General features: G+C 36.9%; 4 protein-coding genes across 5 annotated transcripts; 3 read left to right on the top strand and 1 right to left on the bottom strand.

Moving 5' to 3' along the window:
* The first annotated feature begins 86,921 nt into the window (after positions 1 to 86,921).
* Positions 86,922 to 213,354, top strand: asic4 (acid sensing ion channel subunit family member 4). The gene is made up of 10 exons (XM_014471971.2): positions 86,922 to 87,696; positions 198,636 to 198,780; positions 200,563 to 200,690; positions 200,795 to 200,948; positions 205,937 to 205,990; positions 208,126 to 208,279; positions 210,450 to 210,541; positions 210,672 to 210,751; positions 211,745 to 211,855; positions 212,582 to 213,354. The coding sequence occupies exons 1-10, from the start codon at positions 87,121 to 87,123 to the stop codon at positions 212,765 to 212,767; spliced, it is 1,680 nt and encodes a 559-aa protein (XP_014327457.1). The 5' UTR covers positions 86,922 to 87,120; the 3' UTR covers positions 212,768 to 213,354.
* A 12,743-nt stretch (positions 213,355 to 226,097) lies between these two features.
* chpf (chondroitin polymerizing factor) lies at positions 226,098 to 237,553 on the bottom strand. Its single transcript, XM_005807672.2, has 4 exons — positions 237,028 to 237,553; positions 232,857 to 233,421; positions 230,105 to 230,287; positions 226,098 to 228,791 (listed from the first exon to the last, which is right to left on the bottom strand). The coding sequence occupies exons 1-4, from the start codon at positions 237,315 to 237,317 to the stop codon at positions 227,529 to 227,531; spliced, it is 2,301 nt and encodes a 766-aa protein (XP_005807729.1). The 5' UTR covers positions 237,318 to 237,553; the 3' UTR covers positions 226,098 to 227,528.
* Positions 237,554 to 242,564: 5,011 nt separating this feature from the next.
* On the top strand, positions 242,565 to 257,476 carry LOC102237551 (pyridoxal kinase). The gene is made up of 11 exons (XM_005807671.2): positions 242,565 to 242,807; positions 244,304 to 244,358; positions 247,927 to 248,031; positions 249,694 to 249,777; positions 249,868 to 249,902; positions 250,023 to 250,108; positions 250,193 to 250,238; positions 251,102 to 251,213; positions 253,674 to 253,810; positions 253,902 to 253,968; positions 256,409 to 257,476. Exons 1-11 carry the CDS (start codon positions 242,727 to 242,729, stop codon positions 256,543 to 256,545), a joined length of 945 nt encoding a protein of 314 aa, XP_005807728.1. The 5' UTR covers positions 242,565 to 242,726; the 3' UTR covers positions 256,546 to 257,476.
* A 3,832-nt stretch (positions 257,477 to 261,308) lies between these two features.
* agpat3 (1-acylglycerol-3-phosphate O-acyltransferase 3) lies at positions 261,309 to 287,295 on the top strand. 2 transcript variants are annotated; one of them, XM_005807670.2, is made up of 10 exons: positions 261,309 to 261,553; positions 273,849 to 273,906; positions 274,671 to 274,902; positions 278,199 to 278,368; positions 278,468 to 278,629; positions 280,528 to 280,681; positions 280,770 to 280,872; positions 282,788 to 282,863; positions 282,970 to 283,168; positions 283,279 to 287,295. In XM_005807670.2, the coding sequence occupies exons 3-10, from the start codon at positions 274,725 to 274,727 to the stop codon at positions 283,368 to 283,370; spliced, it is 1,134 nt and encodes a 377-aa protein (XP_005807727.1). In that variant the 5' UTR covers positions 261,309 to 261,553; positions 273,849 to 273,906; positions 274,671 to 274,724; the 3' UTR covers positions 283,371 to 287,295. The 2 variants fall into 2 exon arrangements, with proteins under 2 accessions (XP_005807727.1, XP_023192891.1); XM_023337123.1 differs by lacking the exon at positions 261,309 to 261,553 and adding an exon at positions 267,204 to 267,508.
* The last annotated feature ends 1,063 nt before the right edge of the window (positions 287,296 to 288,358 follow it).

Here is a 288,358-nt window from a genome sequence, read left to right as displayed (position 1 = left end):
GACAATAAGCTCCCAGACCTAGAGGACATCAGTAATTCAGATGCTTGAATATCCACAATTTTGTTTGCTCACTTTAACACAACTTAAATTGGTTAAAAAAAATTTTTTTATGATATTCTCAGAGTTATTTTAGCATCCTAACAATAAAAACTGCTCCAGGGGATCGCATTAAAATGTAAATTTCTTGACAGTATTTTTGACAGCCTTTTTCTTCTTTGTAATATCATGTAATAAAAACTTTGCTAGGGACATACCTTTTTATATTTATGTGTCAAACACTCACCAGCTAGGTCCACAAAGCAGGTAGGTTAAATCTTTTACTTTGTAAGTCACCAATTCGTCACGAAAACATTCTCCAGTGATTTTGGTTCATGTTGACATAATAGCGTCATGCAGTTGCAGCAGATTTGTTTGCTGCGTATAAATGTTTTATGTCTCCTGTTCCAGCACATCCCACAGGTGCTCTCAGACTCAGGCAATGGGAGTTCAGGGAACTTTTTGTCATGTTTAAGAAATATGTTAGTTGTGATTTGAGCTTTAACACATTAAATTACCAGGATGGAAGGGGTGAAGATGGGAAAACTCGGTTCTGAACATATAAACATGTTCAGGCTTCAACTTTTTGAATAATGCCAAATAATACCACCATCTTGTATAATTACACCAAATCAGCACCCTGAATCCTTCATATAAGGCTAAAAAGATCTACTCTTTAATGTTGCCTAACACTCTGAGTTTTCAGTTTAAAGTGAGACTCGTTGGAACAGGCAACTTTTTTCCAATCTGTCGTTCAATATAGGTGAGCCTGAGAATTGCAGTGACAATTTGCTGTTCTTATCTGACAGGAGTGTCACTTGTTGTGGTTGTTTTGCTTCTGTTGCTGTGAAAACCCTCAGATCTGGAGATGGGTTGTGCATTCAGAGACGGTTTTCAACGTTCCTTGTATTTAACCTTCTTTATCTTTGCCAGTCTCTGTAAACCTTAAAGATGTTTGTACACAAAAATCCCAGTACACCCACAGTTTCTGAAATACTCAAACAAATCGGGCTAGCACCAAAAATCACACTGCAAAAATAAAATCTTATCAAGTATTTTTAGTCTAGTTTCTAGTGCAAATATCTTAGTACACTTAAAATAAGACAAAACAAACTTACAAGTAACTTTTCAGACAGTTAGAGGCTTGTTTTAAGTCAATAATTCCTTAGTATTGATGTATTGATGACATAGTAGAAGTTCCACTGGCAGATTATTCCACTTATTAGAAAAATGCCTTATTATTTAAATAATCTGCCAGTGTAACTTATATATTATTCATTAATATTAGGAAATTATTTACTTAAAACAAGCTGAAAAGTTACTTGTAAGTTACTTTAGTCTTATGTTAAGAGTATTAAGATATTTGTGATAGGAACTAGACCAAAACTACTTACAGATGGCACATTCAAAGTCAATTAAATTCCTTTGCATTCCCAATTTGATGCTTGGTTTTGATTACAACAATTTATTTTCACATTGCCAAGATGCAGAAATGCATTAACAATTAAATATTTATTAAGAAATCACAAGAAATTGACTAGTTTCTCTTGAAAGGAGAATTTGATTAAAATCAATACTTTTACCTGGATACATGGAGGACATAGTAATGATAAATAAACTGTTCAGATTAAACTCTTTGATGGCAAGTAGTATCCTTGAATTTAGTTTTCACTCATGAAGTTTTGATAATTGCAGATAAGACACAGGTTTTGCTCTGTAATTCAGTAGGAGGAACATTAATTTACTACAAAATACAGCAGCTATGATTTGTTTCCCTTATCTGTATAGATGGCTGTCTACAATGTGTGCACTCTAACTGGCGCTGCTGCCGTCATTACTGCTGCTATGGAGACAGGAGGGCGGACACGGTCTCATCCAAATCCATCAGCAAGTCTGAGTTATTCAGCCCTGCCCTGCTCTGGACAGGCTCAAGCATGGAGTTCACACCAGTGGGAGGGGCACAGGAGGCTACTGAATCATTCCGCATCAAATGGCGGCTTTAGAAAATCAATGCTTCTCCAATTTTTTATTTATTTCTTCTTTTTTTTTTCTGTAGTCGAAGTTGCCAGGGGTTGAGGAGAGGAGGATGCTGAGGGAAGACGAAATAGCGTCTGGTTGTGAAAGGTGGATATCCTCTCCATGTTAATCAAGATGAAGGGGTCGGAGAGGCATTGATGGTGAGCAGGAGCCCATTACAGTCAGCCAAGGTTGCATTAGCCGGGAATAACATGTGGACACAGTATACGTGGGGATCACACTGAGCCACATGCTCCATAAAGCAAACCGAGGGCAGTCACAGTGGCATGAGTGGGGTCACGCTGAGCCATGTCTGATCTCTAACCCCGAATCCCACAGGGGAAACCAACAACGGCTGTTTCCAGGGCTTCAAACGCCGGCCTGTCCACATCCATTAATCAGATAAAGCTATAAAATGGAAGCATTTGATACTGAGAATTCACGTAGGTTTTCCATGTATACCTGAAAAGCTGAACACAGGAGGCACCAACTCAAACTCAGCCTGCTGTCCTGATCCGAGTTATGTTTTCAGTTACTAAGTTCATTTATGTAAGTCAAATCGGGGGAAAGCCTGCCCTCGTGTGTTCTTTTCTGGAATTGCAACTTAGCGAGCTTTTTTTATTTGAAACAAAACTTTATTGAACAGCAGTAGCAGTCAAGCTGACAACATGGCGTCAGCATCCACTTCGTGATGTCCGGTTGGAGTGAATTTCTGCCGACATCTTTCGTTTATGGTTTCCTTTCCGGTATGTACTGCGGGAGTAATTTTGTGGGATTGTTTCTGTGCTACATGTTGCGCAGTAATGTGATATTTGACTGTGCAATAAGTTTCTTTGAAATGCAAAGTAACCTCGATTTGTGAGGTTATCAAATATGGCGTCGGTAGTATGGATTTGTACATATCACCATCATAATTCAGTAATACTTTTTATTTTTGTTTTGTTCTTTCTGAACTGAACTGATGAGAGTTTTACATAGATGTAATAAGAAACAGGATATTTTCACAAATAATTCAACCTGGATTATTTGGCAAGTGAATTTTAACTCAGCTTTCCAAATAAATTGGTTAAAATTTGCTATAATGGTTCAACAAATGCAGTGATTACTTTTTCATGTTGTGCTGTGCTGGTTTTAAACGCTTTTTTAAATTTACCAAGTGACATAATTTAAAAAACTACAGTTTCATTTACTCATCATTAGCAGAAAACAAGAACTCTGTAAGAGAAGCATATATATTTTCACACAGTGTGAATACATTACAGAAAATCTGAAACCCATCTAAGTTAATCAGATTTTAGATAATTACAAGTAAAAGAACAACCTCGTCATGTTCAAAGTGTGGAAAAAATGAATCTATGATAGTGTAAAGACGTGAACAGAGTTTGTAAACGCGTCTCCATGGCCTTATCTTCTCTATACTGCGTGTATAGAACTTGAAAGGAGCTTGCTTTATTGGAAAGAAGAAACCATTACACATTTGTCAGCTGCCAAGGATGGAGGAGCCATGGGGAAATGTCAGGCACTTCCAAAACAACTGAAATGGATGAGTGCTTTAGATTTGTAATTGTATAGAATGGACTTTAGGTCTTGCTGCCTCCTGTGTCATAAGATCCAGAAGGGCTCCACCCATTAAAATAAATCCTTCACAAGTTTCCTTTGATTTGTTCTGAAAATAGGTTGATGTTTGGTGTTTTATTTGATCATATTAGGGGCAGAGGTGGACAGAGTACCCACAAATTGTACTCAAGTAAGAGTGGCACTACTTCAATATTCAATATAACTTTACTCAAGTAAAAGTAAAATGTAGCCAACCAAGGAATTACTCAAGTAAGAGTGAGTGATAAAATTATCAGTAATTTAATATTTAAAAATTACGTCATCAGATGGACCAAAATATAAAGTTAAGTGGAAATTTTGGTGTTTTAAGGACAAAAATGACAATAATTCATATTAGTAACAAAACATTACATCAGGCAAAGTAAACAAATTTTGAAATCAGTTTCTTTCAATGAAAAATTTATGAAACTTTAAAACTGCAGGTGTGTGTCTTTATTTGGTGAATGTTTGGTTAAAACATGTCTATTTTTCATTCAGTGGGCTGAGAATCCAGAAATTTTACTCAAATAAGAGTAGAAATACTTCGTAATAAAATTACTCAAGTAACAGTAAAAAGAACAGTGTAGTAAAAATACTCCTAAAAGTAAATTTTTTCAAAAAAGTTGCTTAGGTAAATGTGACTAGTTACTACCCCCTCTGATCAGAGGACATATCAATTGCCTTTTTTGTTTAGTTCGTAATGTCTTATTTTAGATATTATAAAACAAGTTCTGAAATATTCCAAATGTCACATTTTGAAACCAGAAACAATCAAAATCCCAAGTGTATTCACAATAAAAAATTACATTCAACTTTCATAAGCCTATTAAGTCTTCTATCTGCTGCTTTTGGACGTTGCAGTTTGCTTCTTTTTTCTCCTTTTGAGCGCACGGAGTTGGTTTTGTCATGCGTGGCCATTTTGTCCAAGTCGTTCCAAATGTATTTTCATCACTCTTTTATAGCTTTTGGCTTAATTTTTATGTTATTCTTTTATGCTCTTGCATATACTGTCAACTTTAGACATGAAAGTGAATATAACTATCCTCACACCTGAACGCACTTAAAAAGGAAAACTTATTTAAATTGTAATATGTTCTTTTTGTTGAAAGCATGATCATCTGGGAGTTCTGCCTCATGAGATCTTAAAAACAAAACTTAAAAAAAAATTTTATGTACCAATTTAGCTATCTGTTTTTGATTGTTTTGCACTTATTGTTGCTTATACATGTCTTGCACAAAGTGCAAAAGTTAGCATTTATATTAAAACTGTCTCCACTTTTATTGATCTGGCTCTTATTCTATGTTATTTTATAGTTTATATAACTTGTTTCTGTTTTTGACCTAAAATGAATCGTAACTTCATTCTACAGTGACACCGTGTTGAATGACAGAGATAATCTAAATCTGAAAAGTAACATTTATCTATTGGAACAAAACTTATATTGTCTTACAGATGCATTTATTAATTCCACTGTTAATAGCGGACATTTTCAGTACAGTGCAGATCCAGGTTGGTTTTCCAAAGCAGCGCCTCAGATAAATGATGCTCAACAACCTTTCCAACGTGATCTGCTCTCTCTGTCTTCTGTGTTATTAGTATCACTTCACTCACCTCGTCTGCCACAGCTCAGAAGTAGATTTATATCTTTGATTTGGTGTTCAGGCTCTATCGGGTGAGGGAAGGTGAAGACTACGGTCTTAGCAGTTGAGCCAGGAAGCAAGAAAGATAATGGACTGGAAATGGTTTCCTGCATCAGATCATGACTGATGGCACTGACTCTGAGGAGACAGGCCTGTATACAGCGACTGGTTTTTCTTTTTCTTTTAAGTTCTGAACTTACAGAAGTTGTACACTGACTTGTGAATTATCCTTGGAGTAATGTGTGTTATTGGAGTAAAGCTGTTTCAGAAAAAGTACTCATGAAATCCATCAATTCATTAAATTGATTGACAAACTTATTTTTAGTTAAATATGAAGAAATAACAAAGACAGAGATTGCAGAGATTCTGCAATTAACTGTATAATTTATGATGATGCAGGCTTTTGGGATTCAGTGCAAAAGATTAGAAACAATGCAAAAGAACAGCAATAACGTAAAAGTTGTACCTTATCACTGAAAAATACTGGAAGTTTAAGGAAATCACCATGAAGGTTGGAAGCCACTGTTGGATGCACAGGACCTTCAATTCCCTTCACAGGTTGCACTGCTTGAGAGACCACGAGGGAATTAGGCCTTCCTTGAAAAAATCTGTTGTCACTCAACCCTGTCTGACCCTGCATCTAAAAATAATCCCAGCCTGTAATACAAAAGCAGAGGTATCATGAACTAACTCAGCACAGAAGCTTCTAGTTTCCATTTAATGATTTGCACTTATTTTCTGTCATGAAAAACATGGAGAGTTATGAGATGGAAAAGAACGGAGTGCCGTGCGTCACCGTTATTAAAGCAACACCGTTTCTACTCTACATTTGAAAGTTATGAGTGGCACGTCCATTAAGCGGCGGACTGCTGTCCTTGTGGATAGCCTGAATAATTTACTAGCTAATATCAACTTCATATACTTACAGAACTGAACAGCTAAAGAGTATAATCTATCCAATAAATACTATAAAACTACTATTACATTGAGTGTGTATTTGTTTTATGCTTTACTACATGTCAGATTCAAAATAATAATTGTTATAAATAGCACTAAACATACATCTAGATTTTAGATGTATGTTTTTTATTTTTGTTTTGAAAGGAGAACAAAAGATTTTCACACAACTGTATTATTTAAATTAGAAACAGAGAAACTTTTAAAGTACGCAATTGTGCCAGGTGACAAAGAACACAAAAAGGATATGACAAAAATTTTATTTCCTGACCTACATGCAGAACATTTTGTGACAGAATTTAAAATCTTTCCCACTCTAATAAAAATGGTGGCAACAGGATGGTGATGCTGAATGCTTTTCTTCAACGGTGAATAGAGAAGCCTGTCAGAGTTTGTGGGAAGATGAATGGAGTGAAATTCAAGGGAAATTATGGAGGAAAGTCTGTTAGGCTGCAAAGAAGAGTTGATGGTTTCACCTTCCAGTAGGACAACAGCTATAAACATGCAGTCAGAGCCACAATCAAATAAAAATAACTCCAGAACCCTTACAGCAAAACAAAGATTGAACCATTTTTCTAAAAAGAATTGGCAAAAACTGAATTCTCAAAGCTAACAGAAACATACATACAAAACCAGCATCTGTAAGTGTAGCAAAATGTAAAGTAGAGGGCTGTGTACATATCATGCTGTTCAGTATTTGTTTTGGACCAAATTGCAAATACGAGGCAGGTAAATTAAAATAAAGAGTCTTTACTACAGATGTTATAAAGCTTTACAAAAAACAAGAAATAAAAGAAACTGTTGAAAAAAAAATTAGGAACAAAACAGGAGGTTTATAGGATCAGCTGAGAAGAGCATGGAGCAAATAACATAATATACCAGGAGGAAGGATCCAGAGCAGCAACTAGGCAGGTGATTAAATGATGTATTGCAGCTATGAGAAACAGAAATCTGAAGGCTGAGGGAAATGAATAATGAACAAAACAAATACACTTGGATGTAGGAAGACACAAAAACCAGGGAAGTGTGCAAACCAGAGACAAACAAACCAAACCTACAGGTACGAATCAATACGCTAAACAAAATGTGACATAAACTCAGCGAGAGAAACTACAGGAAAACAGGATGTAAAAAGAAAAAACCCTGGATCTCAAGGAAATGCTCATTTCAACATGAAGCAGGAACTTCTGAAGATGCTAAAGTCCACAGCACAAATCAGTTGGTAAAGCTCAATCTGTAGGAAACTGAGCGAAATACGGCATGCAATGCATGACAAAACTAAAAATCACACAAAATATTAAAAGTACTGTCATGATCCAGGTTTGTCGCTGGTCATTTTGGTAAATTTTCTCCTCTTTTGTTTTCTCTGTTAACCCTTATTGCTCCAGCTGTTTTCTGTTTCCTGTGTATATTTATGTTCACCTGTGCCTCCTCTGCCCTGTCGGATTCTCTGTTGTGTTCTGCACAGTCGTTTCTGCTGAGATCTCTCACACACTTTGTGCTGCTCTGGCTCTTTAAACATTAACGAGATACTTTGTTGAACTCACCGGGTCGTCAACCCTGGTCTTCCTCACCATTCCGTGTTTTCCTGACGAATACAAAAGGAAGATTTAAATGATTATGACAAATGGACAACAGTTTATATAACAATTTATAAAAATGTTTTGGAAAGCCTTTTTCCTTTTTAATAATCAAATCAAATTTTATTTGTAAAGCACATTTCAGCAGCAAGGCATTTCAAAGTGCTTTACATCATTACAAACACAGAAACACGATGCAACATAGAATCAATCATTAAGTCAAGTTCCATCAATAAATTTGTAATTGATTACATTTCAAATACAATCCTAAACAGGTGGGTTTTTAGTCGAGATTAAAAAGAAGTCAGTGTTTTACAGTTTTCTGGAAGTTTGTTCCAAATTTGTGGTGCATAGATCCTGAAAGCTGCTTCTCGTCGTTTGGTTCTGGTTCTGGGGATGCAGAGCAGAACCAGAACCGGAAGACCTGAGAGGTCTGGAAGGTTGATACAACAGCAGCAGATCTTTAATGTATTGTGGTGCTAAGCCGTTCAGTGATTTATAAACTAACAACAGTATTTTAAAGTCTATTCTTTGAGCTACAGGGAGCCAATGGAGGGACTTTAAAACTTGTGTTATGTGCTCTATCTTCCTGGTTTTAGTGAGAATGCGAGCAGCAGCATTCTGGATCAGCTGCAGCTGTTTGATTGATTTGTTGGATAGACCTGTGAAGACGCTGTTGCAATAATCAATACGACTGAAGATAAATGCATGGATGAGTTTCTCTAGATCTGGCTGAGATATTAGTCCTTTAATCCTGGATGGTTCACAGTCAGTCTTTGGAGTCAGATTTTACATCGTATCTCATGTCTCGATAACCTTTAGCTATGCTTAATTCTTACATAATGTCCAGTCAGTTATTTGCGTGCCACCAAATCACCTCTGACTCGTTGAGACAGGAACTCTGTGGAGTTTATCACCAAGGACTAGAAGCAGTTTCCTTAAATCCAGTGACTTACACACACCTTGATCCAACACAATGTAGCACATGACCTTACACCTTGTCATCAGTTCATGGTCGGTCTCTCTTCTGATGAGTGTCAAACTGCACAGCTACTCACCACTGCTGCTTCTAACAAGCTTCGCCATCCAAGCTTGGAAATTTGGAAATTTTTTTGCACATTTGCTTTATTAGAAGAAAGAAATCTTCTAATACAGCAAATACAGCAAGACAAGCTTGCTGTATTTTGTCAAATTTAATAAAAATAACTAAAAACGGATTTGGGTGCATTAAAGTCTGTTTGAGTAAATGTCGGTCACATTGTTTTTACCCAAATGGGGTAGGTTCTCTTAAAGTTGAACCATTTCTCTCTTCACAAACTTATTACCTCTCGTGTTTAAGAAATGCAAGACTAAAACCTGAAACAGTGTACTGAAACATAATTTGCCCTCAGTCTGATTGCTGCTGCTGAAGCCTTTCTAAGGACATAAGCTGGTCAGCAAAAAGATGATTATGCAGCTGGAGTTCTTTGAAATATTTCTACTGACAATTTATTTTTCTTCAAACTGGGTCACAAACAAAGTTGTATGGAGTGTTAAAAGTGACACAATTAAATACATAAATAGAGATGGACCAGGTTAACATATCCTACTGCTGCTAAAATAATATAACATATTAACTTTTACAATTTTAACAAAGTTACCACAATTATCCCCATCATATTATCATATTTTGTACTATTCTAACAAATCTTTTAAAACAAATATGTTTACTCGGTGGAAATATGTTCATGTGTACATATTTGATGTTTTAATTACTTAAACTTTAGATAAATCTAATGTCTATAAACTGAAGTTGTTTATACACAAGCTTGACCAACACGGCCGAATTTAATTTTGTTAAATATTGCTATTTAGATTATGATAAACTTCACCAGAAGCAGCACACAATGTTAAACCGGTTTAAAAAGCTGATTTTAACTGGTTACTTAGTCAGGTTATCTGATCTAGCAACCAGTCTGCAGTTTGCTGCTCAGAGTTTAACTGTATCTTTAAATAAGTTGAGTCGCGCTCCTTTAGTTTCCACAGCTGTTGGTGTTTTCATGACCAAACATATTTCAAAATATCTCTGTGTTACAAGCAAGGCATGCTTACAACAAAGTCATTTACCTGAAGTTCAAGTCAGTGGCAACAATTTGCATCTCATCAGAGATTAATCCTAGATATATTGTGATATCCCAGTCTAGTAGGTTACAAAACAACAACATGCTCACTCTGCTTTTTTGTACTCTAGCTGGTTCCTGCTTTGTTTTCCTTCTGAGCTGCGGGGCGGTAATTATGAGGACATGATCAGATCCACTCCAAAGTGTGACCTCTCTCACACTGACACATGTTTACATTGGCCAAATGTGAGAGAGCAAAGTGGGCCAGGAACCCGCCTGTCTCTTCTCGCCTTACAGCCTTATTTACAGTCATCTCCTGCAGCCCTGATTGATAGCAGCCATCTCATTAAGAGCACAGCAGTCCAAGGCCTTCGACCAATGTCCTGTAGACACATCCTCTCTCACCCAGACTGCTGTGGTGTGATTAGATGTCCCTCTGGAAAGCAACTGTACTAGAGAGGAAGAAAAACACAACCTACTACTTTGCTGCCTTGACGTTATTTCCAAAAGCATCCAGAGAAAATGTAAAGAGGGGAGTAGAGGAAAGGCAGAGAGGCTAGAAATAAGGTGTTGGTTCTGATGGGAGTGATTTATTAGTGTAGCAGGACACTTAATAATTACTTAACACACACACACATAGATCACCTTTACAGTATTTCTGTCAGGAGACGGCGAGAGAATGGAAATGATATGTGATTGATGCCAGGAAGCACAGGCACAGCCCAGGGGGAAAGCAGTGCAAGGTCTTACTTATAAAAACATCAATCAGGGAGCATGGTCTGTGAAACCGCGGGTTGTGAAACACCACCAGGTCCCCCACCCCCAGTCTCCACACTGAGGACCAGACTCAAAGAAAAGACGGGCTCTGTTGCTCACTTAATGATGACGACATGCAAGGCTGCAATTGAAGGAAACATCTCACTCCACTGTTTACCGTTGCTGAAAACGCTAAACTGGCCACATCACAGCGGCAATTATTATTTATGAACTTAATATAAATGCTGCGTGTGCAGAAGAGATTCCTGCATACATGCTGAATCTTAAATGTAGGATATGGAAGACAAGCTCTTGAGATTTTCCTAAAACACAAGATTACAGTAAATACAAATACAAGACTTAAACTTTGCCGTAAATCTAAAATTAAATCCATTTATTCTGTTTAAGCACACGTGCAAAACCTAACGCACAAGCGCGCCCGCATACAAACAGCTTTTGAGAGCCTCTCTGCAGAATCAAGCCAAGTCTGTAGCAACGCTAAGAGCTCTGATTCTGTCAACGTTTCCCGCGAGAAGAAATAAAAATCTTGCATTGCTGTGTAGAACTGGCTTTGCTTGTAAAGAAAGAGATTATGATTCTAAAGCGTATCTTTGGATTATGGGATTTTTTTTAGGTAAGCAGTGAGATTTGTTTTTTGGGGGGATTTTTTCAGTGTTTATTGGGAAAAGAAACAACCTTTTTTTAAAATTTGCTATGACTGTTTTGTGTAGCGAATATTTATGACTGCACTGCCAAATTCATGCAGTTTTGGCTAGGACTTTACACACACTCATCTTCCATAGCAGTGCCATTTTCATTTCAGACCTGCTTATTTTTATTTTCATTTTTTCTGGGGTGATAAACTCGTGTAATAAAATACACTCAAGGTCAACACCACAAAAGAAGCTTATTTCTAATCAGCTTTATTTGTTTCTGTGACGCATTTCCTGATTCTTTCATGGTAGAAAAACAGGTAAATCGTCTCTTTTTGCAATAAAACTTGTTAAATTAATTTGCTTCACTGTGAACAACAACAACAATGAACCTGACTGGCAATTTATAGTTTGGTTGAGCATTCGGTTGTTTTTCTTTTTCATTCTAATATTTTTATTTTGATCAGAGTTGGGTCAGATGATTGAAACTTTGAAGGTATCATTTTAATCAGTTCTATCTTCTGGAGAATTTGATGCAAGTTATTAAAATTGGTGGGTTTCCAGTATATATCTTGCAGGTTGATGTAAAGGCATTTTTTTAAAGTAAAATAAGTATTTATTTTAACTTGATAATACATAAATATGTGCTCTTTAACTAGGTGAGAGCAGCTTTTTCTTGCATATTGTGTTATAATTATTTGGTTTAAATTGCTGCATTAAGTTAAAACTCACAATTCAAGATTAATGAACTTAAAAGCACTGTTTAGACAACTTATCTCTTGTTAAATCAACTTCATGAACTTTAACCCTTTCATGCATAGTGGTCATTACAGTGGTCAGCTATCTAAAAGCCATTTTCTTTTGCTTCTTGTGGATTTTTATGTTATAAATGCACACAGACCACTGACGTGGACACTAATGCATCATAAACTACACTATCAACTACTGGCCATCAGCTGCAAATGCAAGAAATTATTTTTGTTAAATCCAATATGGCTGACACAAAAAAGCATGCCAACCAACCCGGTCCCTCCTTGTAGACGAGTCTTGCAAGAGTCCCTCCTGCAAGATATTGAACAATATCTGATATTGTGACATCAGATAACCCCTAAAGAACAAAACTACTGATGTATTTTTCAAATAACAACTTTGTATTTGGAGAAACTTACAATTGATCACATAAAAAAAAACTAATTAAAAAAAATTTGTACAAAGATTTTTTTCCTACCTTTTTTAAAGAACTTTTTTTTTTTAATTGGGGAAAAAATCCTGACACAAAGGATCATAATTCATGCATGAAGGGGTTAATTTATCAGGTAAAACCAAAATAATTTTCTTGTTGACTTAAATTGCATTTTAAAGGCAGCAGATGGACTTTCATTTTCGAATTAAGCCAGCTTCAGATGTTTTGCAGTGTAACATAATGAAAGCAGCAACCTTGCCAGAATAAGCTGATATACAGTTGATAGAGGGATAGATTATCTGTCCACAGTGAAAAAAACTCACATAAATTATTAGAATTTGATATTCCTGCTTATAATGACTGGATGTAAAAGTCTGATTATAACTCTATTTTTGTTTTTAAAAAAATTGGGTTTTGATGCAGAACTTTTTTCTCTCCAGATTTCGTGGTTTTTCTGTCACTAAGCATCGACAGTCGAGTTCACCACCCACTCAGTCACAGAGCCTTAGAGCCTCTAGGTTTAGAGTTTCTTTGTAGAATTATTTACAAGGCACTATTCTGCTCATTATTTTTACCTTCAGAAAGGTCATTTGTCAAGCCTCTTTTAATTGGGTTATTTTTTATGGGACAAGCACGGCCCTCTGGAGAGTATTTCATTTAAAATGTTGATAAGGTCCCAAATGTTCCTGTGTCTGGCTGCTATTACACCAGGGCAATGGTGAGTCTGGAAATATTAGAGCATAGAAATGAGCATTTTATGCTCTGACGCCTTAGAAATTGACATGTCTTTGGTGGGGAATGGTCTCAATGTATTGCCTGTTTCATTTTGAACATTTAATGATTGCATATGTGTCTATCTCTGGGGACATTTGTGTGTTTTGTTTTAATGGATTGTTTTTGTATTTCGTATTCTGATCATTTCATTGGAGACTTCCTTGAGCAAAATGTAAAAAGCACTTATGTTTTCTCCTGCCAACTATTTGCATTGCATTATAGTGCAGGTGCAGTGGCTGAGATCTGGAACCATACTAATGAATAAGCTTGTTTTAATTAACTTCAAGTTAAAATGGCGTGAAATTGAAAATGATTATTGCCAAAGTAAACATCCCTAATTAGGAAACGAGGAGTGTAAGTAAATTATTTGATAAGTATTGTTTATTTGGAGCTGTGCATCACCTGGTTTGGGTTAAGAGGTAATCTCTCCACACCACAAACCGAATACTTTGTGGCAGACAATTTCATTTAGTCTTAAGTGGAAGACATTAGTATTACTTTTACATTTAAAGTTTTGCTTAATGTGGTCTTGCTGCTGCTGCTGTGTTTCGTACAGAGAAGTGTCTTTAACCCATACTCGATGATCACGCGTGAATAAGTGAGCAGTGACACATTTAATCAATTTAAAACAGATAATTGATGGTTTTGATTTCTAAAGAACAAAAAAAACAGATTCTACCAGAATTTTTAGGGAAAACTGAGAATCATTTTTGTGGAAGAGTAAACATTTTCCAAGTCATAAACAGTTTTTTAAAGAATCTGTTACTTTGTATTTTTATGATGTGAAACACTTTGAAATGCCTTGTTGCTGAAAGCTAATTGAAAGTCCAGCACTTACTATACTATATGTTGCTGTTTTCATACTAAATTGAATGTGTCTAATCATTCGAACAACCTAACAAAATGCTCTCTTTTTATGTTTTCACAAATTGAGCAAGGTTTTTATGAATTTGCAACTGTTTTAAATGTCTATCCAGAGTAAAATCACTCTGGATTTTACTCTGGATAGACATTTCAGTCAGTGTTCTTTCACTGAAATAGATCCCAGTTGTTGTAATTTTGTTCCATTTAAATTGGAACAAAAAATGACAAGAGACCAAATTGTCTCAGTGTGCTTTGACTACAATTACATGTGGATAATCTAAATATCATCTAGTGACTTCTAGCAACTTAAGGACATTAAAAAATATGTTACTAAGAAGCCATTGATTTTTTTTGCAACTAGTGTGTTGAACATCAAAACAAGATGTATTTCTTTGTCAAGGCAACCGTGTCAACACAACACTGCAAAGCTGCTTCTTTTTGTTAAACCTCAGTTTGATTAGAAAGTTTTTGGTATTTTCATTTAATGTGAAAATACCTGTGATAACTGGCAAACTGTCCAGTGTGTCCTGATTATTGTCCAATGACCATTTGGCTTAAAGGATTCATTATCAGTCTGGATGCAAAGGGGGTGGGTCAGGTTAAAACCAGTTGGGATTTCTGGCCCATTGCAGCATCCATTACTCATTAAGAAAGAGGTTATTATTGATACATGTTTTTTTACAAGCCTTCAAAGTCTCTAAGAACACCTAAAAAAAATGTCTAAAATTATTTCTGGTTGCTTTACTAGAGGGATCAGACAAAACAACAGAGTTATGGTGGCAACAATGCACAAGTAATGACAATACTACTAATGTACGTATTTTTAAAAAAGATAAAAGCAGGTTTGAATTGTGTGGGACTTAGGTTGAAAATATGTTCCTGAAAAAATGTAGAATGTATAAAATAGATTCATTGTACACTGATCAGTCTCAAGAGTTTAAACGCGTTGATAATTAAAAAAAGTTTTATATGTATTTAAAATATGCTTATGTTTTTTCTTTTAATTTTGAGATGAGTGCAGCACAGCAGAAAAGACTTGAGTCATGTCAGGTAGTAACTTGCCACTGCATGATAAATGAGTCTGTCAGATTACAGACAATTTGATCATGTCTATTGACAAAGTTTAATATCGCTGATCGCATCATGATCAGTGATGCATGTACACCCATATGCTCACTCATTACAGACCAGACTGCCTGTCATTTTAGCCTCCTGCAATGATGTGACAGCCTGCAAAGCCAAAGGATTACTGGCTGGACTTCTTTTCATTTATGTGGACATTTCCACAAGAAATGTAGTTTTATAACTCTATGTATATCTATGCAATGACAACATCTGCATTTATCCTGAGGAAAAGTTAAATGTATTATGTTTAAACAGACATTTGTATCTTGTAACACGTCAACAACATGTATCCCAATAAAAACAAGCGTCTAAACACATTTTGCATAACTTCAGATTTTTTGAAGCCAAGTTCAACATGATAAAGTTAAACAGACTTTGAAGAATCACTGTAATGATATAAAAGCACAACACAGAAGACGTTGGAGCAAGAGGCAGGCTTTATTACCTATTAACTTAGACAGGAGTCAAGTCTGTCAAATTAAATAAAAAGAAAACTGTACATGAAAGCACATGTAGCCCATATTTAAGCTCTTATTTTGCTATTTGGTTGCAAATATGTTGCTAAAAATAACCACAAAACTCCTAAGTTGCAAAAATAAAAGAAACCAATGTATCAATGTCCAAATGGAAAATCAAAACATTATTCTGGATCTCTTCAGAGCAGTTTCTGATCTCATGTCACTTTGGCAACGTGGCCTATAAAGTTGCATAAAATCCTCCCTGGCTTTTCCCCAAACACTGAGCTGCTCTGTAATTAGTCATATCCTCACCTTGGACAGCTGCACCTCGGAATAACATCAATAAATCTAAGCTGACCACAGCTGTGAGCTTCGAGACATTATAAACTAAACTTATTTTAAACTGATTACCCTCGATGTAGGGTAGAGTTAAATTCAGCTCATCCACCTGTTGCTCCAGGCGGCGCTGCCTCGTTACACAGCAGGCTGCAGCTTCTCTCTGGCTCTGTGGGATGAACTGAGGATATTTAAAGAGGGAACCTAACATTCAGACAGCAACAGGAAGAGGCTCTGTCAGATCCACAGAATGCAGTTTAAACTGTGTTTACTTTTAGAAGAGTTTGAACCTGCCAGGTAAAATAATTCAGATGCAAGAAATGACTAGTCCAATCAGAACCGGACCAAGGCATATGCAAGCTAAGTGGCTGCTTACAATAATGCTAGTTTGGTTGTCTTGGGGGCCCCCACAACACACAAGGGGGCCTTGTGTGTTTGGTTGTCTAATGCTAGACAACCAAACTAGCATTATTGTTTTTTTAAATAACACTAATACAATCTTGCATTACATATGGAAAAATGATTTCTATATTACTTTTATATTTGGTACACAAATAATAGATTAAACTCAACTCTTCCTGTTGTTGGCTACTGCCTCTGTTGGGGAAATATAAGATATTAAACGTCTTAACTTGTGTACTATAAATTCAATGTTTTTCTGTTGATGTTACTTTCAAATAGTTACCAAATTTCAAAATCCAAATTATGATTTTTTTGTTTGCTTCTCCTGTAAGGTTAAAATTAACAGCCATAATAACACAGGCATGATGTGATGTAAGCTAGATACAAATGGTGCTAAAGATAGTCTGTATGTTACATACATAGCAGGAGAGTAGCTGAGGAATGATAAAGTGTTGATATGCTTAGGGCCCCAAAAAGGTTTGGGCCGGCCCTGAGTCTAATAGTTTACTGGTTTGATCAACCCCCATTACCAATGAGAAACTGGTTGAAGATTTAATGCTTTAAGTCATTTTTGTTTTTCTACTTGAATATTGCTGACCAGGCAGAATATTTTGTTTTGTTTTGGTGTTTTTACAGTAATATTTGGGACTATCATCAATTCTCGTGTTTTAAAGTGAAAGCTATGTATGCTAGCCAGGTAAAACCCAGAGCCTGTGAGGCTCAATCCAACAGACTACGGTAGTTCAAACTGAAGAGAAAGTTATTGCTGGCTCTGAGAGAAAAGTGTCAAAATAAATAGTGCACCAGTAACTGTGCCCCTGCTGATTACCTCCAATAATAGGCAGGTAGCCACAACCTGGTTTGACCTTTACACCCAGCAGAGGCATTGTGACGTTTGTACTGCCTTCTTAAGCATTACTGCAGATAATGTACAGCTTTGGTGTTATTCCTACGGCTTTGGCCCCTCTCAGCAAAATAATGGCTCCTGCCAAGAGGCAAAAGCTGGTTAAGGAAACGGTTTGGGGAGCTGAGTTTTAGCTGTCTACTTGGCCCCCAGACTTTCCAAATCTCATTCCAAGTGAGCATCTGTGGCATTTTCTGGACAAACAAGTCTCAGCAGTAGAGGGCCCACCTCACAACTTGATGCTTAAAGAGTCTTCTGCTAACATGTTGGTGCCAGATAAAATCCCACCCCATCTGGGGTGGAATAGCGTCTAGAAAGACCACAACTGGCAAGTAGCTATTCAATTCAAATCAAATGTATTTTATGATCCCAAAGGGAAATGAAGTGCTGTTGTAATTCATATAGTTAGGATAGAGCATCTTAACTATATTGATGGCTGTTGACAGGAAAGATCTCTTGTAGCAGTCTGTATTACAGCGAATCTGAAGAAGCCTCTGACTGAAGACACTGTTTTCCCAAGACAGTCTCATGAAGAGGATGGTCAGGATTGCCCATAATTTTGTTTTTTTTTAACTAACTTTCTCATGTTTTATCATATTGATGTGTAGAAAATATAAATCCTGGTTTTTAGACTAGAATAGAATATAGAGGAAATTGGTTACATCTTCAACAACATGTTAACCCTTCCAGACCGAACGGAGAGCCGGCGATCCAGTCACATTTGCAGTACCGTAATTCTGCCACACTTTGCGCTACCTGAAAAATTGCAACGGTTTGTGAAAGGGGAGACGTTGCACTTTCCAGCCAATATGGGGTTATTATGGTAATTTCACTCCCATCTCTTCAGGGAGTGAAATTAAGGGACACTCTTTTAATAGACGGTAAATTGCGAAAATAACTTGCTAGATATAGAAAGTTCTGTATAAATGGGCAAATATATTTACTCACAGGACACTTAAAGAAGTGCGTTCAATTAAGATAAGCAAAAATATCCAGGCGGAGATTTGAAATTTGCGCATGCGTACATTACATAGTTATCACACAGATCTGGCATTAGAAAAAAACCTTCTGGATATCCACCTCATAATTATTTGCTGGTTTTCTCTGGTTGACCTCACTTGTTTTTCAGGTGGGAATTAGGAGTTGGACTCATGTTAGAGCTGCATAAACCCCTGAATCTAATACAAATCTTAAACACTAATTTATATCCTTCTTATGGTCCTACTGACTTGTTTAGATGTATCTAGAATAAGTGATAAGTGTAATAATAAAAAGTAGTAAAATTATCCTTGTGTTTGTGTTGTGGATTAGCCTGAGGCCATTTGTTTCACCGATGCATTTCAATATGGCTGACCATTTGCTATTCTCTTTGCATAACCTTCCTGCTCTGCAGGTCATACCTGCTATTTAAGCCATAAAAATTATTTCCACATATAATGTAAGTTGTTGCAGATATGACGTGTACTTACATATGGGTGCAATTTCACTGTGTGTAATATTTTTTCAGTACTAAATATTTTATGGGTACGTTCTGTGAGCACAGAGGCCCAAAGCTCAGAGGGAGTGTGTTACACAGGACCCCAGTCAGCGCATTTGTGATCAGTTTTTGTCATTACACATGGAGCCAAATAATGAAAAATAATCTCTTATCCCATTTTCAGATGGTGAGTTTTCCAGAGTCTGAGGAGCTGAAGCCAGAAAGGCGAGTGAACTGCATGAAAAAATAAAATGGAGGAAAATCCTTCAAAGACTAGGTTTGCATTATGTCAATATGTTGCCTGGTTTTATAAAAAGTAAATTCTAAGACTTTGCTGCTTAAAATGGGGGGGGGGGGGGGAAGGGATATTTTCATTCACTTATTCATAAATTTAAATTAATGTGTTCTAACAACACATTAAAACTGCAGATTAGTATGGTTAAGTCAAAATCATAAAAGAAGACACAAACGAATGATGTAAATCTAAAGAAAACGTTTTAGTGTAATGCTTGTGGGTGTCCAGATACTGTAGAATCACAGTATTACTGTATTGTTTCTGTAGAATAATCCACAGAAACAATTGAGCTCTTTCTCATTGTCGAACATTTAATTTCCATCAGCTGTCACCGAACTCAGCTGTTCCCCAACGTTCACTAATTTCCCCCATCCGGGGAGCCTTTCAAAATAAAACATTTCCAAAACATTTTACATTTTCATAACTCCAATTTTCACTCTTACATTAGCATAATATGAGCAGGATCTGCTTTTAATTAGAAAACCAATTAAAATCAGACCCTAATACACCTGTCTAATACTTCAACATGCCGAGGAAAACTTGGTGATGAAAGGTGGAGATAAAGTTCAGCATAAGGACCAAGGTGTAGCAGATGTTTCTGTTAATTGAATCCTGATTACAATTAAGAATGTTGTATTTATCTACAGGAGTAATTTGCCGCTTAGCCACAAACTTCTTAGTAATCCTGCTAAGAAACTGTAATTTTGAAATTGGTTTATAGCAGTTCAAGAAAGAAGGATCTAGCTTAGTCTCTTTAGCATATTTAAAATAAACTGCATCACCGGAGATCAGTAAAACATTTATTACAGCATTTACCTTCAGAAAAAAATCTATCTCTTGTCTAATCTGTACTTCTCTTGTGTTTGTACTTCCCTTTCTGCTTTGTATGCACAACAAATAGCACATGTATGTTTTTTATTACAAATATTAGTTAGAAATTGCAGCTGTAAATATGTCAAACCAAATTTCAAAATAAAGTTCATAAAACTTGTTTATGATAACCAAAAAGAATGATAAATCATTTTATAGCAATTCCAAGGAAACTACTTTTTCTTCCCCAGCTTCCTCGTAAATTTGTTTTCTGTTGCTTTGATGTTGTCGGCAAAAACTGGATGCCTTTAGTTAGGAGCTTGTTGTTCTTTGCTCACATGCTGTACGGTTGTCATCAAATAACCACGTAATAATCCCTCTGTGCCAAGCAACACAGCAGTCACAGGCACAGCTGAGGAAACATGCCATTGGAAGCATCTCAAAGAAAAAATAAATACTGCTCTCACTGAATTTATGTTCGACACAGCTTAGAGACAGTCAGATTTTCTTAACAACTTGGAGTGAAGAAAAGTAATTTTAGGAGAAATATGGAGTAACAAAAATATATTTTCAGGTATCAATATGGATTTTATATTACTTAAGGGCAACAGAATTGCGCATGAAGAACCTGTCAACCCCTTAGCAAATTTTGTTCAGAAGACAGGAAAACAATATATAAACAATGTGGAAATGTGGTTGAAAACTAAAAGACAATTTCATGTTTATGTAAAGAAATATATTAATGTCTAAACGTGGTTGAAATGTTGTCACTGTAATTAATCAAGTGACAAACAAAACTCAATTTGTCCCCAAAAATTGTGGGCTGAAAAAAACCATTTAGCCCTTCCAGAATAAAACGTATCGGAGAGGACGCAGCCAAATATGCAGTACCGTAATTCTGCCACACGTTGCGCTATCTGAAAAATTCCAACGGTTTCTGAAAGGGGAGCCAATATCAGGTTATTACGGTAATTTCATGCCCCAGGGAATGAAATTAATCTCAGGGGCATTCTGTTAATAGACGGTAAATTGTGCAAACAACTTGCAAGATATTAAAAGTTCTGGTTGTTACGCATAAATGGGCAAATGTATTTACTCACTGGACATTTAAATAACTGCGTACAAATAAAATAAGCAAAAATATCCAGGCGGAGATTTGAAACTTAGGTATTTTAAAAAAGGCAATTGAAAAAAAAAAGGTCAAAAATGTTCATAGAATATTTCAGGTGTTAATTATTGATGAATAATATGGATTTATTGTATTCCAAGCCCTTGAGTTTGAAAGACATTTTCATTATTTATATATTTTTGCAAATTCAAAAGCTTGCCATATATTTATATGTAAGATGGTTGGCTGCAGCAAAAGTAACATTCATAACATGTGGCTGAGCCTCAAACTAAAAATCATCTCCTATAATATACAAGTCCCAAAAAAATCCACCAAAAGACTTTGACCTGTCAAGACATTGGCTTCAGAAAACCCCATATTTCTTACCCAAAATACATCAACTTCAATCACTGACCACTTGCTGCCTTATATATCCCACCTTTAGACAGCTGCCAACAAGAAGATGAAGTAATGTAGTTATTCAAGTCACCTGTCACGTTGAAGCAGATGGCCTACCTTTCAGCAGATGTCAAAACAGGGGAGCACATGCTGTAAGATCGACAGATAAAAATAAGATAAAATCATAGCTATAGGTAGATTTGCTGAAACCTATTATCATGGACCAATAATGACAAAAATGGAGGAAAATCTTAAGGTAGTGCTCATCTATTGAATGTTAAGTTCAGACTTTTTCATTCAATTTATTGTATTAGAAATGTTGAGAACAGAACGGCAAACGTCAAACCTCTCATTTGCAAGCTTTAAGAAGCTTTTGTTGGATTCCTGCAGTCTTTGTGAATGTCTTTATTGTACATAATGTATTCATCGTTATTTAAATGCTGATTTAACCCTAGCACTAATTATTATTAACCCTCTAAAACAGTTAGAGCCAAACTTTTAAGCAGATATTGTCATATATCAGGATTATGTCCTGTTTCAAAGTAAAGTGGAGAAAAGTGAAGTTGTTTTCCATTTTCTAAAAGACAGTAAATGTTCAGTTGTATTCATAACAGTTTCTGGATTCAATGATGTTTGCAAATAAAACAGAAGATTATTATTTAGTGACGCTGGAACCAGCTTCCCTCCCCCCTTTCATCCAACCGATTAGCAGGGTTCAATAACAGCTGCTGATTTGCTCTCATGGAAACACATACAGAAACTAATCAATTTTTGAGTAGACATGTGGCTCCAGTGTCTAAAATCAATAAGCAACCTGTATCACATCACTGATGCCCTGGTAGGAATGCCATTACTTTTCAATTTTGATTGCAAACACACATAGTCATTTAAAACCTATTTTATTGCGACTGCTGCTAATAAACAATCACAATTTCACTACGCAGTAGATCTTATGCTTCAGGAAACCAGGGCATTTATAGACAAAATATATCTGGCACTGCTAGAGTGGGGATATGGACACATGATTCAGCCTAATTTGTTTAACAGGGGAAATGTGCACATGGTTTTATATGTATAAAAGACAATGGAGACTGTTTTGTTTCTCGTGGTGAAACATTGTCACTCGTTTTCATTTTGGGCCATTTCAACATCATGAATGTCCTCAAAGGGCCAGCTGTGGCAGAATATGTTAATAAAACCCTTTAATAAACTGTTAAAATACCAATAAACAGCTGTTTCTGCATTCAATGACTATTTCTTAAAATAAAACATTAAACATCTTTTCACTGTGATATAACTTGGTACTATCCAAATAAAAAACAATTAAACACACTTTAAAAACGAATTATATTTAAATCCTGAATATTTTATTTATGTGCTCCTCAAAACATGAAGAATTACTGGGGGCCGAATTTGGCCCCTGGACCTTGAGTTTGACACATTTGCACTACACAATTGTCCTGCTGTAAATCCCAAGGAAGATTAAAAAACTGTAGCTCTGCAGTTTCCACATCATGTAGCTCTCCTTCTAAATTGGTGTTGAGTCTAAGAAATGTTACATTTACTCAGTTACATCTACTTGTTTAATTTTTGGGGGGGAAAAGGTACTTTTGGGACATTATCTACTTCATGCTACTGTTTGGTTTTACCTTAATTAAAATTGTTATGTCCAGACCTCTGTACCAAACAAACGACCGGTTTTTATCAGGCTTCCTCTTTGTGTTTTCACTGAAAACTCAAACTTAACCAATTATTAACTAGACCAAAGCAAGTGGAAGGGTGGAAGAACCACAATTTTTGTTTTCCATAATCATCCTGTGAACTACAAAAGAAAAAACTTTTTTTCCCCAAGCCAATCTCACAATCGTTTTCTGCTTCTGTCAGGATCAAAAGCTCTTGCAAGTCAATTTCTTTTGACTGGTCGGCTAAAACAAACATATAAAAACATCAGATTAAGACCTGCAGATAAACACTGTGATTATAAATTTGTTTGATGATAAAAATCAAACCCTGGATAATTATTGGAATTGTCTAAATATCTAATTTCAAAGACTCAAATCAGAACTGAGAAGGAAAAATAAAACCCACTGACTAGTTATGGCTTTTCTGGGTTATCTTTTACATTTGGAAGCTGTGATGAACTGCTCTTTCTCGCTCAGTACTCCACCGTCTCGCTGTCACTCAAATAAATTGCAGCAGAATTATCCATGATTGCATTTGAAATGCAAAACAAGGCAAGCTTTTTAAGGCAGGAGGGCTGTTGATTTGCCAGCATTTTACAAAGTAAAGCAAACTTCCCCACATAGGTCTTATTAGACATCTCTAAACGTACATATGTGTTACATCGACAGTGCTCAGCAGGAAGCTGCATCCTCTATCCGGATCCTCCTATCAGGATCAAGTATCAGTAATTTCATTAGTCTTTCCTCTGAATCACAACAGTTCCAGGGTTTTTGTTTGATGAATTACATGAGAGGGTTTTCATTTTTTTGTGTGTGCAGCCTGGTTAGGAATTAGGTTATTTGTCAGAAGCAGGCTACCTAAGATGTTTAGATGGTAGCAGAACAGCAGGTGATGCAGTTGACAATGGAAACAGTGTTGAATCAAGCAGAGAAGCAGCTGCCCTTCAGCAATTACAGTTATGAAGCCATAAATCAGAGAGTAATGGGAGCCAGAGAGGAGTGCTACCTCAAAGGAATTGTCTTCCCATTTATATTCAAAGTTTTTTTCATCTCTTTTTTTGAGAGGATTGAAAGAATTCCCCATACATGTGGATTTTCTTCACGCTGAACGTATGCATTCATCCAGCAACCTCTTAGATATGATAAATTACAGAATGTGACATTTCTCCAGAGTGGGATGTGTGAACTTTAAAGTTTGAATGAGCTCTTCTTTTAAATAAAAATACATACATTATTTAGTGTAGATGTGCCTTAGTAGCAATTAAAATACAATTAGACAAACTTGTGGTTTTTCCATCGAAACTAACAAGACAAAAACATAACAATCCAGTACAGAGATCGTTCACATCATACGGTGTGGGTTTATGCTAATCTTTTTTTGGGATTTCATGCATGTATTTCCACTGTGGGGTCCAGAACCAGACCATTTTGTTCTGTTTGCTCATGCTGACCGGGTCCTTCTCCTGCATGACTGTCACAACAAATCTTCCCGCTACGACAGCAGAGTCCAGACGTCCGCTGAAGCCTGTGAAATCTGATCGATAAAGCTATAATCTCAGATTGTTTAAAAGCCAACAACTGTCACTCTAAACGTGGTACAACTATGTAACTATACAGTGGACCTCTGGCTGTTGATACTGAAACAACTTTTGACCCATCTTTCTGTGGAATGTAACTCCAGAATATCTGTGGAAAATTTGTGCATACGTTATTTTTTTCATAGAGCATATCTAAGGTATTTAAAAAATGCAGCTTACGAAGAGAAAAGATAAGTTTGCTGCTACTTCAAACACTATTGGCTGGCATTTGAAAACAGCCAATCAAAGAGCAGCAATAATTGTCCAGTGATTGGCTGTAGCCCCAAGATCAGAAATCAAGAAGACTGTTGATCTTAGGCTCTGTGGTAATGCCAAGATGGTTTCTACTGGGCATAATGATGCATTTAAACGTTTACTTGGTGTGTGAATTGTTAAAATAGGTAGTTATAAGCATTTTTAGAGGCAATGTCAAGAGTTTTACAGATTTCAGTTATTCAGTTACATTGGGGGTCCTTTGTAATTGATTTCTAATGAACAGGTTGCTTCAGGCTCCTAAATAAAACCAAAACCAGTGATTTTATTTTTTAGAATAAGTAGAGTCAGTACCTGGGTTCAGTGGCTCCAGCAATTGTCGTGCTCTAAGGTGTTAGGCAGACTAGCTATCTACTAGGAAAACAACTAAATTTATTACTTTGATCACAAGTTTTAATGAAAAGCTCCCTCTGGTTGGCATCTCCTCAGTTTCTTACCACTACACTAATCTAAAACTTTTTGAACAACAAGGGTCTCCAAACATTTATTGCAGTCCAAGCCCTTCTTCGCGATAAGCACACTTGTTATGGCGACATGACAATAACTTTGTTCAGCCCCAGTGTGCGACCTAATTCACTCACCAATAACTTTCTGGATGCTGAGTGTATCAGTTTTTCCTAACAGAGACATTTTGTCAGAACTGAAACAACAAATAAAGTCTGTCTTTCATTAGGAACTTGACTGTAAAGGGTGAAAAGCAATTTAGTTGTCTGGAAATGTTATTAAAGATTAACACCATAATACAGTATACCTGCAAAACTGTTTGACAAACAATGCATATAACCGGTGCTGGTTTTGAAAAATTGGTAGAGGAATATCCAGTAATGTGAAGTGTGCCTATAAAATTTGATTGCATTAAAATATTACTCACTTCAACAAGAGTTAGTCATTGATTTTATAGTTTTTGCTACTCATGTCCTGTTTATACGCCGTTCAGACTGTGAATTAAGCGTGAGGAGTGTGTGCTCACACTCCCCGAGCTCCCAGACACAAAACTAGCTACAGAAGCTGTCTTAGGGGAGGCAGGAATAAACAAAGGTCAATCCTCTTAGACAGGCGTAGGAGAGCAGCTCTTCTGGGCCAAGCCTTCGATGCTTTTATTACCTGAAGGCAAATTCCTCCTTGTCTCACGATAAAGGCTGCTTGCTTAAACGCGGGCTGACACTTGCTCTCCTGGAGTGAAAGGAGATGTAGTTTGAAGGTTTTCATGGAATGGAGACGTGCATCTTACCTTTGTCCTGAGGTCAGCACCAATGTCTGCCGCACATTTTAATTAAAGATCATCTCTCACGTTAAAAGTAAATTTCTATTGTTTTATTCTTTTCAATTAAATGTGTGCTACTAATTGCATGTTATAGAAAGCTCAAATGTATCTATTACAGTAAAACATAAAAGCAATGAAGTGGTACTCCAACATTATACCAAATATTTCTAACTGATATAAAATACAACAGTGTTGTACAGTGATTATTATTTTTATTGATGAAAAGCTTTATTAAAAACTATTAAGAAGAAATTTACACCCCACCCATGAAAATGTAATTATTTTAAAAGTTTCTCCAAAACAGAACAAAAAGATTGTTTTTTTCAAACATCATACTTTGTTTTGGACACTTATAGGAACATCTTTAAAAATTGTTAAAAAAGAATCATAGGAAAGCTAAGTTTTTTTGTCACTAATTTTTAATTAAGAAATTCCTTTTTTTTTTTAATTCAAGCCTTTTTTTGCATGTAATTGTAATTTTTATAGCCTACAGATAATAAAAAACCCCAAATTATGTGTCTCCAAGAATTAGACTACTACCTTAGATCACTGAAAAAAAATATTTTAAATAGAAATATTCTTCTAAACAACAACAATCCTTTTATCTCAATACTTGTTTGGGGATCCTCTTTAATGCAGTGTGGCATGGAGGAAAACTACTATATTTTCAGCCTAATTACTTTGAACAGCTACACAAACCACTATTTTATGCAGTTATAAGCTTTACATTTTTATTCTCAGAGCCTGGAAAATCAAGTTAAAACTGAAGTCTTAATTTCAGATAACATAAGAACTTCAATAAAGATCTGGACTGTCAAAACATCACCCAAAAAGAAAAACTGCCTAGAGTCAAGAAGCATAATTGTTAGTCCACACAAAGAAGGAAAAGTACAAATTAATCAGTGTTTCCAAGTGTCACAAACTGGAGTAAAAAGTATCTTCAAAGAGTGCAACAAAGACAGCAAAACACAGCTCTGGAAAAACTTAAGAGACCACTTAAAATGATTCTCTGTTTTTACTCTTTATAGGTATATGTTTTAGTAAAATTAACATTGTTCTTTTATTCTATGAACTACTGACAACATTTCTCTGAAATTCCAGGCAAAAATTTTTTAAATTTATTTACAGAAAATGAGAAATGGTCAAAATAACAAAAAAGATGCAGTGCTTTCAGACCTCAAATAATGCAAAGAAAACAAGTTCATATTCATTTAGAAACAACAATACTAATGTTTTAACTCAGGAAGAGTTCAGAAGTCAATATTTGGTGGAATAACCAGGAGGTTTTCAATGAGGTTCAATGCAGTGGAGTCTTTATTTCTTCAGAGCTGTATTTGAAAACTACAACCATAAGTCATAATGTGCTATAGAAACTCTACAACCACAAATTACACCACTACTTTTGCTTATCTCTAATTTTGCAATGTCACATCTCCATTCATTCCAACATTGCTCTTTAAAACGTCATATGAAGAAACTGCAACAAGTTCCAACCAATAATTTTATTGATGGGAAAAATTGAAGGATAGATCTGTTAACTCTTTTTTTCCCTAATTTAATTCCAAATGAAACACTGAAGCTGTTTTTTTGGACTATCAAAGTTATCAAAATGCCCCTCTCACTCTGAGCTGGAGGATGCCAGGGGTAGGTCAAGGGCTCTGATTGTCAGTGTTTATTAATGGGCCCTGCAGAGGGTAGTGACAGCAGGGTGATCGCTGTGATGATGATGTCTTATTGCTTTCCATGAGCAGCTCTGGTACATCCATATTTATGATGCGCTGCCACCTTGAAGCCAGCTAGAAATATCTGTTTAACACCTGGGGCCGCTCCGATGCTTCCCACAGTACAGCAGTAATCCTGAACCTGTCGCACCCACCGGGGCCTTTTCTGACCTAAATCTAACAGAAAACAGAACAACTTCTCCCATCTGAGCGATTTACAGTTGCAGGGGGTCAAAATGTGACGGGTTGACACGTGTGGCGTGTGAACTAAGAGCTTAAACCTGCGCCATGATTAGCCTCACATCATACTTAAAACCTCCAGAGGAGCAGCGTCAGCACTCTGTTAATCAGATGGCTTTTTGACCACCAATTGAATTAATTTGAACTAATTTGTGCGACAGATTGATTTGCGACACTACACGTGTATGTATTAAATATTAACAGCTAACACTTCCCCAGGGACAGATGTGATTTTAAAAGGGCAACTTATGCACAGTCATTTAGTTGATTAATATGAGTCTTTCGTTTTGAGCATACAAATTTTTTTCTACTTACTTATTCATGTCCTCTGACGGAAACGCTCTCCTCTGTCATACACTTGTCTTGTTCTGTCACTAAGATGGAAAGCGAGAGGGTTATAATTTTCACGCCTTAAACCTTGACTCAGAAAAGTTTGCACACCCTTGTTAAAATCTCACATTTTTAATAAAAACATAAAGACCAAGACGATACATTTTACAACTTTTTGCACACCCCTGAAAAACAAACTTAAAATTAAAACAGCAAAACCTGGTTTGCTGTGTCAATACTAATAAGCTAATAATTTTTTCAGGGACATTTACATTTTTTGGTTGGAATCGATCTTCAGCTGACATCTTATCAATTCTTATCTATTGTATGATAAAGTTCTCTTGTCCACAGCCCTTCTCAGGTGACACAACACATTTTCTGTTAGATTTAATTGTAAACTCTGATCATTTTAAAACTTAAATTTAAGCTGGATCTATTTTGTTTGGTTGATTTGGGGATTTGTTTGGACTCACTCAGATGCTAAAAAAATAAAATAATTCTTCAACTTGATCTTTCCAGCTGACTAGCAGTGTATGGTTTCAGTCTCTTTGTCTAAACCACAAGCTATATAGGAAGAAAATACTGTACTTACCAAGACTACTGCTAAGATGTTGTGGTGAAACTTTTTGTAGGTGGAAAAAGTATTTTTTATCAACTTTCTTTTGTAAACTATGAGTGCAAAATTACCTATGCTGGTTCTGCAGAACAACATTCAAAAGTTTACATGATTCACTTCAAAAGTAAATATGCAAAGTAAAAATAAATAAATTAATCAGCTTTTCAGCTTTAATTAACATAGTCAGGAGACAATTTATTTGTCTCCTCTAAAACTCTAAAACTCTAAAACTCTAAAACATCAGGACTCTAACTCTAAAACATCAGGAAATGTTTCCTTTGTCAACATTAAAAATAAACACATAAAATTAAAGGTTGGATGTAACATTTAGTAAATAGTATTAAAATTAAGAAAAGTAGTTGGCAAGTTTGTGAAATTACTATAATACTAGTAACAGTGCTGTGTTATGACAAACAATTATTTATTAGCTTTGAATAGCAAAAATTCTACATTTAAGCCAAACTGCTAATATCATGCAATGGAGTAGGGGCAACAAACACATGTAAATATTTTTACACAGTAGTTGCATCCATGCTGCCTTTTGATTGAAAATAACAATCAATGTTCAGGCTGTCATTGTGCTTTTTGTGAGGCTTGAACAAATCTAAAGTCAAACTGCTTCGGCATCCGGCCTAAACTCAGGAGGTGTCTGAATGCCCACGAATCATTTCATTCCCTCGTTTTAAGATTGAGATTAGAGCTTTTGAATGAAATCGCCTTTGTCTTTCATACTTCTCATTTTGATCAAATAGAAAGTATCCAGTCTGCAAATAAATTGTGGGGTTTATCTTGTGCGTGGTATGTTGTGATTTGTGATGACAGGAGCTGAATATTACTCTGATACTGTATGGCATCGTAAATCCACCGCTTCATCTCTGCTCCTGCTGTCAGATGTACTCTAAAGTTGTATTTCAACCGTGTCCACTAAGCCCTGCGCTCTCTGAATAGAGAAATAATGAGTGCTGTCTAGAGACAATGTCACTGTTATTTTAGATCTCCTCAGTCCCTTTCTCCCTCTCTGTCTACGTCCATTTCCTTGGAGACTTCTTCTGCACCCTGTGTGTGTTTTTTTCCCCACATTTTCACTTCATGTGCATCTCTGTCCCCTCAGAGCTGATTCACACCACCCACTCTGAGTCGATTCGCTTGTCTCCCCTCCCCTTTTGTAAGCTGCGCTGTTAAGATGTTGTCACTTTTGAACATGTGCGAAATGTGCACAGGAATCTTGGAAGAGGGGTTGCTGTCGGTCCACGTGATAGTCCTTCAGAGGATAACGGGTGCTTAATAGAAAATCCAAAATCCACGCCTCAAAGACGGGATGCTTCACACCATCTGTTGCAGTGCTTTCTTTGCCACTGTCACAATATGCCTCATTACAAAATGATAATATAGATTATGCATCACCTTTCTCATGCAAAGAATGTGAATGGACTTCTCAGTTTTCAGAAAAACCAAGGATTAATGCTCCTACTAAGTGAGTGCATGTTCACTGACCTATTGGTAAAATATTCCCTTATGATTGTGATGTGAAGTGATGAAGCATAGCGGAGCTTAAATCGCTCACAGATGACAGGATCTGTTTTCTATATATAAAGCTGTTTTGTTGAAGTTCATAAGAAAAAAAACACTAAAGAAACAAGCCAGACTGATTGGAGATAAAGTTAGACAGGTTCAAAGTAGAGCTAGGCTATTAGACCATATCCCATGTTTTGACAAGCACTGTTCCATTGTTCCAGGACCATTGTCTGAAAATTTTACATATTCCAGTACACGGCCATTAATCTGAACTGACAGACTGAGTAAGGAGTTCATTATTTAGCAGCTAAGAGCCCCACGGTATCTCTGGAGGAGCTGCAGAAAAAGGAAGAAGTTGGTTTGGTGAGACGAGTCACATGAAATGCAAATTGTAACAGAAAATTAAAACTGCAATTTACCCTGAACACATCAATACTCAGCAGTGACATGGAAGCTGGTAAAAGTAGAGAAGACAGATGGGGATTAGTAGAAGTCAACTCTATTAACGGCTGTATACGGGCATGGCGTGACGTCTGACCTCGCCATGCCGCCACATGCGCACCCTCCATTGAAAGCTGTTTCTACTGGAGACCAACTTACACCAAAATGTCTTCCGTCACAGGGCATACTGTCATGTTGATTAGGTTACACGGGTCACGTGTGGACATTTTGAAGCAAAACATTACACTTTCTGTTCTCAGGGGGTATCACCATGTTGATTTCCCATCTTCTCCGACATCTTCTCCGACTAACGCTGTTTCCTGGGATGAGTTCTGATTTCTGAGGCGACTGGAGCAAAGCATAGGAAGAAACAATGCAGTTACAACAGGCCATTGAAGCGTTTTTGCTGCTTGAACCTGAATATACAGTCAAAACCTTTTTGAAAAAGATGTTTGTGGCCTCCAAAAATGATTTTGTCAGACACCTCTACACCTCTGATGCATTTTTACATCTAATCCCACTTGAAGATTGTGTCAAGACTTAACAAAAAATATTTTTACAGTGCTGTTCGTCCAATATGATTGAGCTTGAACTATTTAGCCGAAATGCTTTAGGTAAAAATTTGAACATCTTCTGCAAAGCTGGCAGAGCTGGCAAATTATCTTAAGGGATAGCTTTTTTTAAGTATATTCAGAAGCAGCTCATTTCAATAACAGCCCAGTCCTGTCTACCAGGACCAGGATAAAATAGCATGAAAGATATGCAGAGCTTTCTTTAATTACATGGAGCACACAATCTAATATGCAATGCTACTTTTTGAGAATCAGAAAATATGCAGTTTGCCTTAATATTAAAATTTATTGTGAGAATTTATATGTTGCTGTAGAAAAGTTAAACATTTCATCTGAGAACTTAAACCCTTAAGGCAACCTGTCAAACTCTGAAAACTTTGCATACTTTGAGGTTTTCACTAAGAGATATAATCTAAAATCTTTAAATAATCCCTCTGTGTCAGTAATTTTCTTTTACTTTTAAACTGCTTTACTTTTTGTGTCATGTCCATGGTGGATAAGGGCACCCAGCTGTTTTTGCCTTTCAAGCTCTGCACGTTTGCTTTGGTACTTAATATTTATGCACCAAGTGCTTCCAGTTACACGTTGCATAAATAAACACCAACATACATCAGAATTGCTTATAACATGTCTTCGTGTTTGCACCTAGCCTTTTTGTTCTTGAATGAAATCCAATCACATTAGCATGGACTGCAGCTGTAACTGCATCATAGCCTTTATTATTTCACTATATATTAAAACTCCATAGTTTTTCATATACTCTGTCCCCCAAACCCGTGACAGATAGCTTAAAAAGTGTCCTGAGTATTGTAAGAATTGAATGACTCGGTTTACTTGTTTGTCTTCATCTTCATTAACAAAATTTCCAGGACGAATTGTGAAACTGTAAATAAAAACATAAAAAATTAACCCATAATATTATACAATTATTTGCCTCACATGACTATTACCTAAATTACTTGTGGTTACGTAAAACTACAGCAATCATTTATAAAACTCACTCAAACTAAAATGAAGAAAAACAATATACATCAATACTGTGCCATTAGCATAAAAAAATAAAATGTTAATTTACAAACAAAGCTTCTCCATGTCCCAACACAGGCAGATACAAATGGATACTATCCAGCTTTTCCCTGCATGCTTCCAATAAACAAAATGGCGGACCTCCCTACCTGATTACAAAAAGCCGCTGCAGTTCCCAAACCAGCCACCATGAGTGCTGTAATGCATCTGCACAACAGCATACACAGTTTTAATATGCAAAACTCTAATAAAGGCTGGTCTTAGTGTTGAATATACCTTTTACACATGCCGTAAGATTAACTGTATTAAGCACCAAAAATAATCATTTTTCCTCAACAAAAGTTATTAAACATCTGTGAACAACTGTTTCTAGCTGTAGCCTGTGTGCAACTAAATAAAAAGGCAGTAGAAAATACAATTGAATTTATTAATATCACACCAAGAAGGTAGATAAAAATGTATTTTATATATCATAGGAAAGACTTAACATATTTAATGTTTACATTATTCTGAGAAACTGATTAATTACACACTGGAGACTAAATTATTAACAGACTGTCAAGTGAAATCATATCACTACAAGTTTCAATTCACATATTGTATTACTGAAATATGTGGTTTCAGCTCCAACTGTGTGTGCTTAAAACTGAGCATAACTGAAAACAATAAGATGCACATTTATTCAGTTTTTCCCAAATCCAGGGGAAAAGATTTGAGTTGAAAGCCTGAGTGGAAACATGCAGGCGGCGCCATCGAGGGAGGTGCCGATGTTTGCCATGCGGTGAACCACAGAATGTGGAAGCAAACACAGATGCCGGAAATTGTATCAGGCTTAGATGCCAGGCGGGGAATTTTTGATTCAAATGAGTGGACCAGTCATTTGACTTTGGCGTTTTCTCCCCCTTGTTGAAGCTGGGATGATGGGCTTACTCAAGCCTGTGGGAGCTGACCAGTGAAAACAGAGGCATGCTGCGTCTTATACAGCCAGCAGAAAGTTGTTTGGCAGTAAGAACGTTGAAAGATGGTCTGCAGGGACGGAATATGTGTTGGTATAAATTATTTGTTTACTATACATGCTATTTATGCTCATTTTGATTCTGACCTCTGAGCTAGCTTCTTATAAAATTTGTCAAATAATGACCCCTAATTGAACCAAAACCATGTCAAATAAGGATAATAGGTTGCTACAATTATTAAATACAGTCACATAACCAGATGTACTTACATCATAGAAAATTAGTTTATACAAAAATTGTTTCAAAACATCCTCAATGCAGATGCTAATTGATGCATTGATGGTGCAAAACAAACTCTGAAAGGCTGCTTCTTTTTTATACCTCAAACAACCAAGATTGTAAAGATAATAAAATTAGAATATTTTATTTTTATAATGGCAGAAAGTGACTATTATGACAGAAGGAAAACAAAAATCTAGATTTATTGCTATATTTAAAGGGTATTTAAACCCACTTGTCTGAATTCCTTCTAACTATTGTGAAATATTTGCCATTTTGGCAAAACTGTTGTGTTTTATCAAAATATTGTCCTGTGAGAAACTGTCAGAAAACCTACAGGAAGCTAGTTTCAGAGCCTGTATAAGCAAGAGATTGCATCTATTTCTAAAGGTGCAATTCTTTATTGTTATCAGATGAAGGACTGAACTAGTACACAGCTTCTGGTTTGAACTTAATGTAAGCAGGTATGCTGCCTTCCCAATGCCAGACTTTTCCTTTTATTTTAAAATAAGACGCTAGTTTTCTTTCTACATGTTCTATGTCTTTATACGTTAATACAAACCAAGATGTGTCTGTTTACAAGGCTATTTCAATGTGCTATTTATTGTTTATATTATGTTTACATGATTTAAAATGCTAAAAAGGCAACAAAAAAAGATACTGGAAAAGGTATGTTTTAGTAGTTGATGCTTTATCTAAAGCCCAAATGAAAATTTTATATTTTTTTGCCTTGCTAACCACTTCTTCAGAACAATCAACAGGGTTTGCCACCGATTTCTTGTATGAAAGTGACATTGAGTGATATCTTTCACCGGCACAAATATAGATAATTTAGTTCCTGCCTTATTTTGCTTGTTTTAGTGTAACCCAAGGCTATTTAGAATGGATCTATCCAGCTCCACTAACCTAATCTGCCATTTGTAGGCTGAATGAAAGGGTGGTGAGGAAAGACATTTTGCTTTGTGATTGGACAAAAAAAGAAACCTAGGAAACCACACAGCGTTAAGTGTTGTAAATTGGCTAAAATGAGTTTATCTGTAATTTGAGCTACGAGGTGGTTGAGGTAAACATGATCAATCAGCAACAGTGTCACAACTCAGTTTGGAAAGGTGGCCATTTTTTGCTCCCATTGCTGAGCGAGGAGTGTGTTTTGAGGTGGCTTTAAGTGGAATACACAAACTCCAGGAAGAAATTTAGAACATAATTAAGAGAAGCATTTCAAAGGCAGCCTCATAAATAATGCAAAATTCTTTGTTAAATGTCCCTGACAGGCAGTGCTGGCGCTGCAGAACGTGAAGCTCAAGAAAGGCTGAGCTGGTCTGTCTGGTCATCAGGTGCCTCCCTCGGAGCGCCATAAATTGACAGAAATGGGAGACAGCGCAGAACAGATGAGATGGATTAAATGAGTAACACTCCCTATTAATAACATTCTTAATGTGACGCCATGCGACTCCAAACTGGGACATGCTGTGAATGGCTAGTTCAACACAAATCATACCATGTACTGCCTGAAGGAAGTCTAAACTAATTTGTATTGCGCATACTGTTTGTAGTGCTCTTTACAACAAAACCAGACAAAGGCATGAAAATCTTCCATTCAAGCTCATCTTGGTCACTCAGCTCATCAAAATATTGCATTTTGGCAAAAATGAAACGTGTATCAAGCCATTTTTTGGTGACAAAAAATAAAGCACTTTTGCTAGGTAAGATGTAAAATGGTACAAAATAGACGGATAATCACCATCCTCTTTCAACAGAATCAACCAAAACAACCTCCAGACCAATAAGTTCAGCAAATAAACTCTTGGCTGCCTTTGCCGCTGCAGCCATTTCAGCTTAATCACAATAAATCTGTGACAACCTCTTTTGGACCACTCATCTCTCTAGACCAACCAAAACTACCAACCACTTATTTTCAAAACTGTGAAAAGAAGTGATTTTGGACTTTATTTATAATCCAGAATGTTTAAATAAGCAAAATAGTGTTTTTATTATTATTATGATTATTATTATTATCATCATTATCATTATTATTATCATCATCATCATTATCATTATTATTATTAAGTCCTTAAACCTGCCCTGCGACAGACTGGCAACCTGTCCAGGATGACCCCGCCGAAATGTTAGCTGGAGACCAGCAGCACCTCCCGACCCTTCTAAGGGACAACGGTGTTAGAAAATGGATGGATGGACGGACGGACGGACGGACGGACGGACGGACGGACGGACGGACGGACGGACGGACGGATGTCCTTAAACCACCTCAATGTAACTTCTCCCTTTATGTTGTGATGTTGACTATTCTAAAAATTTTTGCCAATGACTGAAATGTCTCTGCTGAATGTGGTGTTGAGTTTGTTTGAGTTTTTCTTAGCTGGAAGGCTGCACTTCGGGACACAGATATGTAATTTTTTCTTCAATTGGAACCTCATTTAAGTCCCTGTCACTTAAAGTTTGCTTGTTTGTTGTGTTAGAAGCAAATTTATGCACTTTTCAAAGGCCATTTTTAATAAACGTGCAACACTACATTATGATTTCATTTCTACCACTACCATGAAAAAGTTTCAGACTCAGGATTGGGGTTTTATCGTTGTTTTTTTTTTTTTTTTACATTAAGCCCTGTAGTGAATCCTGTCTTTACTTTTATTATTTTTCCTTCTATTTTCATTTTACAGATTCCTGGTTTTCTGTCACAAAGAAGATTTAAACCGTCCTTTCTTTGTTTTCTTTATAACACCAGTTAATTTTTTTTAACTAAACCCCACACTAAACCACTGATTGTCTGTCCTAAACAAACATCCTGATTGGCTGAGGCTTGATTGGCTGAATTGTAAAAACTACAGAGGAAGAATCGCATTAATTATTACTGATTAATCTGAACTTCCCTAATCAGGGGGACGTTTTTTGTTTTATTCTCAGATTATTTTAAAGATAAGGTTATTTGTAAATTTTATTTTTCTTTTGCATGACACACAGACATCTCAGATACAAGCAGTCCTTGAACTCGAGATGCCCAGCAGAAGTCAGAATCAACCAGAGTTTTTTTTCAGCCTTCCCAAGAGTTGGTTTAGCCCAGAGGTCTGTGACGGATGAGGGTGATGTCTCTGCCCCACATCTGCAGGACTTTGTCCTCTTTGATATTCCATTACTCCAGGGCTTGCATAAAGCACATTGAGAGAGGAGTCAAGGTCACTCCCACTCTGTCGCTGGGATCCCATGAATATTGTGATTAATCAGTCTTTTGCCTCAAATTTTTACTGAGATAATCAGAACACAGCTCACAGATTCAGGCCTGCTTTTCAAAAACTGTTTATGTTGCCCTCCTCATGAACCTCGTGTTTCTTTTCTGTGCAGACTTGCATAGAGCTTGCTAATAACACTTTGTATGCAAAGGCGAATATAAATTGCATCTTCAAACTTGAAATGTTTTTCCATTAACCTCACACTTCATCCAACCTCCTAATTGATTACAATTGTTTAACTCCTTTGTATAAATAATCGCATTTCTTCCACATAGATAAATCATCTTTTATATTTAATTTGGCCCCATCAGAATATTGTTTTAAAATATTATTTTGTTCTCTGAAAATCATTTATCTAATCTAAACTGTAGGTGTTTTTACGTTGGGAGATTTTATTTCTTTCCTTTTCTTTGGGTCGATTACACCTCCATCATAATGAAAGGCCCTGCCATATCACTGTGACCTCACAGATTTTTATAAAGATCATGAAACACCTGTGAAGATGGGAACATTGTGGCTCTAATTTGTGATACTGTGAAATGAAATGTCCGGCATCTGTTCATTCAATCAGCACCAATAATTAGTTTTAAATGAGCAAAATGTATTTAAAGTCACGGTTAAAAAGAAATCTGGGGGTATTTGAGTAAAATAAGTTCTCTTAGAAGGGTTGTATTATGTATTTTATAGGCACATTGTGCTAATTTATTGCACAATCACATATGCTGCATTCAGTTGTTATAAAAATAACTCAAAAGAAATTGGACTTTGCTATTTGAAATTGGTGTCTGTCCCTTTAAGAAACTACTGCTATTTCCAACACTTTTTCTTCTTCATGTCATCACACCAAAATTTCCACATTATGCCGTTGGACTGTGAAGAAGTTTGCATGATAAACTCAGCAGACTTGAACTCCCACCAGCTGCTTGCTAGTTGCTGCTGCCGCTAGTCTGATGGAGCCTATATATATATATATATATATATATATATATATATATATATATATATATATATATATATATATATATATATATATATATATATATATATATATATATATGACTCAATTCACTAAGTGAAGCACATTATATATATTAATTGCACACAGAGTGATGTTTTCAAGCCTAATAATTTTACAGTAGTCTAATAAAAAAGCATTTTAATGCAGAAATGTGAGGTTATAGTTTTATGCCTGCTTACATTATGTTACTTTAAAAGGTACTGTTAATTTGACAAAAAAAAGTCTAATTGGATAATTGCATATTAAAATTTTTTAGGGATTTTTTTCTCCCCTGATATTTTGGCTTACAGGTGGGTATCCTTTTCCACAACATGATGATGGGATTTATGGATGGAGCTAAATACAGGCTAATCCAACTGGAAAATCTGTTAGAGGCAGCAGAACAGTTGGGACTAGCGCAAAGATTCATTTTTCTATACGACTGCAATGCTACAATCTAAACAAGCATGCAAAAAGGCAAAGGACTCCATGTATATTTCTGTTAGAATGGTCCAGTCAAAGTCCAACACGAATTGAAATTCACATTCTCTTGCCTTTGAATCTTAATGGTTTTTAGTTAATCCAGTCATACTTCAAAAGACTTGCAGCTGTAAGGTGGTTCTATATTGTTACTGACACAGAGGGGACTGAAATGCACCCCACAGTCCTGATTTTACAAAACCATGTATCATTTCCTTTCTACTTTACAATTCCACTCTACTGTTGTGGGTCATTCACATAAAAATACCCTGGATAAAAATGACGTTTGTGGCTATAAAGTGTGAAAATGTGAAAAACCAGCAGTAACAATATTCCATACAAAGTGGTGGAGTCTTTCTAACAGTCACTGCAGTAGTTGTGGTTGACAGCAAGACACCTTTAGCTGCTTATTTACTGAGAAAAAGTCCCCTGGACAAAAATAAGGACCTGAAAACCTGAAAAAGTTGTTTTTGACAGAAGTTTTTGAGGTTGTTTGAAAACAGAAATGTTCAGGAAAATGAAAGGTTTTCATCCAGACTGGAGTAGATCCTCTAGATTTCCTCTTTCATTTGGAGAATTTGGGAAGTTTTTTCTGATATAGAGTTGGAGATAACTTTAGCATTTTCCCCACACAGAGTTTTTTTTTTTCAAATGTCTTTTTTTGCCTTTTCCTGTGGTATGAGAGGGGGAAAAAACACAAAACTAGTCTGAAAAAGAACCATCAGAAATGCTGACCTTTAATTAGAAAGCCTTTGCTGAGGGAGACCTTAGCTTCTACTGAAGTTGACATTTATAAATACCGAAAAGTCCCACCGAATTGCTTTTTATTGAAGTTCGAGAATAGTTGAGATACCATCAGTCCATTTGTCAAATACTGTAACCATTGGAGCCAAGTGTGAGCGGACAACAATGTGCAGCTGATTTAACTGACCACGTATGTAGAACACGGCCCTGTTAGCAGAGAGGCTATCATTCAACGTGGCGATGGAAAGTCGAGACGTTGCTCCAGCCTGCAACTGTATTTGTGTGTCTGGGACACAAAAATCAATAGAGCCGGTTTCACAGACTGTTTTACAGTCAGGGCGGCTCTCAGCCTAAATGTTTGTCTGTTTTATTCAATGACACAGCTCAGCAAACTATTACCCAAAGGGAGCTGTGAACAAACGGAAAACAAATAAACTGGCAACCCATCTCAGCTTTGTTTGCACTTAGAAATGAAAATTGTTGTAGTGGGGGAATTTTCTTTACACACGGTCAAGGGAAAATCTATCAAGGCTACGATCTGGACCATTATATTACAGCCTCGGAGGACATATTACCTCCAGGCCAGGTTGTTTTATTCTTGATCTACCTGTCCACCTATTGTCGCAGGGATTCAGAGTCATCTGTGGAGACACACGGCTTCCATTGCTGCTCCCCTGATGAAAGAGGATTTCACATCTGATATGTAGGAAAGGTTATCTGGATCACAGTCATGTTTCTGTACAACATGCGCTGGTGAACAACAAAAACACGACACGGTTTCTTTCCAAAACTCATTTCAGCTCTGCTTTTCATTAAGACCGATGCAAGCATACAGAAAAACTTTCCTTTCAGCGAATCTGGCATTATCCATTATGGCCTGAAATAAGAAATAAAACCTCAGGGTGATTTCAGGAAACCTTCAGGGTGTGCTTTTAGCTGTACTTATGTAGCGGGCACTGTACACAACAACAAAATTAAATAATTGGAAGCTTGCTCAAACTGTCAGATTACTGCCTTCCCTCCACAAAGTACCACCATAAATGTGTAGTAGTACTTTCACAGATGTATAATAGTTAGAGTGGAACTGGATAAATGTGAATTTAAATAGGATTATTTACCCCCCTCACCCCCCACCCCAAAAAGATCTAGTCTTATTTTTCCACTTACCCAGAATATTTTTGGAAATTATTCCCTGCAATTTTGAAGCATAAAGCATCGGCTTCCAACAGCAAGGCCCCATTTGACAATTCAGTGTTAAAAAGAAAGAGAAAGGAGAGAGTGGGGCCTGAGGCTGAGTAGAACAGACAAGCAACAGCTTCACATCACTCACCTGGATTCAAAAAGGACAGAAATAGCACTAAAAGCACCCACTCTCACTTTGTAACTGTTCTTTTGTTTCCCTGTCTCCTGCTCTGTGCTGCCATCACAGCAGCCCGAACTGCCTGCTTCTCATGTCCCCAGGGTCCATTTACCAGCACATTACAGCCAGCGGTCATTTGAGCCGGGACTTACACCACGTCTGGACAAGCAACTTTCTACAGTTCAATCGCTACATTGTTGTAATTTAAAAATTAGGGGTTTCTTGGTACAGTGCCAATTACGTTTCCTGGCACTCCTGGTAGAAAATAGTCATAAGATTGTTCTTATGACTGGAGCATAACCTACAATTTAAAATGTAGATTTTTTTTTCATTGTTGACATACTTTTCATAACTACACTTTGTAAAAATGTCTGTACTTACTCAAACGTAACATTTCCAAATATTGGAGCTCACAGAGTGAGAAATCTTTGATCATTCTTCTTTGCATAAACTCTCAGGTTCATTCTAAGTCCTTCTGTTCCCCAAAGGCTACAGGATTTAGTTCTAAGGAACGTCAGAAACATTAAGGTTCTATGTTTTATGTTTTGGGAACTATTTGTGTTTGTTTGGACTTAAGCTTTGGATCATTACCCTCTTGAAAGACCCACTGTTAAACCATTTTCAGTTTTCATCATGTTAAGATATTATAAAGTTTCGGTATACCTTAATATGTCAAATATCTTGAGAGAATTTGACAGCTTCAACTTTATACCTTCAACTACACACAACATAGTTTCCACAAAACATTCCCTAAAGTTTCTAATGTCGCTGGAGATCATGTTTGCCTTTATTCAACAACTGGGAGCAGAGCTCTTCACTGACTCTTAACTACAACAATGTTTTTCATTATAAATATTACTAAACAGGTTGTCCACTTTGTCATGAGCATGAGTCGCTTTTCCACATGTTGATCATCGGTTTCATGCCGAGGAGAACAGCTGCCAGAAAACAAACTTTGTTCAAATACCATCTAGCAAACTCACATACTTCTGTTTGTCATGGTTACACAGGCAGTGTGTTTGGTAAGTTTAATGCAAGACTCTTTAGAAACTTTCATGGCCATTATTATTTAAATTAAGACTAACATGAATTACAGAAACTGAATAAATCATATTTAATGCACATAATAAAAGAAGGACACTATATGTAGCATTTGGTTTACTTTGACTTGTAACTTTAGTGATTTTACACTTAGGTCACCTAATTAAAATGACTTCTTTCCATTAGTGGTGAAATTCATGGCAGTTATTAAAAACAATTTCCAAGCCAAACTTGGGGGCATTTAATTGTCTCAACATGCTGCAAAGCAGTTGTTTCAGGAAAAGAAATTAATTTATTATAAGAAATAAAGAATTATGGAAGAAGCACTGAATGAGCAAACACACAAATTTAAGATACAATTTAACACCTTTAGGAGTAAATGGTGACGTTTCCAGAGTGTATCCCTCCCCTGCATAGATAAACTTTTTAAGATCCCGCAGAGACCCTGGGCAGAAAAGATGTTTTTCAGGTATCACTCCCAAACAGCCGGTCGGCACGTAGATAGCATCTTAGTGACCCCAAGATGCCACACTTTGCTGCAGCGAGCTTTGGAGATTTTCTGCGTGCTCCTGATGCATGGTGACAGGATAAATACGAGTACTTGTCCAGCGTAGTGGCCAGTGGCTAAAAGAATGGCCCACTGTCAAATCTGTTCCCCAGAGAAACAAAATGTCATGGAGTGTCAATTAAAAGTTCTTTGAAAGTTCTAAAGAAAAAACGACGCAGAAACAGAGAAGGACAGAGAAAGAGATAGAATAACTGTCACAATGAAAATATGAAACATTTAGCGAGTTTTCTAAAATAACTAGTAAAAACTCAATGTTTCAATAAAAGCTGAATTAATTTTAAGTCTATTTTTAATTTTTCAACACTATAGGTGGGTGGGTTTAGGTTGCTCGGGATAAGCGTTTTACTTTTTGTTGTTTTCAGAGTACATTCATTTTAAAAAAGAGCCAGAAACAATGGTAACAAAGATTATATCTGAACAGGTGGAGCTAGATTATCTGGTTGATGCATGACTGGCATCATGATCTATGAGCATGGTGCCTCACAGCTGCTCTGGACTCAAACAATTGGATTTCATCACATACCTGGACAGAAAAACTTCACACTCTCCATTATAATAATTCATGTTCTCAGAGCTCAGATAAACAAAGCACTATCAGTCAATCAATCAATCAAATTTTATCTGTATAGCACGTTTCAGCAGCAAGGCATTTCAAAGTGCTTTACATCATATCAAACACAGAAACACAAAGCAACATAGAATCAACAATCAAAACACAACATTAAGTCAGGTTCCATCAATAAATTTGTAATTGATTACGCTTCAAATACAATCCTAAACAGGCGGGTTTTTAGTCAAGTTTGCAACCATAGAAGGTTTACCTGTTACACTCCTACTGTGTTATATGGAACAAAATACCTATTGCTATTTTTATTCCCACTCACGCTCACAATCACATGTTTAAAACGATGTAAACAGCATTTTAATGGACTTCTGGCACAAGGCTCCCTACACCTCTTTCACGAAATTTCGCTCAGGGACTCCGCCGTCCCTCACGGATTTTTGTGCAATTCTATGGTACCTGTTGGTGTCTAGAATTTACAGGGTTTGTGTTACGCGCAGTGACCCTCAGTCACTCGCCGTTTTTCTTCCGGCACCAGGCTCTGTACACCTCTTTCACGGAATTTCGCTCTGGGACTCCGTCGTCCCTCACAGATTTTTGTGCAATTTCAACATAGAATCAGCAATCAAACCATGACATTAAGTCAAGTTCCATCATTAAATTTGTAATTGATTACATTTCAAATACAATCCTAAACAGGTGGGTTTTTAGTCAAGATTTAAAGGAAGTCAGTGTTTCAGCTGTTTTACAGTTTTCTGGAAGTTTGTTCCAAATTTGTGGTGCATAGATGCTGAAAGCTGCTTCTCCTCGTTTGGTTCTGGTTCTGGGGATGCAGAGCAGACCAGAACCAGAAGACCTGAGGAGTCTGGAAGGTTGATACAACATACACTGATGCACTTTTGTTCTGACTGCATCTGAACAGTTAACCCTACAAAATCCTGAGGCAGGGTAAACTTATCTTAAAGGTTAGGGTAGGTCTATGGGTTGTACAAAATATGTTCATTACATTTTTTGCACAAAATCATTCTTATATAATAATATGTTACGCTGATCAGTTCTGCCTATTTTGAGCTCCTTTAATAATCCAAATAAGATGTTGCTGGCCCAACTCAATGTTTACACTCACATGTAAAAATGGCTGCAGAAATATTTGCAATTATACAACCGTACCTCTCTGAAAAGCAGAAGTGGAGCCTCCTGCACAATCAATAAGAATGCAGCAACCGGTCTCAGAACAATAAGTCAACAACCAAATTTTAGTTTTTTCCAGCAGCCATTATACAGTGCATGCAGCGGTAAAACCAGCTGACCAGACATGCTGGAGCTCCGCTTTGGTTGCTTGGTAACGGGGCTGGGCTTGACCAGGGTTACCAGGTAACGGTGTAGTGCCCTTGAAATGTGACTTTACAATTGTGAGGTTTTTGAAACGGCTCGTTTTCCAGACACCAAAAAACATTAACGTGTTGCCAAAAATTGCTGGGTGTTTTTTTTTTATTTTTTTTTTTTTTATTATTTTCATTTTTTACCTCAAGCATGATTGCCCTCACAAAGAACAAAAGAGTCAATATGCTACATTTACAGTAATGTAAAAGTATTTCAAAGGGGCCTTAAGCAGTTGTGATGACTATCTTTGGCGTCATTTGCCACCAGTTACTGATTTTTTAAAGTACATAAATCTGACAGTTCACCACACATTCCTCTTAAAATAGTTGTGTCAGTCTTCAGTGACCAGGCCTACTGTTTCAAGATACAGTTTGTATTTACATGTGATTCTGTCAAATCACCAGTCATCCATTGTCTGGACAAAGATCTTGAAAATCAGGCTTGGTTAGCTCATCCAATCAGCCTTGTGAAGTTTTTAGACACATCCAAACTAAATTTGGATCAAACTAGATTTCATATAACTGAAGATGAATCAGACTTGTGTTGAGATTAAATGAGTTTCATAAACTGTACTGATTTAAATCTAGACATAAACAAATACCTTTAAGTGGACAGATTTTCACTTTCAGCTGTATTTACATGATATTCAAATGAAAGGCAAACTTGTCTTTTTTCATTTCTTTTCAGCACAACTTTCCTTAGGGAGACAAATACATATGTGCAATGCAGCAACAACATGCAAGGAAAACATCCAAAAAGTGCAAGGACATAGAGAATGCAAGTTCCTCTCACCAGCAGCAGAATGTCACATACCATCTCAATCTGAAACACTGCCAGAACCTGTTACCAGAAGCAGTGAAGGCTGAAGACAGAACCAAGTCCAAAGTCATGTCAGACACCTCAAGCATTCAACAGAGGAAATGTCCTTCAGGCAAAGACTTTACAAGACTCTGTAACATTAGAGCTGGATTATTACTAAATTACAAACTGGGTAAGAATTTAACTTTTGTGGAACTGGTGAAAATGTGCAGCTCTGGAAAAAATGAAGAGCCCACTGTACTGAACCCCACTGAAAAAACCTCATGGTTATTTCCACCAAATACTGATTTTTTTGCTATAAAAGAGATCATCTTCTCATCACCCAAACAATTTAAGAAACAAGTTCACTGATGACCCATGAAAGTTATTGAGGTCATGCTGTTACTTTCAGTCAAGATTCTCTGTAACGAGATGCTATGTTATTAGGATTAGGGATTAGGATTCACATAGTATAAAATAAAAGTATAGAAATGTTTTTTTTATTTATGTAAACACGTCATAAAATCACCCTTTGCTGCATTAACAGCAGTAAACCTTTAGGGGAACGCCACTACCAGCTTTTCATCACTAAAGACTGAAAGTTTTCTCCATTCTTCATTGAAAACAGCTTAATCTCAGTTATATTAGAGGGAGATCAAATATTGCCACAGAATCTCAATTGAAAAGGCTTTAATATGAACAGGCTGTATCTCTCTGTATATGAAGCATTGTTGCCTCCGTTCCAGTTTCAGGCTATTTTTAATGTAACAGCCTTTCTTAATGCATTTAGCTCCATTTATCTTCCCAAGCTAGCTGGTTCTGACTATACCGCGCCATATTTTCTTTCTCCCCATGCAGTATTTTTTTATAGGTTTTAATATGGGTAGTCTGTAATTACAACAAAACAAAATGTGAAAGAGTCAAGAGGTGAGAATACTTTTGGAAAGTGCCGTGTTGATTCTTTTAGAAAAGAGATTACCTTTTCTAAAACTCCACCTAATCCAAAACAGTAAGGATTACTTAAAACTTTGCTTTAGTGTAAGAGCTGTAAAATGTTACATAGTTTATACTCTGGATTCTGGGTTAACTTAACCAGTGATCAAATATGCTGTACCATTGCTGACTGATATCATACGCTATTCACTCTGCGTTGCAAGAAATTTATACTAATTGGCCCTTATTGGGGGATTTTAGTCAAAGTAAATAAATCATATATATATTTGCGATTTAGTTCATACCATAGAGTTACAACTTCTAAAGTAAAAATAAGGATGAATAAAACGACCCCATCATTACATAAATTTCACGTTCCTTTCTGATGATTTGACTGTCATACTGCATGCTTTCTCATTAATCTGCCGAATGAAAAAAAAGAGAAAAATTATTGGCCTTTAACACATCTTCTTCATTCAGCTCCATGCCTTCATCTGCCGAGATGGTTTTTGTCAGGTAAGGACGATTATGAGCTGCTGGGAGCTTTACGTTCCACTGCTGTTGCAGCCAAGGCAATCACTTGTTGTGACAGGGGCAAGGAAGCTCCCTCTCCATGCAGGAGGCTGATTGATTGGGTAGTCAGGAAGTGGCTAATGTCCTTCACAACAGGCACCAAAGGACATGGTGCCCAGGATACTTTCACTTAGCCCCACAAACTTTACCTTTTTCTGGACTAATCCCCACCACTGACATCGAAGAACTTCAGCAGACATGTGAATTAAATTCTTTCTGTCAAGCAGGATGGATAGATGTACTTCACATTTATAAGACAGTCCCTCATTTTTTAAATACGTTTCTTTTTCATCCAAGACAGTATGGCCTTAAAAGTAACATTCTCAACAAATTCTTTATTTTAAAATCAATATCAATAATATTTTAATGGTTGTAGTTCCTAGAGTGCAAGTACCTCTTGAATTGTGAATAAAAAGAAAGATATTTTTTGTTTCAGTTGTTCAATTTAAATAGAGGAACTTGTTTAGATTCATAATGTAGTAAAAATATAAAATGTTGTTTTCTCAAAAAGCAGGAATAAAATAAAATACTCTAGACTCAACTTAGACTTGTGGCTTAAAGCGTTGAGACTTGACGTGGACTCCTGGCCTGAAACTCGAGTCTTAGTAAAAAATTTTATCTCAAGAAATAAATAGTGAAAGGTAGCTGGTCTGTGCGCTACAGCCTGAAGCTTCTCAGTATGTTTTACTTTGAAAGGATGTATTTGGATTCTCACTGTTTGAAACATGCTATTTTTCTATTATTTTCTATTTAATATAATTCAACAGTTAGAAAGAATTGGCAAACATTTTCTATGCAAATACAAACAAGTCACACAAGTATTTGAAATGTGTTATCTGTACAAAGCATGTTCCTTTTTAGATTTTGCTCTTTTAGTTAAAGATTTGCGCTTTTTCTTTTCAAACAGATACATTTCACTATTATCACTGAAGTGGACGTTGCTTTTATGTAGTAATTAGATTTCCTCACATCTTCTCATTATGTTCAGTCTAAATAATGTGCTGCACATCTTTCCGCATACTTTCAACATGCTTTCCGAGATCCACACAATTATGCTGTGTTCACATACCTCCCATATAAAAGGGGAGTACTGTTGTGTAATTTTGTGCATGGTAAAGGAGAGTGGACTGCTTTTGAGTAAGGAGCCTTTATTCCACTCAACACAGTGCATTAGTGGAGTCCAGGATGCATGAATGTGAATATGATCCTGTTAAGTTCTCTAAGGATGTGACCCACTTTGTCCCTCAACCTAAACCATTATTCTGTTTGGGTACTACATTCACTCTTGTGAGGTTGTGCTTCACAGCTAGTTTTGTGGTTGTGTATGCTAGCTCATTGAGTTAGAAGCTGCAATTGTGCTTACATAGAGTCACCAATTAGTCATTAGATGTTACCTGTGATAACAAGCGGTGGTTCGACTACAATTTTTCTATTTTTAATGCCAATATACAATACAGACCAAACGTTTGGACACACCTTTTAATTCAATGAGTTTCCTTTATTTTCATGACTATTGACATTGTAGATTCACACTGAAGGCATCAAAACTATGAATAACACATGTGGAAATATGCACTAAACAAAAAAAGTGTAAAACAACAGAAAATACCCCTTATATTCTAGTTTCTTCAAAGTAGCAACCTTTTGCTGTGATTACTGCTTTGCACACACTCTGCATTTTCTTGATGAGCTTCAAGAGGTCGTCACCTGAAATGGTTTTCACTTCATAGGTGTGCCCTGTCAGGTTAATAAGTGGGATTTCTTGCCTTATAAATAGTCATGAAAATAAAGAAAACCCATTGAATTAGAAGGTGTGTCCAAACTTTTGGTCTGTACTGTACATCATAAAGCATTGATGATGCTTTATGATCTATTGGATGGCTTTATGATCCATCCAATAGATGGATTGGGTACCAATCAAATACAAAAATGCTATTGGTAATAAACCTGTTCGTTCTTTGTTCGGATTGTGATGGTGTCCCACACTGCTCAGTCAATATAATCTCTGTTTTCCCAGCCAAAATGCATCAAAACAGACCCAGTTTCCACAGAACAGCGTTAACCTGGGGCTCCCTCTAGCGGTTAGCTAGGTTAAAAACGTGTCACAGAGTCACAGGGTTTGTGTGTTTGTGCTCAATATTTTCTTTGCTTTTTGATGTTTGTGAGGAAGTAGCAGCTTCTGTTAGGTTGAGCAAAGGATCACTACTGACTCGTCGGACGTGACGTCACTCTGACAATAATTCCGCCCGCTCTGCCACGACGGACGTCAAAACAACCAACCCGTTTAGTTGATTTCGCAGTAAAAATGGTCATGGGATGCTGCGCGGTCGTCTGCAGAAACAGACAAGGATAGAAACCAAACTTTTCATTTTATTTTATAACGTTTAACGGGGAAAGAGGCAGCGGTGACGGATAGCAGCCGTTAATCATAATGACTGGCAGCCCTCGGTGTTAACCGCGGATTTACAGCGAACACTTTTTACAAGGTAAGAAAATTAACGTTCATATACTTTATAGATAAGTATGATTAGAAAGATATCACATATTGCATTTCGGAGACCGTACGCGTCTATCAGTAACCATGGAAACAGTGTCCCACCGTCGTGTAGCCTAGCATGTACGGAAAAACCTGGTTAGCATCTCGTGTTTTATACGTTTTTAAGGCTGCTACTATTTAAGCGGAAACGCTGTTTATGACATAGTGACATAAATCATGTGGTGAATTCAGACAAAGTCGGTAATTTGTTTAACACGTCAGCAGGGAGGAGGTACGGGTCGGTTTCTAAGCTAGCTGTTTCCAACTTTTGTAAATATCGCCGTCTATGAGCCCCAACCAGGTGTGTTACGTTCAAAGACAAATTAGCTCGACGCTAACAAGTAGAAGCCACGATTAAACTGACAAAAACAATTTCAGTCGCTAAGTTCAAATATTCTCGATCCTCATTTCCGACGTCCATCATGGCGCTTCGAATAAGTGACGTAATTGCAAAGGATCAATATGGAAATTGTTTGCTGCAGTTGGCATGACGTTTTGGAATTGGTTTGCCAAGAACGATGTCTCTGTATGAGAAGCTGATAGTTTTACGTTGCCATTATGATTGATGGAAGAGATGGCTTGCACTTCCTCCTTCTTTTCTCCTTTTCAATTCATTTGGGATTTGTGGCTTCTGTTGTGGTATTATTTCAGCTCTTGTAATGTTAATCAGCAGTTCGCTGTTGTAAACCACCTTGTTGCTATTGTTATGCATCATAACAAATTAATAAAGTATTAAAAGATTTAACAAAAACTCATCCAGCTGCAAAGCATCCAAAACCACAGAGAGCAGTCGTCCAAAAAGTCCATTTTTCTGCCAAAAATGCAGGAATGAAAGTTTAAAAAGAGACAAAATCTGAATAAAAATAACACAGCTACTCTGTCTTACACCCTAAGTGGTGTAATTCCAGAAAAAAAACTCATACTTTTATAAGGTGTCCTAATTCTTCTCAAGTGACTTCATGGCAGAAATAGGTTACTAACTGCAGGAAACAATGAACAAATAGGCTTTTACTTAGTCAGCATAAAAACACCACTTAATGTACTTTTGTGTTGTTTTTTCACTCATTCATTGAAATGCTTTCTCAACATTGTGTCTCCAAGGATTTCACAGAGAAAAACTTTGGAGAGTCCTACAAATTTCCACAGCAATTCCCAAACTGTGGCTGATAGACACGCTAGAAAATCTGGTAGAACAGTAAATTGAAGCAAACACATAGGCCTTACCTTGGCGTAATCTATGTTTGCAATGTAAAACCTTATTTAGCTGGGACCCTTTTTCAATTTCAAGTTTTGTCATAAAGAATTGCATGTATATACCAAGAAAGTCATATTTCTGGGTTCTCAAACAATGCAAAATTTACAAGATCAAAGAAATGATGCATATATTTTTTTAAAGAAAGTATTGTCTTCATGTTTTCATATTATTTCTTAGATATTTTTCTTTTTGTTACGTATTCAGTCTGTGTATGCCATCAGTCACCTTGTGTCCTTTCGATGGAAGCTGGTAGTATAGTATGACCTCTCCCCTGGCCCAGTCTACACTTTCATTAATGATATATAGATATCCCCATGTTGTCTTTTTGTTCCGTTCATCCAGCTGTATATCACTCTGTACTTTGAAACAGCCTGTAGCTTAATAGTCATATACACAATGATAGACGCACTGAATGCCAAACTTACTCATACCTCTCAAACATTCTCACTTTGTTTCATTGCTACCACAAACTCCAACATATTTCATTTGTATTTTATGTGAAAGAAAGTTCTGAGTAATAGTGTAATGGAAGGGAAATGATATAAGGTTTTCAAAAGTATATAACCTTAAGTAATTCAGTACAATTTAATTCAAAAATACTTTGGTCATTTCAAAGGGAAATAAGTTGCTGGTGTAACTTACACTCACCAGTCACTTTATTAGGTACGCCTGTCCAACTGCTCATTAATGCAAATGTCGAATCATCCATTCACATGGCAGCAACTCAATGCATTTAGGCATGTAGACATGGCCAAGAGGATCTGCTGCAGTTAAAACCGAGCATCAGAATGGGGAAGAAAGGTGATTGAAGTGACTTTGAACTTGGTGCCAGACGGGCTTTTCTGAGTATTTCAGAAACTGCTGATCTACTGGGATTTTCACGCACAACCATCTCTAGGGTTTACAGAGAATGGTCCGAAAAAGAGAACATATCCAGTTAGCAGCAGTTCTGCAGGCCTTGTTGATGCCAGGGGTCAGAGGAGAATGGCCAGACTGGTTTGAGCTGATAGAACGGCAACAGTAACTCAAATAAACACTCGTTAGAAGCGAGGTATACAGAACAGGATCTCTGAACGCACAACACGTCGAACCTTGAAGCGGCTGGGTTACAGCAGCAGAAGACCACACTGGGTGCCGCTTCTGTCAGCTAAAAACAGGAAACCGAGGCTACAGTTCGCACAGCTCACCAAAATTGGACAATAGAAAATTGGAAAAACGTTGCCTGGTCTGAAGAGTCTCGATTTCTGCTGTGACATTTGCGTGGTTGGGTCAGAATTTGAAACATGAAAGCTTGGATCCATTCTGCCTTGCATCAATGGTTCGGGCTAGTGGTGGTGGTGCAATGTGGGGGGTATTTTCCTGGAACACTTTGGGCCCATTAGTACCAGTCGAGCATTGTGTCAACACCACAGCCTACCTGAGTATTGTTGCTGACCATGTCTATCCCTTTATGCCCACAGTGTACCCATCTTCAGATGGCTACTTCCAGCAGGATAATGCGCCATGTCATAAAGCGTAAATCATCTCAGACTGGTTTCTTGAACAATGAGTTCACTGAACTCGAATGGCCTCCACAGTCACCAGATCTCAATCCAGTAGAGCAGCTTTGTGATGTGATGGAACAGGACATTTGCATCATGGATGTGCAGCTGACGAATCTGCAGTAACTGTATGATGCTATCATATCAATGTGGACCAGACACTCTGAGGAATGTTTCCAGTATCTTGTTGAGTCTGTACCACAAAGGATTAAGGCAGTTCTGAAGGCAAAAGTGGGTCCAACCCTATACTAATAAAGTGGCTGGTGAGTGTAGTGCAGTTTTAAGGGGATGCAGCCAAGTTTGACTGATGGTGTATGTATACATACTAAAATAAATTAGCTGTTTTCTTTTCTCAAAAGTTTTTTTTATTCCTTGCCTTTTGGTAAAACTAGTTTGCATCATTTCTGAGACTCAGTTATCCGTCCTGACTGAGAATCCCCTGCCTAAGGGAGATCACCACACCATCACCAAAGTCAGCAACACTGACACCGCTGCAGACTGACACATCCTGTGATCTTACAGACACAGAGACATGACACTTTGATTGGACTTACTGCCTACCAGGAAGATCAGCTGATGCATATTTATAGGGCGCACTCTTTGTATCAGGGAGCAGAGTACAAGTTAAGAATATTTAAAGAGTTTTATCCAAGCTCTTCTGTACATGTTTCCACCATGTCAATATGCTCTGAAAAACTTTACAAAGTAATTATTGTGGCTGAAGTGGTAAAACTATAATGGTTTTAAGTGGAAATTGAAAGCAAATTTCTTGATGCCTTGTTACCTTGGAAACATAGATGCCAAGTAAGGAGTAAGAAAACTTTGGAAACTGCATCCGCTCTCTGAGGAGATAAAAAAAACAACAAAATGTAATTGGTTTTGAGATTCTACCATAAGTGACCAGAAAGCAGCTTTTGTAAACATCAGATGGAAACAGAAGTATTGAAAAAATGTTTTCCTAATCTGAACTCACCGGAAATAAGAAATGATTAAAACCACGTGCAGGAATATGCTGCCTTAGCCTGCGAAGGCTATTCGGATCAGGAGCTTAAGCGTGACACAATGTGCCTGTACAAAGGGTGGATCTGAAGTCTTGGGGATCTGCAGAGGGAAGCGCAGCCATAACAGAAATCCTCACTACAAAGAAAAGAGGTGAAAAGGCAGTTATTTAACCAGATGCCCCACTCAGCAGAGAGAGGATTAAAATGCACTACTGCTTATCTGGCATAAAGACTTGACTTTAAAACAGCAGGTTCCCTCAAAAACATGGTGTGAAGGTCAGCCTTTATGAGATGCCTTCTTTGTGCTAATGAGAATGCAAGAGGATTTTTATGTCACTCCTTTGTTCTTCTACCTACTTGAGGCTTCAATATAAAAAAGAGAGTTGCAGCGGCACAATTGACTCTTTGTTTTCAATCGTAGTGTGGAGTGAGTCTTGATTGCAAAGAAACTACTTTTAGAGCAGCTGTTTAATGTGAACGGTTGACTAGTACATCAGCTCTCTAACATTACTTCAGATGGCTAAGGATAAAAAAAAGAGGATCAATACTTGGTTTAGATTAAATTGTACCCAGAAAAACACATGTTGTCTGTTAACCTGATTGTAGGGGAGCTCAAGATAAATTTGCGATGAGAAATAGTGTTGGAATTGGGACCTCTTTATTATGGAAGAACTCATAATTCAGGCAAAATAAGGCATAAAGTAAAAGTAAAAAGTAAAGGCAGCTGTTTTGTCATTCTGTGTGTACAAAAGTGACCTGTAGCTACGTGATACCCTGATATTAGAGATACACTTGATGGAGACAAATAAAACACATTAGATAAAATATATTTTTTTTAAAAATTGATCAAGTCCTCCAGTAGCAGAGAAAACTGCTTGCTAATCACAAACCTACAGCCAACATGAAATCCTATCCTACAAGCAAAACCTGCTCCTCTCATATACTTCCCTGCTGCTTGTCACACTAAATTTAGCAAATTATTGTGAACAAGCTTGAAGCAAATGCAAATTGGAGTCTGTATGTATGTTCAGTTAATTCCTCAGAAGCAACGTTGTGTCGTCTGGCAGTTTAGTTTTCTCCAGAGAGTCTCAGATCAGCGCTAGGAGTCACACAAAAAGGATGATGCTACAGACAGTTAACCTGTTTGTTGCAGAAGTTTGAACTCTGAATGAGTCTCAGATGTCAGGAAGGAGGTTTTTGCAAATTAGTCACAACGAAACTGGATCTCTTAAGGATCTCGGAACACTTTTTTGTGTAGTAAAATTTATTAACATAGTCTGCATAGGAATTATTTGATTTAAAGTTTTCTGTCACTTTTATATGTAGCTACAGAAGAAGATTAGGGCCACAAAAAAAGAATTCTGACTTCTTTCTCAGAATTTTGAGATTAAAGTCAAAAATTTGAGGAAAAAAACAGAATTTTATGATTACCGTCAGAATTCTGAGATCAAAGTCAGAATTATTTTCCCTCAGAATTCTGAGGAAAAAGTCAAAATTCTGAGACAAAAGTCAGAATTTTAAGATTAAAGTCAGAATTCTGAGATAATTTTTTTTTTTTTTTTAAATTCAATGGCCCTAATCCTCTTCCATTGTAGCCTCTCAAGGAACATTGAATAAAAAAATGAACTTGCTTGTATGTATGAGATCTGGTGCGCACAAGAGGGATAATTTAAAATTTTTCCCTTCATCCTTTAGCTACAGTTTGCTGATAGAGTTTGAATTAGTGAATGCGAAAAGGACAAGAGCATCTTCGAAAGGAAGGAGATTGAAAACTGTCAAGCCTGCGAAAATGTTGTTGGTGTCAAAGGAAACAACACTATTACGGTGTAAAAACTGCAAAAATCTGGTTTTGTTTTCCCTAATATTTCAAAGTTGGTTTTACTTTCTCTTGTTCTTTTTTATATTCTGAGGTTGTTGTCCTGTTGGTTTTCTGCTCATGTGCCCTGCACCCTGTAAGCAATAGACACTGAATTAAGGGTTATTTTAAAGGTTTGCCCGCAGAGCAAATAAAACTTTTATTTGCTGTCAATATAGTTGAAAAGTTGAGAAACATAAAGACAACCTGAACAAAATGATCAAATTTCAAACAAACCACCAGAAAAAGTTGTAGAAATTTTCTTGATAAATTTCCTTTCAACTCTAAATAAATGTTGAATATACAGCCTTCATATTCAAACCTATACTTTTTAATGATTCTGATGACGCTGTTATAAGGAAATCTAGGATATCAACATTTATGTTCTGTTTGGTTCTCTATCTAGCTAAGTCCATAAAAATGACTTCTTGAACATGTAATAAAAATAAATGGAAAGGTTATAAGCACTAGACCCAACGCCTGCAATGGCCTAACAGCTTAGATGAAAATCAGTATGATCCTGGCAGCCTTTTGTTCAGACATAATGAAAGCCCTTGAGTATAATCACAGGCCTGTGCAGCATTTCTCAGAGGTACCCAAGTTAAGTGGAAATCCACATAATGGAGTTTTCTTTGTTAGTAAATAGCACAAGGTGGTTGCAAGAACTTTTCTCTGCACTTTTATCTTATTCTAAACTCTAATTTGTAAAATAAGGAGAGCGGGGAGCATTTAAGTTATCAAAAATAATTATGAAAAACTCGGGGATTAGGCTTTGTTGATTTTGACTTATGTTTTCAATTTGTTCAGACATTTTTTGTTATAGAGTTAGAAGAGTAAAACACACAAAAGCAATTTTATCTCTACCCTGCTGCTATATGTTGGAAATATTAATGTGTATTTCTACTCTCCATGAGATGAGAATAAAGTTGTTCAGATTTGCTGTGGTGGTCAGGTTAGGATGCAAGGTGATGTGTTTAGTAGCCTGTAGGTTTTTTCTCTGGAGGTCAGCAGGACAAGAAGTTGTTCCAGTCTTATTGTAAATCAATGCTTTGACCAGTGTCTGAGAAAAGTTATGTCCTGATCAGAGGAGTGTGTAGTCCTGCTTCCTAAAGAGGAAGAGCCCTGCTACATTATTTATTTCCAGAGTGACCTGCAGTCACATCAGCTGGCCTGTTTCCATCCTGAGTCATGACTCGGTTGTGTAAAGTGTCCATGAGGACGTGGACAGATTGCATCCATCTATTGCATTTTTTACAGATCAGTAAGCCAGTCTCTGATTGGCTTACCTAACCATTGTGTCAGGTTGTAGCGAAGAGAGAATTTTACAAATACTGTGAGCCGTTGAAGGGATTTTTTTCAGCTTTACATCATGTTATAATCCTATTCCTTCATCAAAATCAAAACTGGAGTGTTGCGTTGATTCTTTCGTGCATGTTTGAGAAGTCCTTTAATCTCCATGGCAACCACTCAGCTGTGCAAAACACCGGAGTGGACCTAGCTCCGCCTTCGAGTCTCAGCTCCACTTTCCAAGCTTCCGCCTCACAGAGCAGCTTTCCCCGCGACTCCTCTATTCAACTCCTTCAGACTAGCCAGTAACAATTAGCAAATTGTTACTGGCTATACACCGTTCGATACACCTTATCGAACGGTGTATATGCTAAGCTCATTATATGAGCTTGATGAAAATGTTATTAAAGTGCTACTAGAGGACCAATGTTGTGATGACTTCCTGAAGGCGGAGTTTCAGAAAGAACAGGAGTTTTTAAAGAGACAGAAAAACAATTTAATCTATGAAGTGACTTGATTGTGCTATAAAATGACACTATACAAGTGTAAAACATATAATAGTGCCCTTTAAATACAGATCTAACCTGGGAATCATTTGGGAAAGAGCTGGAAGAGTCACTATAGTGGGGAGGGATGGATGGGTTTCCCAGATGGACTCTTTAACCAGGAAAAAAGAAAAACTGATTTTCATGGTTTTGTACAAACATAAACATTAGGTTAAGTGTAGTAGGTTAATATCTGTTAAAAGTGTCTGGTGCCCATCCAAGCCTGGGAGGATGGCAGAAAACCCAGACAATTTGAGGCCACGACTGCAAGCAAAGGTTCATATAAGAAAATCAGGCCACAGCTACAACAAACATGGATCCTGTAATGTTGGAAAATGTGGAAAAAGTAAAGTTGTGCGAGTTCTTTCTGATCTTAGTGTAGCTTGTGGTTACCTGCACAGATCCATTATTATCCACAAATATAATAACCTCTAATGATTCAACATGTGGGAACGTATGACCTGCACAGGGCTTATTCCTGTGTAGGTTTTTCTTGTCAGTGTGACTTTATTTATTGTTAAAGTTGACTTGTAGACTTTTTCCACTTGATCCCTAAATGACTTAAATTCTTAATGTCAGTGTTTTTCTCTTTGGTTGGCTTTTACCCCCTGAGATTAAAAAGCCTCTGACATATTCAAAACCCCAGAACTCATTCCTTCTGCTGAATAGTTTCCTTCCCCTTTCAAGTCCTTGCCAAAGAAGGGGAGCTCATGCAGAAAGGATTTGCCCTATCCAAGCATTGTACCTGCTGTAAATGATAGATTTAGAAAGAAGCAGAGAAAAAAACTGCAAAGAAAAAATAGTAATCTCTTTGACGTAAGATATGACAAGTGAATAGACATAAAGGGAAAACCAAGCACACAGAAAATTGGATTTTCAAGACAGCCTTGTCTGGCAAAAAATGACCAGTCGGAGGGTGTTAGAGAGGCACACTGGCTTTCATTAGCCTGCTCATTTGGCATCGCTGAACCATAAAGATGGTTAAGTGATATTATGTTAACCTCCTGTTTTACATCTAGAGTTGAGATTAAATGTAATTAGGTGGCTTTTGTACTTCCCACACAGACTTGAGGGTAATTGATGAGTGGCGGCAGTCTTTTACCGGCTGGCTGTTCTATTGTTCTGATCGCAACGCAGCTGTCTGCCACTTTCACACACACTGACCGCGACCTTGGAGATTTGCCCGTTTCCACGGGCATCGGCCGTCCGTCAGCATGGACAAATCAAAAGAAAAATACTTTGCTCTGCTATTCATGGAAGCTGCGTTCTTACTTCGTAGCTCGGATGAGATGAACATTGAATTACTCATTGAAAAATCATCAAATCTGCACAGAGAGAAGTGGAGCCAAACATTCCAGCTTCCTGTCTGGCTATGTTTGACCTTTAAGCTATAATTGATGAATCTGATTCTGATTCTGGTGGCCTTTTTGCCAGATGCATTTACTGTGGCAGCGGAGAGCATTTTTACATTTTTATTATCCGCGTTCGCACAAATGCTTGCATTTGAACAAAACACATCAAGATATGTCTTAGTGGAATATTTAGTTAAAAACATACCACACTAACACTGTAGTAAATAAAAAAGATAAAACAGTAAAAAGAAATATCACATTGCAAATCCATATGAAATCATAATGCTATAAGCTTCTGTGCAACTGAGACTTTTTATGACATTCGCATAATATGACAATAGGTTTACCACCCCATTAAAACGGTGGATATTATACTGGGAGCATTTTGTCCTTCTACAGGTCGGTTAAATTAACCCTGAATTAAAGCATGCCCTGTTTAGCAGCAGACTTACAAAAAAAGGAAAACACATCTGTAATGTGACAGGAATCTATTCAAATTAATATTTTTGCAGTCCAACTCACTGCCCTCCTTCCAGACCAATATAGTCTTTCATGTTCAGCATATTGTTGGCTGAGATGAATTAATTACTGAGAGCATGTTTCAACAAGCTGTTAGGTGTATCATGTTTTATTCCGATCCCTTCCACAGACATCAGTAAATAAAATCCAAACACTAAGACATGCAGACTGCTTCTACTTACATTTCTGATAGAATGGGTTATTCTTAGGAGCGCAGTGAATTCCAGTACAGTACCATGAAAAGATTAATTCCTGTCATGAAATTGTCTCGCCACTAATGGAAGCAGATATGTAAAATTACAGAATGGGTTCAGCTTCTGTTGAATGTGTGTAGAGGTCATCATTGGCTTTGAGCCTCCAAATGTTAGATCTGCAGAAAATCAGTGCATACAGAGTGAATGGATTTCAATGGTTGAGCAGCTCAATTTAAGCTACAATGACGTATTAAATTAGAACAATTCTAGATAGGAAAATGGAGTAAATGTCTGCCAAAAAACTCAGAAATTTTGGGATTAATCTGTGAAATTTTCTGTAAAGAAATAGAAAATTGCTGAGCTTGAAAAGCCACAGATTTGCTAGAAAAAAACTCAGACATTTTCTAGAAAAAGAAAAGGAAATTTCTGAAGTTTATAAGTAAAAAAAAAAAAAAATCGACCTTTGAAACTGAGAAATTTTATGCTTTTTCTAGAAAATTTCTGAGATTATTATTATTTTTTCTTTGTATCTCCAATGGCTACCTTGAAATTGTTTCATTATTATTTTCCAAAATCTATTTAATTTTTTTCTCCAAATTTCTGCTTTTTCAATTTCCATTTTTGTGAATTCCATTAGTTCCCTTGTCATTTTCAATGTTTTGCTGTTACTTTAATGTTCCTGCAGAACACCCATTCCATTTTGTTTATTAAACTTCCTGATTCCCTCTATGTTTTACTATCTTTTAGGAGTTTACCAAAACCTCACTTCAACTCTTGAAACATTCCCTAAGCAGCTGATTGAAAATGACAGTATGGATGCACTTTTTGTGATAAATTTAAGGGGTTTTTTGCGCTAACATTGTCACACCTGATGCATCATTTTACTTGAACAAGAGATGTGTCAGGGTTATTTCAGTGAGTAAAACTCTGATGCAACCATAAATGCCGTAAAAACCGAAAGAGGCTTGTTGTCTCTATTTTTCTGCACCATCAGCTACACTGGATAGTTAATGACCTCCACATCAACGGCATCTGAATTCCCCAAAAAACGCTGTCAGACTTCAGAACTGCTGCAGGCGAAATATGAATCCGTCCAGCATCAGATGAGAAACCCAATAAATCTCACTGACACGCTGATTTTCTTTTCTTTTTTGTTTATTTTACTGTTTGCTTCCTTTTGACATACATGCGTATTATACCATGCTGCAGTTACACATGGGGATTATCTAGCCGTCTATTTTCTAGTACCAGCGTAATCCATGCAGGGTTGCAGCAGATGGTACCAATTTCCAGTGACATGGACATTGTTCTGCTGTAAATCTACTTTTTTATTTTGTTGTTTCTCCAGTATTCTTATTTTTGGAAAGGTATTTTTTGTGATAAAGAAGAATGGCAGCTAAAAAGTTGCTCTGACATTCAAGGCCTGTTATTTGAGAGAAAACTGTTATTCAATTTAATTCTGGTTATTAACTAATCTTGCTATCAGAATCGGCGAAGCTCATTTATGAAGAACAGGTTTTATCGAGATTTAAAGCCTGGTCTCCTGATTTTTATTGAAGCCAATGCAGAAACGTGACGTTAACATGATTTTTCTATTCCAAAACCAGTTTTTATTTATGCTTGGGGTTATGGAGGAGCAGTCAATGCTGTGTCTAGCTATTTGAGGTAAAGTTGAAAAAATTGGAGGTTATGTTTGTCTTTGAAGCTTACAACTGGAAGGAAAATAAGCCCTCTGCATGATGCTGCCACCACCATGCTTAGCAATTAGTGCAGTGCAACAGAGAAAAATGGCTTCAAATAAGTTTAAAAGTGACTGTTTTCAAGTTATTATGAAAGTTGTGAGACTTATTCATAAACTATTATCACTCAAAAAGAGTTTTTACATTATTAGCTCATTGGGAACCTGATCGTTCTTCTATGATCTTTTGCCAACTGTTTTATGCAGGAATATAATGAACATACTAGTTAGTTCTTTACTGATGATGAGATGTCCTGCAGTTATGAAGCAGTTCAGCTGCATTGCTCCCCCTACAGGTCAGCTGTAAAAATGAGCGATATGGTTAAAAATGGCACTGGATCTTTTTAATTCACCCTCTAATTAATAAAGTTACCACATTTTAACAGTGGTTGGAGATATCTTCTTCCCATTTTTATGAAGTTTTATCAGAGTCTCACTTAAAAAATCTGAAATATGCTTTTCAGATTCTTACAGCCACAGGGTTGTGTTTGCAGCATGCAAGCTAAAGATAAAGATGACTTTCATTGCTTGGCCGTGTTTCATATTTCAGCTTCATCCTGTGAACATTTGTTCTTCGTCCTTTTTTTGTTCTTCATCCTTATCATAGTCTATTTATAAGCTGGGTCATGCTCTTGAATGTAACCCCAAATACATTATTTTTGTAGGACAGTTTATCCACCATTTCAATTCCCCTCAGCGCTGCCTCTTTCCTCTTGTTTCTGCCCTGCTGGACAGTGATGATGATGATGATGATCGGCCTTCGGGCTGTAGAGGCAGATGGACCCTCAGCCTCCCGCCTGCCTGCTGCTGTTGTGACCTTTCTCCCCTGAAAGCATGATACCTGCACAGACCCTGATTATGTCCCAGCCGTGCTGCAGAGGCCCACAACCCCTCGCTGTGCTGGAGTGGTAGAGTGGACATGATTGGCTCTCACTGTAAACCCTGCTGGAGAGCCGCGTTCCAGTGGAGAAAGGCCGACAGATAAAGAGAACGGGAGATGAGAGGGAAAAGAGGGAACCTGCCCTGCATTCTCTGGCTAATTAAGTGTTATTATCCTGCACAACAGGAGGTACCTGAGAAATAATTGGCTACAGCGACAGCTAAATGTTCCAATCTGGAGGTGAAGCCAAAAGCCTTGCAAAAGGTCATGAGGCATTATTATGTAATGTTGTGATCTTATTAAAGCTGCAGATTGTCTCATCTTTGGTTCACTGGTTAAAATACTTTTTAGATTAAAAAAAAATATACCCGTTCCTTTGATTTAAAGTTTGCATTGTTCGGTGCAGGAAATGAGATTTTTTCTTCCATTGATTTTTAATCTGTTAGTCGGAGAGAAAGAGTCCCCTTCAGTTTTGGTGTCTCATGCCCACATACCTTGAAGGGGCTGTCTCTTTTGTAGTGCTAATGTAAAACTGAAAGACAAGAAAAGAATAAAGGCTCTGCAGCTTAGATCAAAAATATGTGAAAAGAAAATATTAAAAAGACCAATAACCTGAGTTGTAACGTTCTCCTTCAAAACATATTCGGGTTTTGGACAGAACTGAGGTAAAGAGTCTGAGCTCTGAACTTTATTAAAGGTCTTAAAGTGGCACCCATGATAATAATTGGCTCTCTTGGTAAAGTTGTTGTCAAAAGCCTTAAAATAAATGGTTGTTGGAGACTTGAACACAAGAAAAAGTCCTTTATGTTAGGATATGTTTACACCATAGCAGAAAAATGAAGTCCTGGACAATGAGATCAACTTTAAAATTCAGTAAAAATTTACGATTTAGCAGTAATGTTATGGACTCTGGTGCTTACCAAAGTTTAAACAAATACGATGAGATAAAAGTGAATGCTTTATGCTTAAATGATTGTCTATGTTTAAGATGTGTAATTTAAGGAAAACACAGTTACTATTTTGATCGTATTGTTTCTAAAAAAAAAAAAGAAATGCTTGGGGAATAATAACTGGTATATTTCGACTGAACAAGGTAAAATAAAATATACATATGCATCTTTCTTTACCTTTTTTTAGCTGAATTGTGTAGAGGAAATGTGTCCCCTCCACCTGAGAAGGCAAGAGAGCAATAACACCATGTCATTAAATGTGATGTCAGTGAGTCGAATGTCAGACGGCAGAGGAGAAAAAAACATTTCAGTTTCTTTCACTCAGCTGTTCTCAAACAGGTAGATGAAGAAAACTGACAGCCATACAGCATAAGCATCATCAGAAGTATTCAAATATTGACTGTATTACCTTCAGTACAGTAATACCCTGGAAATTTGAATACATTACCAGATGTATAGTGTTTGTAAGGTTTCAGATAGATTTCCTGGACGTGTAGGTGAGCCTAAATTTCTAAGCTTCGTAACAGAACATCTGGCTCAGCGTACAGGCCTGCAGCTGTTTATTTGAGGTGGTTTTACGCAAGAATGACTGCTCAAACTACAGCTGTTGGGTAAAAGTCCATGTTGGATAAATATCAATAAAGCAGAGCACATAATCTTCTTTCAACCAACCTAGTTTTTTACTTTATTTGCCACTAAGCATTCTGGGAAACGGTTCCCACTCCTGTCTTTTTCTTCTTTCAGTTTTTATAAGTACTAATCTAAAAACTACTTACTACAGTAGTAAGTCAGCACAACTTGCTACTATAAGCACGTTTAAGTTCAAATTCTAAAACTCGAAGATGGTAGATGCAACTAAATGTGGCTCAAATGTTTTACAGTTGGTGCGTTTAGCATTTACTAATAACGATACAAGAGGAGTCGAGAGGCTTCGATTCCAGTTGTTTGAGGTCCAGTGGGAAGTTTTCACTCTCACTGATAATCTTTGGAGTCAACATTTGCTGGTGTTGGGAATTTTTTCAGCTCCAACCTCAGCAGAGCCACATACCAGGTAATTTTAGAGCACTTCATGTTTCCCTTTGCTCATAAGCTTCATAGAGATGCAGGTTTTATTTTCCAGCAGGATGTGGCGACTGCCCACACTGCCAAAGCACCGGTAAATGCTTTAATGCCATGGTATTGTTCTGCAAACCACTGTGATCAGAACTACATAAAAAGAAAGTAAATACCTTAAAACTATGACTAATTTGGGTGAAATCCCAGAGTACCTGACCCCTGGTGTGTAGCAGTAGGAAACAAAGGACCAAAACAAGCATGGAAACCATTTCATTCATCCACATTCATTATTTTAATTAAAACCCAATAGAATAATGTCTATTTTTAGGTGTATGATTGACTCCAAAATGTCAAGTCACACAATAATGAGCCATGTCAAAAGTGCTGTGAAAGGCTCTTGTTATGAGGCGGATCAAGGTGGAATATTTCTGAAATCAGCTTTCATCCACGGCATCCAGCCAGGTCCTCTAATTAGGCCACTTTGCATCCACTTCAGAAACCATTTTCATAGGAAAATTTAATATGGAAAAAAATGCAGATATTGCCAAGTGTTAGACAAAAGTCTTTGATGCTCATACTTAACAATCGCTTGGTTAAGGTAAGCTTAAAAGCCACAGTTTCTTTATGTATTTAGCTAAAAAGGAATTTGCTGTTTGTATTTTTGTTTTTCTTGTCAAAACTCAAGTGAAGTTGTTTAGGTGTTTAGATGTTTGCAAACAAAACCTCCCCAAGCCAAAGTCCTTTTAAAATGTTATATTCTATCACTGCAAAAACACATAATCATACTTAGTGTTTTTGTTCTAGTTTCCTGTCCAAATATCTTAGTACACTTGAAGTAAGGCAAAGCTAACTTCTTTCAATTATAACAGAAATATGCCAGTATTAAAGTTTTTTTTTACTTAAAACAATCTCCTATATCTTGCTGAAAAATAACTTGTAAGTTTGTTTTTTCTTATTTAAAGTGTGCTAAGATAATGCGCTAAAACTAGACAAATACTTGGTAAAATGTTTCATTTTTGCAGTGTAGTTCCTATTCACACTAACACTCTGTTGCATATCTCCACAGACTATACTGTCTTCACCATTTGAGTCCACAACAATGAGAAGATGCACATTTAACAGGTACGCTAAACTAGGAGAATAAGTTCAGGCTGCCTGGAGCGCCACTGTACAGGAAAAACTTTAATTATTTCAGGTGATAAAAGCAGAATACAGCAGTTACTCATCAGGTAGAAAAATTAAACAGGAACAAAGAAATTCAGACCAATTAGAGACCAGAAGGTTGTCATCGTCCCTGGCTGCTTCATTTTGGGAGTCAGAGATGATTTTTAGTTGAAACCCATAGAGAAGCTAATTAACAGTTGATTGTCAAGTGGTTTCCTTATCAAACATGAAGAACTAACAACAAACTTAAACAGTACCATCTACTTCACAACCCAGAATAACTGGAACCAACATTTAGTTTTATAATCAAACATGGACAACCAACCAACATTTAACTTTATACCTTTTTAGGTATTGTATAAATTGTGGAGTACTAACATTTAGCTTTATACTTTTAATATCAGAGTAAGACCTAGAGAAACACCTGTTAGTTTACTTAGCGACCCAGAACAAGAATCAAACATGGAGAACCAACATTTAGCTTTATTCAAATCTAGAACTCAACTGGAACCAACATTAATTTTATATTTCTCTAAGCTTTTCTTTTCCTTCTTTTGGTTTTGTTGGTTTTCCTTCAAATTCATGTAAATGACTTTGAACTGATTCATTGCTGAAAATGTGCAAGATAAATAAAATTACCGTACCTTATGAGTCTTGTGATGTCATCAACCCAAACACACACTTAGAGCAAATTTTATTTTTAATTTTTTCATAACAGTGAATTTTAGAAATGTTAACATTTTGTGAAATTTTCCGCAGAAAATATATAATTCATCACTCAGCTGGTACAGTAAACCTATGATGTTTTAACAAAAGCTTAGTTTTTGTTGGAGATAAATATTTAGCCATATTTTCCATATAATATTCTAAGAGTTATAATGATCTGTAATGACAGTTTCTGTAAAATACAAAATTTCTCTAACAGAAAATGTTTGAATTTACAAATGAATATAAATTGTTGAGCTATAACTAACAAATATTAATAAAATTCTTGGTGATAGCTTGGATATGGACACACAAAGTCAAAAGGAAGCAGGGGAACAAGTCATGAAAACACACCGTGTCTGTGCACTGAAAGCAAAACGATAAAGCAGAGTTAAAATCTTCACTAATGATTAAAGAATAAAGAAATACCATTTTGGAGTGAGACTCTTTGTCCCTGCTGCGAGCATGTGTAATATGAATTAATCAGCAACTAGTCGCACAGTGAGCGTTATCTCACAGAGGGCCCCGATGAACTGGAGGAGCCATGGCAATACTTTTAATAAAAAGCATTATTGCTTTCTTTATCTTTGCGGCACAGAACAAAATAAGAATCGATGTGCATTCATAACCTGACTGAACAATGCTGCGCTGTTGTCAGATAGCTGAACATCACACTGAATAGCCAGATTCTGTTATTAACAACTGACCTAGAGCTGCATATTATTCAAAGAAATAATAACCAATGCCCATCCTTAGAATTGACACAGCAGATGGCTGATACACAGGCTCACAGAACAGTGTAAATTGAATTGTGTTTGCAGTAGAAAGAAATTCATTACTGCTTTGACTATTTTGCATTATTAATGCCTTTCACCCTTTGTTGCCCTTGATGTATTAAAACTCCTAACTGCAGCTTTTGTCAGCATATCACTCACTTGATGCTAATGACAAGGTGTAAGCTCAACTGTCCCTCTGATATTTTGCCTGAAGACTGATATATTGATCGTGTATGATTGATCAGGGCATGGATGATACAGCAGCATCACATGATTTATTCAGGTCCTAATATCATGCGTCAGAGCGGCTCTCTGGGAATTACTTGTCAAGGTCTGGCGTACTTTCATCTTCTGTCCAGGTATCAGGTCTGACTTACAGACCTTACAACATAGATGACGATTATTTTAAATAAATCCCACCATACGCAAGCACATATAGCTGTGACTTTAATGATGGTGATGCTGCTTTTTGCTTTCTCTCTCTCTTGTCTTTTGTTTCACTCATTAACATTCTGTGGATAGAAATAAAGCAAGCCAATAAGCAGATTTCCCTTTCTCCAAAACAAGCCTTAACCAAAACAAGACAATCCAGCCCATCTAAAGTAACACATTAGTATTCATCAGCTGGGAGAAGTAATTTGCGGTGCATTAGACATACTCACGACACATGTGCATGCTTTACTTATGCCATTTGTTCACAAAACCTCACAAAAAATTCAGAGCACACCAAATCCCAAACTGCCTCCGAGTGGCACACGGGGAATTTGTTGTGGATTTTAGCAGAGCAGCGGTGCAGACATTAAAAAGTTTTAGGCTTAAACTGGAAGGAAAGAAACAGTAAAACGCTGAATGTTATTTAATGAACGTTGACAAGAGAAATTAATCATTTAATTTTGACTAGCATTAAAACATAAACTTTACAGTAAGAGTATATAACACCATTATTACAACAAACAGTATTGATACTACGCATTTAATAGATGCTGAAATACAAACATGTATTTAATTGACTCACTTTTTAGGTCATTGACAAGGAAGGACAAGGACTCAAATATTACAGCGCTTTATCCCATTTCCTCATATAGCAAATACAGATGTTGGTGCAGTTTAGTTAGTTGTTATCTGAAGGAACAACATGTAGAAGTGCACAATCATTAAAACCATTTGTAAATAAATACCTGACTGAATAAAGAAATATCTGAATTATGAAGAGTTTTAAAGCAGGGTTAGATTAAATTATTGTACTCTAAGCTTTGAACATCTTAAAGAGAACATCTATGATGATGTTCATCTACGAACCCAACAACTGATCAATTAATCAAAGAGGTTTTGTTTCTCGATTTGCCACACACTATTTAAAGAACAAAACTAACTTGAGGACCAAGATGGACCAAATTTAATTAGAAAAACAACAAAACACTAAATAAGGAAGAAAGAAGTGGCACTTAACCCTGAAAGCAGTGGTTTTGTAGTGACAGCACCATGCTGGGGGGATGTCTCTCTGTCAGTAAAGACATGAACACTAGGCAACGCTGATGAACAGCTGCAAGCTGGAGGTTCAAGCCAACAACCCTTAACCTGTAGCTAGAGATAAAAAGTTTAGATCAAAGCACATGCATGACTTGAATTGTCCCAGTAAAAGTCTATTCTTAAACCCAGTTGCTGTTCAGAGGCTCACCATCTAATCTGACGCCACTCAACCTGAAAGCCTCTAGATGAGCAAAGCATGTGAAGATATACCTCAAAAGACTCTGAGTTGTAGCTGCAGCTTCAAACTAATGAGTCAGGTGTTAATTATAACACTTTCTAGACTTCTATTGTTATCCTCTGTCCCCCATTTCACTAATATGCACTACTTTCTGTTAGCCTGTCGCCTAAAATCTCAGTGAATACATTGAAGTTGGTAGTCAGTGGTCATTGGGTGCGTTATAGGAAGCGAAAATGTTCAGGTGGTGAATACTTTCTCCAAAAGAACATGAGCAAAATGTGCACAACCTGTTTCAAATCTCTTAATCCACACTGGCAGAGCCGGAGATGAGCAGTGTGAACATGTTCATAATGCTAATACAGGCGGACGCTGCAGAATTGGAGGGAGGGGGGAAGAGAGAGTTTGCACAGATGCATGACTAGAGATTATATTCGCCTGAATTACCACTTTCTCCATATGTTCCTTCCAGTGGGCAAACACCAGCGAGTCGTCTGTGTCATTCTTTCAAATAATGTAATCAGTTTATTCATTTCAGAAACTGATTCCAGAAAAGCCGGTGAGAAATTATCATTAGCATTCTTTGTATATGTTCTTTTCTTTCTTGATGAATAGCCGTGCTTATTTCTCCGCTTGCAACAATCCGAGCCCTCGTGAACAAGAAGTCCTCCAGTGGTGAATAAAGGATTTGTTCAGGCCTCAATGGGCCAGTGGCTCAAGCTGTTCAACATAGGCTGCTGTAAATCACGCTCTGTTAAGAAGCTGGAGGGTAGGTGAGCTTCTGTCAAAGTCGAGGATGAAGCAGAATCATGATATGTGTGGCATGTTGTTGCTGCAGCTGACGGGGCGGGGAAGGGGGTCATGGGTACCTCTTGGGCTACCCGTCTTCTCTCTCCAGCTCCCATCTGTCCTGCTCCGACTGCATGTGCAAAGAATAAAAACGCGGCATCTGGCCAGTCAAGAAGTTCCCAGCTCAGCTTTAAAATACCAGATGTTAGTGGTTGCTTTACTATAACAATGCACACTCAACAACGAAGTTACTATAATCACATGCAAAATGCTCTGAATGGGATTCCTTCTTTGGGCTTAAATGTGCTGCTTACCAACAGCGGTTGGTTTATGGAGGAGGCAAATCCATGGTCAACATGGTAGAGGAGCAGAATCTCAACATATAATAATGTGCTTTTATGATGTAAAACAAAACGCCAAAAGCATTTTATAAACCAGAGTTTCTCATAGAACAACAGAAGCAGGTTGAATTTAGGGTGTAAACAGAAAGATCTTACAATAAAGCGAGGGAAAACAAAAGGTGCGTTTACATCAGCTCTAGCTTTAATTGAATTTTAATTAACTGGAAACTGGTTCATTTGGGGAGGTGTGAATGGACAATCGATCTCTGATGCAGACCAAAAAACCCTAAAAGCCTAAATCTTGATTCAGTAGAAGTGAACTGTGAAAGATTTAATGCCAAATGGGCCGCAGATCGCTCCAAAATCAGGAAGCAGCGGAAGGCATTCTGATGCAACCAGTGATGGCATAGTTACTTTGAAAAAACAATTTTAATCGGATTACTGATTACTCATTGAAAAAGTAACTTAGATTATTGATTACTTGATTTGGAAAGTAACTAAGTTAGATTACAAGTTACTTTATTAGTTACTTTCAGTAGCTGCTGATAACAACCCTCCACCACCTGTAAAAATTACATTGAGCTTTGTCAATACTTACTTAATTGTAAGTTATTTTATAATGATAACATCTACAATGTGTCTCCACTTATAAGGTTGAATTGAAGGGGAGATTGTGCAATGGTTACAACAGTCCAAAGAAAAAGAAAAAAAAACTTTATTAATTTTTGCATGTTCCACTATTGCCTATAAAACTCTTAATAGGATTTTAGAGCCCCCTTTAATCCCCCTCTGTGTTACGGCCCTGCGATTACTGTCAGAGCGCAGCGCACAGCGCTCCTCCTGCGGCTCCACGACTCAGACTTGTGACACTTATCTTAATCATAGTGATTATAATGGGGTTTAGATTATAACGCGTTTACAAAGATGTTCATTTTTGTCTGTTTTCACGTTTATTGCACTTTTCATATTAGTCTCAATGTTTGCAGTTTTCTGGAGCGCAACGCAAAGCTCCACGTCATTCACAGCAAATATATTAATATGACAATAACAAAGACACAGCATCATCCGGGAAGCAACTTTGTACAAAACAAGCCCAAAGTCACTTATAATATTCGGACTTGGCGACAGAAACTCAAAGTAGTTCCTGTTTTTGCAGCAACAAAATGCGCATTTCTCTCCTCCTTCCATTGTTTATATGGAGGGACTGTCACATAGAAACTGCGGTCACTCCCCAAGACACAGAGGAAATAAATCACTGGAGAAAAGGACAAACAATAGTAACGTACGAACCAAGTCTACCAAACTATCATGTGTGAAAACACCCATAGAGTGTAAGTGCTCCAGTGTGTGATAACTGAGGACGGCTGCACTGGCTGGAGATGAGAGAGAGATGTGGAGAGCTAGAAGCTCAAAGACCGACGAAATGGACAGAAATCAGGAGAAATTAAAACAAAAAATCACTAAAAATACAAAATCTGAGCATTATCACATCACAGAACTAATCAAATACAGTTTAAATTAAATGCTGTTATAAATGGACAGACATACAGCTCTGGAAAAAATTAAGAGCCCACTGCATTGAACCCCATTGAAAACCTCTTGTCTATTCCACCAAATATTGATTTCTGAACTCTTCCTGAGTTAAAATATTAGTGTTATTGTTTCTAAATGAATATGAACTTGTTTTCTTTGCATTATTTGAGGTCTGAAAGCACTGCATGTTTTTCGTTATTTTGACCATTTCTCCTTTTCTGTAAATAAATTTAAAACATTTTTTGCTTGGACTTTCAGAGACATGTTGTCAGTAGTTCATAGAATAAAAGAACAATGTTCATTTTACTCAGACATATACCTATAAAAAGTAAAATCAGAGAAACTAATCATTTTAAGTGGTCTCCATTTTTTGAAAGTATTTTCCCCTTTCCTGATTTCCTTTTTAATTTTAATTTAAATATGTGGAAAAGTAAAGTGATTGTCCTCTGAACCTAAAAACTGTCTAGGCCACACTCCCAACATGAAAAGATACATTTAATGACAGAGTATTAGGACGGGTCCAGACAGTACAGAGACTGAAAGTGCTACAAAAAGCAGATGTGAGAAAGAGGCATCACATAACTCTTTTGCTTACTATCTGATGTGATAGCTGGCAGGAGCATCCTCCCAGAACAAGAGCGAAAGACCATCATGACAGCCATAATATATTTTGGCATGGTGCAGAGAGCTTCCCTGTGCAGTTAAAAGAAGAAGACAACTGGAGGGTAAAAGAAAAAGTGGAAGGCACTCCAAAAAGCTGCAGTGGATGGACAAAAGATCCTACAAAACCTAGAAGATCCTTCAGTTCACTTACAGTTCAGATTCAGCTAATCTTAGTGTTGCAAAACACTCAAGATGATTTGCTATTGCTGTGAATGGCTATTTTTAATTAGCTACTCCTCCTTTAATCTAAGACTCTGGAAAAACTTAAGAGACCACTGCAAAATGATCAGTTCTCCAATTTTAGTTTTTTATAGGTATATGTTTGAGTAAAATGAACATTGTTATTTTATTCTGTGAACTACTGACAACATGTCTGTGAAATGCCAAGCAAAGATTTAGTATTTATTTGCAGAAAAAGAGAAATGGTCAAAATAATGAAAAATATGTGGTGTTATTAGACCTCAAATAATGCAAAGAAAACAAGTTCATATTCATTTAGAAACAACAATACTAAGAGTTCAGAAATCAATATTTGGTGGAATAACCAGGAGGTTTTCAATGGGGTTCAATGCAGTGGGCTCTTAATTTTTTCCCACAGCTGTTTAATTATTTAAATAAATAAATAGTAAATTTATTTACAAAGTAAAAACAAAAAAAAGTAAAACAAATTATTATGCCCTATTGACAAAAGGGAGCAGGTAGAAGACACAAGCTGTTAATATGAAAATCCAATTTCTTAAAATTGTGTTTTTTTTCTTATAAATTATTTGTTAATGTCCTTTTTTCTGCCAGAACTTAACTCCACAAATATCTTACACTAAAAAACCAACCTCTTAAGTAGTCAAATATAATAACACCTTCGTTAGATCAACATTTAGCTTTTTTATATTGTTTATTTAAATATTGATGGTGTGTGTGTGTGTGTGTGGGTGTGTGTGTGTGGGTGTGCGTGTGTGTGTGTGTGTAAGTTGCTGTGCTTCACAGAACAACGTGCTGAGAGTGTCGTTGAAGAGGAGTGAGCCTGAGGGCTATAAAAGAAAAAAAAAATCACTGAACCCTGCTCTTTGCACTCATGTGCAAAGCATGGCAATTCCTCAGTCCACTGCACAGGCTTCCCATATTTCCTCATCCCTTCAGGCTGTGTGTTCTTACATACACAAAAAAAAAATGTCCGCATATGGTCTCTCAGAAGATAGCACAACCCTAATAATAAGAGCTCTCATTAGGCAGCGGAACCTCTGACTTTCATCTGCTATTATAACATGGTAGCAGAATTTGTGCTCACAGAGGCTGAACTAAGCCACTGAACCACACCATGTCCAATCTCAGCATTAATGCAAGCTGATATGTTACCTTGCAAGCCACACCACTTCATTTCAGCATTTTAATAAAGATGAAAGTCACATTATAACTTAAGCGTTCTGCATTTTCAACGAAGCAGCGACCGAACTGAAAGCCTTTTCATTTCCCAGCTGTGGAATAATATCAAAAGCCTGAAACTTAATCACAAAACGGACGTTGAGACAAACCGTGCAGGTTCATGAGAATCCATTTATGGTTTATGTGATGATTCTGTCTCTGCGTCTTGTGACTGCACTGCATCATTTCTCAATGAAACTGAGGCTTTGGATTAACTACATGTACCTGTTGAAATGTATGTGATGAGGAGGAATTATACGAAATTTAGAGAAGCAAAGAGATTCTGAGAATTTGTTAAAATAATTTCATAATTAGGATTTAGCTGATTTATTCTGTTAAAAGAAGTACAAATAAACACAATAACAATGCTAACTTATTCCAAACTAATACCACAATGTACAAAATCGAAAATAAGAATAAGATCTAAATAAGAAAATAAGTTTCAAATTAATATCCAACCTGAGTAACAAAAAAAACTAAATTAATTGTTTTGCTAATGTATTTTGACTCTTTCTCTACAGTTCCATCAGCCTAACCTTGATTTATGATATCTGGAGGTAATTTGAGGAAAATGTTTTGGTAAAGTATAAAGAAAGAAGAGGAATTTAGAGGGGGAACAACTTTTGGGTCTTTCAGCTTTTAAAACCAAAGCCGTAACAATAGAACCTGTCAGAAAGTGTCTACATTGATCGGGTGACTATTTATTGTCTTGATGCCAACTTGAGTTTCAGCTTTGACACAGTGGCAATTAATGCATGAATGGCAACTGATTTGTGATATAGTGCCAAATGTTACATTTACAAAAATGAAATGGGAAGAAATTTTAAGTGTTTTTGTAAATGTAAAAATCCTCCATTTTGGTGTTTCACCAAACAATGTTCTAACAAATCAAAGCTGTTTTAAAAAATAAATATCAAAATCAGTCAAAGTTTCACAACATTTTGTAATTTTGATGCTTGTCTAAATCTGTAGTTGTCTAAACTGGAAAAGGATTTCAGAAATTATTTCCTGTATTTTATAGAATCACAGTTCAGTGTTTAATCCATTTCAAGTTTGACCAATATGGGATTTTTACATCTTGAACAGCAAATGATCAAAGATTCCTGATTCCAGAAAAACAGGGAACCAAATATTTAGCTTTGCTGCAAACTTTAGCATCTTTATGTCCCATTCTTTCTTTCTTTCAAGTAAAACAAATTTCCTCGTGTTCAAATTTACCTGTAACAGAAGGGCGCCCTGGGCAAAGAGCCATATTGTCCATAACAAAAACCATCTCCGTTTTTACATTATTGCTCATGACAAAAGAAACAAAAAAATTAAAACCGTAACATATGTAGCGTACATCGTTTAGTTTCTATGACATTTATTCAAAAGCTTTCAGTTGTTTACAAAAGTTCTCCACCTCTTTGTAGCTACACAAGGTAGCTGGAATCACTTGCGGCTTACAGCATTTTACAGCTTTTTTTCTCAGTTTCTCAGCGTCAGTCTGTTTTGAAACAGGAAAACAAAGTTTACACTAAAAATAAAGCGAGGCACAGCCATCAGGTACATATTATGTGGATGTGGCACTACTGAGAAATAGTAATGAACTCTTCCCCCAGGAGTTCCTCCACCAAACAGGTGCAAAATCAAACACATCTGTTTCTGCAACAAGAACAAAAACCTTCTCTGCTTTTCAATTTCTAAATTCAAGATTAGCTTACAACAAATATGTTATAAATTACTGACATGGCAGCACCAAAATAAACATCTGCACTCGCACTTTATACACGACAGTGGCTGCAAACAGGTGAACAATTGTACAACCGTACATCTTTCACCCCGAGTCAAACCAAGAGGAAGAAGTGCAGCGGTTTCCAGACGATAAGTTCACAACAAAATATTTTTTTTTTCCATGATACAGTGCTTACAGCGATAACACCGGCTGACCAAACATGCTGGTCGATTGCTAGATGAGGGGCAGTGGCCACCGATTGTGACATTATAATTGAAAGGTTTTTGAAATGGCTCGTTTTCTAGACACCAAAAATATTACCGTAATTTTCAAACTATTCGCCGCTACTTTGATATGGGATAGAAACATTATTTTCATAAAGTGATGTTTAATTAAGGAATTTTCTGAATTAGAAATCAACAAACTTTGACGACTGGCACTTAATTGGTCATGTTTCTTAAGACATTATTGGTGCGTTCACACCAAACTTGTTACGCGCGTCAAAAAAACTCATCTGACTCTTCAAGTTTGACGCGTGTGCACTTTGAATGCAGACACTTGACATTTTGCATCACACGTGTTTCGCACGTCTGGTTTACATTTAAAATCTAAGTGGAGGCGCGTCAGACATGTCAGAATCGCTCTAGCCGTTGTTTTGCGCTGCTGGCCTATTTGTCCAATGCGTCCGTTCACACCATTAGTTAAACTTCTTCCTCCTTTTAATTGATATTGGGTTAGTGCAGTGCATTGTGGGATTCATAGTTTTTTTTAGCGGTAAAACCTGTATGTGCAGCTCAGTCCCAATAAAACCCATCTGAACTAGTCTTACTCTCTCCTAATCAGGTTATTGATGAATATTATTGACAATCTTCTCTTCAAAGTAGGAGTAGAAGTGGGATGCTTTTCACCCATTTCATAGTCACAGAATATTTTCGTGCAAAAAAAAATAATCTTTGGATTTCATTTTAGTCAATCCTCCAACAACTAGCAAAATGTTCATTTAATCATTTTCAGAGTAAGTAGACCTTATAGTTCAAGGAAATAGATTGCACAAGTAAATCCAAGTAAAAAAGTCAGTTGAGTTGAAGTGAAACAAGGTGTGTGTAATACAAAGCTTTTCTGAGATAAAAAGGTAATTCCAGGGAAAAGGGGGAAAAGCAACATATCAGATGAGAACAGAGGAAAAAAAGCACTTTAATAAGAAGCTATGCAAAACGATTTTAGTGACATAATCCACTGGAGTATCCTTCAGTACATTTCTTCATTAGATTGTAAAAGTTCAAGTGAAATTTTCCACTCAATAAGCAGAGATCTCTGCTGTTTGCGCAAGAAAGAAAGGACAAATATTAGCCTGCTGTCTGGGGACTTTACAATCCCACTCATTCAAATACAGAACATGTAAAAAATAAACAAAAACAACAACAACAAAAAAAAAACGCAATATTTTGCAGCCTTTATGCAAATTTGACATTTCCCCCGCTGGTTCCAGGAAGCCAGGTTTTCTGTTGACCACAGATACCTGCCTGTGTTAGTGCTGAGGTAGCAGCAGCCCCTGTTGCATTCAGGGTTCATTATTTGTTATCATTACATTAATACCAGTCAAATACAGAAATTACACTGATGCAAGTCTTAAAGCTGAGTTACATGTGCACCAAATCTGAGAATAAATGCATATCTTTTGGCTGCAGCTTGGGAAAGTAATTGTATTACTTGACTTGTATTTTCTTTCACAGGGTTATATTGGGGGAAAAAAGCATAACGATGCAGTCCTGACCTTTAATACAAAATACCAATTTCATCAGGTTGTAATTGGTTTTCTAAATAACACGTTTCCTCTAAAACATTGCTGCAATATTTGTAACAAAAACAATATATTGAATGATATTTGCAACATTTGACATAAATGGGAGCATGACCTGAACACAATTCATTTCTCATCTCTTCAGATATTTTTTTCCCCTAACTTTTATCATCACAGTGTAACGCATTCAGTAACTCCAGGCTTTCTTAATCAGCAGCACACATGTGAAACATAATTAAAGTCAGAATAGGGATATCTCTGTTGTGGAAATAGCTTTACCTAAACCTGAGTGCTATTTGTTGACCCGCATCCATGAAAACAGCCTCCAGCAAATCGTGTATTTCAAAAGATGATCAAAGGCAAGAAAACACAGCAAACCTTGTGAGCAAAAGGATGATGTTGATTAGTCTGACTCCAGGTTTTAAAGGTGCAAGTGTCTATTATTACTGCAGTGAAAATCTGTGGATATATCCTGATTTGATCTCTGTTTTTATCAACAACATGGGATGACAATGAAGAAGCAGCGAGAAGAATAATCAGAATTATTATTAAGAAAATAAAAATATTTCCACCTGGGATTTAATAGTGATTAATCAAAATCCAGCATGTTGCATGACTTCTGTTTGAGACGAGTGGAAATTATTTGCACAGCTCTAAGATCCAGTTTGTATTTTAGCTCAATAGTCTCTAAAAACTGTCTTTTTACTTATTTTATTTTAATCAAACAAGTTTAAAAGTCTGAAAATGGCATTGTGTCCTCTTAAAAAAACCAAATGGTCTTTCAACAACTTTAAAAAAAAAAAGCAAGTTGAGAAAATGTTTTACCACTTCAAACAAGCTAACATGAAGGTGTGAGTACTTTTAAAAATAAAAATCCAGATAGGAAAACCTCTAAGAGGAGAAAATATAGAGCTTTTAAGATTAAAAATTTATAATATTAATTTTTATAATAGCATGAACTTTGTTGCAGATCAAAACCAGATTTGTTTTACTTACATTAAATGAAAAAAACACTTATAGCCTAAATCCGATTCATTTTCCTCGACTCTTGGAATAACATTCACATTTCATACCAAAACGCGTTTATCACTGGGATACAGAACCATCGTCCTTTTGAATATTAGGACACTTTTACATTTTTATAGTGTTTATATTTGCACGTAAATGCTTAAAGAGACAAATATAGAGCAGGTTTAGTGGAGATCCTCAACTCATATCTTGGAAACACAAGATATAGAGTTAATACACACTTTTACTCAAAGTGTGTATTAACTGATTAGAAACGTACAAATCTATATCATCATAATCTGAACTTTCCCAAACTGCAGCGATGATGATCTTAGTGTATGTAAATTGTTGAATTTAAAGATGAATAAAACATTATCTTAAAACTACAATGTTTTAAGATAATGTTACTTAAAATCTCTACTTACTTAGAGATTTTAAGTAATGTTGGTGATCCTTACTGAATTACATGAAAAATAGTTTCATCTGATTTTAGGTGAGACTGTGAGGAAAAAAGGTTAAATGTGTTTTCACACAGCATATGTAAACATCTAGTTCTAAATGTCTGCGTTATTTTACAGGTCTGTGCTGAGGCAACACACTTATGAGACTTATTGAATCACAAGCTTTGCAAGAGATGTAGTATTCTGCACCCTATCAGGGAGCTGTGAATTTAATCTCCATGGTTCTGACCTGTTTGTCCAGGTCCAACCCCACGTTGAATTCAGAGATCAGGCCATCTAAAACCCACCCCTGTACTCTTGAACCATTTTAAAATATTTTGCAGTCAAAAATGGTGAATTGCTGGCCCATTTTACTGGGAAGCAACGGTAGAAATACAGTAATTTCACAATTAGTGGCACCAACACACATAGGACTTCCTCTTATGGAAAACCTGTTTATTGGCTTTTGAAAATTAACACCACTTTACAGGCAAACAAACCTTTTACAGAGAGCCTGTTTCAACTCTGCAGCAACTTCACTGTAAAACATCTGAAGTTGATTTAACTTGAAAATGAAAGTCCACCTTGAAAATCAATTCAAGTCAACAATAAAATTTTATTGGTCTATGTCAGAAATTAAAATTCATGAAGTTGATTTAACAGTAAGAGACAAGTTGTCTAAACATTGTTTTTAAGTTCACTATTGAATTGCGAGTTTTAACTTGGCCAAATAATTATTTCACAATATACAAGAAAATAAACTCCCCTCACCTAGTTAAAGAGCCACATTTCTCTATTCATTTACTCACAATATCAAGTTAAAACATTATTTTACTTTAGAGTAATTTAAATATTGCATGAACAAAATTTCTGATCTGATACTGAATTTTATTAAACATCACAATGAATTCTGTTCAGAAACATTTAGTGTGAACAGGACATTAAAATAAACATTTGCCTGAATAACACAAGAGGCAGATCAATGTAATGCACTTCCATATCAAGATACAAAAACATGCTGCTAAGCATTCTGGGAAATAGTTCCCACTCCTGTCTTTTTCTTCTCTCAGTATTTTTATATATTCGACTCTTGGAGGTTTGACAAAATTAATAAAAAGTTAACACAAACTCACACATTTAGGTTCAAAATCTAAAACTCACTAAATTTATTTTACTTAAAGAGTATGAGATGGTAGACGCAACTAAATGTGGCTCAAATGTTTTACAAGCAGAGAAAACTCTGCCATCTAATATTCTCTTGGTGTAGCATATCAATGCAACAGTATTGCATTGATATGTTTCATTCATGTTCATTGAATGAAACATATCAATGCAACAGTATTGCATTGATATGTTTCATTCATGTTCATTGAATGAAACGTCTCAACTTGTTCAAATATGAATTCAAATGTGTTTTGTTGACATAAACCAAATACCTCATATTTGATCTTTATCAAAATCATTAAGAACATTTTCCTCCACATTCTGTATTCTGATAGGAGTACACAATTATTTTAAATTACATCTGTTGCAATTCTGTCTCAAATAACTCCTGGATCCCTTTTAGTCCCTCTGAACACTTTCCAGTCTAATCTGACAAACACAGAGTTCAAATGGTTCTGATGCAATAAATAACATTTTAATGGTGACTAATAACAACTTTGCTTGCTTGTGAGCAATGACTGCACTTGTACAGCCACTGTTATGACAGCAGCACATCCACTGTCGTTGCTTGGTTAGACACTGCAGCTCTTTAGTTCTTAAAGATAGGCAACAAGATTCTATGAAACAGTGTCATTGTTTTTTAATTGTTTTTATTGTTTTATACTTGTGCATATGTATTAATTGTTTTTATCTTGTAACCAGGTTGCTATGTATTGCAATTTTTTGCTCAGGTCCCTCTTGAAAATGAGATCTAGATCTCAACGGGGTTTACCTGATTAAATAAAGGAATTTAGTTCCCCAATCACAGCTCATCTGGAAGAAACCAATCAGAAAGACAGCTGATTGGTAGAAAACAGGGCTTCACCGAAGAATACGTACTTTCTGCAACTTCCATGTTGCCTTTTACCTATTTAAAAATAAATATTCATAAAACCTTTTCATGTACAGCTCTGGAAAAAGTGAAGATTGATACTTCATTTGAGTAGAATCAATGAACCTCATTGGAAACCTCCTGGTTATTCCACTAAATATTGATTTCTGAACTCTTCCTGAGTTAAAACATCAGTGTTGTTGTTTCTAAATGAATATGAACGTGTCTTATTGCATTATTTGAGGTCTGAAAGCACCTCAGATATTTTGACCATTTCTCATTTTGTACAAATAAATATAAAATGTTTGCTTTGAATTTCAGAGACATGTCAGTAGTTTATAGAATAAAAGAACAATGTTCAAACATTTACCTATAAGGAGTAAAATCAGAGAAACTGATCGTTTAAAGTGGTCTTTTAATTTTTTCCAGATCTGTATTTGTTCTTTAAATATCATTCCTCCTTATAGATGTAAAATACATGTACTCTGGTACTCGATGTGTAAAAGCAGGAAAATCAAATTAGGACAAAGATTAACATAAAACATTAGGAAGCCCTCGGTCAGCAGATTGCAGAGTTTAACAGCAGCAAGTACTTGACATGAATCTTCATTGGGTTAAAACCTTTATTCATGCACTATTAATTGCTACAATTGGTAGCAGGGTACTCAGAAAACACTTTAATGTAAAAACATTATTTGCATACACACACACACAAGCTTGAAATCTGATAGCTTCAATTTTGCTGATAATGTTTGTGCTCCCAAGGAGATAAATACATTGGATTTTAAAGACCTCTTTATGGGTTTAATGAATGCTTCACCCTCCAGGGAAAGCTATAGAGACTTTATAGGTCTTGAAAAATTACAGTTTGTTTATTAGTGTGATCATTCAGTCGGCATAAAATATGCCTTTTTAACACTAGAAGAAAATTTTTCTATTTTTTTACACAAACACATGAAAAGGTTAGAAAATATCTCCACTTTTCTCTGTTGATTTTGTTACAGTTTAAACAGTGAGTGTCTTATTTATATATATATATATATATATATATATATATATATATATATATATATATCATCACGGCAAGTTACCCTTATTTCCCCTGACAGAATCAACAAATAGAATGAGGAAATTATTGTCGTTCTATCATTGTCTGTATGAAGACTTTAATATTGTGTTTTCCCCACAGCTTGCTGCCAACACAAGTCTATCAGCTCACCCAGGTGTGTGCTCCTCAGCTAATTAGTCCGCTCTTCTGGAAAATGTAGGCTTGCTCCATGCCAGGAGCTCGGCAGTTAGCGTCTTCTAGTTGTTAAAACCACAATTAAGCTGTAATTTATGTTGGCTGCCACTGATCACTTGACGGGTGCCTTTCACTGTGACTCAAACTTCATATTTATCATCCGTGGGATGTTTGCAGAAGACCAAGTAGCCTGAAGAAATATTTTGCTGCAAAAAGAAAAGATTGATACTTCATTTGAGTAGAATCAATTTCTCATCTTAGGTAAGTTATTAAAGGTTTCCGGTTTTCAAAATATCCAGTGGATCCAATTAAAACTTGTATCTTTGAACGTAGCGCTATGGAAAAGTATTTAGATTTTTTGTTTTTGCTTTTGTGTCACTCTTTCAGATCAGCAAACAAACTTTAAAGTCAGACAAAGATAGCCAGATTGAATACAGAAAGAAGTTCTCAAATTATTTTTCCAAAATAACCTATGCAAGCTATATAAACCTAATAACTCGATTGATTTATTTCAGATTTTTAAAAACAAGAAAACAAGCAATAAGCAGGTAGACAGAGAAAACTTACATTACCAAGAACAAATAAGGAGGAAGAAGTGAACACTTATTTAATCCCCTTATCTCAGTTTAATGAAATATATTACTTACCAACTCAATAATTATCAAAAATGTGTAATTAAAACTTCATGTTATAATTTTCATGTGTCTGTTCAATATGCTGTGCTAAAGAACCAACAAATAAATTGTTACATAGACAAAATGGTTACAAACTTTCTCATAACAAGACAAGAAAATCCACACAGATAATAATAAATTATTTATTTTGCTCTCTTCTATAAACATAGTTTTTTCTGTATCAATATATTTATTGAGAATGTACAACCAATTAAAATTTGCGTTTAGTGTACAATAAGCAAAGTTTTTATTCAACCACAGTTGAAGAGTTTTGATCACTAAATATCTGTTTAAAGTCATTGTTTTGTTTTTATAATAAGTTGATATATATTTTTTTATAAGTTGATAGATCGACTTCCTGGATTGAAACAATCAAATGTGACAAAAACTGCAAAAAATCCTTTATTTTTGCAGCTGTGTAGGTTTTCATGTCCGCCCTCATTTTTTTTTTTTTTTTTTTTTTTTTTTGTAACCCCTCCAGGGGGTCTTTTTGTGGGCTCTAGTGTCCCTTTTCATGAAGTAGGCTGACAGGAAAGGGGGAGGGAGAGGGGGGAAGACATGCGGTAAATGTCGCCGGGTCCGGGAGTCGAACCCGCGACAGCCGCGTCGAGGACTTGAGGCCTCCAAATGTGGGTCGCGCTGACCCCTACGCCACCACGGCACGCCCCATGTCCGCCCTCATTGGTTTGTTTGGATTCAGCCCCAACTCAAGCAGTGTGTGTGCCCCACTGTAACAAGCATGTTGTTAAACGGTTGACATGTTCTGGGAGGTCGCCGATGGTAACATGTGACAATGTTGCCTAGCAACAGGTGTGGCTTGAGCCAGAGTCATGAAACAGTGGTCCATTATATGAACAACTTACAACAATAAACCCACCAGTTAGAATTTAAATAACAATTAAACACTAGATGTTGGCAAAACATTTGAGCCACATTTAGTTGTGTCTACTGTCTTCTACTCTTTAAGTCAAATACATTTAGGGAGTTTTAGATTTTGTGAAAGATCAATTTATAGTCGTGAGTTGTGTTAAGGAACAGAGCGATGTCAGGTAGATCTAGCAGTTAGTTATTCATTCGTTGTGTTCTGCTTTGGTTTCTTCTGTTTTCTGGTTCAGAATTTTATTCCATAAAATTTCTTGATTTAATTTTCTTCATGGTTCCTCACTCAGACGTTCTCATTCCGGTAATTAGCCTCCCATCTGCCCCTCGGTCCACTAATCACCTCATCAGTTTACATTTCTCTCGTTTTTTCAGTTTGTTTTACTGTTGTTGTCTGTTCTTTGTGCCACAGTCCCAGTCTCTTATAATCGCTTTTTAATTTTTGCCACTTTTTATTTCGATTTACCTCATTTGGACATTTTTTCAGCTTTCAGTAACAACTTTTATGATGTTTTTTGCCTGTTGTACTCATTTTGACCCTTTTGTTTCAAATCCCGTTTGGGTTTGTACACCAACCAAACACTGACAGCTTCATAAATCTCAAATTGGGATTTAAAGGATCAGTGTTCAACAATAATCATTTAAGTCTAGAGATTTTTGAATGGTCAATCCCAGTCCAAATTCACTTAAAACACCTTGAAATAGTTTTTTAGGCTAGCATTAATGCTAATTTGCTGTTAGCCAATCATTGCACTCAGTCTTATTGTGTTTACAAACTGTATGTTGTCAGACATTTTCTTTCTTTTTCTACCAATTAGCAAAACTTTCCCACAAAGGTGATTCAGAAGTGGTGGAGGTTTTTTTGTAGCTGGATACCCAATCATGAGTCTAGATTGAAAGCCCAAAAATCTTTTTTATTTTTGGTTTTGGTCCATGGGAAACCCAAAATAATATATTTTATTTTTTGTGTTTATAACTCATAATCCACCCATTTCAGAGCAATGATGTCATAGTACCACCTTTAATGAAACATCAGTGCTTTGACTTCATGTGTACTTTTATTTGCTGTTGTGTGTCTGTGGCAGAATTAAAACACAACATACAAACTTTGTATAGTCACTGTAGTGCTTTGGGTCACTTTTAGTGTTTTCATGTGGATATTTCTAAAAATAGCACAGTGTCTGCAAGATAAATGAAAAACAAAAAGGTTGTTTTGACAGACTGTTGTCATATAACCATGGCTTACGTGTGTGTTGTTGGCCATATTTACTTTCTCCACAACAAGCTGTCTAAGTCTGGACTTCATGAGACGGGCGGCAAAACAATTGACATTTTCTTATCTGGAACTGAGTTTAAAACATATAAAACATTTTACAAAATAAGATTTCTTGATACATGGAGCCTGTTGGATAACTTTTAGTTAGTGCCTCAAACTGAAAAGCAGTTGATGAAAAGCAACCATTGGCTGCGGAGACATCCAACAGATGGAGCTCTTGTGTATTAAAACGATCTGCCTTTTCTCTGAGAGGACATAAATTGTCCAGTTTTACAAGCTTTTTCTGCATCACAATAACACATCTGAACAAATATTTCAAAAACTGTGTTGAATAAATCAAAGGCAGTCCTTCGCAAACATGAGGTCCTAAAGTACAAAGAGCTCCTGCTAATGTTTTTGTAAAAATGTGGCATTATTCATAATGTCAAAAATAACTTGAAGGTCAGTGGCATTTAATTGTGTTGTTTTGTTTTTAGGGCATCACACACAAAGCGAGCCGCCTGTTCGGAGTAAAATTGGCTCTGACAAACTAATACGATGCCATCTACTCCTTTAGTGGTTTTCATGCACCAGATGTGTCTGCATGCTTTTTATTCACATTTGGTATTTAGCCGTGGCGTGGACTGTGAGCTTTCATTCCCTCTGTGAGACTGAAAATAACCCCAGCATCCTCGGGGGATGACAACATAAAACAGTGCTGTTAGTGGACCGCAGTGTCTGCCAGAGGCTGAGCCCAAACAGGGGCGCTTCACTTCTGCAAAACTAAAACTAATATCCTGCATACCTGGTTCTCTCACACCGTAAAACACGAGCTTAACTGGAAACAAGCATACAAAGCAAGTAAAGGAGTGGGAGGTGCAGGAGCTTCGGGGAATTAATAAGAAATTAATTTCCAGAGATTCCTGCACCTTTTATTTTTCAGAACTTATATGGGTGTTTTCACATCTGATAGTCCTATAGACTCTGTTTGATTAAGAACCACAGCTGCAGCATTTGGTATAATTTTTGTCTGGTTTGTTTTGCTTTCACACCGAATTGTGTAAAACAAACCTTTTCCACTCCTTGCCTGTGGGGGCGCTGCACCAAGAACCACTGAAGGAAACGACATAAAAACTTCTGAAGAAGACATGAGCGCAACTTCCTTTGTCACAAAACGTAAACAAAAACGGATCAACTTTTAGTGGTTGTAGAATTTATCTTTTGTATTTAGTAAAAAAAAAACATAAACTTTTTGTCCCGCTAGCTTAGATTCTCGTGTTGTTTTAGGTGTTTTTAAGCAGAATGACCTGCGCTGTGGTTAGCTTCCTGCTTTCGGATCGGTCTGGATAAGGGAGAAATGGGAAGCAGAGAGCTGGGAAGGGTAAGAGGTGATCTCACCAGAGCAGAGCAATGAATGTAAATAAGTGTTAAAATGATGTGAAGTGAAGAGCTTACTGGTTGATGAGAGCTAAAACCCGCCGGGAGGAGTGGAATCCAGTTGGTTTGTGTGATGGTTAGAGATCCAAATGGACCCAAGAGGCTTGGAGCTGAAGACATTGAGGTGATACGGGAGACTTGAGCTGGAGGAACGATGAAAGCATTAGAGAGCAGACAGGTTGGCTTGTTAGAGGAAGGTGGTGAGGAAGAGGAGTCAGTCGTGGACATGATCCAGAACCGTCATCTTGAACCAGGAAGTCCAGGAAAAATGAGGAGAAGCAACTAAGAGACACAAGTTGCTATGAAAGTTAACTTTTATTCAACCAGTAGCTGCGTTTCCATTACAAATGTGTGCAAAACTTTGTTGATATTCTGTTAATGTTGATAAAACAAACTTCTGCAATTGCATGTGAATAAGTTTCTCCCAGACATTAGAAAAATCATTGTCCCGCCACTTCCTGTCGTCTTTATCATTTTATTCCACCAGTAGTAACATATGGTGAGAAAACAGTGTTTCCATTGTAGTTTTGGAAAATAAACTAATTTTGATACAACTGAAAAATCACCTTATCCCAAGTACAAAAACTTTTCATTCATGAATGAACGAAAAGTTTTTTTGTGAGGTTTTTTTTTTGTTTGTTTGGGGGGTTTTTTGGTGGTGGTGGTGGGGGGGTTCAAAATTGTCGCGTTTTCATTAAGCAAATTTTACTTTTATCATTTCAATTTGTGCAATTATATGGTCAATGGAGATGCAGTTACTGACTGGCGGCGATCTCATCTCCTTCACCCTCCAGTGGAGAACCCGCAGCTCTAAAACCAGTAGAAAAACTACAGCACAAACACAATGACCTGGAATCCTGACACAATACTTCAACCATATCCCCTCATTGTTTTCAAAATGCACAGGAAACTTCTGCTGTTTCACAATTTATCATTTTAGTTTAACAAATTCTTCCTTTAAAATATTATCAAATTGTCTGTTTCAGTAGAAAAGACTTGGAAAATGTAATAATTAGTAATTTCCTTTCATCCCGTTATGTGTTTTTGTACCTGCGATTGTTCCGGTTTCAACTAAAGTCACATTTCAGTCGCCCTCCCTGACTTGACTTGGCACGTGTGTTCGGAGCGGCTGAATTCACTTTTAAATATGCCTTTTCTCTGGAGGTCTCAGCCCCTTGTGATGTGACCCGCATGACTAATTCCTTTTAAAGGGGAATAACATGCATTAGGGCTCTCTCTTTTCTTCCTTCTATTTGCATAATTTTGTTTGGCAACTTGGCAAGGAGCCATTAACGGCACCGAGACACACACTGTAAAGGTTAGGGGCTGGATTCGGATCGATACTTTTATTTCAACATCTTCAGTTGCATCGGACTCCAAATCGGTGATGCATTCCTTGATTCAGATGTTTGAGATAAAGCAACATCTTTACACTGACTTAAAAAAAATCTCCTACACACATTTCACTCAATCAAAAGTCTTTTACTTTGTTTTTGTCTTGTGCTCAATCGCATTTGTGCTAATTATTGCTTCAATTAGACGTTCTCTTGAGGTGACGTTAAAACATGTGGTCCAGCTGTGTGGGAGAAAACCAGACTGCATTCGGGTCAAGAAGTGAAAGCTCGACCAAAACAAGTGGATTACGCAGCAGGGAGAGGTGGGGGGGACACAGGAGGATGACCAGGAGAAGTTGTGTCTAGCGCCAGTCAAGAGGAAATAATCACAATGTTACCTTCTCATGAAATATTAATCTCCCTCTTCCTATTTTAACCCGGCTTTAAAAATAAAAAGCTGTCTTTCCTCTTTACCTTTAAGACAGCATGCAAAGGTATTTTTGTTTCTATTACTTGTTTTTGGCAGCTGTATTACTGCTGATAAGTAGGGCTGTGTGAGCTGATCAAGTAGTGAGACAAGCATTCAGAGCAGCAGCAGCAGCAGCACAGCAGCAGCGCTGTAGTCACAAGGAGCCGTGGCAGCCGAAGCAGCAGCAGCAGCACTATCAGTCACAGCGCAGGCAGCAGCAGCGACAGCAGCAGCAACAAACTCTCTCCCGTCTTTCTCCCCCCCTCTTCTTTCTGGAGTTGTATCCCGCACCGAGGACAAACGCCGGGGAAGTAGGAGGGAAGTGATCCAGGGCTGAAAGCTGCCATCAAGAAGAAACAAAAACGCAGACCTGGCTGCCCACATGCCTATCGAATTTGTTTGCAAAATCAAATTTGCAGAGGAGGATGAGAAGCAGAAAAGCAGGCAAGATGGGGATAAGGAGAGCCTGATCGAGGAGAGCTGTACGCCGCCGGCCAAAGACTTGGCAGGGTTTGCTAACTCCTGCTCCCTCCATGGGATCAACCACATCTTCGTCTCTGGCCGCCTGGGGATCCGGCAGACTCTCTGGGCTCTTGCCTTCTTGACTTCTCTGGCGCTCTTTCTGTACCAAGCAGCCAAGTGTGCCATCTCCTACCTGGAGCACCCTCATGTGACGGCGCTGAACGAAGAGGCAACCCCGGAGATGGTCTTCCCTGCCGTGACCATCTGCAACATCAACCGGTTTCGCTTCTCAGCCCTCACCGACGCAGACATCTACCACCTGGCAAACTTGACGGGTCTGCCCCCCAAGAACAGGGATGGGCACAAACCCACTGATTTGATGTATCCTGCACCTGACATGCAGGACATCTTCAACAGGACGGGGCATCAGCTGGAGGAGATGCTGATGAGCTGCAATTTCAGTGGACAGAACTGCTCAGTTGAGGACTTCTCTGTGGTGAGTGCCAAACTTTTGGAAAGTTTTGCTGAATTAAATCTTTGCTTAAAACTTCTGCAGTTTTCTCAAGTGAGAAATAATAGGAAAGAAAAAAAACAGAGAGGGGGGGAAAAGTGAATTTCTTTTCCTTTATGTCCAAGCTTACAAAGATGGGAATGTGATTCCCATGATGTAGATCTGCATGCAGAATTCATTGCTTTTTTCTGGATCATTGAGCTGCGTCTCTCGCTAAGTTCCAAGAAGCAACAGTGTTTCCCGTCAGACCAGATCCTCTCATGTCAGAGAACGAAGTCTGCTTCCTACAACTGGAAAACACAGGGCTGTCACAGGCATTTGTGCACTTTTTTTATCTTCCTGCAAAGCAAACTGCACTTTAACACCACCGCTACGCCAGGCAGCTGAGAGCGCATGGCAACCAAATTGTTATCGAAATTAGCCGACTCTCTCTATCTCTCTTTTTCACACTGTCTCTCTCTCTCTGCCTGATATCGTAGAGTGAGAGCGGCTGCCTCTCTATCCCGCTCTCCCAGCTCTCGTACCTTTCATGAGGAGAAGGAGTAATGCTTCTTCAATGTTGTATTTCAATCCTGCTGCTGTTAGGATTAAATATTTAAAGACTGACATACATGATTTTTGCATTAGCTAGATTGACTAAAAGGAATGAAACAATTTCCATGAGAGGCAAAGTGTGTTTATATGCAAGTGTGTGTGTGAGGATGGAAGAGGGGAGATCAGGTGAAGGAAGGGCAGTTTGAGCCTGTTGTCTGTGGGATGTTTATTTAAGGCATTGTCCTTACATGAGATGGATTTCCCCTCCATCTTCCCTGCAGAAATATCCAATTGATTTAGAGATGATAAACTGCAGGTGTCACAGTTTAATAGGGCATGTTGAACACTGATGTGGTCACAAAGATTCAGTCTTATCCCTAAGATGATGCATAATAATGTGCTAGGTTGAACCACCCAAAAAATAAATCTCTGTTTCGGTTTTTATCCCTGCGACTCTGGGATATTTATGTCTTTGTTTTTGAAGCGGCCTCTCAGACTTGGATGCAGAATTACCTGTGACATTAAAATGGATGCCCCTTGAAGACATTTTCACAATTGCTCAATCAGGCAAAGGAAAATGTCAGCCTCCTCGGGGGAGCTGGAAAGTTTTTATCAAATTCTATCTGAAGTAAGAAAATACAGTAAAAGCGATATATATGTAACGCGCTTCCCCCCTCCTGGTGGATTCACCCATAAAAGACATCCAGTTATCCTCCGTTCCAAGTCAGCCTCCCTCGGACTTCATCACAGATTGCAAACCTGTAGAAAGTTTCCCGCCAGACAATGTTTTGTCTCCCGTCAGCTGTGTGATATGCATTTTTTGCCGTTGGCAGTTTGATCCTTTTCAGGCAGCTTCACAACTCGCTCTCTCTGCATCCTGGTGGGGACACACAACCTGTGGAAACAAGATGTCTAAGAGCATCAAAACAAAATTAAACAACTGTCTTGACAAATCTGTGACACGCGTACAACAAGCTATGATAAAAAACCACCCAGGGATTGATGGGCTCTGATTGGTAATTGAGTTTGCCTCTTAATGTTCTTAGCTTATTTTTAGCACTTTAAGAGGCGATCACTGGAAACTTTGACGCACAAATGGGAAACAATTCTTGCAAATTCTTCATTTTGTGTTGCTTCCAAAACTACAAATTTTACCAACCTTTTTCTGCTTGTGCACTAATTCAGATTTGAAATCAGCAGTTCACACTAGGAAACTAGAAGTTGGTAAAACCCTGATCGGTGCACTCCCATTATTCATCTTTTATATTAAAAACCAATTGAGCCCCCTATTGATCACATGTACAAACGCATAGACGAGTCTCGTACAGTTCGGTCATTATTGCTGTTCTCCTGCGACCCTCCTTCAGGATCCGCTCCTGTTAATGTGTTTTTGTTCGATCGATCATACAGGGAGCGACAGATGTTTTATTTCAGTAAAAAGCTCTGTGAATCTGTGGCTCTCAGGAGAGAGAAGTGATGAAATAAATACAGCTTCTGTGTTTTCTAACATTCGATGCTTTGTAAATAGATCCTGACCTCTGGCATTGCATTGTGGGTTGCATTTGCCTTGCATGAATCAAGAATGGATGAATTCATATTTATATTACTCTATGTGATCGTTAGTCTGAGATATTCCTGCACATATTTCCAGTTTTTTAATCTCAAATTTCTACAGTAGTATTTTTTTCAGTGCAGTTTGAAGGACACAAGTTTACTTTCAGTTTATAGTGAATATTTTTCCAGAGGTCAGTCTTAAAAAATGAGCCTGTAAAAACTGCAGACAGTAAGGAGCTGGAGGCATAGATATGTGCATGTATGTAAAATTATGGAAATGTTTTATGTTTATGCAGATCTTCTTTGGCTCACTTTTAAATGAAAATATGACTATTTATTTATTTAGGTGTTGTTTTTACAATGGCCAGGCTTTAAATCAGGGTTGTCAAACTCATTTTCATTTTGGGCCACATCAAAAATCATTAATGTTCTCAAAGATCCAGTTGTGTGGTAAAATGCATGAAACTGTTAAAATGTTAATAAATAAATGTCCCTGCATCTGTACTTTTCCCTTCAGGATTTCCAGATTGTTTTTAGGGATTTTTTTCACAGATTTTTTTGTTGCTACTTTATAAACATTTGCGAAGAATTTTGCAATATTTTTGCTTATACATGAAATTAAACGTGACTTTCGTTACTCACCGTATTGCTCTTAGAATATAACTTGACATCAAATAAGGTGGAGAAAGCAGAGTAGAAGAAGTACAGAAGGTTTGGAGTTAGCATCACTTTAACCATTTTCAGCAAAACAATTGCACATTTATGCATTATAAAATGATGAATGGATGTAACTTTTTGAAAATGAAATGGGAGGTAACATCTCAAAATACTGGTGTTTTTTTTTTTTTATGATGTGTTTACTATACCTATCCAACTCTGGAAAATAAACTTTTCCACAGTTTGCTTTGGTTTCAGATCTCCATTGTTAATTTTAAATGAATAAAAAGTTGGAGATTTAAATTTGCAAAGTTTCCAGTTTTATGGATGGATAGATCTTTTCATTTTGGGCCTAATCAAAAATCTGAATGTCCTTAAAGGGCCAGTTGTGCCAGAATGTATTGATAAAACCCATTAAACTGTTAAAATATCATTAAATAGCTGTTTGTTCCAGCATTCAATAAGAGTTTTAAAATTAAATAATAATGACCATATTTTCACACTGGTCAGTCCATCCAGGATTTCTTGATTGTTTTTGTGGGGTTTTTGCAGTCAAAATCACAGATTTTGTGGTGCTAATTTAGAAATATTTGTGTTCATGTATGATGTTAAATGTGAATTTTTATCAATTTCCGTATCAATCACGGACTATCGAGTAAGGCTGAGGCAGCAGCCAGTTAAACCAGATGTTTTTGGCCAATTTTGAGAAAAATGTGCAGTAAAAATCTGAAAAAATGTGGTGATCTGTCGATTTTGTGTGAGTTTTGCAGATTTGTGAAAAACTAGAGGGACTTACTGATGTAATTTGGAGTCTACAGGGCCACATTAAAAGCCACGGCGGGCCAGATCAGGCCCCCGGGCCTCGAGTTTGACACATAAAGTCTAAAATATTTTGCCATACTTATCCAAAACTTCCATCAAAGTCCATTAGTTTTCCAGACTGTGTGGCAACTGTAAAGGAAAATGATTATTTGTTGGAGTTTAATACAGCTAATATACGACATGTGTAATAGTTATATACAATACTCTTATTTGGAACAGGTCTCGTCTGAGATGCGGTAAGCAGACAGAGCAGGGCCCTTTTTTCCTCCCCCTTTTGACAGACACAGCAATAAAATTTACAATTCCGATAGAGCAGAAGAGACTTCTTGGCGCCAGGGATCTTCCGTATCAGGCAGAGATGACCACGGGGTAGTCCGCCCTTTGCTTAGATAAAAAACAGACACCTTTGCTATAAATCAGGAAGTCCCAACTTTCTTTGGGGGCCTGAGGGAGTTCTAATTGGTCGAAGAGCAGAACGCCTTCTTTGCATATATTAAATAGGGAAACACCCTTTTAGTTTATAATTTCAGGTCCGTACCCGAGAGTTCTGAGTTTTTTCATCTTTTCTCCACGTGGGCGCCTTTGTCTGTCTCTGTGTTCGTTTGTCTTCCCTTGTGTGTCTTATTTTGTGATATAATGCATATCTCTGTTCCTCTGCAGCTTTGTTGTCGATTGCTTTGTATGAGATTAAACTCCGTGATCTGTGACGTCAACACGTTTTGTTGTTGTTTCGTTTTAGCAGCACGCGGTTGCAGGACGCTCACGGAGAACGCCGCTCGAAGATCCCGGGCAAAATTAAAAGAGGAAGCAGGAGCCAAACGTTTTGTCCAAAGCTAGCATTAAATTGATCCTCTTTTTTAATACAACCCTGTTTATTGTATTTGGTTAGAAAATGTTGTTTTAAATGTGTCTTAAAACGTCCATTTTTAATATTAGTTTACTCCAGAAAGCCCTTTCTTGACTCACGGTACAAAAACATAAATCACAAAGCAAAGCGAAGCCCTATGACCGTTTTAATTTATGACAGGAAAATGAAGTGTCATTTTACAGAGAAATTTGTTTTGCTCCTTTCGCCATCACAGACTGCCATGATTATTTGGCGTAGGTGAAAAGACCATTCCTTATAATTATAGATAACATTATTGACTTGGATTAATCTCAGAAGATAAAGCTGATTCAACAAGCCATGAATAAATAGATTAATATTTTTCTCCCAGTCTGACTCCCTGAATAATTGTTAATCTAGTGTTTAGAGCTGTCGCAGAAATGAGCAGCAAGCCTTTTGTTTTTTTATTTTTTTAAGCAAAGCGGTGGTTTGCTCTGACTCTCAGCTGTGTTTGCTGCTGCATTATCAGATTTTGCTCTCAGCAAGGACAGATCCCCACTGCATATATTCATGGAGATAGCTGAAACACCTATGGGGTGGCATTTGAGGTGATCTATAAAAACCTGTGTTAACGCGGACGGCACTGAAGTGCTCTTCGACTTCAATTTGTCATTTCACTGACTGAAGCCTCTGTTGTGTATTTTATAGATAATTGAACGTTTAATGGTAAAAGGCACAGACGATGTTTATCCCGTTTACCCTGTTTTTCTGTCCCTCACAGCAGAAAAGGACCTTAAACTACATAAATGTAATTTTATAATATAGAGAATTGTAACAAAAGAGGGAATCCTAAGTGCGCTGCCCTTCTGTGGGTCATCAGAACAGAAAACTGATTACAGAGTGAATAAAGCCTAAATGCTTTACACTTGTAGAAAAGGTTTTTTTTTCTTTTTTTACATCACAAAGAGTCATAAGTACAATCATACAGATATAATGGGCTGGGATGAGGTCTTTACTGTATGGTAACACTGAGTGAAAATACAGCAATTTTATCATTTCAACTGCTTTTACTTAAAATGGAGAACTGATTCACTCTCATCTGTCGTATTTTAGTAATATATTTATGGCAAGTTTTGAGCAACGTCTCCCCTTTTCAGAAACTGTTGCACAAAGTATTGCAGAGTTACGGTACCGCAAATCTGGTTTGTAGAAATTTCGGCCGAGAGACGCCAGAGAAAAAGTAATTGACCTGAGTTTTTGTCCTTTTATATAAAGCAGAGAGTAAATGCTGCCCCTCCCCATCCTGTTTCTGAACACTGCTAGTAGGAATAAGGTCACTACAAGTTCCCTTGTACCAAAACCAAATATGACTGAAGAGAAACATTTCCTACAATAAAAAAGCGTGGACTGCCACGGTGTGGAAACGAAAAAGGTCCCTGCCATTACTTTTAAGAAGGAACTACAACTTTAAGACTGCAGGCAGTAAAATACAAGCTACACGTCTTTAAATCCTCTTACTAGGCTGAACACCTAAGCTCGATTTCCCATTTATTATCAGCTTTTTATATCCCCCGTGTTCCTCTATAAAGAGCTACATACCAAGCTCAACACACACTTAAAACATGCTAATAGATAAATCGGCTGCTTTATAATTTCTTTTAATTAAAATCATAAAAAAGAAATAAAATTTACTCTGTCAAGAATAATTAACATTACTTTTACCAGATTAATAGGCATGTTTTATTACAGTAGTGGCAATTGGAGTATTTTGGTGCTTATTTATTTAGTAAAATATTTTTTTTTATTTTTCAGAATATTGTAATTATATAATCTTTTTACTCCAATTTATAATTTCCAAAGAATCGCACACAAGCCTTTATCTATCAACCAAAAAACGTTTAAAATCACACTTATATTGATAGTAAGCGAACCAAAACCACATGCAGAAACTAACAACTGGCTGATTAAACACAATCCTGGGACGCTGATTGTTTTAATTTCTATTTCAGAAAATAAAGTCTATAAAATATTCCTGCTCTGCCTAAATGTCCCTAACAATAGTTCTGATGAGAACGTTTATTCCCGGCTTCCAAGGACGCTGAAAGCAAAAGTTCACACTCGATTTGATTCATTTAATTAATAATTCCACTAAAGATAGCTGATTTTATTCATGTATTTGAATAAGCACTGCAAAGTAGTGATATTTATCAAAGCAGACGAGTGTGAATGGTGAATAATTGAAAGTTAGCAGAAGGAGTTTAAAGTGGAGATGCTTCTAAATGTAACACTGGTAACATACAGCTAGTAGGAAATAGCTCACCTTTAATCAAACCAGCATGATCTTTCAAAATAAAGAAATCTAGGCCACCTTAAGAGCTGCTGTCAACTAACATGTAAAGATTTAGAAATCTCTCCTGGTTTTTTGTTTGACGTTGACAGGCTATGCAAAACCAACATCTGATGGTTTCAAAATGCTAAAATATTTATCCAAGCTTAAAAGTGAGATAAGGCGAGACACGAATCGATTCATGTCATAAATACACATAATTATATGTTTAAAGTAAGTGAACAGTGGGAAATAATAAACATCATGATGGGTCAATGTTTGTTGTTTCTTAGAGCATAGATGAATAAGCTGTTTAATTTCTCTGACTTTGTATTTTATGTTTTAAATAATTTGTTTACAAGAGTTGCAGCTCACAAGATGTTTGTGGTTTCTGTTGCAATAAATCAGAAATTTCAGCTACAATTTTCTGTTTTTGTCATCATCATTTAGTTATACGTTGAGAAAATATGTTATGGTGCGTTCACAAAAAAACGTGTTCTGAGCATCGGGCGCGATTAGTTTACATTCAAAGTCTATATGGAGGCGCGTCGAGGGCCGTGGAGGCGCGTCGAGGGCCGTGGAGGCGCGTTTCACGCATCTAGCGCGCTGCGATTTGGAGCGTTTGACACGTCAAGAGCATCCAACGCATTTGACAAACAGGCCGGCAACGGAGAATAACAGCTAGAGCAATGTTGACACGTCTGATGCGCCCTTGATGTGCCTCCACTATGGATGCATGTTACGGCCCTGGGCCTTAATGGGTGGGTTGCAGGTGTCTTGTTGTCTGTCTTTGTGCTCCTCCCCTTTACAGGTGCTGCTGATTTTATTCATTTGGAGCACAGAGCATTTAAACCTGGCTGTCTCCACCTTCTGGGTCGCCTTCAGCGTCCACTCTGCCTTGATGCTTGTGGTGTTTTGTTGCCAGGCCTCAGCTCTCCTCCTTTTGCACATTTGAGTTTGTCTTTGTTTTTGCACTTCAACAACTCCATATGCACTCATACATCACATCCAAACATTTGCATTACACCACTGATACTGACATCCTCAATCCATTGTTGTTTGTGTTAATAAACATTCCTTTTTATGCACTTTAATCCCTGCATGGTCTCCCGTTATTGTTATGACCTTGAGCCAGTCGTAACAATGCACAATATTTTCTGCATGGTATTGATAGTTGCAAGTTGAAAGTGGTGCATCATTTTCAGCCTCCTTTTTAGCATTTGCACTTGGGAGCAGGCTCCATTGACAAAGAGAGTGCAGTATTTTAATTCCACAAGCCATATAGTTTCAGTAAGTAGGTATAGGAAAAAAATATCAGTATTGGTACCGTTTATCGACCGGATGAGTTTTAGTATATCGGATATCCAATCCAATATTTTGCCTCCACAAAGACTTTGAATGTAAACCGGACGCACGAAACGCTAGGTGTAGAGCAAAATGTGAAGCGTCTGCATTCAAAGTGCGCAGGCGTTGAAATGGAAGCACCGGATGTGTTTTTGGCGCACATAAAACATTTTTATGTGGATTGAAAGTATTCTAATTGAAGGTTGATAACTTGATGTTACAAAACTTCCCCTATAGAAGAGTACTTCTTCCTTACCACTCCGGTTTTCTGACGCATCTTTTTACCAAAGTAATCTGATTTAGCCACGATTCCCTCAGTGAAGCAGCAGTGGTCTCAGAAAACTACCTTGGTTCCTGTCGAAAAATACACCTAAACATTGACATTTTTTAATGACAGAATATTAAAGCCATGAACGACGTCATTTTTCATGTTTTTAAGCTCAACATCCAGAATATCTGACATTGGAACCTATTTGGACCAATGTCAGATGCATCTCGCTGTGAGAGTGACATCCACTTCCCTAGTGGGTTAAACGTCTACACACCACTTAGCAGCACACCCATGCATGCACCCGTCCACACCCACCCTTTCCAGCTACCAGCCTTTCCCCCTGGTGGGGAACACGGAGTGGAGGAGCGTGAAAGTGACTGGCTATCTTGACTTGCTTCGTCTCCAGCAGCCTGTCAATTAGCCATCCACAGTTGCTCCGCTGTGGGAGTCCCTGCAGCTTAACATGCTGTCTGATATCTGATCCACACACGCCCAACCCTGGAGACCGGCACGGAGTATCATCACGCCCCTCACAACCCATAAACAAACTAATTTGTGCCACTTTTTACATGCCTTTCCCCCTTTTTCCAACCCAAAAGGATCCGGAGGAGAATCTCCAGCTCCTCTTCCTCCTTCTGTGTATCAGTGGAAGATGAATTGCAGTACAGTGCAACTGGTCGGCTGCCCTCTCTGATATGCATCACCGCTGTTTAATCAGATGAAACCCACCTGTGACCAGAAACTAGATAACGGCAATATGCAAACAGTTTATGTTTGGGGAAGGTTTGCTTTTTCTCTCTCGCCGGCTGTCTGTGCCAAGAGCTTGATGAGGAGAATCTGCAGCTGGGGTAAGGCTTTTAACTCCACGATAAAGGCTTCCGATGTTGTGGTGCAGCTAAACCCCCCCTTCCTAACCCCTGGGAGTCTTTTACTCACACAGACATTTGTCTCTCTCTGACAAGTCATACACCAAGCTGCCGGTACTGTTAATGCGGCTGCAAAGACACACACAAGCTTTCTACCTGCACGACACACACTTGTGTGTGTCGTGCAGGTAGAAAGCTTCCCGGGACAAACACACAGGTCTCACCACAGATTGAGAGAGTCGGCTCGCAAGATTGATCATGACTCCTGACTGGGTGCCCCTCCCTCTCTGGAGGATCGATACATCCTTCAGTCAGATTGCTTCCCTGCCCTCCCTCCACCAAGCCTGGTGTGACTAATTATCTTGTGTCTGTGTTTTGGGCCCAGTCTCAGCTGCATTTGTTAATGCCGTGAGGGCAGGCGGACAATCTGATCTTTAGAACAAGATATCTGTTTATTTTAGCTTATATCCAGCTCATATCAATCAATATACACCGTCTACCGTTTTCCCAAAAGACGCTGAAATTACGGAGGGAGATGAGATGAGTCACATCTCATCATGCTGAAGACGAGGAAGTATTGAGGCTAAGCAATTCAGGATTTAAAGATGTAAAAATAGAAATATTTTTGTTGTCTGTGAGAACTGTAGATGTCTAAGCATCGAGTGATTAAAAAATGTTTACAGCAGACAATTAAATCTATTATGCATTTAAAACAAACAGCATTTCTGTTTCCCACCACAAGTTCTGCTAAATATTTTTGCTATTTAAAGCTATAGTTCTATTATTTAAGCCATTTGCTTTGTGTCATTTATCTTAAATGTTTAAGGAGTCTGAGGTTAAATCAGTGTCGGCTATTTCATCTTTATCTCCATGGCAGACAGTCAGACAGGGGTGGTTTTAACTACCAATTTGAAAAAAATTACCCATCAGTTGCCCCCAGGAGTTTTTTATTATTTATTCCTTTTGACAATGATTCAAACCAAAACACAGTGGGATTATTTTACACTCAGAAATGCTAGTAAAAACTGTTTTAAATTTATGAAACATTTAATGTTGTTGTAAAAATTTGAAAAGGACACTTCTAAAGCTTTTTCCAATCGGGAATATCTCAGATAAAGAGAAGCACAAAAACAACAATGTGCAATTAAGTCATCCAGTGTTTTTCTAAATCGGTGCTTTACTGGAAAAATTTGGTGTCTTTAAACTGAGTCTAAATACCAAAAACTTACCCACTCTGCACAAAACACCTTTTGTGAAGTTTCATTATGCTCCGTGAAGTGCGTTAGGGTGTTTTGATATTTCTGGTAGACTCAGTTTGATTGAGGACCAAAATAGCAATTTTATTTTTACATTTTCAACTGGTGTGGTTCACTTTCACATTTTCACAAGCAAACCAAACCCTTTTTGTTCAACCTGTTCCCCTCCTATCCTGCGGTGGCGCTGCACCAAGAGAAACTGAATGAAACAACACAAAAACCTCTGAAGAAGGCATGAGCAGAATCTTTCTTTACAAAAATAGAGTAGCCTAAGATTGTTGGATTTATTCTTCCTCCTGCTAATGCTGGACTTTGGTAAATGTGACTTTTTATTACTTGCTGTATAGATCGTGGACTATAATCTGACACCAATTAAGGCTGAGGCAGCTGTTTAGTACAAGAAAGTTTTTGACAATTTTTGAGAAAAATCTGCAATAAACTACCAATTGTATTAGTTCAAAACAAAGTGTGTGATTTGTTGATTTTGTGTGAATTTCCACAATATATCACAAGAAACTGGAAGGACTGATTGACATTGTTTGGCAGTAAGCAGATAAAAACTGCATTGATTTGATTGATAAAATAATATTTAAACACATTTAGTGTTTAGGCTAGAATTTAGAGGGCCGCATGAAAAACTATGCCGGGCCGGATTTGGCCCATGGGCCTCGAGTTTGACACCCATCTCATGTATCTTTTTGAAATGTAAAAAAAATCCTTCACAGCCTGACTTAGCTGGAGATTGAACAGTATGTGCTCCAGTATCAGATCTGTACTAAAATTATAGTGTTTCCAGCTTAATGCTGCATAACGTCACACCTCAAAAAATAGAAATATCCTTTATGGTCCCACTGTAGGGGAACTTAGGAAATTCAAGTCAAATCTGACAGAACTTTTTAATTTGGCCGTTGAAAACAAAGCTGTGTGTGTTTATGTTTAACTTTTATTTTGATGCCTTTTTTCTCTATATACTGTTTCAGTCTCGCTAATGAAGGTTGTGGCCTTTTAAAACTCATATCAGCCATTTTCTTTTATTTTACTTTTCTCTGGTGAGTTTTCTAATCAGTTAAATTCCTTGGTGTTCACATTTATGATTGTTTGTCACGGTCATTAAACTCTTTAGAAACTATTTAAAAAGGCACAATGCTGCTTATGTTTTTTTACAAATAAACACTTGAGAGCACCCTGACTTATTGTATTTCTATCCACCTTATTCCTGGGAGACTTACTGTGGAAACGATTATGGGTTTTACTTCCGGCGCAGTAGTAGCAGTATTTTATTGTAATTTGTAGGGTTTTGCTAATCTATATTCATGATAAAGGTTACATCTCACTTTTCAGTTATTGTACAATATTTAGTAAAACTTGTTTACAGACACACCCTCTGCTATCAGAGAGCTGCTCAGTACAGAGGATAATAATTGTGAGTTTAATCACAGGGAGCGACCTGGACGTTAGGTCACATTTGAGTCGGATGTCCACATGGCCTGGTTGGCATTAGAGCAAAAAATAAAATAAATTTGGAATTTAATCACTTCGGGCTGCAGCGTGAACACAGCCTAATAGGCTGACTAAAGTCAAGAATTTTAGCAATACAATCTATTAATTTGTCTCTCAGTAGCATTTTTTATAATGTTTTTTCACACTGTTGTAATGATGACAGTACAGACAGTAGCTATCTGTTCAGCTACTGTACAGATAGCTGTCATTATGAAACTCTGGCTAAGCCCACTTTAATTTCACATGTCATCCTGCCTGCCAATGTAAGCTCTCTATTTTGTCATATTTCCCAGTCTCTGAATGCATTAGTGGAAAATCCTCTGAAAAATTAACCAAGCTTGCTCTTAGGTCGACACATAATGGGTTTCTGCTTCTTCATCCCTCTCATATAAGGATTAATTAGTATGTGAGGAACTGCAAACACTTGTAGACCAAAAAAGGAAAGAAAACAGACATGGTGAAAAACTATTTGGTGCATATACAAGAGTTTTACTTGTGAAAGCTAGATTGTATTGTCTAAAAATTTACATGTAATTCATCTGAAGGGTAAATAATTACTTAGGGCAAACTTTAATGTTTTATGACTTTTTTTTTATTAATTTAAAAGTCTGATTTTCAAAACTCTTCCACAGAACTTATATTTAGCCTTTAGATATTTTCACACCAAGAATTTTCACTTTAATTAAAGACTTAAGGCTTCAAATTAATGACAGCATATAACAAATACTAAATATAGGACTAAAAAAAGAAAAAGTGTCCTAACTAAAGCATTAGTTTTATAATAGAAGCCAAAAACTTCAGCATCCTGCCTAATTTGGCAAGCGGTAATTACTGATTACAACTAATCAGAGTCATAGTTCTTGTTTTAAATTATTTGACTTTACTGACTTTTATTGAACAGTAAACAGGATAGAGAGAGAATAGAAATACTTGCAGAAAATGGTATGAAATCTGGAACTGAACCTATGGTGAATGTGCTCTTCCAGCTGTTTTAAACCTTCAAAATTTGACATTAAGTAGTTTTTTTTATTATTTTAAAGTAATATTAATGAGATACAAGAGAAGGCTTTAAGTCCTTTAGTGAAGTAAGGCTAATTTGGTAAACTACAACTGCAGGCTAGCTACATGAGTAGATAGCCCAATTATCTAAACAAGAAGTTTACTAGCAAATATATTTGTGTTGTGTTAGGATTCTGTGTATTAAGCTCTTGAAATCCACTGCTACACTACAAGTGTGATGGACTGAAATTTAGAGGTACATTTACTCTTTTTGGTTGTAATGCTTTACCATCAGTTTGGGCTAAAGATGTTATTGTCTGGTCTGATTTGGCCTATGTAGTGGTCAGATGCAACCAGCAGGGGGAGTGTAGCGCATGCGCTATAGTGAAGAGCACCGGAACTTCCTCCTCAGACAATAATACTTGCTGGAGCACAAGAACCGTGTCTGCCTCTTTAATTAAAATATTCCCCTTCTTCTGGTATGAGTATATATATAAACACCTGTACGGTTGTAAATTAGTTTATTAACTTTTGGAAAGCTTGTGAGTATATTTTTGACACTCCATATGTTAACACACTCCATTGTTAGCTCTGTTGTTAGCGCCGTTGTTAGCTACCATACTGTTGTTCATGTTTGATATTATTGTGTATGTCTGTAAGCTAACTGACATAATAATACAAGCTGGAGCAGAAGCTACAGGTCTGGCTCTTTCATTAAAGTATTCCCCTTCTTCAGAGCTTTTACACAAGTTGTTACTCTGTAATATAGAGTCTATATTATTGCTTAATTGTCAAGCTCAATAAAAGCATAAGAAATAATTATCAATGGCACAACCTTACTTTGACAATCACTTCTGCAGTCGTGGATGTATTTTTACAGAAAGTTCCCATGTGTGCCACCAATCTATGTGAAACGCTGGCCTATAAAAAATGTTCTGAGCTAAATTTGTCCTTTTCAGGGTGCAGGTTTGTTTTTTCCCCCTCCTATTGAGGTAGAAGCGAGGTTAAAGGCATGTCTACACAAAAGTTCACTGATTTGAAGCAGGAACAGTGGATATGGCCTAAAGCACATATCGCTAATCAGACGTAGCGTTACACACATGTTTCACAATAAGTTGATCGCTGCCATTGTCTGCAGACTGATATTTTAGAAAGGATTGCAGAAGCAAAGCCAGTGTGACTGGGATGAAAATGTCAGTCGGCAGCCATCCAGCCTATGGAGACTGAATTCAGCACAAATGTCATAGTGAATATTTACCCCTGGCACAGTCTGAACATGAGGGTCTCATCTGTCCGCTTGGCTGGACGCTTGGCCCTTATTCTGAATTACGTCTAATGTCACACACTTGGCTGTGCCCCTACTCCTTTTTCAAGTTTAGTACCACATCCACAATGTTGCTTCGTGTCTTTTTACCATTGCTTTTCCACCATTCCTCTCTTGTTTTTGTCCCTCGCTTTACCGTAAGCTACTTTCAAGCAAACAGAGTTCAGGGTATGAACACTAAGAGGTTGTGACAGGTGTGATATTTTGTCTGAATCTATATAAGTTGGTGGTGTGAACCACCTGAACAAAGCCTTCCTAGATGATGATCTTTGGCTCCTAGCTTCCTCTTGGGAGGTGCACATAATCATTTACCAAATAGCCTCCAGGCTATCTTACCAGGAAATGCACTACATGCACTTTTTCTGTGTTCATTCATTACCTCTCATGTTGGTTAATATTGTACTCCATGCTTATGAAACAAAAGGCTGCGTTATGACAGAAGATGCTAAATAATTCAAGTTAGTACTTTCCAAATGCTAGCAGTTCTTTGGGGCCATTTGCTGCAGGAACCTTTATGTCTTTACATTCCTGTATAAAGCCAATATAAACCAGTGCAGGATTATAGTTTTTCACCTAAATTACCTTTTTTCTGTTTCTCCTTGGGTGAAACTACGCCTGAAGAAATAAGTCAGCATAAACTAGATTAACTTCAAACGGAACTATAGAAATTCAACTTTTGCTGGTTGCCATACCTGCCTGATCAATATAAAGCTGAATACCAGAAGTGTCACTTTAGTTTTATAAATTAACTACCTATAAATTCTAGGATACACGTCTACTAAGCCCATCAATGCTTTACATCTTTACCTTAGCTTACCAGTTTGGAGCCCATAATACTGTAAATAGTACAATATTTCTTCGATATTGACCTACTAGCGTCACATAGTTGTAACAAATTTGCTCGTTGGACATCCGTGATAAAAATTTGTTCTTCCAAAACCAAAAGCTTCTCTGCTGGGATGAGATCTGCTGACTGTGCAGGCCAGTGAAGCACAGTGAACACACTGTCATGTTTAAGAAACCAGTTAGAGAAGATGCTTTGGGACTTGATTCATTTGAGGACTTTTTACGGATAGGCATGGACCAGAGAGATACTCAACTGGGCTGTGCTGTATAAAAGAAAGCACATTTAATAAAGGGGCTCAGGGGCGTGCCGTGGTGGCGTAGGGGTTAGCGCGACCCATGTTTGGAGGCCTAAGTCCTCGATGCAGCCGTCGCGGGTTCGACTCCCAGACTCGACGATATTTGCCGCATGTCGTCCTTCCCTGTTCCCTGTCAGCCTACTGTCATATAAGGGACACTAGAGCCCACAAAAGAGCCCCTGGAGGGGTAAAAAAATAAAGGGGCTCAAAGTGTGCTAACAGATCCTGAAACATTGATACAAGGCAGGATGAATCAACACTTTCACAAATTATGACCCTACCATCTGGAAGATGCAGCTGAAATCCAACTTTTTTGGACCAGACAACATTTTTCCAATCTGTCATCTGGTTTTGGAAAGAAATCTTAGGTATTTTCACACCTGACAGTCCGGTAGACTTGGTTCAAACCCTTTGAAAGACCAGTTTACCCCTATGGCGCTGCACCAAGAACCACAAACAAAACAAGCTCAGAAGAAGACATGAACATCCTTTTTCAAAAAATGTAAATGTAAATGGAGAAGCATCAGATTTAAATGGTTGTAGTATTTCTCTTTTGACTTGGTAAATGACTACGACTCATTTCTCCCGCTAGAAATAGATTCTTGGGGGGTGGAGGGTTGTTGTATTTGCCCAGAATGCCCTGTGCTATAGTCCACTTCCTGCTTTTAAAATGGTCTCTGGTCCACTTGGCGTTCACATATGCATTTGAACAGCGCAAACTGAGACCTTGGTCTTTAGGCGGACCAAAGTCCGTGGTTCAATTCACACATCTCCAAGCGAACCGAACTTTCTAGGCAAGCAAACTAAAGTTCGATTAAAGCAGCCTAAACAAAACTGGTGTGAATGCACCATTAGTTTCCTGTTCTTGTTCACAATACATGACTTGGTGCAGCTTGTTCTACCACTGAAGTTATGAAAACAGGAAGAAAATGGAGACTAATCTGAACAGTCTCCATTACACATTTTAAACACCACAGACTTTAGTATTATTGATGACAATTTCTATCTCTTACTGAACACAAACGTTCACTGATTTGAACTTTTACCAGAAGCTACTTCTGGTAAAAGTATGCACCATATCAGAAAACAATAGTAATCTCAAACTGCTTTTATTGAACTTGGCGATAAGCTAAGTGAACTCAAGTGGCCTCCATAGACACCAGATCTAAATCCAATGGAGCTCCTTTGGGATTTGCTTAGAGGGGGGATTTGTATCACAGATGTGCAGCTGAAAAATCTGTAGAAACCACATGATGCTGCCTTATCAATAAGGACCAACATCTCCAGGGGAGATTTCCAGCACCTTGTTGAATCTATGTTATGAATATTTAGGGATGCTATGAAGGCGAAAGGGAGTCTAGCATAATAATAGCAAGGGAGACTCAATGAAATAGCTCTTGAGTGTATATACATGTTCTTCCATAATTGTTTGAGTTGGATCTAGTAATCTTTTCAATATTTACATAAAAAATTTAAATATTAACTATAGTGTCAGTATGGAAAAATAATAAAAATCAAATATTGTACCTTTCCAGAGATCTCTTTTGTCTTTAAATAAATTTGAATGTCAACCATTGCAGCCATAAAGTACAGTTCATCTAATCTACATACTAGTTTAGTGGGGCATAATTTACATTTACCTTCCCTTGCAGCAACCTGCCAGTCTCTGAGCTTTTCACTCTTCCGTCCCCCATCCCTAAAAATACATGTTTATGTCTTGTTTGGATAATGTGTGGACATTAAATCTTTCACCTGGTGTTTGCTGCCTCGTCGTCTCCTCCTCTGTCCTTGTTGACAAAACACTTGACCTTCAGATGCAGTGAAATGCCATCTGATTTAATACGCCCAGTTTGAATTGCCACCACTCATTTTGTCATCCCAGCACTGCATTTTGGAGCGGAAGTGTCACGGCAAATACATTACAGCGTGATGAGCTTGTTTGGAGGGCGAGAGTCACACACGTCTGGGTTTCTGTGATAATTGCAGCACGGCATTTTCACAGCTGAAGCATTTCTCGTTGTAATTACACAGAAAAGTAAATATGAAAACTGATAGACACTCAGTGTTTAGCACCCGCAAGCTTCTGAGCCATCTAGATTGTTGCTTCCCTGCAGGACAAAAGGTACTAAATATATGCCCTGCAAATCCTTGAAGTTGCATCCATGCTGAAAGCTATGATTTTATCCAAAATGACAGTTGGGGTAGTCATGATTCACCGAGGTCTTGAAAGATTTAAGACGAAATCGTAGATTGTTTTATCATGCAATGTTTCATTTATATTTAGAAAACAGGCTATCTGGTCTCTGCTTCTCTCCTGAATTCCCCTTGAGTTAGCACAGTAGCGTTTTGTCCTATGTAATGTCTTTGCAGGCTTCATTTCCCCACAGTCCCGCTATCTCTCTTTCTCTTATGTGCACTAAGTCACTGTTAGGTATGTTTGCTTAAATAAGCATGTAACAGCAGTCATGTTCCCCTCCGCTGTTGTCAGGATTAATTTGGTGTTTTCCTAATGCATGCTAATGAGAAAGTCGTGTGCGTTTGATTGTCAATAACGTGAAATACGGCTCTGCTCCCTAAATGCTGGCTCCGTTCAATATCCTATTAAAGTTGAATCACAGATAACTTGGCGCGCATCAGGAAAGCAATCTGAAATTTGTGCTGACATTGATCCAGCAGGAAGGAGACCTATTGCTCCGATTAACACTGTTGCCCCAGGAGAGGAGTCCCTTGACCATTAATAGCCTACTGTCCCAGATTTTACTTAGGCCATCTAAAATGCTTTTATTTATGAGCTACAGTGGCAAAAACTTTATGGACATTGAATAGCAGAAACGTTTTTTTAACTATCCCTGGGAGCTGTGTTGTTTATCACAATGTATTTCATTTCCAGGCAGTGCTCTGGCTAAAATTGTTTTCCTCATCGGTCGACATAAGTGATTTTCTGTTTCCGATAAATCTGCTCAAGGAATACTTAACACTGTGGTCTAAAACGTAAACTATTTTAATGCTATTTAAACTCAGTATTTAGTTGACTGTAGATGATCTTCACATCCTTTGAAAGTTTACAAATCTTTTTGGACTTAAGCAATCAAACAGCTCTTTATGTATTTGGTTTATATACTTTACACTTATCGAAGGTTTACCATTTTGGCTTGATGCTTGTTTAACCATAAATAGAGACTTTAAATTGAATTTACGCGGTTTTGTACACTTAAAGTTTGGTCTAAATAAACTTTGTAACTTGGTAAAGACCAAGTGTATACTTTAAAGCCCTAGAAGTGACAGAAGAGGTACTTTCATGTGACCAGAAAACACATAATTTAGTCATATTTTATGCTCACAGATTAGGAAATAATATAATTTTCATTGATAGTTGGAGCTCCAATAAAGGTGAACACTCAGAGAGAGTCTCTCTGTTTATTTAAAAATAAGTTTTTAAATTAAAAAAAATTAAAATAAATTTAAAAATAAGGTTTTAAACAAACATATGAATTACCATCAGAACAAAGCATTTTTATTACAGTGAATGGACACAATAAATCATACCAAGCCCTCTTGGTGCTTATGCACACAATGCGCACACATTATATGTAACAGGATTTTTTTTAACAATATTATAGATGTGAAGTTTGTCAAAGTTTGTATATTTATTCTTTAAATTTATTTTATTTAATCAACAAGTTGTTTCTCCATATATTTATTGGTGTATTCTGTTATGTTGCCCTTGACAGTTGGTGGTTACCATAGCAACCAGTAACTGACAGCTCCTCCCCATTTGTTGTGGGAGGAGCTGAACAAATGTGTTTCCTTTGGATCAGCTCAGTGTTTTCTTTTTAAAACTTTAAAAGTATTATGTTTTAACATATATTTTAGACAAATCTAAGAATAGACACAATTTCATGAGTAATTTTGCTATGTTGTGTATATGTTTTTAACTGTTGTCATTATTAATATTGTGCATTCTAGCTATTTTTAATTTTACAGCTGTTAACTAATGCTAACTGCTCATTGGGAGCCATTGCTTTGTAGTTTGTTTAGGGTTATTTATTATATTTTATTTAATGTATAGGGGGAGAAGCAGCTGTACTGATGTTAACCACCAACTTGTCTTCCTCTTTTGTTAAGAGTGTTTTAATCTTTTATACAAAAATTTAATTCTACAGATCTGTGTTACATATTCAGAGATTTGTAGAAAAAGTGGAGTTAAGTTCCTTGTGGCAATTGAAGATGGACTCAAACCCACAACTTTCCAAATGCAAGTGAACCGCTTGCATTTGGAATAGTTAGCTCGTTGCACAGATAACTCAGTATTTCTTCTGCTATCGCCAAGGGATCTAGAAGTCTTCTCAGTGCTATTTGCTAAGTCTCTTTTCTCTGAATAAACTCATAGATGCTTTGTCACCTATGTTTTTATTTGACACTATTTATCCTTGGTACATTTTCATATTTGATACATTTAATACATCAAGTGAATTCATGAAAGTATGTGCTGGTTCTGAATGGCTGCAGACCTACATTTTCTTGGTAAAGCAGCTCTGTGTCTGCATTGACGTGATGAGATTATGCTGATGCTTTTCGGGAAACATTTGCAAATATTCATGCATATTTATATAAATTGCAGCCAAAACAAATGGCAATCATTTTTTAAATGGAGATTACACACAAAAAATAAAAATACCATCTCCTGGAAGAGGGCAATATTTATAAAATAGTCTCTTAATTGTATTTCAAATGCATTTTTGCTGAATAGCAGTGAAAAGTGCATGAGGTTACACTGCTTGTGTTATTTGATTGATTACTAATCAGCAGTCACCAGCCAATAAAAACCCAGACCTATAAATCAAAAATCTAGATTGGAAACATTTTTATTAGATTGATTAAATATTCTATGGTTATATCACAGCAGCATTTAATGACTTATAAAAACCTTTCAATACTTAGTATTCTTAAACCCAGTCAGGATAATAATACTACCACATAGCAACAGAAATGACATCGATTTTGAACAAACCAGAATGTACATGAATATATTTTTGATAACTCACGATGAGGTTTTGTCATTCTGTCAATGTATTTCTACACCATGTGGTTTACTAGTGAAACCATAAGAAGTGGTGTCATCATTCTACTTCACAAATCTTGCTTTGGAGATGAATAGTTTTTTTTTTTTACTTGATACCAAGTGAACTCCTATTAGACTTTAATCTTTGCTTTGTTCTTGATTGCTCTTAGCCGCGCTTAGACTTGACATTTGCTCTGCCTTTAACACTGTTTGAAGACAAATAGGTTTGAATTCCTGGATATGGTTTCTGTCTCTTTAGCAGCTGATGGGTGCCTTCGCATATTTTTAAGTTCTGGGTATAAGCTTCTGAAAAATGTCATGATTCTGTTTGAAGAGTGGCAATTCTCTAATGTATCTAACGTATTTTGTGTATCACAAAATAAAAGTTTCATATCATTTTCACCTTGGTCAATGTGTTTTACAGAGAAAAGAGAACAGAAACAGGAAGAAAACAGCTTATAGCGTCAATGTGAGAATATAAAAACATAGGAAAGCAAAAATAGGTAAATTAAATTCCAATAAATATACAGTTTTATGAAATAAACCAAAAAAAATTAGCTTTAAGTCTTAAAAGTCAAATTCTGACAGCAGTGTTCTCAACTTGTTCAAACTTTACAATGGATTTCATTGATAGATTTATCCAATTTTGTCAAAGATCGTACAAAACTTGTTTATATCTCCAGAATATGGGTTTCGCGATAACATGTTACCTTGCAAACTGTGAAAATGTGACAATAAAACGAGCATGATTTAAAGGATTTTGACCCTTAGGGATTTTTTGAAACTTTCAAAAGTAGCAAACATTTTTAAGACCCTTTATAGGATCTCATTTCTAAAAAACAAGAATCTCAGTTCTGTCTGTGAAAACTGTGGACAAATCCACACATCTTTATCTAAGCATTTAAACAAAAGTCTAAAAGATCTAACAATATCTGGAAATAGATAAATAACCAGATATCATCTGCAAATTAACGTACACCAATGTTTTATTACATCTGCCAGATGAAAAAAAGAAAGTTAAAAAGACGGGGCCAGGTTTTATTTAAGTAATATTTAAGTATTTACGTACTTTTTTAGAATTAGGTTATCTCTGACATAAAATGTAATCTTTGAAGCATAACAAAAAAACTTTCCACTTTTACTCTGCACTGTTGGTCCCAAAAAGGCAAGTAGTTTATATAGTAGACAAATGCCCAGTAGGAAAAGGGAAAATAACAGATGTTTGTCTTTCTTTCATTTTTTAAATTGGTTTAATCCATTTCATTTTGATAAGGGCACCATCTTAGACTAAATAGGGCCAGTAATGAGCTATGGCATCCCTGTTTATGCATGTCCTTGACATTCACTTTGAGGAAGGGGTAGAGACATCCCTCTAAACAGATCTTAAAAGTCCATTGGATGAGATAAATGTCAGCAGGCCTCACTGAGAAATTGCCATGCCTTTTTTTCTCCTCCATTGACCTTCACTCCATCTATCCTAAAGAGAATTAGCAGGATATTAATAAATAACCAGTATGTATACTATGATGAAAGTGATCCCTTGAGACAGATTGGGCATGTCTGCCATAAAAGCACGCCCTTAAACTGACAATTAATTAGCGTGTTTAGTTAATGATAAATAATTAATTAGCATGACATTGAGGGACTTCTGGGACAGTGTGACAAGTGGATAAATTACCAACCAAAATCAGTGTGAGGGTGCAGCATGCGCCTCATAAATCCATGGTGCATTTGAATATCAGTGTAATCTAATAGGTGTCATCATATCTCTGTTGGCAAGAGCTTTTGCCGGAGGATACCATTTGGCTTCTCCAGTGGAAGTGTAACAGATCAATAGATGTCACACACATGATTATGTTACGATAATACACTGGGAGAAGAGAGGAAGGCGCTTTGAAGAGCGGTACCACACCTCTTGGCACAGTTTCTGTGGCTGGGAAAAGGCTCAGTGGGAAGCAGAGTGGCCAGCACGCCCGGCTGCAGCCCCGCTTCAGGACCAGCTGGCTCCAGAGCAAAATTAGAGCCTCCCTCCTTGTTTCCACCTGCCGTATGCTGCTCAAGTGTTCCAAATCACACCATTATTTGCTTCATTTCCTTGCTGTCCCACTCAGCTAGCAAGTAAGTCAGCTGCTCACCCGTGCCGCATGAAAACCTCCCCGCGTAGAGGAATCACAGAGAGGAGAGTCATCCCAAATAATTAGCATTCCAACAAGTTTTCACCAGTAAGACCGAGATGTCAGCATGAATTTTTCTTTTTGTTTTCATAACACAACCTGTTTGGATTCGCGCTCTGTATAGCTGAGCTCACCGCACTTATAAATCCGTTATGATATGGAGAATAAATCATAGCCTTTCCTCGTGGAGCTGGTGATGATTCTCGGAAGGGGTCACCTTTCACCGAGCCTTTTTCTAATGCAGGTTATGGACGACCGAGGCCTGATCTTGCCAGACATTACCTGTGTGCAGAATAGATGCAGCTGAATAAATAAAAAACCTCGCCCTACCAAACACCAACTTAAGATGCCTGCATTATCATCTCATTAGACACCGGTTGCATTTGTACGTGGACAGAGAAACAAAATAAATATATTTTACAGAGCTTTGCATGATTAAAAAACATCTACTTTTTATTGTTTGAAAGACCTGACAGATATGAAGTTCAAATAGTGGATTAGTTCTTGATAATCTATGGTTATTGCATCAAAAATGCACCCAGAGAGACGGTGTAATCTAGAGAATAGTCGTACTGGAAGAAAAACAGAAACTTGGTGACAGTTTGCTTCAGAGATAAATTGGCCTCAGCAAAAGTGTCTCCTGCTGGTGGCCAGTCTGTGTTATCTGCGCCACGAACATGCAATTTCCCCTTGATTGTGCTCCCCCACGGTTAAGTAAACACATTCAGCAGAGCGGCAAACTACAAAGGACAAGCCCCAAAAAGACAGTGGGTATAATTTTCCTGAAGAGACGGGATCCAAACCCTAATTCAAACAGATTCACAAGATCTTAGGCACTCAAAGAGGAAACCTTTTATTATTCATTTAATTTCTAACATTTCTAAAAGACACACCACACCGTCACCTCTATTTCACTAGAAAATAGATTCACCTAATGGTGAAATTTACAGTTATAGTAAGATGTTTATGTACATTTATCATCTGTATTATTGCTGCATTAAATTAGGGCTTTTCATTATTTAATTGTGATATGAAATGACGATTAAACATACAGATTCAGTGATTTCTTGTAATATTATCTCAAATAAACACATTTACTCTCACTAATGTTTGGCTAAATGACAATTGTAGGAGCATCAACAAGCTACTGGCACATTTCTGGATGAATATTTAAACACAGTTCTCTGAAAACTTGGCTGAGAGCTCATCTCAATTAATTGCTTTTCTGGCATAAACCTTTAAAGTTTCAAAATAGTTCAGGTTGAGACCATTAGAAAAGCTTGATCTTAGTCTAAATGTTCGTATCAATTTCCAGTTTTGATGTTTCTAAACCAAACTGTTTAACCATCAGACTGTTGACTCTTTAGATTTAAGGTGAATCTAAAGAATTTCTTTGTCGTTCTTTGTTTTGGAAATTTCATTCAGTGGAACAGTCCCGCAGCATGATGCTGCTGCAGCCATGTTGGTATAGAGTTTTCAAGCTTGAAAGATCAACCTGGACTCCAACATACATCATGGTCAGGAATTACAATATTTGTTTTTGTTTTATGACTCATTTGTGTGGAAAAATGCTGTTTTCCCTCAGATTTGAAGATGCTGTTTTCTGAGCTTCTTTCTTGGTTGTCACTCTCTAGGTCTGGCAATATTAACTTTACTCCCCTGCTGGCAATTTGTCTTCCCTCTCAGAGTGACTGTTTGGGTTGGAGTTGGACGTTCTAATTGGATAAACACTTTGGAGTGGATAAAGCAGGCCGAAAGCAAGTTGTTACAAACTTGGGGACAATGTACCGTAACACTGACCAATTTAAATTAACTCTGCAGAAAAGAGCGGTCAAATTCCCAGCCAGTACGTTTGTGGCTAAAGCACAACGTGCTAAGCAATGTACAAAATACAAAAATTAATAACAAACCATGCATAAGTCTGAGTCTACAGCTCTGGAAAAAATTAACAGACCACTTAAAATGAACAGTTTCTCTGATTTTACTTTTTATAGGCATATGTGTGAGTAAATTGAACATTGTTCTTGTATTCTATGAACTACTGACAACATTTCTCTGAAATTTCAAGCAAAAACTTTGTATTTATTTGCAGAAAAGGAGAAATGGTCAAAGTAACGAAAAACATGCAGTGCTTTCAGACCTCAAATAATGCAAAGAAAACAAGTTAATATTCATTCAGAAACAATAATAGTAATGTTTTAACTCAGGAAGAGTTTAGAAATCACTATTTGGTGGAATAACCAGGAGGTTTTCAATGGGGTTCAGTGCAGTGGGCTCTTCATTTTTTCCTGTTTTATGTTGCTTAAAAAAAGAGTGCTCAAATACATCGCCTAAAGCACAAAATTAATACAAACGTCACAAACTTCTTTCTGAAACAGTGATTTTATATCATATGTTTAGAACAGCAACTTTATCTGGTTTTGAGCCTTTATTCTCAAATGGAATATGAAAAATGTATTTCCATAGATGCGGCGAACTGATATATAGCATAAGCTGCAAATGGATGTTTTGAGTGAAACGGCAGCGATGTGTTTACCTCTGGCTGCTGACGGGACTGTAATCTCTCAATCAGAGGACGTTCCTTGTTAGTCTGCAGCTCTATCATGAAAAATCATCACGTCAGTATGAACCTGGTGAGAAATCACACTGTGAATTTTATTGAAGTTAAACTGCCCTGCCTTGTCATCATGTAGGCAGAGTCTGAAATTGACTTCTTAGCTGGCTGCCAAGGGCTTTAGACTAAGAAAAATTACCTGCCAAGAGAACCTCCTCTTATCAGTTAAAATAGTACTTTTTTCATCATTAAAATACATCAAAATGCAAGTTTTTTGTTCTAAAATTTAATGTAATCATAACACCATTCAAACCTCTGCATTGCTATTGTTTTCGCCATATTAAAAAAAGTAGTTAAATTGTGTTCATTTGTCTTTGATGGTTCTCTATACAGTTAGCTTTCAGTTGTTTGGATTTGCTCTGAAAGCTCACTGGTTGATTTCTTGTGAGAAATATAAAAGCCTGCCTACCTGCTGACAGGTTAGAAAGCTCTTTCTTCAAGCACACAGTGAGCAGTCTATTAAAGATTTCTGAAGCTGATACAAAAGGCCAAATGTGACAAAGAAACAAGCACTAAAAAACTGGAGCACTCGTGTTTGCTCTTCTGGGTGCACAACTGAATGAGCTGATAAAACACTCTACTTAGGAAATTCGTTTAATTTAACCTTATATTGGAAAGATAAAGGGAACAAAGCTTGAACTGTCGGCACTGCCAAACTTTGATTTAGTTTTCCAGAAAGGGAAACACTTCTAAGTGGATGTGAACAACACAGACACTTCCTGTCTTCCTTTAAGACTTGTTTCGGTTCTGCCAATGATTCCCTTTGTGTTCTGGTCAATGCAACATTTTCTGAAACCAGACGACTTAACATGAATAGCCAAAAACTTTTTCGTTTGAGTTTTGGTGACTTGTCACCCTAAATAGTGACCTGCAAAGAATAATCAAACAATGACATTTTAGTGAGTTTTTGCTACATGTGGCTTTATTTATCTCCAGTGTTGGGTCACCCTAGAGGCCTTAGAAGAAATTGTTAGTCGTAGGCGTCACAAATGCCAGATGCAACTCTCAGGAATAATGAGGAACTCACAAAGTCTGCAACCATGATATAAAAACAGTAGTTTGTACCTTTCTTTTCCCCTTCAAACATCCTTGTTTGTGGTAGAATACATCCATGTGCATGTACACTATTGAATAACAGAGATATTTGTTCATATTTCCTGGGATGCTGCAGCTTTCTGATGCCCTCATTTATAAAAATCCCTAAAAATCAAAAGTTTTATTTGATTCCTAATTTAGATCATTTCAAGTTGCTGTTCCTATCTTACCATATATGTATTAAATACATCAGGTGAAGTTTGAATGTATGAAAGTTAATAGGATTTTGTCATGTCTTAGGAGTATGTGTGTCATTGTAGATGCATTATTGAATCGTGCTTTCTTATTGGGATTAATAGTTTAGTCGTCAGTGTATCATGTTACTTTTGGCTCAAGTCTTATTTTTTCCACATTTAAGCATTGACTGACCATCTAGAAAAGTCAAATTTTATTATTATTATTACTCGGGATGAGTGAATCTTTACCTGAGATTGAATAATTCTGCAGTTGGGTCATTTCTGTGATATTTGAGTAAATTCAAGTGAATGCTCACTTTGCTGAAAACCCGGCTGAGCTGGTGATTGTATGCAATGATGCTAAATGCATAACAAGATGAAGCCTCAGTGTTACATACCCAGGGCACATACGCAAAACTGCGATGGAGATGATATTTTTTATTGTAAAACTGTTTTAGCAAAAGTAACAACAGTTTTCCTCCACAGCATCTTGTGTGCAGGGTGGCCCCTGTCTGCATTCTGCACAGGTCCTTTTTGCGTGCGGGCGTGTGTGTGTGTGTGTGTGTGTGTGTGTGTGTGTGTGTGTGTGTGTGTGTGTGTGTGTGTGTGTGTGTGTGTGTGTGTGTGTGTGTGTGTGTGTGTGTGTGTGTGTGTGTGTGTGTGTATGTGTGCTGTGATCCAAAAGTTTCTGCCACAACTTCTACTTCCAAGATGGATGGGGGGGGGGCAGAGATCCTGTTATGTGAGTCCAATTGAAACACTAAAACACCAAATTTATTAACAGACCAGTGTGTTTTGGCTTGTGGCCTTCAAAATGTGTATGTGACATGAGTTGAATTTGGAGCCACTCATTGGTCTGCTCTATCCAAACTACACTTTGAAAAGAATCATGGTGGACATTAGTGCTGAATTTGCTAGATTGTGAAAGATTTTAAGGCTTATCTTTTTTAAAGGTGACCTATTGTGCTTCCTTGAACAGGTTAGGATAGTTCTATGTTGTTATGTAAAACACGTTCACAAAATCATTCTTGGGTAATGAGATTCTAGTCTGCTCAGTTCTGCTTTTCAGAATGAGCTGTTATGAGGCCTCTATTCTAGTTTTTAAGTCCAAATAAGCTGCTGCTGGCCACGCCCCCCAACTCAATATTTACACTCGCAAGTGAAAATGGCTGCAAACAAATGCGCAATTATACAACTTTACATTTTTGAAAAGCAAAACTAAAGCCTCAGGCGCAACCAACAAGAATACACACAATAGTTTCTGGATAGTAAATCAACAACAGCAGCAAAACACTGTAGGAATTCCACTTTGGTTGCTAGGTAACAGGGTGGGCCTCATTAGGGTTGCTAGGAGACGGGCAGTGCCTGCTGATTTGTTACTTTACATTCCGGAGGTTTTTGAAACAGGTCATTTTCCAGACACCAAAAAGCATATTTAAAAGTTATGGAAAAATAAAAAGCTTGGTGATTTGTTTAAGTACAAAAACATGCAAAATGTGAAATGTGCCCTTTTATTTTTGGGAGTAGTTCAAGTTCAAGGTTTGGACATTAAAAGTTTCAATAATTTTGCTGAAAAGGGCAAAGTGATGCATCAGCATCAGACACAATCATGAATAGTAACCAAAGAAATAGAAGTTCAGACACATTTTTCTGCAGCGAGAAGCTCAATTAACTGTTAAATGCTGACCTTCCCCTGCATAATTAACAGGTTGTTTTTCCTTTGGAGCTCCACTTGGGACTGAAATGAGGCCTAACTGTGTTTTATTTTCATATCATTCTGATTATATTTGACATTTGTAACATGCTGAATATTCAGGTTTTTATTTTTGAATTCATGCATAGTAAAAGCTTCACTTTATTTATTTTTATCGTATTGGAGTTGGCACTTCATACCTATAGGCTATTTCATGCTGTTTCAATATTTTGGTATACGTTTACGCTTATTTGTGGCATCAAGTGTATATGTCATATCACCTGGTACTTTGCAAAGTACAACAAAACAAAGCCTAAGTTTTAAAATCACAGTTCAATAAATTTCTAATCTTAACAGTAACATGCACAACAGGAACTGATTGCTGCAGCTTTGGTGATAGAAGCAGTTCCCAGCTCATATCTATTGAGAGTTAAAACCCACACTCACCTTGTGTAGGTGCATTTTAGTGATACTATTGGCAGAGTTTCAAGCAGGAGTCATCTACATTTCTGTTTTTATTTTGTTTCTGTGCACCTTTTTCTTGAAAATACGAGAGAACAAACGTTGCCTTGTAAAGACTGAGCAACATCAGACCTGTCGTCCTTGCTTCGCACTCGTAACTATCCCACTAAGAACAGATTAATTGTTTATGTATATAATACGATGAATGATGAAGCTTTCGTTTTGTTTATGTCATCAGCACCAGTAAGAACATAGTTTACAGAGATATATACTTATTACTGTAATTGAAAAGGGAAAAGACAAAGCATGGGCTTTGATGAAAAACGGGTGGGATGCTCTATCACCCACTCCAGAGCCCAGACGTGTAATTCCTTTTTTAAATTCACAGGCACAGAGAAACATTATCAGACAGAACCGAGACAAAAAAAAAAAGCTCCAGTGGGTGAACACCGCTGGACTGTGGAAAAACAGACATCTAAATGTTACTGCTTTGTATAGGCTGAATAATGGAAAGCTACTAAAACCCATTGTTTTTCCTTTGACGTATCCTCAGAGTGTGTCTGAAGGCAAGCAGTGACAAACAGAGAGGAGAGGATTGAATTGTTGCTTAACAGACAGTGTTAATTTCAGCAGATTACAGTTGTCAGGCTTGTGAATGGCTATAATTGCGTTTTTCAATTTACAAAAGATAAAACACAAACAAAGGGACTGCATAGATTTTTCACTTCCTGATTTTAGTAAAAATGATCAACTCACATGTTTGTTGTTTTCTTTTTTTCATTTGATAAATGACAGCAAAATGTTAGTGTTGTTTTGCACGTAGCTGACCACAAAAAGGGTTTGCTGTGGTGCTGCTTTTTCTGTGCAAAAAGTATCGGCTCCTCTTGAACTTTTTCACATTTTTCAGGTTACTCTTTTGTGATAGACCAACACAGAGTGGTATATAGTTGTGGAGCTCAAGGGCATTTATACATTATGTATTTTTTATTTAGAAAATATATTTTCACTTGTATCAGTAATTTGTAAAACCACACTGTGCTGAAATTAAATGTCTTTTTAGACTAGATTTGTAAATCTACTGACTGAACCATTCGCCCGTTCTTCTTTACTAATGACAGAAAAATTTCCATTTTCAGTTTCCAGTTTGAGCTTCAACTGATTATTTTTTCAAAATTACCCTGTTTTTAGGTTCAACAATCGTCCCATCAACTGTGATCAATTTCTCTGTCCCTGTTGGAGAAAAGCAACCCCAGCAGCATGACGCTGCCTTCACCATGTGTCACTGTGGGAATGTACATTTTATACTAATTGAGTGAAATCTGAAGGGAACTGTTTGGTCTGGACTTTATTTAGGAGGCATGAATAGATGCCACACTTTTTAGATTTTTATTTGCAAAAACAAAAAAAATGTATAACTTTACTTTCACTTTACAACTGCACAGTCTTTTTGTTGGTCTGTTACATGCAATTGCTTTGGGTTCCCAAAGAAATTTATTTTGTGTGTGCTGTGCATGTTTTACAAACAATACGTCTCATTTTAAAGTCATGGTTTCATTTGGGGTTTTAAAAAATATTGTTGGACTTTTATTACTTTAATCTTCACTCAGATCTTTTGAAATTATCATGTTTTGGGACCAAGATAAAGAATTTTAAACTAGCCATCCATCAGTGTGTACCTCTATATGTGTAGGCCTAATAATATTTTGTAATTTGCATAAGTAATTTTTTTTTCTGGGATAGGGCACCAAAGCAAACTCCAGACTAGAGCTCCTAATTCGTCTAAATCCAGCCCTGCATACAATCTTAATCAAATCCACTGAAATCTGTGGTTTTAACTTAAAAAAATGCAAAAAGGTTGAGGTGATATGAATATTTTGTAAGGCACTATATCATGGTGAGATATTGCTGAAATAATTTCTAAGCTGCTAACTCCTCCCGTGACATATTGACAGGAGGTTCTGGGAGCCGCTCCTCCAGCCGTGTGCCCAAGCTGGAAAAGTTAAGACCATTTGATCATCCCCTCTCAGACATCAATAGAGGTGATTTACTCACTGTATTTTATCTTATATTTCCATCGAGCCGGCACTCTGTCTGGGCTTGACGTGTGGATCCTGGATTTGCCCTCCGTATTCTGTCAACCAGATTACAGCGGGTTCATCAGCCCGCTCGCCGCCCACCACTCATCCGAAGCCTTTTGAGGGGCCTCGGGGACACGGCCTTATGCTGATGATTCTGAGATGGTGCTTGAGGTTTAATCCCTGCACTGTGAGAAATGAGGTTCTCCCGCTCTCCCTCTTGCTCCTGCAACTTTGATCAAGCCCTAATGTGATTAGGCAGTGACCCTGACGTGACTGGCTCAGGAAGTTGTAAAGGCAGCTTGGCGAAGGGGGAAGCAGCAAGATCGTCTGATCTGACCAGTAAACCTGGAGAAGAAAGGAATTATTCTGAAGGTGTCTTGTCTCGCTGCTCTGCCTTGTGGGTAATAAAGGTTTCATGTATTCGCTTTACCCTGGCAAAAATTGCGATCTATAATGACCTGACATTTCTTTTTTATATATATATTTAAACTAGCCAAGAGGCTCATGATTTGAATGTTAACCAGGACTTTACGAGATGTAAGGTGGCGTCCACTGGGAGCAAACTTCGTTTGAATTCTGCTGGATCTAAGCGCCTTTCAGATGAGTCCTCATGGTGAATTAATGTAAATCTTCCACTGCCCGGGTTACAAAAAAAAAAAAAAAAATCCTCATCCTGCAACTGCACTTCGGCTGTGAAAATAACGCACACATCAGTAATTCACAGAAATGAGCCTGCGCTGTACTCATCCTCACACAAATCTGCTGTCGACAATCATAGACTGAGCTTGTCTTTTAGTGTCATGTATGGGTCTGCCCCCGTATGCTCAGAGCATTATTCTTTTACTTTCGCATGCCTCTGATGTGTGAGCGCCTTCATCTCCACAAGCTGAATATGTCAGATCTCCGTAAATTAACTACTAACTAAAATGCACTTTGTCAGAAACTCATAAAGATTAAAGCAGAAGGAAGAACTGCTAGATTATTTACTTTTACTTTTATTTGTAATACTACTGTATTCAACAGGAATGTTGGTAAATGTGCTTTGCAGAAGTTTTATTCATATTTTCAACACAAACTTAAAGGGGGAAATTATGTAAAATCTGCTGTATTTTATCTTTACATCATGCTAAACCCCCTCATTACTAACATACATGGAGTGTTGTTTTGATTGTTTCATGCAGTCATTCGGGTTGCTGTTTATTTCCATACAGCTCCTCCAAACTAGCGGCAGCAGCAATTAGCAAACACCTGATAGAAATGCTCATCTGCTGAGCTCATCATATGAACTAGTTCTCAGTCCAACTCTCCTCAGAGCAATATAAAAAGGTTAATGGAGGAGTGGTGTTGCGATGACGTGCTGAAGGCGGAGGGTCGGAAAGAGCAGGAGCTTCTTAAAGAGACAGAAGCCCAACTTAAATTTCTTTTGAGTCATGGTAGACATGTACAGCATCTTTATGAGACTGAAAGGTGGCATAGTTACGTGATTGTGCAATAAAATGGCATTATATGCCTCGGAAATACATAATACTGCTCCTTTAAACGTGTTTTATTAAAATTTTATGCAATAGATCAACACAAAGTAGAGACAGTAGGACATTGAACTTCTGGCTGTGGGAATGCAGCCGTGCTATTTACCGAGGGAGTTTACGTCCGCCATTTTGATCGCTGTTTACATTCCCCCATCAGCTGATGCAGCGGTGGCCTGTGACGTCATCAGCTCTGCCACAGCCAAACTCCAGACTCAACACCCGAACGTTGTTATTGTGTCTTGTCTCTTGTCTTGTCTTGTCTCTATGCTGTAACTGCAAAGTAATTTCCCTGCTGGGATGAATAAAGTACTTCTATTCTATTCTATTCTATAAGTTTAAATTGTGGAATCAAACCACTTTCAAAAAGATTTTTACACCTAAAAATATGAAGTCTGGTGGGACTTTTTTATAGTAATTTTACTCTGATATTTCTACCTCCACAGTAATTTATGCATGCATGGAAATTACAACTATTAGTCTACAAACATATGAAGATACGGCTGAGAGAAAAGCATAAGACATCCTATTAACACAAGCAACATGGGACATTTTGGTCAAATGGGACAAAAACTGAACTTTTTGGTGAAACACGGCGGTGGCAACATCATGCTGTGGAGATGCTGGAGTTAATTAATGGGAAAATAGAAGAATCTAATCCTATAAGAAAATCTCTAAGTAAAGATGTTAGATGGGGTTGGAGGTTTTCTTTTACAGCAGCTCAGCGATAACCACAATGACTTTGATCAAACTTATTCATGTGTGGATTTGGCCAAGTCAAAGGCCAAATCTGTAGCAAGATCTGAAAATTTAGTTTTACATATTTTCTTCATCCAGTCTGAGTCTGGGCTGCTTGGCAAAAAAGACTGAATAAAAACATTTTGTTTCTGGAAAGCTGGTGGAGATACAAGAGCTGCAGCTTTAACTGCAGGGAAAAGTGTTTCTGAAATAAACGGGCTTGTAAAACAGTTTTAAGGCAACATATCCTTTTATTTCTAGTGGTATTTCTCACAAAACCCCAATACAATACATTAAAGTTAGCGATCTTAACATTTTTCATGTCCAGATTAAGTCTTCACACCACAATACCTTTAGATAAAAATACTTTCAGGCTGATTTTACTGCTTTTATCCTGACCAAACCATGATTATTTATACTGTCTAACAAGCAGCCAGACTTTCTAGGAATATTTTTGATCAATGCGTTGTAGGTCTCTAAATGTTTTGAGTTTTTAAAGATTTTGCTTTTATATGAAAAGTCTGAAAAAATCTGATATAGTACTTGATCATCTTTCTCTGTTTAGCTTGATTGGAACAAACTGTACCTTTGTGACAGGATGTTGGTTACAAAGTGGCTAAAGATCAAATCAAAATCCCTCTTACATGTAAACAATGCTGAAAAACATCCCAAAATCAACAAAAGAATATGTTTTCAAAGCTCTCTTGAAAGCATTAAGAAATATTGCTCAATTGTAAATAATAAAAGGAAATTCTGTCCTCGTAGACGTATAAAAAAACCTGCACTAAACTCTACGATGCTCTTAACGAGCTTGCACACATTTAAGAAAGTACTCTTCAAAAGCACTGCTTTTCTAAGTGGTATTTCAGAGTGCTGTTTGCAGTTTCGCCAACAGTACGCTGTGTTTTCCGCCTTTGCTTTGGCAGCTTAAAAGAGACAATGTCAAAGAAGAGACGGAAAATGAAAGATGTCCTGTACAATTGGCAGTGAGATGGAAAAAGATGCAGCACCACAAGGGATGCTTGGCTATTAGACCAGAATGGCGGAGCTGGAGTAGAATTGAAATGGGCTGATTTAAGGACACAATTGTTCTTTGAAACACACACACACACCCACACACACCGGAAAGAAGAGAAATCACTCACACTGATGAATGCATACAATGTTTAGGTTTAAAGAAATCTTGACTCTGACTGAGCATACACCTTACTGGACACAGACTACACTTAAAGTAAAACTAGTGACAAACAGAAGAAAAATCAGTTCTTTTTATATCAAACTGCAACATTTCTACGAGTTAAATAAACAGAAACCAACTTGCTGATTAAAATAAGACTAGCAGGTCGTTTACACTGCCAGATTTACTGCACATAGTTTCAAACTCCAGACCTTTACAGACTCAGATTATTGAGACAGTCATTTTTTTTATGACAATGAATTTATAGCAGATGGATGAATATTTTATATTTTCAAAACTTTTCTATAATCATGTACAGTAAAACAGAATATTAGTGAAAATTTGCAAAGTAAAATACATTAAATAAATGAATTAAACACAGGTTGATGTTTTGAAGCCTTTGCTTCTGTTGTTAAGTTACAACTAATCAATACATAGCATTTAAGAATGAAATATTACAGGTGCATCCAAAGAAATCAATATCTTTTGGACAAATAATTAAGGAAAAAAAAAACATTTTAACACGGAAATGTGGACTTAATGGAAAGTATGTTTAATCCCTGCTTAAAGGTTATTTTCAAACAAATGTCTTAAAATAGCTAAATATCATAAAAGGTACAAATAAGCTACCATCTGAAGTAAAAAGCTCAGTTTGAGAGAAATAAACTTTATAAACTCCTGACTTATCATGGCTTGGTAGATTCCAGGAAACCAAACAGAATCGCTGGAAGTGCAGCTAAAACAATATAATGAGTCTGACTTTGTGTGGGATGAATGACTCAGATTATTGCAGAGTTAGATAAGATATGCAAAAAAAAACAACAAAAAAACTTTTGTGAATAAAATTGATCCAAACATGCACCTCAGTGGTAACTATCCCAGTTTGAATGATTCATTCAGCGAGTTAAACGGCTCATATATTGAATTAAAATGATCTAATTAATACATTTCTGATGTATAATAGAGCTTGATTACTTAACTCTTGTAGAATGTAGTTAAATCTGAAATCCTTGAGACAGAAGACGCTTGGCAGCTGCTAAAAATGGTCCGGTCCACTAACAGGTTTTGGTTTCTCACCTTTAGAATACAGCAGCAGCGTAACGTCCATCACACCCACAAGTGCAAAAAGAATGAGAAGAAATTAAGAAAAAACACCACAAAAATGTCTCAGGCAGGAAGCGGTGGGCCTACTGTAAAAGGCCACCATTTACTTTCAGCAGCGACAAAACCTCCAGTATACAGCAACTCAGGGAAGCAGAAAATACGCAAATTAATCAATATGGAGCAATATTTGAGGAAGATCCGGAACAGGAAGGTCTAAAAATGTTTAGTAAATATTACAAAAGTGAGAAAGGTTTCTGAAAGTTTCAGTAGATAGGTTTAACTTTTGTTTTGAATTTAAAACCTGAATAATTTAATTGAGAATGAAGTGGTGCAAATGGGAATCAGAGCCAGAGTACATTGAAATGCAAAGTTTTTATACAAAACCATTTTCAACTGTGATATTTGACCATTTTTACCACACTTTGTCCCAGTAGATCGTAGAAATGCTTAACTATAACAGTTTAGGTAAAAACTTGTTGGTTTACAGTTAATAAATAGAAGTAAAATTAAATTAAATGGTAAAGCGTTGGTGGAAAATAGGGGTATAAATTAGTGAAGGCAGCGAACTGACATGGACCTGAGCCAAAGTATTCATAACATAAAAATAAATCAATAACTAAAGGAACTGAAGGAAGAAGCAACAGGCGCAAAATTTTACCATAATACTGAAAATCTGGACATAATTAAGACTATTTAATCTAAATTTAATTGAGATGATATTTTGGGTGTTTCCACAGAAAAAAAGGTAAAAAAATAGATGTCGGCTAATATTCAAGAAATCAGGGAAAATCATTTGCAACAGGTGAGAGCTTATAACCCAGACACAATATAATAAAGCTTTTTACTCACAAATTTCTCAACACATTCTGCTCTACAATACAATCTCTATCAATCAAAACATCATTAACAATATTACGCAGGCCACCTTAAATGTCACACACAAGATCTTTATTCAGCTTGTAAAACCTAGTAAAGTTTCCATTAAACAACCAACTGCTGTCACTGACAGGTAATTGCGACGTAAGAGACATTTACATTTTTGTACCCATTTGTTCTGTAAATAAAGCTGCTGTGGTTCTTGAGGTTACACTCATGCGTCCATGGCCAGCTACTGAGCAAACATTTCCTCCAAATTCCCTCTTCCACCTTTACAAACCTTGAAGAATGTGTGTTTGCTCCATTAGGTCTCACCACACAAAACCGGAGCACTTATTTTGCACCAGCAGTCCAAAGACACTCACTGCCTCACTGCACCCCGAGTCCCTCAGCATTCAGCAGCGTCATCTGAGGCTGCGTGGGGCCAGACAGGAACATAAACTAAAAGAGATGCCTGTGCGGTGGCCTTGATAGATCAAGCAATAAATACACCATTTGAGCAATTTATCTGCCTCGCCCAACGGCTTAAGATTGTCTCTTTTTTTCTCCCGCTCAGTAAATTTAGGGTCATATATTTGGTCAATTAGAATGACTTATCTCAAGTGTTGGTGCTTGTGGTTCTGTGTCACTTTTGCAGCCACCTTCTCGGATTTCATTTTTGTTTTTTGCTTTAAAACACTGCTGAGAGCAATGAGAAGGAGCAGGTGAGGAAAGCTAATTTTCTCAAATGACTTTGACATTTACAGCCACATCTGAAAATACAGTTGTAAAGCAAATAAGCTTTCAACATTATTTGAAGCTGTTTCTTTCTTTTGCTGTGGAGTCTGGATTTAAACGGAGGGCCTCCGCCATTAACCTGATACATCTAGATATTAGAACTTGGATATTACAATTTGTGTTGTATGAGATCTACAAAACACAGAACTGTGATCAGGGTGAAAATGTATTAAAGTATTTTATTATACACAGTAATCTATTGACCCTTTGCACGTGACGTCACTCTGTCCAGAACTCCGCCCACTCCGCCATGACGTACGTCAAAACAAGCGATGCGCTCCTTTAAAGCTAGTCTAAAATCAGACATCTGTAACCTAATATCGCTTCCATTTCGTTGATTTACACTTTAGAAATGGCCACGGGGTGCAGCGCGAACGACTACATAAACAGACAAGGATACAAACCAAACTTGGCATTTTGTTTTATAACTTTTAATGAGGAAAGCTGCGGCGGCGATGGATAGCAGCTGTCAGTAATAATGACGGTCAGCTGTCAACAATGACTGGCAGCCCCCGGTGTAACCGCGGAGCAGTTTTTACAAGGTAAGATTAACGTTCATATACTTTTTTAGTAAGTAAGATTAGAAAGATGTCAGTTAATGCATTATGGAGAATGTACGTGTCTAACCGTTAGTAACCATGGAAACAGTGCCGCACCATCGCGTAGCCTCCTAGCATGTATGGGAAAACTGGTTAGCATCTCGTCTTTTGTCCGTTTCTACGGCTCCGGTTTAAGGAGAAACGCTGTTTATGACATAGTGACATAAATCATGTGGTGTGAATTCAGGAAAAGTCTGTAATTTGATCAACACGTCAGGAGGGAGGAGGTACGGGTCGGTTTCTTTGCTAGCTGTTTCCAACTTTATGAGCCCCAACCAGGTGTGTTACGTCCACAGACAAATTAGCTCGACTTGAACAAGTAAAAGCCAATAAATAGGTAAAAACAACTTTGGAAAACAATTTAAATCGCTCTGTTCAATACTCCCATCCCTCACTTCCTACGTCCGTTATGGCGCCTCAAATGATTAAGTGACGTAGTTGTAATGGGTCATTATTTTGTGGGGAAATGAACAACAGAAAGTAATTCTGCAAGAGAGCAAGGAGGTATTGAAGCTGGTGAAGGAGCATGCACAAAACAACAAGGCTTTAGCTCCTTATATGCATCAGGAAAATAATTGATCTGTTTGTCCTCAAGTAATTTGGTTAATTTATTAGGTAGTTAAGCTGACTGCTGGTCAATTGTATAAAAAAACAGATTCTACTTTGAAAGGAATAGTTTTCTTTGCAGCTGGAGAAGTCAAATATTATCCATCAGATCACACTCTCAGTCCTTGATGTTGTAATTTTTCATAATAATTTACCAGGAATATAATAGTCATTCCATGTGTTTAACGTTTATTTTTTGTTATATCTATATTAAGACACAGATATTTTTGCAGTAAATCAGCATAAGCGTATGTGTGTGTAATCTGGGGGTGTGTAATCCTTTTAGAACCTAGGGAATCCACATTGCTATGTACATGAATGGGTATGTAGCACGGTACAGTATTAATGGTTTGAGAGTTTATTTTTTGTTTTGTGACAAGGTTTTGGTTGAGGCCAGAACTATGACCTTCGACCTTGTAAATAGCAGCTGTGTGTGGTTGTAGCTTTGTCCTGAAATCAGATCTACCAGTTTTGCTTCATATTCTCTGACGAACAAGGCGTACCGGTGTGCACAGCCCCTAAAACGGATAAATGCAATCCTGATAATAAACTACCATGACCTTCCTACAGAAGTTTGGTGCACACTCAAACAGTTGGGGATCTCTCATATCTTCTCAAGCCTGACGGGGAGCTTCTGAGCATTTTAATATGTGTCAGAAGAGACCCACCACAGGCTGTGCATGTCCTGGCTAATTTTTAATATTGTCATATTCCAGTGTGAAGGAAGGTTGTTTGTTTAACTCTCTATTCAGCTGTAAACTGATAATTATTTTAGACCAAAAATTAAACACAAATAGACTCCAAGCAGGGTTTTATTATTTATCTTTTTGCATACACTAAAGTGTGTTCTTTCCTTCTCTGACGATTATCAGAGTTTCTGTGGACAGATTGACAAGTATGACTTTTATCTCCAAAAAAATCTAGTTCTCATGACCAAGTGATAGATTCTCCAGACTCCTATTTTCCAATTGAAGCCCGGCTTTTTCATTTCTGTTTTGGTGCAACATCCAGCAGTGCAGCAGAGCATTAAAATCCATTTTGAGGTCTCAATAGAGCTGGAGTGTGCAGCACATGATTGGTCTTACTGTTTACAGCATGTTATGGCTCACCAGATTGAATGCTTATTGTTCCTGGTGAGGTTACTTTTCTTCTCGTGGATGTTGCCCTAACCTTAAACTTAACTCCAAAAAGTATACTTAAGGGTACATGCAGGTTAAAATAGGTCATCCGTGAGGTTACCAATGTTTTCACTGCTTTTGACAATCAGGGAAGTCAGGCTCTGCCTTAAACACAATCCAGTGAACATGACAAAAACCTTTACAATGACAACAAACTTTCCTGGGAAGCCATTACAGTTGATACGGCTCCCATTTCTGTCTCCAGTGGCAGCTGCCAAATTTGATGTGAATCATCCAAATGGTTGTCGAGATAGATGTTACACTAGATACTCCTTGTTTTATGAATAAGATTCTGATGTTTTGTTTTGAAATTATAAAATACATCTTTATCTGAGCATGTTGGAGAATAACCAGAAGAATTAACTTTTCACCTTTTTCAAATTATAACCACTAACTTCAGTCCTTTTTCAGACTTTGTGTGTATAATTGTGTAGTGGAAGACATTTTTATAATTTTTTTATTTATTTTAAAAAATCCAAAAATGTGGTGTGCATTTGTATCTACACTCGTTTACTCCTATATCCCCATATAAAATTCAACACAGCCTTCAAAGGTAGAAAATAAAGACCACCTGTTCACCTAAACTAACAGAATAAGGAACACATTGCTTAGAAAGGCTGCCAATAGATCAGTGGCATCTCTGCAAGAGCTACAGATGATGCAAGCAATGCAAGAAGAAAATCATAGAAAATCCAATTTTACCACAAGTTATGTCGGGATAGAAGGTTCTCTGGTCAGAGGAGACCTAAATTAATGTTTTTTTACATGCAAAAAGCTGCATAGCAGAATATTAACACTGCAATCACCAGGAAATATGATGATGGCAGCATAATGCTGTGGTGATGAAGTGCTGAAAGATGATTGGGGGGATAGATGGAGATAAATACAAGATTATTCCAGGAATTAAAGTTTTTACACATCCACTTAGAACAACGACCCTAAACATACAAACAGTTGCAACGGGATTTTACATCAAAGCATATTCATGCATATAAATGGCCTAGATAAAGCTCAGACTTGGAAAACCGATGTCCAGGGATGATCTTGAGTTACTCTGCAAAGAAGAATGGGTTAAAAATCCAATTTCTGGATGGGCTTTGATGGTAGACACTTACTGCTATTGAATTTAAAAAATGGCATGAGCCACTTTTCAATTTTTACTCATAAAAATGTTGAAACACAGGTATGATTTTTATTTGAATACTTTACTTGAGTCACTAAAAATCCCAATAAATTGCATTAAAGATGGTTGTAATGCAACGAGATGTAAAAAAGCTTAAGCGGTTTTAATACTTTGCGAGGCGTTGTCTCACTGTGGTTAAAGTGGCATTAAAGTACTGAAGATGAGAATAATTCCTCCACCGCAATTTAATATCACCTCTTTCCGGTTGATTAATCTTAAATTTGGTTTGTGAGACCAGAATCTTAAACTCAGTGTTCATTTCTTGTTTCTCAGCTTTGGAGCTGTGGCCTCAAAACTCTAACACCGGGCAGCTTTCCTCTCCACCTAGAATAGAAAACACACTCGTTTACATCCCACGCAGAGTGGGCCAGACATCACACCATCTCCTGCGCTGGCCTTTTGTTACTTCTATTCCTCAACATCACACACACACACACGCACACACGCAAACCCAATCTTACCTGCCTTCAGCTACATTTCGAACTACTATATCAACAGAGATCTCAAAGTAGTGTCCTCCCTGAGGGAAGTCAATCAAAGCCTCCCAGTGTCAAGCCATTTCTCTAAGCCCAGCCAATCATTTTCCCTTTAATATCCACATTCCCAGCTGCTCAAAGGCTGATCAATGTTGCTGAAACAGAAAACTGTCTGTTGTTTCTGGGAGCAGTGGGGGAAGTGAAAAACACACTGAATTGATGACTTTGTAAACAGAAGCCGCGGTAGACGTTGCGACACCCACAGCTCCCCCTCACTCTCTAAAAACCTGTTCCCCGCCGCCCTCATCACAAACAAATTAGCAATTCAAAGCGTGGCCCTGGGGTTGCTGAGTGTTTATGTGGATGCCTCATGCGATGAAGGCGCACATTTGTTTCTTGCCACTGACCTGTCAGTCATTCGGCCATTAGAGCTGAAGGCGCCGCCAGTTTTGACCCCAAATCGTTGGGCAGATGTTAGCTGTGATCAAAGAAAGAGAGAAGAGGGCGGGGAACATTGAGACAGAAAGATAAGGAGAGTAAAAAGGAGTAATGTTTGCCAATTCCATCCACTCCCCCCGAAATCATCCCTTCACTCTCAAACAAAGTGGGCATTATATCATCAAGCCTTTCGAGGGAGAGATGCCCTTCACAAAAGTAGCAAGCTGGCACGCTTTCACAGCAAAGTACACGGTGAGAGACCAGCTCCGTGTTTTTAAACAGTCTCGCATTGGATCAATATCCCTAATTAGCACTTCGAAAGCAGCATAAAGTGCTTGTTAAAAATTTAGATGATACTTTCCAATGAGTGGATCAATTAGCTGTTTGAAGTGTCATCTTAAATTGCAGCAATTCTCACGCATCGAACGCAGTTCTCCGGAAACTTAGATTGACTTCTCAATGCTGGAACATGCAGCCCGAAAGCTCCTCACTGCATGCGCGCTGTCAGTAAGATATATTTAACATGACATTTAATGCTCAGCGACCAAGTCACCAATATATGTACAGCAGGTGTTAAATGAGATTCAGTGTGAGAAATGTTTGTGGGTTGACAAGGGGGGGGTAACACCCGGTGTTATGCATGTTATTTTTTATTTATTTAATTATATTTAATCCAATATATATTCCCTGCCTACAGCCTTGCAGTTTGTGTTAAATTCATGCTGGCAAATAGCCACTGGTACAAATTCAGAGGAGAAGTTTTTGCTCATGTTAGAGTTGGTCTCAAACTGAATTTTCTTAGCATGTCTTAGTGTTTTCAGGTTCACATACTGTACAAGATGTTAAAAAAACAGAAGTTGTAAAATATGTTTCCAGCATTTAACAGTTTTATTTTGATTTCTGGAACTATAATGAAATAGAAACTGTATCCATTGAGTATTGCATGGCCGTTTCATAACCATAAGTGGTTTACTTTTTATAATAATAGTGTTGTAGTTTCCTTATTTTGTATTTACTGTTTGCATTAATTGTATTTATTGAGAAAATGTATGTAATTAAGTCATACAACGTTCTTTGTATAACCTCTGTTTGTTTTTAGTAAGACAAAATACTCATTGTGCAGAGACAACATATTAAAAATAGCATTTTGGCTAATTCTGAGACATTTATAAAAATGTTAGCCAATGTGCATTGTCCCTACCAAATAAATGAAATTAAAAAAGAAAAAGTCCAAATATCAACACTTTTTATTCTATTGGCTGAGAGGTTGCTAGGCGACAGTGCCAAAAGGCAGTTCCATGTTTCGTAAGCGAGCAGAGAGTCCGAGCAGAGACCAAGTCTGAGTTCACGGACAAGTTTTAAGTACAAGCGTTACAAGTTTTGACATGAAGTCCTGCTTTCAAAACGAAAATGTAAGCAAAAGTATTAAAAGTTTTGAGAACAAAAGACATAAAATCCTGTTTTCAGACTGAAAATGTATGCTCTTGGATTATGGCAGGAAAGTCCCTCCATACATCCAAAGATCCAAAGCAAATAGCTATTCGGCTGTTGCCTTATTGGAAGAAAAACAATTTTCAAATTTTTGGGGGATTATGAATTTTCTAGTTTCTTCAAATTTTTCCCATTCTTGACTTGTGGTCAGGGACCAAATAAAATCACGTCAAGGGACACAAATGGCCCCCGGGCCACACTTTGGACACTCCTGCTTTAAAGGATTAAGATACCTAGCCTTGTTTTTCCAGTGATTTAGATGCGGATTGACACCAAAAAAAACTTTTCCCTCCCGAAAATCAGAGTTGAGTAGCAGCTAGTTACATTTACTCAATTATACTTACTTAGGTAACTTTTTTGAAAAATTTACTTTTACGAGTATTTTTACTACGCTGTTCTTTTTACTTTTAGTTGAGTAATTTTGTTATGAAGTATCGCTACTCTTGAGTAAAATTTCTGGGTTCTCTATCCAGTGAATAAAAAACAAACATGTTTTAACCAAAAATTCACCAGACACAGACACAAACTTGCAGTTTTGTTAAAGTTTCATAAGTTTTTTTTATAGAAAGAAACTGATTAGGAAACATAAATATTTTTGCTTGATTTTATTTTTTTGTTACTTGTATGAATTATTGTCATTTTCATCCTTAAAATACCAAACTTTCTACTTAAATTTACATTTTGGTCCATCTCACAATGCAATTTTTAAATATTAAATGACTGATAATTTGATCAGTTAATCAGTACTTGAGTAGACTTTTTAAATACTACTTTGCTCTTACTTGGCTACTTTTTACTTTTACTTGAGTTAAAATATGTTGAAGTAGTGCTACTGTTGAGTATAATTTTTGGGAACTTCACATACTCAAAACTGCTGCTCAGTAAATAGATTCAGTTTTCTTACAATTGTGGCACTTTTTAAAGCAGTAACTTTTAGATGAGTCCCTGGTTATACACACCTGAATCAAATGGTTGAATTATCTCCTCAGTATGCAGTCAAGATCTCCAGACTTCTGCTAATGACCTAATTATTTGATTCAGGTATGCTGAAGCAGAGAAACATCCAAAAGTTGCAGAAAGCCAGCAGCCCTTGACGGCTGGAGTTTGACAGCTGTGATATAAAACGCTTTAAGATTTGTTACCAAGAATCATCGTCCCAACAAGGAAAATATTGACCAATTTTGTGTAAAGTTGATTTATCGCTGACAATAACGCGATTAAAAAGTACAGAACATTTTCCTTTTATTATGAAACAGCAGGTCAGATTGTGTTAATCCCACGTTTTGTGCAGGAGAGCGGTTTTTCTCCAGATCACTGCCCCTTAGAAACTCTTTCTATATTTTCAAAGCTAATGTGTTCCCCTGAACAAACTCTCCTGCCTCATATTTGTCTGTTTTCTGATGACGACAGCACAGCTGGACCAGCTTTAATAGCTCTGTATGCCTTGGAGTTTCTATTAGCGCTGATAATGTAATGTGTTTCCCAGATAATAATGAGAGTGCCTGGTTATTACTGCCAACACTGCAGTCTGTACTTCAACATAACAAAAACAAGTGAGAACATGTTCCCCTCTACTGTAAACAAATAAGAACCTGCATGTTTGTTACAACTTTTTTACGCCCTGATTCATCAAACCACTGCTAACTTTGACAACAAAAGCTCTCCAGCCAGCCAGGCTGTGTTTATTTCTTGTTGCCTCATGATTTATTGATACTCTGTGTGTAAATACATTTACTTATCCAGGTTATGAGGTGAATTTCTCACCCCTATGAAGACAGCACTTAATTAAAAACATTTTTATTGGTGAAAGATAACAGTTTCATTATCTGCCTGACAATAGGATTATCCATGTTGTTGGCTCAAATGGAAAAATAACAGATTATGAAAAGAAAAACGCGGTTCGATTCCCTCTTATTGCCTCTAATTTGCAATAAAAGCGTATGTCTGCTGAAAGGACTCTGTGGAGGTTGGCCTCCACTGGGAAGCCCTCTCCTGCACAGACCTGGGAATTGAGACATCCTACATTATACTGGACTGGATTGATTTCCAGGCCACCTGAGGAGTAAGAAAACGTGAAATAAGGCAAACAAAGGGAACCAACTGTTTACATCCACACTTGCTTGCCGGTAGCCTTTTTTCTTCTTTGCATTAATGTGGTGCTTTGCAGCATTTCTAGGCATATTACCACCAGCAGAAAGAAACCATCAGCGAGGTCCTGCCATGTTTAAGCAGTGCTTGATGTACTACACTGCTCCATGGTGTAGCTCATAAGTCAAGATGTCTTTTAACTCTCATGGAGTAATTTAAACTGAAGAAATAGCATTTAATTATAACGCAAGGTTATATTGCATTCTTTCACAAGACTCTTGCAGCTGAGAAACAACAATCCACTGGGAACTTTTCTACTTTCTCAGTCAGTTATATTTAATGTTGGGTTAGTTAATAATGCAACCATTTCTTTACAATTCTTTATTCCTGGCTTTCCAAACATTGCATAAGTATTCCTCTGAGTACTTTAATGTTAAAATTTGCTTTAAGTTGATTATAGACAAAATAAATAAGTGATTGAAGTTGTGGTAAGGATGTAGTTTATAAATACAATTTGAATGGTTGAAAATAACCTAAATTTAAGATGATTTGTTTTATGTTTTTGTATTGTGAAAGTAAATGAATAAATGAACCGAAATTACCAATAAAAGTGAGATAAATACATTTTTACAATAAATAAATGTGAATAATGTAGCATGGACAAAATTACAACAGTTGGTACGATACGGATAAAATACAAAAATAATTTGTTAGTTTATACACTATTTTCAAAAACAATTCTTTTTAGTTTTTTTGTTGAATTTGTATGGACAATAATTATGAAAAGAAGCCATTTGTTTATTTATTTCTGTATTTATTGTTGATTTTTGGCAGGATTTGGTGTGCCAAATCCAAGAATATTGATTTAAAATGCACATTTAAAACTTAATGTATGTTAGCAATTTTATTATTTCATTCACTTTAACAGAAAGTTTTTGTTTTATTTTAAATTCAATCCCAGATTATGATGTTGCCACGGTCATGTTTCATAGATATGGTGGATGTTTTCTTTAGGAAAAGGGGAATCCGTCTTCAACCCTACTTCCAGTCCAGAAAACAGTCGACTGGTTTGGGCTCCAGCTCAGCATGTCCATTTGACCCGTGGAAAAAATAAAGACATTTATGGAGCTCTGGAGGCCTGCTGGGGTTAAATGTTTTGCAGTGCTTGACATGTTTTAGAGGAAGTTTTAGCTGAACACATCATACAGCATTTACTTGCGGAAGTAAAGTTACTTCAGCTCAGTGGAAGAATTTAATACTGCTTAAGGTACTTGGTTGGAGCTGATGTATGTGATTGTTTATACTATATTAAGATCATTTTATAGTTGCATATTGGACCAAAAGGTGCATAAAACAATGTATTTGTCAGTAGGTGTGCTAATTTATGCAGCCTGGTTATCACACCTTTTACTTTTTTAAAAAAAAAAATTTCTCTATCCAATTTGTTTGTTTTTAAATTATTCAAATTCTTGTAACTTTTAACATTTTCCTGTCACTCTTTTCATGAAGCATCAGTGGCTCAGTAAGAAAGAAAAATGTTTTCCTGTTTTTCCTATTGTTTAGTCCACACATATTGTAATAATGGCTATAATGCTTCTCCTTTAACGGCTAATAACTGGGGACTTATTTTTATAATAGAAACCAACAACTGGCAACAGCAGCTCATTTGTGTATGAATGGCATCCTGAGTTTGTGGTGTGTGATAAATCAGAATGACGCCTGCTGCATGAAACGGTTTAATCAACATGTTATTTCCTTCCACATTTATATCCAACACCTTCATATAGGATGACAGCTTATTGTGGCTGCAAGTCTTATTAAATTCAATTGTGGTCATGTCAGCGATGGTTTTATATATGCGCTGTTTGTCCGCTGCTGACCCTAATTATTTAAAGTTAGCATTAATCCTCCAAATCCGAGGGATTTTGAATCTGAATTAGGGTCAGCTGGAGGTTAATGATGGTCAGAATTACCAGAGTGAGTTTTTTTTTTTTCCCCAGCATTTTTCAAAAACCTTCACTTGAAGTGGCGGCTGAGTGGTGATTAAGGCCAGTGGACTCACTTTGTTGCTGTGCCTTTTTGCTTGCCAGTGTTTGCATTTTCAGAAACAAAGTAGTATTTATTTCGTTTACGTATTGGCTGTACATCGAGGCCCACTGCCAGCCGGTCGCTTTGTTTGACTTTTTTGTGTTTGTCAAATGTCATCAGCTATACAAATAACCCAACAAACAGAGCTGTTTAATTTTACAGATCACAGCAGGTCAGCGGTCAGCGTTTTGATTTTTGTCAAAAGACTGAGTGTCTGATCTTTCAGCGGGTTTCAGACTAATCAATAGGAACTTGGGAGGCCACTTACATGTTCTGCATGAAAGCATTCACTTTGTCTGAAAACAAAGCTCTGAGGAAATCGAGTGAAGTTTGGTGGAAATACCAGCCAAGGTTCTATAGGTGAAAAATGTGAATGCTAATTCAATATCTCATGAAAGCACCATGATAGGATTTTGACTTTCCTTCAGGCTATATTGGAGTCAATCAATTACCGTGACTTTTACTGGAGAGTAACATAAGGTTCTGTTCATTCAAAAATAAATGATGCTGATGTTATTTGTAATCATAGCAAACCTCTGTGCGTTTTCTCTGGACTACCTTTGTGTTTTGTTTTTGATGTAGTTGTGTGCCTGCATTGTAATTAAACTCCAGCAAGATATTTAGATAAGACAAATTTTCTACCACCTACCATTTTCTACCATTTGAAGACATAGATCAGAAACAGCTGTACAAAAGAAAACATTAAATGTTTCATAAATCAGAAAATAAGTTCAAGTGATTAAGTAACTTTATTAACAGCATTTTAAACGCTATTTAGAAAGTTTAATGTCTAGAGAGACAATTCACAAAAATGCAACATATATCACACAAACTGAGAAACAGTAAGACCAAGTGCAACGTCCTATATCTGTGTTTATAATGCCGGATGAACAGCAGGTTACCATTTAATTTTATCTAATCCTAAATCAAAATTTCAACCTATTTTGAATAATTTAAATAATTTAGGTATCACAAAGACCCCTGTTTTTTTGACACTGATTTTAATTTACATAAATATGTTCAGATATTCCCTTGCATGCCGGAACAATATGACATTTAAGTGTAATTTCTGCAAACACTGAAGGACAGAAGCTTCCTCAAGAAGTACAATCTGCTCTGTCCTTTCTTGAGGACGGATTCACTCCAATTGTTCAGATGAACACTGAGGTATTTATACATCAACCACTTCAACTTCTTCTTCCATGATGGAAATAGTGTCTGACCTTACCCTGTTTCACGTAAAATCTACAGTCATCGCTTTTGTTTTATTCAAATTGAAAATAAGATACTTGTTTCAAATCACGCCACAATGCAGTGAACCAACTTTTTCTCCTTTGATTTACAGACAAACGGAGGATATTTAGAGCATCTCTGCAGATGTAATGGCTGACTTGTTCTGGAAGACAGTAAGAATCGATATTATTGTCAAGGTTTCCCCCAGAAAACTTGCTAAACCCGGTGGTTGGAGCGCTCGGCAGTCATTCATCCAGAGGCCCGTCGTGTTTTTGAGTTTAAAAAATGCTTCAAGTTGACAGAAAATTTGAAAATGTCACTTGATATTTATGTATTATTGAAAGATCGGAAGATTAATGCCTTAACACCAACTATAAAGTCTTAAAAATTGCAAACATTTTAAAAAGACTTAAATAAGTAATAAGTAATGATTAGCCTGGTGGGGCCACCAGTAAAGCCTGGTGGCCCGCCAGGCTTATAATACACTGAGGCAAACCCTGAATGTAGAGAATGAATCAAGTAAACACACCTTTACTTTGGACAAAATGTTTTGCAAGTTTTCTCTGTAATTTGATCCACAGTTTCAAATCATTTCCACATGCCATGTCGTTGACGGTGTGTTCTATAATCAGCTCTGATGCCTGAAGCAACATCTTATAATTGTCTATTAATCACATTTCTTTACAATGTTAAAACAACTGACTAAAACAAACCCTGATTTTCTCTATCTCGATAACAGAATAGTTATCTGGAGAATGACGCAGCTGAATCTTTTCATTTCATCTCCCAGCAGTACGCTGACATTTCCAGAAAACGTAAGACGTCGGCTCGTTGCTCTCATCAGGTTTCTGATGGATGGAGCAAGTTGAAGCCGCACCTGTTTGCGACCCTCATACAGAGATCGAGACGACTGAGTGAAAGGGCTTTAATGTAATTAATAACGTGTCATGGTTTCTGTGGCATACATGTAGAGTTAAATAGCTCCAATCAAGTCTATCTTGATGGCGCTGGTAGGCCGTGACTTAGCATAAGCAGTATCTAAGGAGGAGTGCACGGGGGCCCAGGGGTGCACTTGATTTGGTCATTAACATAATGAGGTAATTTTAAACAGATTGCAGCAGAGATGGATAATAGGCACATCATCAATGTGCCAGCCTGACCTTTACTAACAAAGCATAAAACTGTCTTGCTCTGCCGTGATGTTCATGTTCTCCGGGCAGTATTGCGTTAAGCCTTTACATCAAGTTATGAAGTTTCCAGACAGCTCCTACTACTTTCATCTGCAGTCCTCAGTCATGTGAATATACCAATTAGCATGTCCTTCCTGGTGATTCATTTCATAACTCTTAGGGGTTTTTCCCCAGTCTAATAGTAACTTTGTCTTTTATTAAATAAAAAAGGAAATAAAAGCAGGTTAATAAAATTTCTTTGCCATCTGGAGGCCAGATTCAGATTATTTTCAGCCTTACTGGACAGTCCAGATACCAACAAATCAGAGACTGAACATCAGCACCACTAACTTTTTATTGTATAAGCGTGAAAGTGAAGAAGGACTCAACGTTAGGTATTTTGGCTTCAGTAGATGAAGACAAAGGAATCTATTTAATGGAAAAAGTATTTCTGCAGGTAGCATTTCATACCACCACTTTTTTGGATATGTAAATTAGCCATCATGTCTGGTTTTATGTTTTGTCTTTGAATTTTGCATATTAGTTGTAATTCACTCTTAATTATTTTTCCATAAATTAATGGAAAAATTCCAAACTAAGACAACTGTTGTTGTCTTAGTTTGTTTTATCAAACTCAATTATGTGCTGTATTCTATTTACAACAGTTTATTTTGTTTGTATTTCCTTTTAAATCCTGTAAAGCACTTTGTATTGCCTTGTTGCTGAAAATGTGCTATATAAATGAAATTACCTTCACCTTTACAGCTTTGATAGTTCTTTGTATTTATTGTTGTTAGTTATTTTGCTCAGTGTAGTTCTACAATCCTGTTTTATTTTGAAAAGCCTTCTTCCCTTGTGCTCTGTCTTGCTAACTTCCTGTGTTTCTTATTTTAGCTGTTTCGGCTGTTTAGTTTCGTTTTCCTGTTGAAATTTGTAGCAATTTCATTCACATTTTCTCCCAACATCTCTTTCGGAACAATTAAAACTTCAACAAAACGTAAAATGAAAGGCGTTTGAAAAGTGAGCAGGAATGAGCAGTGGCTCATCCAGTCCCGTCCTTAAGTTTATATACAACCCATCCTGTTTTAAACAGGTTTTGTTTGATATTTTTGTTTGCCTTTTTGTTTGGTTTCTCATGTTTCCCTTTTTTTCTGCTGATCTAGAAGTTCCTGTATTTTTTGCTGTCTTTAAACTCACCTTGAACCTCAATCATATTCCTTACCGTCTGCTGGTGGACGTTTATGACACAGCAGAAATGCACCATCTTCTCTAGATAACAGGCTTGCTGAAATGCTCTTTGTTTTTATTTCTTTTTTTTTTTTTTATAATTGTGTTTATTAGGTATTTTTGAACATTTATACAAAAACAGAAAAAGAAAGAACAATAACAAGGCAAAACTTATACAGCACTGATACAAAAAACAAGACAAAGTCAAAATCGGAGGCATGTACATAAATTACAGCATCATATGAGAAACATAACCAATTTATACATACACGTCATTCGGATTCACATTACTGGTTTTTTAATTTTGGAATTTTGAAGTATTCAAGAATATGTTCCCATCTTTTTTTAAAAGCATTAAATTTCCCATTCATACAATATCTCAATCTTTCTAATACAATAACTTCAGAAAGTAAATTTTTCCATAGCTGGATTGAAGGGGCATCACAACCAACCCATTTAAGCATTATTGATTTTCTGGCCAACATCTGTTTTTATTTCTTTTGAGCTTTCAAACACTACCTGTTACAGAACATGTTGAAACTTGTTGGCAGCCTTTTTGAAAATCCCAGTTGAGGTAAGAAAGCATATAATATAGAATACCAAAAATAATTAAAAATATAAACTAAACATTATTTAATCTTTGACTTAAATTGGTAAAAATCCATTTTAGAGCACGCTCTCACACTCATGCTGCTCCTAATCGAAATATTTAATGACTGCTCATTGCAAGAAGACGAGAAGAAAATAGATTTGGAATGCTGTTTGGTTTTACTTCTTAAAAACCATTTTGGATTTTCAAATCTATTTCACCAGGTCAGAGCAAATCTGCACCTTATTGCCTATATTTAAATGCAAAAATTACCACACAGAATACATATTACTGGTAAAATAACATTACAGATACCAGTTTACAGTTTTTTTAGTACATATATTTCACATAAAACTGCTACACTGCTAAAACACAAAATATTACCAAGTATTTTTCTCTAGTTTCTAGTGCAAATATCTTTGTACACTTAAAATAAGACAAAACTAACTTACAAGGTACTTTTTAGCAAGAAACAGGAGTCAATGATTCCTTAATGTTGATTTTTTTAAAAGTACTAGTTCCATTGGCAAATTATTAAACTTGCAGTGTTCCACATATTTCACTGATATTTGTAGTAACTGTTGGTTGATAATCACATAGGCTGCTGTACTCTTTTAATGTCTGTTTTGGTATGTTTTATTGCCTTTTACTTTTTAACTTTTGACACTTTGTCTCTTCTGCTTTTTATATTCACATACTTGCTGCAACTTTAATTGCTCATTTGGGACTTGAATAAATCTGAATTCTGAATTTAACAAGATATCTTTCCCCATGTTCTAAGTAAATAAATTGCCGATGGAACAAATACTTTTTTATATAAGAGTTAAGAAATTATTGACTTAAAACAAGCTCCTATCTTGCTGAAAAGTTACTTGTAAGTTAGTTTTGTCTTATTTCAAGAGTACTAAGACATTTGATAAAAAAACACTTGGCAATATTTTTGTGTTTTTGAACTGATGCATACTAAAAAATTTGATGTGCTTGTTGCAAAAGACTTTGAGTTCTTCATGGAGAAACACTAAGCGTACGATAAGCAGTTAATTTGTCAGGATTTCTGCTCCAGCCTGCAGCCGGATGACAAGCTGACATGTTGCTCACAGTTCGACTAAATGTGATGGGTAGTGCTGTTTTATTTTATTCACCCGACTGTTGGTTTGTCTTGACTAGTGTAAATATTTCCAATCACCCAGTTTTCTTGATGGAAAGAATTGTTTAAAGCTTCTGCCTGCCAGTGCTCAATAATGAGCGAGTGAGAGCCAACACCTTTACTACTTTACACTTCAAAGCTACAGTATTATTAAAGATCCAGTTTTGAATTATTTTATAAAAACTTGCTATACCGTGACACAAATAGCCAGCCATTGTCTACTGAAAGCAGATATAATGACACTTTACTGAAGGTTTAAAACATGAGGCTTCATAGGATAAATGGCTGCACATCAATAATGTGACATTTTTCAAACAGTTGATGCAACTACTGGAGAAATCCCACCAATAAACAATCAATAACGTACATCAATTAGGCTGTTCAGCACAAATTAAGTTTAGTAAAATAATGGTTTGTTTGTATTTTCAAATATTAATCTATATTTTTTATTTAAAAGAATCCAAACAGAAAAGGATCTACCTTGTTTTTGAAAGGCCTGAAACAGGCTGTGTAAGCGAGTTATTTCCTTTCTCTAAATTGAGAACATCAAACAGAATTTCTGCTTTGACTGATGTTCTAATCTTTCCTCGCCGCACAGTGAAAGATTCATACTTTATCTCTGGTCAGTGAAAAATTGTGATGTGGCTTTGAGCAGATGTGACAACCCGTATATGTACCGTCAAGCCTCCGCAGGGTGCCGACTGATCTGCCGCAGCTACTGTATGGGATTTCATGAGCTTTCGCTCTCCCTTTTATTTATTTATTTTAACCCTGTTGCACACAAAGCGTTGGCAAACCTGAACATGTTGCTTTGAGAAGCAAAATGTCACACTGAGACAACGCAGCCATATTAACAAGTGGGGATGAATACAGCGCAGCTTGTCATTAATCTGCCAATGAATTATGTCTTTGTGGCCTTTTGGCTCCATGGTTTGTCTCAGCATCGACTTCTGGCCCTCAAAAATAACAATCAGCATTATATCATCTTGTAAAAGAATTTTCTAATGCGCAGCAATACAAATGAAATTGCCTGAAGAACAAATGTAATAATAGAGCGTAATGGTCCCCATGCATCATGGGTTGTTATGATGCCTGTTATCAACATCCTGGGCATTAGTCATCATGGACAAATGCTCAGTCTTGCTGGCAACAAGCATTACAGAGATTGAAGACAGCAGAGTGGTGAAGGATGTATTATCCATATTTTAGCTGCAATGGAGCCATTTGTCTCCTGTCCAGCCTTTTGGAGTACAGGAACTGTAATTGTTATTCAGATTTACTTCTAGAAACATAATTTGACATGTGCTTTGAATGTTTTAAAGGAGATCTATTATGCTAAATTCATAATTTGCATGTTTTCCTACTTGGGTTTCTACTGCCTAAAGAACAAACAAAAAAAAAACCAGTTGTTTTTTGGCAGTAAGTTCATGTTTTAGAAATCTTCCAAATGTAACTTCACATATCAGGCACTGCTCCTCACCTAGCAACCCCAGCAAACCAAAGCCCAGCCCATTACCTAGCAACCCAAGCAGAGCTCCACCCATTTGGTCAGCTGGTCTTATCTGTGTACGCACTGTACATTGGCTGCTAGAACAGTCAAGTGTTTTATTGTTGACTTACCAATTCTACAATAGAGCTTGCTGCATTCTTGTTGGTTGTGTAGGAGGCTCCACTTCTGCTTTTCAAAGACATGCAGTTGTATAATCGCACATCTGTTTTGGCCATTTTCATGTGAGCGTAAACATTGAGTTGGAGGTCATGGCCAGCAGCAGCAGCTTATTTGGATTTAAGGTGACAAGTTCCCCTAAAATAGCTCAATATAGGCAGAACTGAGCAGGCGAAAATCTCCTCGAAGAATTATTCTGTGCAAAAAAAAAAAAGATGTTTTATATAACCCAGACATACAGTATAAGATAGATAAGATAAGATAAATCTTTATTGTCATTGTCACAAGAACAACGAAATTTAAAAAGTGCCATCAGTCAGTGCATATGCTTAAAAACAAAAAATAACTTGTCTCACAATTCACACACAATGTAAGAAATAACAAATAACTGGTAAAAAAAACACACACACACACAAAAAACAAAAAAATGCATCCAAGGATGCATAATAAGTCAGCTTTGAACATAGTGGAATGATGTCTCTTATATGCAGTTTTGAAGGGGTACTGTACTATATAGAGAGAAATGTATATTTTTATATATATACACACTGGGGATTTTTTCCCCCAAAAGAAATGTGTTCTTAGATCAACAACTTATCCGCCTCCCAGTCCTTGTCAACAGTACAGCAGATCACATCATGGGGAGAAAAGCGGTGCAGATTAAAAATGTCAGTTTCAAACATCACAGTCTCTCACCCTCAGATATAGCCACAGCCTGGGGTTGGGAATGCACACATGAATCCGAACAAGGAATCTTCCCTCAAATATTGCTTGGAAAAGAGCGGCCCGAGCCACGTCTGTCTGCTCCGGACCCGGCTGCACGCTCTGATCTCCGTCAGAGTTTAGACCAGCGTGCCTTGCGCTGCCTCGCTCTGAATAATGTTCCTCCCTCCCCGTGCAACGCTGGCCTTTGACTTGTTTACACAGATTAAAGATGTGATGTTGAAACATGTGCTGGATCAAACAGCGGCTCTGCCGAGGCGTTACAAATGTCAGCATGATGAAGGTGAGGACAGTAATGCTGTATTATCTCTGCTATGTTGGGAAGCAGGTGTGATGAATGTCTGGCCGGACAGCCGTGCATTTTTACCTGTCTCCACCCGTGTGAGGATGAGGGCAGGGATGTATTTAGCCAGAAGCTATGAGGGGTGGCGGGGGGTTAGCGGCTCAGGCAATCCAATCTGAAGATGTTTCCTGGTTGACAGGGTGGAAGCAGTGAATGGACATGGCACAGTCAGGCCCGGGGAGATTTCCGCCCGACGCTGCCAGGCAGGACAGACAGGAGTGGGTCGAGGACAAAATAGAAAGGTCAGCACGGGACTGGCAGGTGTCGCATGATGTATCGTGGGTTAACAGCTTCACAACCGTGTTGCCATCGGCACAGCTCACAGGAGAGACAACTATGAAATGAAGCTGAATCCTCTCCTGCTGCTGCTGCACGTTTCTCACTCAAAACATCAGCACAGCAAATATTTGACCAAATTTCTGCTCATTTATATTCAATACTCACATCTTAATGTGCTGCAAAACAGCAATAAATTATGATAGATGTATAAAAGAAACCGATAAATTGTGGGGTTTTTTGCATTTAAATATTGGTTATATTCTCGTTTCGTAACACCTTTGTTATTCTGCAGATAATTAAAGGTATTTCTGCTCAGCTACTTGACAAGATTAACTAACTATATACAACGCGATGAAAATGGATTTGCTCTTTCATACATTTCAGGCAAACCTATTTACAGAAAGCAGTTTTTCAACTCTGATCTTATTTAATAAGGGGAACAAGCTGCCCAATCCGACCCAACACTATTTGGAAAAGTAACTTCCATCAAACATTGGGCAGCCTTTCACATCATTTAACGTTGCAGACACTTCTTCCATGTTTTCAATTGAAATCCAGATGTTGGTATGTGCTACATGTATTGCATCTAGGCTCTGTAAGCTTTTTTTGCAGTGTAGTGGTAAAAAAAAGAAAGTGCTAAGCGCTAACTACTAATATTTCTAGTTGTAAACTTGAAAACATGTCTGATTTTCCTTCCACTTCAGAATTCAATGGATATATTTTCAAGATACTCTAAATAAGAATGTTTATTTTCTGCAATACCAGTTTCTGCTTAAGAGCTGTGTGTTTCTAAAGCCTCTCCTCCTCCATGTTTTTATCTGTTAAAATCTGCTTGGGTTTGAAAAATTTGTTGCCTTTAAAAATGCTTTCACTGCAAAATGATCGGGCATATGCTATCGGAGTCAGTGAGAGGTTGTTGTCAGGTTAAAACAAAAAGATTGTAACATGCTGTTAGATTATTGATACATGGTTCTGGGACTGATTAATTAACATTTGTGAACAGGAAATGTTTGGGTTTTTTTAAACCATCAAATACATCATCACTGTGAGTCAATTACTTCTGAAACTGTGATCCCATGATAACTTTAATGGCCCTCATCGCTATGAGAGAAATGTTACTCAGATGGAAAAAACCTCAACTTCAGTTGTTTTTACACTGGCTTAAAGATATTCTTTACCTTCGTAAACTTGTGAAAATTAGGATGACGCTGTGTGGTTCTTCTCAACAATTTAAACTCATTTGGTGTAAATTTACACTCTGTACCAGATTAGCTGCCATTATTATTATTATTACGCGTTTACTTTTTATTTTTTTTGTCTCTTAATTTACTATATGTGTATTTCTAGTATTTTTATCTATTATTTTTAAGCTTTTTAATTTTATTTATTTTTTCCTGGAGGTCCTCTCTGTTTCTCTTTCCTCTTTACACACGTACATAACTAACTCGATGGAAATGCAATACTGACACTCTATTTGAAAAAGTGGTGGTTATTTTATCTTATTTGCTTAGATTTTCTGTTACCTCGATGTGAGTGGAGGCTGCTCGTCTAGTTTATGTATTTATATTATAAATGAAGTTGTACACCTTGTTTTATGCGAAAGATGTGATGAGTCATAGGACTGTACAGTTAAAAATCAAACAAAGTTTGAAAAGGAGCACAGGTAACCCATCCTTTGTATTACATTGTCTTGGTGTCAAGTTTCTAAAGACAAAAATAAATGGCACCATGGTTTAAGCATGTAAAATAATTATAATATAGCACACTGACCTTCTTCACTGACCCCTTTCTTAAAAGGCCGCTCTGCTGACAGGCTCTAATTAACATCAGACTCCAGAAGCTTGACTGCTGTCTTCTGGGAAGCAGAGAACAATCTTGGCCGGGCTGTAGAGCTGTAAAACACAGCGAAAGGCCATCAGTTCATCTGTTCAGCAGCAACCCCCCTCTCTCCATTTTCCCATCCACCCCCAACCCATTTCTTCCTCCACTCACCGCCCACTTGCTCCTCGTCTACCCACTCATGTAAAATGAAAAATAAAAAAGCAAGTAAGATGCTCACGGATGCTGCTATTAAAGATTGTTTTCTCTTTGTTGATACACTTGATCTTTTCTCTTCATATTTGTTGAAACGGGCTTGACAGGAAGCTCACAGGAAGCGCAGAACAACATGTAGGAGGTGACTGAGTTCAAAAACGCACTCCGACATCCCAAGAACAACTTGTGGTAAAAATAAAACATTTAAAACAGATGCTCGGGCGTCATAATTGGAGGTATTGCTCAAACGGAGGATGTAAAGCTAGCCTTACACCTGTTGCATACAAATAGATTTGTTTCTCTCAGCATAAAGACTTGCAAAGATCGTTTTCAGCCAGCAGAACCACACATTTCATCAGTATTTTATTATTTATCTTCATCAATCCATCCATGGAAAATGTTTTTGTCCTTATAGTTGTAGGACAAGTTGTATAGTTCAAGTTGTATGTCTTTGAGCAATATTAAAATTAAATGTTTTTATTGTTGATTTTAATAAATGTATACTGACTGGATTTGATATATTTTAACACTAAAAAGTGTTAATATGAAATAAATTTAATTAACAGAGTTGCTTAGATCTCATGGTGCGTTCACACCAAACGAGCGTCAGGTGCGTCTGGATCACATTCAAAGTCTGTCAGGGGTCTCAAACTCCAGTCCTCGAGGGCCGCAGTCCTGCAACTTTTAGATGTGCCTCTGCTGCACCACACCTGAATAGAATAATTAGGTCATTAAGGCTCTGGAGAACTGATCTACAGGAGGAGGTAATTAAGCCATTTCATTCCAGTGTTTTGTACCTGTGCCACATCTAAAAACTGTAGGACAGCGGCCCTCAAGGACTGGAGTTTGAGACCCCTGGTCTATGTGGAGGCGCGTTTCGTGCCTCTAGCGCAGCAAAATTTTAACTTTTTGGACCGTCGAGCGCGTCCGACGCTCCACATAGACTTTGAATGTAAACCAGATGTACCTCACACTCAAAAAGCGTTTGGTGTGAACGCACCATTACACTATTGAATATTAATTAGAATAACACTTAAAAAGTAGCAATATCATAAAGAAATAACACTGGAAGAGTTATTTATCTCCATAAAGCAAAAGTTTAACAATTTGTTACTCTACAACCCAATTTAACACTAATTAAAGTAAAATTTGTCACTGAGATCAGTGTAACTTTAACACTGTATATATGTTCACAGGCTCAGTGTTGAAATTAACTATGTTGCTCATTTTACTGTGATCCATTAAAACATTGTCCATAGATTTCAAAAATTGTCCAGAAAGTAAAGAAATCTCTGGATTTGTGGTTGTGGAGAAGTAACGAACTTTAACATGAAAAATGTGTTGAAATGCTGTTTAGCTTTCTCATCACAGGAGCTCCAGCCACTGAGTGAAATCACCTGAATAAAAAGGCTCTAAGGAAAGATTTTTAGAAAAAAACTAGCAGGATGATGTAAAATTGATGTCATACACATCAATACTGACTTTGGCTTGATTTTTTTTTCTTATTCTAAACTGTAAAAGTGAGCACAAAAGAAACATTTAAAAAGCCGTGAGGGTTGTCTAATTATAAACACTAAAACAACTCTAGAAATTGCTGGCATGTCTTACCAGAGTGCAAAAATGGTCCTTTCAGCATCTCTTATTTAGTTCTCATTATCTCCAATGAACTTTACACGCATTCAGCACTAATGGGTATTAAAATTGACACAACCCAAATCTGTGCAAGAAGCAAAAAAAGGGGCTTTTAGCTCTGGCAAAAAGGATTCATTTGAGATTTGAAGTCTAAGAACATAATTTCACCGCAAGGTTAAATCACTCCGACAATATCCAGCTGCAGGTTTTGAGAAAATGCTGGCAGTTTGAATAATCAGATTATCAAACTGAACATTTCTAATAAACTGGCAAAAGTGACTGTCACCGATTTGGGTGGGATCAGATCTGCTGCAGAAACATTGCAATTGTAATGTAAACATCCATGGCCAAATGAGACGGACATTTACTTTCAAACATAAACAGTGTTAATTTTAATGTTTTTATTGATTTTCATAAATGGGATTCTGTATTAGTAAAAACTTAAAACGATCAATATCAGAGACAATAACTGGTGATCAGGACAACTCAACTTTTGGATGTTATACTTTTGTGTGTGTTATTCATGGAGGCCAATTTTGACCAACCAAATCTCTTGTTTATGATCAAGTATTATATAATTATTATTCAATTTCCCTTTGGGATCAATAAAATGTTTTTGAAATTGAATTGTATTGGGGCCACCAACAGAAAATTTTAAAAAATCAAATTACGAGAATAAAGTCATAATATTCCAACTTTATTCTGACAATTTTATGACTTTATTCTCAAGACATTATGACTGTATTCTCATGTTATTTTATTGTCATACAAGTTTATTCTTATATTATGACTTTATTCTCATAATTTTATAAATTTTTTCCTAGTATGACCCTAACTCTCCATCATACTTGTTAGTGCTTTGCAAGTCAATTTAAAATAATTTTTGATTGAGTGTAACGTCATTTATTTGCTCTAAGATCTGAAATAAAGCATCAATGAACAACACTTTCAATATTTCTAGTGCCATATTATTCATACAGCAGTAATACAGATAAAAATGTTTACTATATCCACTTCACATCTGTATTTTGAGTCTAAACTGAAAAATGAGCTCTGCTCGTTCTCACACTAAACTGTTTCATCTGCAGATTCTGAACTCATTTTTTTCCTGGTTAGGTATTAAGTTGGGCTTAAATGCTGATAACCTGAAATCTCACCTCCAGCATCTCTGGAAGACACCATCTTTGTTCTATGCGGACTAAACCCATACTTAAGGTTCTTCATCAATACTGATTATTTTTTGCATCTGAGAAACTGTCAGCTGGATAACTTTAAACTCTCCTAATCTTCTCACTTAAAACCTATTTTATGTTGCGTGTCAAACCAAAAAAGATGCTCACGTATTTCTCCCTTTCATTTCAGCCATGCAGTTTGATCCCAGACTGAGTTTTCAAATCTGTGCATGGTTTGAAATTTTTCCACCAAGGTCAACACCTTTCTGCTCTGAATCTCAAGGCTTACCCTCATACGCCGTGATAAAACCAGATAACATGAGAATACCAATTGGAAATGGTTCCCCATACCGTTTGCGATTTGTGCAGAGCCGACAAGTCGTCCCTGCACACCTGCCATTTTTCACTGGCAAAAAAAATCAATCAGCTGCATCAGGGGGCCTCATTTTCATCATCACTTCATTGACTTTCTCCCCAGCTAAATTTTCTTTACAACCACCCAGTCTTACAGCTGGAGGCCAGTCGGATGATAGCACGTCCTAATGAGCTTGCTTCTTTTTTTCTGTTAGCCTCGTTAGCTGACATTTAGTTAAGAAGCTCGTGTTGCTGACGAAGGCAGTCCCAGTAATGCTCTTGCTACGTGAGGCACGTATGACTCTGTTTGATCCTGACAGCTTAGAGGCGCGATCATCACACAGGCGCTTAGATCAGGTGACAAAATGTGCACCCTGCTGATGTGTCAGGCTGATTCAGCAGTTTTAATATTTCATGATGGCATGAATAAAGATAATGATGGAGGGGATGACGCTGTCAAAACTGTTCTACAAAATTTTAAGAATTGTATTTGATTAAAATAAAAATTTAGTTTCCCTCCAGGATGCCCAAAATGACTTAAGCTAACAACGCGTCCAACAAATTACTTCATTTTGAAACATTTTTTAACAGTCATGTTGTACTTTGATATAATAAGTACATCTCTTGCAAAAGCTGCATGGTGACATATTTGTCTGCAGTTTTCTGCAAAATACCTGATTATATATACGTGAAGCAAATTGTATAGTTGCAATTGCGTAAATAGTGCTGCATATGAGTTAAAACTGATTTCTTTTGGTATTAATAAATGTTTTCAATATGTTGTTTTCTGCTGCATCATGTTTTAGCATTGACCTCAACATTTTATGAGAAGAAAATTGCTTGAAAGTGGCCAAAACAGCTGATTTACATAATCCAAGACTAGTTAAGCTGGAATATAGGTTTGCACCATAACCATGAAAGTTTTCTTCAGTAGTACAAGCAAAGTTAAAACCAGAAGGATATTATCTGTCACTATCTGAAATTCTAGATGAAAATAACTGGACACATGATGAATGAACAGAAGTAGAGCTGACTGGTTGCTATAGAAAGATGATGGTTTAATCCCTATAATGGAAAATCTTAACACCTGAGACGGTCACAATATATTAAGCTTGACTAAATATACCTCAAATTTTAAGGTTAAACTTTTTTGCCACTCAAGTATAGCAAGGTGATATTATCTGGTTAATTAGTGAGACAATCTGTTCGAGTAGCCAGCCTAGTGGCAGAAAATATAGCTTTTTAAGAAGCCTTCTTTCAGCCAGCTCATTAGCAGTGAGCAGCAACAAGTGGGGGAACAGTGAGATTCACTGTAGAGAAAAAAAAAAGCTCTCTTCAGCATTTTCTCTGGCATCTCATTAAAAAAATATTAACCGCAGAAATGATGCAATGGAAAATTTGGTGCTATTGAAACCTTTTAAAAATCTTTTTACTCCTCGATCAGTCCATGCCTTTTATTCATGTTTATTTTATTTTTTATCTGAGATTTAGTTTTTATTTGAAGGAGTATGCATTAGACTGACATAACATCTGTCATGAACATAAAGAGTCTTCATGACGTTTCAGTCAAGAACACTTTTAATAAAGTTTTTCATTCTCATTCTTGTGCTATTGTCACTGGGATAATTATAAGGAGTAGAAATAACAGTTTGTATAATTGTTTTTACACTTTTTCTGTGTACATATTGATGGTAAACTGCTGAAGCACATGAATATTTCTATTATTTATGCCTCTTCTTTGGATGCAGCGAGACTCAGCTCTGTTTTTTCACCAATTTAAAACTTCCTCTCTCCCTCTCTTCTGCTCTGACCTCACCCTGAGGATGTGTGATGTGATCTAACATGACATTCAAGTATGTCCCCTGGACCGTCAAACGGCTCTTAGTGCCTAAGTGTGTCCTATAGAGGTCCGGCTCGCTGGTTCCCACCACAATCCAGCTGAGATTGTCTTATGTTTTCCTAGTATGGAGGCAGGTGGAAAGGTGGGAATAAACTTCACAGAAACCAAAAAAGTCTAAATGGAACACCGAAGTACAAACACGTGTCAAACTCGAGGCCTGGGGGCCAAATCTGGCCCGCCATAGCTTTTTATATGGCCCTCTTGACTCCAAGTTACATTAAGTTTTTCAAAATTCACTCAAAATCAACAGATCTTTTTTTGATTTTTACTTCATATTTTCTTCAAAAATGGTCAGAAACATGGCGTTTAAGTCACTGCTGCCTCAGCCTTACTTGATGTTAAGTTGTAGGCCTTGATTGATAAGACGAGTAACAAAACGTCACATTAATCATGACACATTAGCGGAAATTTTGTAAAATTTCCTTACAAATATTTCTGAATTAGCGCCACAAAATCTATGATTTGAAAAAAAAAAAACAACACAAAAACAATCACAAAATCCAGGAAGAACAGCTAATATTTTAACAGTTTAATGGGTCTTATCAATACATTCGGGCATAATCGGCCCTTTAATAGTATTCAGATTTTTAACACGGCCCAAAATGAAACTGAGTTTGACTTCCTCTGATCTAAAAAAAACATTGGAGTGCGTTAAATAATCTGTAGCGTTGAAAATGTTCACAAGTGTTTCAAACGCAGCTTGATAAGATGTGTGAAACCACCGAGACAAACGCACGAATCCAGAAATTACGTCGACGGCGAGGAGGAACCTAAACATGTCACCGGTTGGTGTTGTTTAGTGCTTTCTGAGGAAGAGTCTGGCACTGGTGACCCGAAGCTCACCGCCGTCCAGCTGTGGCGTCAAAACCCAGCTCTGAGTTTTACCATAAGGGATTATGGGCGCCGTTTGCAGAGGACTGATGCTGCAGGGGTAATCACACCAATCGGAAGGAGAGACAAAGCTTCGGGAAATGATACTGTGAAATGTTAGACTGTGCTATCACTAACCGAGGAACAGATCTTAAATTGAAGTTATGTGGGTGTTGGATGTGTTTTAGTTGGTTCCCCGGGAGAATCACGGTGAGAAATGATCTTTGCCAGAAGGATGAGTGAGAGAAAACGAAGCCGTGTTCCTACCTCTTCTCTAAAAAATACACAGTTCAAAGGTGAACCGCCAGCCTCCTCATTTCATCTCCTCATTATTTTAGAACAAACATCGTTCCTGTTGTGTCACCAAAATACAACACAAGACCGCTTGCCTCTCGTATGTTTGTCCAATATGTTGATGTTTGTTTTCTGTGAACTTTCTTCTGTATTACTAACCATATATCTGTCAGATGTTCTATACTTTTCCTAAAGCCACGCTTGCATCAGAGAGCATTTGAGATCTCATCTGAAAATATTCAAACAAATGTGTGTACAGCGAAAACATTTTCTTTTACTCTTGTAAACCTGCTAGGTCTCTGTAGGGTAATTATATTTCCATTCATTTCTCATTAGAAGGAGGCACTCTTATCTGTAGATTGCAGGCTGTAAATAAGAGAAGTCTTGATCAGAACAAAAAGAGGAGGGCTAATGGATTTCATCAGGTTAAATCAGGTGTGTTGTGCTTCTTTCATTTCATAAACACAACCACAGTCCCTCCTGTAGCTTATTCCAACACTCAAGAGTTGACTTTTCATCTACTTTAACTGCGTTTCTCAAGATAACTTGAAAATGTGTTTTGATTCACAGCTGCTAACTTCTTTACAACTGAAGAATAATTATGGGAAGGTTTTGCATAACTATTCAAATATCTTAAGCTGTCCACCATATTTAAAAGGGACATGTTATGAAAAACTTACATTTCACATATTTTTGTACTTCCATTTGGGTCTCTATCGCTTCTAAAATAAGCCCAAGCACTTAAAAAACACAAAAAAAAAACCCACAGGTTTTTAGCACAAAGTTAATGTTTTTTGGTGTCTGGAAAATTAGCCATTTCAAAAAACATCTGGATGTAACGTCACAAATAAGCAGACAGTTACCTAGCAACCCCAGCAAAGCAAAGCTGGCTACCTAGCAACCCAGCTGGTTACCTAGCAACCCAAGCTGAATTCTAGCACTTTGGTCAGCTGGATTTACTGCTGTAAAATGATTGGTGAAAAAGCTAAGTGTTTTGTTGATGAGTTACCATCCAGAAACCAGTTGCTGGATTCTTGCGGGTTGTACAGGAGCGTAAACTTTGAGTTGGGGGGCGTGGCCAGCTGCAACTTATTGATTTAAAGCAACAAGAGACCTTAAAACATAACATTATTCTGACAGGATTTCAAAAGAGGCAGAAATTACCAGATTAAAATCTCATTATCTAAGAATGATTTTGAGCAAAAAATGTAATAAACTTTTTCTTTATATATATATACAGTATATCCAAACCTGTTAATAGCATAATACAGTGGTCCCCAAACTACGGCCCGCGGGCCAGATGTGGCCCGCCTCCACATTTGGTCCGGCCCCCTGAACAATACCAGAGTATTTTCATATATGTGCATTTTTATTTGATAAGTTGGACTTTTGCAATAAAATAAATGTTCCTTAGTAATGAACTTTATTTATTATTAACTACTAGTTAGTAACTATTTTATACATGCATATAATTGACCCTAACCCTTTTTTTATGTGGAGAACCCAGTGTTATTTGGTTATTATTTATTTCATAAATAGTGTTATTTCCTGACTTTTGTTCTCTGAAGAATCCAGAAAAGGTTATTTGATTGTGCTTTCTGAAAAACAATACATTTTTATGTTTAGCACTCTTACAATCGTCACACTTTTTCTGTTACAAACTGACCCCGGCCCCCCATCAGAGAAGGGACAAGTTATGTGGCCCTCACAGGAGAAAGTTTGGGGACCCCTGGCATAATAGGTCACCTTTATTTCTTTGTTGTGGTGTAGAAATGAAGGAGTTCCTGATCTTCTTTAACTCTCAGAAAACATTGGAGTCTTTGTGATGCTTCCTGAAGTTTAGTGACTGCTTTGTAGCTAAGCTTGTGTAAGGTCATATCCTTTGCAGTTTTCTGTCGATCTTAACACCTAAAGAGACCCGCAAGGGAATTTCGTAGGGTTCACTTGCGCTGTTACAGCTGTTTCTAACTTCCAGCTGCAGCTCTCTGCTTTGTCGGCCATTATTGTTTAGCTGCAAGGAAGCAGAGCGCAGGGTTTGTATTTTTAACAGCAGCTTGAAGAGAAGAGAACACCTCCGTTTATGGTGATTTTGGCACTAATTAGTAACTTAGAAAATTTCTTGAATTTTTTAATTATTATGTGAAACCTTAGAATGAAGGTATATTGGGCACAATACTCATATTGTAACAGAACTAGTTTTGATGAGCTTGTCTTACTTATTGCAGCACTATAATTTTATTTGTTCTTTCCAACAGTAACACATAAACATCAAAATATGAAAATTCAAACCATGTTTTAACCTACAATTATTATAGATTATATTAAATTACTTATTCAGACTGATGTGCTTAATGTTAAATGGAAACGTATTTAATCAGTAGAATAATATGTTTTAAACTTTGAATATGAAAACAACACTTGCTTCTGAGTCTAAGAAATGTTGCATAGTTTTTACTAAAGTACTCTGCTTTAATATTAGCTGCTTAGCTTAGCATAGCTTTTGTAAGTTTGTCTGTGATTGGTAGATGAGCTTCTTGTGACGAATCCTCTCCCTTTGCCTGAAGGAACAGATTCAGACTATGTTAGAATAAGACAGTAGCCTGGCTCAACTGGATCACAGAAACTTAACCATATTTTCTAACCGGTTTGCAATATTTGTTTTTATTTGCATCATATGCTACCCTTCGTTTATGTATTTTTACGTAAAACTAATTTTCCTCCATCCACGTAGCATGGGTGTCCAGTGTCGCTTGGTAACTTTAAATAAACCGACAACCGCCACCTCCAGAGTGACCTTTCACTTTAAATGCCAGCTGTTTACACCAAACGTCCCTCTCAGCCAGTTTGATAGACGGGAGTGTAAGAACTGCACTTCTGGAGAAGTCCAAAAACCCAATTTCGCACCGCAGTAGGCAGACACTTTTTTCCTGTTCTCTCCCAAGCGGTTCTCCTGCCTAAAACTGACTGGTCCCAGTGGTTACCAGACTTTGAATTGCTTCTCCTTTTACCGCTTCTTCTCAGATTAAAGTACAGACCAACTCACAGTTAGGGTGAGAACGTCTTCCTTTAAAATCCTAGAGATGGATACAGATTTGGTGACTTTAAACTCTTTTATCACTTTATATAAAAAATTATAACGCTTCCTCTCCTAGACATGTGTTGATACCCTTGTTTTTCTATTTTTTATGTTTCTTTTTACCTAAATAATCCATCATAAATAGATTAGATTAAATATTTTTTCTTATTATCCTTAGTAGAAGTGATTGGTCCTTATTGCTTATTCTTAATCTCTTGATTAATCTTTAAATGGTTAAAAAAGATTGCTCTGTGCAAAGGTCAATAATTCATCCTTTAGATGTATTTTTAATCAGTTGTGAGAATGACTGGAGCTTTATGTAACGTTGCTCAGTCACGCTATACTCAATCTGTTAACCATCAGGTTTGTTGTAAAGGAAAACAAATTAGAGCTTCGTGTAGTTCAGATGTTCCTGGTTAAAAAGGCCGGTGGTGTTTCCAGGAGATGAGGAGAACAAAGCTAAAAAAGAAACCGAGTGGAGGACTGTCGGTTCTGGCAGACAGGCAGGTGCTGCAGCTGCTCCCAGCAGCTTTCTGCAGACTCTGCCTTTGACAGTTGGGGATAAGTGGCCATTAAAATCCCATGATCACTTAATACACCTGTCATTAGCCATCAGCTGTGCATTAACACTGCTGGCTGTGGCTTACTACAGACGAAGAAATAGTCCTGCCTCAATTAAAACCTGGCTGTTAATGCGTTCTGTTGAGAGCAAAAGGAATTTGAACACGAAGAGGCTCTTCACCGAGTGACATTTTAACTTGAAAATATGGGAGACATCTTTCTTTAATATAGTATTAGCAAATGGTAGTGATAAATATTCTTGATAATTTATGGGACAAAATTGAGCAATAAAATTGTGATTATTTTTTTTTATTTAGTTTCTGCAAAAGACTCCTAGTGCTTCAAAAGCATACACACATCAGAAATAAATCTAATAGTACTGTATGTATTATAACTAAGGATTATTAATAAGAATAATATAAATGATTAACTATATAATAACTGCAAAAGTAAATGTACGTTGTTTGTAATAACATGTAGTAATGAAAATTTGTTGTTGATTTTACTGATTCGTCAGAAGCCGGGCTTATCCTGTCCCATTCTGTGATGTCAAAGACAACACCTGTCAAATTAAGATCTGTGAAATTTGACTGTTATGGCAACCTGGGGTCTGCATCTGGAAATAAGAACATTAACAACACCCAGCTGCCTTCCAGTCATTGAAGGATTGATGTCTCTGTGGGTTGTTGTGATGTGATTGTCCTGCAGCAAGGAATTGTACAGTCTGGCAACTAATAAATCTTACACTACACCGCCTGCCTGGCATTCTTTACATCGAAATTGTGCAATTTGAAACTCTCACAATGTCAGAAGTACGTGTGCTTTGCCTATTTTGAGAGCAGACATTTTGTGTGTTAACCATAAAGTAAAACCTTGTTGTTGCCCTACAAAGGAAACTAATCATGAGTTTAAAGTCTCAATAACTTCACTGACTTTACTGAGACACACACACTGGCTCACACACACATAAAGCAGACACAAAAAATATTCTTGTTTATAATTTGCAAAAGTAAATCTGTCCTTATTGCACTGAAATTTAACTGGCTCCCCCATACAAAATAATTTTGAATTAATTCTCAAAAAATCATGCGTGGGAGTTCGCCCAACCAGTCTACATGTGTTTTGTGGACTTGGAGAAGGAGTTCGACCGTGTCCCTCGGGGAGCCCTGTGGGGGGTCCTCTGGGAGTATGGGGTACCGGGCCCTTTGATACGGGCTGTCAGGTCCCTGTGTGACCGGTGTCAGAGTCTGGTCCGCATTGCCGGCAGTAAGTCGGGCTCGTTTCCGGTGAGAGTTGGACTCCGCCAGGGCTGCCCTTTGTCACCGATTCTGTTTGTTACTTTCATGGACAGAATTTCTAGGCGCAGCCAAGGTGTTGATGGGATCCGTTTTGGTGGCTTTAGAATCTCATCTCTGCTTTTTGGGGATGATGTGGTCCTGTTGGCTTCATCAGGGCGTGATCTGCAGCTCTCGCTGGAGCGGTTCGCAGCCGAGTGTAAAGCGGCCGGGATGAGGATCAGTGTCTCCAAATCTGAGGCCATGGTCTTGAGCCAGAAAAGGGTAGAGTGCCTTCTCTCTACCCTTTCAAGTCTTATTTGAGGAATAAGGAAAATGCCAGTCTTTGTAAAAATACTTTAAGTTGATTTATAGAAAACCAGATATAAAAAACATGTGCCAAGTTTCCTCTTTTCCACTCTTTTGCTTCTTGTACTTTTTAATCTTCATCTTCCACTTTGCTCCTCTCCTCACCAGAAAGCGTTGTGGTTATTGTGTGTTGCTCTCTTGTCCTTCAAATGAACTGCAGCAGGCCTTTTTTTTAAGTGGCTGAGCAAAAGTGGATTTTTTAAACTCTAAAAGCATTCATGAATGAGGTTTCCATTAGTTCCCATGCACAAATATCATGATTTTTTTTGTTCTTGATAAAACTGCTTCAGCCTCATTTAACTATCTCCAAACTCTGATGAACAGGTTGGCAGAACCAACAGAAACATCAGCTGACTATAAAACAGCTGCTTTTATTTCTAGTTTCTCTCTGTAAACATCTGAAGTAGTGTGTTCCCCTTTGTGGACATAAAAAGGCCCACAGTGGCTGACACAGATTGGCCTTTTGCCAGCCAATGAAACATTTTCATTAATAGTGTCATTAAAAGAATAGGAAGCTGTCTATGTATAAATGGATTTTCTGGTAATTGTTTTTGTAGCCTCAGGCTTGGGATGCAGATTTGTTTTGTTGGTTTGTTTGATTCTGTCTGTATCATAGCTAAAGGTTGCCTATTTTCTGCATGAGCATACGATTTAAAAGGGGTGATTGTCAGGTCATTTTAATTGGGTTGAAATAGTGCTTTTTCCTACCTAACATCTTTAATTCTGCACACTGAATAAAAAGCAAAAGTCAAAAAGTGATATGTAAAATTCAATAGCGTTCCCAACTCTCCTGTTTTTTTGTTTTTTTTAACTGACTTTCTTAGGCTGATATCAGCAGAACAACAATCCCACTGACTCCTGGCAGTTTTATTATTAATGCTCTTACTTTCCGCCGAAAACAAATTAAAATAAACACCAGCAGATATCTCCTGCTTTATGTTTAAATTTTAATTCTCATTTACGCCCAACTTCACTAATCTAGGAGAAAGCCACAGTGAGTGAAATTATAGGTTAGGAAATAGAAGCCAAAATTAGGCTGTGAAAAAGGTTTCAAACAGTTGGCATGCTCCAGAAAACACAAGATTCACTTTTTTAACCAAATACTGCTACATTTTAGATGTAAATAGTAATTTTAATGCAAATTTCTTATTGATTTCCATCCATCCATCCATTTTCTATGCCCCCTTTTCCTTGCAGGGCCATCGGTTGCAGGGCGGTGTTGTCTCCGTCAGTGAGGCGGGGTACACCCTGGACACGGCCCCGGTTTCTTATTGATTTAAAGCATGTAGTCTATGTAAAATGTATTGACCTCAACAAATTAGCTGTGTCTATGTGTCAACAGGAACAGTCCTCCAAGCCACCCCATTATTTTTTTGGCAGTGAGTGAATGTGGGCTGTATGGGAAACGCATTACTGGAGGAAAATGTATTATTAATTGGTAATATTATAGCAAGTAATTTTTAAAACGTAAAAAGTAAACTTACAATATTTATCTGATTGAATTGAAAGTGATGAGACAGAATAAACTGCTGCTTTTTTAACTTCCTGTGGCAGTTTGCTGTGCTGTAGTGCTAATATTAGCTTCCATACAAACAGTAGTGTCAAGTTTAATGGAGTGAAGTTGCCATGTTTTCCAGCCAAACGAGCGTCACACTTTGTAAATTAAATTATACAATAAATATCAACAGTAAGCCAGTTTAGGACCAATTTTTTGCTATTTCTAAACATTTTTAGCAGCTAGCATTGCTGCGCTGACAGTGCTGTCTCGTACATAAACAAGACAAGATTCAGACTAACCTGATATTGTTCTGTGCTCATCTAACAGTGATACTGATGAAATATTTTGTTAGCATTTCCGTCCTTTTAAAAAATATATTGTAACACCTTTTTAGGGAACATAAATTAATCAGTAGCTGCTTAGTAATATGCATATCAGTGGCATATTAACCCTACTTTGTCACTATTAACCACTATTAGGCTCATATGAATTTGTTTATGTGACTGACCCAATTCTACAAGTAATTTAAGTGCCTGTTTATAAGCCACTTACTGTTCAAAGATTTTTGGGTCACTTGGTATTTTCAGATCACAATTATCTGAGTAGTTTGAGAAAAATCTTAATTTTTCACATTGGTTATGAAATATAATCTGCTTAATGATGACAAATTATGTTTTAATGTCCCACAGAGATGCATATAGGCAGCTAAGATAAAGTTTGACATTTTGTGCAGTTGCTTTTTATTAGCAGTGTCAGGTTTTGTGAACGCTAAGTCGATATATTTCTCTGCCTTGTTCCTCTGCAGAGGCTCCTTTGTAATAAATTATGTGCTAAAAATCCACAGCTGAAGCTTTAAAGTTATATATTGGGTTTTTTATATCATAATTAAGCACCTATGACTGTAACTAAAACAGTAAGAGTCTGTTTTAGTAGTTGAATCACCTTAGCAATCGTTAAAGTGGGAGAAAAACAAGGAATGAGCTGTTGGTTATGTTAATTCCTATAGTTCTCTGCAAATCAAAGCAGAAAAATACTCTGCAGTTGTAAAACAACTTTGGTCATCAAGGCTATTGATGTGTTGAGCCCTAAAGCAAAGTGTTTTGCATCCAAGGTTTAAACCTAAATGGCTTCTTTAAGGTCAAGTTGAGGTCATCTTTAAAAACATTACATTTCATGTTCACTCTCTCCCGAGGCAAGTCAGTTGCTGTTTGTTGTTGTTTTCATTGTTGACTTGAGCTTGGGGTTATAGCAGCATTTGTGCATAATTTGTAAACGAGGCTAATATTGTAGTGACATTGGCTCATTTACAAATATAAACATCTATTTAGCATGTTTTTCTGATATTGTCGTCTTGCTGTTTGGGGTTGGTTGAAAACTCAACACAATTCACCCGAATAAACAAACACGGAGACGAAGAGTTGTCATGTGTCGCTCTCTGGAGACGCCGCTGTACCGGATTCCCAGTGGTTGTCACCAAGTCGAACGCCGCCCTACGTGGGAGGCGCCGGGTGTGCAGCGGGTGGCGTTGGCACTTAGAGTTGCTGCAGCTAGTACATCTTTCCTCTTCCCCCACTTCGCCCCAGCAGCACCACCTCCACCCCCACCCAGCGCTGAGTGATGTCAGACATTCAGGGATGCTGGATGCTGAGGAAGAGTGTGGTGGCAGCAGGCGGCAGAGATAAGACCCCCCAAACCTCCACAGATTAAACAGCAGGATTAACCTCTCTACTCCACCACTGCCACCACGGTGTCTTTCACCCCCTTATCTGCCCCCGACTCCCCCCTTTTCTCCTCCAACATTTGCCACCATACATTTGTGCAGTTGTCATGATGTGGGAAATTGCTTTTTAACCCTGTGTGGGGTTTTTTTTTTCTGCTGCGCCTCTTTTCCAAATTGAAACATAAGAAAAAAGAGCAAACCTGCCAGGACAAAAACAAAACAGCGTTTTTACTTCTGGATTGTTCAGCTCTCACCTCAAGCCACACTTGAAAGAAAGTTTCAACAGAAAAAAAGAGGAAAGCTGCCACATTTTTCACCATTTTATCTCTTGCATCTGATTTAAAATGGAATATTTTCTTGGAGGGAAAAAAACGCCATAAATGCGGATAAACATGAAGTATTTAGCTGTGCAGTCCTGAAGCAACACCACAAAACTAATCATAGATATTGTATTTATGTCATGACTTTGTATTGCAGTTCTTGAAATACATGCACAGGACTCCAGCAACCATAGTTTTCAAGTGAAATGGAAAAGCGCAGTAGTTTTTTTTTTTTTTTTGCCCAACAAGACTGTGAACCTGATACTTGGCCTGAAGACGTTTAGTTATTCTCTTACCTGAAAGTTACTTCACAATTTGTACAATCTCTGTTTTTAGTTTGTTGTAGCCAAGTAGTTTGGATTTCCACTCTGGGCAAACCAACATTTCTCTACTTGGTGCACAAAAATAAACTTCGCTGTGTCCATTACCAATATGTGCTCCATGGCTTGTAGAGACTGAAAGTCAAAAGGAACAAAACAAAACAACATTATGCATTCAAGCTTCCTTGTTCCTGGTGATGCTTTTTGTTTCTGCTCTGTAGCGATTCCTCCTGAATTATTGTTGTATTCTTTTAGGCTGTAAGGAAAACTATTATAAAAATAATCAAAATATGAATGTCCTTAACAAATTACTACAGCTTTTATATTGGTGGACTCAGTCTGTTATGCTATCCATAAATGTGTCAGTCAGTATCAGGCCTGATGCTGACACACCACTCTAAATTTATTGCTTTTTGCACTGTTTCACAAATGTGAGACCATGATTTCATGTTTGAATATAAAAAAACTAGACTTCAGGATTTCCTAATAATGTGGCATTGAACTGTTTATAAACAAGAAAATGTATCTAAATTTAATCCTGTGTCCCTGTAAGGTTTTTTGTAGCAACATCCCTGGTACTATCTGCACTCAGAGGGTATTTCACACTTTTCTGGTTAAAAATAATTGTATTTGTAACTGTTTATAAAATAGCCTCTGCATAAACTGCTATGGCATTTGGAATTGTCAAAAAGTTTGGACAACCCTGATTTTAGTGTCTGTATATTTTATGGCACCATTAGCCTCCCATATAATTCCCTCCTGACAAATCATTGTTGTTTTTTTAAGACAGTAGATCAGCTTATGGTCAGTCTCTTCGACTAAACAATTAATCTGAATTTATATTAAATGAAAGCGCCAAAAGGTTTTCTGTTGCTGATTAGATATTAGCAGATGATGATATTCAAAAATAACCTCAATATGAAAAATGCTGAGCCAACAGTTTTTGGCTGAATTTAGTGAGACAAAACAACATAGAAAAAATGTAATGAGTTTATTTTGTCTTGTGTTTGATCATCAAATATTGAAGCGGTGTCTAAAGTGAGGCCCAGGGGCCAATTGTGGCCTTCGGACTGATTTTTTAAAATATTTTTTTTCTTGTGGCCCCCAACTGCAGTTGAAAAATAACACAACTTTAGCCGGTCCAGTACAGGTGGTTGATGCAGATAGAGAATTTTTATTTATCAGGATAAAATTACCAACACAATTTTGTTACAATATAAAATGCTAAGTACGACACAAAGTATTTGTGCTTTTATAGTAAATAGAAACAGATCTATCCAAAGACTTTTCTGCATCCAAATCAGCTTGTAATTAATTTATTTCACAATGAATGTAGGAAGCGTTTTGACAGAAAGTGAACCAAATACTGTTTTCAAAACTAAAAATACATTTATTCAATTGGGTCCAAAATAATTAGAAAATTAGATGATTCCTTAAATAAACTACATTCCTTTCCTACAAATATTTGTTTGATTTTTAGTTTATCTATTTTAGTACCTTTCACTTTTAGGCAATTTTGGCCCACATGACAAAAAATTTTTTTAAAACTTATTTAGTTTGGGAAGTCTGTATGTTTTATGGCACCAAAAGCCTCGCACATACATCAACATTTACAAGAGCAGCTATTAATTATTATGCTCTGTGACTAAAAATAAGACCAGAAGTGATGTTATTGTTTTAACTCTGCACATGCAGACTTTTGTTCAGCAGCTGAATCCTGTAACCTGCCATCATAAACCTTGAGGTGAGCTCCGGCTCAGATGGAGGAAATGTTGCTACGTTCGCTCTCCAAACCAGCCAATTAGCATAGCATCCCCATGTGTTTGGTACCGACGATAAGAGGGGCCCAGTGACCAAGTGGGATATGACATTCCATTGAACCAGAAAATTGCTGCAGAGCCAGCCTTGAAATTAGTTTAAATTGCTGAATCAAAAAATGTTATCCTGGATTCTGGCAAGGCCAGCGTAAACCTCATGCCTCTAATCCCCAAACTGATGTGAAAGTTGTCGGGGATCGTGTCGCCCACCGCCACGATTGATGAGGGAGTTTGGATTCAGTGTGACAGAGGGAGACGCTCTCGCGGGCAACTGGGATTTGACTTGGCTTCCACTCATGGCTACCAGGGTTGTGGCTTCAAATCTGCAGGCTTTGGGAATTTCCGCTGCGATCCTCCGCTGCTTTTGTGCTTTTCAATTCAATTACACGCCACCTCTTTGCTCTGTGACAATGTCAGATCTTCAAGTTCTCTTAGATGTGAGTTGAGTCACAAATCTGAGCTTTGACGCACAGTTTGAGTACCGAGGAGGGGGGATAATTTACCATCAGGTGCCACGTTTTAAGCTTAAAATAGCTGCAAATCGCAGCATTGAAGTTGCCGATTGATGGAAGTAGGGAGCAGGCAGGAAGATGTCGGCTCCAAAAAACCCTTAATGTAGATCAGTGAAGCACACACAAGTGGATTAAAGCACATTTATTCTGTACCTAGTCAGTCTGAAGTCAGTGTTTGACCAAGAACAGCAACAGTAGGAATTGGAAATCGCATTTTCGTCATTTGGACAAGAAAATGAACATTGATTGCTCACAATGACGCAAATAGCGGTGTGTCAAACTCCAAGTGAGGTTTTAATTTGAACTTTAAGAACTCAACCCACTCCTTTGTTGGCACGTTGTGCTTTCCACACAGTAATTAGGCTGGCTATAGACGCAGTCCTCAAAACCAATTTGCACTCCTCGATTGGCTGCAATCTGCCTCACTGAACCGGAGCTCCTCATTAATAAACAACTGAAATGCGATTTTAGTCTCAATGTGCTATAATGTTGCTTGTCGTGTCTTTTTTTTTCATGTGATAAATCTGCAGCTGTATGTTTGGATGCTGCAGAAAAGCTTTAACCGCACTGGTTCCTCCACTTAACACCACCCTTCGCTATTTGTTTTTCTCTATCCAATTAATATTTAAGTTGCAGATTAACTCACTTTCACATTAACATAGATTTGATTTATTTTTGCCAGTTAGTGTAAGAAAATGCTGAAAGCATGGTAATAAAATTGAAGATCTACAAGAACACAAAAAGCAGTTCAAATTTTATTTTTTACTTTAATTGATATGTATTTTACTGTTAATTGGGGATGTATCAGTCATTTGGCTGGTAACTGAACTTAGTTCTCTCTTTAACTCAATAAATGCCAGAAATTAATGTTTTCCAAGTCAATCTTCATCTCTCAAATGACTGAATTTAATATTTTCACCTTGGTTGTTTGGCATTTTGTTTATCTAAATGACAAAAAACTGTAGATATGAGTTGATTGCCTAAGGCATTTTTTCAGAAACATTTAATTTGACATGTAAAATACTGTTAACTGCTGTGAATTATTCATAAAGTTAATAAGGTGTAATACTGACCCCACTGAAAATCAATATATGTTAAAACAAACTTGTACAAATAGGTTAAAACAAATTATTGTCCTTTTTTTATGGTTTGGCCTTTGTACTGAAATAATTAATACTAATTAATCTGAGTATCAATTCTAAATGTACTAAACTTGCATTCAAAAGTTGTTGTTTTTTTAACTCCAAGAAGTAAATATGTTTAAAACTACAAATTGCTAATTAAAGAGTAAATATTGAACTTGAAGTTTGTGTCATTTTGAAAGAAATCCAAAGGGTCTTTGCGATGACTAGCAGTGAAAGAATACACAGGTTAATGTTATTTTGCTTCTAAAAGTCTCAAAGTCATTTACGGCAGAGTTAAGTTTGAGATAAATTAATGTGGTCATCATTTTGACGTGAAAGCTAGCATGAAGAGGTCGTTATGAGCCAATTAAAGCCCAGACTCGGCTCTGAATAGTAACTCAAACGCACCTTTAACAGGAGAATATCTGTCAGATCTGTGGTCTGAGGATAACTCACCCCTCCATGGTGTCCTTAAATGAAAACACACAAACTTAGAAGATGCTGTTAACCTCGTTAATACATATTACAGATAACCCCTATCTGCTCTGTGTAGCGTTGCCACGACAACCAGTCATTTTTTATACCCTGTGGTAACTCATCAATCATTTACTCATATGATTTAACAGTTCTTGGCTTGCTTTCACCCATGACTACATGAGGGGAAGATTGTTTGTGTGACTCAAGTCACAAAACGTCGAGTCTGAGTCGAGTCATGAGTCGAGCCTAAGTCAAGTGTGAAATCCTTGTTTTTGTGACCTAATTGTGACTCAAGTCCTCGTCTGAGGCGGTGAACCACTGTCGATATTTATTTATTTTAACAAGTGAGGAAAGCTCAAGCGTAGCATTTTGTGCTTTCACTAAATGTCTTTGAAATAAAGGGGATCTGTTTAGGTGACAGCTGTCCAGCTGAGGCAGCGCAGCACACAACAGCAAGGCTGAGTGGATTACAGAAACCATTCTCTGTTTTATCATTTTGAGTTTTCAGCCTTTATAAAACATATTTGATTTAGAAATATTTGATTACTTTAAGCCAAGACAGGCGATAGTTACCATCTGTTGCAATTACCGGTGTGTTATTTTGCGGGATTTCTTCATATATAAATAGGAACGTATGTATTTCACATAAATGTGTGAAATAACTAGTATTTCTCTCTACTTTTGATATAAGAAGTAATACGTGGCTAAAAAACAAACTTCGGCTCCATTTTTTTTCCTTTGTCGCTCTGTGCTTCATGCTGTCACTGTTGCTAGGCAACATGAGTTACGCTGAGGTGAAGGCTAGACAGGCAGTGCCATTTTCTCTAGTCATTTATCGACTCGCCTGCATTTAATGCTTATCGGTCATTAAGACGCATCTCATTCACCAGTGTCAGTTTAACTTTTCACGCTGTGATAAACATTTGTGGCATGCAATGTCATTTTTATCAGCCTTGCCGTTAAAGCTAGGGTGCTAGCTAACGCTAAAACAGCAAGATAAATGCGGGTAACCATGGCAACCAGTGAGGTGTAATGCCGAGAATTGCATGCCCTGACGAGGGAACGCGCATCGTTCTAAACTGTTGCATATTGATGAGAAAACGGACTGAAATATGACTGAAGAGGCGACTTTTAAAGATATTATGTTTCTTAACCATGAAAGCCCTGAAACGGTGGGTTTTATTTCGCAGATGAATTGAAATAAATATGGTTGTGACACCTTTGAGACATTTGAGTCGAACGTTTTACAGTCGGTGTTTGATGAATATGTTCTCCGCTAATGGTTTGCAATTCCCCACCTTTTCTTTTGACACCTAATAGCTTAACGCATGAGAAAACAGGAAAACATTATATCACCCTTAACTGTCCAGTCTGTTAAGTAGGAGAAGATGCATTTTAATTTCTGATCCTGCCAATATCTGCATCCCCTGTCTATTGTCCTATTGATATGAAACTTATACCAGTGGCTCAGAGTACAAGTGTGATTATGTAGGAAAAGTCATTTGACCCTTAACTCTTTATTTGTGAAAGCTAGGAGTGGGATGCATTTTTTTGGCAAAGCTAATTATTAGCCTGCCAATATATGCATCCCCTGTCTATTTCCCCGAAATATTATCCTATTGCATACCATGTAAAGAAATTAAAATAACAACAGTAAAGTAATAATGGTGATAATAATAAATCCATAAATTATCAGTAAGAAGCAGGTAAATTTAGACATTCAATAAATTAATTAATAGAGTTTAAAAAGTTATTTTTAAGAGATGGAGTTTGTTAGATTATATATAGAGAATAACATAAGATGAGAAAGGAAGAATAATACAGACAGATAAAACTATTCCTTCCTAGATTTTCCTCTGGACTAATTTGGGGGAAAGTTAACCTCTAACTGGGTGAAGATTTAAGTATTGTACTTAATCCCACTTGCTTCTGACAGGAATAAGTAACTCACCCTAAAGTCCATTCAATGAGTTTTTAAGTTAGTGTGTGAAAATCCAGCTGGATAAAGGAATGCCCCACTGGATACAGCCGGATTAGTGCGTCTATTGATTTGTGTCATCATGAAGAACACACACTATATCACCATCACATTAGTAGACAGTATCTTTCAAGCAATGGCAAACCGCTGCTTCAAAAAGCTGCTTACGGATTCAGTGGGAGCGTTTCTTCCCGACAGGTATGCAATAATGGGGTTTCATTAGAACTCTAACATCAAAGACCAAATAAAATAAATAAATAACTACATATATATCTGCGAGCAAGGACAGCAGACTTCTGTGCTCTGGGAGAAACCTCATGAAGTTGATAATTGCAGATCTGAAAAACGTACGTGAGGTGAAGGTGGGATCGCTGCGGAGGCCGCCGCTCCACCTGAACAGCCCTCGCTGCTTAAACCTGCGAAAACCAGAAGGCCTGATCATGTGAGTCTGCAGATTGTTGATAGTGTCACACCAGCTCAGGGGCTGATAAAGCCAACCGTTGCATGTTAAGCGTACAGCAAAGCAAAATGTATTTCTTGCCCTCTGACATCAACCCGCTTAGCTACAACATCATTTTTTCATTTTTGTAACTTTAATAAAAGTTACAAAACTACATTTTGGTACATCTCTCAGCCTGTCCAGTGTTGCTGAGGTAAATACTTTCTGGCTAACTTGTAAGTCCATCAATGACTCTCTGTCATTCAGATTATTGAAATCCTGAATCTTGTTTGAACAGACGACAACTTCGATTCTTTCCTGAATCTTAAAGACATTTCTGATCCGTTGGTGTGACAGGGAAATAAAAATGTAAATGCAAAAACAACAGTGGATATTCACAGATGAAACTATTCCTGACTTTTTCTGATTTCCAGTTTTCTCCCTGACTCAGTAGTGTAACAGAAAAAAACAAGATGGAGACTCTTTGATAGAGGAAGTAGTTTTGAAAAGGAAATAAAAACAAGATCAAAGCAAGCATCCCTACCCCAGTTTTTATTAAAGTAAAACAGGTAAGCTGCAACATTTACATACCAAAAATAGTGAAAAGTGGAAAAATCTATTTCAGAATCTGCCTGAATTTTTATCAATCAATAAGAAAGTTAATCTTTAGCCAATTTATCTAATTATATTTATTTGTGTTTTACATATTTGTCTGCTATTTCTGTATTTTTTCCTTTTTAAAGCAAAACAAGAATATCAGAATTGCAGAAGGTCTGTAGCATTTCCATTGATGTCCAGTGAGAAATAATGAGAGATTCAATTTTGAGAATTAAATTATTGAATAACCTTATTAAATATTAAAAAGAATAAAGTTTATGTTTTTATTCCAATTGGTGAAATATTCTCCGTTTCAGGAAAACCAGGAGTTACTGCTTTGAGTCACTGACTTTGCAGCAATCACTCCTGGATTTCCATGTGATGACAATTGATTGCGTCAAGTTGTCAACGTTGCCAGCAATCCCTCATACTGAGAATGCTTGTTGCAACAGAAGAAACTTGAGATACAGATCAATAAACCAGAATATAATAAAAAAAAATTATATCAGAAATTCAATTCAAACTGTGACACAAATAGATACATTAAATATGTACTTATTTCTATTTGTTTTGATGGTATTTGATGACTGATATTCTGATTAATTGTGCTGCACCGTATCCATACGTTCACATAAATAATCTGCTACCTGTTTGGAAAAACTCAGTCAAATCTTGAACTGCCAATATTTTTGGATTTTTCACTTTCCTCTCAATCCACAAATGGCTCTTATGCCAAAAAGACATCCAGTTATTTTTTTTAATAAAATAATACAGGAAATTTCTGTATTAAGGTTCAGCTTTAACCAGTTGAGTATATTAGACTTTGGCACTAAAGACTTTCCCCACTTTTTAAAATAAAAAAAAAAAATCTGTTAATTTTTGTATTTTAGCACTTAAAGGATTTTTCTTCAGATACCAATTTTGGAGTCGTCAACAAGCTGCAAGGTTTCCGCCATGTTGCTTTGCAGGTCTCAAAATGTGCACAACTCTGGACTTCCTTTATAGCAGGGTTTCCCCAGTGGATTATAAGCCTGGCGGGCCACCAGGTTTTTCTTGTGCCCCCACCAGGCTAAACATTTATTTATTTTAGTTTGTTTTAATGTTTGCCCATTTGTAAGACTTTATAGTTGATGTTCAGATGTTGATCTGCCAATAACACATAATTACCAAGTGATATTTTAAAATTTCCTGTCAACTTTAAATATTTTTTAGCTAAAAAATAAAAATGGCGGTAACCCAGCGGCCTACCACCGGGTTAGGAAAGGTTTCTGGGGGAAACTCCACATGAGAAAAAGAGAATAGTAAACTCATTTTTAATTGGAAGACAAGTGCCATCCCCTGATGGAAGGGCGCCCTGGGCAGTGAGCCACAACACATATAACAAAAACAACAACCATCTTAGGAATCGATGCAGGCTTGGAGTTTGAGTTTTAATTATGCCTATTCATTTTATAGTTTTGCTTTAATTTTGATAAATCTAAAATATTATTGGATTTATGACATAGCTGATTGAAGTAAGTCATAAAATTTCCATTAAATCTCGGTTGCTTTAGACATTTATTATTGACTCATTTTATTAAAGTAATCAATAAATTTGATTTAAAGTCGAATCTTTAAGTTTGTAATTGCACCCCAAAAATTGACAGTTTTGTGGGGTTGAAACAAATCAAAATGTAGCACAAGTACAAAGAAAGATGTTTCGGGGAAAAAACGCACTTCAACATTCATCGCCTTTGAGTTCAGGCTTGTGAATCACAGACTGATTTAGTGTCTTTGTCGACAGCGTTGCTCAGAGCTGCTCATCAGCTGCTGCTTCATCAAAATCATTCAGAATCAAGAAAGGAACAAAAACATGAATGTGGGACGTTGTTGATCCAGAAGTACACAGACATTTCTGATAAACACCGTTGTATTATTTCCTTATTTTCTTTATTATTTCTATATTTAACAACAGTAGTTTAAAGTCTATTCTCTGAGCTACTGGGAGCCGGTGTAGGGACTTTAGAACTGGGTTGATGTTCTCTATCTTACTGGTTTTAGTCAGAACGTAGAAAAGGTACAACATGACCTCTAAACCTGACTCAGTTACATCAGTTCAGTTGGGAGGAATGGGCCAAAATCCCAGCAAACTGGTCAAAATTGAAAGAATACTCATTTACCAAGTTATACCATTTAAAAGGCAGTTCTATTGAATCCTAGGAAAATAAAGCAAACTTGTGAATATAAAGAAAGTTTTTAAAAAATCAATCCGTTGAAAAGATTTTCTTGTGAAACCAGAACAGCTAATATGTCTTAGATTGCTTTTTTTTTTTTTTTTACCTAAATGTAAAATGACATGAGAAGCTTTGCCCTCATTAAATAAACAAATTTTGTTTATTCTTTAAAAAAGCAAAACGGCAGAGTCCATCTGGTAAAACGGGAGAAGACAAAAAAAAATGTGGCCACGACTTCATAACACGTGGGAACGACTTAATTATAACGATCATGGCCATGAGTTATTACTATCTTTTTTGTCCAGGTTCTGTTGTATTCTGATTTTTTTTTTTTTTTACAAATATGAACGCAGCTCTGACTGAGTGTAAAATGTAAGTCGTCAGAAACTACAACCTTCTGCTCTTTGGAGGAAGTTTGCTTTCGAATAAATAAATGCTTATATTATTAAAATGTCAATTTAAGACTGGACAAAAATACAAAAGGTTATTTAATTTATTTGTTAGACAGCCATGACTACAGCAACTTAATGAAAAGATGAAGAATTAAACACAACGGTTCGTCACAGAGATAAGAGACATTGTATTTTGACAGAGCCGAGCTTTGGTTTGTGTCCCGGCGGAAGGCAAATAAAAGTCTCACGTCTTTGAGGGGGATGAAGTGAGCTCCATGCAGATAGGCAGAATATTTCATGTCGGGGTCAGTCATTATGACAAAAGAGGAAAAAAAGCCTACCTTTTGGTTTCTTTCAGCCGAGCTGCTCCGTTGTTAAATAGTTGCTGCGCAAGGACCTCTGGGGAAATTAAAAGCATATTGTGCCACAATTTCCCTGTGACTCAGGGCCTCCCTGGGGAAGGTACTTTTAAAATTTCTAATAAAGGAGACTTCAAATTACAGAGAGGGGACCTGGCATTAATTAAACTGGGGATTTCAGCAGGGTCAACTTCTCATATTTATCTGTTTATACCATTGCTTTGGTCTTCTGTAAAGACTGCCTGGTGCTTTGAGGCCACTGCTCCTGGGTAAAAACAAACATATGGCAGTTCTCATGGATGAGACAGAAGTGATCTATGTCTCACAATATAAAAACCACAAGCTGATGAAAAATATATGTTGAAAGCCACCTCGGGAGATCTAGCAAAATTATTATTTTTGTCTCCGTAAATTCCTTGTAATTATCAGTTTTTAGTGTCGTCACCTCGTTTTACAAATTAACCTTTTGCAGAGGATCCGAGCAGAAAGTTTCTTGCAACATGCATTAGCCTGTAACTGCCATTATTTCTGCTGTACTTTAATGATCACTCAGCAGCTACCAGCAATTTTCAGGACTAAAAGCGCCAGCAATTTACCGTCCTGCCACAGCTGACCGCTGTGATTCCTTTTTCTGTTACGATGCTTGAACTTGCGGCTAATGCTGTTTGCAGCCTTGACCCGACAGACGAAAGTTCAGATGGGTTGGCAGGCAATAAACAACGAGAGTTGGGTTGTTGTTGTTCTGAGTTTGTATTCTCTGCGGGTCTGTCTGAAACAGAACGGTGATGAGACATCAGTAATACCACAATTAACTGTTCCAACAAATACCTACTGCAGTTAACTTGGTTTTCTTTCTGCTGGTTCAAATAAAACGTAGAAACAAAGATACAGGGGCTTGACATAGGATTTCTCATGTAACAACAACATATTTGAATGGTTTTTTTATTGGGTTTTTACGTGCAAAACCAACAGGAAGTGTAATATTTTAGTAAAACAAATATATGGCTGGGTGTGTTTCTGCCAGATTGAGGCACTTTATGCTCCAATTAAAAAGAAATTAGTTCATTTGTTTTATGTAATCAAAACAAGTTTGTCAAACTCACTTTATTTACATTTGCTTAAAACAACAATTTAAATATTTACTTGGGTAAGTTTAATTTTATTACTTGTAACTTGGATTTTTTTTCTTTATCTGAAAATCAGTTTTCACATCTACAGATTTTAGCTATAAAATCGCTACTTTTTGTCAGAGTAAATGCGGGTCGGTTGTGCCAGAATGTATTGGTAAAACCTGCTCACAAACTGTTAAAATATCAATAAATTCTTAAAATTAAATAATATTGAACATCTTTTCAGTCCCTCCTGGATTTTATGATTGTTTTGTGATTTTTTTTTTTTTTTTTTTGCAATAAAAATCTAAGTGTTTGTGGTTCTAATTTGGAAATATTTGCGATTATTTATGTCGGTAAATGCAATTTTATTCCTCCCTGTACAGATTATGGACTATAATCTGACAAAAATTAAAGCTGAGGCAGATGTTTAGTACAAGTAAGACAGTTTTTGACCATTTTTGAGAAAAATTTGCAATACACTCCCAATTATGTATGAATGCAAAAAAGTCCAGGTATTTGTTGATCTTGTGTGAATTTCTACGATAAATCGCAAGAAACTGGAGGAACTGATTGATATAATTTGTCAGTAAAGAGATAAAAACTACATTGATTTGATTGATAACATAATATTTAAGCACATTTAGTGTTTAGACTAGAACTTAGTGGACCAAATCAAAAGCTATGGCGGGCCGGATTTGGCCCACGGGCCTCGAGTTTGACACATGTGCCTCTGTGAGTCTTAATTAAGAAATAATCCACTGTTTATCTATTTCTGCATTTACTTGCTTAGTATCTTGTAGGGCTGAAACGATTAATCAAAATATTTGTGATTAATCAATTAGTAATCTATTAATCATTAACTGGAGTAAACGGTCTCTACAAAAGGCCATTTGCTGAAAAAATAACATCTTCAGTGCAGGAATTAAGTCAAAACTGTGCAAAAGAATATAGATGTTGTATTTAATATAAAAAACAGATTTTCTTGTAAATCTCCTTCTTTACTGGTGATTCTAAAGCTCATATTTCGATGTGTGGTTTCACTAGCCGTTTGATTGACGTTTCTCAGGTCAAACTCTCCCTTGGCCACTAAAGGCTAAAGCCGAAAAATATTTATTAAGGTCCTGAGAAATTAAAACCACAACACGCGGCATTTCCTGACCTCCGCCGTGGGATCAACGTCTTATTTAACATCTCATAGCCGATGCAGTTCCTCTCTGAATCCATTCATGTGTTTACATTCGGCCTAAATGCCAAAGAGAGTATTGATGTTGGCCAATTCTCCGAAAAGCACGATTTACATTCAGTGACATTTTTAAAGCTGCTCCTGTCAGTGTTTTCATATTAACGGCGAACAAATAATAAATATCTGTATTCTGATAGGTGACATTTGTGTAGCAAACCACAGAGTATTATCAAATGACTCTCCTCTTCGCTCGATGGAGGATTTCATCTTCTGTAGAGTCTGGCCTCATTTTGTTTACTATCACCACTCTTCTCACAGTTTCCAGGCACAGCAGGGACTCTTGTTTCAGCAAAATATTACTCTGATACACTGATTGAGGCGCCCAACACATAATAACATAACATCTATAACAGGAAGCAAGAAGCTGAGGAAATGATGTCGTTATTAGGAGCTGGAAGTAATCCTGATTATAAAGAAGTGAACAACGATGCTCGTCTTATATTAATAATCATAAAATAAGATATAATTTGCTTACAAGCACAAGAAATAATCCACTGTTTATCTATTTATGCATTTACTCATTTACTATCTTGTAGGGCTGAAACAATTAATCAAATTATTTGTGATTAATCAATTAGTAATCAATTAATCTTTAACTGGGATATACTGTACAGTGTCTAAAAAAGGCAATTTGCTGATAGAACAACATCTTCAGAGCAGGGATTAAGTCAAAACTGTACAAAAGATATATAAAGATCGTATTTAAGATATTAAAACTTATTTGTCTGTAAATCTGTTCCACCCAGAACTCTTCAAGTGGAAGTTTTAGCTTCACCTGGTTCAAATAATGCATTTATTCATCTATTTATTAAATTATTTATTAATTTATTTATCAAAAAAATAATAAAATAATCAACATATTACAGTATTTCTTTAGCTGCAAATTCATCCTTTGCTACAAAAGGTAAGGCGTACTCTAATGGAATGGTGTGTTGTTGCATTTTAGGCAACAGAAAATGCTTTATTCAAAAAAAGTAATTTAATTATTTGCTTCTTTGAATCTTTTAATGTATTTTAATATTTTTTAAGTTTTAATTGTAATGTATTTTAATGTGGTATTAAGTAGTTTATTAAAAAAATTACATTTTTCATTAAATTAATTGATTAATCATCAGAGTAATTGCAGAAAATAGTATTTTGATGCAGCCCTAATGTTATTAAGTAAATAATATTCGATTAATGTTCTTATTTTGCTGTGTCTCTGTTATTGACAGAAGACATAAATCTACTCACAGATTCAAAACTTGGCCTTGTCTGAACTGTAATTTCCGACAGAAACCAAAACAATTCAGAATCTGTGTCACAGCCGTCAGCGGAGTGAAGAATGTGGCTACATGTGCCTCACCAGAACTACCAACCACGGTTGCGTGACTTTAATTATATTGTCTGTTTGGCAGAGCTGTGGCACATCAATCTTTTCTGCTGAGCTGCATGCAACAGTTTCCAAACCTCGACACGAAGCTCTGCGCTGACACGGCGTCCGCAGCAGGCGCTCTGCTTTCACTTGTTACTTCAAAGTCAAAACGCCTTTTACTCGATGATTTCAGGATTTCACCTTCTGTCTCATGCTTCCTTGAACTAAATGTAGATGCATTAAAACAACACATTTGATCCAGAATGCCGACTTGTTATTTCGTTTGGCAGGAGGCTGCTGCTTTTCCACATAAATCCAGTCTAGCGTGAACCAAACCTTTAACGTTTCCATCTCAAAGTCCTTGTGGTCGTCGAGTCATTCAGCAACCCTGTTAATTTTTTATTCTTTAGGCAAAATCTAACCTTTTCCTCCTTGAAAACAACATGTTTCTACATAGTACTGTTTTAATATAAAATAAATAAGTCACCTGATACTGTTTTGTTTAAATATACACTATTACAGACGCATAGTAACTGTTTTCACCAACATTTTCCTGTTTTAGGTCAGTTAGGATTACCAAAATGTTATTTTGTTTTTGTTAAATGGCAAAATAATCAGACATTTTTTTTATTAATTTCATCAAAATGAAAAGTTCAAGAATAATTCCTTAGCATATGGTAGAGTTAAGTGACTGTATGACTGGAGTCGAATGTTTTTCCAATCATTTCCCCAGTTTTTCACGACGGCTTGGTTGGATTTTAGTTTATTCCTCTGGACACAACAGAGGATGATGATTTATAGGCCAACTTGCTCTCACTCAAAATTTCTCAATTTAATTAAAATGTGGGGCCGAATCAATTAATTTGATTAATTGGTTATTGAAATAATCGTCAGCTAATTTAGTAATCAAATAATCATTAAGTGTAGTATGAAGACTCAGACATGTAATTTACTGAAAGAGCTACATTTGAGCCAAAACTGTGCAAAAAAAATATTAATTTTACATTTAAGATTATACATATTCTCTCTGTGAATATGTACGATAAAGAAATGTTGTCTTTGGATTTAGTGCAATAAAATGTTTATTTTGATATCTAAAAACTGTATATTTGCATTTATTTATGTTTTTTTATTAAAAATCTTCAGAATATGCCAATTTAGTCAGAATAATAACTGGAGTACGTGATAACTAAAATGATCATTAACTGCAGACTTATTCAAATGTTGGAAATTAACTAATTTGAAGCTTACAAAGCCATGAAATCATCATGTGTACTTTCCAAAATGTTTTAAAGGCATTGTGATCTCTTTCTCTCTCTCAATATTCAGGAATCAGGTATAGAAACTGTTTAACTAAAATAAATGTCAGACAGGGAGAAAAAACTGGGTATGTATTACACATAACTGTGCACAAGGATTTCAATTATTTAATTGAGTATTGTTTTATATTCTAGTCCCTCAGTCAGAAAGTAAAGTATGTCTTACAATTATTTGTTGTCCTTCCTATTGTTTACTTTTACTCAGTTATTTGGGTTTGCTTTATTTTATGTTCAATAAAGAAATATCCTCTATTGTTCCACAGCAAGTTAAAGAAAAAAGTCGTTAAATGTATTAGTAGTTGGTAAATTGTTGAATTAATACTAGACATTTACCATTTTTAGTAAGCAGTTTCTTTGTTATTATTACTTTAAAACATTTATTTTCTCCCTGAAAGCTGCAACTCTAACTTTCTGTGGCTTTACCCATTCAGTTGTGTAATAAAACAGACCTGAAGCTGATAACCAGACCAACTGGTTGGTTAGTAGAGAGACTGATGGTCGCTACAACAGCAAGTTTTTCTTCTTTCTATTAATTAAATCCACATCAGCAGCGGCCCAAATACCAGGTGAGCCGCTCCTGTTTAGCATTTCAGATTGGGCCTGGGATGTTTCACGAGGCTTAATTGAAGATAAGACCAACTTTATCTCCTACTCAGCAAACAGCAGGGCACAGGCAAGTAGGACGTGATGGATGGTCCCTCCTTGCTTCTCTTGTTGCTCGTTTCATCTCTCGCTGTGTTTAAAAATGACCCTTCAAAACGCTGTGAAGGCTTGGAAACCAGCGTTCGCTCCCACACTGGAAGCAGCCGAACACGCCTGCCTCGGTAATTCGTTACCATAGATTTTAGAGGAGGCCTTTTTTTAGCATCCATGCGTCCCTTTCAAACATCAATATCGGGTTGTGTGCACTGCTATCCCCTTTGGGTAAGTTCCGCTGATGGCCTTCCTTCCTTGTATGAGGGGTTTCTGGCAGAGATGGACGCGCTGTGGGAATGGACTGACATTGATTTCTTCATCCCAGTGCACACACTGATGTATCGACTGCTGGGCTGATCAGTTAGAGACTTTCTGTTTGTCACTGTTTGGTGGAGCTGGAAGACCTTGAGCAGGAAGAGTCACAGGCTTGTTTTGTTTATCGCCGTTCTGCCCCAAAAATAATTGTACTTCACTCCATTTCCCTTCTGCAGCGCATTTCAAGAGGCAATTCAACGAGTCACTCTTCCTTTTAAATGTTTATGTTTAAGGACGACACTTAATCGATCCTCCTGGAGCAGTTTGCTTGAATTCTGGAAGGTTTCCCTGAAACTATCAAAGATGATTTAGTCGACTGCTGATTCATAAGACATTTTACTCAATTTATTCACATCACTAGCTGTGTTTACGTTACAAATGTGCACAAAACTTTCCTATTTTGCTAATGTTGAAAAAACTATTTCGCAATTGTGTTTCCACTAAATTAGAAACAATTAAAATCAAACGTAAATAAATTTGGTCATGATTCAAGTTAAAGAAGCATAATTCTTTTACCACTTCCTGTTGTCGTCTTCATGGTTTCTGCCAGTAGTAACATCCGGTTGTTGATCACGACTCGTGTGATGACAAAATAGCGTTTCCATTGCAGTTTTGCAAAATAAATCAAGTTCAATCCAGCTGCAAAACCACCTCAACGTAGCGCAAAACTTTACGTTTTTTTTTTATTTACCGACACGTTTCCATTAAGTTTTAATTAATTTTTGTAATTCCAATTTGTGCAGTTATATGATCAGTGGAAACACACCTAATCATGTTGTTGTCCAGTGTACACAGGTGCAGGTAAACTAAAATATCTTTGAAAAGTTAATTTAGTTCATTAATTCAATTTAAAAAGGAAGCCCTCATATTAGACAGATTCATTGCTCACAGCTTGATTTATTTCTTACATTTATGGTTCTGTTAATTATGATTATGGTCTGAAGCTAAATTCAGTTTTTCATGAAATGTTATATAGAATCAATTAACACATTTTATTCAGTCTTATTCCATAAATATATCTGTTCTGATGAAGCTCATTTCTCAGAATAAACCTTTTGCAAATAACCTCTAAGCAAGGTGTTAAATATGCTTTTCATTATTTTTATTGGTCTGATGTTATATTCTAATCTTAAATGTTTTCATTTGCTGCAAGCAGAAAATAATCATAATAAACAGAAAAAAAATCTGAGGACATCAATCTCTGTGTAATTAATGTATATAATGTGTTTCATTTAATGAATTGAGTTACTGAAATTAATAATGACCTGCAAAATGCCGTCAGCAGGATTTTAAGCAGGATTTTGCAAGTCACATTTTTTCTGTTTTCCGTTGCTGGCCTATTTGTTGGACACGCTTGGTGCATCAAACACTCCAAACATTTCAAGTCACCCCGTGCTAGACGGTCGAAACGCGCTGCGACGGCCCAGGATGCTCCTCTGTATAGACTTTGAATGTAAACCAGACACGTGAAACGTTCTCGGGGTGAACATTAGAAAATGTCTGGTGGACATTCAGCCATGATTGTTTAGACAACAACATGGACCAGGGTTTCCCCTAGTGGATTATAAGCCTGGCGGTCCACCAGGCTTCACTTGTGCCTCCTCCAGGCTAAGCATTGTTTATTTATTTAGTTTTAATGTTTGCCCTTTTAAGACTTTATTTTTGGTGTTCAGGTATTAATCTTCCAATAACACATAATTATCAAGTGATATTTTCAAATTTCCTGTCAACTTTAAATATTTTTTGCTCAAAAAAATGGCGGTGAGCCAGCAGCCTACCACCGGATTTAGAAACCCTGACAACAGTGCTTTATTAACTGTAATGTTTTATTCAATTACTGAAACTTTTTCCTAATTTATTGAGATGCACCTTATGTCTAGGTTAAGAAATAACATCTCTTCTTAATTAATGGCCTAAGAGACAATTTTCCCTGGAATCTGCTACTCAGAGGTTCCTCTAGTTTAGCCTTGATGGCTGCTAATTCATTAAATAATTATTGAATCATAATTAATTCATATCTTTCGCATCGGTGCTCAACACAGGAATCATAGACTGCACAATGTAAAAGCATTTTCCTTTCTTCAGACCTATATTTGCAATTCGGATCAAATCAGCTTATTTGCGCAGCACCAATTTACGACAAAAGCCATCTCACCGTTCCACACAGAAAAAGTAAACAGGTCCAATTCAGCTCGTTGTCACGTCACAGCCGAAATAAACATTGTTTGTCTCTGACATCTGTCAAAGTGAATTATAGATCTCGGGAGGAGTTGCACAAGTCACAGTTCCTCCGTCTTCCTGGTGTGCAGCTTTGTAGTCTGTTAAAAAAAGAAAAACGTCAGATGAGTTTTTTTCTTTGGGTCTAACTCAAATCTGACAGATAACACATGCTCTAGAGGCAGAATACAAGAGGAGAACACAGAGCAGCTGCTTCCCTACCTTCAGGTAATGATGCTGATTGTGTGTATGCGCCAGTATGTGTGTGTTTTGTTCTTTTGCGAACTTGTTTATTTGTTGGATACAAAGCAAATAATCCAACAGAGCAATAAGCCAGAATACTTAGCACAAAGCATAACACATGTTGATTTCTTTGTTTTAATTCAGCTGGAATTGTTCTGGAAATGGACCGAATTCCAGATTTGGCGGATATTTCTGGCTGCGTCATCTAAAAGCAGGCTGTCGCTGGGAGCATCCGGGTTGGCTTTGTGTCTTTTAAACGCAACGAAATTGCTTTGAGTTGTATTAATGGAATTCAGTCACAATTTGAGCGGCTCGAGACAAGGTCAAAGTCACGCCTAGCCCTTTTGAAATTGATTTGACACAGATTCATCCGCGTGCAGCAAATGCGCGTTAAAAAATGCATACCGCTTGATATTGTCGTATTAGAAATGTTGAAGCAATATTCACCTATGACACGGGGAAAATGCATTCATCTCGTCTCCTGCAGAGGGAGTAATAATGCATAAATGCCACTATTTGCAACGCAAATGAGAAATGGAACTCCTTATTGCATGTTTTTCCTAAGAGGTTTAAAAATAAACTTTATTTTAAGAGTTATTTCTGATCCCTTCACAGATAAAAAAAAAAAATCATTCTGATCAAGATCAATACTGACTTATTTAATGAATGATTTCCATTACATTATAGTTTCTTAAAGAAATAAACACATTTGCAGCATCTTGTAAAAGTATTATACTGTATTTTCTTCAACTGTTTTACATTTTGTCATGTTAGGACACTTTTCACATTTTTACTTGTAAGAAATCTATAAAATTATGCACTTCTTTGTGTTGATCTCACATAAAATTCAAATAGAATGCATTAAATTTTGTGGATGCCAGCTGTAAAATGTGACAAAGTTCAACAAGTTTTAATGTTTTTACAAGGAACTGTAAATTTAAGACGATTTATGATAAGACTATGACAACTGAGTGGTTGTAATAGCCTTGAGGGGAGATTTTAATCGCCTGGCCTGTCTAAAGGTTTGTTACAAAAAGACATCTGTGATGTTGTTCATAGAAACCGTTTGGATAGGAACCATCTGTCGACTTCTGTTGTGGGAAAGCGTCCGTCAATCCATACAATGTTCACATGGAGAAATAAATCTCAGGCTGAAGATGGCGAGAAAATATTTGTCCCTCGGAAGAAGAAAGAAATCATCCACCGTCTTTAGATATAAAATATTTTTCTGTCTGGTGAAAACCAGGTCAAACAGTAAAAAATGACAAAAGTCCAACCAAAACTTCCCACATTTTTTGTCAATAAACACAACTTGCATCTTAAATTGAATAACAAGGTTCTGGTGATAAGCAGAGTACAAAATAGTAACATACACGTAGTTGTTCCGTGTTAGCTAACAGCTAAAAGCTACATTAGCTAAGCTAATTTTGCTACTTTGGCAGGAAGTACTTAAGTAAATATCACTGATATTTATCTTAGTATTACACAGAGGTGGGTAGAGTACTCACAAACTGTGATCGAGTAATAGTTGTAATGTTCTTATATTGTTTGTAAGTTGGGAACCAGGCAATAGCTAGCTCTTAGGTTGTGGCTTATTTATTGTTGTCATAGCAACTCCAAAGCAACCACCTGCCAAGATGGCTGTTAGTTACAAAGTTTGCGGATGTCTGACGTCGCAGGAGAACAATGTACATTTGAAAAGAATTGAGTTAAAGTTCAGGTTGGCTTCCATGGCTACAGATGTAGAAAATCACTTAGAACCGTTTCTAGAATGAAAAACATCGAAACTAAACTAAACTGAATGCCTAAAAATAACCAAGAAATTGGCGCTGCCTAGAAAAAAGCTGATCCGTGTATATCTATAACACCACTTCCGGTTTCATTTCTAAAAACTGTTTCCCACAGGCTTTTAGGTTTGCTTACTTCCTGTTTCCTCTGTCACACCACGTTTCCTTTCCAACCAGAACCAATGAAATAAAAATCATTATCTCCTGCAGTAATTAAGTCTTTGGTTTTCAGATATTTCTTTAGCAGATTCTCGTCAGACTGTTTTAAACCTTGAGTTAACAGCTTCCATATTTCATTTCATTACCTTTTTACCCACTGCTTACAATTTACAGCTTAATTCACTAGAAAATGTTTTTGGCATAAAAAAACGAACTCAACAGCGAACCTTTTCACTTCTATGTGTTTTAAATTGTAGCTTCTCTGCTGGTCTAATTCTGACCGCCTGTAATGTGTTTCAGTAATGGCCACATAATTGCAACAATCACCTCGACCTTCCCAACACCTCAGTCGTTCAGACCAGATCTGAGGGGCTTTTGGCTGCAAATAACAGCAAACGACTTCAGTGTGAATGGACTCTGCGCAGATGAAATGCACATTGACAGTTGGGGGTTGTAACCACTGGAGGTCTTCCAATGATTCTGAGCCCCTATCACAGGCGAGTTCTTTAGCTGACAGTCAAAGTCGAGGAAACAGCCCTCAGATTGTCACACAAAGACAACTGTGGCTAACACACACTGAGCTTTTTGTCTTCTGGTGCAGGATTTCATGTTTTCGCAGAAACATGTATTTGGTAACCTTGTTAGCAAGCTGGGAAATTGATATTAAAGAAAATATTGAATTAGGTTCTGGCAGAATCTGACATCCAGAAAAGGTCTTAAAGCTGCAGTATGTAACTTTTATTTAAAACAAATGTTTTTTGTACAATATAGAGAAAAGATTGAGCTCCTCCGCCTCCTCTCAGTGCTATTACTGCCATCTGTAGAAATGCACCGCTCCATGTCAAAAACAATCAATCAGAGCCAGGAGGAGGGTCTTGGTGTTGTCAATCATCCTCATGTAGGTGTTGCTAAATATGCTAATGGTGGATAAACTATTTAACATTACAAGGAAACGGTTTATCTGCCATCATCAGAGGCTATGCTAACTAGCATGAGGATTCCTGACAGGCTCTACTGTCTGGAACATGATTGACAGCGCTAAGAACCTCCTCTTGGCTCTCATTGGTTATTTCTAGTTTGGACCTGGAGAAGACAGAGAATCTAAAAAGATTTTCACAGATTATCTGTCTCATGCCATGTTGTCATGCCAAAGAGATGGTTTCAACAAGTATGTAAAAAAAATAATTTTCTATGTAAGTTACATTCTGGAGCTTCAGTTCACACATCAAGAAAATGTGACCCAAAGTTGCTTTTTTTTGCCTAGATTGGACCTCCATACGACTTTTGTATGGCATGTTCCGATCGTTTTGCCCAGGAAAAATCCAGTCTGAGCCCATTTCCGTATGTGTTATTAATTCGTCTTCGTATCCAATTGTTTTCAAAGCGTCTGCAGTCTGAACGGTGATGCTGATTTTATCTGGCTTTTACGTTGTCGATGTGAGACTTGTGTCATAAATCTGTACCAGCAGAAGACAGACATGGTAAATCATGAAATAAATGAAGCGCATCACATCACAATCCCACCCTAGTGGCTCTAATTACGCATCCAAACAGGCAACTAAAGTTGCAGCCAGTGCTTCACGAAAGGCCATCACTGTTAGTTGTGATTTCTTTTTATTATCTTCCTTCGTGTTATGATCTTGTAACAATACTGTCGACTCTCATTGCTGAATAAACTTTAAATTGTTCCCTAAACGGATCCATCCATTATTACTTCCATAAACAGTGCGCTGTTGTTACGTCCAAGTTCTTCTTCTGCTGAAGAACGTTTACAAGTTGAGGACATAAACTGTTCACACAGAAGTCTCATCGTGGTTGCACTTAATTAATAGTATGAACATCCATGCAAAGAAAAAAAAATGGATTGTAGAAAATAATTTAAATTAAGCATCAAGATTTGCTGTGTTAACGTAGCCAGGTTTGCTCCGGCATCCGGTAGCCAACCTCAGAAGCAGATGTTTCACATTCTCAAAGTTTCATTTCCTTGTTGATCTCTTAAATTTTGAACGTCAAAACTTTAAGCTGGATTTAAAATTCCTGAAACCGTTCTGGAATTATTTCTCCAGAGTCCAGCATGAAGTGTGTATGATCTTGCTCAAAGGGACATCTGGCATTAAGAAAAACGGTTTGCATTATGGGTTGTACATTGGATGCGTTTCACAGTCAGATGAATATCGGGATCCAACGCCTAAAGCAAAAACAGCTCTGCCAGCATCCACCATCCTGGTGTCGTTACTTTCCAAGATGAGTGTGGAGCCGGCGATTCCCGTGTCATTGTTCCAAAACCCCATTAGGATTAGGAGAATGTAACAAAATGAACCTGTTCTTATCATGATGTGCAAACTAATGATAAAATAGCAAAACAAGCAGCATTAGCCTATTTTGCTGTGAGAGATTTCCCAGAATTTGATGAAAGTAGTCTTCTGTTTTACATTTGGCACAGTTGGCAGCACTGTTGCCTTGAAGGAAAAAGATTACAGGTTCGAATCCCGGCCTGGGCTCTTTCTAAATGTATGTGTGTTTTCTCTCCAGGTAAACTTTTTACTCCCAGAATACAAAAAAATATTGTTAGTATCATTGGTCTCACTAATCGCCCATAGTTATGAGTCTATACATGGTTTTTTGTCCCTTGTCTCTGTGATGGATGGGCAGTCTGTGCAGGGTGTAGCCCACCCACATTTAGTTAGCTGAAATTACAGCAATCCTAAAATGTTTCTGCAAATTTAGCAAATTATAAAAAGGTTTCCATTAGTTTTATTGCTTGGTTGAACAGTTTATGCACATTATCTGATTTTAGAGGAATGTTTAAAAAAGAAAGATGCAGTTTAGCACTTACATCCAGTTAACCACCACGAGAGAGGTTTGTGCCAAAAGAAAGTGTTTACCTGAATGATAGCAATACGGTGATGTTATGTATACAAAGTGATATATTTCACACTGCCATGTTTTCATGTCTGCAGAGAATACTGGTTTTGAAGACCAGAGTGACTTTTATGTTTTATAGACTCTTATTTTGGAGATTTGCAATAAGTTGTGTTTCAATTCATTTGCTGTATTGACAGTTTGGACAAACGGATGCTTGTCGTCAAACTGTTTCAGCTTGGTTTTAGTTTATTGTATATTTTTGGCTTTTCTGTCTAGTTAAGACAGGCCACCCAAACATTAGTAGATGAAATCTGAGAAGCTGGTAGGCAGCTAAACAGACTAACCAGACCACTCTGAAGTCTGCAAACATCCATCTAAATCTTAACTTGTTTCACACAGCTGCAAGCCAGTGGGAGGAAAAGTCCTACTTTTGTCAGTTTCTCACATTTAGACATAAACATGTTCTTTATTTGTGCAGTTAGAAAACATAAAATAAAGCTTCTTTTAGCTGTTGAAACCCAATGGATAAAACATCTCTGCTTTACTTTCTCTGTTTGTGTTGGAGAATCCGAGACACTGTTTGATGGAGTTTTTTTTATCAGCGGTTACCAAATACGGTTTTAATAACAGCCTTCAACTGTAAATGGCAGAGCATTAAAAAGGGGAGAACCTCCTTCGAGATGCTAAGTAGCAATTTGATTCATGTTCTCATCTTGTAAACCTGGTGTGGTAGGTCTCTGTGATTTTATGTAATTTACTGAAAATTTAAAAGGTCTTTTTTCTGTTTTATTGTGTAGTTAGTGTAGCTCAGCATTCAACCGTCAACAATAACTTCATTTTAAATAACTTCATTAGCAATCTTTCATGTAGCATGAGAGCTGCTAAATATCTGCTAATGGAGTCCTACCTCTCTTTAAAGGGCTTAGCTGCTCCATAGCACATTATTTTTACAATAATAGTGATTGAACTATCATTTACTATGCTTAAGATACACTTACTAAGCACAGAAAAAACGTCTTACATTCTCCCAGGGAAACTAAAATAAATGAGACCGTCTCGTAGCACCGGGAAACAATAATGGTGCAATCCTTTAAATTTATGTGTTTAACAACATAAACCCAAAATAACAATCTGAGATTAATATGCTCTACTGTAAAGATAATGATTAACAATTAGTCATAACAACATCTTAAATGCAAATAAAATTTAAATTTGAAAACCGGAAGTTACCCGCTGTTTTTCAGTTTTCAAAATAAAAGCTGCTGATGCCTATATAATTTCCTACCACAATAAGATTCCCATTTTACAACCTAAACATGGGAGCATGGGTTCTCCCATGCCCAGTTGCATGGGCATACTAGTCATACACTAGTGTAACTAGTGTAACGTCATACTTCTACTATAGTACTTTTTTTATATTATTGAATTTCTCAGTATTTTTGAATAGCACAGTGTTATCTGTGTTGCCCCTGTCGTAGCAAACCAGTTGATCACTTCAGATTAGAAAATAGATGAATTAGTTTATATTTAAAAGAAATTAGATTGATTTATCATTTATATATATTTTTTGGTTTTGCCCTTGAGGTTGGGAGGCTTCAGATTCACTCTGGGAGTCCCGCTCTGTTCTCAGAATCCTGTGTTGGCAGAACCAGAGTCCACATGCCAAACATCTGGGCAGGTGGCGTCTGGCCACTCTGCTATGTCAAGGCCAGATTTCCCGCGTGTCTTTGATGTGCAGACAGGGATTACCGTGGTCCTTCGCTCTGGCTTTTAACAACCTGCTATTACAGAGCCATCGAAACATCCATAATCTTTATTGACCTCCGTTGGCGAACGGTAGGTGTTGCAACAACAGTGATAGATCAGGTTCAAGCACCGAGGAGAGGGGGAGAAAAGGAAATAAATCCACAAGAGGTTGAGGAGAAATGTCCAGTGGAGAAGTTATGAACTGTGGGATAATTATAAAAACAATGTAATTTTAGTGATTTATTCTGGGGAATGCTTGGTATTCATAACTGCAGTGTGAGCAGGTTGCTCATCCGGTGAGTTTTGCACGATGTGTGGAAGTGGGTGGGCAGTAAATGTTTTTTCTTCTATTATCCAGAAACAGGATAAGCACCTGTAAGGGAGTTTACAATGGCAGAAATGTCAGCACCTCACTTGTGATCATTAATTTCCAGAAATTAATCACCAGCTCTATCAGTCGCCTGCAGGTCCTCTGTGGTCGGTTTTGTTCCTGTAACGTTTTGCTTCTTCCTCTTTTATCAGTTGGACTCAAGGACAGAATCAAGGGTCCAAGGCTTTTCTCTTTTATTACTTCTGTTTGATCTGCCTGCAATTTGTTCCCCCGCTTCATTATCTACTTCTTTAAGTCCCGTGATGGAGGAGAGGGGTGCAGTGTAAGCCTCTGGTTGTGCAAAACTCTTATGGGTTACAGCTTTGTCCCTTTGATTTAAAAGAATATCTGTCTGCAGGACAAAAACACCAATCACTTTTGCTAACTTGAATGATTTATGGTGCATAAAAAACAGGAATCTCAGCCCTCATAAATGTTACAAAGCTGAGAAGCAAATGTTATTTCATACAGGAGGGATTGCAGAAGTGTGTGAGCGGGTGAGTGCGTGCACTTATTGCACCATCTTGTGAATAAAGCAAGTGTTGCACTCCCCTGGAATCTCATGATAATAGATCTCTCTCATCATGGGAAAATAACACATCCAAAAGCAACAGATGCAGCCACAATCATTTTGCATAAGCTGATAAGTTTGCACGGTTATGAATAACTTGTCATACAATGACAGGAGCAAGCACCTGATATTTAATTTGCTTCGGTGTCACTCTCCCATCCCCGAAGGTAGCCCATATTTTAAACTGACGATTCTTGTCAGAAGATACAGGGACGCTGCTTCTGCTCTCCAGAAGTTTCATCAACACCCGGCGTGTAAATCCAGCCCAACAGATATCATTTCCCTGGAGTCCATGTAAAAGAAAAACAACCAGCAGGTGTCTGGATTTATGATGAATACTCAATAAACGGTTGGCCGGGGAGATCCGTTTGCATGTTTCGCGTGGCTGTCAAGGTGAAGGTGTTTGTCTGACGAGAAGAAGAAAGTGGCGTGAGATTGAGAGCTTTGGAAATGAGATCCTTTGTTAATGAGAGCGGTAGCTTAATTAAACCTGAGCATCTAAATGACTGCAGGAAAACAGAACTGACAGTCAGACAAATGCCTCAGGTAAAACGGTTTGTTGGTTCAACGCCCTAGGCGAATTTCTCCTCAACTATATCGGCATGTAAGGTGCAGCATGGCTTATCAGGACTGCGTGTGAAGAGGAAAAAGATGCTCTTTTGCAACCTTGAGAGCACAAAACTTTTCATATCTGTCTGACCCGAAGCACTGCAGAGGAAAGAATACTCTGAGATTCTTAAATAAATAACAGAAGAGTAAGTTTGATGGAGGGAATAATGACAAAGTAAGAAAATAAACCACAACTTCCTCACATTACAATCAAAACCGTTGTATTTTGTTTGGATTTTATGTGACAAACTAACACAAATAGGTTATAATCTTATGTAACTGTTTTAGATGTGCAGTTTGTCAAAAATTTATTTAGGATTTATTTTGTTTGGTCAACAAGTTGTTTCTCCAAACATTTATTGGTGTACTACGCTGCTCTTGGCCGGTGGTGGTTTCCATAGCAACCAGCAACTGACAGCTCCTCCCCCTTTTTTCTGTCGCCGTTTGTAACTGTGGTATTAGGATCAGCTCTGTGTTTACTTTACGAGTATTACACTTTAACATATATTTTAGGCAAGTTTAATCATACAAAGTGTTTCATGAGAAATTTTGCTGTTTTGTATATGTTTTTAACTGTTATCATTGTTAATGTTGTCCATTTTAGCTATGTTTAATTTTACAACTGTTAATGCTAACTGCTATCAACTGATGTTAACTGCTCATTGGGAGCTATTGCTTTGTAGTTTGTTTAGTGTTATTTATTATATTTTATTTAATGTATAGAGGCAGAAGCTGCTGGACTGATGTTAAATACCAACTAGACTAAATCTTTTGTTAGAATAAATGCAGTGAACCTGAATGTGTCTGTTGTGAAGTCGACCTGCTGGACCTGAGACGAACACAGACGGGTTACACATGCTCTGACACCCCTAAATAAAATACAGTGCAGGCAAATTAAATCCAAAGTCACCAACTTATTAAATAGAATCCATTAATATATTTATGAATATGAGGATTCTTGGAAAATATTAGTGGAAAAAACATCATCAGAAAGATCAAGAAATGGGTTAAGAATAAAGTTGTAGAGATGTTTAAAGCAGAATTAAGTTGAACAACTATATTACACTTCACAGTTCACTGTTCAATCCAGTTTCTGAAAATAAAAAAGAATAGCACAACTGCAATCCTAATTAATCAGACATCCAGAAGGTGATTTAAACTCTGGAGGAGCTGCAGAAATCCACAGCTCAGGTGAGAGAATCTGTTGAGAGATAATCTCTAACATGGGCCATTTTATGATGGAATATTAGAGCCATACTAAGGAAAAACAAAAAATTTAATTATGAAAATAGTCATAATATTACGAGAATAAAGTTGTAATGACTATTCTCATAATTCTATGACTTTATTCTTGTACTATTTAGACTTTATTCTTCTAATATTATGACTTTATTCCCCTATTTCTTTTATTTTCTTAGTATGTCTCTAATATTATGTCATACCGTCTTACTTTTAAAAAGAAAAATGGGAGATGTCCAGACAAAAACTGAACCTACAACATAAATTAGGCTCATAAATTAAACCAAATCCCCGCCAATGGTTGTTTTTGGTCCGTCACATAAAATCTTCCTTAACTATATTGAAATGTGTGATTTAAGTCTTACAAAATGTGAGACCATTCTAGGGTTTTTAACGCTGTTTGCGTCTTGAGTGAGTGTTTCTTAGTGGTTATTGTTCCCTGGAGGCCAGGGCACAATTAATAGGCGCCGCTCAACTTTAAAGGTCAGGAAGGGGCTTCCTGTTTTCGATTGGACATTGGCTCCAGATCCGGCTCTAGGAGATGATTTGTCTCAATTACACATAAAGACTGATTAGGGACCCGTCCCACAGTGGTGATCCAAATAAATTATCCCCATTATGACTGTAATTTCTAATCACATTTATGAAACGGCGCCATTACGGGCCGGGTTGTTGGTGGACAGACGGGGCTCGTTGGAAGCTTTCACATCACAGAGAGTGCTGAATATAGTGGACTCTTGTGTTTGTGAGGCTGTGTATTGTGCTGGAGAGCATGTCCATTTTCAGCCGCTGTTTCAAGAGCGTCCCTCGCCGCTCCATTAGTTGAGTATGCTTGGACATGCAGGGAGTAGCGGAGAGTGGGGCGCTGGAGAGGGGGAGCCTGAAAGCACTCCTCTTGGCTTCAGATCAGGAAGGACGGCAAAGAAAGAGAAGAGATTAGTCACAGCACTTGAAACACGGATGCAGGTTCTTATTCGAGCCTTAATGTATTAAAAATGGAGCTGTACATGCAGCTTACACTAAATAATCAGTGAACTTGTAACAGGGTTTTATTTTAACAATATTACAGATATGAAGTTTGTCGAAATGTGTTTATTTATTTTTTTAATCTACTTTGTTTAGTCAACAAGTAGTTTTTCCAGATATTTATTGGTGTATTAAGTTCTGTTGCGCTGCTCTTGGCCGTTGGTGGTTACCGTAGCAACCAGTAACTGACAGCCCCTCCCCCTGCGTAGCTGTGATATGCATCTGTGTTTTCCTTACAAGTATTACATTTTAAGATATATTTTAGACAAGTTTAATCATACACATTGTTTCATGAGTAATTTTGCTATATTATATGTTTTTAACCATATGCATAGAGGCAGAAGCGGCTGGACTGATGTTAATCACCAACTTCATTTCGTCTTTTTTAGGTATGTTTTAATGTTTAATACAAAGTAATGTTTCAGTTATCAATTGTGAGATACTCTTTGAATATTACATGTGTGATTTTATTTCCTGAACTAAAAATATATATTAATTGTTGTTTAATTTAAAGATGAGATTAGTTATGTGGATTAATGATATAAATTTATGTTAAATACCACTATACGATCACATCAGCCTCTTTCTCTGTTGCTGTTTGTAACGTTGGGGCAGAAGCTGCCGGACTGATGTTAACCGCCTACTTGAACTTCTCTTTAGTTAGGATAAATACTGTGAACCTGTGTCTGTCGTGAAGTCACATATATTGGACCTGAAACATACACAGAAGCTTTATATACTGACAATCTAGCAAAGAAAAACACAAAACTGTTGCTTTCTTTGAGAAAACATCACCGATCCAACCTCAGACAGTGCCTTGTATTTACTTTCGTTTTATGACTATATTAAATTTCCATTGGGATCTCACTTCCCAGTTGTGTAATGAAGGTTGGAAATGACACACTGTAATGTTTTGAATTGCTGCGTTATGAGACAGACATTGAGATGGAGGTTAATGGTGCAAAACATGCCAGACAGCTGCACCGCTTTGCGTCTGTTTTTCTTTTTTTTGTTGTTTTTTTTTTTTTTTGTGGCATGGTGGGGTTATGACCAAGCTAAACTTAATATCCTAATCATGTGTCTGACACTTGATTGAGGATTATTTGTGCTTTCTGTAACTAAACTGTGCCATGTTAGGTGGAATAAAAGAAAAATCTGTGTTGACGTCTTATGATTTTTTGTTTTGGAAGCATGTTTACAAATTGCTCTCATTTTTTTCAGTTTCTAATCTGGATTGAAATATGTGTAAAATCCCAGAAACCTTGCTGTCAGCCTTGTCTGAATGCTTCCAAATGTTTCTACAATAATGAGATAATCACAGTGTGACATCAGTTTATTTGGTAAATATAAAAAGCCTTCAGATATTCATTCATGTCCATGCAAGAAAAAAGCATTACTATCATCACTGCCGTTTTGTTTTTACTTTTGATTCAGTCTATATGTTTTTATGTAATTGTGAAAACCTAAATAAGTGCAGGAAACACAGATGCTTCTTTGGTAATAAAATTCAGTTGGATGCAGCTGAAATGTAAATACACTTTCTACATGTTGTCATAAAAACCACAAACCTCAGTGTATTTTGTTGTGATTTTTGATATACAAGCACAAACAGGCGCATAATTTTACATTGTTTTAAACATTATTTACAACAAAACAAAAATCCACAGACCTACAACTCAGTAATTCATTTGGATTTACGTCTTTGAATCTAAATTGTTTGATTTATAGTGACTACGAAAAGAAATTTATTATTTTTAGATTACAGAGCAAATATTATATTCAGTTTTCAGGTTTTAATATGTTTCCTTCAATGGGACAATACATTTTTGTAGAAATTTATTGAGACACAGTAGAAGATCCAGAATCGCATCTTGTACTTTGACTATGCCATTCCAACAAATGATTCCACAGCATCATACTGCCTCCTCTATGTTTCACCATGCGTTCAGTCTGTTACATAAAATCGCAACTAAGTACATTAATATTTACAACTGTAATGTAAAAAAGGTTTAAAAATATAATGCGGATGCATACTTTTGAAAGGTACTGTAACGGGAAATTTAATTTCTCCAAGAACTAACAGAAAAACACTAGAATTGAACTGCAGAAGACATCTCTAATATAAATTTCTAGGTTTTTGTGTGTTTCTAAGCTGTTCAGATCAAACCCAGTTGAGTTGCTTCTGCTCCTTTCAGCTCTTTTCATGAGTTTGTCTGCAAAGTACTACAGACACTTTGTGTGATGTTGGGAAATTCACTTTGTGAGTTTTAAGAAGTAACAGTTACTTCACAAAGGAAGTTTCTCTTCAAGGAGCCTAAATGGATGTTTCTGAGAGCATGTCTGAAGGGAAAAATGGATACAGCAGAAATGCCTTCACTGGGTTTTCTCCTTTCACTTACACACCCTAAATTGTGTTTTCTTTTTGTCTTTTGTTGTTGTTGTTGTTGTTGTTTTGAAGACTCATTTCTCACATTCTGTTCTACTCTGTGTTCAGAGAAAATAAGACCTTACATTTTTAGACTGGCTTGTGAAGCCTGCAGCTTACAGAGAACTGAGTGTCTCCCAGAGGTCTTTTAAAGTCAGCTTTGTGGCTTTACCCTTTGACCATCACAGTACATGTGAACATTTGCGTAAAGGTGATAAAATGTGAACATTTTTCTTTTTTTTTACTACCATACTGCTCCAATATGCTCTCTTGCATCACGCAAATTAATGCAAAAAACCCCAAAAACAATCCCTCTAAGACAGGAAGTTCTTTTTAAACAACAATATGGTATTACTGTATTTCTGGGAAAATGTGGGAAATTATGGTAATTTGATATAATATAATTTTCTTCCATAATGTGACCTATGTATGATCAGGGGCGATGCCAGGAATCTTGGGTCCCATGACAAAAAATTAAATTGGCCCCCCTGCGCAGCTGCTGTTCAATTTCTTGTCTATTTTACCGTCAAAAGTGTCATAATTTTAAAAGCTTCCAGCTGCCTTCTTTCTTTGGCCCAATACTGATACTAGCACAATATTCACTGCTAGGGAATTTTATATGCAACAGTCCGCATACTGTATGCAAATAGGTCGCTGAAATTATTTTCATTATTAATTTTAGCATAGTGAACACTATAATATATTATATGATTTAGACAACACCGTGTGATACAATATGATACACAATAATTTAAAATGGTATAATAGAATATGATGCTGAACAATGCAACGTTATATGCTACGATGGAAAACAGAACAATACATTTTGATACAATATTAAGATATTATTCAACGTGATTGGTAGAAACTGACATTAGTTTTAAAATTGTCTTTAAAATATTTGCAGTGGTAATGCGCAATATAAATGATATGTAGCAGAAATGATAGAAATTAGATTTTTTGTCAGTCTACCGGCTAATCACGGTAATGCATGTTGATGACATAATCGTCAACCAGCGGGAAACAGCGTGGTGGAGAGCGCAAAGGAAGAGATCCTTAAAAAGGCAGGTGCACAAACATCAGTTATCTGGACTTGGTTCGGGTTTAACCTCCCGCGGTTTTAGAGCGATGCTCAAGAAGAGTGCGGCAGATGTCACTGTCAGACAGCAGAAAAATGTCATCTGCAAAGTGTGTGGGATTTATCAAATACAAGTAATTTGTTTTGCCACCTTAAAGCAAAGCTTGCAGCTGTAGTTAGCTAAATACCAGCAAATAAAAAGCAGAATTTCACACATTCATTTTAGATTAAAATGATTGTGTTTCTATGTAGAAGTAGATTTTTAATTTAATTACTTAACTTTGATTTTTCCTGGTAGTCACCATTGAGATTATATTGCTGCCAATCAGGGCTTAAGGGAATGACAGGCAGCAACATAACAAATAACACAAAAATCTGTTAATCAAGTTTTAACACATAAAAATATAGACATTTCACCCAATTAGTATGTGATTTTTTATTTGTTTCTATTGTAAATTTTACACAAATCACATTGTGATATATATCGTTACCACCACCCATCACAATATATTAATGAGATATGAATTTTGCAGTAAAGAAGCCATTTCTGCCTTAATGAGTTTATAATAAGCAAAATGATTGTATGAGAAGGTTTTTATAGCATAACCTACCTCTGCAACAATCCAAGCAGAACATTAAAAAAACATGTAAATAGTAAGCTTATGTGACATTGTTATTCAAGGCTCACTGCTGGGACGCTGTAATGAAGCCATTAAAGCAGAAAACGCTCTCTGTCAACCTTAAACCTTCATGAGCCGGCCTTAATGGTTTTTATCTGCCAATCAGTGCTCTCACACTTACCACCACCCTGTGTAAATGAATTCAAATCCTTCTTGCTCATACTCGGAGAACCACCCGATGACATGCAGCCTGCCTGGAAATGGATGTCCTCCGGTGAAGCACTGAAGTGATCCCTGCAGATTCTCTAAAAGGGAGAAGTTAGGACTGTCAGATCACGGCCGTAAAACGAGGGTGTTTAAAGGTTTAGCCCACCAGGGCTCCTGAATTACACGCTAAGGGCCTGGACTCCAAATGCATTTATCCAGGAGAGGCAGGAAGTGAAACAAGGCACTTTGGTGGAAAAACTCTGGCAAAATGGCACACCGTGAATTTGCATTTAAAGTGTTCACATTGTAATTTGTAAGATACAATTTATGCTAATTTGATGAATTCAGGCAACGGAAAACTGTTTCTTAATGTTTGTGCCTTTCCACTTTCACACTCTCGTCCAAAGAAGTTAAGACAACGTCATTTATGCCATTTCATTGCTTTTACTTTACAAACATCCACAGTCTATCACTGAATATAAAAAAAGAGTGGTGAAAGAGAAACATGTCTCCTCTAAGGATAAGAAAAAACTCCAGCAAGGTCGAAGAAAAACACAGAAACAGAAGAGAGGCTCTGCAGGATAAAACAGAACGCCGTCCATCGTTTTCACATTACGTGTACACTTACATTTATTTAGAAACAATATCAAATTACATTCCAGGTACATTATGTACAGCAAAAACACATCAACAAGCTGCTATTCAGGAAACAGATAGATATTTTTTTAAAAACATTCACAAAATGATCTTAGACACTGATCACATTTTCTGCACAAAAACAGTAAGTGACCATTTATTTCCAGTTGCTAAAAACCTTGGAGAAATATTCATATCAACATTTTTACACTTTTTAGGTAACATTATTAGAAGGGGTGTGCATAAGACTAACATGAGTAAATAATAATAAATAATGTCACTTTTAATGCAAAGATGACACTTTTAATGGACTTTTAATGCAACTTTGCATTAAAAGTGTAATTATTTACCGAATGACACTTCATGACGACAGTTGTAAATATTTTTGAAGACTCCACGCTCACGATAGGTGTTATGAACACCTCTTCAAATAAAGTGTTACCACAGTTTTTCACGTTACAATCAAAAACAAGTTCTTCTGACCCACACAAAGCAAATTTGAAAGATGCCTGGTTTTCATACCTTGTAGTGTGCATTCGTATTTTGTCTCTCCCGAGTCATTTAATAGAAAAACCTTTCACTGCAATTACCAGCAGCTGGTAGAAGCAATTATCTGTATGTACCAGCTGTGCACATCTAGACTCAAAAAACAATCTCTATTTGTTATTGCAAAATAGTTTGGGGTTTTTTGGCAGTACACTCTATGGGTGCTGTCATACCAGCCCTGTTTGGTCCATTTTAATCAAACTCTAGTTCATTTCTCTTGAAAGTCTGATTTGTTTGGGGAGGTGTGAATGTAAATTTTGATGTGGACCTTCAAGCTAACTCTAAAAACCTCGGTCTCGGTTTGGTTGAAGTGAACTTTGATGCTATTCAAATGAATATGTGAACACCGGGTGGACCCGAGATCGCTTCAAAAGCAGGAAGTGAACTATAGCGCAGAGCATTCTGGGTAAATACAACCAAAACAAATGTGAGAGTCTATTGCTAGTGGGAGAAATGGTTTGTAGTATTTTACCAAAAACTATGGGTGCAGCTTTTTGGCCAATTGCCGATTACTGATCATTTAAAAAGCTTCACCTGCCCATTCAGATTTTAGCCAATACTCTGAAATGTTGCTCAGTATAGCAAGAAAGTTTCTGAATTGGCAACAGACTGTTAACTGTAAACGTTCAGTTATAACCTGGTGGGCTGGTCTTTCAGTCAAACCTCTCTCACGGGAGAACAGAAGAGGACAGTGGTTGATTTTTTAGACCTTTGCAGAGGTAGATAAGATCGATGGATAGGATCGGCTTCACATGTAAAAATCAGCCAATTACTAATCTCCCAAAATTAAGGAAATCAGCGCCTATAAAACAGAAGAGAAATCCTACAACTGCTAAAATCTGATACCACTCCACTTTTGGTTACATTTTGTCAAAAAGGAAGTTGCGCTCATGTCTTTTTCAATGGTTTTCATATCATTTCTTTTAGTGGTTCTTGGTGCAGGACGAGCACAAGCAAATGGGTCAACAGGTTTCTGAAATGGTTTGGCTTGTTTGACACAGTGCAGTGTGAAAGCGAACCAAATGTAACAAATGTTGCAACTTTATCAAACTATCAGATAAGAAAACACCCTTTGGGGTTTAGGTTTAGGGGTTAAGAAAACAATTATTTGGGGTTTAGGCTCCTTTGCTTACTTTCAGATACTGTAATGGTTCAGCAATTGTTAATACTGGCACAACAAAGCCTACTGTTTAAATGCCCTAAATGTCACGTAAGCAGACTGCTCTCTGTTAGGTGATGTGAAGGCTCTGGTTTCGCTCAAAGCAGCACAATATATCCTTTCTTTTCAGTGCCCAACTTCCACGCTGCCACTTTGTTTCAGTTTGTCGGCAGCAGTGCCAAGTCCCCGCTTGGGATTTGCCCGTCATTCCTGTTACCTTTACTAAATTTGGTGCTGGATGTAACAAGAGGAAAATGCTCCATCAGTCACATTGTGGGTGTGGAGAGAGGAGCCGGAGGAACGTTCAGTAGCTGAGAAATAAAGCAGTGGAAGCTCTGCCAGCGTCTATTTCCTGGGAGAGATGATGGGAAAAATTCTCCGTCCTCTCTGGGGATATCATTTGGAGACACACAGGTGTCCTTCAGAGGCAGAAGTTTTAGCGCGGAACCCTGGCTCTTGGTAAGGGTGTTTGGAGCGTTTCTGAAGTAAAATCCTCCTTTGCCTCGGTTGGTTTGCTCCATCAGATAAAGACTTCCAGTTGAGGCTTAAGTGTGTCAATGAATCCGGGTGGAGGCGGGGAATCAATGATAAGTGCAGCTTACCTCCGCAGCACCCGCCAAATAGAGATTAAACCATTTCAGCCTAATAGCACATGTCAGTCAAAAGTCACACTTGAGTACTTGAACCCTCTCTCCTTTGCCAACTTTCATTTTATAATCACTTCCCCTTGAAAAGATGTAGCAATTTACAAAAATGCAGAGAGAAGCGGCTGAAAATCCACATCAGAGCTGGAGCCGCCATCTGTAATTGTCAACCGTTTCTCTGAATCCTCAAACAGGACTCAATTTGAGTGTAACCATTTCTGATTTATTCAAAGACACACGCGTACAAACCAGCATGCTCAAACACCATGATCAAAGCCCCAGAGATGTATTACAGCACCAAAAAAACACAGCTGTCTCTCTGAGCAGCCGCTTTTTGTAAACGCTACTCGTTTCTCTGCTCTAATCACTGTTGTGGACATCGCAAAATTACCCACCGTTCCATAGAATTACTTGACTGGATCCAATAACAGTGGCTTTGATTTGCTGTTCAGCCGTCTCACAGGCGGATACACCCTGTGGTCTGTAAATGAGAGCTTGTGCTGTTCAGCCAGTATCCCTAATTTAGACATCATAGGGCTCATTAGGTGTATCAAACTGATATCAAAGTCAGAGCACAGATAGTGGTGCTTTAGCAAACACTGGCGCTGTGACAGTATCCCACAACCTATACGCCTGCAGGGGGTGAAGCTCTGTTTTAATGTCACCGATTTTTCTCCAGGAACTGTTGAAAGTAGTGCTGGGCGATATGGACTTACAGTTTTAGATCTGGACTAAAAACCCAACTGTTTAGAGTTGCCTATGAACCATAAAAAATGAACCACTGACCAGCATTTTCATGTGTAACAATGGCACATATACATGAATGACTTGTATCACTAAACTGCACATAAATTGCATTTAATCATATTTTGAAATTTACTGATACTCTGATAAAACTAAGCAATCTCATTGACGAGTGCATGTAAACGTCTCAGGGAACGTATTGCACCATTTTTGCACAAATATACGTCAGAACATCTTCATTATTCCATAATCTGTTAAAAGATGCAAATAATTAAAAGATGCGAGAAACAAGAAATCTCCCTCACACATCTGTTGGTGTTTTTGTGCTTCAAAGGCCAAACACTCACCTGCAGCGGTCTTTCTTTGGAAGGAGTGTGTTGCTTGAGCACGGTGCATTCTGCATCAGCTTGTAGAGAGATCCAGAACTGGACACCTGCCATACCTGGTTATGGTTGCTAAGTTCTGATTGTACCTTTACAGTTCAGTGGAGGGATTGCACAAGTGCTCAGCTGAATAGTCTTTCCAAACAACCTACACTTGGAATCAAATATCCAGGAGAAGAAAACACACACACACACACACACACACACATTGCGTGCAGGTTAGGCAGAGTTTCCATCTGTATTTTTTTTATTTTGTTGGCTGTGCTGCACCGCCTCTTTTGTTTGCATGTGGCTCACGGTTTGTGCCTTTAAAACTCCGAGGAGGGAGCCGTTAAACGGCTTGTAGGCTGAATATTTTCTGCAGTGCAGCAGTTCAGATGAGAGGTATAAACAAAGAGATGATGTGTCCCCACCGAGACAACTCCCTTGATAGGTGGAGTTGTGATAACTCATTCAAAACAGCCTCTCTATTATTGTCTTTTGTTTGCTTTTGAAGAAAGATTAAAAAGAAAAAGTCTGTGTCCTTTTGACGTTACAGTGGGATGCTGGTACTACTGTGCAGCGCTGTGTAGTGTCAGAAATTGATTCAAAGACAGCTTATCTCGGCCCATGAGGGAGCAAGCCAGCAGACTGCATCCAGAGGTTTCTGGGTAATATTCAGCTGCCTGTTCAGGCAGAGATTCAGCTTGTTTATTTTATTTTATTTTTTTCCGGCCCCCGTATCTCTGCAGTCATTTCAATGCTCTGCTCGTCAGAAGCGGCATGTGGACTTTGTCATGTTTGCAGTGACGATATGAATCTCTCTGTGTGCAGGTTTACACCAGATACGGGAAATGCTACACTTTTAATGGCAACAAGACGACATCCAAGAAGACGAAGCAGGGCGGGATGGGAAATGGGCTGGAGATCATGTTGGATATCCAGCAGGATGAGTATCTGCCCATCTGGAGAGAGACGAGTAAGACCCACAAACATCCTACGGCCTCAAAACACAGCATGAAATAATCATTTAATTCATCGTTTTATCTGCACCACACTGTAAATACACAGCGAACTGCAAAATGTTGATTCCACAAACCTCAGTGTGGTTTATTGGGAGTCTTTTAAATGAATCAAAGAGAAAAACGTGCAAAATTAACAAGTGGAAGGAAATTGATTGATTTTTTTTTTGATTTTTTTTTACAAATTGCAGTAATGTATAAAAATCTAGCAGTTACGTCTAAAATTATTCATACTTTCAGTATATTTAGATTTAAAAATGTATTTTCAACCAATCTGAAATGACCTTCTCTGAGATGACAATAAAAAGAAAATATATATATTTATTCATATTTATCTACATTTGATTTTAAAATGATGTGCAATTTCTTAATAAAAAAACTGTCTTTATATATTTTTTTATTTTTAGCATATCAAATACTTGTTAAAAAGCCTTTTGGCATGTTCCCAATGATACATTAAATATTTTTCTTTGGTAATGAGCGTTATGTCAGATTGCCTGATCAGATCCCAGTCTTTTATCCTTTTCCTGCACTGCAGAAACATAAAATTTTACCAAGTATTTTGGATTTAGTTTACAGTTCAAATACCTTAGTAGGGTAAAAATGAGACAAAACTAACTTACAAGTAACTTTTCAGCAAGAAATACCTTGTTTTAAGTTATTTTAACTTAATAAAGTTAAAATGTTTTAAGTTATCTTAAATTAAAACAAAAAGTCCTAGTTATAAGTGAGGAAATCTGCCAGTTTAAAAACATGTTTCAAATATTTTAAGTCAAAATGTCTTGTTCCATAAGCTGGGAGATTATTTCATTTATAATTTGTATTTTTCATCAATTTTAAGGAATTATTAACTAAAAATAAGCTCCTATCTGCTGAAAAGTTACTTGTAGGTTAGTTTTGTCTTATTTCAAGTGTACTGAGATATTTCCACTAGAAACTAGAACAAAAATATTTGGTAAGATTTTGTGTTTTTGCAGTGTGAGGTTGGACGGTTCCCATGTAATCACCTTAATTTAACTCTCTTCGGAGATTACCCGTCCAATTCAAGTCCAAGCTCCATACAAGCTGCTCAAAGTCAATAAAATTACTTCTGGTCAAAAGAAATATTTTTGTATAATTCGAAGATTACATTCAATCTAAATCTACCTGGGATGTGAATATGTTTGGATTTTTTTAACCTCACAGTTAGTGGGGATATGAATTGAGTTAAATATGATAGAAAACCTGTTAGTTGGACAAGTTATTGACCCTCCATGCTATAATAGAATAGTCTGGGTTAAAAATGGCTCTACATGTGCAAATCTGTAGGAAATATACCCCAGGAGATTTCATTTAGTTTATTTATTCAGCACCTATTCACAATTAATGTTGCTTCATTCACTTTATAGAAAATTAACTCAATCCAATCATACAGAGAAGCAGAAATTTGGAACAATACGCTAAAGTTTGGATTGTTGTAATTCTCTTTTTGAATCTTTTTTACAGTGCTTTTACACATAAACCATGGGATTTGTTGAAGGGAATTCCCGACCAACACACTGTGATCTGTGCTTGTTCTGTTGCTGCATAATATTCTTCCCTGTTGGCTTTATTTCCCCAAACATGCTTGAAATGCGGTTCGCAGTTAGCATCAAGCTGAATCTGAGCTGTCAAATGATGCAGACTCCTGAAATCCTCGCGTTCACTCTGCTTCCGCCACTGCACTCTCATGCTCTGCTTCACATTGTTTTGCCGCGTAGATGAGACGTCCCTGGAGGCCGGCATCCGAGTTCAGATCCACAGTCAGGACGAGCCTCCCTACATCCACCAGCTGGGCTTCGGCGTCTCGCCCGGCTTCCAGACCTTCGTTTCATGTCAGGAGCAAAGGGTAGGCCTTTTTTCATCCCTGCTTTGCTGCTGTTTGTGCTGCCCTCCCTGAAACTGTTCGCCGCTGGAAGCTCAGCCTAGTCTAATACATGTCTGTGTACTTAGCTGACCTACCTGCCCCAGCCCTGGGGGAACTGCCGCTCCACCAGCAGGGAGAAGTTCCCGGGATACGACACGTACAGCATCAGCGCCTGTCGCCTGCTCTGCGAGACCAACGAGGTCATGCGCGTGTGCAACTGCAGGATGGTTCACATGCCTGGTAAGAAACGCAGAAAACTGCATGTGTGAAACAAAATCTGTATAAAAACGTATCAGGGCCACGTACGAAGGCCTGATACGTACGAAAATGAATACATTTCTGCCAAAAAATCTCTGAAATGTTCTAGAGAAAACCAGGCAGTTTCTGAGTTTCAAAAGTCAAAAACTCAGAAATCTGGAGATCTCAGAAGTTTTCTAGAAAAAAAGTTACAATTTCTCAGATTGAACGGTCTGAAATGTTTTACCTTTGAAACTCAGAAATTTCATTGTTTGTTTTTTTTTTGTTGTACGTTTCTGAGATTAATCTCAAAATGTTTTTTTGGCCAGAAATATACTCCTTTTTTAACATTTATTTATGCATTTGTGAGTTTGCATAGTAAAAAAAATGCTAGAAAAAACTCAAGGAAAAAATGTCAAAAATTAAAAACGTTAAACTTTTGAAAGTTTCTGAAAGGTTTTTTTCAAGTTTTTGGGCTGAGATTTACTCCCATCTTTTGATATTTGTGAGTTGTGAGTTTGAAATGTTTTTTAAAAAATCTGGAATAACTTTTTAAAAGTTTCAATCTTGAAATGTGGAAATTTCCAATCTTTCAACTTTTTTCTAAAAAATTTCTGGAATTAATCTCGAACTTTGTGCGTTTTCTTCTAGCAAATTGTAAAATTTTAAAATATTCTTGTTTTTTCTAGAAATTTTCTGAAGTTAATATAAAAATTTCTGGGTCTTCTGGCTGAAATTTACTCCTCTTCCATTTTTATCTACAATCGCCCTAAAAACTGAGGGCATTTCTGAGTTGGAAAAGTAAAACATTTGCTAGAACAAACTCAGAAAGTTTTTCCTAGACACTTTATCTTAATCTCCAAATTCTTTTCTAAAAATGCTTGACTTTTCAAACTCAGAAAGTTCCTTGTTTTTTCTAGAAATGTTCTCAGATTAACGTTAAGATGTTTGAGATTTTGGCGGAAATTTACTCCTGTTTTTTTATCTACAGCTGCTCTAAAAACAAAGGAAATTTATGAGGTTGAAAAGTAGAAAATTTGCAATAATAATAAAGAAACTCAAATTCTCTAATCCAACATATGGAGACTGTAGAAGAAGAAAGGCGTCACAAGCAGAACTCAGTAATTACAAAGCAGCCTTGTCCTGACTAATACTTTGGTCCAGTCTGATCATTTTGTCTCCAACTGATGCAAATGTAAAAAAAAATCCAACTTTATTTCTGTCTAATAACTGGAAGTTGACCAATACTTGGTGCTGAAACAGAACAATGATCCCAAGTGAAGGAAAAAATGTAATGCGAAAGGTTTGCAGAAACATTTATCTCCAAACCTCAACAAACTGAAGCAGCCAAACATGTTATCGCAGACTGATAACATCATACAGAAAACAACTGATTCAACTCATTCCAGCTAAAGATGATTGTTCCAGATGTTGCGTCATGTGGAAAATGTTTCTTTTTTCCCCCAAGCTTTTATTGGCAGTTATGACATCTTTCCTCCTCCAGTGACTGCTTTGTGATTTGTTTCTTGGAATTAAGCTGAAAGCGTATCTGAGGTTGATTGGAATGTGGTCGGTTTCCACTGATGTGGTCACAACCACTTTGGAAGCGATTAAAATGAAGAAATGTAAAGCTGTCATCACAGTTGCCATAATTCATCCCGTTGGACTCAGTGTGTGGAACCATTAAACCGCTGGATTAAAAGCCACAGGGTTAATCGCAATCAGCACGAAGTGGCACAAGTGAAAGAACTGAGATTTTACGGTAATAAACGACATGAAGCAAATTTATGTCTTCAAAATGACTGTCAATGAGAACCCTCATTACGTTTCTCTTTTTCAAAGAAAACCATTTGAGCAACCTCCCTGTGGAGAATCTGAATGTGCTGGAGAGTTGGGCCTGACAAACATCAGGCGACATATTTGCGCTCGTGCGTCATCACGGTTTGAGAGCAGGAAGTCAAAGAGCTGAGTCACTGGAAGCAAGCTGCTTGAGTGATGTGGCTAACGAGCAGGCGAGAAGGCCAGAGCTCCGAGTTATGGGAGGAAATCCGCACCGTCTCCAATGTCACACCACAGCCGACACTTAAAAACACCTAAATGAATGGCTCAAGTAATCTGAGGTAGAAAAGGTTTAAAGAGCAACTTCTAGAAGAGGAAATCCAACCGATGTGGCTGTCACAAGCTCATAAACCACTGGAACCGCAATTCAGTTCAGTTCATTTAAAAAGCACCAATTAGCAACAGGTGTCATCTCACCTCACAGTGTCTTACAAGGACACTAAATACAGGATTTATTTTCAGAAATAAAATAAATTCATCCAGTTCATCCCAGTCTTATGAAGAGATACAGCCCATTTCAGTGAAAGCTTTCAAGTGGCCTAGTCAAAGCAAGTCCGGCTGTGGTGCAGGTCTTTTCTGCTTGAACATTCTCCAATGTCTATTCTGAAAGTCTGAGAAGAAAAGTCAGAAGGTTAAAGGAAATTTTTAGATCTAAAATGTCAAAATTCTGAGAAAAAAGTTTGAATTCTGAGTTTAAACACAGAATTCTTACTTAAAACGGACAATTAGTCAAAATTTTAAAATTTAATTCAGATTCGTGAGAGTAAGGACATAATTATGAGTGAAAAAGGGCAGAGTTCTAATTTTAATCACAGAATTACCAGATTAAAGTCAGAATTTTGAAGTAAAGTCAAAATTTGGAGATTAAAAACATAATTCTGGGATTAAAGTGAAAATTCTGCGACTGAAGACAGAATTCTGTGATTTATATCAGAGTTTTGAGACTAAAAACATAATTTTGTAGAAGAAAGTCAGATTTTCTGATTTGGAGGATGAAATGTGGCTGTTAAAATGTTTTACAGAATTTTAATACGTGTAAGTTTGACTGTGTAGTTTAGAGAAAATTCCCAGTAAATTCAAACTTGTGCTCCTCCTTATTGTAACGATGACTTTTGGAGTGTTTTTTCCTGAGAGTCATAAATGTTTTAAATGAAACCTGTTTTTAAAATCAGCTCTGCTACATAACCTCCTGCTGCTCTTATTCATCTCGGATATAAAACTACCAGAAAAGCACCTTTCCATTAAAGTCTCTGTGTGTATGTTCACAGAAAAATCCCCTCCGTTCTCCTTTTAATTAGGAATGCAGTGACTTTATAACAAAAGCTACTGGCAGATCCTTTGATGGAGACTTTAAACGCTTTGCTGTCAGGCGCAATGAGCTGCTGGGGGAATTTCTGGATGAACTGGAAGTCATTTGAAATCCAGTTGATTTATTTTAATTGTTTTGTAGACCTTTTTAAACACCCCATTAGACTCCAGGGGCCATCTGAAGGCATTAGAGAACTCTTTAGATCTTATCATAACACCACAGACTCGGAGAGAAAAGAACAGTTCATTTGTGAGAGGCTTAAATAAGGAAATTATTCACCTGAGACTCTGCAGCCTCAGAATGTGACTGTAAATCTGAGAAAGTATCCAAACGCTTAACTTTAATTTATGTTATTGCTTAAAATTTAGACTTTATTTGGAAGATTAACACAGAATTACACAAAATTGTGACATGGAAGGAGGACAACATGTCAATATTTTTCACAGCTGAAAACCTGAAAAGTGTGGCATACATTTTCTATTTTCAAAATACTTTTTAAAACACCAAGACAATGTATTTATGTAATTATAATCGTAAACTTTTTTTCACATTTCTCCATGTTGCAACCACAAAGTTTGCATTTTTGGGGAATTTTATTTCATATTCGACAACACAGAGTAGTGCATAAATGTGATACGTTTGGGAAATAATATATGATTTTCAACTTTATTATTAGAAATTTATTTTTAAAACATAAAGAGCATCAGTGCGTTATGATGCTACCACCATGTTTCACAGTAGAGATTGGTTACTGAGGGTTTAAGTGTTAGTTTTCTGCCTCACATACAACAAAACGTTTGATTTTACAACAGAAAACTTTGTCTGCTGGGTCTTCTTTATGTCTTATGCCAAACTGTAAGCTGGATTTCTAATTACTTTTTTCAGCAAATCTTATAGTTTTCTTGTTGACAAATCCCTCTGCCTGAACTGTGGATTTCTGCAGCTCCTCCATGGTTAATGTTCTTGCATAATTAATGCTTTAATGAGCTTAAATTACGTACAGGTGTACTCTACTCACTGATTAAGTAACGTATGAAGGATTTTGTTTTACATTAAAAAAGCATTAATTATTCTATATAAAAGGTATGCAGACACTTTATCTGATTGTTAGCTATAGCCTTTATTTTTGTCAAAAACCTCGGATTTATTTTAAAAGTAACGATTCATAAACATTGGGACTCTTAAACAGTGAGACCATAAATTGTATGTTTTATTTAGAGATTTGCAAGTTAAAAAAATTAATATTTCAGTGCCTCCTTCTATTTCTATATTTGGGTGTCCACCACAAAAAGAAGCCATTAAGCTGTTCTTGTTCCTGATGTGTGGACAGCAGACAGAGAATGGCTTTTTGCCTCTTCTCTCAAATACATCTTGAAATGTAAAAAAATATATATTTAAAATATGAAATCAGACGACGGCGGCTCCGTTTTTTTAGAGAAAAAGATATTTGTCGAAACCTTTTAACGTTTCTCCACAAACATTAGCCCCATGAGTGTTTCTCTCCCAGACAAACACACAAATACAAATTAATTGTCTTGCTGATGAATACGTGTCATTAATGACCTGGGCAGTGTGTGTTTTCTGCAAAGAAGTGGCTTGTTGATTGGATTTTAAAGAGTGTCTAAATATGCCCCGCGGGCGGAGCCAGCACGCTCCATTTCTCCGTGCAATCAAGGACGGACGTCCAAGACGGGGCCGTGAAGCGCGCCCGCCTTCATGTGGAGACGAATGATCAGCTGCAGAGGAGCGTTGTTCACAGACGCGCTCCCTCATTGCAGCAGACACGGGTCACTGAGCATTTTGTTTCTGATTGATCAAATTCACATTCTGCTCTTATTTCCAGGAACTGCAGATATCTGCCCTCCCAGTAAAATCAACTGTGTTGACAAAGCACTCGGTAAGAAACAATCTTCCCTCATTTCTTTTCCCATTACCCCAAAAACACAATCGGTAAATACGATAAGGATATTTTTTCATATTCTCTTTGACTGGATATTTTAAAATTACTTATTCTCGTGGTGATTTGGGTACTTTAGCGCTTGATGCTGGCGCTGCTTCCACACTGAATGTTTCAAATTAAAGCTGCGCTTCATTCCCCAGCGCCCATCAGCCTCGACTCTGACCTCACCCTCCCCTTTCAGCGGATATCGTAGCCGAACCTTGGTTTCAAAGAAACTCCAGTGAAAGGGGGCCATTTTATTGACTTGGCTGGACAATTATCATTTCTCAGCCAAATAAGCCAGAAATTTAATTATGTCTCCCTTCACTGAATTGAAACTCTGTTTAAAATGTGGCTGAATGAGATCTTAGATATATCTTACAAGAATGGGTCGCATTCATGTGGGCCATATTCCTGACTCAAACTGATGGATTCACCACTCCATCAAAGGTGATGTATTAAAAAATAATTTCTGCATTTACGTAGAAGTGCTTTCTTCCTACATCAGACAGACGTAGGCCTCCGTGCTCCTGCATACAAATAACCTTATTGTTAGAGTTGTAAAATCCATAAATCATCAAATTATAATTACTGCTTTCAGTGCTTCCTCTGAACATTTTTAGCCAGAACTGAATGCTTTCCGAATTTTAAGAGACAGGCTGGGAAAGGGAGTGCCATTGTTTCAGAGATCATAAATATGTATTTAATCTATCAATATGCCAGCCACTTACTGTATGTTTGTCTTAATTGAATAAAAGGTACTATATGCATTTTCTTCTGCAGACTTTACTTGTTCATTTAGTCAGAGAAAATGTCTTCTGCCGTTATTTCTGTGAATTCAACTGCTGCAGTTCTCCGTTAGACGATAGTCTGTTGATTTGTTGTGAACCCTTAAGATGCACTGATCAGTTTTCTGCCAAAGTCTGATGTCCAGTTTTTGCTGCAGATAAGCATGGAAATCGATTCCAATTTATTTATAAGATCTTTAAGATAAGACCATACAAGAAAAGCATTTAAAATGTTTTTTTTGTCTAACCTTTCTGCTTGAGGGGTCATTAATTATTTGTACTAGAAGCAGAGGCAATTTACATTAAATAGTCGATACACAACAGGTTTTGCTAAGGACTAAACCCTTAAAGCAGACTTTTCAAAATGTTTTAAGTGTCTTACACTTGCAAATAGTGTTGCATTACTAAAACAGGACTCTTGTGTTTTCCTACAGAAGATCTTAAATTTAAGTGTTAGCTTTCCAAAAGGTTAACATTTCTAAATCCAACATGTTTCATGACGAACAGAGGCTGAGGAAGAATAGTTAAATAACAGAAAATCTGATGCATAGCAAGTCTTGCTCTCTCTCGCCCTTTTTCAGCCAGAATAAACCGGACACCCTGCAAAAACACAAAATCTTACCGAGTATTTTTGGTCCAGTTTCTAGTGCAAATATCTGAGTACACTTGAAATAAAACAAAACTAACTTACAAATAACTTTGACTTGTTTCAAGTCAACAATTCCTTACTGGCAGATTATTTCACTTATAACACGGGGAAAATGTCTTGTTATAAGTGAAATATTTAAAACATGCTCCTATATTAAAACAAGCTCCTACATCTTGCTGAAAAGTTACTTGTAAATTAGTTTTGTCTTATTTTAAGTCTACTTAAATACACTTAGACCATGTGAAGAACCATCGAAGCTGTACACTGACTTAATGTGGCTGTAAATGAATATCAGCTCAAAAATACTCCAAAGATAAGCCAGTTTAGACGAAGGATGGATGGAATATTTACTGGAAAATCAACCTCTTTCGCTCCAGAATCATGTTATGTATTTGCGATGTTCAGAGTTGCTATGGTAACGGTAACCCGGGGGACGACGGGTCGGTTAGAGCAAGGCAGTTGAAGACCAAAATACTTGATCAACAGTGGATGTTACAACACAACGAGACTGAAACGTCTCCGTATCTTTGATGTTATGCCGTTACAAAAAGGGATTGAAGACATAACAAATCTCTTATGTGATTATTTTCAATGTGAAATAAGTTTAATTCAAGTTAAAATCACAACTTATGTCTGTTAAAACTGCGTGTTTGCAGCCCAGCTACAGAAGAACAGTGGGGATATCTGTCCATGTGAGACGCCCTGTAATCTCACCCGCTACGGTAAAGAGCTCTCCATGGTCAAAATCCCCAGCAAGGGCTCGGCTCGCTATCTGTCCAGGAAATATGACAAGTCAGAGGACTACATCAGGTACGGAGAACGACTTCAGCCAGAAACAAGCTTGCTTATGAGCGGCGGTGTGTGGCTCAGTTAGGGAGTCATAAAGTGCTAACAAACAACAATAAATATAAAGTAGAATCAATTAGATTTTCATCCAGGCATCAATTTACGTTTGTTCCAGTAAACAGATGTTGATTATTGGAACTATTTTTAATTCAATCTAATGGTAATAAACATTTATTGCTTTGTGTTATATGAGTAGAAGTAATTACTATGATGAAGTGGGAGTATTTGTTTTCCACCGTTAGTCTGTCTGTCACTGGAAAACATGCATCTTAACAGCAATTTGACTGGTTTCAATAGAGCTAAGACACCTCAAACAGAGCTTCATTTACTGTTGTAAAATATAACATTTATAGGTGTGATAAGCTAGATTTAAATTTCAGAACATAAAGCATTCCTATCCCTTGGACTTTTCACAGTTTGTCATGGTACAACCAAAAAGGTCAGGATATTTTATGTGATACAAAAACCCAAAGCGAAATCCAACAAGCGCCTCCAACTCTACATTTACACTAACATGTGAAAAGGGCTGCTAACAGATGCCCAATTATACAACCGTACGTCTTTGAAAAGCAGAAGAAGAACCTCCTGCACAACCAACAAGACTTTCGCAAGTAGCTTCTGAACTGTAAATCAACAACAAATCATTTGCCTTTTCCAGCAACCATTGTAAAGTGCATATAGAAACCAGCTGACCAAATGTCCTGGAATTCTGCTTGGGTTGCTAGGTGACGGGCTGGGCTTAGCTGGGGTTGCCAGGTAATGGCACAGTAGCCATAGAATGTGTCGTAGCTCCTTTTCCAGACACCAAAGAAACATTAAGGACTTTGGTTGTTTTCTATTTTATCTGTGTGCGAGATAGTCAGAAATGTCCTCTTCCAATATCTAATGCACAAGTCTTGGCTGGACAGTTACCAGGACAATGGCACTTACCTCACTTTGGTGTTTAAAGTGGAAAGTTTTGTGCTATTTTTCTGTACTTGGACCCTGAAATATTAAGAAACTCTTTATTATTTGCCTCTTTCATTTTCCAACATGCACAAAGCAAAGTTTGCATAAACATGGATGAGGGTGTCTGATTTGGAAGAACTTGCCTGGAACAGAGTCCTGGCCTCAACCCGATCGAACACATTCGGGATGAATCTAAGCAGAGACTGTAGGCCAGAATTTCTCATCCAACATCAGTGTTTGACCTCAGATATACACTTCTGAAGGAATTGTCAAAAATGTCCACAAACACTCAGAAAACTTGTGGAAAGAATTTCCTGAAACCAGAAGCTGTTAAAACCCAAAAAGCTGACATCATAAAAACTCTTATGTATTAAAAATTGGATGTTACTCAAGCTTATAGTTGTACCAAAGCTGAAGAGGTTAAACTTTTTGGAATATACTTCATTCAGTTCCTGGCAGTGTCATCTGAATTTGACTGCTTTTATATCAAATTTAGTTTTAGATTGGACTAGAAGTGGCATTTTATCCAGTCTGTTTGTGTGTTTGTAGTTTTAAAGTGCCTTGAGATGCTATTCATTATGAGTTAGCTATATACAGTAAATCAACATTTTGCAGATTTTCTTGAGGAAAAAACACATAAACACATACTTATATTTCTTTACGTTAATCTCTCCCAATGAAATACATTAATTTTTATTGTAATAAAGTGACAAAAGGTGGAAAAGTTCAAGGAACATCAAGCAAGATGTTCTATGGAGCACTTGCTAATATTTAAAGCTAATTCAGTTCAGGGGGAATCTGTAACGCCTCTCAGTGTCTAATCAACGGGATATAAGAGCAGATAAACATGGCTAAACCACAGAGCCCATGAAGATTCACAACATTTAATATTACGAGACTCTATAAACTCCAGAGAGACCGGAGGATGTGAGTGACTAAGCATGCTGTTGGTGCACGTCCTGCTCATCTCTGTAAAACCCTGAAAGACCTCATTATCTCACAATCCCTGGTTAGATCTATTCAAAACACTGTAGGCCTCGTTATCCTATCCTGTGTTAACGTGACCAAAAAGATGACTTGGTGAATTTATTTTAAATTAGGTCTATTTGAAGTGAATAACAGGGAAAGAACAGATGTTTTCTGAATTGCTGTTTTCCGTCTCTCTTTTTTTCCTGTTTTTTTACAGAGACAATTTCTTGGTGTTAGATATTTTTTTCGAAGCACTGAACTATGAAACAATTGAGCAAAAGAAAGCATACGATGTCGCAGGATTATTAGGTAAGAAATCCTCTCTTTTAAAATTGATTTATAAACTGTCTTTTCAAAACTGTGGCGCTCAATTTTGTAAAGACTTACAGAAAATGTCACTATTACTGCTTTCCTTAAACATTGCTGTTCTATGTTTCAGGTGACATTGGTGGACAAATGGGTTTATTCATCGGCGCCAGCATCCTGACAGTCTTAGAAATACTGGATTACATTTATGAGGTACAGTCTTCAAGTTGCTGGATTTGAAGCAACACCAAGAGCTTGTTACTAAATATATTGTTGACTTTAATCCAGACAAAACACTAATTCTGTGAATCTACATTCTAGTTCCAGTGCAGAAGCTTATAGAAACTTATTAAAGCAAGCATGTGATGCTGTTTTTTAGCTTTTAGTCATTTATTTAAGAGATCAATTTGTTGGGACACTCAACTGTCTCTAACTTTCAGCTGGTTAGCTATTGGTACGAAGGGAAAGCTGAAAACTTTGGACTTAATATGGCTGAAAAACATATGACAATATGTGTGTTTCATATCTGTCAAAATCAATAATTATTGATTAGTTCTTTGTTTTTAATGTCTGAAATACTGTCTGTTTTATCCACAGTTTTTGTTCCCCGCCGTTGTTGTTTATTTTTAAGCAGTTATTAGTCACAGTGGCAGAACCTTGAATTGCTGCTGCGCAAGTTACTCTACAGGTCGTTGCTAGGTAACCAAAGAATAAGTGAGTTGCTAGGTAACCAAAGAGTGAGTGAGTTAGTTGGTGCTACCCACTTTGCTTAGCTAGACGTCAGAGGTCTCCCAGAATGCTGTGCAGTTCTGGATCGGACTCCAGTAAACTTATTGAATATTCTATCAAACGTATTATCTATTAATATTATTATCGCGATTATATACTGTTATTTATTTATTTTCAAGCCAAACTTTGTAGGTAATGCTCCTTTTTACGAACCATATTCACTCTATTTGATACACCAGTACCACTGGTAGCTAATTAGCCATTAGCATGATGCTGCCACCACCATGCTTGACATTTGGTACGGTGGTCTTAGGTTTAGAGTGAAACATGAAAAAGAAAGAAGAAATCTGTAAGGGGGCAAATGCTTTTGAGCACAAAACTATATGAATACAATGATTTTACGGCGAATTCCTCTTCCAAATGCTGTATTTCTTTCCGGGTTTTTTCTCCCGCCTGACTTTCTCTCGGTGAAACCAGCTGATCAAGCATCGGCTACAGCGTCTGCTGAGACCGCAGAAAGAAGAGAAGAAGAATACCCAGCCGACCACAACTGTTGCCACAGTGGGTCTAGAAGAAATGAAAGCAAAGGTACTGAACAAAAACTGCTCTGTAATAAATTACTCTTTCCTAGTTTTCATGCTGAGTGTACATCCTACACCCTACACCCTCACCCTGCAGCACTGCAGCCAGCTGTATTAGAAAACAGCAACTGGATAAGTAATAGAGAAGCAAATTAATATTTTTCCACCACATGAGAATAAGGAGTGTAATGCTCCTAATTACTTTTTAACCACTTTGCAAAACACAACCTCCCCTGGAGCTCAAATTCATCATTGCTCAACTTAATTCTGAGGTCGCTTATTTTCTAAACAATAGACTTCTTATGTCGAATCTAAGTCTGAGCGAGTCGAAGTCTGCTTTGCATATTGTAACTGTGACAGATGGTGAGTAATTCGGCTAAACAGCTGTGGACTCCAGCGGTGCTTCAAAGTCAGAGGCGGGCCTCCTCCTCTGGAGGAGCTTCGGGGAAGCCCCAAGGAGTCACAGAGAGGTGAAGGAGTATCGCATTAGTTGTTGCTTTTCTATGTTTTCTAAAGCAGGTCGTTTATTACAGACAAATGACACTTTAAAGCAGGGGGGGTTTGTTCATATAGGCTAGGCTAATCACAGCTTTTTGTTCAGTTTTCAGCCATAATATTTACTTTAAAACACTGGAAAGATGAAAAAGAAAGAAAGATGAAAACAAAAAACTTGTGAAATATGAACTTATTCAATATGTGATCCTGGATTTGACTTTTTGTCTGCCTCCGACAGGAGCCCAATGACACGACACGGAGTCACCCAGAGGGGGCGTACGCCAACACGATCCTCCCTAACCACCACGTCCCTCATCCTCATCCCCACCCTCATCCTCACCCGCACCCTCTTTCTCACCCTCTTCCTGCGCCGCACCAACATCGCCCGGGACACCACGGCATATTTGAGGACTTCGCTTGCTAAAGCCAGCTTTTGTTTCCAGTCCTGGTGACAAAACAAGACAGGAACTATCTGTGTTGAGACAAAAACAGATTCCCTCCCTCTTCCTCCTCCTCCTCCTCCTCTGCATCTCCGTATTTTCTTTGCTCTCACCAGTGAAAAGCTACAGCCAAAGTCAAAAACACTAAACTTGTGCTGCTAACAAACCACTTGTATGTACAGTTTAGGCACAAATCAGACACGGCTTCTTCTTCTTCTTCTAATTCTTCTTCTTTGTCTGTTTTTCTCGTTTTGATCTAAATGGGAACCAAACCTAACTCAGCGTCGCCTTGACTTCTCGGAGACTACATTGACCAACTCTTTGGTACATGATCACTACGAAGGGATAAGAGGAAAAATGCACTTTAAAAAGGATTTATTTATTCTGTTGGCATCTATTTTTAATTGTTAATAATATTATTACGTCTTTGTTCCTGAATCTACTCTGACTTCATGAAGCTGTATCAGATCATTACACTTGATAAATTATGTAATTATTTAACAAAGTACTATTATCTGTCTGTTCTGTATTGTATACAAGATAACAGTAAGCAAACCTTGTTGGTGTTGAACCATCCGAAGTGTGAGTGGATTTATTTAGGCTGAGAAAGGAGCTAGCAGCATCTTTCCACATGAAGCATCCTGTCCGGTTTGTGGTGAAGGTGTTAGAGTAGCAGTGTACCTGTACATAAATCACAAAGTCCTACAAGGTTTGTTTTGATGGTTGTTGTTTATATTTAGTTACTATATAACTTATGTAGTATCACTTTTAATTATTTATACATTTTAGAGGAGTTTTTTTTTTATATGAACATCACGATTGTAGCAAATACTGTCCGCTGACTGCCGAATATTACCGCAAAGCTGACAAAACTGGATAACAAACGTATTCGTAGCTCTTGAGCTTATTCATGTTTTGTCACATCAGAGCCACATAACTCATGTATTTCATCTGGACTTTATGTCACATACCAACACAGAGTGGTGCATAATTGTCCTTCTTATCAATCTGAGCATTTTCCAGTGAAAAAAGCTCCATAGCATGATGCTGCCACCGCTGTGTGGCGATGCTGCCATCCTGCATTTAGGCCAAACGTTGTGTTTCTCTTTCCATTTTCAGAAGATTGATTGAGGTTTACTGCAATGGTAAAACTTGAGATGTTGCTTTAAACTTTGTTATAAATGTGTCCCTGTCCTGTCTGCTGTGTTCATTAATATTCCCTAACAAACCTCTAGGACACGTGTCAAACTCGAGGCCTGTGGGCCAAATCTGGCCCGCCATAGCTTTTTATGTGGCCCTCTGAGTGTAGACTAAATACAAAGTGTTCTAAAATTTTATGTTATCAATCAAATTAATGCAGTTTTTATCTGTTTACTGCCAAATTATATCGATCAGTCCCTCCAGTTTCTTGCAAATTATCGTGGAATTTCACACAAAATCAACAAATCCCCAAACTTTTTGCACTGATATATAGCTGGGAGTTTATTGCTGATTTTTTACAAAAATTGTCAAAAACTTTCTTACTTATACTGAACAGCTGCCTCAGTCTTAATTAATGTCCAATTATAATCCGAGATCTGTACAGCGAGTAATAAAAAGTGACATTTACCGTCATAAATAAGTGCAAATATTTCCAAATTAGTACCACAAACACTTTGATTTTTATTGCAAAAAATTCCCAAACAATCATAAAATCCTGGAAGGACAGAAAAGATGTTCAATATTATTTAATTTTAAGAATTAATTGGTATTTCAACAGCTTGTGAGCAGGTTTTATCAATACATTCTGGCACAACCGGCCCTTTAAGTCCATTCCGATGACTTAAACCGGCCCTTTAAGTAAACCGTTCCAATGTTTAGCAGCACAAATTGTAAAATCCTGATCACCTCTGAATTTTAGCCAAAATTGAAACAAATTTTCGTTTCAGGTCTTATCAACATGTAAGGGCCTTTTCTCTCAGAAAATATCAATAAAACTCAATGTGCACTTCCTGAAATTAAATAATATTAGCATCCTTTTACCTTTATGTAATTTGACATGATACAAATGACAACTGATAAAATAACATAAATTTTATTTTGAAGTTCTATTATGTAGAGTGTTGAGGGCCACATGAATAGTGTTGGCGGACCAGATTTGGCCCACGAACCTCAAGTTTGATCTATAAAACCTGGTTGGCTGACGGCATCAGTTTGCATGTTTTAACTTAATGATTTGTATCCAATTAAAGGGGCTGAATACAAACACATGAGGTTTTAATCTGTGTGAAGTTTTGAAGTCCAGCGTCATTTTAACTCCTTTTCAAAGTCGGCCTTTTCTTTGTGTTGATGATGCAGGTAAAATCCCAGTGAAATCATTACTGTGTGGCTTTAGGGTGGCAATAACTTCAAGGGCTGCGAATACTTTTGCTGTATATTTTCCCTTTTGTTATATTTCCACACAAGTTTTTGCAATGGGATCAGAAGCTGTTTATGTTTTTAGCTGTAAAACAGCTGTACTTGAATTATTCCTCTGATTTCTCTTTTTATTCCCTCCATCCAACCCTTCATTCTGGTTAATAACACAACTTTCAGCTGACATAAGCAATAAGAGACAGAATCTTACCTCTTTTGCCAAGTCATCTCCTTCAGATGTGGGCCGCAGCGACTGCAAGAAGCACAGCAGCTTATTACCGTGTGTGTGTGTGTGTGCGTGCGTGTGTGTGTGTGTTTGCATGCATACTTTAACATTTTGCACACATGACTGATTACATTAAGGTGACACAGCTCCGCTAAGCTGATCCAGTGAAATTAGTGGATTAGAATCAGAGAAGTTTGCGGGAAAACTAGACAGGCATTATTTTGGTTTGTGGGTTTTTATCTACGAAATCCAGGCAAAAACCTCTGCATCACAAACACGGCTACAGACGACGGAGCAGTCTTTCTGGGTTAGGCGTGAAAATACCTGACAAGGACACGGTAAATTTTAAGAGCACAAGTTAGAGGAGCGGTAATGGAAATTAATAATGAAAACTTTTACTCTGATTCCCTCATGTTCATATTTTCCACTATCGTACAAGGCCAGTCTAGTCACTAACTGCTTTTTCCGCTGCAGGAAAATCCCTAAATTCACACGGCGAGAGCTTTTAAAAATTTAGTCTGAGGTTCCTTGTTTTATTTTTAACACATTCAGGGACCACACAGTTAGCTGTTCAATCTTTTTATTCTGTGACCGTCGCTGTTTCTGATGTTCTGCTGGTTTTATTTTCCTAGCTGCCTGGTTCAAAGGCACATTGAATTTAGTAACAATTTGTCTCATTAAACAGCAAATATTAACGTATTTTACTGGGATTTTATATGACAGACCAACACAGTGTTGTGTATTGTAAAGTAGGAGTAAAATGATGCATTGTTTTTACAGTTTATCACAAATAAGTACAGGAATACAGCTGCAAATATGGTGAAGTATGTCTCAAATTCAATTCAAAAATACTTTTTTGATCCCAAAGGGAAACGAAATGCTGGAGTAACTTCAGATAATTCAGAGTCTCTGTAGATGGTGATGGCTGTAGGCAGGAAACCTCTCCTGTAGCAGTCTGTATTACAGTGAATCTGAAAAGCCTCTGACTAAAGACACTCTGTTTTTCAGATAATCTCAGAATAAAGTCTGTGTAACGTCTCAAAAATGAAATCTTTGCCTATTTTTTCCCCTCCGGCTCAATCAGATTGAATTTTAAGTTTCATATCTTAAAATTTGCTTTAAATTTAAGCTCAGTCTATTTTCCCATCAGCCCTCACCAGCTTCCCATTACCTGCTGTTAAAAAGAATCCCAGAGCATGATGCTGCCACAGTCTAACACTCCTAAGAACAGCCATAAACGGCATAACGAGAAGCATTGTTGTGAAGGTAGAGTGTGGGAAAGAGCAGGAGCTTCTTAAAGAGACAGAGGCCCAATTTCAAAGCATCAAACTACAAAGTCAAATTTAAAGGGGCAGATTTTTAGCTTTACATCATGTTATAATGTCATTCCCTGTTCAAAAACATACCTTGTGTTTTGCTTTGATTCCTTCATGCATGTTTGAGAAATCTTTTAATCTCTATGGCAACCACTGGTTGGACCTAGCCCCGCCTTCGAGGCGTAGCTCCTCCTTAGAGCTACGGTCAAAGTCTTCAAGCTTCCGCCTCACAGAGCAGCTCCTTCAGACTAGCTAGCAGCAATTAGCAAACACTGCAGAAGCTCATTGTCTGAGCCACTTCTCAGTGAAATGCTTTTAAAAACGTCGTTACAGGGTTAACAGAGGAGCAATGATGACTTTCTGGAGGTGGAGTTTCAGAAAGTGCAAGTGTTTCTTTAAGAGAGAGGGACCCAATTTCAAGGCGTTAAATTAAAAAGTCAAATTTCTTTTAGCTCGTTTGATATTTACAGGATTTTTAATATAACTGAGGGTTACATAGTTACTTGATTGTGATATAAAATGGCAGTAGGTGCCAGTAAGACTTTAAGATTTTATTTTAAATCCTAACCGTGTTTCAGGTTTCTCCACAACTTTATGGCTGCTGCGATTCCTGGTCTTCATAAAACTGTTCACTAATATTCACTGAAGAGTAGGAGTAAAACAAAAAATAAAATGTACACAGGTGGACTCTATTTACTGACTAAGTAACTTTTGAAAGCAACTGGTTGAATTGTATTTTATTTCGGATGATAAGAGCTAACAGTAGTAAATATGAAGGTACTATAAACTGTTTAAATTTAAATAGTTGACTTTCATTTTGCAGCGGCATGCTGTCACATAAAATCCCAGCAAGTACATGCTTGTGGCTTAAATGTGACAAAATGAAGGAATGCAAAAGGTTTTATTACTTTATTTTTTTTTTGTAAATCCCAGCAAACATTTACAGTTTTGTTTTTTTTTGCTTGTTTATATTGCAAGAATCTACAGAAGAGGATTAGGGCCACCGGAAAAAAACAACAAAATTCTGACTTTAATCTCAGTCAGATTCTCAGAGAATTCTGAGTTTAAAGTCAGAATTTTTTTTTTTTTTTTTCAGGTGACCCTAATCCTCTTCCGTAAGAATCTCATTCTGCACCGGGCAAAATTTTGCTCCAGATTTTCTAAAAAAAAGGCAGATCATGAAGACTCCATGTTTTGTTTTGCTGCGTTCCTTGATTCCTACAATAGACACAACTGCACAAAGGTTACCTTTAACTATCGGTTAGTGATGAAAAAACAAGCTAACATAATTTAGTGTTCTGCTCTAATCACTGCGCATCTGAATAAATGAATAAATAAATGACTGCAGCTCCTTCTGTCTGTTGCACAGTTAGCTCATCGTTGATTAATAATTCAGGAAATAATGGTTCTCGATTTATGGCTGTGCTTTGTTTTTATTAAAGTGCCCATCTATCACCACATTGGGCCAAATGCAGTAGCTGCTAATCCACTACTGCAAAACACGAGACTAAATGTTATTAATATTATTTCATCTAGATATAGAGTTATAAGACAGTGCAGTTTGTGAAATTGTTGCATAAATGGTGATGAAAATATTTTCACTGTGTGATTTAAAGGGCAAATATCATATTTTAAAAAAAGAAAATCTAAAAATATGAATGGCATGTAACATATATAAATAAGAATAGAGTGTAAAAAATATAGAGGTTCAATCCTGCCATATTTAAGATTAAATACAGAAATAAATAAATGACTCGTTAAAAATAATTGCCAAAAATCCTGCAGACATTAATAATTATTAAATAAATCTCTTTTGATTATTATCTTGTTATATTTTATGGCACACTTATTTGTCAAGTTGCTTTTTGGTACTGTAGTTATTTTAATTAGTCATTTATTTTTCATTCATTCTTAATTATGTCAGGACTGGTCCTCCATACTTTAAAAAAAAAAACTCTGTACAATGAATACAAGAAAAAAGAATACCTATCCTCACCAGAAATGACACAAACTTTAGAGACTTGACAGAATTTCAAGTTCCACAAAATTTACTTCATTTCTTCACTTTAAAACCTGTAAAACAATTTTTTAATATCCCAAAGTTGTTGAAATGTATTTGTTACATTATTACTTTGATCTGTACATATGTTCAGACCAAAGTAATAATGCTGGTCAGAACCAGAGCACAAATTTTATTCATCAAAATTGTGTCAGAATTGTTACATTTTAAACTACAGTATCTGTTCCATTGACTAGGATCATAAGAGAAAGCTTTTAAACTCCTTACAAGGTGCCGGTTTGCTAGACTCTCTTCCTCATTAGATAAATTGGCATATAAATATTTTTACTTTGTGAGCATCAGCCTTATTATCACCGCCTTAGCATTAAGCCCTGATGTCTGAATTAAGCGCTCCAAATGTTATGGCAACAATTTTTGGCAACTTTTGGGTCTATTCCTATAAATATTGTGAGTTACAAGCCTGAACATAAATAAAAAATTTTAAAAATAATTAAAAATGATGATATATGCCCTCTGGCGTTAACAAATGACGCTTTTGTTAATCTATTTGATATATTCAGTCGCCGCTGTTCTGCCATATTTCAACACGGCTCGGAATGAGATCCCAGCCTCCGACTGTTGATTTCCCTCCTCCTTTCAAGTAATCATGCTCCATACATGGATGTTTAATATTCATAATCATGTGTCACTTTGACATTTTCAAAAGGTTCCCAATCACCGTCTCTGATGGCATCCTGTACAGGCCATGCATAGCAATCTTCTCCTCTGTCATCAATAATTGTAGCCATCCTCTGAGAAGTCACACAGGAGCTGGTGTGCTGAGCTGAATACAGACCTGGATCATTACCTACATGCACTTTTTTGGAGTTCATGTTTAACCCATCATCTATGTTCGTCTCAGGTCCAGTGGGTCCACTTCACAACAGGCACATTCAGGTTCTCTGTATTTATTCTAACAAAAGAGGAAATCAAGTTGGTGGTTAACATCAGTCCAGAAGTTTCTGCCCCTATACATGAAATATAATAAATAACTCTAAACAAACTACAAAACAATAAGTCACAGTGAGCAGTTAGCATTAGTTAGCAGTAGTTGTAAAATTAAACATAGCTAAAATGCACAATATTAATAATATCAGTTAAAAACATTTACAAAAGCTAGCAAAGTAAGTCACAAAACACTGCATATGATCGCATTTGTCTAAAATATATGTTAAAAGCTAACACTTGTAAAGAAAACACAGATAAATACCACAGTTACTGATGGCAACGGGGAAAAAAGGGGCGGAGCTGTCAGTTACTGGTTGCTATGGTAACCACCGACTGCCAAGAGCAACAGAACTTTTATATTCTCCAATAAATATCAGGAGAAACAACTTCTTGACTAAATAAAATAGATTAAAAGAATAAATAAATTCTGACAAACTTCACATTTATAATGTTAAGATAAAACTCTGTTACGCATGCTAAAAAAAAAAACAATCTTTGTATTAAAACAAATCCTCAGTGATTTTGTTTCTGGAATCTCTTTCAAGTTAAAGTTATAAACAGAGATCTGTATGAAAAAATACTCTAGTAAAGTGATGTCAAACTCATTTTCGTTTTGGACCAAATGAAGATAATGAATGCTCTTAAAGAGCCGGTTGTGCCAAAATGTATTGATAAAACCCGTTCACAAACTGTAAAAATATCAACAAATTCTTAAAATTAAATAATATTAAACATCTTTTCAGTCCCTCTAGAATTTCATTATTGTTTGTGAGGCTAATTTGGATGTATTTCTATATTTGTGCTTATGTTGGTAAATGTGACTTTTTATTACTCGCTGTATAGATCATGGATTATAATCTGACATCAATTAAGGTTGAGGCAGCTTTGAGTTTGACACATGTGCTCTAGTAAAAGTACAGGTTGAAGTTTCGAAACGTACTTAAGTACCAAAACTAAGAGTGACTTTCAATAAGTCTAAAATAGTAAAAATGTTGTAGTCATACAAAATACTAGCCATAAATTTTTTTTTACTTTTGCTCACAACATGCTCTGTTAGCAAAGAAATAAATAAAAAAATACATATACGTTCTAGTTTTTCTTCAAACCAAATCTCCATCAGGACCATTTATTTTGCACAAACCACAGCGAATTTGTCACTAATATTTAATCGATTTAATTGATGAAGGATTTTTTAAAACAAGGCTACAGATGGGGAATGTCTTGCGTCTCTGAATGTGTTCCTGTTGTTTGCGTTTTCACTCAGGTTAAAGCCTCCATTTTGTTTTTCTTCTTCTGCTTTGCTTGGGTTGGATTCAACTGTATGGTGAATTACTGACACTTTTTGTGTTAGAGGTGAGTTTTTTCCCCTCTTTATCTTTTTCATCATGGAAAATATAAGGAGTAGAAAGTGCAGATAGTGAGTAAAAGTAAAAAATACTCAATGTAAAGTACAGATACCTGAAAAAAAAGTACTTTTTTTACTCTATAACTGTGTGTGTGACAAAAAGACACCTTTGCTGCTTCCCAACATGCTGCTCTCATTTCTGGGATTCCTCAAACTCTTCATCAGAGATCCTGTCCTTCATTTTTTGGATCTTTTCTCCATGGCATCGCGCTTGTATTTGCTTAGTACATTATGAGTAAAACCCACATATTCCAACCGGCCACAGTTTGAAATATCTGGTTTTTTCTTTTCTTTTTTGTCAACCAAATATTTCTAAGCTGAAGCCTGAAGGGAAAAAAGCGTGTAAGATGGCGGTGATGCAAGCTTCTGTCTGGATTTCAGTGGGAGAAATTTCATCTTGTTTCTGACAGAAATGGAAATGGACCATCCCAGAGAGGGAGCACAGAGAGCATACATGTTGTATATAAGTGTTACGATGATGTGAATATTCCTCTGTTAGAACAGATTTTATAAATGTCAAATATGGTAAATACAAAAACTATTAAAGTTTAGATAAAAAAAAACCTAACTGTGTCTCAAAGTCCAGACGTCACTTCAGTTTGTGGTGTCATTTTTTTACTACCCATCCATAAACCTGTGGAAATAAGCAATAAATTAATTAATCTGAGATAAATTAAAACAAGATCAATAATTTCTGGAACAAGCCATTCGATTAAAACCTCTAAAATGTAAAATATGTTCCACAATCTGACCAGTTTTGTTTCAGTGCCATCCAAGTAAACAAAAACAAAATAAAATAAAAAACATCTATAGATACTTTTACAGTGCCAGTCGACTTTCAGACTGCTTGCCCTTAAAGGAGGAGAAAGTCCTGGGACTCGGCGTAAAATGAAGTACAAAATAATGACTTACAATTAAAACCTTGCTGCTCTGTAGTTATGTGGTTTTACAGCATGCCTAAGGGTAGTGCACATAGACCCTCAAAATAACTGAAGCTGTAATTAAGGTCGCAACATTTTTTTCCTGTTTTTAACCCAACCCAGACATCAGAATGGCGGATCTGACAGAAACGGCCTGCTCAGGGCAGAGGATTGGAAAAAATCTGACATTTTTATGTCAGATAAAACTGGGGATTCTCAAATGTTGTTCAGTTGCAGTTTTCATCTTTGCAACCAGCAGTCACCGGTGGAGTACAAACCTGGACGAAGTGCGTACTTGTGCTGACACCTAAAGGACAAAATGAAATCTGTGGGTAGAACGCAAAAAATAAAAATAAATCTACACACATACAGCTCTCGAAAAAATTAAGAGACCACTTAAAATGTTCAGTTTCTCTGATTTTACGTTTTATAGGTATATGTTTGAGTAAAATGAACATTGTTCTTTTATTCTATGAACTACTAACATGTCTGTGAAATTCCAAGCAAAGATTTAGTATTTATTTGCAGAAAAAGAGAAATGGTCAAAATAATGAAAAAGATGCAGAGCTTTCAGACCTCAAATAATGCAAAGAAAACAACAATACCAATGTTTTAACTCAGGAAGAGTTCAGAAATCAATATTTGGTGGATTAACCATGAGGTTTTCAATGGGGTTCAGTGCATTGGTCTCTTAATTATTTCCAGAGCGAATCCGGGTCACGGCACCAGATGTAACCCGTCTGTGTTCGTCTCAGGTCCAGCAGATCGGCTTCACGACAAACACATTCAGGTTCTCTGTATTTATTCTAACAAAAGAGGAAATCAAGCCGGTGGTTAACATCAGCCCAGCAGCTTCTGCCCCTCAGTTACAAACTGCAACAGGAAAACGGGGGAGGAGCTGTCAGTTACTGGTTGCTACGGTAACCACCAACTGCCAACAGCAGGTTTAACAGTTTAACACAACTTGTTGACTAAACAAAGTAAATTCAAAAACATAAATACAGTTTGGCAAACTTCACATTTACAATATTTTTAAAACAAAACCCTGTTACATATAAATATATAAAAAACTAATATTTTATTTTTATGTTTTCTAAATATGTTAAAATAAATCATTTTCAGAAAAATATGCCATTTTTACAGCTATTACTATTTTGAATTTTGATACACAAACACACAGATGAATATTTAAAATTATTTATTTAGAAAAATTACAATGATTCACAGTTTATTGAGAATTACAGCACTCAATTACACGTCATGAGTCATGTGCATTAACCAAATTGTACCGCTTTGGTTTAACAAGTACCAATGTGTGTGAAAACAGCACAAACCAGTGAATGGGGTGCAAAGGGAAAACTTCAGCTTCTTGTGGAAATAAATGTGGAATGAACTCAACATATTAAAATGACTTTAGGACTTCAAAAAAAGGTAAAATAAAACATAACTTGCTGTGGAAAGATGTTTAAAAATGGAGTGTACAAAGAATGTCATGAAAGCAGAAAATACTGTGTTATTTAGGTGATGTGACAGATAAATAAATCATTAAAAATACATAAGGAGCCTTCATTCAGCCACACAAGATAATTAATCCGATGCCTCACTTGATTCTAGACCAGCGGTGTCAAACTCATTTTTGTTTTGGGCCAAATCAAAATTACAAATCCTCTTAAAGGGCCAGTTGTGCCAGAATGTATTGACGAAACCCGTTCACAAATTGTTAAAATATCAATCAATTCTTAAAATTAAATAATATATTACATCTTTACAGTCCCTCCTGGATTTCACGATTGTTTTGTGATTTTTTTGCAATAAAAATCAAAGTGTTTGTGGTACTAATTTGGAAATATTTGCACTTATTTATGACGGTAAGTGTGACTTTTTATTACTCACTGTACAGGTCACGGACTATAAGCTGAAATTAATTAAGACTGAGGCAGCTGTTTAGTACAAGTAAGAACGTTTCAGACCATTTTTGTGGAATAAACTACCAATTAAGTATTAGTGCAAGAAAAGTGTGGGTATTTGTTGATTTTGCGTGAATTTCCACAATAATTTGCAAGAAAATGGAGGGACTGATTCATATAATTTGGCAGTAAACGGATAAAAACTGAATGGATCTGATCGATAAAATAACATTTGAGCACATTTAGTGTTATTCTAGAATTTACAGGGCCACATAAAAAGCTGTGGCGGGTTGGATTTGGCCCACGGGCCTCCAGTTTGACACTTGTGATCCAGACCTTTCATGCTGACAGAAAGGCAAGAAAACAGCACATTTTAGTAACTTCATATTGTAATCTCAACCTCCTTATTTCACAGTGATTTCTCTGGAAGACTCTTCAGGAAAACATTCACACCAAGTTAGCAGATATATATATATAAAAAAAAGCATAAAACTGAACTTAATGCTCCGTGTTCACACTGTGAATAAAACAGAAAAGAAATGCGGCGGACCACCACGGCGGCTGTAGTGTCTCCAACATATATATTAAATCCAATTACAGTTAAATAAAAGGACTCGCCTCGGTTTTTATGTATTTCAAAGCAAATGTGATGAAAAAGTGTCTACAGAGAGCAAAATACATTAAAAGGGCCTGTCAGCAAAATTACAGTGTATTTACTCTGCCTCAAACAGAAGGTACGAGTCATGAACAGTACTGTGATATACACACTGCTGCACTTGAAGAAACAAAAATATGTCTTTGAAATTTAAAATCCCGTCGCCTAAAAGCTGCCTGTCCAGCTGTGTTATCTGTAATATTGCACATTTTAATGTACTAATAAATTACTGATGTCACTACTACATCCATTACCGCTGAGAGACAGAAGAAACCTCCTACTGCATTTCACAACATCTGGAGTTCAAGCACACCAAAAAAAATCATCCAAAGCACTTTGGAACAGCTAAACCTTCTCCAATTTCTGCTTCTGTTGACTTAGAAAAATATTTCTAATGTAATTAAAATATATCCCGACATCCAGACAGTAACAAACTCATTATTCATAGGGCTCGTTTGTTTTGTACCATTAAAACATGTTCAATAAGAAGCATTTCCAGTAAGTCGAGTCTTCATAAATCAAACCCAACAGATACTTTCCAGAGAGCTCCTCCCGGTTTCGAGGCACACGTTACGTTCAGCCTGCAGATGGTCGGGTTCATGGTCCAAGTTCGCAATAAAAACTCAACCGAGAACCCACTTCAGTCTCCCAGCTGTGGCAGGCGTTATAAACACACAGAAAGCTCCACTCTCCCAGCCATACAAGTTCAACAATACCAAAATACCACTTTTTATATATATTTATATATATAAAAAAAACAAGACAGCCAACATATGAAACGTCTTTGTCAAGGCACGTTATACAGACACACTTCTGTGAACACTCAAACCAGTTAAGTATAAAAAGTGCAAGAACTGGGGCACACAAGCAGTGGTGCAATGTACCGCTGGAAATAAAATAAAACATTAACTTCCAATTTAATGATACGGATTAAATCAAAGGGCGACCTCAAAAAGCAAACCAGTCGCTGCTCATAAGTCAAACCCCTCTGAAAAGCAGCAATGAAATTTTTTAATTACAAATCGCTTATTGTTTTGATTAATTGGTTTCCAAACCCAACATACCTACTCCATTAGCTCACTCTATCCTAATGAAAAAAAATTTCATTCATCAGAATGTGAAGCAACCACGATACACGTTCCAAAAAGCATTATTTCCCCTTGAACGTCTTAATGCTTTTTTTTAATGCAACAACCACAAACAGTTTTACTTGAGGGACAAAGTAGAGAATAACTGAGAAGTGGAAGGTAAGTACATGGTTTTTAAAATGTAAAAAAAATTTATCTGTTGCCAATAAAACCTTAAAAAAAATACAAACTTTTAAACCTAAAACCAAAATACATGGTGGTGGAACCATCATGCTGTGGGGACACTTTATAGTTAAACCAAGTAGAGGATAAAAAATACTTTAAAATCACCTTTTTTAGCTTTTTATCATGTTTTAATGTTATAACATGATATAGGTGAAGTGTCAGAAAGAGTAAGAGTTTCTTAAAAAGACAGAGACCCAATTTCAAGGTGTAATATTTCATATGCTGCGTTATAAAAATGTTTGGAAAATACGTATTACCGCCCCTGTAAAACTGACTATTAATGAATCTAATAAAATGTAGAAGCATCATGCATAACCTTCACAGTTATACAGTACCGGTACTCCATATAATATTCTACAAATTTAAATAAAACACATCAAAGTTTGTGGTTGCAATGTGAGAAAATGCAAAAAAAAGTTCAAGGGGTGCTAATACTTTTAAAAGACATGTTTGTTAGCTTTCTCAGCTAATCTAAGCTAATGTTCCCAAAGGGAAACTGCCACCTTCTAATTGTGACCAATTAACATAATTACTCCTAATTAGGCATGGGCCAGTCTTCTCACAGCATCTAAAAAATATTTAAAGGAAAAAAATTAGTACCATTATTGAATTTATTTAATTCTTACTGAGATAAAATATTAAAGAGGTTATTGTGAACTGCAATATTGAATTTAACATAAAAATTTAATAAATACCACTAAATGTTGGAGTAATTTTCAAGTAACCTTGCCTTTTATGCCTTTCTGCTCCAGTAGTCAAGCTGAGTACTTCACTCTGTCCCAAACACATTTCCATCGAATAAACATTGAAAAAACAACGTTGGATTGTGTCTAAACAATGTTAAATACGGATAAATAGAGTGAAAATATGTCAGCACAAACATATCTGCTGATACCTAAAGATGGGCAGCAAAGACTTAATTTAAGAACCTGTTTGGGCCAAATTTTGTTGAATAGACAAAAAAAAAAAGTTCAATTTTTAATACGTTTTTCAATTCAGTCCTAAAAAGTCAAAGGATGTCAAATGTTTGGCGACTAAAGATGGTTTCCAACTGTATTTATGAGCAAGTGTGTTCGGTGGAGCTACTTTACTTTCCAAGCCAAATCTAAATTTGTTCTTGTAGGCTCAAGAGAAAAGAAGTGGCCTTTCTTCAGCCAGCCGACTGGCAGTGTGCAGCAACTAGTTCTTAGATTTCAATGGAAGAACTTTACATTGGAACATAACAACGTGCAGCAGCCGGCCCATGCCTACCCCTGAATATTCTCAGTCTTTGGTAGCAATTTCCACCTGAATACTGAGGAGACGACACAAACTCCTCATAGCTACTGCAAAGCCACGAGTCTCTAGTTTTTTTGCCTCCCCTAGTGGTCAAAACTGCTTATTGCAATTTTTATATTTGTCAGCATAGCTAACGCATTTGGTTTCATTATAAACCTGTGTTCTGTCTGTTTATCAAAACTAGCTAAAAAAGACAAAGCTGACAAAACAGCCTTTAGGGAGAACCGTCAGGTTGGACTTAAAGCTGGTAGAAGACTTGTTGCTTTTTTCAACCGACTCCAACATCTTCAGTCCGTTTTACGAAAATAAAGCAGGTGAAAAGCTTCAAGTACTGTTTCCTTGTTCTTGTTCGAAAAGCAGCATGGCGAGTTGCGATCGGGACCCGAGGCCCTCCATGTTGCTCTGAATACACCGGTGGTAGATGTCTTCGCTGAGTTTCGGGTTGCAAGACTGGTAGCGGTACTGCTGGTGCAGAGCTGGCTCAACAGCTCTGAATACGTGCAGACCAGAATACTTCACAAAAATGTCATAAATGTCCAGGCTTTCAAGGATGTCCTCGTTCTCTTGGACGTCCGCCACCATGCGGGATCGCGTCGCCATGTAGTCGGAGTTGTAAAAGCACGCCTCGTCAAATGACCTGCGGTCAAACTGTCCGGCATCCTTCACCAGGTCGACTGTGGCAGGGGGCGGCTGGTTGTGGTAGGAAACATCGGGGTTGTACTCCTGGAAGTGGATGGGGAAGAAGACCTGCCAGTTATTTATAGAGTTCATGCGGCAGCGGTTGAGAAACTCGCCGTTGATGTTCGTGTTGACGTGCGCCAGGAAGAACAAAGTGTCCACCGGGTGCTTTTTGGAGATGATGTCCATGAACTTAATCTGGGACGGTATCTCCGTCTTGACGCTGATCCAGGGGATTTTCACCGTGGGGTATTTTCGTTCGTAAACATTTATCTGATTCTTCACGTCAATAAATATGTCGTTGTGGTTCACGTGTTGAGCCTCCTCTGGGTCGTAAATGAACAGAAACGTGAGGATGGCATTTTCGCTCGTCTCAAAGGCATTGGAGGCAAAGACTTCCATTAAATGGTTGACGTAGCTGCGGTCTTCTGCAGTCAGAGGTATAATGATGTGAACCCTGGTCGCTTCGGTGACGTAGGGCATGGGAATGATCTCTATAAGGCTCAGAGGTCGCACCAGGTGGACTCTCTTGGTGATGGAGCGGCTGTGACCTTTCTGATTAATGACCTCCAGCTGAAGGTCTAAGGTGTACTCCATGCCCCTGGTGGGGTCGAAGCGTCTGTATCCGTTAATCAGCTGCTGCTTCTTCAGATGTAAGGTGGGCATGTACTTTTTGTTCAGCTCCTCTATGGCTGTATCTATGACCTCTGCCACATCCAGTTTATCGATACCCCGCAACTCACACTTAGGAGCGCTGTCGATGCACGAATAAATCTCCTCCTCTGTGAAGTACTCCCATTTTAGAACTTCAAACCGAGATTTAGGTTCAAAAGGCGGATTGACCCCGACTGGCCACTGGGCGCTTCGGTTGCCTTCAAAAGCGAGAACGCTGACATTTTTTATCTCCGCCTGCGGACACACAACAAGAGTTTTTTTAATATCATTGAAAAATGTGTCTATTTTAATTAGGGCTGAAAAGATTAATCGGATTAATCGATTATTGAAATAATCGCCATCTAAGTTAGAAATCAATTAATTGCTAACTAAAGTACAAAGAGTCAAAGATGTGCAATTTCTGAAAAAACAATGAAGCCGAAACTGTACAAAATGTCACTGCTTCACCTTCTTACAGTCTGCAGTAGGGACGCAAATTCATGGAAAGTTGAGTGGAAAGAAAAATTAAAAGAAAAATCTGCTCAATGAAGGTTTTTGCAAGTTTTAGAGTTACATTTAAAAATGTTACATTTCTCATAAGTTGAGTTGCAAAAAAAGGATTATCAAACATAATAAACAAACCAAACATAATGTTTTGGGGGTTTTTTTAAGCAAAACACCTTTTAGTTCTCCTCTCAGATTAAAGTAAAGATTGGGTTTCATTTGGAAATCTAAAAATAAATGTGGCAAAGCAGTGTTTGATATGAGCAGAAAACAATTAAATGGAGAATTGCTAAAGACAAGATAAGATAACAGATAAAAAAAATAAAAAGCACTTTTTTATCTTTTGATCTGTTATACAAAAACAGATCTGTTATATAAAAGACACAAAATAAAAATGATGTGAAAAGTGATAATTAGGGCTGCAACTAACAACTACTTCTGGTAAACTATTAATTTATCAATTATTCTGATGATTAATTGGTTCAAAAAATGGCACAGTCTACAGATTTTTAATTTAACCACGTAAGCCTCTTTTTAAATAAAGCATTAGAAATATGTTAATAGATGCAAATTAAAAAGTAATAGACATTTTATTGAATGAAATAAAATATTACAGCATTTCCTCAGTAAATCTGAAACAGCTGAAACTAACACTATGCTCTTGAGAAGTTTTAACTAAAATAAATTTATAGAAAGATGTTTTTAGATTAAATCCAAATGTATATATTGTTGTACAAAGTTAGCTTAATTACTGATCTAAATATGTTTTTTTGTCTGTACACTCCAGTTAACAATTAACAACTAAGAAATTAGTTCACGATTATTTGAATTAATCACGATTAATCGTTTCAGCCCTAGTTGTAATCATAAAAAATAAACACTTGAAATGCATCAATCTGTATGCAGTGAATGAGATTCATGTCTGAACTGAAATAAATGATCTTTTTTCTGGTATGCTCGTCAGATCTTTTGTTTTTGACATTCTGCGGGGGGAATAATGATAAGACGAGATTGAATTTCCGACTCATTCGCAGGTGATTTGTGACTCTTGGCAATCTGCTTACCTGCAGCTTAGCAATCTCATTGTAAGTCTTGTGCAGCTCAATCTCGGAGAAGCATCGGTGCAGCCGGTACATTTGTTCGGGGTCAGACACGGGATGAACAGTCAGGGCTCTCTTGAACTTCTCGTTCTGCTCTTTATTTGGGTCCGAGTTTTTTCCGAGCTCGTAATGGTGGTACTCGAGTCCCTGCAAAGAAGACAAACAAAGAGCGCTCTTCATGAGACGTGATGGCATGACAGAAGTACGCCGAATGCCGTTCCAGGCCTGGTTGTTACGGAGCGTTACTTTCTTTCAAACATTTCGTGCCAACTAGACAGCATATCAGGCTCATCTCCACGGGAAAGTTTGCTCAGTGAGCTGAAACTTCACAGTGATGCTAAAAACCCCCCCAAAAAAACAGACTTTCGCTGCGGGGTTAGCAACCGTGTTTGCTCTTTGACAAATTCACAGGAACGTCAAAATAAAACAAAAGACGTGGCTGAGGACCTAATCTCAGTCTCCAGCTGAAAAAAACCCTGAAAAGAATCTGATGAAGCCATTAAGAGAAGAAAGAACGGAGGAAGCGCTTAGCTAAGCAGCGAGGCCGCTCTATTACCAGTGTTTGCCAACAGCTTATAGCCTGTAGCCCAACACTTAGTGAAGCATTGTCCGTGCCTAATTGGCATCAGTGTTCCCTTTGTACAGGAAAAAAAAAAGATGTCTGGCTCTGTGTTCAAGCTGTTTTCTCAACTATTTGAGGCCTGTTAACTTCCCCCTGCCTGTCTCCGTTATCTAAAGGGCTAAGTTGAGCGCTGCTGGCTCGGGGCTCTTCTGATAGCCAAGTTACTCCCTCTCAATTGTGCAACAAGAAAGTTTGCAGCTTTGGCCAGGAGCCAAGCAGGAAAAATGGGAGTAAAAAGCATTTACATATCTACTGGGTGAGTCAAAAAAAACAAAAAAAATTCACTTAAGGCCATTGTTTGAGTTTGTATTGCCCAGTTAACGATTAATCGATCACTAAATTTGTTGATTATTATTTCAGTAATCAATTAATCACAATTATGTCGATTAATCGTTGGAGCCCTGAAGGATATTATGACTGAGAACAGAATTTGTGATTACACCGTTATGAAGCTGTTTTTCATGAATGCTTCGTGAGACACAGAGTTTTGGCGCCACAACTGAGAAACTAGCCTACTTCATGCGTTCATACAGGTTCTACTGAAACAATGTGGATAAAAAATGTACACTGAACAAAATAAGTGTGTCTAATCACTTAATTCAAGATTTACCAAGAGATGAAATTACTTTCTGGTTGGTTTCAATAGTCTTTTTCATAAACAAACTGAATCAATTGCAAAATGAACTTTGTATTTACTCAGGTTATCTTTGGAACTAGTGTGACAAAAAAAGCCAAAACTAAAAAATATTCAAGGGGAACTAATTATTTGCATTGCACAGTGTTAATGTTTTTGTAAGTAAAACATTAACACTAGAAGAACTGAAGCAAACTCTGCTGAAAGACAAACAAAAAACCTCCCTGCAGGCCTTGGGACAAAGCCTGTTTGACCTTAAATGCTAATGACATTATAGGAGCAGAGCATGTTGACCCACAGGGGATTTTCACACCATTGAACCTAAGTCAACCTCTCAGCTGTGTCCCCTGTGCCTGTTTACCTGCCCCTTAATGCCCCGGGTGCAGCGGGAAGTTAAAGGGCACGAGCCCTCTCCTCTGTAATATGAATACCATCTCTTTGCTAGCGCCGTAATTACAGTTCTATAGAGCTGTCTGTCAGTGCTAGTGCAAAGTAATGATTTCTGCAGGGACGGTTATGTTTTCCTTGTGAGGAGAAGAACCCCCCACTGCAGGCAGCTATCCAAGATAACTCTTCTTCTTCTTCGTTTTTACAGCTTAACATTCGTTTAAACTACGGACTGCTTCCTTTCATCTGCTCTCAAGTAAAAAAACATCTTTTATACCTTCATGTTTGTGTTGTAAGCCAGGAGTTTCCCCTAAGAGCATTAACCTCTGGCCAGGACCCTGTTTTCAAACCAGGGTATATATAAAGAAACAAACATTTAGAAGGTTTTTTCTTCACTATTCCATAATTATTATATTCATTTAGCATATATGCTAACCTTATACCTTCTGATTTTAGATGTAGCAGAAAATCTGTTACCAGATGATTAAATTAGTCAACACAATTCCCTCTTTGTGATATTTTATATTAATCACATCAGATTTTAATTTATTCCCACAAGTGGGCTGCTGGATGCTTAATTTGGTCTTTTTTTTGTTAGAAACTTTAGTTTAATATGCTTTATGCATATTTTCTATAATAATACATGATACATGGCTTTCACGTTGTTTTTCACTGCCTTTGTTTTTTTCTTTTTTCAGGATAATTTTCGATGACTTCTTGTCAATCAAGATACTTGAATAAGAAGTATGTATGCTTGTAAAATTTGCCTGTTCCTACAATTAAGTTAAATTTCTTGCTTGCTATGCTAGCTTGAGGAGAAAAGCAGTTTGATGAATTGAAATTTTATTTCAGAATTTACATTTAAAAATCAATCATTTTAACTTTTGTATTTTTTTTAAATGATCAAAAAACAGAAAACCAAAATTATGGTGAAGAAATTTATGGGATTCAACTTTTTTTTATTTTTGCATGTTTTTTCTCATTTTCTCTCCAACTTTCTCAGGCCACCACATCGCCCCCTGGTGGTCCTCACTTTGAAAATGGAAAAGAAGAGTGAGTTTAAGTCAACTTACCTCGTGTTCACTGACACAGTTGGTGCTGGTGTAATCGATGATGCATCTGCCGAGCCACTCATCTGGCCTGGAGCTCAGGATGTCGTTCCTGCAGTTTTCCAGGAAGGGTTGAAGTCGCAGGAGCAAGCTGCGCGACAGGAGGTACCCAAACCCCCCGTAGCAGTACTTCCCTTCCATCTCCCCTCCGATGAACTCTTCAGGACTACCCATGTACAGCTCTCGATTCACGCTCAGGTGCTCCACCAGCTCTCTGATCCGGTCGGCTTCGGTGTAGGCGTCGTCTTGGACGAAGTAGAACCAGTCGTACTCGTTGATGTAGTGGTCTAAGACGTACCTGATGGTCTGATACATGTTCCAGATCAGCCTCTCGTCTCCGTGGGAGACCACAAACATGCCGTGGGGGACTTTGCGGTTGCTGGAGCCGGTGAAGAAGACCACGATGTCCAGGTGGTGGCTTATGGTGCGGTTCACCGCCACACCGAGGGTGTTGATGGTGTTTTTGGAGGTCAGGACTCCAACGAACAGGCTCTCCCGCATGCCAAGCTCCGTGCTTATGTACTTAGCCCTGAGAAACAAGGTGGAGAACGACTGGATCAATACAGCTGTTTGATAGTTTGATTGATTTTTTTATTTATTCAGTGAGTCATCACAATATTTCAAAACGCTTCAACATTTTAAACAACTTGACTGAAAATGTTCAGCCAGAAGCTAGCGCTGGATGATATGGCTAAAAAAATATACCACAATATAAACGCTTCATATAGAAAATTATTGATCAGTATTTTGTTTTAAATATATGAAATACTAACAAAATGGTGAGACCTTTCCTCTTTTATCCAGTTTTCACTCCACGTCGGTGTGGTTTATTTTTAAAAAAGTTAAGAGAAACAGTGGCAAAACCTTAAACTGCTGCTGCGCAAGTTTCTGAAGTTGTTGCTAGGTAACCAAAGAATGAGTGAGTTGCTAGGTAACCAAAGAGCGAGTGAGTTAGTTCATTCCACCAATCTTGCTTAGCTGGCTGTGAAAGGTTTAGCGGTTAAAGTCTTTCCTTCGCCTACATTCCCCAGAATGCTGTGCGGTACTGGGTCAGAGTTCAGTGAATATTTTATATATTGAATATTCTAGACATATTATCTATTGATACTGATTATGTATCTATCGCAATATATATTGTTACTGATTTATTATCTAGCCTTAGCAGAAGTATGAGGCTTATATTTATACCTGACCTATATATCAAAATAAACTAAACTTCATAAATAATTACAATATAAAACCCAAAATATTTCATTTCTTGTACATAAAAACAATAAACAGAAAACGAAAAGAAAATCATCCAAAACTAAAACAGAAAGTAATGGCATTAAAATCATAAAAAAGAGAGAGGAGTAAAGTAAATGTGGATTTATTTGCAAACTTTAGAAAATTATGCCGATAAATAAACATTCTACATAACATTTCCAATAAGTGTGACCATAAGTATGTTGTATTATTTTAGCAACAATAGGATTAATTGTTGCTTTTTGTTTTTTAATTATAAAAATGATAATGCGCTGCTGCATTTTCATTTTAAAATTTCGCATTTACACCTTGAAACCGTGGTATTCTCATACCAGCCTAAAGTACCTAAAATACAACAAAAGGCAACAGGTTGGCAGGCTGCATGAAATCTTACATTCAGTTTATTAAAACCAGATAAGCGGGTCGAGTGATTTCACAAGCTACTGCTGAAGCCATAGATATGTCAATCGCTGTGACACACATGGAAACACTAGCAAAGGAAATTACAGCTTCTTTAGAAAATTAAACGCGTAGGAACCTGCAAAGCGATTCATCATAACCAACAGTGCAGCCAACTTCATTTCCTTTTTATAACCCACATGGCATCTTTGAGGACCCAGTTTAGAGCCGTGCCCATTTGATGATTCATCTTATAATAGAGCAACTTTATCTGCAAATAGTAGCATTTAGAAGAGTTCACAACTTAAAAGGAAAACTGGTCTACTTCTACTGGTTACATATTAAAAATTATTATCCATAATGGCTTGTTCATTAGATGTATGACAAACACAACTGTAAGATTACTTTAGGTTCGGTTTCCATCTTTTTAAAGTTGGTAAAGCAACTAAATCATGAGTATTTCTGGACTTTTTCTGGTGTAACTTGAGAGCCGTCTGCTGAGGGACATTTTGTCCCAACCGTCCATCAGGTCGTAATCACCAGGGCTTGTTTCATTTCCATTTTTAGTCATTTTCAATGTTCCACTCTTGGTCTTCTGAAAGAAAAACTTGGTTTTATGACTCCAATAAACAATATCGACCAGCAGTAGGGAACGTTAGAGTTATTCTGGTTTGATCAGGGGCCACAGTTTATCATATTACAGTTGGAATAATACAAAGTAAAAATAATATGTGCAATATAGGCCTTTTATAACCGTTTATCTCCATAATTCACAGTTACAAAAACTAAACTAATCTAAGTAGCTGAACATAAAAGAGTTTTCAAGATAGGAATGCTTAGGCATGAAGGGGCATCATTAGATGCCACTACCTATTATTCTAAAAAGAATCGGCCTATAAATTAAAGGAATTTTCAAAATTACATCTTTAATTTTAGCAAAACCTTCTCCTAAACCTAAAGACTATTTCAAGGGACTGAAATAAAATGTATCCACTTTTGGGTGTGAGGGTTAACATTCAAACAAGGTCTCTATCCACAGGTTCTTGGAAATGTTTGCCTGCTTATGCAGAAAATGTAAGTTAGACATCTTTCAGTGTGTGGGCATACAGTGGCACCTTGTCAGCCTCAGCCTCAGTCCTCAAGCCTGGCTAGTATTAATAAGCATCTACAAATGTCTGACGGTTTGCTTCATATTTTAATTAGATTTAGGACAGATAACATAAATTGTCTTGTAATGGTTACTACTAGCGGTGGAGGCGAGTGTGAGGAGAGCAGAAGGAACTGGGTGGTGTGGAAGTGGCCAGTATAATTTAGGAACCGTTTTCAAACACATTTGGCACTAGCTGATAAGATAATTGATAACAAAATAAAAAAAGGTTGCACTCTTTATCTTGAGAACTTAACTGGAGGGTTTGCTTTACAGAAACAACACATTTGTCTGCTTACAAGTTGAAAATATATTGCTGAAACTTTGGTCCGACAAAACTGTGTTTGATATACGTGAAGACAGGCAGATTTTTTTTAAATGAACTAAACAGTAAACAGATGTTGATTTATTATCCTGTAGTTAATTTGTTTAACTTTTATAACTTAACTCTGTTGTTTTGTGTGAAAGAAATAAGGCAAGTTGATTATTTTTCTCTGAAGTCAAAATATTTTGTGCTTTTTGTACTTTAAAATATCAGATTCTACAGTAACAATCATCACTATGTAATAAAATAAATGACCTGATATTTATTCCAACTGTGAAAACAGCAGAACAGTCCTCAAGTATCATTTGCTGAGCAACTCCTGGTAGCATCACTGTTTTAGAAGTAGTATTTTCTGCTATGTTGGATCACAACTTCTAAAATTTTAATACTATTACAATTTTTATAACGTTGTAGCTCTCCTGTTTTTACCCTAAACCCAAAACTGTATTAATTAAAGTTGTTTTGTTTCAGTAGTTAAAGATATTTTTCAACACACCCTCAAAACAAACTTTGCACAAAAAATAAGAATTGATCAGAATCCATCCAGCAAATTTTTTAACTTGCAGGCTCAGAAAATATCTCCTCCTTTTTGTCGTTCTAAAATATAAGAAATTACTTCACTAACACTGCTATTTAAAGTGGTTAAAAATAAAAACTTATTATGAATATTTATTGTGTGTGGTGCGACCAAGTTAATAATGGCCATTTTAATCCCACTTTTTATGGAAACAAAGTTAAAATAATGTGTTTTGGCATTGACCCCCCCCCCCCCCCCCCCCCCCCCTCCCATGGCCACCTCTTCTAAAACTTTCTGGGGTCGCCCCTGGCTGTTACTAGCCTGTTGTTACCTTAATACTCCTAAAATTACAGGCCAGACTGTGACACCTGTACATCTGCACCATGTGGGGTCTGACATGCTTTATCATCAACTAGTCCTCGTATTAAGTAAATTACAGCCCACAGTGAAATTATTTGAAGCGTGTATGAAAATCCAGAATGAACGGTGACCCTGAACTGACCTGAAAACTTTCTTTGGAGCACTCGGCTGGACTTGTTTGTAAGGGACTATTCTTGGCTCGAAATCCTCTTCGGACTCCACATCGTTGCCAGTGGAAATGGAGCTGGGCTTTCGGGCTCCTTTGAGGAGTCCATCCTGACCCGAAGCCACATCCTCGCCCTCCTTCCCCTCCACGGGACACGCTTCTTCCGTCCAGCTCACGCTCAACAAACTCAACGTGAAGCCCAATGAAATGCCGATTACCACGGGGCCGAGCGACCGCAGGACAGAAATAAACACTGAAAATCTCATTTTAAACGTCGGCTCTCCCTCCGCTCCTGCCTGCTAGTCCCGCTTCGGTCGCTTCCGGAAGCCGGTCTAACGGGGCTTCTGGGACGGGACAGCTCGGTTGTTCATCAAGTCTGAAGAGACTCAGCTGTATCAAAGTGAGTTTTTTAGAAAAGATGCAGCTCCTTCCTTAAATTCTACGCAGGACTGTTACGTGTCAGTGTCCGCTGCCTGGCTCCTCCTCCCCGGCTTGGCGTAAGCATCATGAGGTGGGCGGGGCTCCCGGCTGCGCGGGGCGGAGGGATATCACAGTGATGAGCCGGCTGAAGACAGGTAACGGTCAGGAAAATGAAGAAACGTCATCCGCCTGGCAGTTGGTTGCCATGGCTGGCGTTTACAGTTGGCTCATAGCGACCGAAATAATCGATTTTACGTTAAAATTACCTTAATATTTATTAGTGTTAGCGTTTCAACCAATGCTTAAACAAAGCGTTTTCCCCTATCAAACTGATAAAACACGCAATATCACCTTAAATATGTATAACTTTTATAAATTTTCTCAAGTCACTTCTAGGTTTAGTGCGTTTTATGTGATTGACTAGAATATAAAGTAGTGCAGAACTGCGACGGAAGTTCAAAAATAGAAGTGGCAAGCAAGTCAAAGCATCTATATAAAAACAGAACTAAAATTAATATAAAAAATACAGTGCAGTTATTAAAAATAATATGTTCTGATTTAAAGAAATGTGCCAGTGACAGAGATGGGTTACCCCAACAATTTACTCAAATAAGAGTAGCTCTACTTCAACATATTTCTGCTCTAGTAAAAGTAAAAAGTAGCCGCTCAAAAAATTACTCAAGTAAGAGTAAAAATATATTCGGCAAAAGGCGACTCAAGTACTGAGTAACTGATCAAAACATCATTTAATATCTAACATTTTTGTTAAAAAATTTTTACATTTAAAAAGTAAAGTTGTATTGAAATTTGGAGTTTGAATACGCATACACATACAAAATAATTAATATAAATTACATAATTGCAAAACAAAAAAAATACAGTTCACTTTGTAGATGCACTCAGGTCAACAAAAGTGAGTATGAAGAATAATTGCCAAGTGTTGGTGCAAATTATTTATTATATAGTCTATTTAAGTCTATTTAGTTATAGACTTCTGTACATAAATACTCTTTAATTCAAACCATTCCCTTTTTATTCATCTTGCTATAAGTGAGTTTCTGATCTGGTTTTAAGTCTTGCGGTCAGGTTCCAAAATAACTCTGTATGTAGGTTCATCCAACTTTACACAACCTTTTACAGCTTTTCTGATCCTGGTTAAGAAATGTGTTCACACACCATGACGACTATGTTTCACTACATGGGGATTCTGTGTTTTGTGTTTCCCCCATGCATTGTGTTTTGAACAAAAACCACAAAACAAACAAACAACAAAACACATTTTTGGTCTTTACTGACCCAGTTTATGATATGCTTACTGTGTCCTTCAAATAGTTTATGGCTTTCTTTCAGCTGTGGTTTTTCACTTCCATTAAGGCCAGATTTGACTAATAACCGTCCTGTCGACAGATTTTCCAATCCCTGTGGTATTTCACCTCCTCTACAGTTCCCATCAGAATGCCATCTTTTCTGCTTTTCCTAGAAGTCAAAACTAGACTCAATAGTTGAATTAAACTACAGTTGCAAGTAAAAAACCAATGAAATTAGCATTGCCAGGCTAAGTATTATTAGCTAATAATACTACGACTCAGTATCTCGTGTAACTAAATACTAAGATAACATCGTAATTTCCAGTATTATTTACTCAAGTAATTTAGTGATTTAAATTGCCAATAGTTCAGCTGCATAGTGTTTTCTTTCTTTTACACACATGATATCCAACATTGAATTCTGAGTTCAAAGGCTGGAAAACTCAAAACACAAACTTCAGTTTTAATTTTTAAACTGATCGTAATGAAAGTGTCATTTAGAGCTGTTGTGATGGTGCAGAAGTTTGAAGAAACAAGAGATTTCACTCCAAATCTATAATAAAAATCCAGTATGACTATTGCATAAAATGTGGAGTGGAATATTAAACTGTTTATTCTTTTTACTTATACAAGTTTGTAGCCTGAAATCTGTCAATGAATTGGGTTCCTTTTGTGCTTGAATTAATAAAATCGAGGAAAATAAACAGTTATCGACCCGTGTTGCTACAAATAAAAACCCCACCAGGTTTATATCTTACACCATGAAAGTTAGACTGGATTTTGTGTCATTCCTTCATCTTTCAAAATGAGTTTGACATGGAATAATCATTGTTAAAAAGACATTTAAAGTAACTTAATAATCAATCTGTCATCCAGTTCTTCATGATTGCCTTATATTAAGTAATTTAAGATGTGTTTGCATGTTACATTTAAAAAGGAAAAAAGATAATTATGATTTTACTTTCCACGCATACATAACAACAGATTTCAAGGTTGTGATTGTAACACTGAGTTTACAGAAAACAGCCTCCTCTATTTATCAAAAGATTACTTTTTTCTTCTTCTACTAAATCTCATTCATCACAGATTTTTTTTTTTTTTGTTTAGACAAACCTTTTAAAACCTGAATAAATAAAACTGACGTTATAGAAGAAAACTTCTGTAACTTTAACTAAATATTCTTATTTTTGCAGTTTAATGGTCAATGTTTTGCCTCATCACGAGTTGTTTATATAAAGCAAAACATACTTTTAATGTCTGTATTTAAAGTTGAATGTATTTGTGATTTATTTTCCATGTTTTTCTCCTTGTTTTGATTAAATTAATGCATTTTTGGGTCCCGTTTCCTCTTCTGACCCTCAATAGAGGATGCTATAACTGCTTAACACTGACAGGGATTATTGCTCTGCGCTGTCGTCATAAACCTTAATCCTCCAATCTTCTTGGATGGTGATGCACAGGCCAATAATAGAATCATTCTGTCTTTCATATTGGAAAAAACATAATTTATTTCCAAAATGGTTGCAATTTGCAGTTTATTTTCGTTTCTGTTTTACATAAACGTCAGAGATGCATCTAGAATAAGGACAATAATACACTGACACACACTAGTTATTGGCTCACAGTGAGGGAAATGTTATTAACAAGCCTCTGTGAAGGTTTTGTGCTGCAGCTGCCCTGCAGGCATGCTGCTGATGATTAGCTTTCCGCTCTTCCACCTGGCTCCGTCTCGGCTCTGTGTGGCCTCTGTGCTCCTCACCCAGGTGTCGGGGGCAGAAAGCTTTGTGTTTGGGTCATTCACGATCACCTGCATGTCTTTAAAGTCTCCCCCATTTCATACCAAGACCTCCATTCATTCTTTCTCTCGCTGATGAAAAGCAAACAGAAGTCCAGAACAGTCAGCATTGCCAACTTACAGGTTTGTTTTGTCTTTTTAATATCCCAACAGTTTTTATTTTAGGAGAGGCACTTTCAACAGGTTAAACAGCCTCATGTGATTCAAGGTTATTTTTTAAGTGGAGATTGTGGAATCACAGCTGCAAGTGTTTGAATAAAGGACAAAGACAGAAACACTTTCTTGCTTTTAAAGACGGTGACTTGTTTAAAACTAGTTTATTTTCTTCAAATCATGACAAATGCTATCATTTACAAAGTAATCAACTTGAAATGAACATACATAAAAATATTCCAGTGTGTGAGTTTTAGTTAAATTACAATTTTTCATTTGAAACGCTCATTGTAGCTCTGTTCTCTTGTGCCCTCTAGTGGTCAACAGAAACATAACACAACAGATGTTGAACGGTGAAGACGCGGTTACTGACATTTTTAGTTTATTACGATCATTTTAAATCTACATCTATCAGATTGATATGTTAGGATTTAAGAATAACAATAAGAATTTTTATTATTCAACGTTAAAAATTTAGATATATAGTTATATCTATATATCTATATACTATATATCTATATATATATATATATATAGCGTAACTGTCCATCAAGGGATAGCCATTCACCGAAAGTGTCAAAACGGGTGAAAAGAGCATTAATCTATGGAATAATCATGAAAAATCTGTTTACAGGATAACTCTCAGTTCTATACACACATACAAGTCCCACAAACCATGTAGGAGTCAGAGAAACATGTGAAAGAAGGATGAAAGGATTTAAAGAGTGAACCTTGTGTCTTATGGAGCTACAATGAGACCAAAATCTAACTGAGAATCTTTGACAAAACTTGAAAACTAATGTTCACAGACTTGTTTCATTCTGTTTGACTGAGCTTGTGCTATTTTACACATAAAAACCTGTTTTAACAGAAGTGAAAAATACTTTTACAAGTCACTGCATGTTTCCATTTTTCATCCCAGCAAGGTAAGTTTTGAATTTTTTGCAGTTACATTGTATGGACTTACACTTTATGAAAATTTTCAAGTAATAATAAACTCAGTAAAGTTGCAGGCAGCATATTTTAGTGAGCAAGTAATAATTGTTATGCAACTTCCTGTTATTTCTTCCTAAATATGAATGCAGCAACCTGCAGAGAAACCTCAGTGTCAAAAATGCTGTTGCTGCTTAGCAAGAAACTTTTGAAAAGTGTACATAAAGAGCAAATGGCTCAAAAGTAAGGATAAGTGGTCCTCATGGACATGTATTAAGGTCTGCCATGTCCATCTTTCATAAAGCCAAATTATTTGTATTCACTTCACAAATATGGACTATCTTAAAAAAGCATACTTTTTTTTTTTTTTACTATTTTTGCAATCATTTATGGATGAGACTGACATAAAATCACATTCAGCACAGCTTATTACTATGTGAGAGGCATACAGTACTTCTATTGTCTAAAAACAACTTAATCTATAAAAACATGGTGGAATGCTATATGCATTGAGGTTTATCTTTGAAAATGATCATATTTGCTTGAGTGGTTTTTTTAAACGAAAACTGATAATTATACATGGAAATTTATGGTTGGAGGTGGTGCACCGCTAATGATGTGCATGTTAAACGCATTTGTGTAAAGCACTTTTTATTTTATCAACCTTTCATGAGGCTCGACAGCAGAATTAGCATTCCTCTGACTAGTCTTAAGCTTAAGTCTGATAAGCCGTCTAGATTTATGCTAATTAAAAACTCATGTAAGACATTAACCGCTTATATAGCCTTTAACCACAACTGCTACTGGAAAATCCCCTGAGCTACCGCTCGAAGAGCTCGTCGAAGCTCTCGTCTCCCACTTTTGTTACCAGTCATTGAACTCCTCACGTTAGGTGTCCTTTCAGCTGCCTGAAGAAAAACACTGTCACAAGCAGCAGCAGCGGCGGCTTGTGCCCTTCAATGGTGGACTCTTCATTTGCTATCTTTCAGCGTGTCAGTCGGCTTTAAATGCTGGTTTTAGGTTGAAACCCGTCCGCAGCCTCTCTCGGGTGTTTTTAAACCACGGTAATGGAGTGTCGGGTCTTGTCTATCCAGAGTCATGTTGTCAGGGGTTACGTAGGGAACAAGTCGGCAACGTTTCCGTTACAGGTATGTGGAAATACACCCTGCGCTCAAATAATATCCGTTTTACGATGAGAAAGCGTCGTGTTAAGAGCCAGAGAAAGCTCTGGAAACCTAATTTGTTAGACATTATCGCGACAAATTTGATTTTAAACACGGAGCTAAAGCACTGAACAAATGTACATCACAGGCCGGTTTTATAAGTATGACAGGTCCACTGCTCAGCGTGACACCTAAAACTATCATTAATGTTATATGAAAGTTAATGTAGGACAAATGACTATTCAATATAAAAGTAATTTATTAACGTTAGATTAATTTGTATATTATCTGACAAAAGCATTAACCCCTCTAAAACTTTTTTTTTTAGATCTGAACTGATGGACCAACACAAAGTTGCATTTTGTTCTGTTTTAAGCATTTGTTTTTTCAAATACAAATCTGAAAAGTGTGGAGTGCATGTATTTTTACCCCCTCTGAGTCATTCCTTTCGTTGCTATGGCTGCAGCAAGTATTGCTGGGTATGTCTCAACCAGCTTTCCATATCTAGAGAGCTCTAAATTTTTTGCTTATTTCTCCTTGTAAAACAGATCAAGCTCAGCCACATTAGATGTAGACTGCCTGTCAATAGACAGTCTCAGGTCTTGCTACAGATTCTTGATTAGATTTAGGTGTGGACTTTGACTGGTCCGTTTTAGCACATGAATTTGCTCAGCTCTGACTGCATGTTTACAATTGTTGTATTGGTACAAGCTGAGCCTTCTTCCTAGTCTCAGGTCTTTTACAGCCTGTAACATTGTTATCTTTGATAATTATCATATTTACTTTAGTGTTTTTTTTAAGCGGATACATGGAAATTTATGGTTGGAGGTGGTGCAACCATAAATTGCTGTTTATTGTTGTTGCTGTTGTCTATCACATTAAATCCAAATAAAATACATCTAAAATTTTCAGTCTTCACTGGACAAAATGTGAAAAAATCAAGTAATATGATTCTGTTGCAAATCACTCTGAAGTTATATAGACTTTTTCATATAAAAAGTATTAAGAAGTGAAATGGTAATAACAATTTAAAATAATAAAACATAATATTGACAACATATGCAAAATCATACATAAGAAGAAAAAACATAACATTAAGCATGGCTCTAGAAACATTACAATAAGTGTTTAATCTCTTTAGTTTCTTGCAGCCCATCACAAATTATTTAATAGTTTGTATTTATTAAATATGGTTTGAACGGGATAACACAGGGATTCTGTGTCATCATGGTGGCTAAAAATTAATATTTTCACTATGATGCCTACATTTAAAGAAGTCTAAAACAGCTGAATGCTATGTGTTGAGTCCTCTTCATTCAATGTCTGTTTAATGTTTGGCCTTTCTGGGAATTACTGCTTTGTAGGAAACATAATTTGATCCTGAGGCGTGCCCTTCTCACAGTTCAGTGAAATTAAGACACCGATCCAGGTCAGCCTTATTGTTCTCCGCTCTCACCGCTGCATCTTTCCTGTTTTTCCAGGTGCTGGGCTTTGAAGTGGACTCCATCAACTCTGTGCAGTTTTCCAATCACACAGGTTGGTTTGGTCTTCCCTTGGCAGAGATGCTTTGCAACTTTCATCAGGAAATTAATCATTTCTATTCAAACAAGTTACGCCCTCTTTTTTCATTTTCTGTTTTCATTTTGTGCCAGCATGTCATTGCAGTTGCTACTGATGGCCTATTTGTTCCAGATTTGGTTTTTCACATATGATTAGAAGTTGAAAGTTATCTAAGACCTTAGCTGAGTTCATTCTCCATTTAAAAATAACCAAATCCTCAGTGCTCATCCTTTACACCATTAAGCATTGGGAAACAAAGTACAGCTTACTTTCATGAGAAAGTCCTGTTTTTGTTGTGTTGTTTTAGTCCCTTTTTTAAAAATATATTTAAGACGTCAAAACTGTACATTTGACTGTGTACTTTGAAAAAGTATTCATGTTCCTTGAACCTTTCCACATTATGTCACATTACAACTACAAACTTCAATCTGTTTTATTTGGGCATGAATGTAAAGCAGAAAGTATCCACACTTTTTTCAGTGTTTTAGTCTGTTTTGTTTCTGAATCTGAAAAGTGTGGAGTGCTTGTGTATTCCCACTCCCCTAGATTAAATCCATGGCAACCATCTGCCTTCAGATGTCAGCTAATTACCTCAGCTGTGTTTAATCTGTTCTCTATACGAGTTCAACTCTCGTTGAAGAAAATTACCTACTAAGAGGTCAATTGTAACTCTGGAGGAGCTGCAAACAACAATAGCTCGTGTGGGAGAATCTGCTAGCAAGATGTAAGCTTCTTTCTTCATGCTAAAGAAAATTCAACTCATATTTTTTGTTTCCTACTTAAATACCAATGAATTAAATACAACTTTCTGATTTTTGCATGACTACGATGTGAAAAGGTTCAAGAGGTATTCATACTTTTCCAAAGCTTTGTTTTATTTATTTTTTTACAGGATCTGACATGTTTGCTTAAATACAGTAAAACAAGCAAAAATGTCTTGTGTGAAAGTCTAGACGATCCCACTCGGTTGTTTTTGGCTGCAGCCCACTTGTTTCCCAGAAGTCTGTTGTTGTCTGGGTCAAAATGTGGTTCAGACATGAAGAGAGGGACTCCAGCCATCTTAATCACAACTTACTCTCCCAAAAGCACATGTAAAAATTGATTCTCTGCTAAAGTTATGTTTTTGTGGAGTTTCTTAACTTGTCTTTTACTAGTTTGGACTGCTATGTCCATCTTTTCTTTATTTAGGGAGACAAAACCAGTTTTCTGGCCAAACCAAAATCTTAATCCTCTCAAAAATGTAAAAAGAAGAAGGATCAACAATGAAGCATAAAAGAAAAAAATACCACTTTCTAAGAAAACATGGATTGTTTTCATTCATGTCTTTTCCTGGAAAAGACATAAAGTGCTGTAGAAATCTGTCTGTGCATTATTTTATTTTAGATTTAAAGCCACAAGTTTAGACAAATTATATGATTGATGACTGATGCAGAGTTAATCTTTACTGTGTCTTACTGTCAAAGACGTGTTCGTTTTAAACAAAGTGATGAGGGTCAGGAGTTAAAGTTCATGGTTTTTCTCAGAACCGCCTCCTCCTTACTTTGAAAAATGAGTTGTTAGAACACAAAACCTCATCAAGATTTGATCCCATCAAAGAAAAGCATGAAATATCTTAGCAAACGGATGTTTATTAGGGGAAAAACTTTTCTCAGAATGTAAGTGGATTATAGCTGCATACACTGTTCTGACGGAGAATTATCAGAAATTGTTGACTGGATTGTCCAAGTTTAGACTTTGGACATCAGTTCAAAGGTGCAAATCGCCTCGTCACCTGAAGTACATATTGAAAGAATCCCTGCAGCTTATTAACTTTTTTATAGCAAATCATTGAAGTTAGTTTGTTATCTTGTCCATATTAATGGTCAAGAACAGAAGTATTTAGTTGGTTCAGCTTTATAATCCACTCTGTTAGTTCATTTTAACATTTTTTTATACTATATAAGAGTTGTATATCAGTGGATATCTATAGTTATGCATTAGATTTTTTGTTTTAAATATCTGAAATACTGCCAAAACTGGTGCCATGACATTTCCTATTGTATCTCGTTTTCATTCCTCGCTGTTGTTTTTTTATTTTTAAGCAGTTATGATTCATGGTGGCAAAACCTTAAACTGCTGCTGTGCCAGTTACTCAGTAGGTTGTTGCTAGGTAACCAGAGATGGGAAGGGGGGGGGGGGGGGAGGAACTTTTTGCTATGCCATAGGTTGTTGCTAGGTAACCAAAGAGAGAGAGAGTTAGCTGATTCCACCAACATTTTGTTAGCTAGCTGTGAGAGGTTGAGCAGCTAAAGCCTTTCCTCTGCCTACATCTCCCAGAATGTGCAGCATTGTTTCGTATTAACTTGTGATTCCAATTACGTTTCTTATTTAATGGAAATTGTGTCTTTTAATCCTTTTTGACCTTACTGGAAAGTTGACAAAGTTTACACTCATTTGTATTGGAAACGCAGCTACAGATTCTCTAAAACCAGGATCCCTCTGACTTCCTCTGCAAGTAATATGTTGACTTCTCAAAAGTACTCCATACAACCCCACTCAACTCTGCTCTTCATCTATCAAAAGTTTGTGGCTGTTCAGACTAACATTTTTCTTTTGTGTTCATGCCTGAATTAGATTTTTCCAAGTTTCACCTGTACTTTGACAACTAGTGTCACCAGCTGAAAAAAAAGAGGGGGAGTTAAGTTTAGGAAATTTAAAGACGGTTTTATGAGGAGTTTTTCATATCAAATGTGAAACATTTTCTTTTCTTTTAACTGGTGCAGCCTCATGTGGGGAACAATGTGTTGCTCTCCCATTTCCCACAGATATCTGGTGCCTTTGGGACCCAGTTTGGCTGTAAAAACGTTGCTCAGAACCACATGAAGGAAAACAAAAGCCTGGTGAAACAAGAACGCCCCAGGACACATGCAGAGATGATTGGATTATTTTCTGAGCTTCATGTGCTAAAATATGTGGAGAATGTGTTTCCTTCAAAGGATTTAGAGACATTTACATTGGAATTACTTGAAGTAAAACCAACATCAGTTCCTTGGAAAGACAAAGCTCTCGTGTTTTGAAGCTTTCATGTAAACTAATGAGCTGTGATCTTTGTGTTCAGTTCTTGCTGGTATGTGTAAACATTGTGATCGCCCCTGCGAAGCACAGCACATGTTTTGCTGTGAGTTTCCTTATAGAGTTGATTTATTGGCTCGGTGTTGAGCTTCGTGTGCAGGATGACAAGTTCATGTCTTTGTGTGTCTGTTTTGTCCCTGAGCATTTGCAATCAGAGCAGCTTCTTCTTGTTTGTTCAAGGTTAGGGGTGAACAGGGAACAAAGGAAAAGCAGAACTGGTTTCCAGACAACAGCGTTCCCATTCAGTCGGTGCTGAGGCCCCTTTTGGCCCTGGAAGACTAAACATGCAGGACATTCAATTAAAATGTTTTTATCTGCATTTATCAATAGGCAAAAAAAAAAAACAGAAATAAGTTTGCTTTTGGATATTTTTTCCTCCTGTAGGTTGTTTCTTCCTTAAAACAACAACCTGACCTTTGACCTTTCTGCTCAGGCTATGCCCACTGGAAGGGACAGGTGCTGACCGCGGAGGAGCTGAATGTGCTGTACGAAGGAATCAAGCTTAATAAAGTGACCCAGTACGATTATATTCTCACAGGTGGGTTTAAAAGAACAACTTGAAGCATAAAATGTGTTTTTGTTTATATGGCTGCTAATCACTGTGTAAATAAAATATATCACAAATGTATCATCGCACACAATTTTACAGAGTATTTCTGGACTCATTTCTAGTGCAAATATCAGCACACTTGGAAACAAAACAAAACTTTTAAGGAAGAAATAGAAGCTTGATTTAAGTCAATAATTCCTCATTATTGATTAAAGGTTATATTAGTAAAATAATCTGCCAGTGGAAACAAACATTTTTGTCCATATTAAAAGTTAAATTTGAGTTTGAGTTGTTTTTGCAGGAAGACAGGTGAGGATAACGAAAACAACCTGCAGCTTTAGCTGTAGATAAATGTGGTCTTTACAAATTCCACGTCTATCTATTTTCAGTGAGCTCAAAAGCTAAATTGTTGATGCTTTTAACTACTACTAGGTAAAAGGTAGTTTTATTTATATAGCACATTTTTATCAACAAGGCAATACAAAGGGATTTACAGGAATTAAAAGAAAATACAAACAAAATAACAAACCAAAAGAAGAAAAATCTAATTATGTTGATCCACAGTAAATAAACGAGATACTCCTATTCAGTGTTTGTAAGTATCATCTGGTCTAATTCCTTTTCTGGTTTGAAAGAATAGGAGTCTAAAAAGTAGCTTTTCTGGATTCCAAGTTCTAACCCTGTTCTGGGTTGCTAGATAAGTGTAAGTATTCTCTGGTCTTTCTAAGTGTGCTCTAAATTTGTAAAAGTAATGAGTACTCTACAGTTTCTAAGTAATAATGAAAACTAAATGTTTTGTTCTGGAAGAATTTTTTTTGGATTCTAAGTTTGTTCTAATTCCTTTTCCTCTAAAAAATAAGCTAAACAGTGACTAATGAACTAGAGTCTCTGTTCTAATTCCTTTTCTGGGTTAAAAATAAGTACTCCACAGTTTCACAAAATAAAATAAAAAAGAGGAAAGGACACATTAGGGCACATGGCAACATTCAGACAAAACAAAGACATGAGTGAAGGCGGTGACATCACAGGGCCTTGAAACCACGTTGCTCAGCCTCCCAGCAGAAGTCCAATAAGATGTTGTTATCGAGGAATGTCCTTGGGAGCGCTCAGCTCCACAGCTGCATGGACAACAGGAGGGGGTGAGGTGGGAAGGAGCGTTATGTTTACATATCTTCAAGGTGATTGGAAATATGCAGCCCTTCCAAGGCAACACAGGGAAAGCCAATTCAGATACTGAATGTCTTAAGTCGGGTAGATTATAAATTTCAATCTTCCCTAAAGTCTCTTAATGAGGGTCCATCTGAGTTTGTCAAGTAGGAGTTCATAAGTTTCTTACTTCTTCCTATTCCTTTTCAAGCATGTTAAGATTACTGTGGTAGAAAAATATGTCATTTGCATTCCTTGTGCTTGTACATGATCTTATACTACTATAATGTTCGAAATAAATAAATAAAATACATTCTTTTTTATTTTTATTGACCATAAATGTAAAATTTTTGCTCTGTGTTTTTCCTTTTGCCACTGTTTCATTTGATTATGTAGCTGACAAACTGCTGAGTTATAGTCTGCATAAATATTAAGCTTTAACATATAAATGCTTAATGCAGTCAGATTGACATAATGAAGGTTTTTTATGTGTTTTCCCTTAAGGGTACAGCAGAGACACATCCTTCCTGGAGGCAGTGGTTGACATCATCCAGGAGCTAAAGAAGGGAAACCCCAGCCTGGTGTATGGTGGGCAACATTTTCCAGTTCAAAACAATAAAACTGATGTTTTATTTTTTATTTTTAATCACTTGATGACAAATATTGTCTTTATTTCAGTTTGTGATCCTGTTATGGGAGACCATGGTGCTATGGTAGGAAGCCTTTACCAAATACCCATGCTTCTTTTTTTCATTGAAATATAATAAATCTGATAAACTCCATGAAATGTAATGATTGTTGTTAAAAAAATACTTTCTGTTTGTATTTGTCAGTACGTTCCAGAGAACCTGCTGCCTGTCTATAAGAACAAAGTAGTGCCTTTGTCGGATATTCTCACTCCGAACCAGTTTGAAGCGGAGTAAGTTCATTTTAATCTGTTACCACAGAGCAAACGGTGACACATGTTTCCTAAGTGAGCGATCTGGTTTTCTGCTCTTATCAGATTGTTGACTGGGAGGAAAATAAGCACAGAAGACGATGCTGTGAAGGTGAGAATCCTCAGAGTAGCACAACTTCAACAATTTTTACTCACGTAAAAGTAAAAAGTAGCCAGAAAAAACTCAATTAAGAGTAAAAAAGTATTTGGTAAAAAGTCTACTCAAGTACTGAGTAACTTATCAAATTATCAGTAATTTAAAAATTACATCATCAAACGGACTGAAATATGAAGGTAAGTGGAGATTTTGGTATTTTAAGGACCAAAATGACAATAATTCATATAAGTAACAAAATCGGGTAAAAGAAAACCTTTCCAGAGTTTCAGTTTCTTTCAATAAAAAAATTATAAAATCTTAACAAAAACTGAAGCTGCGTGTCTGTGTCTGGTGAATTTTTGGTTAAAACATGTTTTTCACTCATTGGGTAGAAAATTCAGATATTTTACTCAAGTAGAAGTAAAACGTAGCTGTACAAGACATGACCCAAGAGTTAAAAAAGGTATTTGGTAAAAAGTCTACCATTTAATATTTAAAAATTACACCATCAGACGGACTGAAATATTAAGTTAAGTGGAGAAATATGAAGTTAAGTGGAGATTTTGGTATTTTATGGACCAAAATGACAATAATTCATATAAGTAACAAAAATAACAAAATCAGGAAGAAGAAAATGTTTCCAAATCAGTTTCTTTCAATAAAAAAAACGTATAAAATTTTAACAAGAACTGCAGGTGTGTGCCTGAGTCTGGTGAATTTCTGGATATAACATGTTTGTTTTTCATTCAGTGGGTAGAAAATCCAGAAATTTTACTCAAGAGTCGAAATACTTCATGATCAAATCACTCAAGTAACAGTAAAAAGTACAGCATAGTAAAAATACTCCTCAAAGTAAATTTTGTGTTTCTGTCCTGCAGGTGATGGACTTGCTTCATGAAATGGGTCCAGACACGGTTGTCCTCACCAGCACCGATCTGCCCTCTAAACAGGGAGACCAGTTCCTGGTGGCACTGGGGAGCCAAAAAATAAGTAAAGTTGATGTTGTTATTATTTACTGGAAAGTCTAGAGATTATGCATAGAAAAAAATGGGTCATAATTCCTCCAGTGATGTAAAAAAACTAAATCACAAACCCTTATGGACTGCTGCTGCCTCGTTGTTGCCACTAGGGGTCCCACATCCAGTTGTTACTAGTTTTAGCCAGCAATTAATATTTCAAACTAGTCATGATTTTAAACTACTTTTTAATTTGGTTGTTATCATTTAACCAAAGCAGAAGAAATCAGTCAAGGGGCAAATACTTTTTCACTACAATTTAATTACAGAAGAAATAGTTGACATGTTTATGTACTTTCCAATGTTAGAGTAAATCTGCAAATACTTAAAGTTCAAGTTTATTTGTATCAAACATTTCAGCAACAAGGTAGTTCAAAGTACTTTAGGACTGTTGTAAATGAATATTTTAGTAATCGAGTAATCTATCGATTATTCTTACGATTAATCAAGTAATCTGATAAAAAAAAAAGATAAAATAAAACATTGGTAAATCTAACATAACAGTGTCACTATTGGATATCAACATCAGTCCAATTTTTCACATTTGAGCTTCCCTAACAATAACTTTTCTGTAGTTTAGAAAATTAACTTGTAACAATAACAGCTCACTTTCTAAGTTAACCTGAAGAAAAGTTATACAAAGATCTGAAATTATATTAAATTTAATAATAAAGAGGCAGGTTCACAAATTCTAAAAAATGTCTATACTCCAGCTTTTCATTTATGTATTTATATCCAGTGAGTTTAATAGATGAACTCTCATCTTGCCCAGACATTTTTAGCATTTGTGTTTATGTTAGCGACGGGATTTGACATCTTTGTTCGTCACACACAGAAACTCATCTACCAGCTACGTAACATAACGATGCGCTCTGCCACCCATTTGTTGAGATCGGAATGTTATGAAATAAATTTTCCGGTTCGTCCACGAAGCTACACATCTAAAACACAGCCGCCCGCAGTGTTCAGTCTATCCGCTCACCTGCATAAATAATCCCGCCATGCTCGTCCCTGCTGCTCGCTCTGAACCGCCACCAGGCATTGCCCCTGACCAACTCGACAAAGACCATTATCTATCATCAATCAATACAATCCTCCCAGGTCAAACGTGAAAACTGGTCGTTATGCAGCTAACACTTAGCTTTCGTCAACAACTCAGGCAGAAGTGAGAGCGCTGAGCAACGCAAGTAATTACCCGGCCAGAACACAGTGCGCTAAATAATAAAATATAATTTAACAAAGCTTCGAGGCAGATAAATTTTCCTCGGGGAATTTTAATAATCGAGGTACTAGAATCACTCAAGGAATCGTTTCAGCCCTGAAGTGCTTTTAAAACGTCTTACAGTCGCAAATTAAGCAATTAAGCATTACATTTAGTCAAATATCGTCACCTTCATAAAATAATGGACATTTTTACAGTCGTTTTTTTACAAAGGTAAATTTGGCAAAAATTTAAAAAATCACTTTTGACAAAAAAAATACTTTGGCCATCGTTTTAGGAAGTTGACAATATATTGATCAATGTTCACTTACTACTAATCAAAGTCAAGTCTAAGCATGTGGGGGATTTTAGCCTCAATCTGAAGGAACCAGAATCAACACACAGCTTAATTTATTACAACTAAAAACCACAAATCAGGCCTGAAATCTGGGAGTAGTGATGGAGTCTAACCTGAACCTTCAGAGCCACATAAAGGCAGTTACAAAGTTGGTCTTCTATCACCTGAAGAACATTAGAGGACTGATGTCTCAGCGAGATCTAGAGAAACTCATCCATGCGTTTATCTTTAGTCGCATTGATTACTGCAACAGCATCTAAATCAATCCTCCAGCTGCAGCTGATCCAAAATGCTGCTGCTGGTGTTCTGACTAAAACCAGTAAGATACAGCACATCAACCCAAGTCCCTACACCGACTCCCTGCACCTCAGAGAATAGACTTTAAGATACTGTTGTTAGTTTATACATCACTGAACGTCTGAGCATCACAAAACATTAAAGATCTGCTGTTGTCATAGCAACCTTCCAGACCTCTCAGGTCTTCTGGTTCTGGTCTGCTCTGCATCCAGAATCAGAACCAAACATGGAGAAACAGCATTCAGCTTCTATGCACCACAAATCTGGAACAAACTTCCAGAAAACTGTAAAGCTGCCGAAACACTGAGTTCACTTAAATCAAGACTAAAACCTGCCTGTTTAGAGTTGCTTTAGAAACTTTATAAATGAAACTTTATAAATATTATGATGAGTAATGATGCCACCAGACAAAATGTAGTGTTTCTGTTGCTGACTGTGTTTTCTATGACTTTGTATTTTTGTGATTTTTTGATGCAAATCACTTTGAAACTCCCTGTTGCTGAAATGTGCTATAGAAATAAACTCGACTTGTTCCAGGTTTGTTGTTGTTGCTCATCAGAACCCTGTGTTCTCCTCAGGGAAACCCGACGGGACCAGCACCAACCAAAGGATCTGCCTGGACATCCCTAAAGTCGACGCCGTGTTTGTGGGGACAGGCGACCTGTTTGCCGCCATGCTGCTCGCCTGGACTCACCTTCACCCCAACGACCTGAAGGTACGAGTCGTGTTCAGTAAAATACTCCTGACTCCGTGTGCATCCAGTAAAAACCATCTTGGTTTAACACCGATGTGCTTTGACTCTTCAGACTGCCTGTGAAAAAACTGTTTCAGTGATGCACCATGTCATCAAGAGGACCATCACTTACGCCGTTGGTAGGGTTTGTTTTTGTTTCTTCAGGCTTCCTGTTTGTCTCAAAGCTGCTTTGTGAACAAAGATTATTTTAACTATAATAAAATACAACTGGCTGCACCACTCTCTAAATGTGGACGAAGAAATAGTCGTGCTGTAGATTGAAGAGGAATGAGTAGTTGTATGTTTGATTCTGATTTATATTATACAAAATTCAGTTTTTTTATTGAGATTGTATATGATAAAGTAGCACAGAACTGAGTGTTAAAAGAGTTCCTTTTCTGAAATCTGAGCTCACCTGAGTGAATATGCTTTCTGAAAGATCGGTAAACTTTAAATTTTAATGAACATTTAACACTGCAACTGGAGACATTTTAAATATCCAAAATAAATAAACAAAAGAATGGAAAGAACAAATAAAAGAGATTTATGAATTCTCTGTAAACAAAATTGTCCTTTAAACAAAAAGTTTTAGTTGAGACTAAAACACCAAACTGAAGATTTTTATTATCCATTATTACATTTTTTTCTTGTAGGAGGAGAAAAAATGATAAATGATAATAGAAATGATTTAGCTCTTTTTCATTTATCTTGCGATTAAATAATTTATTGCTTATTGTGACAGTCCTATTTGTAAGCTTTAAATGTTTTCAAAAACTTGCATAAAATTTGCTTATAAATGTGCAAACATGCACATAGAAATGTTTTCATATTCAGGATGTTTTACAATAAGTAATTTTATTTCAAGCTTTAATTTAGAAATGACTATTATCCTCGGTTGGAGGATAATTTATTGTTGCTGTATCTAGCCAACATCTGAACTTGGTTTTTCCATCATGGTGTTTTTTTAAAGTAAAAACTTCTGAGGTGTGCCGTGTTTGAAGGCCTTCAGTCCTCGATGCGGCCGTCGCGGGTTCGACTCCCGGACCCGACGACATTTGCCGCATGTCTTCCCCCCTCTCCTTCCCGTTTCCTGTCAGCCTTCTGTCATATAAGGGACACTAGAGCCCACAAAAGACCCCTGGAGGGGTAAAAAAAAAAAAGTAAAAACTTCTTTTCACTCACATTTACGACTCTCTGTAGTGCTGACCGCAGTACAAGGCTGTATAACGCGCCACAGGAGAGAGGTTTTTAGCTCGCAGTCAGTAATGCTATTAATCTGCATTACCTAATATTAACGCCTTATACTTTTTAGATTAATTGCTAAGTCATAATTGATACTGAGAATAAATTACCTTGTTTTGATAATAATATGATTTTCTAAAGCAAATTGCACTGAATTATAATGGGCATCTGAGTAAAGAGTTTAAATGTACATCACAATACTACAATTTTAATTGTGAAATGTTAATATTTTCCTTTAACTCAACAGTTATGCTCTATTTTATGTTGGTCTCTTAAAAACAAATCCAGCTAAAGGTTTTGGTTTTGATGTGATGAAATATGAAAAAGTTCCAGATGGATGAATTATTTTGCAAATGAAAACTACAAAGAGTCAAAAGGTTTTCAGTGAAAATTTATATACTCTTGTTTTTGTATGTATCCTCTATGTCACATGTGTCAAACTCGAGGCCGGTGGGCCAAATCTGGCCCGCCACAGCTTTTTATGCGGCCCTCTAGATTCTAGACTAAACGCTAAATGTGCTTCAATATTATTATCAATCAAATCAATGCTGGTTTTCTTTTTTTTTTTTCCGTTTTTTTTCTCCGAAGAGTTTTTGCGGCGCTAGTGGCTTGTATTTATTTGTACTGTAGGCAGACAGGAAGGAGGGTGAGGAGAGGGGGGAAGACATGCGGCAAAGGTCGTCGGGACCGGGAGTCGAACCTGCGACGTCCGCGTCGAGGACTAAGGCCTCCAAACGTGGGGCGTGCTAACCCCCTGCGCCACCACAGCACGCCCCATCAATGCTGTTTTTATCTGTTTACTGCCAAATTATATCAATCGTGCCATCCAGATTTTTGCGAATTATCGTGGAAATTCACACAAAATCAACAAATCCCCAAATGTTTTTGCACTAATACATAACTGGTAGTTTATAGCAGATTTTTACTAAACAGCTGCCTCAGCTTTAAATAATGTCAGCGAGTAATAAAGTTGCATTTACTGACGTAAATAAGCGCAAATCTTTTCAAATTAGTAAACACTTTGATTTTTATTGCAAAAAAAATCCCAAAAAGAATCGTGAAATCCTGAAAGGACTGAAAAGATGTTCAATAATATTTAATTTTAAGGATTAATTGATATTTTAACAGTTTGTGAACGGGTTTTATCATTACATTCTGGCACAACCGGCCCTTTAAGAGGATTCATGATCTTGATTTGGCCCAAAACAAAAATGACTTTCATCCCCCGTGTCATTTTGTTTTATTACATTTCTTAAACTGGGACTTGAGTCTGAATTTTGTACCACAAACATGCAAATGTGAGAATGAGTCCTGACTGTGTGTCCGCCTGTCCTGCAGAGACGGCTGGTCCTGGGAAAAAGCCCAGCCCGGCCCAGCTGGAGCTGCGGATGGTCCAGAGCAAAGCGGACATCGAGAACCCTTCCATTGTCGTAGAAGCGAACGTCTTAGACAAGTCTCTGGACCAAAAGCAGTAGACCACCTGCGAAGAATTTCACCGAGCGTCGGTACGATTCCAGTCGCTCAGCCAGATGCGCGTCGGACTCGCTCATCTCTGACAGCATTCGTGTTTCTGCCTTACAAAACCTGAGAGTTCAGCAGGATGTGTGGTGTGTAAACACTCTGGTTTCACTGCCGTGTGTTCGCTGTTACAGTCCATGTAGATGCCCTTCACTTCTAACAAAAAAACAGAATATTTGTGTTAAAAAAAATGTCTTAGAATAGTAAAAGTGAGTCCTTTCTGTAACACAACTCATTCCAGTTCTTAAAAGAAAGCCAGTGTTTGCATGAAAATGCATTTTGTCTGTCTGGACTCATCAGGACTAGTCACAAATACGTAGAAGCACAACAGCCTCCTGTTTGTAACGACATCCAATAAACTATCCCATCATGAACTTAGAAAGCTGCTCAAATTTGCATTACAAAAATGTTGAACATCTTATGCATCTAACTCAAACATGGTCTAATTTTACTAACACTGTTAATTCCACTTTGTTTTATTTTAAACTAAATGTAACTTTAACGATGATCATGTTAATAATTAATGAAAACGACGGTTGTTTTTAATCTTTTTTAATTATGCAATGCTTTCTTGAACTAGCAGGTGTGTTAGATTCATGTCTTATCTCAAATTGAGGTGTTTGCACAACTAATCTTTAAGATACTCACAAGTGATCGCTGTTTTTGTTTCTGACTCTATTGTCACGTCTGGTAAAGAGTAGGTACGAGAGACCACACTGTATAGCCTTAACAAGGTTAGAGACGAGAAATTATAATGGTCACGATGAATGTTTTAGCAGAACCTTACGCGTAGTGTTAAGAGAGTCAAGTGCCAAACCTTTAATTGTTGCTCATTTGTAGAGCAATTTAATGAACAGAGACAATAAATGATTAATCTTTTACTGAAAATGTGTCGATTCTGATCTTATTGATTGTTGTGTGGCTTTGCGATAATGTCACAAATTCAGATGGGGTTTTTTTCGGTTCGAAAGGTTTGAATAAGTCGCTGAAATGATGAAGCAACTGGTGTTCCGCGGCCGCCCCCTGGTGGTCCGCGAGGTACTGCACGAAATCGACCGTTTATTTGCCGTGACGTCAGCTCAAAGTGCGACGCTACAGCTAGCTTAGCAAAGGATTGTGTTTAAAAATAACAATGGATAAATGGCTTAAAACCGGGTCGCTCAAAAGAAAAACAAGATACCGGGGGGAAGAAAACGGCAGGAACAAATACAATGCAGGGCTGGCGAGTTTGAACGGCTCTATGCCGTAAACGAGTCTCAGTTGGTGAGAACTGTTGTTTTTATTTTTTTACGACTTTCCTAGCTAATGCTTTACTCACACAACAGCTATTATTCTTATTTAATACAAAAAATATATTTAGTCGTCAAATAAATACAATAGATAAGTACAACTGATATAATTTAATAAAATTTAAATGTTTATATTTAACTGTACAGAAGTTTATTTTTCTTTTATTATGCTTGTGAATTACAAATAGCCCTAAAATAAAAATGCACACAACACAACTTATTTTTTATTTCCACATGTTTTCTATCATTGGAAAGCTTAGAATCCACACATTCAGAATCTGTAAATGACTGAAAAAGCCCAGAGTTGACTTGTTCACGGTTTTGTTGTCGCGTTTACAAAACAGAACCACCCTTCTCATTAAAATGTACAAAGACAACAGTAAGTGAATGAAGAAATTAATAGTTTAATTTCTGATTGCATATATTAAGACGTGTTACTACAGGATAACTTCAAGTTAGGTGGTTCATCAGTGTTTGTTTAATAGGTTAAGTGGTCCTCGATTCGGAAACTTTTGAGTAACCCTTCTTAGAGGTTTAGATTTTATGACTCTAAAATCGCCAGCAATTTCAGTTTTACAGACTAATTTCACATTGGAGAAAACACACGTGGAAGAAATGTCTAGTTGTCTGTTGCCAAAGAGAAATCCTGAACCACTAAAATCTTACGCTCCTCTATTTTTCTTTACATTTCGTTAAGAAGTACGTTTCCTTCTTCTACACTCTTCTTCAGTGGTTCTTGGTGCAGCGCCCCCACAGAGGAGGAGGGGAACTACTACTACTACTTTAGATTTCAACGGCAGCTTTCGTCCATTAATGTAGCACTACTGCCACCTGAAACAGGTTTTTCAAAGGGTCTGGTTAATTTGACAACGAACCACAGCAGTTGAAAATGTAACAAATGGTTCAACTGTCTCCAATTGAACCGAGGAAACTAATAAAAGGGTTTTTGACTCAAGGTCTCAGTTCTTCTGATGAAAATAATGATAAAATATTCAGCAAGAATGACACTAGAAGTGATTGACTATAAATTATATTTGGTTTTTGTTAAAGAAAAGTTAGCCAAACATCTATGGATGATCATAAGTTATTTAGTAAAAACACAAATTCATACATGTGGATCAAATTCTGGGTTGTTTGTCTTTTAATTCATGGAACTTACATTAACAATCCATACTAAATATCTAAACTTCTGACTGCATCTGTATGACGCTTAAACCAATCTATAGGAGGTAAGGAAGCCTTAGTTGTCATGCCAGATGGTTTCTTTGTCGTGTAATGAGAGCCAGGTGACACAGTTCTGTTTGGCCAGCACTAATCCACAATAAGACCAGCCAGCATTAGCCCAGATGACCTGGCAGAGCTTTACGTCTGGCCAACTGCAGCACTATACACTGCAGCAAGGCAGAAACTGTTTATTTATTAGGAGTTTGCAAGAAATAAATCTCATTGGTTTAAAGGACACATGCAAAAGCATTGCACTAAAGCAACATTTGTTACAATAAGGTGGGCAGAATACCCAAAAAAATTGTACTTAGGTAAGATAAGCACTATTTTTACTCAAGTAAAAGTAAAAAGTAGCCATCCAAGAAATTAGTATAGTAAGAGTAAAAAAGTATTTTGGTAAAAATGTCTACTCAAGTACTGAGTAACTGATCAAATTATCAATCATTTAATATTTAAAAATTACATAATCAGATGAACCAAAATTCAAAGTTAAGTGGAAATTTTGGTATTTTAAGGACAAAAATGATAATAATTCACATAACTCAAAAATAACAAAATCAGGAGAAGTAAAATGTTTCAAAATCAGTTCCTTTCAATAAAAAACTTATGAAACTCTAGCAAAAAACTGCAGGTGTGTCTGTCTGGCGAATATTTGATTAAAACATGTTTTGTTTTTCATTCAGTGGGTAGAAAATCCAGAAATTTTACTCAAGTAAGAGTAGAAATACTTCATAATAAAATTACTCAAGTAAAAGTAAAAGTACAATGAGGTAGAAAATACTCCTAGAAGTATTCTTTTAAAAAGTTACTCAAGTAAACCCAACTCTGGCTAAAATATAGATACTTTAAAAAGTTACATTATTGTTATCTTAAACATCTGAGGTGTAGTTCTCTATAATCACCAGCAGGGGGCTGAAGATGAGAGGATGTACAATAAGAATCCAACTTCGAAGAAAAAAGAAGAAAAACTCTTAAGTATCTCATTCAAACTACAGGTGTTAGAATATTATGGAACAGTAAATGCATTAACTTTAGACAATTATGTTTTTAAAGATTAATTTGGACTAGAGCATTGTAAAAAATATTTATATTAATTGCAGACAAACAAAACCAACATTAGGAATATTAAAAAAGACCAATAATGTACAATAATGTCCTTGTATTGTAGAGTTAATACTCATTACTTGGTTGCTTTGCTCATTTTGCAAGAATTACTGCATCAGTACTGCTTTCAGTCGATCAAACTGTGACATTGTCGACGTGTTAAAGAAGCAAAAGCTTATCCAAGTTATTGAATGGTTTTTGCTTTACATCCCTTTTTAAAGTCTCAGTTTCCACAGCATTTATTCTTCCACTTAACCTTTTGAGAACATATTTTGATACTTTTTAAAAACAGTTTTCCTATCAAAGAGCTTTAGATTATTACCCTCCTTTAGAAGAAAATCAAGTCAGCAATATTTCTCATAACAGTGTAGAACAAACAATGGTTTACTACTTATGGCTCTAGAGATAAATGTGCATTGTTTTAAAATCCACGTTAAAAATTCTTCTTATGGAGAAATGGTCAAAGTTATTGACCGTTTCTGATCAATAACTTTGTCAGTTAAAAATATGTATGATACGAAAAAAGGTAGCTTAGATTGAACTAATCTTGTTTGATTTTTCATCATTATTCTTCTAAACTATGTGCTTTGAAAAGTAATTTTCAAAGAAAATACCCTGCTTCTTTAAGTATTTCTTTGTTTTAAGATGTTTAAATATGTCAGTCTGTGTATAATAATCTCTTAGTTTAACTAAGTTTTAAGTAACTAACTTTTGAAATATATTTTAATGTATCAAGATGTATTTGTTTGGGAAAAGTTAAGCACTCTTTGGGGCCCTGATGATCAATTATACCTTGGTCCAGCTTAGACATTTATTTTTTTAGTTTCTAGTGTGCATTCTAATTAGTCTTGTGAATATTATAAAAAATGGTCACTCCGATTTGCTTTCTTCTATAATTTCACAATTGAATATATCAGAAACTATATGGAGTTGAAGCATTATTTGTGCTGAATGAATGGGGCGTATAGGGGAGTTTTCACCAATAATAACCAAATAAAACTTAACAAAACATGGCTGATTTCCTTGTAATTAGAACCTGCAGAGGTCCGCAGCCGGAGTTTTGGATCGATCTCGGTGGAAATGAATGAGGGGCCGGACCGGATGTGGGACCAGCAGCTACCTTCAACTGGGCTCTGAGGAAATGTGCTGCTGCTGCTGCTTTTACGGACAAACAATAGCGCTCGTCTAAATCCGGCCACTTCAACTCATTTGTGCTGCATATTTTTCCAGCCAGAGGAGGAGCAGGCACGCAGCGTTCATTCACAGATGCATTTTTCGCCCTCGGAGGGAGCAAAAAGCGGAGGGAAGTGTCGCTAAACCCACCGACTCCAGACTGATCCTCCTGCAGGTAAGAGCAGGGGACCGTTTCCGACTCCGGCTGCTAATGTCAGCAGCTAACTAGCTTAGCTTAGCTCCAGTTTACAATTAAGACACAGTGCAGTCAGTGTGGGAAAAGTTGCTATTTATTATCAGAAAAAATAGATAAATAAAACAACTGCTCCTTTAGTCATTTTAAACATATATTTTTGCGGGTTGCGACATAAATTTAGCTAACTTAGCATGCTAGCATGTGTCGCTAGCTTCCATCTCCTGAGTTGCAGCAATTTTATGTTAGAGTTCCCTGACAGATTTCATTCATTTACATAATGGCGATAATGTGGCAGTTCTTCTTCCTATTATTATTATTATTATTATTAACAAACGAATGTCATGTGTTTCTAAGTCAGTTTGTAAGTTATCTACCCATTAACTCAAACCGCAGTAAGCCATGTGTGTGTGATAAGATAAGCTTTGTCAGTGCTGCCCAGTTTATCAAGGCTGTCGTGGCGCAGCGTTGCGTTTAGAGACGCATGCTGTGAAGCTGGAGTTGCACACAGTTAGTCATGACAGGCTATATTTACTAGTGACCTATGCTGCAACACTCACACCAGCAGAAAGGTTACTGGAGTTCGTTTCATTCTGCATGAACCAGTGCATTGTTCAGTGCTAGAATGTCATTTTAAAACTAAGGCATCTTTTTTCTTTTTCTTTTGCCTAAAAGCAATATTGTGACTTGTAGGAGAATGTTACAATGCACAGTGTTAAGTTACAGTTTTGATGTAACTTTTTAAAAAAGAATTTGCACCAGAAACTATAATATACTACAGTTTAGATGGGGAAGTGTGTTTGTTCCCCTCAGATTTTCCTGATTAATTTGCATTCGGAAGGCCTTATTGTGACAGGCCTATTGTGTCTAGGCCTGTCACAATAACCAAAGGTCAATTAATCGCATGATAAATTAAAACGATCTCAATAATTTTTGCTTTTCTCTCTTTCTGACAAAAACTAGAGATGATGCTCTTCAGTCTGGTGAATTGGTCTCAACTAGACATTTAAAATGTTTTCCAGGTCCTGTGTTAAATATTCATTTGAATTTAAAGTTTATTGATCTTTGAGAATGCCTTCTTGCTTTATTGTGCTGTTATCATTGAAAATGCTCTCAAAAAAACAATATTATTGTTTATTGCAATAACTTTTGGAACAATTTATTGTTCAGCAAAATGTGTTATTGTGACAGCCCTACCTATGGCATAATTGCTTTTCTTTAATCTCTTTTGGATAATGCACATGTTACTTGGTAAAATATATGCGGTAAAGTGCATAAAAGCTGCAGCATAAAGTAGGAAAATGACACTATTAGAAATGTCTTGTTGTTTAAAATAGCTTAATTGTGAGAAATATTCATTTTATTCCATCCTGAGGTTGTGAAATACTTGGTCTTTTCATGTTCAGTCTTGTTTAATTGAGCTCTTAAACATCCAACAGCCAGTTTTTTGAGCCATGAACCAAAGTTTGGAAAGTAATTGTTTGTTTTGCTGCTGAGAAAAATGTGCAAGTTCAAATTAAAGTTTCTGCAAAGCGTGTTTGTGCTAAGTTCACTCCCATTCAGTAGTAACCCGTTGATCCTCCTATCAAGCTCAGCGTTGGCCTGCAGGACTTTGAGGTGTATAAACATTGATAAGACCTTATCTTTACTCTTTCATTAATGCAGTTAGCTGAAGGATGACAGCGACTTTAGCTGTTTGTACTCGTAGCAGTAACTTCACCCTTTTGCCATTAGTCCTCTCACTTTCCCCAAACAGAAACGAGGTACGTAGGGATCCTCCAGTGTAATCAGTCACTGCACAGCCTATTAGTGTGGCCGCTTCCACGCAAAGTGCTGAGGCGGCTTTAAAGAGGTTATAATCGTGTTTTAGGATTGCAGGGCCAATTAGCTTTGACCGTTTGCATGTCTGAAGTTATTCAGGAATAACCCAGAAATACATAGAGCTCTTTTTATCTATGTATTTAATAAGCGATAAAATAGCTTAATAGTTTTGGTATCAGTCAACTTTATCATGGCTTAGTACTTTTAGCGTTTTTAGAGTTGGTTATTTTCAAACATACAGGGTTTTTTATTTTTGTGAAATGCATGTTGTTGAAGGACAAACATTTAGGGTTAATTCCCACTGGCCCTGTTTGGTCCACTTTAATTGGACTCTAGTTCAATTAGAAAATCAGATTAGTTTGGAAATGGAATGGAAATTATTGAGTTCGTTTTAATTTATCATACGTTTAATTGAGTTATTGTTTATTGCCAACAAACCTACGTCTCTGTTGAGTTAAAGGGAACTCTGGTGCAGTTTGAAAGCAAATGTTAATGACAATCGAACCAGCTCCAAAAGCAGGAAGCGAACTATAGTGCAAGGCATTCTGGGTAAATATAACCAAAACAAACATGAGAGGTTAGTTCTCTTCTACAACAGACAAAAGAGAAATCCTACAACTGCTAAAATCTCACACTACTCCATTTTTGTTTACCTTTTGTGAAGTAGGAAAGTTCTAGTCATCAGAAGTTTTGTGTCATTTCCTTCAGTGGTTCTTGGTGCAGCGCCCCCACAGGTGAGGAGAGGAACATGTTTTTAAATAAATCGTTTGGATTGTTTTGTGGTGTGGTGAGAAAGCAGAAAGCGAACTGCATTAGCTGAAAAATGTGACAAATGTTGCAATTTTGGTTCCCAATCCAAAATTGGGAAATTTCAGGTGGGAAAACACCCTAAGATATGCCTTATATACTGTATGTTGTGGACTTTTGTCTTAAGATTGATTTTTTTTTTTTTTACATAATTTGTTTTTACACTGATTTGCCACGTCACACGTTAAGTTTAATAGTTTACCCTTCGGTATTTTTATTACAAAACAAAAAGACGGCCATTTTGTTTTGGTCTTTATAGACAAGGGATGCACAAGTCCAGTCCTAGAAAGCTAATATCCAGCAACCTATACACCTGACTCTAATTATAGAGTCTTTGTAAAGTTGAATGACCTGCAGATGTGAGAGTTCAGACTTTCGATTCAGATTTAAAAGTTATAAGATCGTAGCTCTTAATGTTTAGAGTTGTACCAGAAACACATTTATCAATCCTGATCCACCTGTCCTTAAGCCCACCTGATCCGAATGATTGCATTACCACTTCAGCTACCAAGAGCTCCTGTTAATCACCCAATCATTAGAGTCAGGTGTTCAGTAGGTGGAAAACCCAGAATTCATGGTTCGGTGATATAGATGCAAACTTTTATCACAATATTTGGTGTTAATGTTGATAAAATTGATAAGGAGTATTTATTACCTCTTTTTTTAGGCTGTTTCTGCACGGTACATTACAGTCCCACAAACAAAAATACTGCTCCTGAAAAATATCTTCATTTGTAATACGCTTCTTTAGAAAACCATCACATAAAATATGTGGGATTTATGTCATTAAACTGAGCATGGTAAATGCATTTGATCATATTTTTAAATGTATTGATATTTATTGATACTTTAATTGAACAAACAGTGAAGAAAGTAGTAAAAATATCAATCACAACACTGACACTTTTTAAATAAAAATTCTTATCATGACAAAAAATCGCGATAATTGATAAACGATATGATAAACTAAGAAAGCCATAAAAGCGTAGTTTTTTTATTTGAATAAAGGGAACAAAGATAAAATGATGACAATCCAGTCTTTATGTCAAAGTATTTATCTTGTTCACAAATGTTCAGAATGTGGTGAAAACTGCATAAAATAAGAAAATTAATTCTAGAAAAGTATGTAATTTAGATTTGAGAAAATGCATGTAGTTTTAAAATGACTGTAGCAAAATAAATGTATTTACTTGTGACATTACATGTATAATTACGTCTCTGATCCGTCTGGATTTGTTGCTGTGCTTCTCCGTGTCTGTCCGCTGTAGCCCTGAAACTAAAAACTCTCTGGCTGCTGTTTTTACTCACCGACGACGGAAACGTTTGGCTGTAGTGTAAGTGCAGCCTTAAAATACACGGCGGTATTCCTTAAGGTGCTTTGGGTTCAGGGCGGCGCACTAATGCAGAGAGTGAGGGCAGTGAAACATGAACAGAATTCACTCTCCACTGATCACAATGTATTTTTATCTGCTTCTGGTTGCTGAGCCTCCGGACGGTTCTGTGACCTTTAACACTTTCCTGCTGTGACGGTTTGTGTCCGTCGGCTTATAAATACCAGGAAAAAACATCCAGAGGTTTCTGTCTGATGCTGCTGTCGCAAACACGCAGGGATCACGATGTGTAAATATTTAGCTTTAACTCACATTACGGGGATTTTATTTTTAGTAGTGGCGGGATTCATTAAAAGTTAATTGCAAGATAATGTGTAATTAATCACATTTTAATTAAAAATTATTGACAAAATAAGCAAAATTTTCAATTCAAAAACCATTTTTGCTGCTAAATTATTGAATAAATACACATGAGCTCTACAACAAATTAATTTTAAATTTTTTATTTAGGTTATTCAACCATAAGGTGCAAAGTGCTACTATATTTACCTTTAATTCACATTTCAAACTTGGTATAGTGGAGGGATTTATTTTTAGTAGTGGTAGGACTTAATTAAAAATTGTAGTCAAGTTAAATGCTCGGTCTGTATTTATTCACATTTTAATTAAAAACTATTGACAAAAAAAATCAACATTTTCAATTCAAAAACCATTTTTGCTGCTAAATTACTGAATAAATACTCAACAAAAAAATTTAAATTTATTATTTAGGTTATTCAACTATCAGATGAATAATACATTGAAAGCTATTTTTAATAGCTTTAGAAAATTATTATTTTCAGCTTTCAGTGTAGCTTCTTTGACAAAATACTTTAGGAATATGGATTGTGGTTGCTGCCATCGGCATTGGCGATTTCATTGGGCAACACGTTCTGCATTGAGATGTATTTTAGTCTCATTTTTGTAAAATTTGCACACGACAGTAATCTGAATCGGCAGGTCAGGCTTGTTAATTGATTGAACTAATCGATTGGAAAACGGCAATCGGTGCACTCTGTGATCATAGCTCCACAAATACAAATACTGCTTTGACTGGCTGACTTATCTGTTTTGTTTTGCATAATGCGCCTTATTGTCTGGTGCGCTTCACATATGAAAAAAGATTGAAAATAGACCATTCATTAGTAATCCAGTGCAGAAAATACAGTAGTAAAATGAACAATCCCAACAATACAGACAGTTTTGTGAGGGTTTAAACATCAATAATTGGAATTTATCATAATAACAATAATACATGTATCACGATAAATGATAAACGATACGATAAACCCTATGAGAAGCTGATATTTATGTAGGAAATCCACAGAGTGGTTGTTGTACCGTAACAGATCCCATCGGCTTTCTGGTAGAGCAGAACTCTGTCTGGTTCTGTTAATGTTAATGCAATGTGACATATTCAGGGTGCACATAGCCTGGTAATCAGCACTAATCTGATCCACTGGATTAGAGGATGGGAATCCAAGACTCTGCTTACTGTACATGTGTAGCTGCTGCTGCCTTTCTCAAGGAAACCATCCATAACGATCCTCTTTAGAGGTTATTAATTTGGTTTTTACTCCTCTCCATGATGGAAATGTGTTTATTTTGGTGATTTTTCTCCCTGTTGCTGATGGGTAACGCTTTACTTGGCGCCCACGCTGATCAGGCAGTTCCTCCATCAGGTCCTGGGATCTGGTTGTATTCTGCTGTCATCATCATAATCTCCCGTTTCTCCTGCTCTGGGATTATCATGGCTATGAAGCAGGCCAGCCTGTGACCGTCCGCTGCTCTCCGCAGGCCTGTACTTTCACATTATTTACTTTGGTTTTGAGTTTGGTGGCAAACAAAGAGCCAAAATGCTGAACCAGAGCGCTGTGATGATCTTCACTGGGATCTGTGGGGCGATGGTGTTCATGGCCATGGCCTACTATGTCTACTGGTAAGTTCAGCTCATACAGGTCGATTGGCAGAAAAATTTCATTTATTGCATATTTTTTAAGGCGGTCTGGAACATCTTGTGTAATTTTTCAAATTATGCTGGACGATAAATTATCTCAAGCATTATCGCGATAAACGATAATATTGTTGTTTTGAGGCCATTTTCAAGTCCTGCAATAGTGATGGCATAATAATGAAAAAACACATTCTCAATTATCAATAAACTTTAAATGCAAATTGCAACTGGAATACAAACATGTTTTAACCAAAAATTCACCAGACACAGACACACACCTGCAGTTTTTGTTAAATTTCTTATTGATAGAAACTGATTAGGAAAAAAAAAATTCCCTGATTTTGTTACTTTTTGTCATTTTCGCCCTTAAAATTCAAAAATTTCCAACTTTATATTTTGTTCTATCTGATCATGTAATTTTTAAATATGAAATGATAATAACCTCAGTTATTCAGTACTTTAATAAACATATTACTAAAATATTTTTTTACTTACTTGAGTATAATTTGTGGTTACAATTCCCACCTCTGATTTTAATTTACCATGTGATTAATTTACCATGTGATTAATTTACCATGTGATTAATTTACTTGTTTATTGTGACAGGCTTAATACGATTTTAAAAGTTAAAGTGTCTCACCTTTCCTCTGGTTTGTTTGGCGTTTGCGCAGCTTTTCTGGCGGTGAATGTTGATAGAAATGCAGGTTATTATTTTTAGTAGCCGTGTTCAGGTGATGCAGAGCAGAGGCAGCTGCCCAGCCTTAAGCAGCTTTAACCCAGTCACCGTTACTTATCTGTCCTCCAGCCTCTCACAAGTGGGCCTGCTTTCATTCTGTCCATCCAAACATATTTTTACGCCAAACCACCTGTGCGTGTTTTTGTTTTTTCACCCATAATTCATGAGCAAACCCAGTATCTAGTTTACATACTTTAGATCAACATTAGATTATTTTTTTCTTTTGCTGTTTCCTTTGGTTTATTTTGTTTGTATTTTCTTTTAATTCCTGTAAAGCACTTTGTATTGCCTTGTCGCAGAAAATGTGCTATATAAATAAAACTACCTTTACCAGGCCTGTCAATAGCTACTTTTACTGGGCGATAAATTGGCCCAGAAATTATATTATTCTGAGAAAATTTTCAGGTAAAATACTAATAATGGCACAATAATGCAAGTTCATCCTCTCAAAGACCAATAAACACAGGATCTGGAAGATATTTTAAATATTCAAACTAAAACACAACCAAAAGCAATAAATAACATGGAAAAGAAAACCACACACAAGCAAAACAATAAATAAAAAGGATTATGAAGGCTCAGTAAACAAAATATTAATCATCAGAATGGAAATTATTGAACCTCATTGATTGATTGCGACGGATTTAAACACATCTATATTTTCAAAACTGCACAGGACGTTGACGTTCCTTATTAGATCTTTTCAGATTCTCATCATTCATTCACTCATGTAGCTTTTTAATTAACCGTCAACTCTGAGATTAAAGTAATAATCAACTCATATGAAGGAAGTAAAGTTAGAATCATATTCTGTTTGTATAAAAAAGTTGATCATAAACAATTTTTACACCAAATGCATAAAAGAAAAACGAGAATCAGAATTCAATATGAAAATTTCATAAATTCTTTATATAAAAAGTAAAAATGTACCTCATTGGTGAGATTGTGGAAAATTGTAGGCATATCTTGCCCACATCTTTTGGAAATGTGACACAATAACACCAATTTGGTGTTAAATAATTCACTACTGAAAATACTTGGCTACAAGATTCATATGAACATTACATCTGTGTAATTTATCTGAAGAAAATGTACAAAAAAGGGACAGATATTTGGCTAAAATACTACTAGTAGCTGGTAAAATAGGCATTATAAGGAACTATGGAGGAAAAACCCCCACTGTGAACCAATTGATGCAGACTAGAAGGAATTAAAATTATGGGAAAATGGACATCTTAACAGTCTTGATCAAGTTAAAGAAAAAAAGTCACTAACTTTTTGTTTGGATTGCTACTCCAAACTGCTGGCATTTATCTAATATGTATGACTGTTGTATTTATAGCAGTTTGTTCTGATTATAAGCAGAAAAATATAATTACCCACACAGCTGCAGTTAGCTGTGGACTGTTTTCATGATGCGAGGTCTTCCTCGGCGAGATCACCTGGTTGTTTTTGTGAAAAAACCCACAACATTGGAGATATTCTGCAGAGCGAGGAGGGAAGAAGTTTCTGTTCTGGTAAAGGAGTGGAGCAGTATAATATGAAAAGCTCTTGTTAACAAATGAACCAGTTTTTCTCCGTTCTGTTGATTAATAAAAGAAAGCTGCACTGCAGAGCTGTTCAATGTGTATAAATGACATTAATAAGCTTAAATTTTTTTTTTTTTTTAGTAGAGTAGTTATTTAAGCCTTTTGTGAAGAGATTTGTTGAAGTTGAGTGTTTTGTAGGTGCTGTGTGTGGCATCACACTGATGGGATCAGAAGGGAGTGTCTGTAGAAAGAGAAATGAGAGCAAAGTTCATGAGTTATTTGGAAATGCCTCATTCTGCAGCGCAGCATGTCGCAGCAGCAAACGGTTTCTGTAGGGCAGCTTGAGATGAAACACAGCGACTGACTGAAAATGTAAAAGATGTGTATAAATCTGGACATTATTTATTAGTTTAAAATTTGAATTTATGTTTTTGACAAATGTGAGAGGCTGGAAAATGAGTCTGGGATTTTCTGATAGTCTTCTAAGCCATGGATAGAAGTGAGAGTTGGTTCACATGAAGTAAACTTTGGTGTGGTTTCAGTTTTTCTGGGACTAATCAGAGAAAAAGGGACACATTTACAAGGTTTGAATTCATTCATCTTAGTTTTAAGCATTAAAATTTTTTTGTTGTAATTCAGAATCATCTAGTAGTGAAACGATTAATCGAATTAGTCACGATTAATTGATTACTGAAATAATTGTCAACTAATTTAGTAATTGATTCATTGTTGGCTGCTATTTGCAGTAACGTCCAGACATATATGTATATATATTGCATTTAAGATAAAAAAAATCTTTGTTTATAAATACATGTCATCTTTTGCTTTGTCTTTGTTCAAAATTTGTAATAAAATAAAATAAATCTCTTTCTAGGAACTTTTTAACATTTGCGTTCACTAATGGAATGCTATGTTATTGCATTTTAGGAAATAACATTGGTTTCTTATTCTATAAAGTAATTATTTGCTTATTTGCATCTTTTAATGCATTTCTAACACTGCAAGTACTTTAAAAAGTACTGAAACTGGCGTATGTAGATAATCAAATCCAACGTTGGTTCTGGAGTTTTGATGACCAGAGTTTTAATCTATAACAAGGCGCGTTTTGAAAATATGAATTTATGATTTATGATAAGTTGGCTTAAACTTCTTGTGTAGCCGATATGAAGTCTGTTGGATCTAGCAAAAACACTGATTTAATTAAAGATATGCAACTTTCTTAATTTATCAAGCAAGTTTAGTGAAAGTTATGGTTTCCATAATTCATGTGGGTCTGAAATTTCTGATTTTGATCTTTAAAAAGTTTTAGGTTTCATTAAATTGGTGAAACTTACAGAAACCAGTGAATTTTCCAGTGAATAATGTGTTTAAACAGTCGTCTTTTAAGGTTGCTTGGCATTCTAGGAATTGATTTGTCCTCCCATTCCTCGTTCTGGTTGTAGTAAATTATTCCCTCACCTTCCTTATGTTCGTATACGTCTATTAAACACCAGCTTTCTTGGCTTTTAAGATAAAACGTTTCGTAATATAACCGTCATTGTCACAAAGGTCACTTTTGTAGGATCATGCTGAGATATTTATGGTTGATTAAACTGATAATGAGCTCTCAGTACAGGAACCAACGCAATGCTGCGTGTTTGAACACTTCTGCATTTACTGGCCTCAAAAGTTGACCTAAATTGGGATGAATTTGAATTTAATATGTAGCTTTTTTCCCTCACACAGGGTTGCTTCGCGTTTCTATCCCTTCTGTGTGTATTAAGTTGCTGTGTGTGTGTGGGCGTGTGTGTGTGTGGGTTTGATTGCGCTGGAAAATACCTCTCCCCTACCTGCAACAGTCTGGCTTCATAACATCCGTTTGGCCTAAATTCAAGCTGCCTCTGTTCCAGGGCTGCGACTAACGATTAATCTGTCGATTGTTTATTGATTAGTGGGATAAAAAAAACTCTACATTCTACAGATTTTTCATTAAAACACTCAGGCCTTTTTTATACAGTGTTAGAAATTCATTAAAATATGCAAATAAACACATTTAATTCCTTTTTAAAATAAAAAAATAAACATTTTATTTTCTAAAATGCAATAATACAACTTTTCTTTCGTAAATCTTAAAAGGTTGAAGTTAAAATATATTTACAGACAAATGTATTTATATTTTAAATGCATAATGTATATATTCATTGTGCAGTTTCTGCATACATTTTTATTTTTGTTTTGAGACTGCATACGCCAGTTAGCAATCAGTTGATTACTAAATTAGTTGACAATTAATCGTTTCTTCTCGGTTCTGTTCACAGCAACTAGAAATGTAAAATAAGTCTACTTAAGTGTTTAAAAGTTGCTGCTGCTGCTTTCCTTTGGTTATAATTGAATTAATAGACAATATTTTACTTTCACCTTACTTAACCCTCAAACTAAATAAATGCAACTCTAGCAAAACGTTATTTACAGAATAGATACCAGTTAATAAAAGAGAGCTGAAAACTTGTAGTATTTGTGTAACAACCACAGTTTCTGGTTGATTTTGACTTGTTGCTCGCAGTAGGGATAGGCCTTTATTGTGTGAGTTGTTGTTAAATACTCAAAAATTTTTGCATTTGCTTCAAAATATGTCTGATTCATTGCGAGCTGCTCAAGTGTAGCTGGCAGTGATGGATTTATATCCAATAAAGGTCTGCAGTGGGTTTATAAGCACTTTGAAACCTTTTTCGTAATCTATTTAGAATATAAGAAGAGGATCTCCTGTAAATAGTGTTTGGGATTTAATTTTTTTCCTCTTTAAGCTGTGGTAGAATAACCCTACAGAATAGTGGAGCGTCCCTGAGGAACTGTGGGGTTTCTACAAGATAACAGATTAGAAATGTTGGTCGGAACCGCGTTAAAACGGGCTTAACCTACACGTTAATGGGCTTTGCTGCAGATGTGGGAATTCAGTGTTGTGTGTTGTGCAGTCACCTCAGTAAACACACTGTAATTGTACATTAGACCTACATTGCTTTCTAAAAAAAATTTTTTTTTAAATCTTCCCTTGCTGCTATTGTGTGTTGGCTGCTTTTCTAAACACAGGTTTCAGCTTTTTAAATAATTTTACTAAATTGATCTAATATTTACAGTATAAGTCACTTAATCCTGCAACTGGACATTATCTGCTTATAAAATCTGTCATTATTTCTGCCATAATGTCTTATTCTTCACCACCATAGTAACCCAGAATCCATATCATCAAGTAATTGGTTTCCAAAATACGGATATTTGGGTTTGAGGTGCTATAATGTCAAGAAAATCTTTTTTTCCAGATAAGAATTTGAGAAGCTCAGATCTCTTCACCTCAGAACCGAATCAGCTTAAATACAAAAATAAATAACCTCTGCTTTTATTTTTCATTTTATTTTTTGCTGCAAGTCCCAATGCTACAATATGAAATTCTCACAGCATAATCCCCAGTAAAACCATCAGGTTTTCACAATATTAACAAAAACTTTTAAACAACTAGAGAGTGCATCCCGTTATCCATTAGCTTTTGTGTGAAACAGCTTGTAGCATGCTAACTGTGGTTTTACAGCATCTTGGTGCAGTTCTGTCCAAACGTTTTGAACTATGGAACCAAATTGTCATTTTAAACGTCATCAGAAGCTGTAATTTTATTGGAAGTCCCTTCATTTAACCTGCATACAATATTTTACTGAAACAAAGTAGAAAAGGAGGAAAAATCTTGTAAGTGTGTAACTGTTTTTGTAATAATGGCTACATTGTTACAGCAAAGGCAAATGGGAGCCCAAATAAACAAATCTTTATAAAAATCTATCTTTTTATATTAGTTATTTGTATTTTTAATACTTTTTTCATATGAACCTATTTGTGTCTTTAATAAGGTTAATAATGATGGAACAAATCTACTTACTATTCACTCTTCAAGTCCTTGTGTCCTGTAGCACATTCTGGAAAAGAGAAACTATTTTATACTTTTGTTGTTTTAAATAAGTTGGCATAAATATCACTGTTGATATTTATGCCAATATTTATGTGTCCCTTCATTCTCTGACCTGCTGTCTGTTCACAGGTCCGTGGTTTTGGCTGACGGGCCGTGTAAACGCGGCTTGTAAAGGAACTCCACTGTGGTAAGAACATTGTGTTTCTGAAAATTGTTATATTTGCCTGAAGTTAATCAAAGCTGAGGCAGCAACATCTTTAAGTTGACACTATTTTATCAAAGTTTAAGCTGAGGCTGAATTAATTTGCTTAATCGTGATTAATCAGTTTATTTAACTATCAACTAATTTAGTAATTGATTAATCGTTCACTGGAGTATGCAGACAAAAAAGGCAATTTGCTGAAAGAAGAACACACTCAGAGCAGTAATTAATCGAAAACCATACAAAAGATCTATAAATTTTGCATTAAAGATAAAAGAACCTCACTTTTCTGTAAATTGGTTCTATCCTGAATTCCTCTAGTGACTTAGTTTTAGCTTCACCTGGTTCAAATACCATTAAATCAGGCATCTTTTGCATCCAATTATTAATTAATTAACCCAAAAATAGTTAAATTATTCCTACAGTGTATTGATAAGTCAAGGAGTTGAGCTTTTCACATTAAAAGTATTTTTTCTTGCAGATGTTACAACTGATCAACCGTTCATTAAAGGATTGCTATGTTGTTGCATTTTACATTAATTTCTTATTTAAAAAACACAATTAATTTTGCATGTTCACATCTTTTAATGTATTTCTAGTATTGTATAAAAATACTTGCGTGGAAAATCTGCAGAATGTACCAATTATTTATTCAATTAACCGATTATTTATCTGAATAATTGATTATTAATATAGGTGTAAATACCAGTGAGGTTGTAAAATGTAGTTTGTTTCTGTGCGGTGTCCAGGTTGGTCGTGGTGTGTAGAGAGGAGCCCGCTCAGCCCCTCCAGGCTCCTCAGCCATGGCTCTCCTGGCCTATCTGAAGAACCTGTTCATCCTGCAGCTGCTGATGGGCTTCGTGTTTGTGGTGAGCGGCCTCATCATAAACTTCATTCAGCTCTGCACCTGCGTGTTCTGGCCCATCAACAGGCAGCTCTACCGCAGAATCAACTGCAGGCTCTCCTACTCTCTGTGGAGTCGTGAGTACTTCAAACTCCCGCTGCGTGTCGCGTAATGTTTGTACCCACTGTGATGCCGTACAGAGCCTTGTGGAAGCATTAGGCAAAATCCACATTTTGCAAATTTTTGTGCATCTATTTGAGTCTAAACTGCTTCTAAAAGCAGCCAAAGCTCTTATAAAAAACCACTCAGCTTGTTTTTGGCACTGCAAAAACACAAAATCTTGATATTATTGTCTAGTTTCTAGCGCAGACATCTTTGTTTTGTGTTATTTCAAGTGCACTATCTTACAAGTGACATTTTAGCAGGATACATCATCATTAGCTTTATTTTGTGGATACTTTTTTTCTCTGCTCCCTCCCTGCACCTACCTGCCCTGCTTGCTCTGTTTTTGTCCTGTCTTTTTCTATATTTTTTGGAGCCTTTCTTTGCACATCCTCCAAATCTGCAAATTATGGATCTGGTCAACTGATCTCTCAATGCAATTGATCAAATTTTCTTTATGAGAAGACTGGGAACCGGAGAGCCCTCTTGTCCTGCTGGGACACACCCGGTGGGATTCACCCTGGATTTATTCATGATAACAGGATTTCTGCTGTTTGGAGCTTGTGGATACCTGGCTAATTGACAAATTTATGACGGACTTGGCTGAACTAGCGAACATTCAGACTGTTGGTGTGGACAGAGACGCAATTTGGATGTGAGTCTTGCTGAGACTCGTAGCCCAACTGAGGACTCAAAACTCATTAACGGGATGGAATCGATCTTGGAGAAGTTGCTAGTTTCAGTTCTGTGGAACGACCAAACTAATTTTGATAATTGGGAACTGAGATGTATCGGAGAGACTTTAGGGAAGATTGAAATTTATAATCTACCCGACCTAAGACATTCAGTATCTGAATTGGCTTTCCCTGTGTTGCCTTGGAAGGGCTGCATATTTCCAATCTCCTTGAAGATATGTAAACATAACGCTCCTTCCCACCTCACCCCCTCCTGTTGTCCATGCAGCTGTGGAGCTGAGCGCTCCCAAGGACATTCCTCGATAACAACATCTTATCGGACTTCTGCGGGGAGGCTGAGCAACGTGGTTTCAAGGCCCTGTGATGTCACCGCCTTCACTCATGTCTTTGTTTTGTCTGAATGTTGCCATTTGCCCTAATGTGTCCTTTCCTCTTTTTTATTTTATTTTGTTAGGAACCGTGGAGTACTTATTTTTAACCCAGAAAAGGAATTAGAACAGAGACTCTAGTTTATTAGTCACTGTTTAGCTTATTTTTTAGAAACTGTAGAGTACTCACTATTTAGATCAATATTAGATTATTATGCAGAGACTCCTATTATTGCAGCCCAGAAAAGGAATTAGAACAAACTTAGAATCCAGAAAAAATTCTTCCAGAACAGAAAATAATAAAAGTAAATATTTTATTATTACTTAGAAACTGTAGAGTACTCATTACTTTTACAAATGTAGAGCATACTTAGAAAGACCGGAGAATACTTATACTTATCTAGCAACCCAGAAGTCCAGAGGATTCTTACTTACTTACACTTATCTAGCAACCCAGAACAGGCATTAGAACTTGGAATCCAGAAAAACTACTTTTTAGACTCCTATTCTTTCAAACCAGAAAAGGAATTGGACCAGATGATACTTACCAACCCTGAATAGGAGTATCTAGTAGTTTGTGGATCAACATTATTAGCTTTTTCTTTTTTTGCTCTTTCTTTTGGTTTGTATTTCCTTTTAAATCCTGTACAGCACTTTGTATTGCCTTGTTGCTGAAAATGTGCTATATAAATAAAACTACCTTTACCCTTAAAGACACAAACAGGTCCATAGAAAAATAATATTAATAATTTAAGAAATAAAAAATAAAAAATCACAGAAAAAGATAATAATCACATGTACAAGTCACTGTTTTACGGAAAGGCTACACCGCCAATACAGAGGATTGTTTTAAGTAAATAATTCCTTAGTATTGATGAAAAAGTACTTGTTTTCACTGGCAAGACATTTTTCCCATCTTACAAGTTAATTTATCTGCCAATATTTCATCAATATTAAGGAATTATTTACTTAAAACAAGAATATATCTTTGTTAAAAAAGTAACTTTTAAGTTGGGTTGTCTTATTTAAAGTGTACTAAGACATTTGCACTAAAAACTATATCAAAATTAGTTGGTATGATTTTGTGTTTTTGCCGTGTGGTTTCTGGAAAATGAGCCGTTTTATAAAATGTCCTGAATATTAAGTCACGTTGCGCCGTTACCTAGCAACCACTGCCAGCCCAGCCCGTCTCCTAGCAACCCAAGCATAGTTCCAACTTGTCTATAACTTCACCCCAGACATGTCTGCTGTGTTTCTTGGTTTTTAAGATGTTATTTGTTGTCTGATGTTCTCCAACAAACCTGAGGCCTTCACATAACAGCTGGGTGTAAATAGACACAGTTTGTGTTTTTAAATTCTCCGTTTTTTTGTTCCATATATTACCAATGGGAGCAGCAACTGTTGGTTGTCGATGATATAACCTGCTGTACTCTTCCTATCATGTATCAATTTAGATCTGATGTCTTTTTTTGGCACACTTTATTGTCTTTGATAGTTTGCCCCTTAGTTTTTTGTGTATGTTTTTATATATATAATTATTGCGACATGAATTGCCCATCAGGACTTGAATAAAACTGAACTGAATCTTATACAGAAAGAAAATGACTCTGCTGATGCAGGATATTGATCCGATATTGGCCAGAAAACAAGTCAGCGGTCAGTTGTTTGCATACCTATTGTTGTTGACTATTGTTATCTGAGTAATATCGCTTGATGAAGCATTTTCTAATATTCCACACTACAAAATAGGTAGAAGTGTGTATGATTAGTGCTGATATCTGATCAGTATTGGCTAATTCTCATAGCTGCGATATCGGTGTCATATTGGAAGTGAAAAAACAGGTTGCACCACTTCTACTTTATGTTTCTGCTCAACTCATCTTGCACTTTACTTCACAATTACATGTTATCTTATGTTGGATGAATAAGCTACATTAATGTGAGAAAGTTCACAGAGTGTGAGGCTCTGTGTCTATAAAGAGAGCAGCAGAGTTTCTTTATTTACTGCATGTGTGACAGAGCAGACACCAGGCTGGATGCTGAACTTTCACCTACTTCCACAACAGACTGTGTGACTCAGCTGCTAACGCTAACCCCTGACAGATATTTTTGAAACGGTGACCTTAAACACTGGAACAGATTCAGCATTTTTTACATTTTTTCTTGAAGTTCGTTTAATTCTGCCATTTGTTTTTGTTTATTTTTCAGAGCTGGTGATGATGCTGGAGTGGTGGTCGGGCACAGAATGCACCCTATACACCGACCAGGCTACGGTGGACAAGTTCGGCAAGGAGCACGTCATCATCATCCTCAACCACAACTTTGAAATCGACTTCCTGTGTGGCTGGACCATGTGTGAAAGATACGGGGTCTTAGGGGTCAGTGAAGCTCCAAACTGTGTCTACACACATTGGCAGGAAGCTCAGGTTTTTATTTTGACATCGTTCTAACTGTAAAAGTTTCTTTCCTGCCTCTAGAGTTCAAAAGTGCTGGCCAAACACGAGCTACTGAAGGTCCCTCTGATCGGCTGGACCTGGTACTTTCTAGAAATCGTTTTCTGCAAAAGAAAGTGGGAGGAGGACAGAGAAACGGTTTTTGCAGGCCTGGACAGGCTCAAAGATTATCCTGAATATATGTGGGTGAGTGCTGTGGTGGCATGTTGAACTGGGATGGGTTGTTTTTCATTTTAAGTCTACAGGGTGGGCCATAAGTTTCCATACATAGAAAAAATAAACATTTTATATTGGACAACTGTTTTTATTTTTGTGGGACTCTGTGTAATCGCTGCACGTCTTGGACCACTTCATCGTTGTTCTGCAACATTTCCAATTTTCTGAAACCTGCAAATGAGTTTTGCTACAATGTCGTGTTTGATGCTCGTTCCATGTTTTCTGTTAAAGTCTCGTGCAACCATGCGACTGCTTCCCGATCCAGCCATCAGTATAATTTCAATTCTTTGCTCTTTTGTCAAACGCATCTTCTTGGGAATCTGAAATATAAAAGAAATATACATTTTACATTCTCCTATGTATGGAAATTTATGGCCCACCCTGTAATATACCTCTAGACATTCGCTTATTCAAATATAATTTTATTAATTCTTTGGATTGGGCCATCTCATAGAATTAAGATAGTAAAATATCCTCCCTGAATTGTAACATAAAGATTAAATGCACATTTTATCACAGATAGATTGGTGGTGATAACAAGTTTTGCTGGATGAAATTTCCCCAGAAATGATTGCGATAAACAATAATAGTATCACTCACCATTTTTGGCTAAAATAATAATAAAAATAATGGCAAAAACTTTAATATCTAAAGGACATTTACCACTGGAACTAGAAGATAGTTTAAATTTCCAAAATAAGTAAACAAAACAACGATAATTAAAATTAATTATGAAGTTTCTGTAACCTAAACTGATTCAAAAACTTAAATCTTTCAACTTAGACAGGGGAAATGGGCAAAAGTGCCAGGTAGGAAAAAGTTTAATAAAATTAAAAACCCAAGTCCAGGCGAACTACTTTGTCAAATCTTTGCAGTATTTTTCAAAATGGCAGCTTTTCAATCATATCAGTGGGAGCATCTCTTTAATAATCTCTGTCCAAATGGAGACTATCAAGATGTCAAGGAGATTCTTTACTGGTTTTATTTAAATAAAAAAAAAACATCGGAAATAAAATTTTCCACAAGACTTTTTATTAATAACTAAAAAGACTTGAGAGACCCGACTAAAGTTAACATTGTCCCAATATTTTGAGTTTTTCCCCGTTATGTTTGTCTGGGTTTTTTAAAGCACAGAGCTGCAGTAGATTTATTTCCTTCAGGCTGTCCGCACATCCTTAAAAAGTCTTAAATACATCTAAAATTAAAGTTTTAAATGGTCTTACTTTTGTAAGTTAGCCTTAGCTTAGCATAACATATGTGAATCACAGGTCTTTAATGTTGTTTCACTATTTGGTCTCACATTAGTAGCGGGGTCTTTTTCCACAGGACTTTTCCGTCAGGCAAAAGTTTAAGTTAGCTACCGCTAACTAGCTGCTAACATGTCAGAGGTAGCTAACGTTTTCTTAAATCCATCATTGGCAAATTTATCAGCAGTTGGCAGGACAATGTTCATCTTAGCCTTTGGCTCACTTCTGCTGCTAATTCCTACGATTTATTTATTTGCGATTTTATTTTGTACGTTTGTCGCGATGCAGGTCTTAAAAAGTCTTAAACCCAACTTGCAGGAACCCTCTTCCTGTGTCTCATCCGTCTCTTTCTCAGCATGTTTAAAAGCATCAGTTTTATTTGACCAGATCAGACGTTATTACCCTGATAAGTCGGGCAGAGTTAAGTTGGTTTGCCCTTCATCTGTCAGCGTTAGTGGTCCTGTGAGGTTTTGTGGTGACATTGTTTTAGCCTCATGTTTCACTGAGGTGCATCTGATCTGTAATTGAACCAAGCAGATTAAATGGGACTAGAGAAAAGAGGACATCCAAACCCTTCACTTTGATGTTTTTTGTGTATAAGTTGAGCTTCTGCCTCCACAGTTTCTGCTGTACTGTGAAGGAACCCGCTTCACGGAGAAGAAACACCAAATCAGCATGCAGGTGGCGGAGAGTAAAGGCCTCCCCAAGCTCAAGTATCACCTTCTACCCCGAACCAAAGGATTCACCACCACGATGCAGTGTCTGAAAGGCACAGGTGCTGTGCGTCAGCAAACACAGACATTACAAACTGGGATTAAACCCACAGGTTTGTGTTTCTCACTTCGTTTTCCTCTGTTTCACAGTCACTGCTGTGTATGATGTGACTCTGAACTTCAAGGACAACCAGATTCCCACTCTGCTGGACATCGTCAACGGCAAAAAATACAAAGCTGACCTGCGTGTTAAGTGAGTTCTTTTTATGCTCTCTTTTTTAATAAAACATGAGAAATTGATTCAGTTGTGTCCTTAATCAGCTGGGTGGACTCCAGCGTCTTAATGGGTTGATAATAATGGTTTTATTGGTCAGGCATTCTTCTAAATAAAAACAGACAGGATGAAATCCATCCATAACGACAACAACATTATTGATTATTTAATCTTAATTAGACAGAAATGCATGAATGTGTCTGGTTTACAAGGATTTCCTTATTGGGAAAGACAAATCAGTTACCTTCTGGGATTTAAATGAATTAGCAGAGCGCCCTCTCGTGGCTGAAAGCGTACACTGCACACCACGTTTCTCAAAAGCCTGGAAAACTATTAAATTTACTTTAATTTTCAAGATCTGGGACAACATGTTATTACTACTTTTAAATACATTTCTGTGATTGAAGGTGAGGAGAAAAATAATTTTAAAATTAAAATGAGTGATAGTAATCTTTATTAAAGAAATTCTTGTCCTCTTAATACGCAATTACGATAAAATTCAGTAAGAACAAAAAGAATAGATGGCACAAACAACTAAAATTGGTATCTATACATTTTGCACAATATTGGCATGTTCAAGAAATAACTGATAAATAATAATTATGTCAAGTTAAGACAGTGAGAATTTATCCCATTACAGAGACATTTTTAAACCTTTTTTATTACCACCATTAAACAGATTTGGAGTATTTGAACTTTATTTTGGCACTTGGCACCGACAGCCAGGAGCCATGCCAAAAAGTGTGTTTATGGTCACCAGGTTATCATTAATATTTTTCAGCCTTCTTAAATGTACATAATATAAAACCTCTCTGAAAGAACCTCACATGTATGTCATGTAATTGGTAATAATATTTAAAATAAGCTGGGTACGTGATGCATCACAATCAGTAAATAAATTACAAAATATTCATCACCTCAAAGTATAACTTTAAAATAACAAGGGAAAACTTTAAATATTCCCAAAAGACATTAGGGAAAAGAACCAGATTTCAGTTTCTGTGTTTAACTAATTAGGAGTTGGTAGAAAATATAAAATGTGTTGAGCCTGGAGCTGGAAATCTTTTACCAAAGGAAAAACACCCACAAAGTTGAAGATGGAGGCATTTTAGGCTATTATTATTAAATGTTGCCACTTAAAACAAAAACTTTCTGTTAGAGATTTACTTCCAACTGGAACTACAACTGTTGGTAACCAGCATCGGTGAACCGATTGCGGTTTTCTGGCCAGTTATGATTTTGACTAATACCAACTTTTTTCGTCTGAAAAGTCACTAAACATAATTTTTGACCTTTTAAGACCTAAGTTTCAAATCTCCGTCTGAATATTTTTGCTTATTTTAAGTGTACACAGTTCTTTAAATGTCCTGTGAGTAAATATATTTGCCCACTTAACCATAACAACTGTAACTTTCAATATCTAGCAAGTTATTTTTGCAATTAACTCTATTAACAAAGTGCCCCCCAGATTAACTTCACTCCCTGGAAAGGCAGGAGTGAAATTACTGTAATAACCCGATATTGGCTGGAAAGCGTAACGTCTCCGTTTTCAGAAACCGTTGCTATTTTTCAGATAGCGCAAAGTGTCACAGAGTTACGGTTCTGCAAATTTGGCTGTGTCGTTGCCGCTCCGTTCGGTCTGGAAGGGCTAACTGCAGACATGACCTGGTGGGACAGTCTATCAGTAAAACCTTTCTCATGTGAGAGCAGAAAAGGACAGTGGCTGAATTTTAGACCTTCGCTGAGGTAGATAAGATCAGTCAATAACATGAAAGTATCGGCCGATCAAAGTTAAGGAAATCGGCTCTGATAAATCGGTGCGCCGGATGTGATGATTTGTTTTTGGTGGATTTCTTACTTTAATCCCTCTAATCGTTGACGTTCTCCCGTCCAGGCGGTTTTCTGTGGAGGATATTCCGGATAATGAACAGGAGTGTGCCAACTGGCTGCACAAGCTCTACCAGGAGAAAGTAAGATGGAACCTAACTGGATCTTTACCTTCGTCATGCATGTTTCAGTAGATGTGTGTGTCTTTTTGTGTGTTGAATGCAATGTTTTTGTTGTTTTGTGTGTCAGGACGCCTTACAGGAGCATTACGACAAGGAAGGAAAGTTCCCTGGACCCACAATCATCCCCCCGCGCCGCCCGTGGACGCTGCTCAACTTCCTGTTCTGGGCCACCGTTCTGTTGTCGCCCCTCATCAAATTAGCATGTGGGGTGATCGTTAGCGGCTCCCCGCTCCTCATCATCGGTTTCATCACCTTCCTCATCATCGGTAGGTTCAACAGGCGCCGCCGCTTGGACCGGAAGGAAAATATAATCCACTGTGTTCACGTCTATGTCCTCTTTTGTTTGTCTTTTGTTTCTCTTTTTGTCCTCTGCCAGCCTCAGTTGCTGTTCGCCGTCTCATCGGGGTCACAGAGGTGAAGAGAACAGGCTCCAGTTACGGAAACCAAGAGGCCAAGAAAAAAAAGTAAACTGTGTGACCCCCCCCCCCCCACACCCCGTCTCACCGCGGCGTCTCACTCCCCGTCCAACTCCATCCTCCTCCTGCCGTCGGCAGGCCGGGGAGGAGGCCCACCTGTGAAAACAAAACCTACACCAGAGTCAAAAAACGAGAAGAAAATCCTGCCTTCAGCGGAGGAAGAGACGAAGACGAGAAGGTGTGGGAATGACGCTCTCTGGTTTATCACAGATTATAAGGAGGGGGGGGAGATGCAGTACTGTAAACCCACCAAACTCCCAATTAAGTCCGTTAAACAAGAATCATAAGCCTGAGGTCATTTTCTAAAAGCCACGCCCACTTCCTGTCAGCTGTTGATTCCTTTGAAGCTCACGCAACACATCCTGATCCACACCGATTAATTTCTGTTATCCAGCGGCAGGATCCATCGTTCCCCTTGTTCTGATGGGAATCGGTGCCTTTTGGCCCAGCCTGGCTTTCCTTAATCAGCTCACACAAACCACAGCGCTCAGATTTCTACAACTAAACCACAAAATGGCTCAAATTATTGAACTAAATGCAAAAAAATAGGAAATAATTCAGTGAAAAGACATTTAGAGATCCACCAATCATAACCTCCAGCTAAAGCCTCTGGATTTAAGAACATTAACGTTATTAAAAGTGTTTTTGAAGCAAAATAAGAAGATAATTGCTGTCAAAAGAAACGGTTCACTAATATTTAAGCATTCTATGTTAGTAATTTCTCAGTCACCTTATTGTACACTGCAAAACCACAAAATTTTACCAAGTACATTTGGTCTAGTTTTTAGTGCAAATATCTTAGTTTTTATATCTCAAGTCTAACTAACTTTAAAAGTAACTTTCCAGCTAAATATAATTGCTTATTTTAAATCAATAATTTCTTAATATTGGTTAAAAACAAAAGAGTACTGGTTCCACTGGCAGAATTTTTACCTTATAACTTACATTTTTCCCACGCTGCAGGTAAAATAAAATCTGCCAGTGGAATTATAGCTTTTTGAAAAATGAATACATTCATTTTTACTATTACATCTTTACAAGCTGCTATTTCTTGCTGAAAAGTTACTTGTAATAAGCTAGTTTTTGTATTATTTAATGTGTAGTAAGATATTTATACCAGAAACTACATCGAACATACTTGGTAAGATTTTATATGTTTTTCATATTAGGTAAAACTTTAAGGTTTCCAAAAGTTTGGCAACATTTCAAAACAAATGTTGCTTAAGAAAAAGTCACATTTCTGTAAACGACTTGTTTTCTTCCTTCAGCAACCACTTCCACACTGAAGAGTGATGTTTTGGTGCATCTCTAATCATCTGCTTCATTGTAATCTATTTCAAGTGAAATTAATCGTTAATTTAGTTGGAAATTCTTTTAAAAAATGAGTTAAATATAAAGTTATAATCCTGACTTTAGACTGTCAGATGGGCTGGTGTCTGCTGAGCTGCAGCAAGGACTCTGAATGTGAAAACCGAGGAAACCTGCCCTCATTTAAAACACAAACTTCCCGTTTTTCCTCCATTTCTCCTGTCGGATTTCAAACAAACACTCCACGTTTAGGAGTGTTCGTTTTCTCACCCACGTGTAAGGCGGACGACCTCCGACCTCCTAAACGTGCCGTTTCGACCTCCCTCCCCGACACCGAAACGCAGCTCACGGTGGAACATGAATGGCAGCAGAATCAAGGGTCAAAGGTCACCAACTGTTTTCATGTAGCCACACAGCTGTTAGCATAGACTGCAGTAGGAGTATTTTTAACCTTTGCCTTAAATCAAGCTTGCTCAGGCAAGGGATTGCTTATTTACCTCCCTTTGGAACGCATAACGCCACTTTTGTTATGTTTTAAATCTTCACCCTTCATTTCTGTCATTACAATAATGCATGGTGGAGTAGGAAGAGTTAATTAGCAAAATGACTGAATCATTTAAACCGTGGACTAATAGGAAGATGTTAATTGAAGGGATTTCTTTTTGGCAGGGTTTTGTTTGGGGGGGAAAAAAATCACTAAATGTTCAAAGTGGACAAAAAAGGAATTATTTGTTTTGTTTAGGAATTTAAAAAAACAACCTGTAAGAGAAGATAAATTGCTTTATTTGATTAAATGACTTATAGGAAGTTGGTTTTTTGTTGCATCAAACCCACTTTTTTAAATCTCTGAGTTGTTTTTTATATAGAAAAATCTTTTGTTATCCACTTTAAATAATTTCAGATGATTTCTAGGAAACTTTTTGGTTGTGTTTGAATAAAAATCACTGTTGAATACATTATAGGAAGATTTTGATTTCTTGAATATAAAATTGCACGCAGGTTTCCACATTTTGAAAGCAAAGCATCATTATTTTTGAGCAGAGAAATGTCCAGTTCTTCTTTCCGTAGTCGTCTATAAACGGACAGATTTCATGCAAGCCTTAATTAGCATCAAGGGCCAAAAGAATCACACAATTTAAAGAATAAATGGATCTTAAATCAGCATTTATACATGTGATCATTTAAATTCATTTGGAATTGTGTGCAAATGAATAAATACATGTATACATTTGGAATATTTATCTAGAATTTATTTCAATCATTTGTAAAATGTAATTCAATGTGAAAAACATTAAATGTAATTTGAATTTCTACTAAAAATATTCTTATTTTTTAAGCATGCAATTGGTAAATATTGAAAACATTTCAGATTTTATTATAAATACATTCAAATTTCAGTTAATGTTTTCCACCTTTGAAATAATGGATACATACATTTTTATCTAAATTATAACATCTAATAATGTTTATAGACCACTTTATTTATTTAATTGAGGCCCCTAATAAATTAGTGCTGCTTGATTATTATTAGTATTTATATTTTTAATATTTAGAAGTTAACTCATGTGAAATTGGAAAATGTAAGACATTTTTATCTGGTAAATTTGCAGCTTCTGTGATTAATTCAGGTTTTTTTACGCCACTTAAAAGGATCTTATATTTACATTTATTGTAACCAGAACTGATACAAATTTTCCCAACAATTTCTGTCACTCTTGAAAAACAAATTTAGGTTTCTGGGGGGAAAAGTCCAAAATCTTTTTATTTTTCTGTTCTTTGATTTCTAATTAACAAATTAAAGCCCAGCTATAAGCATTTCACGTTGGAAAAATCTCCAGTTCTCCCCGTTAGTTGCACCTCTTGCATCGGCTGTTTGGTTAGTTTTTTGTTTTTGTTATTTTTCTACAGCTTTTATTTTTATGTTTTCTTCCATTTAAACACTTGAGATTATTAAAGGATTTAATCACAAAGCAACTCTTACCCTTGGATTTCTTTGGCTTTGTCTGAGTTTCTCTGTATGAACATGCAGCCATGCAGGTGAAAGGAGAGCAGCTTCTCCACCCATGTTCAGAGTCGCATTCATTCACCTTTGTTTTTCATGACACATCCACAAACTTCACTAAATTAATATGCGACACATTAATATGTAAATAAGCTAAATCTGAATGTCCTTTAGAAACTAGAGCTGTGCATAGCTGCTTTTATTAGTATTCCTCCCTAAAATCAATGGGTTTTATGTACATAATGTAAATAATTACAATGCTTTGTTTAGAAGTAGTTGGTTTTCCACATTGCACTGTCTTTGACTGCACCGTTATTTCAGGCTACAACCAAATCTACCACTAGGGGGCAGCAGCAGAAGGCTTACAGTGATGAATACTTCCAGCGACCAGAGGAGACCGAGGTTAAATTTTGCTCCCACAGCAGTTTTCAGTCCGAGCAGTCATTAATCATTTCTTACTCCTTTATTTCTTTTTTTTATTGCATGATGTGCTTTACTGCACAGGAAGCGAATTGAGTTCATTCTGACTCAGGGATTCTTTTACAGACTGGTGATGCAACTGCTGTGGCATTAACTCTGAATCTGAATAAAGAGGCTTTCTGGGGAAGATGCCTGTGTGTTTCTTGATGCTGTTGCCAATGTACTCATCATGCTTTGTGTAACAGAGAAACTTGGTTTCTAATGGATTCTTTGGATATCTGTAGGGATTCTATCTAAAATGTTTGTGGTATATTTTGCTGTTTTATTGATTTCCTGTGTTTTGATCACCGTTTAAAGCTGCAGTACTTCTATAATTAAAAAAATAGCTGCTGAAATTGTCACTATGTTGTGATATTACGGTATGAGACTTACTTTGCTACAGCGTCATCCAACAGCAGAGCCCGCCATGAATGCTACAGCTCAAATGATGGAAAATAAGACGTTTTTCTGCATTGATAAGTTCCTTTTCTAGCATTAGCACATTTAGCATTGCATACCCGAGTGATTGACAGCACTAAGGCCCTCCCCCTGACTCTGATTGGTTGATTTTTGGCAGGAGCAGTACAATTGTTCAGATGGCAATAACGGCTCAGGCAGGAGGTGGAAGAGGTCTGTCTTTTTACAGATATATCATAAGGTAACAACATAGTTTTAGCAAATATGTAAAAACATATTTTATGGGGCGTGCTGTGGTGGCATAGGGGATAGCGCGACCCATGTTAGGAGGTCTTGAGTCCTCGACGCGGCCGTCACAAGTTCGATTCCCGGACATGTGCTGCATGTCTTCCCCCTTTCCTTTCAGCCTACTTTCATATAAGGGACACTAGAGCCCACAAAATACCCCCTGGAGGGGAGAACAACAACAAAAATAAACATTTTATAAATGTTACATACTGACAGGGACGGCTGGTATAAGTGAGCAAGTAGAGATAAACCCTCACTAGTGTTTAAACTAAACATGTTAAAATACCTAATAAACACATTAAAAATTGTTTATCACATTTTGTGAAATTTACAGCAGAACCAATCCCTGGGTCTTCCCAAAGGACTAATTTATCATTTAATCAGTGCCGTCCGTTTCTCAATGGCCGCCTGCACGCAGAAGAATAATTGACAGACGTTTGGCCACGCCTCCTCGGTTTGGGACGATTCAGCCAATGAGGATCGACGTACAGTAACGTGGCTAGCGT

The sequence above is a fragment of the Xiphophorus maculatus genome, chromosome 7, assembly GCF_002775205.1.
Source record: "Xiphophorus maculatus strain JP 163 A chromosome 7, X_maculatus-5.0-male, whole genome shotgun sequence".
Taxonomy (NCBI): Eukaryota; Metazoa; Chordata; class Actinopteri; order Cyprinodontiformes; family Poeciliidae; genus Xiphophorus; species Xiphophorus maculatus.
The sequence above is the reverse complement of the archived record's forward strand: the minus strand, read 5'-3'. Positions and strand labels throughout refer to the sequence as shown.

What these genes read in the sequence shown, in the direction of transcription:
- asic4 (XM_014471971.2), top strand. Translation starts at nt 87,121, where the DNA reads ATGCCTATCGAATTTGTTTGCAAAATCAAATTTGCAGAGGAGGATGAG. An exon ending in CAGTTGAGGACTTCTCTGTG is followed by an intron (nt 87,697 to 198,635) that starts GTGAGTGCCAAA and finishes CTCTGTGTGCAG; the next exon opens with GTTTACACCAGATACGGGAA. An exon ending in CAGGATGGTTCACATGCCTG is followed by an intron (nt 200,949 to 205,936) that starts GTAAGAAACGCA and finishes TCTTATTTCCAG; the next exon opens with GAACTGCAGATATCTGCCCT.
- chpf (XM_005807672.2), bottom strand. Translation starts at nt 237,317, where the DNA reads ATGAGATTTTCAGTGTTTATTTCTGTCCTGCGGTCGCTCGGCCCCGTG. An exon ending in ACTGTGTCAGTGAACACGAG is followed by an intron (nt 230,288 to 232,856) that starts GTAAGTTGACTT and finishes TCTTCTTTGCAG; the next exon opens with GGACTCGAGTACCACCATTA. An exon ending in ATGAGATTGCTAAGCTGCAG is followed by an intron (nt 228,792 to 230,104) that starts GTAAGCAGATTG and finishes GTGTGTCCGCAG; the next exon opens with GCGGAGATAAAAAATGTCAG.
- LOC102237551 (XM_005807671.2), top strand. Translation starts at nt 242,727, where the DNA reads ATGGAGTGTCGGGTCTTGTCTATCCAGAGTCATGTTGTCAGGGGTTAC. An exon ending in AAACCCCAGCCTGGTGTATG is followed by an intron (nt 249,778 to 249,867) that starts GTGGGCAACATT and finishes TCTTTATTTCAG; the next exon opens with TTTGTGATCCTGTTATGGGA. An exon ending in TGGGAGACCATGGTGCTATG is followed by an intron (nt 249,903 to 250,022) that starts GTAGGAAGCCTT and finishes TGTATTTGTCAG; the next exon opens with TACGTTCCAGAGAACCTGCT.
- agpat3 (XM_005807670.2), top strand. Translation starts at nt 274,725, where the DNA reads ATGGCTCTCCTGGCCTATCTGAAGAACCTGTTCATCCTGCAGCTGCTG. An exon ending in AAAGCTGACCTGCGTGTTAA is followed by an intron (nt 280,873 to 282,787) that starts GTGAGTTCTTTT and finishes TCTCCCGTCCAG; the next exon opens with GCGGTTTTCTGTGGAGGATA. An exon ending in ACAAGCTCTACCAGGAGAAA is followed by an intron (nt 282,864 to 282,969) that starts GTAAGATGGAAC and finishes TTTGTGTGTCAG; the next exon opens with GACGCCTTACAGGAGCATTA.